This window comes from Malus sylvestris, chromosome 6, assembly GCF_916048215.2.
Source record: "Malus sylvestris chromosome 6, drMalSylv7.2, whole genome shotgun sequence".
NCBI classification, from domain to species: domain Eukaryota; kingdom Viridiplantae; phylum Streptophyta; class Magnoliopsida; order Rosales; family Rosaceae; genus Malus; species Malus sylvestris.
In genome coordinates, this window is record NC_062265.1 from 32,854,642 (window position 1) to 33,112,004 (window position 257,363).

General features: G+C 38.0%; 31 protein-coding genes, 3 long non-coding RNA genes, 1 other non-coding gene and 5 pseudogenes across 50 annotated transcripts; 18 read left to right on the forward strand and 22 right to left on the reverse strand.

The window, feature by feature from the left end:
* Window positions 1–1,750: 1,750 nt before the first annotated feature.
* Window positions 1,751–5,989, forward strand: LOC126626675 (uncharacterized). Its single transcript, XM_050296047.1, has 5 exons — window positions 1,751–2,169; window positions 2,551–4,296; window positions 4,404–4,596; window positions 5,242–5,611; window positions 5,730–5,989. Exons 2-4 carry the CDS (start codon window positions 2,684–2,686, stop codon window positions 5,461–5,463), a joined length of 2,028 nt encoding a protein of 675 aa, XP_050152004.1. The 5' UTR covers window positions 1,751–2,169; window positions 2,551–2,683; the 3' UTR covers window positions 5,464–5,611; window positions 5,730–5,989.
* Window positions 5,990–9,746: 3,757 nt separating this feature from the next.
* LOC126626080 (transcription factor MYBS1-like) lies at window positions 9,747–11,768 on the forward strand. The gene is made up of 2 exons (XM_050295277.1): window positions 9,747–10,672; window positions 11,050–11,768. The coding sequence occupies exons 1-2, from the start codon at window positions 10,242–10,244 to the stop codon at window positions 11,537–11,539; spliced, it is 921 nt and encodes a 306-aa protein (XP_050151234.1). The 5' UTR covers window positions 9,747–10,241; the 3' UTR covers window positions 11,540–11,768.
* A 49-nt stretch (window positions 11,769–11,817) lies between these two features.
* Window positions 11,818–18,724, reverse strand: LOC126626079 (histone deacetylase 15-like). 2 transcript variants are annotated; one of them, XM_050295276.1, is made up of 18 exons: window positions 18,508–18,724; window positions 16,245–16,503; window positions 15,945–16,115; window positions 15,725–15,833; window positions 15,041–15,111; window positions 14,622–14,697; window positions 14,406–14,470; window positions 14,071–14,126; window positions 13,860–13,983; window positions 13,624–13,749; window positions 13,434–13,484; window positions 13,262–13,330; window positions 13,050–13,158; window positions 12,780–12,859; window positions 12,603–12,685; window positions 12,459–12,504; window positions 12,200–12,371; window positions 11,818–12,107 (listed from the first exon to the last, which is right to left on the reverse strand). In XM_050295276.1, the coding sequence occupies exons 2-18, from the start codon at window positions 16,437–16,439 to the stop codon at window positions 11,989–11,991; spliced, it is 1,722 nt and encodes a 573-aa protein (XP_050151233.1). In that variant the 5' UTR covers window positions 16,440–16,503; window positions 18,508–18,724; the 3' UTR covers window positions 11,818–11,988. The 2 variants fall into 2 exon arrangements, with proteins under 2 accessions (XP_050151233.1, XP_050151232.1); XM_050295275.1 differs by having other exon boundaries at window positions 16,840–18,724.
* Window positions 18,725–22,977: 4,253 nt separating this feature from the next.
* Window positions 22,978–23,647, reverse strand: LOC126625225 (uncharacterized). Its single transcript, XR_007624358.1, has 3 exons — window positions 23,520–23,647; window positions 23,232–23,394; window positions 22,978–23,132 (listed from the first exon to the last, which is right to left on the reverse strand). It is a non-coding gene; the product is annotated as an uncharacterized LOC126625225 (long non-coding RNA).
* A 2,004-nt stretch (window positions 23,648–25,651) lies between these two features.
* LOC126625856 (uncharacterized) lies at window positions 25,652–31,872 on the forward strand. Of its 2 annotated transcripts, XR_007624488.1 has the most exons (23): window positions 25,652–25,799; window positions 25,920–26,027; window positions 26,162–26,238; window positions 26,322–26,399; window positions 26,514–26,645; window positions 26,779–26,829; window positions 26,910–27,050; window positions 27,162–27,284; window positions 27,438–27,515; window positions 27,670–27,762; window positions 27,834–27,956; window positions 28,106–28,189; window positions 28,564–28,662; window positions 28,783–28,971; window positions 29,663–29,738; window positions 29,876–29,979; window positions 30,063–30,322; window positions 30,410–30,496; window positions 30,572–30,805; window positions 30,907–30,985; window positions 31,091–31,154; window positions 31,329–31,662; window positions 31,742–31,872. XR_007624488.1 is itself a non-coding variant. In XM_050294966.1 (22 exons), the coding sequence occupies exons 2-22, from the start codon at window positions 25,943–25,945 to the stop codon at window positions 31,445–31,447; spliced, it is 2,376 nt and encodes a 791-aa protein (XP_050150923.1). In that variant the 5' UTR covers window positions 25,652–25,799; window positions 25,920–25,942; the 3' UTR covers window positions 31,448–31,872. The 2 variants fall into 2 exon arrangements, 1 of the variants encoding a protein (XP_050150923.1); XM_050294966.1 differs by having other exon boundaries at window positions 31,329–31,872.
* A 166-nt stretch (window positions 31,873–32,038) lies between these two features.
* LOC126625858 (uncharacterized) lies at window positions 32,039–37,183 on the forward strand. Its single transcript, XM_050294968.1, has 7 exons — window positions 32,039–32,450; window positions 35,523–35,896; window positions 36,000–36,109; window positions 36,233–36,286; window positions 36,387–36,415; window positions 36,490–36,715; window positions 36,802–37,183. Exons 2-7 carry the CDS (start codon window positions 35,863–35,865, stop codon window positions 36,886–36,888), a joined length of 540 nt encoding a protein of 179 aa, XP_050150925.1. The 5' UTR covers window positions 32,039–32,450; window positions 35,523–35,862; the 3' UTR covers window positions 36,889–37,183.
* Window positions 37,184–37,673: 490 nt separating this feature from the next.
* LOC126625857 (uncharacterized) lies at window positions 37,674–41,643 on the reverse strand. Its single transcript, XM_050294967.1, has 9 exons — window positions 41,380–41,643; window positions 41,079–41,252; window positions 40,136–40,541; window positions 39,764–40,047; window positions 39,597–39,665; window positions 39,444–39,500; window positions 39,284–39,336; window positions 39,118–39,193; window positions 37,674–38,929 (listed from the first exon to the last, which is right to left on the reverse strand). Exons 1-9 carry the CDS (start codon window positions 41,421–41,423, stop codon window positions 37,993–37,995), a joined length of 2,100 nt encoding a protein of 699 aa, XP_050150924.1. The 5' UTR covers window positions 41,424–41,643; the 3' UTR covers window positions 37,674–37,992.
* A 2,382-nt stretch (window positions 41,644–44,025) lies between these two features.
* On the reverse strand, window positions 44,026–48,227 carry LOC126627512 (carbon catabolite repressor protein 4 homolog 3). The gene is made up of 13 exons (XM_050297093.1): window positions 47,865–48,227; window positions 46,679–46,842; window positions 46,497–46,562; window positions 46,339–46,391; window positions 46,166–46,247; window positions 45,908–45,994; window positions 45,663–45,755; window positions 45,527–45,559; window positions 45,313–45,425; window positions 44,989–45,100; window positions 44,829–44,914; window positions 44,642–44,726; window positions 44,026–44,393 (listed from the first exon to the last, which is right to left on the reverse strand). The coding sequence occupies exons 1-13, from the start codon at window positions 48,139–48,141 to the stop codon at window positions 44,277–44,279; spliced, it is 1,368 nt and encodes a 455-aa protein (XP_050153050.1). The 5' UTR covers window positions 48,142–48,227; the 3' UTR covers window positions 44,026–44,276.
* A 2,846-nt stretch (window positions 48,228–51,073) lies between these two features.
* On the reverse strand, window positions 51,074–52,834 carry LOC126627310 (cytochrome P450 94A2-like). The gene has a single exon (XM_050296767.1). The coding sequence runs from the start codon at window positions 52,796–52,798 to the stop codon at window positions 51,248–51,250; it is 1,551 nt and encodes a 516-aa protein (XP_050152724.1). The 5' UTR covers window positions 52,799–52,834; the 3' UTR covers window positions 51,074–51,247.
* A 1,277-nt stretch (window positions 52,835–54,111) lies between these two features.
* On the forward strand, window positions 54,112–56,661 carry LOC126625033 (ATP-dependent Clp protease adapter protein CLPS1, chloroplastic-like). The gene is made up of 3 exons (XM_050294112.1): window positions 54,112–54,281; window positions 54,743–54,890; window positions 56,201–56,661. The coding sequence occupies exons 1-3, from the start codon at window positions 54,218–54,220 to the stop codon at window positions 56,460–56,462; spliced, it is 474 nt and encodes a 157-aa protein (XP_050150069.1). The 5' UTR covers window positions 54,112–54,217; the 3' UTR covers window positions 56,463–56,661.
* A 627-nt stretch (window positions 56,662–57,288) lies between these two features.
* Window positions 57,289–57,361, reverse strand: TRNAA-CGC (transfer RNA alanine (anticodon CGC)). Its single transcript has one exon. It is a non-coding gene; the product is annotated as a tRNA-Ala (tRNA).
* A 138-nt stretch (window positions 57,362–57,499) lies between these two features.
* On the reverse strand, window positions 57,500–59,228 carry LOC126625186 (putative pentatricopeptide repeat-containing protein At1g53330). Its single transcript, XM_050294264.1, has one exon. The coding sequence runs from the start codon at window positions 59,176–59,178 to the stop codon at window positions 57,775–57,777; it is 1,404 nt and encodes a 467-aa protein (XP_050150221.1). The 5' UTR covers window positions 59,179–59,228; the 3' UTR covers window positions 57,500–57,774.
* A 2,908-nt stretch (window positions 59,229–62,136) lies between these two features.
* On the forward strand, window positions 62,137–63,842 carry LOC126626334 (protein ASPARTIC PROTEASE IN GUARD CELL 1-like). The gene has a single exon (XM_050295636.1). The coding sequence runs from the start codon at window positions 62,239–62,241 to the stop codon at window positions 63,700–63,702; it is 1,464 nt and encodes a 487-aa protein (XP_050151593.1). The 5' UTR covers window positions 62,137–62,238; the 3' UTR covers window positions 63,703–63,842.
* A 3,968-nt stretch (window positions 63,843–67,810) lies between these two features.
* Window positions 67,811–70,493, reverse strand: LOC126627491 (peptidyl-tRNA hydrolase, chloroplastic-like). The gene is made up of 8 exons (XM_050297055.1): window positions 69,779–70,493; window positions 69,541–69,625; window positions 69,112–69,179; window positions 68,977–69,027; window positions 68,774–68,847; window positions 68,570–68,628; window positions 68,382–68,458; window positions 67,811–68,297 (listed from the first exon to the last, which is right to left on the reverse strand). The coding sequence occupies exons 1-8, from the start codon at window positions 70,025–70,027 to the stop codon at window positions 68,184–68,186; spliced, it is 777 nt and encodes a 258-aa protein (XP_050153012.1). The 5' UTR covers window positions 70,028–70,493; the 3' UTR covers window positions 67,811–68,183.
* Window positions 70,494–70,617: 124 nt separating this feature from the next.
* Window positions 70,618–72,857, reverse strand: LOC126627489 (uncharacterized). The gene has a single exon (XM_050297054.1). It carries the CDS (start codon window positions 72,794–72,796, stop codon window positions 70,751–70,753), a length of 2,046 nt encoding a protein of 681 aa, XP_050153011.1. The 5' UTR covers window positions 72,797–72,857; the 3' UTR covers window positions 70,618–70,750.
* A 5,486-nt stretch (window positions 72,858–78,343) lies between these two features.
* LOC126625228 (uncharacterized) lies at window positions 78,344–87,659 on the forward strand (annotated as a pseudogene).
* A 1,945-nt stretch (window positions 87,660–89,604) lies between these two features.
* LOC126627314 (cell number regulator 2-like) lies at window positions 89,605–90,695 on the reverse strand. The gene is made up of 4 exons (XM_050296770.1): window positions 90,463–90,695; window positions 90,265–90,336; window positions 89,941–90,150; window positions 89,605–89,833 (listed from the first exon to the last, which is right to left on the reverse strand). Exons 1-4 carry the CDS (start codon window positions 90,623–90,625, stop codon window positions 89,754–89,756), a joined length of 525 nt encoding a protein of 174 aa, XP_050152727.1. The 5' UTR covers window positions 90,626–90,695; the 3' UTR covers window positions 89,605–89,753.
* A 13,835-nt stretch (window positions 90,696–104,530) lies between these two features.
* LOC126625395 (uncharacterized) lies at window positions 104,531–106,608 on the forward strand. Its single transcript, XM_050294502.1, has 3 exons — window positions 104,531–105,516; window positions 105,859–105,930; window positions 106,059–106,608. The coding sequence occupies exons 1-3, from the start codon at window positions 104,640–104,642 to the stop codon at window positions 106,364–106,366; spliced, it is 1,257 nt and encodes a 418-aa protein (XP_050150459.1). The 5' UTR covers window positions 104,531–104,639; the 3' UTR covers window positions 106,367–106,608.
* Window positions 106,609–107,247: 639 nt separating this feature from the next.
* LOC126625396 (uncharacterized) lies at window positions 107,248–109,810 on the forward strand. The gene is made up of 4 exons (XM_050294503.1): window positions 107,248–108,130; window positions 108,351–108,422; window positions 108,529–108,741; window positions 108,865–109,810. Exons 1-4 carry the CDS (start codon window positions 107,350–107,352, stop codon window positions 108,957–108,959), a joined length of 1,161 nt encoding a protein of 386 aa, XP_050150460.1. The 5' UTR covers window positions 107,248–107,349; the 3' UTR covers window positions 108,960–109,810.
* On the reverse strand, window positions 109,609–126,876 carry LOC126625398 (DENN domain and WD repeat-containing protein SCD1-like; annotated as a pseudogene).
* Window positions 112,974–117,804, forward strand: LOC126625397 (uncharacterized). Of its 4 annotated transcripts, none has more exons than XR_007624422.1 (2): window positions 112,974–115,106; window positions 115,805–115,894. XR_007624422.1 is itself a non-coding variant. In XM_050294505.1 (2 exons), exon 2 carries the CDS (start codon window positions 116,846–116,848, stop codon window positions 117,518–117,520), a length of 675 nt encoding a protein of 224 aa, XP_050150462.1. In that variant the 5' UTR covers window positions 112,974–115,130; window positions 116,046–116,845; the 3' UTR covers window positions 117,521–117,804. The 4 variants fall into 4 exon arrangements, 3 of the variants coding, with proteins under 3 accessions (XP_050150462.1, XP_050150461.1, XP_050150463.1); XM_050294505.1 differs by lacking the exon at window positions 115,805–115,894 and adding an exon at window positions 116,046–117,804 and having other exon boundaries at window positions 112,974–115,130; XM_050294504.1 differs by lacking the exon at window positions 115,805–115,894 and adding an exon at window positions 116,023–117,804.
* Window positions 126,877–132,527: 5,651 nt separating the features above from the next.
* On the forward strand, window positions 132,528–137,442 carry LOC126625393 (cytochrome P450 CYP736A12-like). Of its 2 annotated transcripts, XM_050294500.1 has the most exons (3): window positions 132,528–132,616; window positions 133,862–134,462; window positions 136,516–137,442. In XM_050294500.1, exons 1-3 carry the CDS (start codon window positions 132,528–132,530, stop codon window positions 137,356–137,358), a joined length of 1,533 nt encoding a protein of 510 aa, XP_050150457.1. In that variant the 3' UTR covers window positions 137,359–137,442. The 2 variants fall into 2 exon arrangements, with proteins under 2 accessions (XP_050150457.1, XP_050150456.1); XM_050294499.1 differs by lacking the exon at window positions 132,528–132,616 and having other exon boundaries at window positions 133,710–134,462.
* Window positions 137,443–137,758: 316 nt separating this feature from the next.
* On the reverse strand, window positions 137,759–138,566 carry LOC126625399 (uncharacterized). Its single transcript, XR_007624423.1, has 3 exons — window positions 138,315–138,566; window positions 138,199–138,283; window positions 137,759–137,878 (listed from the first exon to the last, which is right to left on the reverse strand). It is a non-coding gene; the product is annotated as an uncharacterized LOC126625399 (long non-coding RNA).
* A 6,796-nt stretch (window positions 138,567–145,362) lies between these two features.
* On the forward strand, window positions 145,363–148,649 carry LOC126625394 (uncharacterized; annotated as a pseudogene).
* A 3,885-nt stretch (window positions 148,650–152,534) lies between these two features.
* On the reverse strand, window positions 152,535–158,119 carry LOC126625833 (coatomer subunit alpha-1-like). 2 transcript variants are annotated; one of them, XR_007624485.1, is made up of 5 exons: window positions 157,954–158,119; window positions 157,607–157,832; window positions 156,772–157,266; window positions 153,495–156,521; window positions 152,535–152,829 (listed from the first exon to the last, which is right to left on the reverse strand). XR_007624485.1 is itself a non-coding variant. In XM_050294930.1 (4 exons), exons 2-4 carry the CDS (start codon window positions 157,812–157,814, stop codon window positions 153,574–153,576), a joined length of 3,651 nt encoding a protein of 1,216 aa, XP_050150887.1. In that variant the 5' UTR covers window positions 157,815–157,832; window positions 157,954–158,119; the 3' UTR covers window positions 153,131–153,573. The 2 variants fall into 2 exon arrangements, 1 of the variants encoding a protein (XP_050150887.1); XM_050294930.1 differs by lacking the exon at window positions 152,535–152,829 and having other exon boundaries at window positions 153,131–156,521.
* Window positions 158,120–158,830: 711 nt separating this feature from the next.
* On the reverse strand, window positions 158,831–163,155 carry LOC126625983 (serine/threonine-protein phosphatase 2A 65 kDa regulatory subunit A beta isoform-like). Its single transcript, XM_050295120.1, has 13 exons — window positions 162,984–163,155; window positions 162,276–162,692; window positions 161,713–161,959; window positions 161,463–161,575; window positions 161,245–161,324; window positions 160,968–161,109; window positions 160,752–160,832; window positions 160,548–160,652; window positions 160,036–160,218; window positions 159,773–159,865; window positions 159,465–159,604; window positions 159,315–159,381; window positions 158,831–159,194 (listed from the first exon to the last, which is right to left on the reverse strand). The coding sequence occupies exons 2-13, from the start codon at window positions 162,666–162,668 to the stop codon at window positions 159,075–159,077; spliced, it is 1,764 nt and encodes a 587-aa protein (XP_050151077.1). The 5' UTR covers window positions 162,669–162,692; window positions 162,984–163,155; the 3' UTR covers window positions 158,831–159,074.
* A 500-nt stretch (window positions 163,156–163,655) lies between these two features.
* LOC126625982 (aluminum-activated malate transporter 9-like) lies at window positions 163,656–167,556 on the reverse strand. Its single transcript, XM_050295119.1, has 6 exons — window positions 167,077–167,556; window positions 166,425–166,562; window positions 166,024–166,293; window positions 165,769–165,905; window positions 165,519–165,665; window positions 163,656–164,848 (listed from the first exon to the last, which is right to left on the reverse strand). The coding sequence occupies exons 1-6, from the start codon at window positions 167,462–167,464 to the stop codon at window positions 164,120–164,122; spliced, it is 1,809 nt and encodes a 602-aa protein (XP_050151076.1). The 5' UTR covers window positions 167,465–167,556; the 3' UTR covers window positions 163,656–164,119.
* Window positions 167,557–171,433: 3,877 nt separating this feature from the next.
* LOC126626962 (heavy metal-associated isoprenylated plant protein 26-like) lies at window positions 171,434–172,569 on the reverse strand. Its single transcript, XM_050296369.1, has 3 exons — window positions 172,239–172,569; window positions 172,059–172,140; window positions 171,434–171,890 (listed from the first exon to the last, which is right to left on the reverse strand). Exons 1-3 carry the CDS (start codon window positions 172,248–172,250, stop codon window positions 171,622–171,624), a joined length of 363 nt encoding a protein of 120 aa, XP_050152326.1. The 5' UTR covers window positions 172,251–172,569; the 3' UTR covers window positions 171,434–171,621.
* Window positions 172,570–173,139: 570 nt separating this feature from the next.
* On the reverse strand, window positions 173,140–173,919 carry LOC126626879 (uncharacterized; annotated as a pseudogene).
* Window positions 173,920–174,808: 889 nt separating this feature from the next.
* On the forward strand, window positions 174,809–175,883 carry LOC126627321 (non-specific lipid transfer protein GPI-anchored 10-like). Its single transcript, XM_050296777.1, has 3 exons — window positions 174,809–175,226; window positions 175,363–175,464; window positions 175,635–175,883. The coding sequence occupies exons 1-3, from the start codon at window positions 174,875–174,877 to the stop codon at window positions 175,784–175,786; spliced, it is 606 nt and encodes a 201-aa protein (XP_050152734.1). The 5' UTR covers window positions 174,809–174,874; the 3' UTR covers window positions 175,787–175,883.
* Window positions 175,884–176,105: 222 nt separating this feature from the next.
* LOC126627322 (uncharacterized) lies at window positions 176,106–177,455 on the reverse strand. Its single transcript, XM_050296778.1, has 2 exons — window positions 176,924–177,455; window positions 176,106–176,456 (listed from the first exon to the last, which is right to left on the reverse strand). Exons 1-2 carry the CDS (start codon window positions 177,344–177,346, stop codon window positions 176,283–176,285), a joined length of 597 nt encoding a protein of 198 aa, XP_050152735.1. The 5' UTR covers window positions 177,347–177,455; the 3' UTR covers window positions 176,106–176,282.
* Window positions 177,456–182,140: 4,685 nt separating this feature from the next.
* LOC126627505 (uncharacterized) lies at window positions 182,141–183,509 on the reverse strand. The gene has a single exon (XM_050297081.1). It carries the CDS (start codon window positions 183,066–183,068, stop codon window positions 182,301–182,303), a length of 768 nt encoding a protein of 255 aa, XP_050153038.1. The 5' UTR covers window positions 183,069–183,509; the 3' UTR covers window positions 182,141–182,300.
* A 6,762-nt stretch (window positions 183,510–190,271) lies between these two features.
* On the forward strand, window positions 190,272–192,480 carry LOC126625389 (uncharacterized). The gene is made up of 2 exons (XR_007624421.1): window positions 190,272–191,486; window positions 191,566–192,480. It is a non-coding gene; the product is annotated as an uncharacterized LOC126625389 (long non-coding RNA).
* An 8,459-nt stretch (window positions 192,481–200,939) lies between these two features.
* LOC126625636 (uncharacterized) lies at window positions 200,940–203,115 on the reverse strand (annotated as a pseudogene).
* Window positions 203,116–214,697: 11,582 nt separating this feature from the next.
* Window positions 214,698–216,907, forward strand: LOC126626726 (ethylene-responsive transcription factor CRF3-like). The gene is made up of 3 exons (XM_050296121.1): window positions 214,698–214,822; window positions 215,025–215,243; window positions 215,450–216,907. The coding sequence occupies exon 3, from the start codon at window positions 215,634–215,636 to the stop codon at window positions 216,654–216,656; it is 1,023 nt and encodes a 340-aa protein (XP_050152078.1). The 5' UTR covers window positions 214,698–214,822; window positions 215,025–215,243; window positions 215,450–215,633; the 3' UTR covers window positions 216,657–216,907.
* A 574-nt stretch (window positions 216,908–217,481) lies between these two features.
* Window positions 217,482–222,132, reverse strand: LOC126626724 (carbon catabolite repressor protein 4 homolog 5). The gene is made up of 14 exons (XM_050296120.1): window positions 221,666–222,132; window positions 221,352–221,515; window positions 221,182–221,247; window positions 221,029–221,081; window positions 220,592–220,673; window positions 220,204–220,244; window positions 220,012–220,099; window positions 219,839–219,931; window positions 219,713–219,745; window positions 219,495–219,592; window positions 218,503–218,614; window positions 218,326–218,411; window positions 218,126–218,210; window positions 217,482–217,885 (listed from the first exon to the last, which is right to left on the reverse strand). The coding sequence occupies exons 1-14, from the start codon at window positions 221,964–221,966 to the stop codon at window positions 217,832–217,834; spliced, it is 1,356 nt and encodes a 451-aa protein (XP_050152077.1). The 5' UTR covers window positions 221,967–222,132; the 3' UTR covers window positions 217,482–217,831.
* Window positions 222,133–223,389: 1,257 nt separating this feature from the next.
* Window positions 223,390–226,094, forward strand: LOC126624989 (lysM domain-containing GPI-anchored protein 1-like). Its single transcript, XM_050294056.1, has 5 exons — window positions 223,390–224,138; window positions 224,822–224,936; window positions 225,048–225,209; window positions 225,570–225,601; window positions 225,686–226,094. The coding sequence occupies exons 1-5, from the start codon at window positions 223,487–223,489 to the stop codon at window positions 225,910–225,912; spliced, it is 1,188 nt and encodes a 395-aa protein (XP_050150013.1). The 5' UTR covers window positions 223,390–223,486; the 3' UTR covers window positions 225,913–226,094.
* A 7,720-nt stretch (window positions 226,095–233,814) lies between these two features.
* LOC126625336 (zinc finger protein CONSTANS-LIKE 6-like) lies at window positions 233,815–235,964 on the forward strand. Its single transcript, XM_050294430.1, has 2 exons — window positions 233,815–235,120; window positions 235,509–235,964. Exons 1-2 carry the CDS (start codon window positions 234,086–234,088, stop codon window positions 235,800–235,802), a joined length of 1,329 nt encoding a protein of 442 aa, XP_050150387.1. The 5' UTR covers window positions 233,815–234,085; the 3' UTR covers window positions 235,803–235,964.
* A 9,760-nt stretch (window positions 235,965–245,724) lies between these two features.
* Window positions 245,725–247,714, reverse strand: LOC126625696 (NADH dehydrogenase [ubiquinone] 1 beta subcomplex subunit 10-B-like). Of its 3 annotated transcripts, XR_007624446.1 has the most exons (4): window positions 247,285–247,666; window positions 247,158–247,199; window positions 246,118–246,194; window positions 245,725–245,915 (listed from the first exon to the last, which is right to left on the reverse strand). XR_007624446.1 is itself a non-coding variant. In XM_050294751.1 (3 exons), the coding sequence occupies exons 1-2, from the start codon at window positions 247,571–247,573 to the stop codon at window positions 247,168–247,170; spliced, it is 321 nt and encodes a 106-aa protein (XP_050150708.1). In that variant the 5' UTR covers window positions 247,574–247,714; the 3' UTR covers window positions 245,725–246,060; window positions 247,158–247,167. The 3 variants fall into 3 exon arrangements, 2 of the variants coding, with proteins under 2 accessions (XP_050150708.1, XP_050150710.1); XM_050294751.1 differs by lacking the exon at window positions 246,118–246,194 and having other exon boundaries at window positions 245,725–246,060; window positions 247,285–247,714; XM_050294753.1 differs by lacking the exon at window positions 246,118–246,194 and having other exon boundaries at window positions 247,285–247,665.
* Window positions 247,715–249,434: 1,720 nt separating this feature from the next.
* Window positions 249,435–256,565, forward strand: LOC126625691 (kinesin-like protein KIN-14P). Of its 7 annotated transcripts, XM_050294742.1 has the most exons (23): window positions 249,435–250,110; window positions 250,583–250,798; window positions 250,889–251,037; window positions 251,135–251,292; window positions 251,397–251,489; window positions 251,578–251,791; window positions 251,922–252,049; window positions 252,133–252,231; window positions 252,343–252,420; window positions 252,503–252,595; window positions 252,705–252,734; window positions 252,891–253,454; window positions 253,538–253,619; window positions 253,703–253,798; window positions 253,879–254,058; window positions 254,204–254,310; window positions 254,405–254,583; window positions 254,671–254,835; window positions 254,934–255,187; window positions 255,275–255,438; window positions 255,539–256,025; window positions 256,128–256,228; window positions 256,330–256,565. In XM_050294742.1, exons 3-21 carry the CDS (start codon window positions 250,923–250,925, stop codon window positions 255,683–255,685), a joined length of 2,946 nt encoding a protein of 981 aa, XP_050150699.1. In that variant the 5' UTR covers window positions 249,435–250,110; window positions 250,583–250,798; window positions 250,889–250,922; the 3' UTR covers window positions 255,686–256,025; window positions 256,128–256,228; window positions 256,330–256,565. The 7 variants fall into 7 exon arrangements, with proteins under 7 accessions (XP_050150699.1, XP_050150702.1, XP_050150701.1 ...); XM_050294745.1 differs by having other exon boundaries at window positions 250,583–251,037; window positions 255,275–255,417; XM_050294744.1 differs by having other exon boundaries at window positions 250,583–251,037; window positions 252,148–252,231.
* The last annotated feature ends 798 nt before the right edge of the window (window positions 256,566–257,363 follow it).

Sequence of the window (257,363 nt, forward strand, 5' to 3'; positions counted from 1 at the left end):
AATAACTTATAGGTTACGTATTTGGCCCATTAAATAATAGTGCAATGAGATATTTAAAGGCTTAGGACTTTTTGGCTCACTGAGACCTATATAAAGGGACAAGTCCTTCTATTTCCGATGTTTTTCTGTGCTATTTTATTCTGTGTGGTCATGGTTAAGTTACGTCAACATTTTATATTATTATTTATTTTTATCTTATTATCTCTATAAAAAACAATATAAAATGTTAACATAACTTAACCGTGACCACACAAAACATGAGGGCACGAGAAGACACTGAAAGTGGGAGGGCAGACAATCCTTGTCCGATAAGAGGCCAAAGACCACTTATAAGTGGTCAGACCTTGAAAATTGAATTTATACTACGATGTTTAGACAAATCCGTATGAAATATATATATCAACCCCTGTAGTCAGCGTAACCTGTTTCTTAGGGTTAACCGTTTAAATTTCATTGTTAATTATCTAGTTTTATAATCCTAAACCTACCAATAGTTGACAATATTGACCTTGTTGATCTTCATGTCAAATAACAAAAAGAAGTAAATTTATGAATCCGAGCGACATCTAAGAGAATTGATTCAGACACATTAATGTAGGGGTGAATTTTTTTGCTAAATTGTTGTGCAACCGAATTGCTAACCATGCCATACCGATTTTGTACCAATTGATAATGGTGCGGTATTATACCGTACCAAAATTTCATGGTACGGTATTGGTAATGAATATCATTGTTACGATATTACCATATAGTACTGAAAGTATAATATAATTATATAACACATATTTATAAATTATAATATATATTTATAATATTCTAATAATTTAAAAATAAACCCTATAGACACACAAACTACTCTCTCTCTCCCTTGTCCTTGTAGACCTATGGTACTGCTTTATGTTTCCGTTCTTTGTTTCGGGCTTATAATTTTCAAGTAATTCCTCAACATTTCATGCGGCTGTAAATCCATTTGAAGGTGGAAATCCATTTGGGCCAAAAACATAATTTGTACCATTGTTATACCATGCTAACTAAACATTTGGTAATACCGAACTTCGGTATACCAAAAGTTTAGTATGACAATGGTAATAGATTTTACTAAACCGAAAATTTGGTACTGTAATTGGTATGTGAATTTTGATATAGTAACAGTATTAAACCCACCCCTAGTAATACATATGCGACCAAAAACTTAAGTGTTGCTCCCATGTCTCGCATTTCATATTTAGTCTCGTATGAACTTTTTTGTAATAGTTAAGTCTCAAATTTCAATACTCAAATTTGACCCTTAATATTTTTCAGGGTATTAAATAATTCGTTGCATTGTGGAAAAATTGTATAACTCATCCTAATCACAGTTCTTTTTCTTCAGCAATATCCTAACGATTTAATAAAAAGGAAAAAATAAAAAATAAAAGGTAATATAGTTATGGTTTTTTAATCAAAATGGTCATTAAGATTTACATAACACATAACTTTATTCTTTGAGATTTAAAATCAATAGGAGTGATCTCTGAGATTGTCTATCATCCATTATTTTGTTCCTTCCACTTAAAAACTCTGTTAAGTTGAGGGTATAAAACATAACTTTGGTTCTTGAAATTTGCATAACACATAATTTTGGTCCTTGAACACTTCTATTGATCTTAAATCTCAATGATTATGTGTTATGAAAATCTGAGGTAACATTTTGGCTCAAAATTCAAAAACCTATAATTATACAGGGTAGGTAATGAGGGTAACTGCACCACCGCAGGGACCAAAAATTGGTACGCTTTATTTACCAGATTTAGATATGCAACAGGATGCGGCACACGTCTGAGGAGGAAGAGGAACAAGAGTGTTTCAATAGGTGGCGTCAATTACTTTCCCTATTTAGTCACGATTGCGGCCTGACCTCATCGACAGAGACCCTAAAATTCACAATCTCTGTAAAATTCCCCAATTATATCATAAATTAAGATACTCCGCCTCCTCCTCAGCAGCCAGAAAGAAGCTCCGGTCCCCGACAGTCTGCATAACCCTTCGTAGAATCTTTACTGTTCTTTCTTGTTCGAGTTTTTGGGTTTATGAGGGAGCTCCTCCGTTTGTTTTGGCCAATTGGGTGTCTTCGTTTTGCGGATCCAGATTGGTTTCTGCGAGAATTCGTTTCTGGGTTTTCTGATTCAGGTAAAGTTCGAGCAACCCTTTTGCGTAGATCTTTTTCTGAATTCGAATTTGTGATTCTAGTGTTGCATTTCCAATTTTTTTCTCGTTGGGACTTTGTTTGGTTGCTGAGAAAATGGAAGGAAAGAACAAAATAGAATCTTGGGTTGTTTTTGTTATGTGGTAATTTCACCTGAAGTAAGCAAGAAGTTAACTTTAGATTCATGCATTGTTGAAGAACTGTAGTCCCAATCGATGAAGGAAAAAAGAATGTAACTTGTTTTGTTTGTTAAAATTTGCTCAAGCATTCTTTAGGAAAAACTGTAATCACCCAACAAAAGTTTCCTTCTTGGAGTTACATTGTTATCTAGAAATTAATGAACTCTTTTGGGATTTATTGGCCAGGTTGTGAGGAAGAAAACCCACAAAAATTCAACTGGGAAAGTTTGGCATTAGTGGTTTTGTAGTTGAAATGGTTGCAGAAGACGATGGGGAGTGGCATTTTTATCAGTAAAATCGGGCTTTGATTTCGTTGGAAATGAGTCGTTCTCCTTCATTTTCAGTGAAGTCCGAAAATAGTCCGAAGCTTGATCCAGAATCTTTACAGCAATGGGTCGTTGCCTTTTGTGTTATTAGGTTTGATCTTGAACAGGGTCAGCTAATTGAAGAGTGCTATCCACCTGGTTGTCTTACACAAGATGAGGAGCTTGAAATCGCCTTTAGTTCGTTCCCGGATTCTGTTTCCCAGCATCAGAACCGCTCAAGCATTCATGATTGTATATTCTTTTTCCGGGTTCAAAGGCGGGAAAATTCTCAAATTGATAAGGTGTCCTCCACTGAGATGACTAAAAGTGATAGGAAGTTAGATCCAAAGTCTCCCGATGTAAAAGTTCTTAAGATGTCAAAAACTAACAACAATTCTAATGCTTCGAGATACATGTATGGGTATGTTTTTAATAGACAGAGACATGATGAAAGGCTAAAACGAGGCGGGGAGCAGAAGTCTGTCGTAATCTTGTCGCACAATCCATACTCTAGTGTGTTTAGACCGTTGTTACAAATCATGGGTCCTCTATATTTTGACATTGGAAGGAAAGCTCTTGAGCATATTGCTGCTTATGTTTCAATGTGGCCTGCTCCTGTACCTGGTAAGCTGATGGAGCTTCCTATTGGGAATGCTGTGCTGAAAGTGAACTTGCCGCCTGCACATAGCTTGGCGTCAGAAAACGGAATGTTGCTTGAAGAGTCTGCCTCCTCGATGGCTCCGTTTCTTCCTAATAACCAGTCAGTCCCACAGGGCCTTTTTCATGACTCGGATCTATTTGGCATCTTCAGAGGTCTCTTATTACAGCTCTGGGTTATGTGGGAGTTGTTACTTATTGGTGAGCCCATGCTTATCATAGCTCCAACTCCTCCGCAATGCAGTGAGGCTGTTGCTGGTCTTGTCAGTTTGGTTGCACCTTTACTTTGCAGTGTGGATTTTAGACCTTATTTCACTATCCATGACCCTAAATTTGCCCACCTCAACTCCCTCCGTGAAGGAGACACCTTTCCACCTATGATCTTGGGTGTAACCAACCTGTTTTTTCTTAAATCTCTTCGTAATATGCCCCACGTTGTTTCAGTTGGAAACCCTACTCCTAATACAAACCGGCTTGCCCTTGCTTCCAGGTCTTCTACTGGAAGACTTACAGGTAGAGCCGAAGGATTTGGCTTTCAACAGCTTTCCTTGAAAAAATTCTCTCCTTCAAATTTGTTGAATGCTGTGAAGTTGAGGAGAGAGGGTCCTCTTTGTCTCATGACAGAACATAAGGAAGCCATTTGGAGCACTTACTCTGCTACAACTAAGCCGGACACTTCAATCCTAAATAGGCTTATAGATGCTGGGATGTCACCAAGGGTTGAGGAATCAATGTCAGTTGTTAACAATGAAATATTGCGGCGACATTTCTTGGAGCTCACCACTAACTTTTTGGCACCTTTTGGCCCATATTTTAGGACTAGAACACCTTCAGAAGGATCTTCTCCGTTTGTAGACCCTCCCCCTCTTATTCCGTTTAATGCTGATGAGTTCCTGGGAAGTTTATCAGAAAGAGGACCCGGGAAGTTTCTATCGAAGCGAATGAGATCTAACTGGCTGGACTTATACCGGTAATAAGTATTAAATTTCATATGTATCATTTACTACCACTCCTCACCAACCGTTCTACTTGGTTTTCTTTACACATGTTAATCCTGTCTGTTTTCTGTCTGTTTAGGCGATTTTTACAGGGACCGAACTTTGCGCCATGGTTTCAAAGAAGGCGTGCTGTTGCTGAACAAGAACAAGATAGACTGTGGAGGCATGCTAGAATGAAGACTGATATACAGCAGTTAATGTCTAAGATGTCTGAATTGGAAATTATTGATTCCTTTAATTGTATTGAGAGGCATCTTCTTGAAGAAACACTGGTAATGTCCCAATCCCGCTAAGTATGCTATCTTCTATCATGCTCCCCTCCCTAAATAAAATTAAAAAAAGAAAGAAAAAGAAAAAGAAAAAACAGTTTCAGGTAAAAGCATGCTATATCTACAAACTATTTTATGATGGTCCATCTGAAACCACTTTTAAGATAATTTTCAGATTTATAGTAACTTATTAAGACGACTCTAATATCTTTATGAGAGAAGTCAAAAGGTGCAATTGTTCAAGCGTTGCAAGATGTTTGATTTACAAGGCCACTAGGTGTTGTTATCTTGTCTCTTGGTATCTCTTGTAGGAAATCTAGTAGATCTCCTGTTGCAGTTTTATTGTTTTTTTGAGTTAACAGTAGATTATCTCTTGTTGATTTATGCGTAAGTTTGTTCTAATCTCAAAGTAAAAACGATGAGGAGATCACCAACTAACCGTATTCTTAATTAGTATGTTTTGTGATATTGGACCATCTGGCCTAAGAGTCCTGTTGTGCAGGTAAGCTTTAAATCGCTACCTAAATAGAATAAGATAATGATATGCTCAGAAGTATATAAAGCAGAAGATGATGTTGAACATAATCTCACTGAAGTACTATTTTTCATGTATTTATAACAAATGAAGAAATTTTTTTATATTCTCAGGCGCAGCAATCAGGAAGGGCTAGCGCAGACTCAACGGCAACCTGCCAAAAACTTATGGGAGATCTGCTGGCTATTTTCAATGTACTTCCCAAGGACATGCAGCAACTTCTACTTTTAAACCCTCAAAAGGCGGCTCTTCTAAAAGGAGCTCCTGAACATACAAAACTTCCCGGGCGCCCGCTTGCACAAGTTGAGGTTGTATCATCAACATCACCAAGATAGAGTTCCAAACTGGCTGGGGATCAGTTGCCTCTGATATCAATTATCGTCGTGTGCCGCCAAAGGACAGCACTTGTGATTAAATTTGTTGCTTCCTTCTGTTTCTGGGCTGAGACAACTTCCCTAACTTCAAGATCCATTTTTCTATTAGGTAATTGATCGGTACTCGGTGCTTATTTCCTTCCTAGTGATATCCAAAGTTGTTCATTTCATTTTTATTTTTATTTATTTTTTGTTGTTGTTGTAACTTTCCTCCTTTGTAAACACAGATGTGCCGAGAATCAAAGTACTGTCAAATGAGTGATCCTTTTCACAGTAAACTTGAGGTGATTGATAATCTTTTCAATCGTTGTTGAAACATTGGCGTTGATTAGAAGGTAAAGATCCATATAACATTTGTATTTTCAACAGTGTGCAAGCTAGTACTTTGTCAAAAATACTTGGGGCACAACCTCCCACTTGTAGTTTGCCTCAATTCAACATCGTTTTCAGCCCTCCCTATCAGAAAGTGAAAGATGAGTTTTTGGTTTGTTTTGGTGTGTAAGTGTTGTTTATTTCGCTTTACCAATATGAGTGTTTTTGTTTCCGGCCATAGTAATCAGTACAACTGCTGAAGTTACGGCAACACGCTCACATGAGGTGGGCCGGGGAGGGGGCCTATCTCATGCAAGTGTTTGCTGTATATGGGCAGCCGGGTGGAAGAATGTGAATACACTGTTATTGTGGCGTCTTAATTCTTGAACCACTAATACCAAGCCATATTGAGCGAGTCTTTGTGGCGTTGTAGTAGTAGTTCGGAGGCTACAGTGCCGATAAAATCGTTGTCCCTTGGGCATCTAAGGACATACAAATAGAAGTAACCGTGACAATTTCCTACACTGCCTCTTAATTCAACACAAAATAACATGTTTCGGGTCAACTTGTTAACGATCCAGGTCGTTATTGGGCCATCCATTAAGAACTCGTTAACAAGTTGGGTTGTTATCGGGTCACTCGTTAAGAACCTAATAAGATATTGTTTATCATATTTAGAGATTAGACAAGATAATTTTTTGTATAACCCTACACGATCTGTTAACAAATAGGGTCGTTATGGGTCATCTGTTTATCATATTTAGAGATTAGACATGATAATTTTTTGTATAACCCGACACGATCTGTTAACAAATAGGGTCGTTATGGGTCATCTGTTAATATTTTTTTAAAATAACGAGTTTGACACGACACGATCTATTAAAATAACAAGTATGACACGAAAACAACAAATATGACAGGAGAACGATACGACACGATCTATTAAAATAACAAGTATGACACGAAAACAACAAATATGACAGGAGAACGATACGACAACGCGATTCGTTAGCCAAGTCCAGCATATGCCAATATGGAATAACACTGGCGCCAACTTCGTCAGAGCTTTCTAAGATGGGCCAAAGACGGCAATTTGTTGACCCTTCGATTGCAGAATATTGGTGGGGCCCTTGAAGTTCAAGTTGGCCCTTTGATTGCAGAAAGTATGCAGCACTTTTTACCGCAGTAATCTTTTTTGTTACCTGAGCATGGCCAAGTGACCAACAAAGCAACAACCGAGCAGTGTGTATTTTTTTGGGGTTAAAGATCCTTTGTGAAAGGGAAAGGAAAAGAAATCTTGGAAGTAAAATTTGGACCACAAATCAATCGTAAACCGTTAATTAATATGTCAATTTGGTGAGCAAATAATTGACTGTTGAACATGACACCGTTGATAATTGTCTACCCTCAAAATCTAATGAAGATTTCGTAGATTATTCCTTTGGAGAGTTGCAATTCTCAAATATTGATGGGTCATCATTTTCTCCACTACATATATTTTTGTTGACTCTCAATATCTTCAGGTCCTTGATGAGATAAACTTGTGTTAGGGATACCGGATTAATTAACTCGTCTGTAAGTGCTTTCAAAAGCATTTTAAGTACTTTATGTAAGAATCATCAATTATTTGTTTATTGTAAGAAGCACTTCAAATGATTTTTTTCATGATTCATTTGCATTTTTACAAATGACTGGTTTCAAAAGCACTTTTTTAAAAAGTGATTTCAGCCATTTTAAAGTCACTTTCAAACGAGATAATCACTTCAAAGTGAATTTTCCCAAGATATATCAATTCAGTTAAATTTTGAACCTATTCCCAATATATGGATTGTGCCAAAGGTTCAAGATTCAAAAACAAACTTTTATCTGTTTATTAGAAGAAGAAGAAGAAAAAGTACATAACTCGCAAGAATTTATTCGAATTGCCTTTATATTTCTAAAATGTTGAATAAATGTTTGACATCTATGCGAAAATGTTTAATTTTCTCATGGAAAGTCTCACAAAAACATAATGTTTTATGTATTTTGGTCATATACAATCTCACGTTGATCCAACATGATGTGAGAAGTGTTCTAATCACAGGTCTACAAATTAATTTCGCAGATTAATCGAATACATCTTGTTATCTATCATTAGTGGGTTGGAATTTTATGCATTTGTTTGAAGCCACAAACCGCGTTAATCACTAGAAAATGATTAAGATGGTTGACATGATGTTTAGGACAAGTTTTCAATTCTCAGCCATATTCAAAGGTCTAATCTCATATATAGATTCACAACATAATTCTAAATCTTAACATTCAAACTCGTTTTATTGTTACACACAAAAAAAATTACCACGAGTTACTATGAGATTCTTTTTTGGTTTTGTTTTTCATCAAAAAGTTCATGACATACCTTTATGTTCATCGAACATGGAAATTGATCATCTCCGGATCTCTTCCACTTAATCCTACTTTTCAAATAATCCGGACCTTTGAAATTTGATGTAATGACTAAAGTTATTATAATTTTTAGGGTGGGCCTCTGTTTGTAGCCGTTTGATCAAATTTCAAGGGTTCAGATTGTTTGATAAGGATGATTAGGTGGAAGGGATCCGAAGAAGATCCCTTTCCGTCGAACATAATTAACATGCCTCCTTTCTCTCATTCCCAAACTCTCCCATTATATATAATATATAAAGGCTAAGCGTAAAAGAAATAGTGTCACAGATCCGTCTTCTATATATAGGTTAAGCGTAAAAAATTTAGTATCATGGATCTGCCTCATATGTATGTGTGTGTGTGTATGTAGTGGTACTATCCATACACATATGTACTTTTTACACACTCTTTTTAATTTTTAATCGTCAAATGGAATGAATAAAAGAAAAATAATAGACAAATTTAACAAGGATATGTGCAAAGTAAAATAAATGTGTAAAGCCTGTGTGTATAATGAGAGTGTTTGGAAACGAGAGAAAGGAGGAATGTTAGGTTCGATGAAAGTAAAATTGGCAATAATGCATGTTGGTCTAATTGATATGATATCTCTTTTCCAGGGTTGGAGTTATATGGGGGCGCATTTTAGCAACTTGAAATGGAGAATTGGCCACGTCTCAGAGATAGAAAAACGGATCTGACATCTCTCTCTCTTTGTGTAAAAAATAAAAATAGTTACCAATTCACCGGAGAATCTGATTTCTCAACACTTTGCAGTTTTAATTGAGGGAGGAGGATTGTCTGCCCTCCTAGTTTCAATGCTCTTCCATGCCCTCCTGTTTTGTGTGGTCACGGTTAAGCCACATCATTATTTTATATTATTTTTTTATAGATATAATAAGACAAAAATAAATAGTAATATAAAATATTAACGTGGCTTAACCGTGACCACACAATCAGGAGGGCATGGAAGGGCACTGAAACTAGGAGGGCAGACAATCCTCCTCCTTAATTGAGACGTGCAGTTGTACTGTCAAAGAGTTAGTGTTTTTACAGAGAAAAATTTACATACATTCGTATACATGTAATAATTTTTTTTTTTAAATATACACGTAGTTATGCGTCTCTCACGTTTTGTTGTATGCAATAGTTAACGAGTACATGTAAGATTTTTCTCTGATAAAAAAGGGTAATGCTAAGTAAATCAAAATTTTGAACTAAATTTGAAAACCAAATGCTGTGTTACCAATATACAATAAGCACGTTACACTTAAGTAATAATTCAATCATTAACAATCACATCATCATATGATTTACAAAATTTGGTTTAAAAATTAGATCTCCCTAACATTATCAGATAAAATAATATCTAAGTTTTGAACAGTAACTAGGCTGCTCGGATTGGTTTCTTTAACTTTAACAGGATTATTCAGATCATGTTGCTATATGTACTCGATTATAGTTGAGAACTGAGGTTGCATGTGATGTTAGTAGTTTGAGAATTTCTATGGGCCTCCAAAAGTTCCTCAGTTTCACCCCCTCCATGATTGCCATTCTCTCTCTCTCTCTCTCTCTCTCTCTCTCTCTTCACCGGCAGTAAGTGACTCAGAAAACAGTGAGAGAGGAGAGAGAGAGAGAGATTGAGATTTTTTGCTCAAGCTTCTCCTAGATGACAAAGAACCCATCCCTTCAATTCTAAAGTGGTCCTCTTTTCTCGACTGAACTTGACAACCTCTCTCCTTATCCTACACATACCTTCTCTCTTTTGTTCCCTACCCCTCTAATCCTACGCACCCCCTCTCCCTCTCCCTCTCTCTCTCTCTCTCTCTCTCTCTCTCTCTCTCTCTCTCTCTCTCTCTCTCTCTCAAACCCCCACTAACCAGAAAGAAAAGTGAATCCAACTCCTCGCCATTTTCACCATTTTCCCATTCTCTAGCTACACCAACAGCTAGCTTCTTCAACAGGCCCTAGTTCTGAAAACCCTAATTCTCCAAACGTAAAAAACCATGTCGAGTTCTAGCGTTTGGAACAAAGAAGAAGATAAAGAGTTCGAGAACGCAATTGCCATGCATTGGATCGATGAAAACTCGAAAGAAATGTGGGAAAAGATTGCTGAGTTGGTTCCAAGCAAGAGCATGGGAGAGTTGAAGCAGCACTACCAAATGCTAGTCGACGATGTGGGTGCAATCGAGGCGGGGCGCGTCTCCCCGCCTAACTACGCAGTTGATGAAGCTGCTAATACACTATCGTCTAGTAAGGACAGTGGTCATCGTGCTTCTTCTTCCGGTGCTTCGGCTTCGGATAAGAGATTGAACTGCGGTCACGGAGGTGGGTTTTCGGGTTTAGGTCATGACTCCGCCGGCCATGGCGGTAAGGGAGGGTCGAGGGCGGACCAAGAGAGGAAGAAAGGGATTCCGTGGACTGAAGAAGAGCATAGGTACACTCTTCCTATTGCTTTTGCTCGTATCTAAATCTCTATTTTTAAATATCGTCACAGTGACATTCCAGATGCGTTTAATTTTCTTATTTATTAATTTAGAAGGCTTTGCCTGTAAGTTTGGAGTTAGGTCAAGCCAGATTCAGGAACGAAAAACCATGTGGGTTGCAGCCATGAATCTTTTTCCACCATTTGATTTTTAGGAACTGTAGAACTGACAAAATTGATGAAATCAATGTGAGGGGATAAGAAAAGTGTAGGCAATTTGACATTATTAAATTCACAAATTAATGTGGAGAAAACTTGTTACCGTCTGTCTATTGCCCCGTAGTTCTGTTTCCGATTAAAAATTTGTAACCGGTTTTATTTTTCATCAGGTTATTTCTACTTGGTCTTGACAAGTTTGGGAAGGGCGATTGGAGAAGCATTTCAAGAAACTTTGTCATTTCCAGAACCCCAACCCAAGTAGCAAGCCACGCACAAAAATACTTCATCCGTTTGAACTCCATGAACAGAGACAGGAGGAGATCAAGTATCCATGACATTACAAGCGTCAACAACGGAGACGTCTCGTCTCACCAGCAGCCGCCAATTACCGGCCAACAGACCAACACGTACCCACCTAGTGCAGGCACCGCGATAAGAGTAGGAGGACCACAGACGGCCAAGCACCGGCCTCAGTCACACATGGCAGGTTTAGGGATGTATGGAGCACCGATGGGGCACCCGGTTTCTGCTCCTCCGGGACATATGGCGTCCGCGGTGGGCACTCCGGTTATGCTCCCTCCGGGCCACCATCCCCACGCCCATCCTCCATACGTCGTCCCAGTTGCTTACCCAATGGCACATCCAACAATGCACCAATAACAAAACAATAATTTTCTTCTTTTTTATTAGGGTTTTCAGGTCTCTGGTGGATTTGAAGGGGAATAATAATACATAGTAGAGCACAAGGCAGAGCAGAGAGCAGAAGAATCACAGAGACATATATATATATCCACATTTCTGCAGTACTGATTTCTATTCGAATCATGTTTTTTTTTTTCTGTAAAAACATTCCGAATCTGCATTCGTCGTTGTAAATATAGATTTGTTATCGGGGGTCTTGCCGGAATAGATTCATCAGATAGAGAGAAGGAGAGATCTGTACCCGAATTGAAATTCATAAGTTCTGATGATAATGTATGATTAAAACATCATCGCTTGGCAGAAAAGCAAAAGGAAGCGATATCAACATATCATTCCCGAGCTACCTGTTCACAAAAATGCATCAAACTACACGAGGAAGCATATGTGGACACGATCAGCAGAGTCGATCACCAACCCTTCTGTGTTACATGGAAATGCCCGTTTAAAAGATGATACAACAGAGCTTTCCTTCCCCATTTCCAAAACAATGGTGCCACAGCCCGCCGGCTCTTCTTAATTTGCTTTTCTGCAGGGATAGAAAGGAAAGTGAACTCTTTTACCCCCTCCCCTTGCTAAATTAACTCCACACAGCGGAAGGAAAGAGAGAGAGTTCCTCACCTTTGTTTTGAACAGAGTGCATTTTCAATTGTGACTGCAGTTTCGTAAGGCTGGATCCGAGAGCAGGCCAGTATTTCTTTTGAATTTCAAGGACCTCCAGAACGGTTTGTAGGCCAGATCTGGAAGGTAAAGGGGTGTCCAATTCACATCCTGGACTTTCACCCAGCAATACCTATCTCACAGAGAGATAAAAACATATTTCACATATCCAGATAGAAATGTATATCGGTCTTTGCGTGGTGTTGTGTGAAATGCTTACCTTAATTACTGCAGTAGCAGAAGACGATATTGAACGGAGATTGTAACTGCAAAAAGCAACATTATCCAATTAAGTTAGAAACATATCTGCAGCAAGGTGTGATCCACTATGAGAAAACCAAAAACAAAAGAACGAGTCACAAACCCGCCCTCAAGAATAACAAGCATCTTTCCTCCAGACAAGTCAGACAACATGTGTGTCATCTTTTCATAGCCTGCAGGAGTAACCTACAACAACAAAAAATCATTAAAAGATAAACACACTAAGAGAATACAAGTCCAGCAATGTGCTTGTCTGCAATGAAATGACTTAATTCCTTACATCACAGCATCCCAGTGGATCACCCCTTGCTGCATCAAATCCTGCTGATATGATGGTGAAATCAGGAGAAAACTCAGAAGCTGTAAAAAAGATAATTCGGTTCAGAAATCATTAATGGATATAATTTGGTTTGGAAATCAAATCCAAAACATCGCAATTGTGTATACTTAAAGAGCAACCCACACAATATATTTGTCCTAAAATGGACAGAATGGTTCAATAATAAAGTTTACTGTTATCGCACAAGTTCCTTGGTTAGGAAATAACAACCTATAGGAAGCACAACATGCTGAAATGCATATATGTAATCGTTGTCGCCAACTCCACCACGACTCCATGGGACATTCACACAGTATCCTTCAGCCCCCATGGTTCCAACCTGAAGTAGTAATCACTTATATTCATTAGTTACAGTCGAAAACATAATAAAATAATACAAAACTGAAAAGGAAAACAAAAACCAAGTGCAATCAATTTAGCACCTCGTCAGCAGCTCCAGTACCAGGATAAAACTGCCCTCCTTCATGTCTATGTAAGGATACATACAAGACCTAGAGAATGGGATCAACTTATCAGCACTAAAATCTAAATAACCGCACAATGCAAACAAACGGGACCTATTCCAGTAACAGTTTTAACTACTATGTTGCTCACCGATTTGTTCTGATCAAATATTTCTTGTGTGCCATTCCCATGATGAACATCCTGCAGGTTTCATTGAATACTATTTCAGGTTTGAATATTCATCTATATATAAGACTATTTCAGGTTTGAATATTCATCTATATATAAGAAGCTAATGAAACACTGTAATGAGATAACTTCATTAGGGTATAGACCTTACCCAATCAACAATTAGCACTTTCTTAGCCCCAGAAACCTGAGCTGCTAATGCAGCAACTGCTGCATTATTGTGGAGGCAAAACCCCATTGCCTGTATTACACCAGCATGATGACCAGGAGGCCTAACCTGAGTCATTCAGTAATGGTGCGTAACTTTAATAAGAATGAGATTTTTAAAGAGTTCTCATTACATCGATAATTCCGAAACAGACGAAATAAGAGTAAAAGGTTCTATACAAGGGCAAAACCATTTTTGGCACGTCCAGAAACAATTGCTTTAGCAAGATCAGCACATAAGCCTGCTGCAAGTCTAGCAGCACGTGCTGAATGTTCATTGGCATATGTGTCAGGAGTGAAATAACTGCCAACCATAAATAAATTAAAAGACAACATCGATAAATCATACTATTACAAATGCAGACAGAGAGAAATGCACAAATAAACATACCTTGAATACATATGGCCTGTATGGTCAACTGTTTCAATATGCTCCATGGAATGGACCTTTATTTCACAAAAATAGAGACAACAATAAAAAATCAGAGGCCAAGGAAGACAATAGAAATTATAACGGCCATTTGTTTCCTTTTAAAAGACAAACTAGCCACACAAAATCTGTTCGTCATTAGCATCTTGACAGTGCAGAAAAAGGTTTGTTATGAAATGAATCACAAACCCCTTAAACTCCCAAAATCAGAACTCAACTTACAAAGATCCAATTTCCTTAGTCGTGCACATGCACAAAATAGTTACAGGTCAGATGTTTGATGAATGGTTACTTACCATCTGAAGTTCTTCGCGTGTAATTTCTCTAGCAGGAATTGGATGGCACCTTCCAGGAAATATTCCTGCATAGGATGAATTTTCCCATTTGCGTATCAGTCTAAAATAAAATAACACCAACAGCGATTACTAGACAAAGTACTAACAGCACACCAGAGTAAAAGCCCTCAATAATAACAATTGACATGCAAAAAGAACTTCAGTGAAGGTAAATACCGGCTGTAGCAAGGCTAGCAGAAATGGCTCGAATACGATCTGGTCTTTCTGGGTGAGGATGTGACTTCATTTGAACCTGCTCTAGCATAACAACCACCAGGAAAGAAAAAATAAAAGTATTACAAAAACAGAAGTGAGCAGTTTGCCAGTTTCCAACTTACCACATTAATGTCACAAAACATATGTATATTAAATGATTTAGAAAATTTATAGTACATCAAATTTAATGCAGTTTGGGTTTTAAGACAAGAATTGACATGAAACTTCTCGGAAAACTGCTTTGTAGATCTCCGCTTAAGTTCTATGTAATGAAGAAAGAACACATATTTGCATCTAAACACAACATACAAACAAAAAAGAACAATAAATGAGAAAACTAAAAGAGTATGAGGAAGACATGTACTACAGCAACACCATACTTCTGAATGTAGCAACATTCTCTCATCGAATCCTACAACTGTGGAACTATTTGACGCAGAATCTTGTGAGCCTGCATTTACCAGAAAATACAAGTAAAAAACAAAACAACACTATTAACGACATATTGATACAAATTTGGCAGTCTACCAAAACTCAACATCAGTCTATTTGAAAGGAAATGCTCCACGTTTCCAAGAGTGACATACAACGCACGGCAACCAAAGCAAGCAAGAACTGGAATGGCAACATCAGTATCCAAATGGCGAAAAAAGAACACTACTGGCTGCTAATATAGCTTGATATGAGCTCTTTTATATTAAGATATTGCAAACATACTATGCTACCGCATTTGACTATGCAATGCACCGAGTCACGACAGACACAAACTTAGATTGATACTGAAACACATGAAGGGCCATAGAACATATCATACTAAACGACCCACCCGCAAACAAATATATTTGTAGGTCAGAATGATGAAATTTTGCTACTATATCTGGAAACGATACGCAAACTTAAGAGGCATAATAATCAAGATTCATCCCAAACAATAACATTAGCCACCAAAATAAGATAAGCAACAAGGCAATGAAAAATCTCATACAGTTTATTCTCGTGAGAATTTTTCAAACACTGCCACACCAACAATTTCAAATAAACTCAATATCCAATCGTGTACCGACCTTTGGGTCTTTCTCTAGTGTCAGACAGAGTCTCAGTGAGGCCAGAATCAAAGGCAGATGCAAAACACCCGTGCTTCAAGATACCAGATTCTCTATGTTCCTGACATACCTGCACAGTAATGATAGCACCATCTTAAACAACTACACCTCCTTACAATACAAAAAGATGATATATCAAAGGCAGAACAGTACTAAAGAACTTAAGGAGGGCTGAACATACTTCGCAATGGTCAACATCACCAAGGTTGAGCATTGTACAATTGGTGCAGAACCACTTGATTACTTCTAAAGGCTGTTGGAAGGGATCCCAATCACTATCATCATCCTCGTCATCGAGGTCTTGGTTGTACATGTCTTCTAATGTCATTTCCTTTTGCTGTGCCGTCTTTTTCTACAAAACAATAAACTTTGATCTCTATTCTCTAAACACAATATTACATGCAATATAACGCACGGAAACTGGTTCAAGAAACTACATTCTTGAATGTGAGTCATAAATCGAAGTGCCAGAGCCACTTACATTTAAAACATCAGTTGGTCCATCTTTTCCGGACACTCCTATATCTCCTTCCCCACAATTTCCCTCACGACACGGTCTAGATTTGGTTCTGTGAGAACCCGAATTTCCACATCTCCCATGAGAACCCTGACATTGAGCTTGATTGTTTGGTTTGTCAAGACTTTTCTCAGCCTCCCCATTTGTTAAAGGACCCATTGAAAGTGATTCTGAGCTAAGTTGTTTTCACAGCTTACATGGGCACTTTCATCCACAATCAATCCTTCAAAAATTCCCAAAAAAGTTCAAAAATTTCATCTATTTTTCCATTTAACTAAGTTAAATTTCACATCTTGCATAATTTACTGTTTCAATTTTGAAAATTTTCTTTAATTATATGATAAAAAGGAAAACCAAGTGAGCCTAAAGGTTCGGTTAGTAGCAGAGATACTTCAAGATTTGAACTTTCTATGCTATACAGTAAATTTTGAGTGTGGGTGTGCGAAAAACCCTAGATTGTACTAAACCCCTATATATAATACATACATGGCATATATGTATAGGTCTGTGAAATTTACGAACAGAAGAAGGAGGAAGGAGGAGAGGGTGATAATGTTACCTTGGGTAGGACAAAGCGTGGGGATCTTACTGTATCAGCAAATTCCAAGGGAAAGCAAAAACTCAGGCCCAGAAGGTAGCGCCCTATGAACTATCTAAGTGACTGGTTTTTTTTGCAATTATACCCTTGTATTTTGTTGTTTTCAATTATATTTCTCATAAAAAGTTTTGATTTTTATTATATGCCCTAGTCCATGGTCTGCTGTCGGGTGGGCATTTTAGTGGGTCTACCGACCAATCTAACCAATATTAGTTGAGTTGGGTTGAGTTCTAAACATTATAAACTTATTTTTGGATAAATAAGATCACTCATTTTATAGGTGGATTGAGTTAGGGGTTAGGAAGACTCACATATGCATTTTAACCTACCCATGGTCACCATCGTGCTATTCAACCACACCAAAAATCAAACCTAGGATGTGCTTTGTAAAATACGAGTTTGAATTTGTCTTCAATCACTGAGCCACCTAGTGGTGGTTAAGTTGAAATATTATTAACCCGATTGAAACTGACACACCCGAATGATTGTAATTGTTAAATATACATGTATATTGAATCGATATATATATATATATATATATATATATATATATATATATAAATTTAGTAACTTTTAAATTATTAATACTTTATTTGAATAGTGAAATTTATATATTAAGTAACATGTAGTAATTCTACAAACACCAAAATCACATGGTTTAGGCTAATTAACGTAAATATTGATCTATTTGTCACTCAAACTCATATTAGAAATAAAAAGAAACCAATTAATCCAAATCCATAGAACCTGCCCAACCCAAACCGCCTAACAATGGTTTGGATGGGTTGGTTTGCATTTTTTCTTGGGTGACAATTGAGTGTGAAGAATTTCAACCCAAGCCTATTGAGTTGGCCACCCTAATTTCGAACTCAATTTCTAGGCATTTTGGTTGAGTTTTAAAAATTCGGAATCTATCCGATGGCCACACCTGTAAATGCAAGTATGTTTCTCTCTCTCTCTCTCTCTTTCTCTCTCTCTCTCTCTCTCTCTCTCTCTCTCTCTCTCTCTCTCTCTCTCTATATATATATATATATTAAGGAAAGAGATTAGCCTACACCGGTCCGGACCAATCATGCAGTACAATGTATAAATGGCTAAATGCTACCAATGACATTACAGTGGCGTGTCGAGGTGTAGGTAAGTCCTTCTCCAGATTGAGAGGCCCTCCAAGCGTGTGACCAGACCCACATAGATCAAATGTGAACCTCGTGTCCTGATCGGAAGATGAACTGTCACAATCTTTACTGGCCGTTTTTTGACCGAAACAAGGTCACATGCACGAGTGCATGGTGGTGTCCCGACAATACATGCACAAGGCTAATGACTTACATGTAGTTTAAAATAAATTATTTCGTAAACTTAAAAACCTTTAACGTACTAAGTTTATTTGGCATGGATGATATTCCACAGGGATGAAATGCAGCATTGACTGTATCGTGTTAGTTCAATTGATGATGCAAAACATAACTAGTATAACAAAATCACCCATAACTACGAGTTCATATCAGCAGAGAAAAAAAATGTCAGTACAGATAGTTCATTACTACACACATAAAGAGCGACCCAAGTCAACATGATTCTCCACTTTACGAAGATTAGAACGAGAATGTCTTTTATACGTAGTCTTACCTTTGCTCTGCAATAGATGCTGTTTTTACGACTTGAATCCGTGACCTTTAGATCACAAAGAAGCAACATTTCCGTTGCTCCAGGACCTTCCCTCATATAGTTAATTACTAAACACATAATACCTAATATTGAAATTGAAAAATGAAAGAAAAAAAAAACGAAGCGATTTTTGGAGGCGAATAGCTCGATTAATACACGAAACACTTTATCCTAAATTCCTAATCATGCCAACAAAGAAGCATAACAATACATCTTCTGAAAACGTAGAACCTTCCTCTTCCTTCTTTAAGAAACCCGCAAAATCCTTTACCCGAAAACCTTCTTTTCGAGGCTTCAACAGGATTACCACTCTTCATCTCCATCTCTCTATTTTCCATACAACTATTTGAACTAGTTCTCCGCTTCTTTCAATATTTTCACTCCTCTGTGTGAACTATTTTTGAATATACGGTTGGAGTTGCATGAGAATTAAGGAGGAGGGAGGAGGGTGGTTTCTTATAGGGAGAAGAAGATAGTGTGGGTTCCAGCCAGGCTCAAAAGGGGGCCCCAGAAAGAGACCAAACATAAAGGATCATCGAGGGATTAGTGAATAGATAATTAATCGCTCTATTACCTCACCGGTCAGCAGTCAATGGTCAAGCACCTTGGTTTTTGGGGCCCTAGTCTCTGGGCATGCCAAGTGTCCAACCTAGAAATAGAAGGATGCACTAGGGCAACTAGGAACTACGATCATCTATACATACATATGTAGAGTGTCGATGGCAAGAAATAGATATGGCAAAATGCTGGAACGCGATTTATATGAAATGAGTTTTGTTGTTATTGTAGCGTTTTAGTCTAACAATATATTGTTATGTGGAGAGAAACTTACATAATGTAACACATTATTGAATCGGAATGTCATGCGACATAAACTCGTCTATGCAAATCTCTCTTCGAAAAGAAGGCAAAATCTTGAGTGCAATAAGTGAGACATCCTCTCTAGTGATGAGAGATAGGGAGAAAGATACTTAGGCGATGATATAATAGAGATTAGAAAATATAGCATCTCAAACGAAAGATACTTCACTTTTTATATGTAAAGAATCATTTCACATAACAGATATAATAATTTGACTAGTGCATAAAATTTTAAGGCTATTATTTTGACGAGTGACATTTGCATGCGCACTAGAAGCTTCTTGGTTCTAAGGGGACCTAACTTAGTGTTAAGTACCATAACTAACCTCAATTATAAGTTCTTAATTGTCAACTTAAGCACTTATTGACATACTAAACTAAAACATGGATGAATTTGTGAACCAAACCCTACATGGCAAATTGACAAAGGACCCAGCTTCTCTTTTCTTTTCTGCTTTCCAATCATCAGAGGACCGGTGGAGCTTTATAAGTTGTGTGGCCACGACAATTGACAATACAGAAGAGAAGACTTACAACAACAATAATAAGTAACAATATAATCAGAATACAAAAACGACATAGCTGTATGGTACGGTCGGGGGCCAGGGCGCACGTGATATTCACCAGAGGGACATGGTCACTGTCCGTGACATGGAAGACAAACTCAAAGCTTTTATTTGGAGGTTTTGATTTGAACCACATTCACCTCTCTACGACTCTACTTCTGTTTTTGATATGAGAGCTTCGGAGCAATTTCCAATTTATAGTTCCCTATGCTTTGTCTAGCTTACCAACCAGATATGAGAAAAACTAGATACATAAATGAAAGCTGGACCCCTATCTAAAGTTGAAAGTGAGTGAACAATGGAAAATGTTCATGGTTGGATTTGAATACCGCCATAGTACTGTATAGTGGAGTTTTATATGGTTTGGGATACGTATACTGGGCACATCACTGTAGCGGTATTTCGAACAAATAACTCACTATCACATAAAAAAGTTCAAACACGTAATATGTTTTGTGTGTTTTGTGTGATTTGTTTGGGATATCAGTATTATGACGTATTACAGAGGCGAGGAAAATGTTTCTTAAGTATGTGAATTGGATGAGAGAAGAGGAAAATGTGATTCTCTAAAGGAGATGAAATTTAATTCTAAAACTTTTTAGCGAGAGATTCCCTTGTCCAACCAAGTTTTAGTTACAGTGGTGTTATCGTTCACTAAACGCTTTCTACGTGTTTAAAAGATGTGCTGCTCGTCTAATGAACGATTACCACGTGGTGAATTAGTGACATGGAAGAAGAGAAAATCTTAGTTTGACAAGAATCCTAGCCAACTACATTCAAATAACAAATGCTGCATGCATGACCGCAAAAGCCTGATGCCAGAAACTATTCATGAAGAAAGGAGATTTCAGCAGTTCAAGTTAGGCCTACCAGTTTAATTGGATTCGGAGGGCACATTTTGTATGGCTACACACAGAGGGTACACCTTCAACTTCCTGTCCAGTCCATGATCTTGCACCTGGTTCGAAACTGTAAATTGATGCGTGGGGTTACAAACTATGAATTCCAAGTCACTGTAAGCCGCTAAAACGGATTGAAGATGATGTGGGTATCACAACAAATATTCCATATGGCTATCTGTTCATTTGTATATACTGTTACATGTACGGAAGATCACGACGCATCGATGCATCTTATCTTATTCTTCATACTTACTAAGACGAAGTAGCACGCCGGCTTCCGATCTAAGGAAAACAAACGCGCGACAAGCGTTACTACTTCAATATTCAAGTACTTACTTTTATACAGGGGGAGGTGAAAATTGTTAATCTTGTAAGAAAATACAAATGATTGTAGAGGGACTTCACTAGCTATGACTTTTTTTTTTTTTTTACTCAGAAATGAACACATCACCATTCCGAAATCTAAGATGACAGTCAAATCAATTATGTCACTCATTTAGATCATGTAAAACGCTTACCAGTGTTACCACTGACATATCGATCGCTATAGTCGAAACTTGAAGGCAATATCCTTCACTAACTTCTCGTTCTCCCGACTTCCTCGCTGTGTATCAACTTGTAAAGCTGCATACCAACAGTTTGTATCAAACAACAGAGTTAGCGAAGCATTACTAGAACGGTACTATGATCCGGCTATAATAGTTACAGTGAATACCTTACTATCCAGAAATTAAATTAGCTACTTAGAAAGAACTGCTATTTTATCACGGTCCATTCAAGGGGCAACAGCTATTATACTATAACGAGTGGCGTAATTGAAAGTCTACTGCTGTATTACAACAAGCTGAATTGAAGTGAGAATTTTTCAGAAGCTGAATATGCTTCATACAAGAACTGAATCCTGACATGGGTTATAAATGGTAAAACTTGGCATGGCCTCACGTAACCAGTTATTTATATAAGAGAATCACGCGATTTTCACGATATACTTGCAGTTTCAAGTGTGTATTTGATTATTGTTAAATACATCACCCAAGTTTGGTTCTGTAACATCCCACATCGTCCAAGGGAGTAGATCCTGTAAGCCTTATATGTTATTCTCATCTCTACCTAGGCCTTTTGGGAGCTCACTGGCTTCGAGTTCCGTAGGAACTCCGAAGTTAAGCAAGAACGGGAGCAAAGCATTCCCAAGATGGGTGACCAACTGGGAAGTCTTGCTCGCGTGAGTTCCTAGAAACAAAACTGTGAGGGCACATTCGAGTTCCCAGAAACAAAATCGTGAGGGCGTGGTCGGGACCCAAAGCGAACAATACTGTGCTACGGTGGAGTCAAGCCCGGATGTGGTGGGGCCTGGGCCGGGATGTGACAATTTAGGTATCAGGGCCAATCCCTGGCCGGAAGTATGCCAATGAGGACGTCGGGCCCCTAAGGGGTGGATTGTAGCATCCCACATCACCCAGGGAAATGGATCCATAAGCCTTACATGTATATTCTCATCTCTACCTAGCACGAGGTTTTTTGGGAGCTCACTGGTTTCGGGTTCCGTAGGAACTCCGAAGTTCAGCGAGAATGGGACCAGAGCATTCCCAGGATGGATGACCCCTGGGAAGTTTTGCTCCCATGAGTTCCCAGAAACAAAACCGTGAGGAGTTCAAAACGCATCCCAGGATGTCCGTGAGGAGTTCAAAATGCATCCCAGGATGTGGTGGGGCCCGGATCAGGATGTGACAGGTTAAAAACGCATAGTATGAGATTTTCACACATCTCGTTTATCAACGAACATGAGTGCTTCTGTCTAAAATGCCCGTTACACTTCCATCCTTATTTTCTTTATCTTTTGACATATTGACCTAAGGCAAAGTGCATGATAATGTTAGTGGCAGGATGATATTAAGGACTTCGGTGCATACGATTGGATTGGACGTCTCACTAAATTAAACAAAAAGAGTAATACGATTGGATTAGAACTTCCTAAACCCTAAACCCTACAAACTATTGACACGAGAATTGCTCACATTTCACACTAAGGAGATTAAACACTCATAAACCGAAAAAGAACACGTTAAAATCTGCAAACGAGAGTAAGGTATTTGTACCAGAGTTGCAACTGTTAAGATCTTCGAGAGATATTGGGCCCTTATGGCGTCTCGTACACATTCCGACGATTGGCCGAGCGAATTCATTCAACAAATGCCAGCCTTGAGTTCTTCAAACCATTGTTCTTCTCTTCTAATAAACGAATTTCATTTTCGAGGAACTGTCGTGTAGTTCGTTAGCGTTACCATTGTCAATGTCCTTCTGAAAATCTAAGCACGATGCGATAACGGAAAGCAGATGAGGTAATCGGAGAACTTACTGGCGACGGTCAGCAGTCCGGTGAGTTCAAAGTGCGAGAAGTAGAGCGTCTTGGTGAGGTCGGATTCTTTGGCGGCCAGAGCGCGTTCGACATCGGAGCATTTGACGATCTCTGACTCGATCTCCCGCGTAATCTGAATATTCGCCTCGATTTCTTCGTTCACCTAATTTCACAATTGCAAGAAGTTTCTTTTTTCGATCGATGACGATTGGTACTAAAAAGGGGGAATTGGGGGAAGTGAAGCGTTGGATGAGATCGGAAATGGAGGATGAGGAGGTAAAAGTGTACCTGGTCTAGCATGTCCTTGTATGTTGAGATTTGGCAAAGGATCGCCCGGAATCCTCAATTTTTGTATCTTTTCCGGCGACTCTGCGACTCTGTGTGCGTGTTCTCAGTTCAACGACTCTCTGCTTCCAGGTTTCTCCCGCCTTTTTATATCTACAATACGTTTAAAGTTTATCAAGCCACACGCACCGCTTTAGTATGGCCATGCACACGAAGTTTCTGGTTAACTCCTAATATTCGCTTGGATTAAAAAAAATATGCTATCTATATATCTATTTTTACTTATAACACATTCTTTTTAATTTTCGACTGTGTAGATTAAATGAACTGAAAAAGATTGATGGACAAAAATTAATAAAGTTGTGTTGGAATCCTTGGTGAATCGGTCTCCCATGGGACCTATCATTGAAGATATCAAGTTCTTGCTGTCTCTGGTCGTCGAAGCTTTGGTTGCCCACATCCGCCGTCAAGCAAATTCGTTAGCCCATCGACTAGCTCGTTATGCCTTCCACACTGGAGGGGATTGTACTTGGTTCGTTGAACCTCCTCTTATCATTAGTGATCTTGTATTAGAGGATGTTTTCCTACCTTGTACTCTTTAGCCTTCTGCCTTTATGAAATATATATCGTCCTTCTTCACACAAAAAAAAAAAAAAAAAGTTGTGCAGAGGTAAAAGATAAGGTATGTGAATAACATTACTCTTGTTTGTACCATACTCGACCAATCCCGAAACTACTGAGCACCAGTCAACGTTATACCGTCAAGGACCCAGAAGAGTTTCCCTCCAACCAGGAGGCCAATCACAACGCGACACGTGTCGACATCAGAAGCCAATCATAGCGCGACATGTGTCGACATCAGAAGCCAATCACAACACGACACATGTCAATGTCAGAATGAAACTAGAAACTCTCTTCTATAAATAGAGATCATTCTCTCACAATATTTCCTAATGTCATTTTGTACTAAACTATTCACTAGAACTCACAAAAGGAAAGCTTGAACTTATGTATTTGTGTAAACCCTTCACAATTAATGAGAACTCCCCTACTCCGTGGACGTAGCCAATCTGGGTGAACCACGTATAATTTGTTTTTGCTTCTCTGTCTCTATTCATTTACATACTTATCCTCACTAGTGACCGAAGCAACCAAGCGAAGGTCACAAAACCTGACACTTTCTGTTGTACCAAAGTCCTCACTGATTTTGTGCATCAACAACTCTTATAAAATTATGTTTGTGTAGTGTTTTACACATAAAAAGGTCGATTTTTTTTTTTTTGGTAAACTAAAAGGTCAATTTTTTACATGTGTCATTGACAAGGAAATATGTTGAAAAAACAAAAATTAATTTTTTTTTTTGAAATTGTTATAAATATGTAAAAGTTAGAGAGATAATCCTTTTAGTAAATGTAGCGAAGCAGGTGTAAAATGTCACACTGAAACTATAGCACAAGAGGATAACAAATAAAAGGCGGAGGAATAGATGATGTTATTGATCTTTCTTTCTTTCTGTCTGTATTTTGAAAGCATACGGAGTGCTATATTTATAGAGCAACTCCAATACTGATGCATTAATTATACATTGAAAATTTACAGCACCCTTTTGGAAAATATGATCTCCTGCATCCTCAAAGTCAATTTCAATCTGTATGGGCATTGAAAATGTGTGTGTGTGTGGGCATTCTATTTCCTGCTTAAAGAATTCAACAAGGAATGGCAGCTGGGAAGCTTTTCCTTTTATTGCAAAATGCAGTAGTTTTGGGGGGGGGCCTTTCAAGAGTGCCACTGGTCTTGGGTTCCAAGATCGGCCAATTCGGCAGCGGATCTTTTGGCTTCACGGCGTTGTAAGGAAGTATGTGATCTTATTTGGGTCGACAGACCCCCATCTTCCCTTATTCATGTGTTGTGTAACGATGGTCTTCCATGTCCTCATTAGGTTTTTGTGGTAGTGTGAGGAGGGACGCTTTAGCACTTGGTGCGGCGTCCGGATTTCTTGTAACCTCCTTGCACTACTTTTTCTAGTGTGTGTTGTTGGCTGTTTGCCTTTGTGTAGGCCTTCTTGTAATCTTGAGCATCTTTGCCTTGATATTGCTATATCTTGTTTCCCAAAAAAAAAAAGTACATCAAGTAAAACGCAGCGTTTTGAGCTTCCCCAAACCTACGTCGAAAAAACTTGAAAGTCCGAAATTTCACACGCAGTCCCTCCTTTCTTCTTCTTCTCAACCATTCTCTCTGTTTTGGCGGCACCGCACTGAGTTATCGACTGCGGCGGCGAGTACGGTAAGCTTTTTCGACCCATCGCTTCATCTCTCTCTTTCTATATATATATATGTTTCCAACTCAGCCTTGCTGCTTACTCGGTATATTCCTAATCGTTACTGCACTCGCCGCCGCCTGCAGCGTTTCTCCCTGCAAGCGTTGCGATGGGAGGCTCGCGAGCTCAAGTAAACAAGCAGCACAAGACGCGCTTCGCTTCAAAGTCATCTCGCAATCTCCACAAAACTTCAGGTTCTCTCTCTCTCTCTCTCTCTACTTTCTCGCACTTCTTTTTTTATTCAGCCTCCTTTTCGTCGAAAATTTGAGACGTAACGGCTATGAAATTCAATCTCTGTGTATAAGTTGAGTGTTTTTTGGTGCTTCAGAGAAGAGTAGGATCGGTAAAACCGAGCGCAATGTTGCCAAGGGAGCTCGGGCGGCTCGCCTTCAGCGGAGCAAGATGGTAATTGATTTCGAAATTTCCAGTTTTTCTGTTGTTTTGGTTTTTGTTTTGTATGTCTAATTCGCAATTTCGATGCTTTGTAGCTTCGAGAGCAGAAGCGAGCGGCTCTTTTGAAAGAGAAGAGGGCTTCGAGTGGATCAGCAAGTCCTCCCCGTGTCATTGTGAGTGTTTTGTTTGCAGTTGCCATTGATAGAGAAAAGTGTTTCGAGTGGACTAATGCGCAATTAGGATGCTTTTATCAGCTGTATAATCGTTTGAAGTTCCGCTAATGGCAGGTTTTGTTCGGGCTTTCTGCTGATGCGAACCTAAATTCACTTGCTGAGGATCTTTTATCCTTGTTATCTCCACAAGGTTATGAACCCGCATTTCCAACAGTTGCTTCTCCTGAGTACAAGCTGAGAACGACGGTACCCTGCCTCTGCCTGTATTTTAAGTTTTTAGTCGAATGACTATCATATAAATGTTTTGTGTTGGTCGAGTAATTAACATCCATGACTGATGTGAATAATTTTAAGTATCTAATTCATGTTATCTTTTTAGGTACTGAAAGCACCTCATGGCGATCTTCCAACATGTATGGAAATGGCCAAGGTAAAAAAGTCTGTCACTTGTGTTTTCTTCCTAAGTTTTTGCTTGTGTTGCTTCTGACATAAAAACTCTTTGAGTTGTAGGTTGCTGATCTCGTCGCTTTTGTGGCATCTGCGAGCTCTTCATGTGAAGGAAGCACGTCTGACTACATTGACTCGTTTGGAAGTCAATGTCTTTCTGTTTTTAGGTCCCTTGGTTTACCAAGCACTGTGGTGCTAATTCGTGTATGTTTGTCTATCTGCTTTATATATTCCTGGAAATACTCGCAAAATAGGAAAATTAGGTGTGCACAATTTGACATAGGATTTATTCTCCTTTTTGCTTCGTGCTTGTAGGATCTACCTGCTGACTTGAAAAGAAGACATGATTCAAAGAAAATATGTACGTCTAGTCTCGCTTCTGAATTTCCTGAGGATTGTAAATATTATCCAGCTGATACAAAGGATGAGTTGCACAAGGTAACTGTTTGACTCTAGATTCTTTATCTTAGGCTTATGCTTTCTATGACAAAATTCAGAGTGGGTTATAATTTTAATGAAGTTATTTTGTTTTGTATGTACATGATATCGTGCCTCTCATAGATTTCCTTTGTCATCTTACTATAATTGCAGTTCATGTGGCTCTTTAAGGAACAAAGGCTTTCAATTCCTCACTGGCGAAGTCAACGGGCTTACCTGATGGCCCAGAAGGTGCTCATTTTGAACCTATCTAAGTACTTCGCTGTCATTCTTTGTTAGGTATAGGTGGAAACCATTAGGAAATTATAGGGGAGAAGTTTTTCTAGTTTGGCGAGGCATGCGTGCCTTGTAGAAGAACAACTATTCACATTTTGTATTTTTATAGGTTGATATGGTAGCAGATGATTCCAATTTGGGAAAATGCACCCTTCTCCTTACTGGATATATACGTGCTCGCAGTCTTTCAGTGAACCAACTGGTAATTAGTTCATCCAAAGACATGTCCTTGGTCACATGATTTGGAAGTTGTCTTATTTTCCTTTATATCAGGTTCATGTTTCTGGTGCGGGGGATTTCCAGCTGTCCAAAATGGAAATTCTCAAGGATCCATTTCCTTTGAATGCAAGAAAAGAGCAAGATGCCATGGACTCGGATGAAGTGGGTGATGCAGAGGTATTAGCTGTTTTATTTGAATATAAGTACAATGTCTATAGAATAAGTTAATTCCTTTTTAATGATGAGATTTGATGCGATTAATTTATTTTGTGAAGTATTTTACATTTGAAATTTTGAAATATTATGTGCTCTTTTTCTTCTTCAAGGTCCTTCGTTCTTTGGTTCCCGATCCTTTGAAGCAGGAGGCTTTACTAGTTGAGAATGTTCCTGATCCCCTTGCAGGTGAACAGGTAACAAGATTACCTTTCTTCTATTAATTATTTGTCTTACTCATTTCCATTAACATAAATATGGGTTGATATTAAGAATATGCCTTGCATATTGCTAATCCAAGAATGAATAAAACAAAAGTAGGGGGATTTGAGTGGAATTGCATGAACTATAAAAGTAGAATGTCATGCTAGTAAAATTTTGCACCAGAGCATTAATTACTTCAGAGGTATGGTTTTGACATGCCAGTCAGCTTTTTCCAATGCTCCTATTTCGCTCGGCTAATGTGATATACTTTCAGATTTTCTTACTTTATTATGAAGTTTGGTGAATTATTGGACTGGTTGTGGGACAAGTTACAACTTCACTCAAACCTAAATTCTTTTTTTGTCAGACATGGCCAACAGAAGCAGAAATGGCTGAGGCTGAACACAGTCAGAAGCAAAAAAAGAAGAAAAAGAGGGCTCTTCCTCGAGGCACTTCAGAATACCAGGTCTGCATCTTTTCTTGTCAATTCCTTTAATTCTGAATGTTTCTTTCTTATATGTTGGTCACATATTTGTTTGTTGATGTTGAGAGGTGACGGACAGAGGCATGATTTTGGTTCTTGCAGGCTGCTTGGATTGTGGATGATACAGATGAAGAGGAGTCAAGTACTGATGATGAAGCTGATGGTATGATATTGGATGAGAGGGACGGTGGTTATCCTGGTCAAGATGACAATAATTATTCAGATGAGAGCGACGATCAAGCTTCAATAAGGGACTCTGATGGAGAAACTGATGTTGATTCAGTGATGATGGTGAGCTTAACACATATATTATTTGTGCATCAAGTGATCTTTATTGTATTACAAGAATTAGTCGGTCTATCTGTTCTCATTGAGTGGGTTTCTGATCTAACATGAAGACTCACCAATTAACATGGAATACTCGCCAATTAACATGGAATACTATCATGTTGTTATTCATTTTCAAATACTATCATGTTGTTATTCACTTTCAAATGTAAGGAACATTAAGATTTAAGAATACCAAAATACCAACCACATCCTCTAATCATGGATCACAAAGGTAAATTGTGGTCAGTTGCTTTTGGTCAGATATTAATTCTCAATGGTCAGAATCCTAGTGTTTCTCTAGGGTAAGCTGAACCACTGACATAGTACTTCAGACAATAGGTTTTAAAAAAGGTGCATAAACCACTCACCTTAATGGTTTGAATTAGAATGCTGCATAGGAGGTTTCGCTCATGAGTATCTATTTGCAGCACTTTCATTAATTAGTAAAGAATTCATCTGCGAGCATTTAAGGTTTATGGGAATTTTTCAAAAAGGAAAAGGACCCAGTGTGTATTTCTCTGTGAGAATTCAATTGTCGCTGTACTTGTACTGGTCAGAATGGTAATATTTATGTGCTGTCATTAAGAATTTTATTTTGTTTGTTCAAGTTCTGTACATTGTAAGAATTAACTTTTTAGTCTTTGTTTTACAGGAAGGTGAAAACTTGACCAAGGAACAGTTGGAGATGGAGATTCGAAAAATAAAGCAAGCACATGCTGATGATGAGGGTACTAGTCTTTTTAGCAATGTTCTTTCTGTCGCTATATGATTTATATTATAAAAACTATATATGTAGCACCTTTCAGTCAATGTATTAGTGCTGCATTACCTAGTTGGCTTATAATGGTTATTTGTTATGTTTCAGAATTTCCGGATGAAGTCGATACACCATTAGATATTCCAGCAAGAAAACGTTTTGCAAAGTATAGGGGACTGAAGTCCTTCAGGACCTCTTCATGGGATCCCAAAGTAATATTCATGTAATTGTGCAATAGTCGTTCACTCTATTTGTATCAATTGTCAAACTGACGTATGTCTTTGATGAACTTCAGGAGTCTTTGCCTGCAGAGTACGCCAGAATCTTTGCATTCGATAATTTTAACAGAACACAGAAAAATGTTCTTGCTAAAGCTTTAGGAATGGACCAAGAAAACAGCGATGACTGCGCCACAGCGGGCTCATATGCAAGGCTGTATATCACAGAAGTGCCAGCTAGCGTTGCTTCTAAATTATGTATGCATGCGAAGACAATTCCTGTTGTAGCATGTGGTCTTTTGCAGCATGAGTCCAAGATGTCTGTACTTCATTTCAGGTATCTTCTAGTTGAGAAAAATTTGCATTTCTGTGGTCTTCTGAAGGGGAGGTTTTCTCATGATTGTTGGTGATCTATGTTTTGCAGCATAAAGAAGCACGACACGTACAGTGCTCCTATCAAATCCAAGGACGAATTAATATTTCATGTTGGCTTTCGCCAATTCATTGCCAGGTAGTATCTCTGATGCCATCAACTCTTATACTTATTGAATTTTAGTGATTGACGCTTTTGCTCATCACTTTGCAGGCCAATATATTCAACTGACAACATGAACTCGAACAAGCATAAAATGGAGAGGTTTCTACATCCAGGACGTTTTTCCATGGCTTCTATTTATGCCCCAATCTCTTTTCCTCCACTTCCTTTGATAGCTTTGAAGAGTTCTGAAGGGGTAGCCGCTCCACCTACAGTAGCTGCTGTTGGTGCACTGAAATGCATTGACCCTGACAGAATTATACTAAAGAAGATTACTTTAACCGGGTACGATTCATTCTTTACTGTTGGGGGTGGCGACCTTTTGTAGTACAAATGTTTTCCTTCGAAAGTTTTGATTTATTAAACCACAAACATATTTGATGCAGTTACCCTCAACGAGTATCAAAACTGAAAGCTTCTGTAAGATACATGTTCCATAACCCAGAGGACGTTAAATGGTTCAAGGTGAGATAGCAGATAATCTTTTAATTTTTAAATTTGTTTTGTATTGTGTCGAGAAAATTCACTAGAATCATTACGGTATGTTTTTAATGTCCTTGGTGGTGGCAGCCTGTTGAAGTATGGACCAAATGTGGTCGTCGTGGTCGCATCAAGGAGCCTCTTGGTACACACGGTAAGATTACAGAGCAATTTATTCTCTTTTTCTTTCACCCCTTCCCGCTATATCGATTTTTCAAGTCACTGAAATCTCCGACGTACCCAAATAGTTCGAAACAGATCGTGCTTTGTTGTTGCATTTAGGTAGCTATTAAGTGCCTTTTTTTTTTCCATATGATTTTTGTTTCAGGGGCATTGAAATGCATCTTCAATGGGGTCCTCCAGCAGAGTGACACCGTATGCATGAGTTTGTACAAGCGTGCGTATCCCAAGTGGCCGGAACACCGCTTCCCAATTCTCGATGCTTGATACCCTTGTGTGCGGGCGCGCGACACTCATCCTTAAGAGTGCTCCCCGATTCTTGATGCTTGATAAGATGGCGTCTTGGACGCGTGAAACTCTTTCTTCAGAGACGGCTTTCAAGCTCTGAAGAAAGTCACGCGTCTTGTATATGGGAATGAAGCTCTGGTTCAGATTGTTGATTCCAGTTTCCAGTTTTGCCTGCTCGGACACCCAAAGTTGCGGTTTCCAGTTTTGCCTGCTCTGCTCGGATACCCGAAGTCGCGGTTTTCAGTTTTGCCTGCTCGGACACCCGAAGTCGAGTGTCGAGGACGTAGTTGTAGAATCGCTGCTACTTTCTCTTCTTTGGAGAACAGAGATTTGTTTGCGTTGTGTAAGTATTGATTCTCCATTCTAATTTTCTAAGATATACCAGCTTGCCATTTTATGTTTAATGTCGGGGCTATGCAAGAAATCGCTTTTAAAATGATTGAAAGCGTTTTTGGTGAAGTTGAATTTTAGTTTTACTTTTAAGTGCCTTCTGGAAGAAACATCATATTTGTGTTTTTTTTTTTGCAAAAAGCACTTAAAAGTTTTTCTTTATAATTCACTTGAATTTTTATTAGGGAGTAGTTTTAAAAATATTCATAAAAGTGTTTTCAGTTATTTTAAGAACATTTTGAAATGAGTTCTTATTTTACTGAAAATGTATTTATTTCAAAAGAAAACTAATGAAAAGGATTTGAAAACTTTGAGTTTTAACGATAATGACAAAATAAAGGGTAAAGTAAATAGTACCAAGATTGATTTTTTAATGTAAAAATATGGTTTCTAGTTAAAGTAAACTGTACGGGAACTTTTCGTTAAAGTTCTCTTATTTCAAAGCCAATTACGCATTCTCTTGCATTTTAATAAGATGGTGCTATCTATACACCTATTTTTACCTCTCACACACCATTCTCAATTTCCGGTCGTCCGATTGAATGAATTGAAGAATATCAATAGATAAAAAGTTAACAAAGGTATGTGAGAGGTAAAATAAGATGTGTGTATAGCACTATCCTTTTAATATTCTAATATGAGAAGATTGATTTGAAATACTATTATAATGGCATTTTGATGCATTAAAGTACGTATTGTAGTGTTATCACTCTCACTCTAAGGTCGATATTTCAAGTTAATTACGCATTGTATATCGTCAGAATACGGACACAAAACAAAAAATTTCTCATACAAACGTAACACTAACTCTTAAAAATGTGGTTCAAAATTTTCAATTTCTCAACAAAAAACAGGAGCAAAAATTAAAAAGAACAAAAACAGCGAAGCTAATCACCTTATCCTCAGGTACGTATTTCAATCTTCGATGAATATCGCACTCCTTTAAAAAAAATCTACAGAGACTCTTCAACCTCGTCCAATTTCTCTCTCTTCTTCATTTCAATTTCATACTTTCTCAGCCTCTCCCGCACTTTCTCCTGCAATCACCCAAAAACCGACAAATAAATCAGAAATTCGAGTTCACGCTATTATTCCAGTGTTTGGCAGCTGAGAAAGTTGTAATTTTCTTTTCTGATGAATTTTTCCGGAAACCAAACAGAGACAAGAGAGCTAATTAAAGAATATGAATGTTCGACTGACCTTGTAGCTTTTCTCGGCGCGGTCCATGACGTAGAAGCCGAGAAGGCCACCGAGAATGGTGCCGGAGATGATCCGGACGTAGGCCCAAGTATTCCCTGCCATTTTCCCTCTCTTTCTCTCGCTTTCTTTCCTTGATTTTCTCGGGAAAGTTTCAAGCGGCGCCCAGACGGTGGGCGTGGATCCATCGACTTGTAAATGCGTTGAGTCGGACGGGTCAGTGAACCGGTTAATAGATCCAATAGGCTTGCGATGGTTGCGGGCTTGGAAGAAGGTTTTCTTCTGTTGTGGATTTTGCTTCTTTGGGCTTTCTGCAAATTTTATGGGCTCTCATTTGAGTTAGCGGTGCCATTTCGGTATTTATGTCATGTGCTATTACAGCTACAAACAAAATGTTCCCTTGACAGTGCCACAAATCAGAAGTTTCATTACTTGTCTCTTGTATTCATAACATCACACCGGTATGTCATGCAAGGCATGACTCATAGTTTGAGTGGATACTGACACCGCTTCGGCATGCATGTCACGTGGTGTTGTAGTTATTATTAAAACATTTCTGTGTTAGGATTGTAAATCGTGCGTTCATTATTCGTTTCTTGTATTCATAACACGACATCAGCATGTCACGCAGGCCATGAGTTATAATTTCAGTGGACACTGACACCACTTAGGCATGTAAGCCACATGTTAATATGAGTATAAAAAGCTTCTTTGACAATGCTATAAATCGTAAGTTCATTATTCGTCTCTCGCATATGGAAATCAACATAAAGGCTGTATCTCCTCATATTTGGTTTTCAATATTTCTATATTTCATTACCCAAAATGCTTCAAATCTTTTGATTCATTTTGTAATTCTCATATATATTTCAGTATATAAACTAGGGGTGAGGATGTATGTTTCTAAACATCTCCTAGTTTCTTGCTCACAACACACCTACAAAGAAGTGTATAATCAGAGTTTAATTCCTAGTATGGTAGAATTTCGAATTTCTCTTTCCTATGTCAAAAGAGGTCTTAGGTTCGAATTAGGTCTTAGGTTCGAATTATCTATCTCTGATTGATCAAAAGAAGAAAAAAAAGGCACTTCTTTTTCTAATGTTGAAAGAAATGTCAAATTTGAATTCTTCGTCCTCCTTGATAAAAAAGAAAATAAGATAATTTGATTTCTATAATGTAATTTCGTGCCATTATTTGATATAATGTGTTTGTACGTCTTATTGTATTTTTTTCTATTTCTTTCACTAATTTAATTAATTACATATTTGGTATATAATTTACTCTCTACTTTTCTGAGAAAGCAATTGTCAACATGAAGTAATAACTTATGAGAACAGAAAACCCATGATTTCTTTCAAATAATGAGATAATTTGAAAAGCTAGAAACCTTGCTAATTTCCTTTTTTTTTTTTTGTCATTTTTATTTATATAATTAAAAACTAATTAATGTACAAGTCGGGCTTCTTGTAGTTGAACTAAATTGTTAATTATGTGAGTATAAAATTGATGATAAATGCAGAATTGGAAGAGTGGAAGTATATATTCGAAGCTGTTTACTGCAAAGGGAGTGTTTTGCGGGATGAAGTTGAGAATATAGCAGACGAACTGCGGCAAGTGTAGTTTGGTCATGCACTAATCTGACAGAACTTGCTGATTAACACACAATCCGCCGAATACTCCCTACTTACGTACGTTACACTTAGTAATAATGTACGCATGTATGAGTATTTGGCGGATCTGAGCAAGTTTTGTCAGATTTTTGCATGGCCACATGCCACTCGATCGGCGCAGTTCTTCTGCCATTCTCAACTTCCTCGAGCACTTCTTTTGCAGTAAATAGCTTCGAATACTTCTAGGCTTCCTCCAACTCTGCAGTTGATTCCAGAAGAGACCTCTTTAGCTTCTCCCGGTTCTTACACTACCATACCTACAGAATCCCCAAAATTAAATTTCTGTCCAAATCCAAGTATCTGATATAAATTAGTCCACCTATGCATGTTCTTATGAAGACATTTTCGGTGTACCTAGAGGACGATCACATGAAGTTACTTTTTATTCAAACCATCACATGTGTATCTGGTTTAATTAATATAACCTTTATATAAGTGGAACTTTATATATCAACTATATTGTCCACCCTTATTATAACACGTGAAATGATACATCACGTGACTTGTGTTTTCGATACCTATATCTCGTCCGCTTGGTCATATATAGCCGTTACATTTACCTTGAAACATGCCTAATAACAAGAGTGAGGTGGCAAAGAGCCATCCACCAGGCCCCACCTAGTGAATAGTGCACTGCACAGACGACGAGTATATAGTGAGAGAGTGAGCTTTAAAAACACAAACCAAAACCTCTACTTATCTCTCAGTAATGAGTCGGGAGTCACTGAGTCAGTACGCTTAGATCTGATCAGAAGAGAGATAGAGTAGTCAGGCTTGTCTTTCATTTTTCTGTGCAGGTTTCTTCAGGTGATCAGAGAGAAGAATCAATGGCAGCACAAGCAGCAAGGTATCTAGTCATGGTGGTTCATGGAACAGCAGCTATGGGGCCCTAATGGAACACCGCTCTCTCAGACTACCTTGAAAAGATCTGTCAGGTTCTTCCGTTCCCATCAGCACGGACTAAATCTTGTTTTGAGTTTTGGAACCTAATCCTCAAGGAAAATCGCGAGGAGGAGAAAGTCAAGGACACCAAACAATGCCTACCGGGAGACTCCATGAGAGCTAGCTATCACAAATATCAGCTCAGGAATACAAAACGCTGATGGCTGCTATAAATGCTGCAAGTCGCATCCAAACATGGAATACGTAAGCGTTCCGCAGCCCTTTTCAGGTACTCAGAAGACCAATAGGCCTTGGTCCTCTGCGCCCTAGAGTGAGCCAAAGAAATTTCTCGGGACAGCGTGGGACAAACTTAATTGGTGCCTTTGTTGCAGGAACCGCAGTTGCAACAGTGCCTCACAGGTCAAATGGTGGGCTGGAGCTTGCAGCTAGTTCTAACCAAACACCCCAAGACGAAACTTATATTCCCGCATGGGCGCTAAAAGTACAGCTTTAGGATAATCGGTCTAATTTTGCTCCACTTCAACAAAATTTATCATTTTTTGAGTTTCCTGATTAAGTATATGTGATCGGACTTGTATGTTAATTTACCTTTGCCTGCTTTCAGGAAACAATATCCGCTATGAATCAAGATCAACTAATTCCGGTCAACCGAGCCAAGGTATGATTTAGTAATCATCTGAACTTGTTCATCTGCACACAGCCATAAAAGATTATTTCGCTAAACATTTGTTACGAGACCTTTTTCCTTGCTCTAACAGGCCTATAGGAAGGCCTCAACACCGCAACGGTAAGTCTAACATCCTCTCTCTCTCTCTCTGTTCCGTTTATCTGGCAACTTGAATCACTCTTTGAGGCTTACAGCGGATTGGCCAGAGACACTGCAGATGGGCAATGTTCTGCGCAGTCCGCTTTCAACAAACTGACCACTCTTTCCTTGTTCATATCAACGTGTGAGTGTGTACGTATGCCTCATCTTAATACGTACTTATCTTCCGGTGTACCAGATCATGCCAAGGTCACACACATCCTCAGATTTGAAGTTATGAATCATCACCCAATATTTGATAATCTGAGAAATAATGAGCTGGTAAGCCGTCTCCTAATGAAAACAAAATTTCAGCGTTTTCTCTACTCTTTTGTGCTCATCTCAAGTCTATTAATTTGGATTTTCAGTGTTCTAGAATCGGCTTCCCATCTCAATGGATGATCTTCTCCCTGCCGAAAACCACACCTTCATCGAGACTGTTTTCCCTTCGGTGAGTGAGAAAAAGATATATTTTACATCCCCAAGGGGCTATAATTGGAGATACCATTGTTTCTGGTGCAAAAGTTCCGATAAAAATGGGAAATGCCCTACCTTTGAGTGCTGTTTGAACTATTGATTTACGTAATTGGAAGGGAACTTGACTGCAAGACCCACCCGTCGAGCAGGGATGAAAGTCGGCCTTAGTGATCCGACGGTACCGAGTGGAAGGGCCGTCGCTCAACGGATAAAAGTTACTCTAGGGATAACATGCTAATCTTCTCCAAGAGCTCACATCGACGGGAAGGTTTGGCACCTGGATGTCGGCTCTTTGCCACCTGGGGCTGTAGTATGTTCCAAGGGTTCTTTTTTACAAATTCGCTAAATGTATTTCATTCGAGGATACTAGGATTAATTCAATCAACGTTTCAACTAAGCTACCTTTAACCACTTAGGAACCCTACCTTCCTCAACTTATTGGCGAAACATCTGGCGGTTTGGAACGGCATCATCTGCTTCATCAACAACATCAACAACATCAACATGCCCAAACACATGGTCTGCAACAGCATCCTCTGTTGCATCACCTACAACAGTATGCTCCAACAGAAACAACGATTGGGAGGATACTACCGAATCCCTACTAGCTTTCGGGAACACAAAACCGAACAAAAACGGGTTCCCGACAATGATTTGTACAATCTAGTCAGAAATAGTACTCAGTAGTACACCACACGAAATTATACCAAAACAATGTACACAACTTCTCATGGTACAAATATCAAAAGAAAAGAAAGTTCAGTTGATGAAACATACTACGCTGTTATTTAACGTTACATGATAGAGACATGATTCCCAGATCCATTACAACATATACACATCGGTTTTTGTACAAAGCTCAATCCAAGGTATATATATACAAGCCTTTGGACAGTTAACTTCCGGCGAAAAAATAGAGGGGGAAGAAAACGCAGCAGTAAATCTTCACAACTGATTGCCCAGGAGTAAAGACTTACCTGACATATTCAATCATCTACAACAATAATCTGCACCTGAGTATGTAGCACATGCCAAATCCTGAAGGAAAAAAGACGGAAATGCATGGGTTTTCTCGAACTCGATCAACTAGTTGCTGGGGTTCTCTTCTTCAACTTTACGGCCTTCTGACTGGATTGCTGCTTTGGAGTTGGCTCAACAAGCAGCAAGCGTGACATGACATATGCCAAGAGTTCTTCTCGGTGCGAAAATGTGAAGTCCAGATGGGCATACTCAAACTCATTGTAGGATACATCAACACCAGATTCCTTCATCAACTTATAATGTTTTCTGACCATCGATGGCCGTATAACCTTGTCCTTTCTTCCAGCAACCAGATCAACAGGAACATCAATAAGCCCATAGTACTCCCCCAAGTCGAATGGCTCTGGACATCCGTACACCTCCAAATTAGCAGAAGCACTCCCATAATCAAACATTCTAAACTTCCCTGCACGCTTCATTTGTGCAAGATGGAGAGCCACTCGGAATGATACCCCCGGCATGTCATTCATGTTATAATGTGGTAACCCTAACACGCCGACCCAATTTGAGCTATCCCCACCAACAAAATAACTCATTAAGGTCTGAACCAGTCCCCCAACAGCGGGATAGTTATGGAAGTCTCGAGCCAACTTGTTCAGAAGCATGCGAAAGAACCTGGTTGGTATGTAAAAACCAGGCACAATAGGAGCCAGAAGAGGAGCCAATAAAAGAAAAACATGCTCCATAATCGTAAACATAAAGGTGGAATCACCATGGAAGCCAGCAGGTGATAGTAAAACCAATCTGGAGAGTCTGTGTGGTTTCTCTTCTATTCTCTGTGTTATAACGTACATAAGTACTGCTGCTCCTCCCAAGCTATGGCAAATTGCACAGAGTTTGTAAGGTTGACCATCATTTGTTTCTTCATCAAGATCAGGTTGACTAAGTTTCAATTCAGCAGTTTTAACTTGGTGAATCTTCTCTATCATTGCAGGAATATCCTGAGTCCCGTGCTCATTAATGGAGTACTGCCAATACCTGCATTGGTTTCTATGTTCAGTAACTTTGTTCATACTAAGGTACTCTATGGAAACTGCTACTTTGTGCTTAGAAAATCCGAATATATTGCAACCTCATTCCGCCCCCTTGATAATTTGAGTTCGAGAAGGAATCAAGGATGAATATTTCATATACAATATAGCATGCGGGTCACATAAGCAACTTACTGTCGTGAGGAAATATTTTTGTTAACATGTTCCCTAGAAACCAAGCCACGAAAGTTCCCAAGAAAAACATCATATCCTGCAAAAAAAAGTGCCATTAGCATATTTCTAAGCCAATAAAGCTGTCTGTACTGCAAGCTGTATATGCTTTCAAAGGAAACATGCTAACCTTGATCGTAAGCTGCAAATGCTGGTGAACCAACCACCCCATTAGACACCCATCTGGAAAAAGGAAATAACCCATTAGAGATATTGTAGCAGGAAGGACAATGCATCACTCTGATAACCAGTTCTAGAGCACTTGAAAAAGGATAGAAGAAATAACTTACCCCATAGATGAATCAAATACTCCATGTTGAAGATAAACAGCTTTCCGGGAATCACGTCTGCAGCATCACAATACAATATTAGACACCGCAATTTTTAAACAAAGTTATTAACCAGGGAAGGAAAAAAAAAAAGCCAATACATCGATTATATACCTCGGGAGTCTTTCCAAGAGAAGAACATAGCCATCATTGGTGATCACATGAATAGCTTCATATGGGTACCTAATAGAGAAAAAAAGAATGAGCAATTTGCAGATCACGAAATATTCAAACAAAAAGTGAAAGGTTCTTCAATCAAGTAAGCAGTACCAAAGCCTTACCCAAGCTCTGTTATGACATCCTGACAAGTACGAGCATCGGTATTTAGCGAATGCTGAAAAGAAGTATTCCTTTCTTTAAGAGCTGGATCATTCTCTCCAAGTGAAGCTGTGGGAACAGTAACTTCTGAATCATTACCATGACTATATTGAACACCACCGCTGCTCAGTGAACACCATCCTGATAGTGTTTTAAAAGCCACCGAAGGTGAAAGAACAAAATGTGCCGCCTTGTGAACAACATCAAAAATAGCTTCTATGAATATCTCGATTGCTAGGTGAAGATCCTGTTAGAACAAGTTAAAGATGAGAAAATGGAAGAGAAAACAAATGATGCATGTTATTTTAAATGGCATAATTAGCCTGTGAACAGACCTCAATGACTCCACGCCTCCTATCAGTGGTTCGGTGAACAATGTGATCCTTGAGAATCTGTACTTTACTTATCGTTTGTGAAGCCTCATTGCTTCCTGGTGCAGCAGAGGCTTTTGATGATCTAGAATAAGACAACTGCAAAATGCGAACTGGAATCCCGAGCAAAAACCTCGCGGGAAACAGAATCCAGAAAAATATGTATCTGATCCACATCCACCACGACCAGCGCCTATCGTGCTTGCTGAAACTAGAAGCCCGCGAGGCTCTTGAACATTGAGAGGATGGTGATGCAGGAGATATGTCGTCATCACTATCTTCATCTCCGTATGCATAATCAAGGTTCGAACCATCAGAATCGGAATCCACAGAAAGCTCGTGTACAAAATGATTGAAAGAGGACACCCCACTACAAACATCAAGGAAAATGGACATGTCAATCAGCAACTAATATTGATGCATCAAACGTTACAGTTCTTACAAGAAGGTAGATAGATATTACATAAAAGGAACTAACTTTACATACAAAATAACTACTTCCCACCAGAATATACACACATTGATTTGAATAATCCCAATTCCAACAATCACAGAACAAACTGCCAAGTGATGGAAAAATTCCAAAATTCTGAATTAAGTCAAAATTTTCGTACAAAATAGCTACTGCCCACGAAAGAATTACACCCTATCCATTCATGTATGATGAACAATCCCAATTCCACAAATAAAAAATAAATTGCCAAGTAACATAAAAAATTTAAAATTTCTGAATTCAGTCAATTATACATTCAAAATAACTACTGCCCACCAAAAAATTACACTCATTCATCACGAACAATCCCAATTCCCACAATCACAAAACAAATTTACCGAACGATAGAAAATTCTAAAAATTTTGAATTCAACGAGCTTCCATATCTTTCCATGATCAAAACCCAAAACTTACTTCTCCATCCAGCGAGGAAATCTGGGTCCCCGAAACGTTGGCCTGAGCTCCCATCCATGAATGCCTTCGAGAATGTTCGCCTTCCCCGGCAGAAACGTCAGCAACAGAGCCGAAATTCCATTGATCAGCCGCACGACATTGTTCAGCGATTCGTACGTGAACGTCTTCACAGACCTGCAACCCACCAAAATAAAACCAAAACCCAATTTCAAAAACGATTCCAAAAAACCAAATTCGAAATCTTTTTCCAAAAACAATTCGAACTCGAATCGATTGGTAAAAAGAGAAGGAAGACTCTCACTCTTTGGTGACGGCGATGACGTTGTCAACGAACCGTTGAATCATCAGTAAAATCAAATTAAAAAAAATTTGAATTAAATTTCTGGAAAATTCGAATTCGGAAACTACAGAGTCCAAACCAAAGAGCAACGCTTCTCAAAATCTCAGAAGGAAAGCTGCTCAGTTGGAATCCCTAAACGCAAAATATCCGACCGTCAATTGGGAAGAAAAATCGAGAGAAAATTTTGGGGACCCCGATACTTGAGGGAGTCGAAGACGGCGAAGAGAGGGAAGGTAGCGGGAGATCCTTTGCCGTACAAGGCGGAGGGGGCAATACACGCGGCGGGCCCTGATTGGTGGAGTCAAACGCGTGTCGCTTTCTCCTTTTTTCTGGATTTTGTGTTGTGTTTCGCGAGAACACGTAATGGTACCAAATAGGGGCTCGTTGTACACGTGATTCCGGATAAAATAATCAGGTGAGGCCAACATGAAATTAACGGACAGGATTTTACGACGGTCAAAGGGGTTATCCGGTTTATGCCGTGTGGCTTGCGAGTTTAGAGCAGTGTGGGACCACTTGAGCTTTACGGTGTCACGCAGCCACGGAAACACGAACGCGGCGGGTGGCGTTGCTCGGAAGTTAGGAGAAATGATTACATCTTGCCGACAAACCACGAGTTGGTGACTCAGTGCTAAATGACAGATTACGAAATTTTTTTTAAAATAAAAAACTAGAGGTTTTGGGTTCGAAACTTGTTACTGATGTGAAAGCCAGACTTGTGGTCAGGAGAAAGCTGAAATGCCTCTGTGAATCTTCTCAGATCCCGAAAATGGTGGATAACCTTGCCACCAGTGGTCCTCTTTAAAAATAAAATAAAAAGGAATACATCTTGCCGACCATTAGTAGAAGAGTGTCTAATATTTAGATCATTGGCCGACTCTAACCAAATCGATTTTGTTTCAACTTAACCATCTATTATTAGGTGTTAATTTTGTCACAAAAAGTTGTTAGCAATGGAACCATACATTTATATATTGTTTTTTTTTATTTTCTCAATATGGGACATATGTTCAACATTCCCCCTCACGTGGGACCACCACGGAGTAGTGGCCACACGTGCAACCAATTCCACATGGTTTTTTTTTTTGTGGGAAGTGGCAAGCGAGGGTTATTTATCCCTTTCGGGCCCAAAGAGACTATGGGGAATTTCACCATACCTATGGCCACAGTCAAATAGACTTATCAGCTCGAAGCATCGAACTTGGAACTCCCACATTTTTTTGTTTATTGTAGAGTCGCAATCCGCGCCCTTACCACTAATCAACTTGATGTGGTTCACATCGGACTTTAAGAGCTGAAGCATTGTATTACATTAAACCTTAGTAATTCGGGCACGAGATGGACCCACAAGAGACATAATCAAATCCGCTTTAATATCATATCAGATAATAAGAGCAACAAACCACTAACACACTCCTAACCACACCAACATTGTCCCAACTTAATCACTTATTGCTGGATGTTGAGTTTTGTCACAAAAAACCTTGATACTATCGGGAGTGGAACCATACACTTGTATATTGTATTCTCAATTTCTTGATATAAAACTTATGTTAAACAAAGAAGAATGCTGGCTACATTTTCATTTTGTCTTTTCTTATTGGGACCGTGCTCGAACTCCAAAAAGCTGTTTCTGCACTTCCTAAGAAGGAAGTCGTTTTTTTGGTATTGCATCCTGATGCAGGCCAAAAACTAAGGGCGTTATTACATAAAATTACTGGCAGCTGGGGATTTAAGTTTTGTAATATAATACATGCATTTTTTAGAGTTATAATGCATGTATCTAGCTTTAAATTTGTGGTTATGGAATTCCTAGGTTAATGACATTTTATGAAATCATTTAGTTTTTTAGGAGTTATATTGTAAGCCTTTATTTTTTATGTCTTTTCATATTTTTCATTTTAAGTTGTAAGCCTATAAATACTTGTATTTGTAAAGAAGAAGGGGAGAAGTTGTTTGAATTATCATATTGATATTTGATTTGTAAACTCGTTTTTATGTGTCTTTCTCTTGTTTAAGAGTTTGTTGCTTTGTTCTTTCCAGTGTCTACGTTGTAGGCTGGTACTAGAACCAAAGTTTATAGGGTTTTTAGGCCTCTCCTTGCACTAGGAGATAGTGTACCCTACCTATCTATCATATTTTTTGTTTTATTTTGTTTCTATCCGTTGCGCCCTGCATCACATCTGCTCTTCTGTTAGCATGAACATGAATTTGACCTCAACCATGAACAATTTATGAAGAAAGTTAAGGTTTCATCATAAAATTAATTGGTAATATAAATTAACTCAGTAAGTCCTTGCATGGTTTAGTCCCATACCGATGTAGGACTTGGTCTTCACATTCTCACAGTTTGAACCCTAGAAGAAATCAAAGGGAACTAAGGTATGCGACTACTATACATTAATCATATAATTAGTTTAATTTTGATCTGATGGTTAAATTATTGGTGACGATGATGTTTGTTTGTGTTTGTTTTGGTTAGCATGCAGCAGCACCAGCTTCAAATGATCGATGCTCATACATTTTAATTTTTTTTCCCGTTTGTACACAAATTTTACTTTGTTTTACTGTGTATAAAACAATAAATCCATGCTTCGCTGCTGAAACTCAGTCACAAGAGGACATCATAGTTTTCGATGTCAATTATTCAAACACAAGTCCATTTATGGTCAGCTTTTCAGCAACACTTGCCGCTTTTTATTTCGCAGCCAAGCATGCTCAATACAATACATGTTGAGGGGAGCAACAATCTAGCTTTATGTTCCGTTTTACTTGCTATTCAAGATATAAAACATCCTTCTGCGGGCGCGAAGAATATTAAGTTTCCGGATGCAAGGTATGCCAACAAGTTTCCTTCTCTAAAGCTTGGAAAACGCTGTTCTGCTTGACGATGCAGCAGTTTCTTTGTTGTCTTCGTTTGTGCCCGGTTTGAAGGCGAACTCCGTAACTAAGGCCAAGTGATCGCTTCCCACTTTCTGTGTACAAGTATGAGAAAATAGAATCAGATTTGAAGACAACATTATTTACATGCACACGCACACTCTTGATCATACTGCGAACTGGACCTATGCCCTGAGAGAGAATCACACGCGCGCGCATGCACACGCACACAGAACCTCCATCAACCCCACAAATGCATCTATATGTCACTATTGACGATTGAGAAGCTTCGTAAAGTTTTAGCTCGAATGCAATCAGGTAGCAGAATCACAAGTTGCCCTACCTTGCAAGGGAGGCTACCAATCTTCTGCAGAACATCAACTGGAACGGTGTCTATAACTCTAGTGGGCACAAGTCCATCAGAGTACCTATACCAAACACAAGAATTTCATATGATTCATCTGCATTTTCATTGTCATAACCAACTCCACCAACATTAGAATCATTGTTACGGAATTTAAGAAAAGCACCATAAGTAGTCAACGGTTCCAAGAAATTTTGAGTGGTAGGTAGTAGCTGCAGGTTCACCATTGGGATCCCGTGTTCTTGTAGAACCCTGAAAATATGATATACTACATAAAAAAACTGGAGTATTAAACATTCAGGTGGTAACGGAATAAAAATTTGTACCTGCACCGTGGCATAGGAACTGTTAAGCTTCATCGGATGCACAACTAAATGGCTATCGGCATCTCCGGTTGCAACTCTAATTTCTTCATCTGTCCAGCAGTGCTTCAGCAATCTAAAATAAGAACGTTTAGAGCAAAATAAGACAACCCGCCTCAGTCATCTTGTTTATAGCAAATAGCCCGAATCTGTTTAGCCAAATTCTTTAATATATGATTAGAATTTAGTTGTGATGAATGTATGCACGTCACGTCTGTATTAGGACATAGGAATGAAATAACAACAGAATCGAAAATATGTATCTGCGTTAACATATATGAGACATACCCGTCTATCATTGTAAGTGAACTGCTAATTTCTTGTTTGGCACCTAAAACTTTAGCAGGATGACAATCTCTCTGCCCAGATAACTCTCTTCTGTCATATAACATGATATTCAGCTGTAAAAAAATCATACAGATTTCAAAATGAATGTTGGATGTATCGCATCCATCAGTATCCGAGTGACCAAAAAATAATATTCAAGCGGATGGCAACTCACCTCAGATTTTGACAAGAACTTGTATATTGCACTCTGTCAATAAGCAGGGAAGTAGTTCAACTTAGTTTGTCACTGTTAAAAGTAGGGTGCAATGACGATGAAATTTGTATGAATTTTGGACTTAAGAATATCCAACCTTAGGAGTGATGTTGAAATCGCCGCAAAGGACAACAGGGGCATTACCCCATCTCTCTGAGAGGATTTTCGCCCTTGATATGAGAAAACGTATCTGAAACACAACACGATTTAATTACTGATCAAGCAGTTTAGCATATTGCCCCAACATAAGGTATATAAGCCTTCTTTATCTCTGTTGGGAAGCAGACATTTTTTGCATTTTATTATGCACCAGAAAATGAGCATCAGTGTAAAAGAACTTACCTGGCCTAATTTTGCTTCCCCTCGGGTTGGGTTATAAAGCACGTGGATGTTACCGATCACTACATTTCTTGATTCAGCTTTTTGCGTCTGCCTGTATGAATGAAATTAGATGCGGAAAGGATGGATACCATCTAGTTAAACAGCAGAATTGTTAAAGATTTCCGTACGAAAGGGTTGATAGGCTTGATCTGAGGCCAAGTAATCTCAGAAACGTGACTGGTGTAGAAAAGTATTGGCAAATGTTTACAAGTGATCTACCTCAAAAACCGAGAGTTGCGCAACATTGTCACCAAGTCCATAGCCCTTGAATTCAATACTCTCTTCCTCCAACAACCGAAAACTGACATGACGAGGTGGAAAATTATTCGATTTATTGTGCCATCACAAGCACTATAAACTGTAGGAAATAGAATAAAACACAACTGTCTTACTTATCAGGTTTCCAGAAAATAGCGCAACCATCAACGGAACCTCCAGTGCGTCTCTGCCATTGCAAGCATAGTAAAATCAACTGAAGGGAATGGTATCTAAGGTACTAGTTTTCTTCAATCTCATGGACAAAAATGGTATAGAACACGAAAATATCAACCTTATATGATCCGACATATCCCACTTTCGCTAGAATCTCCGAGAGCTCAAAATACTTGTCTACTTCCTAATAAATCACACAAACAACAAGAAGTTCAAACCCCATTTTAAGAGATTTTTTGAATAAATTACAGAATCAAATAGCAAAATGAAAACAACAAATTAATTAGGCTTACTACTTACTTGCAAACACATTATATCAGGGTTCCATCCCGCAAGTTCATCGCATATGACCCTCCTACGATGGTCCCATTTGAGATATTTGGAAGGCACATTCCGGTACATATCTCTATGCCAGAAAGCATTTCGATCCCCCAAAATGTTATATGATGCAACAGAAAATCTATCTGCAATACAGAAGTTTATATAGTTTTAATCGACAAAATCTTATATTTTCATCACAAATATGTATGCTATGATATAAACTAATCAAGTATGTTTGGGACTGCTCCTCTTAGTGCTAAATGCGTCTTCTAACAACCAAAAAGCTTGTATCATAAAAGTACTTTTTCAGGAAATTACTTCTTTCAGCCACTTCCCAATACATTTCAAAAAGCGCTTCAACAGGTTTTTAATAAAAACATTTATTGCATAAATACTTATGAGCAAAAATAAACAATCCCTAACATGCATACACACATATTATACATATACGCTATGCATGTGTCGATATCATTATCACGAACTATATACCATTGATACATTTTATAAGTAAAACCCAGAGGTGGCGTTAAGGGGGAGCGAAAGGTGCAATTGCACAGGGCCCCCAAATTTAAAGGCCCTCCAAAATTTTTTGGTATCTTATATTATATGTAATAATGTTATATATTAAAAATACTTTTATTAGCACTTTAAAATCTTATAGTGTACTTTTTATAAGTGTAATTTTTTTTTCTTTCTAAATAAAAAATTTTTGAGTGCACAATGATATAATAGGAGAGCCAATAACAACACCTTAAAAAATGATTTTCTTTTCAATTTTATTGTATAATAATGTTATATATTCAAGTGAAACTTTAAAGTTAGAGTTTTTTAAGCTTTTTGTTTTTTTTATTTGGTTGCTTAAGATTGAACTATTTTTTATTATTTAGTGAAGATTATATTTGTAACTCTTTTGACTTATTTAATGATATTTGTAAATTTACGGTAAGTTCTAAAAGTTGTTTTGATTTATGTTATTATTTTCTAGTTGTCCTACTTTTTTAAAAATAAAAACTATCTTAAAAATGGATCATTTTATAAATTTCGCACAGACCCTCCGAAATCTCAAAGACGGCTGTGGTAAAACCAAATGTCATAATACAAAACCAATTATATTATGCCAACTGAAAAATCTCTCAGAAGGAAGATATAAGTAACATATACGGACCTCGAGAAGCCATTTGTTGATTTTCTGCTTGGATCCAATGGCGTACGACGTCCGGCGGAGCATGACTGTACTGTTCCTGCTTGTACCACGGACGACTAGTCTCGTAACCAGTAGACGACGATGATGAGGAGGACGAGCCTTTAGGAGCGGCGGTGCAGCAAGAAACGGTGGTCTTGCAGAGAAAGGAGGAGGAGGGGCTAGCGGTGGTGGCAGTCGGTGCGGTTGTTGCGACGGAAACGTGGCCACCGCAGAGCCAAGAGGAAGCGTCGCACCGCATCGTTGAAGATGAGGTGGGTGTTGTGCGAACGTGTGAGTGTCTTACGGTTTCAGAGGGGATTTGAATTGGATTTGCCTATCTTCTCAACTTGTTGACATTTTAACTTCCAAATTCCAACTGCTTATGTAAACTTTGGCGCCACTGTTATTATCTTACAGGCTGATTTTACTGTGTTATTAATTCCTGGTATTTTTAACCTTTTGATTGATTAATTAAAAAAATCAGTGAATGGAAATAAAGAAAGGTGTGCAGACGTAGAAAATAAGTGTGCGGATATCGTTTTTTTTAAGGCTAATTATATTAACACTCTACATATTGTTGAATAAATCCTACAAATTTAATACATCCCACATTTGTTTTTTCACTTAAAAATTATTTTAATACACCCCACTTACTTTCCCATAATACCCCCACACCCCACATTCTCAATATACATTTTATATTTTGTAACATCCCACATTTTCTTTACACCCCACATTTCTCAAATCTTATAACACTCATTTTTAATTTTCAGGGATTGAATCTAACCGTATGCATACTAAAAGAGGAATATGAATATAGAAGTTTAAATAATGCAGCAAACGTAAGATTAAATAATTATCGATGTCATCGAAATCACTAAAACAATGAAAACTATGAAGTCTTACCTCATGTGAAGCTCATGAAACATCGATTTCGTGTTCCATTCGTCAAAAACAATTTTTCTTAATCAACATGTTTGATAATTGAGAAGATAAATAATACGCTAAAAGTGATTTGGGATGTATTTATAAATCTTTATTTTTTTTAAAACCTAATAAGGTCAAAATTGTCATTACATAGTAGAGTAAATAAGTTATTTAATATTAAATTTTAATGTGGGGTGTATTCAATATTTTGTGGGGTGTTAATATAAAAACCCTTTTTTAATCATATTTGGTATTAATTATATTCTCAATTTCTCATGTTAGACAGATAAATTAACTCTTAACTAAGATTTCAAGATAACAGTATCCTCACGAATTATTTTCAGCGCTACTCTAATTCCATGTGAAAAAGCCAATTTCAACATCAGGCCTATGACAATGAATTGGAAATGGATCATAAGTTTGATACATCAAGGGGGAGTTAAATTTCTAAGTGAATTGTAATGGTACTCATGATTTTTTTTTAAATGGATCATAAGTTTGATACATCAAAGGGGAGTTAAATTTCTGAGTGAATTATAATGGTCCTCATGATTTTTTTTTTTTTGGATAAACTTGATATAAGTCTAATTTTTTTTTAACCAATAGCAAGAGTAGTCCAATTTATTAAAATAAGTCTAATACCTTAAATTTAATTATTTTATTATCAATAATTATCTCTTCAATGGTAAGATTTATTATAAAAATCAAATTTCCTCCTAATTATCTTTTTGATTATTTATGTATTTATTTGTTATTTCTTGTTCTTCCTCTTGCTTTAAACCCCATTTATAGATTTTATTTTTAATTTTTATAATCAACTATATCATAGGTTAATTGTATTTATCTACCTATATGATAGATTCTTTTTTTATAATCAACCTGTTATAGATTAATGTGTCTTACTTGTAGATATATTATGTTTTTTTACTTTTTAGTTAGGTTTCATATCTCGCTTATAGGTATAATATACATTCTTATATTTGTTACTTAGTTAGGGTATAATGTTTTGCAGATAGATTTATGTTAGAATATTAGTTTTTTTGTTGTAAATATTAATTAGATCTTTTGGAGTTGGACAATGCATAACATTAGAAGATTTTAATTGATTTTTAATATTTTTAGAAAATATAAAATGAGTATAAAAGAAATAAAAACATGTAATTAGATAACTGGACTTACTCTTAAAAACAATCTATGTTTTTGGACTTGGATCTAAAACCCCTTTTTTTCTTCAAAAAAGGACTAGCTAGCTGGTGGCTTCGTCGCGTCAATTCACTTTTTGGGAGCCAAGAAGACTAATATAGACATTTCAACCTTCGTTTAACCACCATCGTGTGATTCACGAGTTGGTGTCATGAATTTGATTATTCCTGTAAAATATGAGTCTTACAACTATTAAACTCGCACATGACACAACTGCAAAAACAGTGCTATAAATTATCAACAACCCGATGTCAATATAGGGAAACTAAACTCACACTAAAAACACCAAATTACTATAAGTATCAATTGTTCCATAAGCTTTGGTTCGATGGTAAAAAGTCGCGTTCGAGTATAAAAAATTACAACATTATTATGTATTTTAACTTTCTCACATCAAGCTATACGTTAATTTCTTTACGTACATAGTTACACAAAGTTAAGGGCAAGGACCACAAATTCGAAAGTAATTCTGTTTTGATCCTTCGAGTTTCAGCACACACAAACAAAAACAGAGAGAGGGAGGTGGAAAGGGAGCCAGGGCTGCCGTTGAGCTCCTCTTTGGCCATGCCATGCATTCCTTTAGCTCCATCAAATTAAGAAGCAAACAAAAACTCCAAAAGTAAAAATTAATTAATACTCTAATTAGGTGCACCACACTATAACTTTTTCATCTAATTAGGTGCACCACACAGAACGATTAGTTGTCTGGTGATGGGGAGATTTTTTAATGTGCCGAAAGCACATTACGTCAAATGTCATAATACAAATGGTTTGATACTTAAAAAAAAAAAAACTTTGCAATCACTTGTATTATGACGTTTGGTGCACCAGCCGTCTTCGGGACACAATGAAATCGGTTTCTGTAGATGTAGATTACCGATTGATTAAACCAATTCAACCAATTGATTAAAGGTAGCATTTTGTAAATTAATAAGATCTTAAGTAGCTTTATTAAATCCAAAATGGGTTCTTTATATGTAGATTAAACCAATTGATTAAAGGTAGCATTCTTTTTTTTTTCTTTAAAAATAATGGACCAACTAATGACTTTGTCACCATAGTTTACTTTTTCGAAGACCGAAAAGACTCTTCACGTAGATGAATAGGTTACATATTATGTAGCAATCACAGTGAAACTTTCAGTTTTGACAACAAAACAGAAACACAGTGAAACCTTCAATTACACAAATGCAAATTAAGATCTTATTAATTTTGTCCAATAAAACATCACATAATCAACGATCATCAGCAACACATCTCCTCCTCCTCACACTCACTGGCAATCCACCCTTCATCCTGAGAGTCAATGACAACAGGTGCTCAGGACACGTGTCCCTATCCTGAACGTCGATCTCAAACCCCTCCATCACGGACGCAGCAATCGACTTCATCTGAATATACGCCAAATCCTTCCCGAGACACATCCTTGGCCCGGCATGAAATATCGGATACCGAAAAACATTCTCCTGCCGACACGTGCCGTCCTCCGTCAGCCACCGCTCCGGCAGATACTCACGGCAGTTCTTCCCCCATATCTTCTCCATCCTCCCCATTGCGTAGGCATGGTACGTCACGAACCATCCCTTCCCCACGAACGTACCGTCCGGCAGGACGTCGTCGTTTAGACAAGCCTTCGTGTCGACCGGTACTGGAGGATACAGCCGCATCGCCTCAGAAATCGCGGCGTGCAAATAGTGCATGTCTCGGAGCTCGTCCAAATCGTAAATATCGCCGATACGTTTCCCGTTTCGGACCCGAATCGTTTCGAGCTCCTTTAAAATGGCGCGCTCCACGTGCGGTCTGGACGACAGGAGCCAGAAAAACCATGTCAGAGCCGATGATGTCGTGTCTCGGCCGGCCAGAATGATGCTTATCACGATATCGCGGAGAAACTCGGGCGAGCTGTTGTTTTCGGGAATACCGATAAACAGGGACAACAAATCGGGACGATCCTCCGACCGTTCGTCGCTAATTCTTGACTTTATTATGTTATCCGCGAAATTATGGACGGTCGATATTGAATCTTTTAGCCTCCTCTCTGATCCAACGTTCAAAAAGCTCTTAATCTGTTGCATAATCCGAAGCGCATACAAAAATCTCCCAGAACTAAGCGTGGCTGCTTCTTCAAATGCCTGCATGAACTGATCTGAATTGGAATCGATATCGGCGGACTCAGATTTTCCGCCGATTGCTAGACAATTCGGGTCGACGTTAAAAGCCAACTTGCAAACGTTGTCGAACGCAAAGCGCTCCAAAACGTCCTGCAAGTCCAAACCACGTCCCGTTTCAGCGGCTGTGTCCAAACACGGGATGAGCCTCAACCCAATCTCAAACCTAACGTTTTCCATCACGAAGTTCCGGAGCGATTTCGTGCTGAAGGCGTAGCTGGCGGTCTTCCTCTGGACCATCCAGAGCTCGCCGTCGGAGTTGAAGATTCCGCCGCCGAGAAAGCCTTGAAGGAGGGATATGACCCTTTCGCCTTTCGGGTAGTTTTTGAAGTTGGTTTTCAGCATGTGCTCGACGTTGGCAGGGTTGGCGGTGATGATGCCACGGATTTTGACTGGGCGGCTGAAGATGGCGGTGCTGGTGGGGCAGTTGATGAGGATTTCGGTTGTCCATTCGAGAAACCGGTGGCGGTTTTTTAGGAATTCCGGTAGGGTTCCGATAATTGGGTAGTATTTGAAGCCGGTGTGTTTGTATTTCTTCGGTGAAGCGAAGAAGTGGAAGTAAAGGTAGATGGAGGGGAAGAGGAAGAGGAGGAAGGACTGTAGAGAGAGGAGTTCCATGGCAAACTGGGAATATTGTCAGCGTGGAGTGACACGAGCTGTTAAAATATAGATAGTGGCAGACATGCATACATTATCTTATTCAATATTTGTCATACGATTAATATTTTTATGATTTAAGTAAAGTTTTTGTGAGATTTTAAATGAAAGTTAATTATTAAGTTGGAAGATTTAGAAGCTGATAAATTATTAGGAAATATTGTAGTACAAGGTTGCAGAATTGCGTGGTGGTACTGATCTATTAAAAATTTGCTTTATGTACAGTTAAAACACATCAGCTTTTGTCGTTAATGCTCAGTTACATATGAAAGGTCTATGTTAAATTTTTATGATCCAACGGTTAAAATTAAAGAATGATATGTAGAAAATAATCTCTTTATTTATTTATTTGTGTGTAGGTAGTTGTTGCTTTCGACTGCTAGGATGATTTGGAGAACTTCTTGTCATTGAGTCACTCTCACTCTTAGGGTGATTTCGTATTTTTAAACTTCTTTTGACTTTTAATTTGTTTGTTAGAAGTAAGGTCTAAAATATCGATGAAATCGGAAATATCGGTAGTTTAAAAACACGGAAATTTCGATGGAAATATTGAGATATTATCGATATCGATAAAAATTGAATAAAAACCACGGAAATTGTAAGCAAATTTTGGAAATTTTTATTGAAACTTTGTAGGATGTTTATTTAGTCAATTATCTATTAGTTTATTACAAAAAAATTGGAAGAAAATGCATTGCATGATGGATTTAACTGATTTAAGTTAATTATATAGCGAGCTGACAAACATTGTGAGTGCAGAAAATATGTAGTAATTAATGAGAGAAGTTTAAACACACCATAATCATTTATATATAATGAATTAGTACAATATTTTACACTTTATACATTGCATAGTAAGATACATGAGTGACTTAGTACCACATAGAGTTCCTATCAAGGTCTAAAATATCGATGATATCGGAAATATCGGTAGTTAAAAAATACGGAAATTTCGATGAAAATATCCGGATAATATCGATATTTTAGACCTTGGTTAGAAGATGTTTCGTAGAGTTGGCTGATTAGATCAAATTAATACTCTCAAAAGGATAGTCGTGTTAAAGTTTTTCTCCTTAGTTTTGGCTTAAAAACACAGTTGCTTTCTTACCGAGGTCAATAATTTACTGCTAATCCTGGCAACAGAGAGGTTAAACATCGCTTTCCATGATCATCACACACATACTTTGTCTCTCCTCCTAGAGACTTTCGGTGCCACACAAAGCCCAGAACGGGATTTTTTTCACAGAATATGATTCTCATACGACGTGTCGTTAACTAACACCACCACTTACCACACAATCTGCACATGCCCCACCTTCTCTCTTCTAGTCTTTTGTGGCACAAGCACTGAGTTTGAGAGAGAGAGAGAGAGAGAGGCTCATGGCTGCCATCTGCGGTCGAGTCCCTCTTTCGACAAACCATGGATTCAATCTCACCAAATCAGGTAAGTCTTGTTTCTGAGTTCTTTCGTTTTTGAGCAAAAAGTTGAATCTTTTAGGCACAAATTTTGTATTTTGTATCAAGTTTGCATCCATTTTGTGGGGATGGATGGTTGAAACTATTTTATGCATTTGCTTAGGTTTGACGGCTGAAAGCCTGCAACTGTTTTATGCATTTTCTTAGGAGCAATATGTAGGTTTTCTGCAAGTTGAGTTGTGCTATAAATTTTGAACTCTTAGCGGTGAACATTAAGAAAACTTTCATGCACATGGTGTTGCGGGAAGTGGTATCTCAAATTAATTATGCATTGTCATGTATGAAAAATAAAATATGTGGTAGTACGTGATTAACTAGAAGTACATGTTATTCGGCATACTACTATAGATAATTTTATCTCTTTAATACTCCTATGTTGCTCAGTAAACATTTGATTAACTCAAGGTTTAATTATTGATTATGTAACAGGTGATAAACATTATTTTCATAGACAAAGTCCAAATCGGAGCATCATGATGACAACATCAAGCACCAGGCTTGGCACAGGTGGTGGGGTGTTGGACAAGCCAACCATAGAGAAAACAACTCCTAGTCGTGACTCCGAGTTTGACGTGAGGTAAATAAACTAGAAATCTATGGTGCGTTTAGACGAGAGATTTTAAAGTTTTATAGAATTTATGTTAAATTTGTTAGGAATGTACTACAAAAATAAAATAGAAGTTTTGAAATGATTAGATGCAATATATTTGTGATAACTTTCCAATAACACCTTGGAAAGTTTTTTGTTTAGTGTCTGTAGTGCGTTGTATTGTTTTAGAACTAACTTTGTCGTGTTTGAGTAGCTCATTTGTAATGTTCAAGCAGTGCGTTTTTAATAATTGAGTCTAAAGTTTCTTGGTAATTTGAAGCCCCTCATCCAAACATACTAGGGTAAAATTTGTGTGTGGAACGAAAATTCTTGAAACCCCAACATCATATCTAGCATTTTGAAGGGTGTTAAAAGTAGGACTCATCTCCGTACAATTAAGTGAATGATGTTCTCTTGCCTTGAAATTTGAATAGAAGCATGTAAGTGAAACAGTGAAGGAGGAAGAAATTTTGTTAAGGAGGGGTCAATTTTAAGTAATTATAAAATTATGATAATTTGAGTTTACATATAAAAGGTACATAAGAAATGATCATAAGTATCAACTTATTTAGCATAAAATATATTCTTAATTAGTTTACAACCTTGATATTGTTATGATTTAATTAATTACATTACAACAAGGGACGCTTTACAACGATGGCAAAAAACAATTATGCCTATACATCTTGATGAGTATTCGAATAAAAATAATTGGATATAAGTGTGAGGACACGAAGTTATGTATCTTTGATTTGATAAAGAGGCAAAGAATAAAATTATGAAATTAAGTGTTGAACTCTCAATTATGAGCAATTATATTTGTGAGGAGTGTCAACAATAAATATAGAAGCCAAGCTACACCAATATATAAATACATCATTTGCAAATTGTGAGAAGGGTCATAAGACCATCCTAGGCCTTAACTGGCTCCGCTGAGCTCCGCCAGTGAAGTGAAACACGTAAATTAAGTAGAAGTTTAAGGTCAAATTTGTATTTGGGATTGAAATTCTTCATCCCCAACCTTAACTCAGCTTAGTACAAATTAAGTAATTGAAGTTTAAAGCTTTCAAAGAAAGGAAGAAACATATCAAGTTCCAAAGGAAGAGTCGAACTTAAGATCTCGAGTATAAGAGTAAAAAGCTCTTAAGGCAATTGAGCTACAAGTCTCTTGTTAGTAAATCAATATTTGAAGGTTAGAAACTGTTTTAGCAACCTTTTTCTCTATTGCATGTATAAATCATGTGATTAACATTAGAAAGTTTAATTTACTAAGCTTTGCCTTGATCAATTTTCTTCAGGAAATCAAGGAAAATGTCTCCGCCGTACCGAGTGATGCTGCACAATGACAACTATAACAAGAGGGAGTACGTTGTGCAAGTTCTGATGAAGGTCATCCCGGGAATGACGGTTGACATTGCGGTGAACGTCATGCAGGAGGCGCATCACAACGGCCTGGCGGTCGTAATTGTGTGTGCTCAGGTGGATGCAGAAGATCACTGCATGCAGCTCAGAGGCAACGGTCTTCTAAGCTCCGTTGAGCCCGCCAGTGATGGATGTTGAGGGCACTTAGAGTCGATTAGTATCATCGATCGTAATTAATAAACAAAATAATTACACAAGGAATTGCAGTTTTTAGATCACAAACCTATTAGTTATTCCATCTAGCTAAGAACAATACGATGTAGATAATGATACCAATCATTTATCAGTGAGCAGTTGATACAGGCGATATTCTATATACTATACATTAAAACTGCTAGGAGGAAGATTCAAACTTGAGTGCACAGATGGACGCAGACTGTTCTAGCAACTTGACACCAAAATCTAATTGACCAATATGTTGATATAGCTTATGTAGGGATAAGATGCTACATATAGTGTAAGGGTTGAACTTTAAATTCCGGGGACTTTGGTCCCAAAACTCCCCCTTCCCCGTCCCCGCCCCTTACTCGTCTTTTGAAACACAACATTCGAATAGAGGAGTATTTCTTATTAAAACGTGAGCATTTGACTAAAAATTAATTGACAATAGAAGAGAGATCGCGGTCCAGTATCAATTAAAACTAACGCAAAGCTTCTTTTTTGACGTGGGACAACTTTCAACTCTGTATCAGTTTAACAGTGGTGGGTTAGTTGGGAATTATCAAAGAAAAAGGAGAAAAAGACTAACCAACTCGCAATAGTAGGTGAGGACATGTCTGCATTTGCAGCAGCAGCTCCACTCCCTTTCCAGCCAAAATTTGGTTCCAGAAAAGGAAGGTTCTTTGTCTTGTACGATTGTTTTTGAAAAACGTTTTTCAGATGAATATTGTGAAGGGCTCCATGAGATGTGCAGAGACAGAGAGTACCGTGAAAATATAATGTAAACAAAAAAAAAAGAAACGAGTGGAGACGCGGGGAATCGAACCCCGTGCCTCTCGCATGCGAAGCGAGCGCTCTACCATATGAGCTACGTCCCCCTTGTTGACAGTTAAACATAAATTTATTTATAAATTCAACTAATATTGTCCTTCAATCATTCATTGGGTGGCTAAAACAGCCACGTCACCGTAGTATTTCAAATGAATAATGGGATATCATGTAATTAAAAACAAACATTATACATGTAAAATTTTCTAATCCATATAAACACATAAAATTTTAGGTCAGACACCTAATCAGTTGGCTAGTCCGACCATACAATATCGATAACCATATCAACAACTATCAATACATCGTTCATATTAGTGATAGTATCAATGCTTCAAATACATGATTATTAATATATTTGTCGATGAATGTCTACGTGACAAGTAACTTATGATGTGACATTATATAAGAATGCCTTCACTTGTCCAAACCCCAATTTTAACTTATTGGCATGGCCACAAAATCAATTGCAACATTGCTTCACTAAATTATCAACAAGCTCAGAGACATTTGAAAGCTTCTCCTTCTTGCAAACCATATCAACCAACATTCCCCATATATCCACATGAAGAAAATTCCCCTTTCCTTTTCCCAGACTAGTTAGAACTGTCCCTAACAACCCTGCATTAGCTGCCTCACACAACCCCTCAACAAGTTTTTGTGTACTTGCAAGCCGAGGCGCGAAGCCCTTGAAGATCATCTCGTCTAAAACGAGGGATGCTTCATTGAACTGCCTCCAATCACAAAGTCCATCGAACATTGTTCGGTATGAAACCACATCGGGAGTGCACCCTCGTCGTGGTAAATCTCCGAGCAAATCATTTGCTTCCCTCCATTTCCCATCCTTGCATAATCCACCAATAATTACATTGTAACTAATAACATCTGGCTCACAATCCTTCTCCGTCATCTCATCCAAAACTCTATATGCTGCTTCAAAATTCTTCTCTTTACACAACCCGTGAATCATTGCATTAAAAGTCACAGTATCTGGTTTGCACCCATACTCACTCATTTCCTCCAAAAGCCCGGAAACCAGTTCTTTCCGACCAGCATTGAAAAGCCCGCTGATTAAAGTCGAATAAACAGCTGAATCAGGTTTGATTTTCTTCATTACCATCTCCTCTTTCAGCTCAAAAGCTGAAGTCATTTCACCAATCTCACAAAGCCCTTTGATCAAAGAGGTATACACGTATTGATCAGGCACAACATCATGAATCACCACCATATCGTATTTTAACTTAAAAGCTTCTTTTAACCTGAAATTTGAACAAAGCCAGTAAATCAAAGTTCCAAACGTCACCGTAGTCGGATGAACACCCTTCCTAGACATTTCATCGAACACCTTCCACGCATCATCCAAGCATTCATTCGCACAACAAGCTTTGATCAATATATTATAAGTACACGCATCTGGAGTCGCGTAATTCTCAAAACCCACAAAAAGTCTGCTCATTTTCTCAAACTCCCCGCATTTGAAAAGCACATCCAGCAGCGAATTCAACGATTTCACCGTCCGTTGGCAACGGAAAGCGGGAATTTCATCGAACACTTGGAGTGCACGGTCGGGAAGACGAGCCCGACCGTAGAACGAAATGACATTGCAGAAGATTATTTCCGGTGGAGCGAAACGGGTTTCTTGCTTCATTTGATGGAGGATTTGCTCCATCTGGTCGAACATTTTGGCGCGGCCGAGCTTGGTGATGATGAGGTCGTAGGAAAGGAGAGAGTAGCGAAAGAGCTTTCCGGGCGGAGGATTCGAATCGGGGTTTGGGTTTCGGAAGATTTGGAGAGCGAGATTCGGGTTCTTCTCTCGACGGAGGAGGGAGCAGAGCCTGAAGGGAGATATTGGTTTTGAAGCTTTCATTTTGGTTTGCTTACTTTGTTTTAAATTCCCTCCCTTGTACAAGAATCAAGGTAACGGCTATATTTGCAGGAAGAGGACGGAATTGATCAGCGGGCCGCAGGCCCATTACAAATTCTTAAATTAATGGATCAAGTATGTTAATGCAATCACGGCCCATTGCAACTTATAAAAATGAAACTTAGATACTCAGGTGCGAGGGTAGAACGACTTATCAACTGAGCTACAAGCCCCTTAAACTCATTATTATTTTTAAATAGTAAAACGGTTTACACTCTGGGTTTATATTGGTTTTTAAAATGGGCACATGGTTTCAGGTTTCTCACATTATCCAATACGCTTTAATGTTTTGGACTTACGTCACTCTATGCTTTTTAATTATTTGACATCATAATCTTTCGTTAAATTGATGACATGAAAACCATAGGAGGGGTTTTTGAGTAGACATGGAAACCATTCTTACAACACAATAACCAGAATAACCAAATGCATGCCACCTAACAAATGATGATAAGAGAAACTATTAAACCACCTTATTTAATGTAATACGAAAAAAAATTAATCTCAAATACATGTAAAAGAAAGGTTGCTCATTTGTGATCGAAAGGTCATGTGTTAAAATCGTGGAAACGACATTTTTGCAAAGTATGGATTAGGCTGCATAGAATAGACGTTCCCCCCCTCTACCCATGCCACGATTCTCACAAAGCGTGTCTTTTTTTGCTTGGGATCACCCTTTTGTAAAGATAGTAGCATTTAAGAAGGTTAGAGATCATAAGATTGAACAAAAACTGTCAAGTTCGATTTTATCATTTGGTTGTTTTTTGGTTTGTGATTTTGTTCACACAAAAGATTATGAATCAACTCGAAACAGTTCGAGCTTGTATTAAGTTCAACATGTATTTAACTCGTCAAAACTCGTGAAAGAAACAAACCAAACTTATGTTGAGCTACTAAAATCTAAAATCTTGTAATCTTGCTACTACGCCAATCATCCAAATCAACGGTGCAAACTTGCTTTGCTAATCAGTGGTCGTGCTTCATTCGCTTGAAAATATTTGTTATATATCCCTATCTGATATGATACTGATATCCACGTCCCAGTTGCATGATTCTGCTGCATCGACTAAAATGCTTTTACATGTAATGTAATCAGTGAGTAGGACAAAGTTATTTTATGCAGAGTCTTAGAAGCATCTAGCTTAATAAACAATAATTAAGATTCGAAAATTGACCTATGATTTGATGTGATTCACAAATGAGAATGGAGTTCGATTCTCTCTCGTCCCTTTTTCATTCCCTCCCTCCCATTCCCACTCAGTTTTCTCTTCTTATTTCTTTCTCTACAAAAAGGGTAAAACAAGATGACGATGTGACTTAATCTTGAGTGTTCAAAAATGAGGGGAGAAGAAAATGGGAAGTGAGAGAATCCAAATCCAATAAGAATATGGAGTTATTCAGCTTGATGCCAATGCGCATCCATTCTTCCCTTTAAATGAAACATTTGCTCAAGAGAAGGATATTAATTTACTCTTAAGAGGCGGAAAACAAAGTTAGGCGACATAATAGGTTAGCCATTAGCTAGGTATAACACGACATAAATATATATAATACTTCATTGTGTTCATGTGAGTCAAATTTGAAATATCTTACTTACTAATGAAGTAGAATATCGTTAGACCGTACTACTAGTTTATAATAAAATGTGTGCAATCGTGTATTGATAATTATTATAACTAATAGATAATGATAAATAAGAAGATGATATATGCAAAAGTCAAGTAAAATTGAGTATTCTTCAATTAGGTTTTTACAAAATGACATCGTGTTCTTCCCCATATCACCTGTCATCGATAGGTAATTGAGACTTTTATTTGCATGCAGAATCACGTAATGAGAAGTTTATACATGTAACTAAATCTATACAATAAAATTACGTGATGAAAGATATAAGGCGAGAAAAGATTACTTCTAGTAACGCAAAGATTTATGCATGTAACTAGAGACTTATGTACATAAATAAATTATGTAATGAAAGATATACGACGGGAAAAGATTATTTCTTACGCAAAATTATTTCTTTAGCTGTATGTCTTTTGAAAAAGCAGTAGATCTTGACTTCAATTATTAATACCACCTTTAATCTCATCATCAGCTGAAACCAACAACCAGACTTTAACCTTTGCCCAAAAAGGAGGAGAAAAGAAATGCAAAACGCAACAGAAGGAAACAAAAGACTCCCGACACTTCTGCCACTAAAAAGTAATTTTGAAAAAGACTATTTTCATTTTCCATTTCTGCAAAATAAATTAACAGATTCATAAGTATACTCCTCCTTACCGGTAAGTCTTCAATATTCTAAACTACTGGATAGTTCGACTTTAAATATATTGAATTTACAAGCAAGTAAAAATATTATTTTCTCATTAACGACATTTGGCTCAATTGATAAAATCCGTGCCTTGTGTATCGCCTCATCAAGGTTTAAGTCTCTTTGCTAGTAGTCTTCGATGGTGTGTGATTTGTAAATTTTAACGTAAATCCATATATGTGCAGCTGATAATTAGGTGGCACGTGTAAGTCATTCCGACTCAAAGTTATAAATATGTCTTGACTCTAATGAGGAGAGTAATAAGATAACGTCACGTCATAAGGTACCATGTAGGTTGTCCGGAAACATGACCACGTCAAAACTACTGATGGAATGTTCATTAGTGTTAGTAATGTGAACAACATACTCAAAGCCGATAATGTAACCACATACTTATCGACATTCAATGATCGGGCAAGCCAACTTATTAGACGGCGTGAAATTTATATCCGTTTTCACCCATGAATTAAGTAAAATTAGAGATGGACACCAGAATCCTAATAAAGTTGGGTCCCTGTCCCAGTCCACTTCCCAGCTCCTACTTTATTGCTCTTCAATCTTTACGTGAGAACACCTCTCTCTCTCTCTCTCTCTCTCTCTCTCTCTCTCATACTTTCTCTCTCTAGATCTGCTGCTAAATAAAATCCAACTCCCACTCCCACTTCCCACTCATCTCTCTGCTTTCTGCAAAAATGGCTCAGAAGACGTTTTTCTACTTGGCCTTTTTCTCAGCATTCTTCACACTCACTTCACTCTCCCGCACCCTACCCGAATCCGAAACCGCCACCTTCCTCGACGTCTCCGCCTCCCTCCGCCAAGCCCACGCCGTCCTCTCCTTCGACCCCGAATCCCTCAAGCCCCTGGAGTCCCAATCCCAGGAATCCCGACCCCTCAACTCCTCCGCCTTCTCCCTCCAGCTCCACCCCCGCGACGCCCTCTTCAATTCCCAGCACAAGGACTACAAATCCCTCACCCGCACCAGACTCGACCGCGACTCTGCCCGAGTCAACTCGCTCCACATCAAGCTCCAGCTGGCACTCCAGGGGATCAAAAAATCGGATCTCGAGCCCATGCACGCCGAGATCCTACCCCAGGACCTCTCCACCCCCGTCGTCTCCGGCGTCAGCCAGGGCAGCGGAGAGTACTTCTCCCGGATTGGCGTCGGGACACCGGCGAAGTCGTTCTACATGGTTCTGGACACCGGCAGCGACGTCAACTGGCTCCAGTGCAACCCCTGCTCCGACTGCTACCAGCAATCCGACCCTGTTTTCAGCCCCGCCGGATCCTCCACCTACAGCCAGCTCACGTGCGACGCGCCGCAATGCCAGGCCCTCCATGTGTCCGCCTGCCGCGCCAATAAGTGCCTCTATCAGGTGTCGTACGGCGACGGGTCCTACACCGTCGGCAATTACGTCACCGAAACGCTGTCGTTTGGTAACTCGGGCTCGATCAACAAAATCGCGCTGGGATGTGGACACGATAATGAGGGATTATTTGTCGGGGCTGCCGGATTACTCGGCCTCGGCGGTGGGCCCCTCTCACTTACCTCCCAGTTCAAAGCGTCGTCGTTCTCGTACTGTTTGGTGAACCGCGACTCGTCCGCGTCGTCGACTCTGGAGTTCAACTCCGCCCCACCGGCGGACTCGGTCACGGCGCCGTTAGTTCAGAACGGAAAAGTCGACACGTTTTACTACGTGGGCCTCACCGGATTCAGCGTCGGCGGTCAGCCGGTCTCCGTCCCGCCGTCGCTCTTCGCAGTGGACGAGTCCGGAAACGGCGGGATCATCGTCGACTCGGGAACAGCCATAACTCGGTTGCAGACTCAGGCGTACAACTCGCTCCGCGACGCGTTCAAGAGATTTACCAGTGACCTGCCGACCGCGAGCAGCTTCGCGCTGTTCGACACGTGCTACGACCTGTCGTCGCGGACCAGGGTGCAGGTCCCAACGGTGGCGTTTCAGTTTTCCGGCGGGAAGTCTTTGAGCCTTCCCGCGAAGAACTACTTGATTCCTGTGGACTCCGCGGGGACGTTTTGCTTCGCTTTCGCGCCGACGTCGTCGTCGCTGTCTATCATTGGGAACGTCCAGCAGCAAGGGATACGTGTCAGCTACGATTTGGCGAACAAGCGCGTGGGATTCTCGCCAAATAAGTGTTAAGAAAAGTTTAAAAACGTAGGGTCGGACTCGGGTTGTTTAGGTATTAGGTTCGGATCGTGACATGAAATTATTGTGCAACTAGTTATTTATCCCTCGTAAATGTGATAAATGATAAAGAAAGTGATCGTAAAGTTGTTGCAGTATTGTGTGATACTGAAATACGAATGCACTATAACTAGTTCAGATCATGATATAAAATATCGATGATATCAGAAATATCAGTAGTTTAAAAATATGAAAATTTCAATGAAAATATCGGGATATTATCAATATCGATACAAATTGAATAAAAACCACGGAAATTGTAAGCTGACAAACACTGTGAGTGTAGAAAATATGTAGTAATTAATGAAAAAAAGATTAAACACACCATAATCATTTATATATAATGATTTACTATAATATTTTACACTTTATACATTGCATGGTAAGATACATGAGTGATTTAGTACCACATAAAGTTCTTATGAGGTTCAAAATTTTCACTATCTTTATCATCTCTATGTGTAGAGTAAGTTTATTGCGAAGAGTATTCATCAAATGATACCCCAAAATAGTTTTGCATGTAATTGTTAACATGTCACTCATATAAATATAAATATTTTAGCATATTATCACTAAAACATAAGTGATATATGGTGGTTACGGTGTTGGAGGAGTAAAATGGGAGGGGTTCAAATCTCCTTTGTGTTTTTTTTTCCTTTTTTTTTTCTTTTTTTTTTCATTCCTTTACATCGATATTTTCAATATTTTAGCGATATTACACCGATATTTTGACAAAATATTGCTGAAGTGTGAGCGAAATTATTGACATCGATATTTTCCGATTTTATCGTCGATATTGTCGTTATTTATACGATATGTACATAAATATGTTCCGAAATATCCGTGATTCGAAAAAACCGAAATATCCTCGATATTTCGTCGATATTATCGATATTTCAGACTATGGTTCAGATGTCATAAAGTTGCATCTACTTCCATATCATAATAAGCGACACTACCAATTCACGGATGTGATATAATTAGTTTACGTAATATAATATGAACGACAAATTAATTCATAGACAAAGTTTTAGTACAACTAGTCTATCTATAACAGCATGAGTAGGTCACGTGACTGTACGTAGTACTAACAAATAGAAAACATTAAACCGAGATTGTGTTTAGTACTACTAATAAGAAACATTAACGAAGTTGTTGATTAGTTATATCATCTGACTGATTAGTGTCACGCAGCAGTGTGATACGTATTACTTGGTCTCGAAAATAAAATATACAGAGGACAGGTGGGATATTTAATGTATGTATACGTATAGGTGAGAGGTGGATGATCATGAGAGTGGGGGACATCGATCCACTATACATAAATTTTGAGTAGTGTCTTTTTCTTAGGGTTTTTAGCCGAGAAATATGGTTGAATTGTTGGTGTGGGTCTTAAATGAGTTCATAAAACATATTTGAGCATAAAAAATACGATTCGATATACCAAATGTTTTAATACAATTAGTTAATTTTTTTTTTAAGTCCGATCAATTATATTGTTACGTTTAGTGTTCCAAACTGTACTTACGGCAAGTTGATAAATCTCCCATATTTAAGAGCTATTAATAGGCCATACAATAATACCAAAAGTGGGGATACGTCGTAACAGGCCTGCATGTGTGCCACGTGGAATTGTTTTGTTTGATATTTTGGTGGCGTCGTGTCCCTCTCTGACTGTGTGTTTTTGCATGTGATTTTTGGGGAGGAGGATTGTCTGCCCTCCAAGTTCCCGTGCCCTCCCATGCTCTCCTGATTGTGTGGTCACGGTTAAATCACGTTAATATTTTATATTATTATTTATTTTTGTCTTATTATCTCTATAAAAAAATAATATAAAATATTAACGTGGCTTAACCGTGACCACACAAAACAGAAGGGTATGGAAGGGTACCGAAACTTGGAGGGCAGACAATCCTCCTCCGATTTTTGGAGCGTTAGCTAATAAACGATCATACTGACAAGAAATTGTTAGTACGCCATAAACAAGTTCAGTATATAAAGTGTTATAATATAATTAGTTGAATTTTGTTCAGAAGTGACAGATGAAGAATAAGAAAAAGCTAATCGTTTGTAAGAAGAGATTTTTTAGTGCATTGAAAATACGATTTGATATACCAAGTGTAATAATACAATTGGTTGAATTTTTTTCTCTTCAAATTTCTAAGCAATTATATTATTACATTTGGTGCACTAAATCGTGTTTCCAACGCAGGACGCACTAAAAAATCCCTTCTTACAAACGATTAGCTTTTTTCTATCCTTCGTCTGTGACTTCTGGTGGGGTTATAGATCACATGGATCGTAGGCTCCACTTTCGGAAGTGGACGACAACGTAGGTAGATAAGCTCCTATGGAAGTAGTGGAAGACAACGTCCTCTTGGCTCCTGTGGAAGTAGTGGAAGACAACGTCCTCCGATAGAAACCTCACGCTACTAATTTACGTGTTACAATGTTCATTAACGACAGAATTGATTAGTGATGCTTGGTGCTAGTTTAGCATTTCTTGGAGACTTGGAACGTGTCGTGTGATTGGGAAAATGTGCATATGACATCATGATATTGAACTAGAACGTCACAAAAATAATGCATTCATTTTATGTAAGTTGTTCCCGTAATGTCGGCAAGCTGGTCTTTATCTAGTTGGGGCCTCCGGCTTTTGTTCAGACGAATAGGAATGCATCTTGTTGATACATGGCCAACCCAGCTTTAGTGTCCTGATTGCGAACAAAATTTCAACTAAATTAGATGATCAAAATTTTTTATTCTCTTTTTTTTTTGTCAATCAACTTAGATTATGTTAATCACGGTTGAACAGGTCATATGTAATATTATTGAATTAGGGTTTGTTTGGAAATATTTTTAAAATGACAAAATGTTTCGGGTTTTAAAAGCACTTAAAGTGCTTCTTGTAAAAAACACCAGTTATGCGTTTTTTCCAAGATTCAGTTGTACATTTACTAAAAATTGGTTTCAAAAATATTTTTACAAAAAAAAAAAAACGTTTTCTGCCATTTTAAAAACTGTTCAAACGAAATCTTATTTTTCAATTTAGAAGTCAGAAGTTGGAAAATTAAATACTTTTTGCAAGAAAAATAACTATTTCTTAATTAGTATTATTTTGATGATTAATTAGTGAAATAGAGATCAAGGAACCAGTCAAAGTACCCAGATATTTTGAAAGAATCAGGATTAAATTTAAAACCCTATGGAAATTTGGTAACCTTACCTACGTTTTGATAATAGCCATCTAAATGCCATAAAATTTAGCTCAAATACAATTATATGAGGGTCCCAAGACCCCAGCAGAGAAAACCCTAGTATGGAGACGTTTTATTTGAGCAATATTCTAATTTAATTAAAACTACAAGAATGCTTTTCGAACTTTATTACAAAGAAAAAACATAGTGTTATACTCAACGAAATGAGATTCAGCCTGAATCTTTGTGTCCAAAGTCCGCGGATGAAAGATCCGAACTGTTTGAAAAAGAGAGACATCCGGACCGTTCAATGTTTCGGTGTTTTTGTAAATTGGTTCAATTGGAATGGAATAATGATGGCCGTCAGACTAAAATGAAGTCTTCCAGGTCTCTCCGTCTGCAAAGTCCAAACACAGAGATCTGAAGTATATCTCAATCCATATTCAACTTTCTTACATTCAGGTACAGAAGCATCTATATGTTAAAAAAGCACAGTAGTTTGCATCATGAGATTCATGACAAACTTTTCATAAGTAGATGTTGGAACCCAGCACATAGATTTGAAGGGGATGAAGTTGAAAACATAGGTCAAACCACAAGACTTACCTAAGGTAGGTGAGCGTTCAAAAGACTAATGAAATTACTTGGACCTCTTCCCATAAGAATAATTTAAGTAGAAAGGGTTCACTTTTAACGTAACGTCTCAGTCAAATAATGCATTGCTATGAGTAAATTTTCTTCACACATCATTACATTATTGGATAGGAATGCTGCTGTGAACCTGTTCTACGTAAATTTTTCTCCACCTAAACCCTTCAATGTCATGGCCATAATTGAGGTGAAAACCCAAAACGTTGGAAAAAGCATTTGAAAAGCTAAATTTTATTTGATAAGAAAAGAATCAAAAGATTCAGACTATATAAATTGCATAGATCCAAGATATGTAAAACAAAAAAAATGGGAAAAATAAAACAGCAACAATGAACTTCTGATAAAATTACAAGTATGCTAATTCTCAAAGTATGATAGTGCTTATCAAATGTATAGCTGCAGCTGCACTTTCAGCGAAAGGACGTTGGAACCACTCTGGACTGCATAATTCCTATGGAGGCTCTGTATAAATCTTCAGCTAGCGTTTGTGAGTTGGCGTCACCACCAGAAAACAATGAATGCAATGATGGTTCGCCAAATTGAGAAACCTTGAAATAATATGATTCTCAAGATAACAAACGAAGCAATTTAACCGCATTGTTCCAAGGGTTTGGCACTGTTAACAAAAGTTGCGCTTTTGTTGAACCCCTCAAGCAAAAGAATACGCACCGCTTCTACACCTTCTTGAAACGTAAAATTCAGCTGAAAAGTATTTCTAGTAGTTAGAATAACCAATGCAATCTATACATAAGCCTCTCTAGAGGTTGCATTAGAAACTTTACAAACCTCCTGTTGTTCTTGTTTAGTAAACGGACGAAGAACAAAGTTGATAGGATCCATTTTCCCAGGAGGGCGTCCAATGCCTATACAAATTTCACCAATTTAATGACAAAAGTAACATATGAGGTTCTTTTTCCTTAATGCGTAATATATAAAGTACTAGAGAAACACTTTTGGTGGTCTAGGGGAAGTACCGATTCTTAAACGAGGAAAATCTCGACTCCCTTTAAAGTGATCAATGACACTCCTCATCCTGCAAGAGAAAGCAGATGACAGGAACCAATCAAGAATCATTATGCCATTTTGAATTCTATTTCCCTTTACTTATTGAGTTAAATCTAACAGAAAAACTACTATATTAGCAACAATAGACTACTATGGTGGCATTGTATAATTACCCATTGTGTCCTCCATGTCCACCTTTCGGCAACATCCGCAGTTTTCCAAAGGGAAGATCTAGATCATCAAATATCTGAAAACGGGAACCACAAACTTAGAGCATGATAGAGAAACAGGACACTCTGACTCGGGGAAGGAAAATGAGAGAGAGAGAGAGAGAGAGATAAAATAGTAGTGATTAAGTAAAGGAGAGAAACTGCACCACAAGTACTTGCTTCAATGGAATCTTGTAATACGAAACAATGGATCCGACCTTCAACAGAAGAGTCCAATTGTCAACCAATTATCACCGAAACATATAAAAGCATCAAGACAAATTTTGAGATGGTTTACTTACAGACTCACCGCTTTTATTCATATAAGTTTGTGGTTTGGCAAATATAACCGGAACATCCCCAAAAAGACCTGGAGAACATGAAAACGAAGCTCAATGAAGATTATAACTTTCCCTAACAACTGGGAATCTTGAAAACAAAGTAAAGAAATATTCATCCGTAAGCTCCATAAAGCAGCCATAAAACTCATAACAAAATGAGATTGTAAATGGCATTAAATGGGTAGAGACATACGAAAAATATATGCAGAACATTATGCGAAAGTGAACGCGTAGAACAATGTTAGCGAATTCAGTTGCGGGTTTGGTTAAGTACATCCACAATCAATCAAACAATATTTTGCCAAGTGCAGATAATCATACAATCAACATAACAAAACTTCTCCAAATGCAATCTTTTGAAAATGATAACTAAATTTAAAGCAAACAAACCTTTTCCAACAAGGGCTTTGAAAGAAACACTGCTCAAAGGTATCCCTTCAGCTTCAGCAATGGCATCCACCATCTCAAAACCCACCTGCGAAAACATCACCACCATAAATTGCAAGCTTTAGATTTCAAAAATTACGAAATATGAGCAATTGGGTTATCAAACAACAAGATTTAACACAAGTAGGAGGATCAAAGTATTGAACTTTGTGTGTCAATTCGAAAGAGGGGCCGTACGGACATTGTGGCGGGTGCTGTTGTACTTCTTCCCGGGGTTTCCGAGGCCGACGATGAGCCACGGCTGCTTGGGCGGCGTCTTGGCTTCCACAACCGCCGTTTCCGGCGCGGCGGAGGGAGATTGCGATGACGAGAATTGGGCCATTATCCAAAGCGACGGAGATTGAATTAGGGGTTTTGAGAAGCCGAAGCAGCGGTGGCAATTGGGGAAGCGGACGGTGGCGATGGATGATAGGGAAGCAGCAACGTTCATATTTCTTGTTTAATTTGCTGAGGGTTTTGAGGAATAGAGGTATTAAACCCTACTGCTGAACGGCGAGGACGAAGATGAGGGAAAAGCCGCTCAGCCGCGGGCTTTTAGATTTTAGAATTTACCAATTGAAAATTGGGGAAATTAATTAAATAAATAAAAGTATCGATTTAATTTTTTGACAAAATAAAAAATGTAGATATAGTTTTACACTTACGAGAAAAATAGCAATCCGTTTTACGCTCTGATCCCTTAAACTTATTTCTTTTTTTCCGAACGATATTGAAATGGGGATTTGAAAAAAAAAATTCGGGTCTAAAGATAAACGGTTCTTATCACTCCTACAATGTCATATAAATTCATATAAATTTCTAGTTCATAAAAATGCACATCTTCCCTAATAATGAATGAAAAATGAAGGTCTAAACCGGTTTAATCTTCATTCATAATTAAGGTTGATACGGAATGCATTATCTTCCTAAAATCATTAGACTGGACGTGAGACGCTTCAAGAAGACTCATTATCTTTTGTAACTTTGTTGAAGCCATAAAAGATGAAATTAGAGGTCTTGCGATTTTAAGAACCAAAGATGTTATATAGAAAAAAAATCAATGTAATTTGGAATTCATATGATGGAGCCTAGAAATACAACTTTTTTCTTTGTTTTCAATTTTTCTTTTTTGGGTAAATTTTTACAATGGGAAGAGGAACATCAGATGAACTGATCAATCCAGCACAGCAAGCTTCTGATATTCTTCTCCAGAGATGGCTGCTTCCATGACAAGGTCCGGGCGAACTTCCCCATCGTTGTCCAAGAACAACTTCATCAAATTCTTGGAGAAGCCACTCAACAATGCCACTCCTGGTTGGTTGCTCGGCATTGGCGTAGACTTCGAATGCCTCAAATTCCAAAAGATAATCTGCGGCACCGCATTCCCGTACCCCTTCTCAGTAAACTTCCTCTGTATAGCCTGGTAATCAGTCTCCCAATGCCTGCTACTTGAAGCCTGATCAAACTCCATGTCGCTAAACACGAAGATCCTGTTTATCATCTGCTCCGGCTTCAACTTCCCGTCCACCGCCACTCGGAGAATCAAATCAAACACCTTTTGGAAATTCGTGTTGCGTCCCCATTCCATTGTCCTTATAAAGTTGCACTTGGAGCTTAGATTATGGCCTTGTATCTGATGCAGCTGAGGGTTGTGACTGAAAGTGATGACCTTCCCCTTCCATGGCTCATCAATCAGCTCGGACACCAACAATCCCAAAGCCACGGAAACCTCCATTGGGGTCCCATTCATGCTGCCAGAGACGTCACACACAGCCAAACAGTTCTTCATCTTCCCTTGCTTCAACAGATCATCCACCATTCTCTTCCATTGAAGCTCGGCCACCTGACCGCCATCTCCATGATTTAGAGACTCTATGATCTCGTGCGGAAGCAGAGCACCTGCAGCAATGGTGGACTTTCCGGCCTTAACATCCGCCAAATACTTCTTAAACCTCTCCTCATCGTGCTTCAAGAATTTCTCCTTGTAAAACTTCATGGCCACAGAGGCCACTCGGTTGTAAGGAATCAAACCCCACTGATTAGCACCAATATAAACCTCTGGCAACTCCAACACCTTCCTCAGCGGCACCAACACCTCCTTCCTCAGCCGATCTCTCACTCTGTACGCATAATGTGCCTCCTCAACCCCTTCGTACTCCAGGTACGATTCTCTTGGGAAAACCTTCTTGGCAATGCTTTCGCACAACAGAGTGGCCTTATCGAAGGAGGAATCGATTGAAGGGCACCATTTGGCTGCCAGGCTGATCTTCTTGTATTGATTAGCCTTGAAATTTTCCATATCGGACTTCAAACACTCTGCGAAAAGGTCTGAAACCCTCTCATACAGAAATCGGAAATCAGGGTCGCGCTGGTACCTCACAATGGCTTTCTTGGCCATGGCAGCCTTCTTCTCCTTCCTCAAAAGGCTTGCCTTTTCCTTCTCCGATTGTCCCCTTTCCTTTGCCAGTTGTATCCTGGCCTCTTTAGATTGCTCATCCCCTCGACCATATTTTCTATTACTTGACTTGCGGCCGCTGCCGCCGCTGAATGGGGGTTTCAGACCCCACGGGTGCTGATGCGGTGCTGAATAGAATGGTGAATTGTCGTAGGTTGATGGTGGCTGTTTGTAGCGTAAAGGCCGATCGCGGCCTCGCATCCTCCTATCCCTCCTAGTTCTACCCGACCCGCTTTTCCTGATATTCCACTCTGCCTTTTGCTTCTTCCTCACGTCTTCGCCTTCTAGAAGGCGGTACATGATCTCTGGCAAGTCCTTAAAGTACCCGAACTCGGCGAAGGATGCGACGTTGCAGGCGAGGGTTTTGGGGTGGTGTTTGTGGAGCCAGAACGCCGTCGTGTAGAACCCCTCCTTGTCGGACTTTCCGGTTCCCCGCACGCCGCGGAGGTTGCAGATGAGCTTGAGGGTGGTCAGGTCGTCGTGTACCCAGGCAAGCGGGAGCTGGGTGTTCAAATAGGAGGCAGGGGTGGTGGGTACGACGTGGAAGAAGAAATCAACGCAGGGGTTGCCGGAGTTGAGGAACGTGGAGGCGCCGTTCTCGGTGTATCCCATCGGAGGTGCGATCACCGAAACCTTGGCCGCGTCGTTGTAATTTGCGACCATGAGGTCGACGAATGGGTTGCCGGAGGGGGCTGCGGGTTGGGGTTGGGGTGGTGGGGTTGGGGTCCTGAGCTCCGGAGGACCGAGGAGACTTGGAGGAGCCATTGGTGGTACGGGATTGTACGAAATTGGGGTTTGGGATGTGATCTGATCGATGGGTGGATCGATTGATGGGTTTCTGGGGTTGGAGTTGTGAGTTTATATAGAGAGAGCGTTACTTGGGCTCCAAGAATTTTTGAAGATCAACAACGAAACCGACCGACTTTGTACTTTTCTAAGGAAAGTAAACGCATTCAAAGATTTAAAATTCGTACAAATAAAAGATAAGGTGGAGAGGGTGGCCTCGTTAAAATTTTATTTTAATCATTACCTGTAACCCTTAAAATTGTATTGTATCTTGTCGTTGCCAGCAGTATTTTACTAATTTGTGCACAAATTTATATGCCCCTACATGAGCGTGGTTCAATTTGACTTGGCAAATCGACTTTAAAAAGTGAAACATCATTATAGCTAAATATACTTTTATAGGTTTATTACAGTTGTTCAACCTAGTTAATAAGAATTTTCTTTACAAAAGTATAAACATGACTAAGAATAGTATTATGGAACCAAGTAAAAACTAGGAATTATATTATTTGACCAAAACAAACTAAGAATTGTAATCGTAGTTGACTTGATCGATTTTTATTTAATTACAAAAAAGTTGGATATGTTGAATGTGATTTTGAGTTTTGTAATGGTTTTTGTTTTTTATTCACACCCTGCAGTTTGTTTAAAACACTCTACAATTAAAATTTCTCGGAACAAAATTTCAGCTTTACCTTTTTTTTGTTGTTGAATTCACCCCACCTCGCCTTCCAAAAACAAAAAAATCTCAGAGCCACCCATCCACTCCCATCCTTCTTCGATGACTCTATTCAATCTACCCAAAACATAATTGAAATTCATGCAGTTAGCTATACAACTAGGTTTTGTGGTTAAGAGAGACCACGATTGAATGGAGTCACCGATGACTTGTGGTAGTGGGCGGGTAGCTGTGGAATTTCATTTGTTTGTGGAAGGTGAGGTGGATTCAACAAAATGAAGGACAAGTTAGAATTGTAATTAAGAAAGAATATTTTGAATGTGGAGTGTTTCAACAAATTGTGAGATTTGAATAATTTCTTTTGACCACATTTCTTGTTAATCCTTTGCTCATCATTTAACTTGTTTGTGGGTTTGTTTTTCCCTTTCTTTCTTGTCAAGCAATTACTAAGGAGCGGAGAAATTAAACTTATAATTTTGAGTTCAGAGGTGAATGCTCTTGACCACTTGGTTTACTTAGTCTTGTAACGACCCCAATAATTCCAAAAAGTCTCACACTCTCCCTTATAACTGTAATACAACTTTGCTCTAATGCTTGTCTAGTCTAATTCTAATTAAACATGGAACAGCAGGATTTCTGTTTAATTGCAACATGTATAGAATCTATAGATAAAGTACAAACTTCCCTTTTTCATATGATGATGCACCATCTTGTTCAGCAGGTTAGCTTCTGACGTCGATAGGTTTTCCTCCTAAGTTGTATGTTTGTGCTTGGAGAGTGCATCTGTAGTTTTAGGTTGCTATTTATGATTGCTTGTTTTAGTCTTTACTCGAGGATTTTACCGAGTTAAGAGGAACAGGTAATTCACTCATGCTCAAGGACCTAGCAGTCTGGTGGATTTATGCATCAACAATACGCTACTCGTTGTTCGGACCTGATTTTGCACCCATTGGGCCTATATATTTTAAGCTTTTGGATGAGAGGAATATTAATGATTAAGATTGGTTTCCAAATAAAGGTTGAATCAATTGCGTACACAATCTAGGTTTAGAGCCTTAGTAAAAAACGGTAAGACTTGGCGACAATAGAGTTTCAGCCGAGAATGATTCCGAGTATATTCAAAGAATTGCCGAAGAATTGAAATATTATCAGAATTATACCATTCGGTAGACTTGGCCATCACAGAGAGCCCATTCAACTCAACAAGCAACTCAATATGCTCTATGCGAAAAAACCTCGCTCTATGCGAAACCTTCTCACAACCCTAAGAAAAATACTAATTATTCTAACCCTCTCATCAACACATCTTCAGTTTGGATAAACAACAATGTGTTGACAACGGGCAACATCTTCAGTTTGAATTAACAACATTGGAGCCATAGAATTAGGCGATTTAGGAGCATCTACGACAATGCTTTTGGTTTGTTGATTATCTATATAAGTCTTAGTTGGCGAAGAGTTTTCAATTCTTTCGCAGAAAAAGTTTACTTGATTAGCTTCCCAGCAAAGTGAGGTGTTATATTTCGGTTACTTCCAAATGAACTTCATAGTTCAGTATTCAGACTGCCTGAACCATGTTCACTATAAAAATACTCATCTTCTTTGAGTATCTTTGCCCATATGGTCAAATACCAATTTGGCGCACTTACATTCTTACGAATATAGTTGAAGCAGCCAAATCTAGTGCACAAGATCTTGAAATTCGCAATGAATTAAGTAATTTTATCTCCAGGTTTTAGAACCCTAGGCCAAGAGGTGTTATTTCATTGGTCGTAGTCGCTCAAGTGCAGAAATCAACATCACATTGACACCATCACCATCAAATCTATTATGCTCACCTGACTGAGCTCGATCATGAGTTAGCACCCCTACATTCACAAGAAGAACATAGTTAATTCAATAGTTCCACTTATTACGCACCATATAAGTTTTGTAATTTTTAAAGTCAACACTCAACAAAGAGAGAATGCAAGTATTATCCAAATTAAATTGAACCTCCATCTTGTAAATCACATTTATCACTTTCAACATGAGATCAATTCGAGGCATGTACAGAGGTGAGAATTTGCACCTTTTAAAACATTAGTATGGATCAGATACTTGGGTTGGAGAGAACTGTTCATGATATGAAATGCTTGGCTCACAACTGAAGACCGTGGTGTTTAAAATTTGTTCCGCGTTTGTGTAACAAAGCAGCACCTCTTTCACACAAATTTGTTTTGTTAGTTTAATGAAGTTGTGAACCTTACAAAAAAAAAAACAAAAAAAAAAGCAGCACCCTTTTTTTTGTCTGCCCTTTTCGGTTGCCTCTCTTTTGTTTCTTATTTAATATAGGTAGAATTTCTAGGAACAGATTTTATTATTTAATATAAATATATTAGCAATGATGGAAATGTTACTATTCGTTTAATACATATCCTGTCATTTGGAAAATAAAAAATAAAGAACAAATTTGCATTTGAATGCTAATTAATACTCACACTTCACATTAAAAAAATTTGTGATTGAAACCGTTCAATTTTATAATTTTCATTTAAGGTCATCTATATAAAAACTAATTTGAAACATACATATTGTCATTCAAATTATCAAGTAAGTTTAGTGATCCAAATGTATTAAATAAATCTCTGTCTCGAATAAACATTTGAGTAACTAAACAACCTTCGTTTCAAATGATTTTTTTTCAAATCCCTCATTTGTTAATTTTAACAGGGAAACATGCATGAAGAAATAGAAATGGAGCAAAATCACATCTTAATTATGAGTCTTGGAGCCCAAGTAACCTAGCTTCTATAAAAGAGGGGTAAATATCATGAAGAGTACTCTCATGTCACCTCCTCCTCAAAACACAGACGATGGGAATACTATCAGTTATTAGGGCAAAACAAACCCAAGCCGCCATTTCGCAACTCACAAGATCAGTAGCGGCTGCTCCTCCAACCCTTCTTCTTGGTCCTCCAGAGCTCCGATCCCCCGCCACCAGTTCCACCCCAGAATCCGTAACCGACCTACCACAATTGTTGGAAATGTGCCCTAAAACCAATCATATGATGATACTTTACGGACATTTCAAATGTTAAACTAATCTAGTTTAACATATAAAGGGCAAAGATTATTGTTTGAGCCGTCTCATATAAATGTTATATGCTTAAACGATAAAGTCCAAGGAATATGTGATTGGGAGAATGCAATCTAATGAAGTTAGATTAATGAGACCATTCTTTCGTAGACACATCCTAAATGTTCCTGATCATAGGATTACCAATTGGGCATTGACAGTCCGTTAAGATCAGTACGTACTGTGTCTTCTCTCAGGGAGAGTGACTAGTCTCGAGTCATTGGTGTGTGTGACATCAAGACAAGTACGTAGGTGCTCAATAAGAGAATGAGTTCACTGAACGTGATCAACGAAGAGTTCTTATATTCCATGTCACATGAGAACTCATGGTTGGGATAATGCAAAGTAGTCCTTTGACCTGAGGCATCACAGTTGTCTTGTGGTTAAGTCCTTAATCTTTGATTATGTCTAATTCACCCCCTCGGGGTGTCACGGCATCGTTGGGGTTAAGCCACTTAGCTATGGAGACAAGTGAATGCGCAACAAGGGATCTCTAACCTTCAAACAGTTGAGGGAGAATACTCTATGATATGATTTGGAATCTCTGGCCAGAGTATGAATGAGATTGGGGAATGCGTTCCAAATCACATTCAAGGAAATCATATAAGCAAACGATTCACATTGGATAGTAGACATGAGTAAATAAACTATCATACCAAACAATGTGGTCAAGAGTATTAGATTAGAGAAGGACCGTATTGCATTTGTAATCCCGAACTGAATAGGTTTTCCACCTCTTCTGATTAGCTTGGGTAACCATGATATGCTGCTAGGTGTCACTCATGGTTTGTGGAAGCCCTAAACGTGTGTAATCACTAAAGGGAGAATTGAAAATAGTTTCAATTCACAATCGATGTAAAATGGTTTTAATCGCCTACTACCTCGCTAAAAGGAACCTAATGGATCGCACACCGTAAAAGGTAGAGATTGGAGATTAAACGGAAATGAGTAAGAATGATTAAATGGTTTAATCATTTAATTATGGCAAGGATTAATTAATATGTTAATTAATCAAACGAATAAGTTCGTTAAAGACTTCGGGATAGTTTTGGACCTTAAGGCCCAATGGGCTTCGAACGTCAAGCCCATTAACTTAAATTGTATGACAATTTAATGAATAAAGATTCATTAAAGCCCAAAAGCCCAAACATCCCTAAATGGCCGGCCATATTAGATGAATTAGGATTTTGGTTGTTTAGGTTACTTAAAGAAGTGACTATATAAATGACTTTATAGCCAAAATTCATTAAGGAAAAATTAAGGGTTTATTTTGGGGGAAAATTGGTGAGAATTGTCTCTCCATTTTCTCTCTAAAGAGGCCAACACCTTGGAGGGTACATCTAGCAATCCTACTACTCCAAGGTCACTCATTTCTTCTACAATCAAACCTTGGTGAAGAGACTTAGAGGTTCCCTATTTTGGGAACTTGGAGAAACCTATTTTTCTATCCAAATCCATGGATCTAAGAAGCAAGGAATGAAGGCCCTATCTCTTTGGGTGATTAGCCTTTGCTTATGCAAAGAGGAATCTACAAAGGTAATAATTTCAACTCACTTTGTTTTGAGTTGATTATTGGTTCACCAATCTACTAGGCTTTGAATTTCATGGTAATGTTTTGTTTTTGAGTACATGCAAGCATGATTCCGCCTTTAATTGTTAATTGCATGCCATATGATGTTGCTCAAATGAACATGTTTTTCAAAATAAATCCTTCAACAATGCACCCGACCCAGCGACCCCTTCGTAGACCTCATGGTCAACAATTTCAACGACACTGTAATCACGCTAAACTCTCTTCCTTTGGGAAGGACAGAGAACAATTCGCCCACCTATCTCTCCTCCGGCAATCCCTGCCTCGATTTCTTCTTCCACGTCGTACCCGACACCCCAGCCTCGTACATCTGCCAACAGCTTCCCATGGCTTGGTCCCACGATCCCCTAACAACCCTCAAGCTCATTTGCAACCTCCGTGGGGTCCGCGGCACAGGGAAGTCCGATAGGGAAGGTTTCTACACGGCAGCCTATTGGCTCTTCCACAACCACCCAAAAACCCTAGGTTGTAACGTTGCATCCTTTGCCGAGTTCGGGTATTTCAAAGACCTCTTCGAGATTATGTACAAGGTTTTGGAAGGCCCCGACGTGAGGGAGGTCCAAAAGACCAAGTGGTTGCGGTGGAAAGAGCGGTCGGAGTTGCAGCCGCATCGGCAGCGGCGCGGTTGGAATACTAGGACTAATTACACGATGACATCAGCTCCCTCTCCCGCTCAATCAGAAATGGAAATGATTGCAATGGAGAGAGAGACATTGAGAAAGGAAAAAGCAAAAGAGAATACCGTCGCCATGGCGAAGAAGGCTATCGAGACTTACGAGCGAGACCCAGAGTTTCAGTTCCTACACGAGCGGGTTTCAGATCTCTTTGTGGAGTGCTTGAAGACTGATATTGATTCCCTGAAAGATACGTCATCCCCTTCAAAGTACAAGGAGATAACCCTAGCGGCGAAGTGGTGCCCTTCCCTCAACGCTTCCTTCGACCGCTCCACGCTGCTCTGTGAGAGCATTGCAAGGAAGCTTTTCCCGAGAGAATCATACCCTGAATACCAAGGAATGGAGGAGGAAGAGTACTTGCACAAAGTCAGGCACCGGCTGAGGAAGGAGATTTTGGTGCCTTTGAGGAAGGCCATGGATTTGCCCGAGATTTACATAGCTGCCAAACAGTGGGACTCAATTCCTTACAACCGAGTGGCATCCGTGGCCATGAAGCGTTACAACTTACAAGGGTAAGTTTTTGGAACATGACGGAGAGCGGTTCAGGAAGTATTTAGAGGATGTGAATGCCGGCAAGGCCAAGATTACCGCGGGTGCATTGCTGCCTCATGAGATCATAGCCCAGCTCAATATTGGCAACTATTATGGTCAAGCTTGTGCGGAAGAGGATTATGAAGTGGCTTCACTTCAATGGCAGAGAATGGTTGATGATTTGCTAAAGTAGGGAAAGATGAAGAACTGCTTAGCTGTGTGTGACGTGTCTGGAAGTATGCTTGGATGGTCTGGAAGTATGGGTGGATGGTCCGAAACCGGAAGTACATATGGGATCTTGACCCATCTAGACACATCCCGTAACAATGTGAGTCCGATAGACGTGTCGGTGGCGCTGGGACTTTTGGTGTCTGAATTGAACGAGGAGCCATGGAAAGGAAAGGTTATCACTTTCAGTCGGCAGCCTCAACTGCATTTGATAAAAGGGGATGATCTTCGGTCCAAGTGCAGGTTTATTAAGGAGATGGAATGGGGCGCGAACACGGATTTCCAGAAGGTGTTTGATTTGATTCTTCAAGTGGCTGTGAATGGGAGATTGAAGCCAGAGCATATGATCAAAAGGATCTTCGTGTTCAGCGACATGGAGTTCGATCAGGCTTCGAGTAATAGCTGGGAAACTGATTATGAGGCAATACAAAGAAAGTTTAAGGAAAAAGGGTACGAGGATGCGGTGCCACAGATTGTGTTTTGGAATCTGAGGCACTCGAGTTCTACACCAGTGTCTAATACACAACGAGGGGTGGCTTTGTCAGAGTGACATAACAGTGAGAAAAGGCTCAAAAGGGGCAATCGAAGGGGATGGTGCAGATTGCGAAGTCCATGCATCGGAGGGATGGGCACTGGTTTTAGAGTTTCTAAAAACATTTTGTCAATTTGCATTTGGAATTTTCATGTCAGCTTCACCTCCTTCAGTCCGACAGCTTCACCTCCTTCAGCTCAACTTCAAAATACCTCGCGAATTTTTCCCAACAAACCAGCAGCCATTTCTCACGGAGAATATCAATAGTGGAGATCGATACGAGGGAGGGTCTGGAATTTTCGAAGCAAGGAGCAGTAGGAACATGAGGGGTACCTCCGCCTCACTCTCACTACTCAGTCTTGGAACTCAGTAAGGTGCCTTGTACCTGTTCGACGAATTGCCCCAGTCAATCTGAAAGCTCTCTTCGGTACTAGCACTTCCTCCTGCCGGAAGCTTGATCTGGCTCTGGTTGCTTGGTTGAGGTGCCTTGTACCTGCTCGACGAATTGCTCCAGAGAATCTGCCTTTTTTTTTTTTTTTTTTTCAGGGTGCCCAAGGTTATTCTGCGTTCAACCTTGCTTTATGGTGTTGACAACTCTAAACTGAATTATCATGGGCACAAATATCGTTTGTCCATGGGGTTTTCTTGCAGAGATGGTTATGCCGACAACTAATATGCCCCCCACTCAACCAATTCTGAAGGCAAGGACTTTTGCTTCTGTGGTTTCCATCCCAATTGAAGACGTCCATCTCAGCCAACTTCCAACTCCGGTTGTGCGTGGGGACAAAACATATGTCAAAATTAGCGAGGATCTATACCAAGAACAGTTGAAGTTGTTTCAAAATAATCTCCTTGGGTGTTTGCTCCTAAAAAAGGGTTCTACGCCAATGAAGACCGGTGCTCTAAAATCTTGCTTAGAAGATGCATGGCGCCCTACTGCACCATGGAACCTAGTTCCTATAGGTAAAGGTTATTTTGATATCCATTTCAATAAGGAAGATGATATGCGACGGGCATGGGGTGGCGGTACGTGTACTCTTGCTACTGGTTTATTCAGGTTATCAAAATGGACGCCAGATTTTAAACCAGGTGATGTTCTCCCTCAAACTCATGCTCAGGTATGGATCAAAATTTTTGGTTTGAGTCAGGAATATTGGCATCCTAGACACTTGATGGAAATTGCGAGAGGGGTCGGCACTCCCTTGCAACTAGATTCAGCTACAAGGGAAAGGCAATATGGTTATTATGCACGTATATTAGTTGATGTCAATCTTGCAGATGATTTACCTACATCTCTTATGGTTGAAAGAGAAAGTCATGGCTTCCCGGTTGAGGTGGTTTATGAAAATTTACCGCCCAAATGTAGTCACTGTGGTTTGATAGGGCACTTGGCTAATAGTTGCAGACAACTTAAACAGATGTCGAGAGGTCGTTCTCGTAGCCGGACGCGAAAGGGTGGTAACATGGGGGACAACAAAACAGGAGATCATTCTCGCAGTCAACTGCACATGGAATATCGTCCCAAAAAAGATACAACAATACCGGTTAATGTCTTTTGTGGGTCACATGCTTCTGAACCTCTTCAACAGGTTGATCAATTGTTGCCTGCAGGTATTGAGGCAGCGGATGATGGTAATGCTGAGCCCATTCTTCAGTCTCCTCTTGGAATAACGCCAACTGTTTCTGGTAATGTCATACCAGAGACTGACACCGCTAATACGCACATAAACAAAGCTCTTGAACCGGTGGTTGATGAGGCATTTGGGACCATTGCCCAAGCTGTGAATAACTCCGAATTTGAAGAACATGGTATTCAATCCCCTGGGATTTCGCATATTAGCAATTCTATGACCGGATCGCTGTCTCCAGATGGATCACATCCTCAGAATGGTCTTTCTTATGGTCAGCATTTGGGCAACACCAATGTCCCAAATAATCTTGGCCCACATGATCTCTGTGACGACTCTAGCACTCCTCCTGGCTTTGAACAGGTCGAGACGGTAGCTCAGAATAGTCAGCAGTTGGGCAACACCGATGTCCCAAATAATTTTGGCATGCAGGATCCTCATGACAACTATAGCATTCCCCTTGGTTTTGAACATGTTGCGACATTAGCTAAGGATGTCATCGATATTGTCAATCACATAGAAGGCTGTGATATGGATGGTTTTACTCCTGTGTTATCGAATAGTCAACGGAAAAAACAAAAGCAGCTTGCCAATCTTAATCAACCCTCTGATAAACCATATCCAAGTAGGGTCCGAGGAATACCAGCTCGTTATAAATGAAGGTTCTCTTCTGGAATATCCGTGGCATTGGTGACGATGACTCTCAGACGGAGCTCTCTAACATCTGTCGGTTGCATCACCCGGATTTGGTTTGCATTGCAGAGCCCATGGTGACTTTTAATTCTATTTCAGCTGCTTATTGGGATTCTTTAAATCTATCTGCTCTTACTTTTAATTCTAGAGGAACTCTTGCTCCCAACCTTTGGTTACTAACATCTTCGGCTTGTGCAGACCCTTTAGTTATTTCTATCTCTGATCAATAGGTTACGGTTCGCTGTACTTTTGACCATATCCCAAGCCAGTTCACATTTGTTTATGCAAGCACTTCACCTATCAAAAGAAGAGACTTGTGGGCTGATTTTATCTCTCTGCGCCCACAAACACAAGTTCCATGGATGTCTATTGGCGATTTCAACGGTATTCTGGGCGCCCACGAGCAGATGGGAGGAGGCAGACCGTCCCAAGCTTCATGCGCTCAGTTTAGTAATATGTCTGACACTTGTAACTTTACCCACTTGAACACATCTGGGGCAGCCTTTACATGGTCTAATGGCTGGAGGTCACGTGGTCGCACTGAAAGAAGGTTAGATCGCTCCTTGTGTGATATAAGCTGGTTTGATTCTTGGCCCCACTCTAACTGCATAGCATTGCCAAAGGTAGTCTCAGATCACAACCCCCTTATCTTATCTGGTTCTAGAGTTTTGAGCAGTGGTCATCGTTCTTTCTGTTTTCAATCAATGTGGGTTCAACATCCATCTTTTCGAGAAACTGTAACTCATTGCTGGAGAAATACAGTTGTCTATGGTTGTCCTATGTTTATCATTCTGCAAAAATTGAAAGCTCTAAAAACCTGCTTGCGCCAATGGAATTTTTCGGTCTTTGGTGACGTCCATAATAGAGTGGCTAATGCTCGGCATAATCTTTCTATGATTTAACAAAGAATTTCAACTGAGGGTATAAATAATGATCTTTTCGAGGAGGAGATTGTCGCCAAGACTACAGTAATGGAGTCTCTTCAAATGCAGGAGGCATTTTGGAAAGATAGAGCTCGTGTTACGTGGTTAACTAAAGGGGATAGAAATTCTTCTTTCTTTCATGCCTATGCTCGTATTAAATCATCCAGCTCTCATATCAGTTGTATTCTTGATGGAAACAATCTTCTTACTGACCCGCTGGCAATTGAGAACCATATTGTTAATTTCTATCAGACTTTGTTCGACTCTTTTTTCACCCCTTCAGGTATTGATGAGGTTTGTGAGGTCATCCAACCGATGGTCACAGACTCTGAAAATGATCTCTTATCTGCATTACCTACTGATGAGGAAATTAAGGAGGCAGTTTTCTCATTAAGTGCTTCCAGTGCGCCAGGGCCAGATGGTTTTCCAGGTTTTTTCTATCACCACTGTTGGGATATTGTCAGCTTTGATGTTATTCAATTTGTGAAGCAATTCTTTCAATCAAATTGGTTATACCCCAATGTCAATAGTAATTTCTTACTTTTGATTCCGAAGGTGGAACCATGACTCATTTTAGACCTATTGCTTTGGCAAACTTTCTCTTTAAGATTATTCCCAAAATTTTGGCAGTTCGTCTTTCTCATGTTGTTCAACGCATTATTTCTCCGCATCAAGCTGCTTTTATACTTGGCCGACGTATCACAGATTGTATTGGCCTTGTTTCAGAATGTTTCAATGTGCTTGACAAAAAAACTCGTGGTGGCAACATGGGAGTCAAAGTTGATATAGCTAAGGCTTTTGATACTTTAGATTGGTCATTTCTATTGAGGGTGCTTACTAACTTTGGGTTCTCCACTTGTTTTATAGACTGGGTTTCTACCATCTTAAGATCTGCTAAATTGTCCATCTTAATTAATGGCTCCCCGCATGGTTTTTTCTCTTGTTCCCGAGGAGTGTGCCAAGGGGATCCTCTCTCTCCGTTACTTTTCTGTCTAGCTGAGGAGGCTTTATTAAGGGGCCTGAGTCGTCTTCAACTTGATGGGCTTACTAAGCCAACTTTTGCTCCAAGAGGTTGTATCTCTCATTCTCACATTCTCTATGCAGATGACTTATTCATTTTCTGTAGAAGTGATGGTGTCACTCTGCGTAATTTGCAAGGTTTCTTCGATAGATATAGTAGAGCCTCTGGTCAATTTATCAATAAGGCAAAAAGTACTTTCTACTTGGGCTCTACCTCAAGGCATCTCAAAGCTGTGGTTGAGAGTTACTTGGGTTTCAAAGAAGGCAAAGCACCTTTTGTCTACTTAGGAGTTCCAATCTTCTGTGGCAAGCCTAAAAGGAGTCATCTTCAAGCCTTGGCAGATAAAGCTAAAGCTAAGTTAACTGGTTGGAAGGGGAAACTTTTATCTATGGCAGGAAGAGTTCAACTCACTCAATCAGTTTTTCAAAGTATGCTCTTGCATAGCTTTTCTGTTTATAAGTGGCCTTCTTCCTTGCTAAGGCCTCTTTCAAGATGTGCTCGCAATTTTATATGGTTTGGTGACGTAACCTCCAAGAAGTCTGTTACCATTTCTTGGCGTCAGATATGTGCTCCGAAGAATGAAGGTGGTTTGGGTTTGCGTGATCTTGGCTCTCTTAACACTACTGCTCTCTTAAAGCTTGGATGGCTTATTATTACTACTGATTCCCCTTGGAGTATTTATCTTCGGGAACGTTTCAAGCTAAATGGTCGCCTATATTCTTGTAGTTATAAGCGATCTTCTATATGGCCTGGTATTAAATCCATTCTTCATATCTTGTTTCAGAATTGTCGTTGGGTGATTGGAAATGGTTCTACTACTTCCCTTTGGGTTGATAAATGGCTGGATAAGCCTATTGTGGACGTCGTTGGTGCAACAGAGATTGCTCATTCTTTATCTCGTACTAAGGTCTCAAATATTATTTGTATGGGAAAATGGGTTATTCCTTCTATTTTTTCTTCTACTTTCCCAGACCTAACTAAAGAGATTTTAGAAATGCCTCTTCCAATTGATGAGGATAAGGACTTTTTAATTTGGGAAGTTTCTACATCTGGTGTTTTTTCGTTCTCCGATGGCTATGAAATTGTTCGTCATCGGTTTCCTGTTAAGAGTTGGGCTTCCATTATCTGGCGTCCTTTCATCCCACCTCGTTACTCTATTTTAGTTTGGAAGATTCTATTCAACAAGCTCCCAACGGAGGATCAACTTCAGCGCCGAGGCATCCCGCTGGCTCCAATATGCCAACTATGTCACAAGAATTCTGAATCTATTGACCACTTATTTTCTAGCTGTGAATTTGCACAATGTGCTTGGCGTTGGCTAGCTACCCAATTTGGCACTATTATTCCACCTACGGGCTCCCTCTCTGATCTATGGCTTGTTTTTCTGTCAAACCGGTTTTCTCCACATCTTCGCAATGTCTGGCTAGCTTCAGGGTTTTTCTTACTAATGGCTATTTGGAAGATGCGTAATAAAGTGAAGTTTGAAGGCAAACCTCCATCCTTCTCACGTCTCTGCCGCTCCACCTCGGCCTGGATTAGGCAGGTTGAAGCTCTCACCCCTGGCCATGTACGAGGCATTTTAGATAGGCAACTTTTAGTTTCTCTTGGAATATCGCCTAACTCCTGTAAAGTTCCTTCTATTGTCCCTGTTCTTTGGCACCCCCCTCATTTTTCTTGGGTTAAAGTGAATACTGATGGCCTTGCTAAAGGTAATCCGGGTCCTGCGGCATGTGGCGGGGTTTTTCGTGACTCTGCAGGTTATTTTCTTGGTGGTTTCTCCCTAAGCTTGGGCCATCGTACTTCTTTCTATGCGGAGCTCCATGCTGTCATCCTTGCTGTCGAATTGGCCCACACGCGGGGCTGGCAAAATTTATGGCTTGAAAGCGACTCTTCTAGTGTAATATCATGTTTTGCTTCTGGATCTTTCTCTCCTCCTTGGTCACTCCAGACACGCTGGAACAATTGTACTCTCCATTTGCAGAACATGGTTTTTCGTTGCTCTCATATTTTTCGAGAAGGGAATGTTGTTGCTGACAAATTAGCTAATTTAGGGCTTCTATCATCTTCACTTGTTTGGCATTCCACTCCCCCTATAGAGATCCTTCCTCCTCTGCACTCAGATTTCTTGGGTATGCCAACCTACAGGTTTGTCTCCTCTTCTTGATGTGTGTTCTCCTTTCTTTTCCTAACCTTTTTGGATTCCCTTTTGTTTTGCAGCTTGTCTTGCAGGTTATTACCTTTTAGGTTTATAGAGGGGTTTGGGCTTATGTTCGCCCAGTCTTTTCCTTGTATTTTCTTTTCCAAGAGGGGTACGGTCTATGTCCCCCCCTCTTTTGTATTTCCTTTCTCAAAAGGGGTAAGGTGCATGTCACCCCTTTTTTTGTATTTCTTTTCTCTTGTTCTATGAGGGGTTAGGTTTATGTCTCCCCCTGTCTAGGTGTATCTTATTTTTTCTTATCAATAAATTTCCCTCGTACCGCCGAGGTTCTCAAAAAAAAAAAAAAAAAAAAAAAAAACGAAGGGTGGCTTTGTTGAGTGGCTACTCCAAGAATTTGATGAAGCTGTTCTTGAATTATGACGGGGAAGTTCACCCGGAGCTTATCATGGAACTAGCCATCTCCGGCGAAGAATATCAGAGTCTGACTGTGGTAGATTGATATTTGAAGGCATAACAGGTTTCGGTCATCATTTGTCTGAAGACTGTTTTCAATTTGAAAATAAAAATGTATATGAAGATAATGAATCAAGAAAATTCCTAGTTAGGCCTTCAAGTTAGTTAATTTCCATTTTCAACTATATATGGTGTTATTTGGTCTTCTCCTTATTTTCTGTGAATTTCAGGATCATCAAAGTGCCAACAACCCATAAGTACCGCAAACACTCCTAACCACTTGGCTTACACGCAAACACCCCCTTATATTGTAACTGTTGATCAAGTTATACTTCTCTTGTTATGTGCATTGGCAGAGTGGTTATCAATAATTCTATTTCCAAGGCTTTGATCAGTCTCGAACAGATGTAGAATTCAAGTAAATTATCATATGAACTCAACAACTTAAGCAATGAAATTCCACTTGCAGGTCGTGACTCGTGATTAGAGAATGGACAATTGAAGAACCTAGAAGGAAGCCGGAGCTAGTTCTCTTACTCTAACGGGTCAGTGGTGCCCTGCGTGACGTATGGAGGTGCAGGATTTCAATTTGTTCATTTTCTGAGCATTGGAGATATCACCTGTGCAATACACACACACACATATATATATATTTGTTATAAATTTTTTATTTAAGTGTGATTATGTGAATCCTACAACCACATCTCTCTCTATATTTTCTCTGTGCCGCCAGCCCCCTCTCCTTGTCACCTGTTAGTTAAATATAGGCCACCCTCTCCCTGTCACCTGTCAATTAAATATAGGCCACAACACGTTATCAGCACGCTCTTACCACGCTTAGAAATCTGAAATTTTTCATTCGTACCAACAAAACCAAGCATATTATGTTGAGGCTAAATATAAGCGTGCTTCGATGATTGAGATTCAGTTTCATTAAGGGAAAAACACCACATTAGGGTGAATTGAGGAGATGGCAAATTCATGACTGATATTGAGGAATTGGAGAAATTTTTAATTGTGATGGGAACACAAACGGTACACCGTATGTTTTAATAGAAATTGTGGAAAATTTTATTTTTGGAAAAATTAGTATCCGGTCCCTAGTTTTTACTGTTCATTGACTAAGACCTTATTAGTTCTTAAATTTTGATTCAAGTCCCTAGCAATAATGTGATAATGAATTTACATGTTTATTATATAATTTTTTAATATAAAAATTAGTAATTAATTTAGGGTTTAATACTCACACCTCTATTAAACTTCTAATTAATTTTCAATTCAAACATTTCCAAAATAATAACAAATTAAATTAAATTAAGTTTGTACCTATTAGTTTTTTTTTTTATATATATATATAAAAAAATTCTCAATTTTTTAATCTTAAATGTACCCAGTCATATAATTTTTCAATTTTTTTAAACTTAAATGTACCCATTCTCAAATATATCAATTTGTTATATGTAAAATGTACCTTTTTTTAATATAAAATCCATTCAATTTTTTTAATCCATGTTTAAACTTATATGGGTACATTCTTTTTCGTTGATTTGAGAATGTATCAATGTTTTGGTACAATAACTTTTTTTGTTAATTTTGGTTAATGTACCCATACATATATGTATACACACACACAATATAATAGAGAGTATAATTTTTATTTTATTATTTTTAATCCCATAAATTATGGGTTTTATTTAAAATCTCATTAATATAAACAATTACAAATTTCAATTTTTAATTTTTAATTTAAAAAATATAGTAACTTACATTATTACATTAATGTCAGGGACCTTAATCAAAAACTAAAAACTAATAAAGTTTCAATCAAAGAATATTGATAGTTAGAGACCACATCCAAAGTGTCCCTTTATTTTTTAAGTTATTAACTTTTAGCACACATATCCCATCATTTGTATAACGACACGTGATGTACCACTCCATGTACCAGTCACACTGAAAAATCTCTCAAGGAATTGGGCTCCAAGATGTTGACTTGTGTTTTCCGAAGCCAACCCAAAACTTATGAGAGATTTTTTAGTGTGACTAACAAACGAGATGATACATTGCGTGTTACTATACAAATGGTGGGATGTGTGTATTAAAAAGTTAATAACTTAAAAAATAAATTTCCCACCACTTACATAAAACACGTGGTGTCCCACCCATGTTCCCATCACAATAAAAAATTTCTTCCCGTCAGAATAAAAAATTTCTCTAGAACTTATAAGTGAATTTGGGTGTAAGGGTAAACGCTTTTAACCACATGATACAAGTGATATTGGGGGGAAGAAGATTCGTACACAGAACTTTAGGTTCAACAATAAACTTTCTTAACAAACTGAGCTATAAGCTGCTTATTTAATTTCAACTTGTTGATCAAGTTATACTATACTCTTGTTTTGTGAATTGACAGTCTTAATCAAAATTGTATCTCCAAGGGTTCGATCAGTCTCAGACAGAAATCACATTAAATCATTTATTATTGAATACGAAGTCAACGGACTTTTTATCGTTAGGTAATACTGTCGACTGTTACACATATATAAGATAGCATATCATATGAAATTCCAGTTGCAGGTTGCGTCTGAGAAATTAATTCAAATTCAAAGAAATTCATGAACTGGAAATGAAACTAGACAATCAATCACACTCTTGATCATAGAACGAAACAAAGACGAAGAAGAACCAATATGGCAAGTCGGGAACTCTAACGGTACATTCCCGGTGTGACGTATGGAGGTGCAGGGTTTCCACCTTGGTTCATTTTCTGAGCATTGGCGATCCAACCTGTGTATATTAATATTCCAAAGAAAACAAATTGACATTGAAGATCAATATATTATAAGCAAAATAATCATGCATAATCGAAGCTACGAATATGAGGTTTAGGTTACCTATGGAGGGGTCTAATCCGCGGTTTTTGAGCTCCCGGTACTCCTGGGAAATAGCACAACAAGGAAGCAAGCAATGGACACAACAGTCCGCACATGGATCTTCAGGCAATGCATAGAGACCTCTCAGTTTGGATCTAAAGGAGAACGAGTACAAACAAGCACACCCCACATAGGCAAGAGCAAAGTAGATTAAACCCCCGAAAGCGCACGCTGCAATACATAGTATGTAACAAATTAATAAAATTAAGGCATGCATCATCAAATTATATTGCTAAATTACCATATGATTAATTCAACTCATTTAAGAAGTCAGGGTTGACTTACATGTTGTTCCTTTATCTATAATCTCAGCATTTTGCCCAAAGGTTATGCAGGGACAGCAGCATGTCATCATGCCTAATTAATCACAATCATATTAACATGGAAAAATTAATTAAATCAATAAGAATTAAATTGAGATTCCTAACATATTAGCAGAGATGACATTATAGATAAAAGGGTCAATTAATTATTGGGACTTACAACTGCCAGGATCTTCAAAGCAACCACAAAGACCTGTTGTCCATTGTGGCGGCCCCTGTTGTTGGTAGCCGTAAGTTGCTGCCTGTGGAGGCGCCGCCTGCTGATAACCATATGCTCCTCCTTGTGGAGCTTGTTTAGGATCACTGTTGTAATTAGGATGCATTTTGATCTTTTTGTTTAATTAAACTAAAGGAAACAAGAAGGCCCAAGTGTGAAATGAGTTGAGAGAGGGGTGGCCTTCTGCAAGGATGAGTTTAGTTCATATATAGAAAATTGCTCAACCTAGGAAGTTATTAGTGGTTGAATAACGCAGCATACGTAATTTGCTTAGGTCAATGATTAAGCAAGTTCATAGAAATAGTCGACGTACTAATATTATTGACCTTTTCAAAATACAAATCTGGATTGCGCTAGCTGCCAGCATTTTTCTGCGTTTGCAAGAATCTAATGACATTGAAGGAAAGATGAGAGAAAACCGGTTATGGTGGTTTGGACATGTGCAAAGAAGGCTTACTGACGCTCCAGTTCGAAGATGTGACTACGGGACAAAGGTTCAGGGCTGAAGGAGTAGAGGAAGATCTAGGAAAACTTTGGAAGATACCTTAAGAAAAGACTTAGAGTACTTGGATTTAATGGAGGACATGACATAGAACCGAGCGCAATGACGTTCTAGGATTCATATAGCCAACCTCACTTAGTAGGAAAAAGCTTTGTTGTTGTTGTTGCAAGAATCTAATGACATTCTGGTCAAAGTAAACTCTTATGCAATTCCATGCACTACATTATTATCCACCAGACACTAGACAGTGATCAACAGAAAGGATACAAAGAGAGTGTTTGAAAGGAACGGAATCACCAAAACCATGTATTGGTCGACCAGACATGGCCTAAGAGTAATTAAAGTAATAAATGACTTCAAATCTATATATAAATCCAACACTAAAATGAATAGTGTTTTTTGGTGTCACAAGCTTCAACAAAAATGCCCCTCAAACAAAAAACTTCAAAGGCAACCCAAAATAATGCATCAAATGTGACAGAGGTATTTTCGTCATTTTAACAGTGTTTTTTAATAATAATTTTTTTGTACTTTTTTAAAAATTAATTCCTCACAATGTGTTAGCAATTGTGTGATTCAATCAGCTGTTCAATTAATATTATTTTCTTTATTTTTAAACACATTCAAAACATTTTAAGAGGCCTGTAATGCCAATTATAAAAAATGTTTTCCACACGCAAATAATAATGTGATTAAATTAGTTGTCAAGTGATTTTTTTTAACAAACGATATTATCTACACTAAGGGAGAGGGGGTGGGCTTAACCTTACAATGAACTAGCAATAATGTGATTCAATCAGTTGTTTATTAAATATTATTTTCTTTATTCTTAATGTAAATTTTATAAAGACCGATTTTATTATGTGGATTCAGTGCTTTAATTGGTTTATGAGGGGTTTCTTCTAGCATAATCTAAGATTATTCATTTACTTCAAATATTTGACTTTCCTTTTGTCAATTTACCCATATAAATACATTTAAAACGCTGCATGCGCTCACATTAAAGGTGAATAGTACTTTTTGGTGTCACAAGCTTCAACAAAAAATATTTGGACGAAAATGCCCCTCAAATAAAAAACTTCAAAGGCAACCCAAAATGATGCATCAAATGTGGCAGGTGTATTTTTGTCATTTTAACATTTTTTTTAATAATTAATTTTTTTGTACTTTTTTTAATTAGTACCTCACAATAGGCTAGCAATAATGTGATTCAATCAGCTATTCATTTATTATTATTTTCTCTATTTTTTCAATTTATCAAAGCGTCAGATACTGAATTGCGTTCATTTGAAACGACTTGTTAAGTAATTGAAAGTGCTTTTGTAAAATTGATTTTGGTTGCCAAAAGCCCTTCAATTGTTTGTTTAGGAAGCACCATATTTGTGCTTCTTGCAGACTGCACTTTAAGTGTTTTTTTAGGATCTACTTAGATTTTGTACTGAGATTGGTTTCAGATTTATTTTCACTAAGAAACATTTTCAGTCATTTTAAAAGTATTTCTAAACGATCCCTAGCTTCTCCTTACGTATGTCAAAAATGAAAAATGAACCGTTGACTCCAGCTCCTAGGTTTATGCCTAGGTGATGATGGTGACTTGAGCGAAAGGTCATAGATTAAAAAAAAAACCCACAAAATAGAAAATATGAACAATCAACAATAAGATAGACGGCATTGCTAATTTAGGTCATAAATTTGATCATGCAAATATTTGGTTATATAGTTTTTCTATGAAAGTTATAAATATAGTTAAGAGTATGTTTGAATATGTTTTTAATATTTGAATGAATTTTTTTTATAAAGGTGCAAAAAGTCACATCACATGTCATCTTTGATCACTTGAGTCTGATAAAAGAAAAAAATTTTAGTGTACTCAAGAACACAGCCTGCACCAAATATTACAAAATAATTGGTTAAATTTTTTTTATTTTTTAAGTATTGAACCAATTGTTTTGTGACACTCGTATTCTTAGTACACTGGAAGGCCTTTGGTTTGAAAATAAAAAATTGCTCTGTTTTTAATTATAGAGGATGAGATGAACTATAGTTTCGTAAGTTGGGTTATATTTAATTCTTTAATTATATACATAAGCACTTTAGAAGCTTTGACTTTAACAAACCCCTTATATACACAAAAATATGTGTTCTTAGTACTTACACATTTGAACATCAACGATCATTGATCAAGCTGATTAACTATTTTATTAATTTTTTTTAATTATATTCATTGCATGACTATGAACATCAACATCAATCATTGATCAAGCTGATTAACTATTTTATTAATTTTTATTAATTATATTCATTGCATTACTATGAACATCAACATCAATCATTGATCAAGCTGATTAACTATTTTATTAATTTTTAATTATATTCATTGCATGAGAATTCAACCCAAATAATGCATCAAATGTGGCAAGGGTATTTTCGTTATTTTAACTGTTTTTTAATAATTAATTTTTTTTGTTATTTTTTTAATAAAATTACTACCTCACAATAGGCTAATAATAATGTGATTCAATTAGTTGTTCATTCAATATTATTTTCATTATTTTTAAACACGTTCAAAACATCTTAAGAGACGTATAATGCTTGTTATAAAAAAGGTTTTTCGCACGCAGAAAATAATGTGATTAAATTAGTTATCAAGTGAATTTTTTTAACAAACGATATTATACACTAAAGGGGAGGGGGATGAGCTTAGTCTCACAATGAGCTAGCAATAATGTGATTCAATTAGTTGTTTATTAAATATTATTTTCTCTATTCTTAATGTAAATTTTATATAGAGCGATTTTATTATGTGGATTCAGTTGCTTTAATTAGTTTATGAGGGGTTTCTTCTAGCATGATATAATATTATTCATTTACTTCAAATATTTGACTTTCCTTTTGTCAATTTACGCATATAAATACATTTAAACCGTGTAAGTCGTGCGTAGCACACCGTGATTCAAAAAATACCTTCTGCACGCGCGTGCTATCTTCTATATATAAAACCAACAATAAAGTGAATAGTAGTTTTTGGTGTCACAAGCTTCAACAAAAAAATTTGGACAAAAATGCCCCTCAAACAAAAAACTTCAAAGGCAGCCTAATATAATGCATCAAATAATGCAGGGATCTTTTTGTCATTTTAACAGTGTTTTTTAATAATTATTTTTTTGTACAATTTTTTATTTTTATTTTTTATAATTAGTACCTTACAATAGGCTAGCAATAATGTGATTCAATCAGCTGTTCAGAGCCGTGTAATGCCGGTTATAAAAAATGTCTTTCGCACGCAGATAATAATGTGATTAAATTAGTTGCCAAATGATTGTTTTTTTTTTTACCATACGATATTATCTATACTAAAGGGGAGGGGATGGGCCTAGCCTCACAATGGGCTAGCAATAATGTGATTCAATTAGTTGTGTATTAAATATTATTTTCTCTATTCTTAATATAAATTCTATAGATATCGATTTTATTATGTGGATTCAGCTACTTTAATTGGTTTATGAGGGGTTCTTCTAGCATGATCTAAGATTATTCATTTACTTTAAATATTTGACTTTCCTTCTATCAATTTAGGCATATAAATACATTTAAAACGTGTAAGTCGAGCGTAGCACATCGTGATTCAAAAACTGTCTTCTGCACGAGCATGAGCACGTGCATAGAGGCTAGTCTATATATAAAGAGAACACAAAAGGTGAATATTGTTTTTGGTGTTACCAAGCTTTAACAAAAGATTTGGACAAAAATGCCCCCAAGACAAAAAACTTAAAAGGTATCCCAAAATAATGCATCAAATAAAACAAGGGTATTTTCGTTATTTTAACAATATTTTTTTAATAATTAATTATCATTAGGCACGGCTAGGATTTGTAGAGAATTCCATAAATTTTGCATGAATGAAATGTAAAATAAAACGTCAATTGCAGTTTTTAATTACCTCATTTCCATCACAAATTGAGAGGATTAAATTAATATCCATGACTTCTCTATCAAACCACTTGCATGTCTTATCACGACTTGGTATAGTACACTTGTACTAAAAGATGTTCAAGTGGCCAACTTATAGAAACAATGAAGAAAAAAGAGTGTGAACGCTATCTTCAGTGGTAGAGAGGAATTTTTTATACTGTATATAGAATTGTTCACTCTTTGTGAATGCTATCTTCAGTGGTCAAAAGTGTGAATGCTATCTTCAGTGATAGAGAGGAAATTTTTATACTGTATACATAATTGTTCACTCTTTGTATCACTCTTATCCTTACTATCTTGCGATTCCTCATTTCCTTTTGACCTTTTGCATTCCCCTGGTTAACTTTGTTCATTGATTTTTTTTTTTTGAGGTCAAAAGGGGATACTCCATTAAAATAAATAAATAAATGAAAAAAAAACCTACCTTACAACAATAAGTTCTATAGAGAAAAAAAAAAAACACGCTTCAAGAGTTCAATTGGAGAAAAAAAAAAACTCATCACTTGTGCATGTTCAAATTGATAAAGGTTAAGAAGAATTTTGTTTCAAAGTAGTGACTTCAAGTGTTTTTCTTTAACGTTTATTGATTTCAAAGACTTCTATAATGAGACATAGTTCAGAGCTTAAAGTCCATTGTCCCACCTCATGAAGCCACCCACACAACTGATCAAACCACCCCAGCTCCATCTAAACTCCAAACCTCTCCATTGACAACAAGACAAAGGCAGCAACGCATTGATAAGATTGAATGAGAAGTGTGCTACTTAGTACTACGGCTTAGTAGTATTTCTTTTCATTTGTAAGTAAGATGTTTTAGTTCGATTCCCGCCAAATGCGTAGTTAAACCACATTACTATGACGAGCTCATTATAGGGCTTAGCCCACTTCCCCACTCCTTAGCGAAGATATTATCGTTTGCTCCAAAAAAAAAAAAGTTGAATGAGAAGAATATTCGTTAAGCATATGCTTCTAGGGTTACCAATTGTGGCTTAGTGTATAAAAAATAGGCCGTTTGTGCTCTTTTTCTTCGTTATAGCTCGTAAACAAGTCTCTTTGACAAAAGCATAATGATCAATATACAAACCTTTGAATCTGTTCAGAGACTACAAACCTAATTTTAAGTGTTCTCGTCACAGGATGTGCGAGCAGCGGACTGTTCTACGGGTTGATTGCAGCCTTGTTATATGTACCATTCATAATGCCATGCACGTACCGTACAAAGCTGTGCAGCAAGTACAAATCTAATCGAGTCCACTGCACCCGATTGGGTCACCATTTCTTCTGTGAGCCCTGCGCTATTTGCCAAGAATACAGGGAGCTCCAGTTCAGATGGATTGACTCTTCAATCGGATGGATATGAAATGTGCAAAGGAATCCAAGTTTACATCAGCAGCAGCCACAGTTTAATATGATGATGCCTCTAGGGAACCAGAATATGAATCAATGTTGATTCAAAACAAATTACTGTTTGTGATGAACTCTTCTCAACCGTTGCAAACTTTTATGTACATCTACTGTCAGCTGGGCCGGGGTATGCATGCATGCTTGCCTCAAGGCCAACTTTTTTTGTGCTATATCGTGACACTGTTTTCCTATAGGAAAGAATAGTCTAAATCCTCATTTTTCAAAATTATCTTTTCGACTATAGGGAACTAAGAAGCATATATATTGGTTAATTAAAAGTTTTTATTTTTTTTATTTTTTTAGTTTTAGAATATTGAATATATAATGTAAGTCACGAAACATATGGATTTATTCTTTCCAGGATAGAAAACTAACCATTTGGAAATATTAATTATCCTTTTTTTTAATATTAATTAATTATCCTGACTGAAAAGAAAAGCATCCGCAACTGCAATTAATATTCGTCTGATATGCAGAACTCCAGAAATTATATATGCATTCATGAAATGTAGAATATAATGCAAATTGCAGTTATAAATTACCTCATTTCCATAAAAAAATTGAGAAAATTTAAATTAATATGTCGATGACTTCTCTATCAAACCACTTGTCTTATAAAAACCGACTTGGTACTTGGTATTAAAAGATATTTTTAGTGGCCAACTTATAGCAGCAACGGGGAAGAAAGTGTGAATGTAATACTCACTTGTAGAGAGAAAATTGTTACTGTATGTGGAACCAATTAATGAATATAGCGTGCACTCCTTTTTCTCCTTTGTTGCTATATATAATTTGGCCACTAGAACTCTCTTTTAATACAAGTACTATAAACATGTGTGTGTGGAAACTTCATATAAGAGGGATCTTGTTTTATTGTTCATGAAGTAGATACTCGATTCGTCATTCATTTTGTGGTTATCATGTCAATATTGTGTTCAATGATATCGATATGGACAATATATTTGGTGACAGTAATTGTAGTTTACTACACCAATGAATGTTGTTGTACCTATTGTCAATTGTCCTGATATGATATATTGTCGAGTATCCCTTTCCATTTACAGTGGAGCAGAATCCCTCTTAAAAAAATGTGCATATATATAATTATATTATAAATACATATTAGTTGAAACATTCAACTAAATTGGGTAGTTAACAAGGATCTCTTGAAGCAATATGATTTTCCCATTGATTTTAATTAGGATGTTTCGTGCGGTTGAAGAGGCCATGTGCTCAACGAATATATAAACCACTATTAAGGTCAACCTAGTTATGTTCTTCACTAGAGATTATAGTTTGGTGGGTCAACTCCTCCACTAGCAACCAAAATTTGTCTTACAATTTGTAGACACATTGCACTAGCTGTAAGATTATTTGAGTATCAATGAAATCCCATCCGTTGACTTACACGACAATCAACTTGGTAACAAGTTGATTCTCGGCCAAATATGTGGGAGTCCTGATATGAATGAGATTTGAAGTCTTAATCACATGCAACTAATTAGGAGGCCTCATTTGGTAAGACTTATATATCATGTTAAGAAACATAATTGATATCATAAGCTATGGGATATTCCTGACTATTCGATGATAGGCAAATTAGTAGGAAACCCTAGTGATATAAATATGGATGTTTCTGCACACATAGTATGCGTTCTTCTTTAGTGCTGTTTACCCTATTCATCAGTAAAGAACATTCTGATTGTGTGTGGAGAAAACTTCCTTACCCTATAACCTTAGCATCATGTCTGCTGCTTCAGGTTAGTACTATATGGTTTTATACATTCATGCTTATAACTGTGATCTTATGTACTGTTGTGTTTTTTCCCTTATTTCTAACATGTGGTATCAGAGCCACCACAACAGTTTTGAGATTCAGTTTACAAAATGTTATGAGTATTTTTCAATCATCAGATCCTATATAATGCTTCCGCTGCATGCATGTATATATTTAAAAATATCCTAACTGCATGAGATGGATAGATCTATATGTGCTTCGATTACTGCTCACTGAATCAGGAATAGTTAACGACATCAGCAAGATGAAATGAATCCTCCAATCAGTTGCTGTTTGAAGAAATGTTGTTGAATAATAATATCATTATTTGTCACTTTTGAATCGATAAATAATTGGCATTATGTTATTCATGTTGAAAGAAATCTACAAGTATTTTCTGCTTAAAAGTGATTGCTTATAGATTTCATATTGGTTCGAACAGAACAAGTGACTTATGTGCAATGATGAGTACCTTAAAAATTTATCCAAAAGGATTTTTGTGAATGTATTCAGTTCTGGCACTAAGTTAATGTATAATGGAATGTGAAACTACAAGGTTTTTATAGTTCTTATGCTCAAAAGTGTTGATCTATATAAACAAGTTGCAGTTTTACATTTTAGTTATGCAAAAATTAATATGATCAGTGCCAATCTAAAGAATGACACTGGAATTGTATGATTACTGCAATAAACAGAAGACATCATGTTATAGTTTTCTATTTTCTGATGGACAAGATTAATAAACCATAAAGTTTTATTTAAGTTTCAGGTATAACTTTTCTCAATTTCAGCAACATTGAGACCCTAACAGGTTCAAACTATAAAAAGTGGAAGCAGGATATTGAAATCGTGTTGGGGCTGATGGACTTTGACCTGGTTTTAAGGGAAGATGAGCCTGCGCCACTCACTGTAAACAGCACAGTGGAACAGAAAGCTAAGTTTGAAAAGTGGGAAAAAGCTAATCGTATGTCACTACTAATCATGAGGAAGGCAATGACTGAGTCAGTGAGAGGGGGCATTCCAAAAAGTGAGAAGGCAAGGGAATTTTTCACTTCAATTGGTGAAAAATTCAAGGAGTCTGACAAGGCAGAAACAAGTAATTTCCTCACCAAACTCACCACAATGAAGTTTGATGGAATTGGCAGCATTAGGGAACACATATTGAAGATGGCTGACACTGCACAGAAACTAAAAGATCTTGAAGTCCCGATGAATGATCAATTCATTGTCCATATGGCCCTAAACTCATTGCCTGCACAATATGGACAACTCAAAGTCTCCTACAATACTCAAAAAAGAAAAATGGAGTGTTGATGATCTCATATCTATCTGTGCTCAGGAAGAAGCAAGACTCAAAAGTGACAAAGCTGATCAATCTGTCAATCTCATTCACAGTGCCAAAGGGAAACATGTTGCAGTTGACCATGCCCATTCTACTGCTGGTAAGCAGAAGAAGAATGCAAATTCTTCTTCTTTTAAAAATGCTAACCCCCTTAAAGGAACTCACAAATTCAAAACTGTTGACAATGAGAGTGGGAAACCTTGTTACTTCTGCAAGGAAGTGGGACACATAAGGAAAAACTGCACTGGTTTTAAAAATTGGCTTATAAAGAAAGGTAGTGAAATTGATGTTTTTGTTTGTTTTGAGTCAAACTTGATTTATGTTCCTCCCCACAGTTGGTGGTTTGACACTGGGTGTTCCATTCACATTACAAATTCTTTGCAGGGATTCACAAACCTAAGGGAGAAAAGTAAGGAGATTTACAATGTCTTTGTTGGGAATGGAAGCAAGGTAGCTGTTGAGTCGATTGGGACTGTTCAGCTTAAGTTATCATCTGGTTTTGTTTTAGTTTTAAGTCCAGTACTTTTTGTACCTTCCATGAGAAGGAACTTAATTTCAGCATCTAAATTAGTAGAGTCGGGTTATGCTTTTGTGGGAGACACTGAAGGTGTAAAACTTTTTCATTCAAATAAGATGGACACCTTGCTTGGTATTGCTTTACTTAACATTGATATGTGGCAATTACAATGCTCATATGCAACTGAGTGTTTTAATGTGTATCATGTTGGCTCAAAAAGGTTGTCTTCAAATGAAAATTCTTCCATACTTTGGCACAAACGTTTAGGTCATATTTCCAAAGAAAGAATCATGTTTTTGACTAAACAAAATCTATTGCCAAGCCTTAACTTTGAAACCTTTCCTGATTGTATAGATTGTTTTAAGGGAAAAATGACAAATGCACGAAAACTTGGGTCAAACAGAAGTCAAGATTTCTTAGAAATAATTCACACTGATGTTTGTGGTCCTTTCCCTAGTAAAACCATTTGTGGCAACACTTATTTTGTAACCTTCATAGATGATTTTTCGAGATATGGTTACATTTTTTTAATCCCTGAGAAATCTGCAGTGCTTAATTGTTTTAAAATTTTCAAACTAGAAGTGGAAAAACAACTTGACAAACACATAAAAATTGTGAGATCCGATAGGGGTGGTGAGTATTTTGGCAGGTACACTGAGGCAGGACAACATAAAGGTCCCTTTGCACTCTACCTTGAACAGACAGGCATCATCGCTCAATACACAACTCCAGGGACTCCCCAACAAAATGGGGTTGCTGAAAGACGAAATAGAACATTGAAGGACATGGTCAGGTCCATGTTTTCAAGGTCACAGCTTCCTATTTTTTTATGGGGTGAAGCGTTGAGAACTGCAAATTACATAATCAATAGAGTTCCCACAAAGTCAGTGCAAACTATACCTTTTGAAGCATGGACAAGCAGGAAACCAAGTTTCAATCATTTCCACATATGGGGCTGCAAGGCTGAAGCACGATTTTACACTCCAAATGAAAGAAAGCTTGATCCAAGAACTGTGAGTTGCAGGTTTGTTGGCTATTCTGAAAAATCTAAAGGGTTTAAGTTTTATTGTCCGAACTCTCATACAAGAATACAAGAAACTCACAATGCTAAATTCATTGAGGAACTAGAACCAGAAGCTTCAATAACTGCATGCATGGATTTTGAAGAATTGGATGAAAATGTTGGTTTACACGCTTCTCAAGGAACCAATATGGATTTGCTTTCTCCACTTGCTGCAACAACTCATTCGAACAACATGGGGGAATTAATGCAGACCCCACCTTTCAACGACATGGAGGAATTATATCAACCTCCATTAGTTGAAAATATGGAGTTACTAAATCAAACTTTGGAGGAACAAGTTCAACCTGTAATCCAAGAAGAACAAGAGCTAGAACCACCTGTCACAGTAACTGAGTCATTACCAATCAGGAGGTCTCAAAGACAAAGAAAGCCTGCACTATCCTCTGACTTCTTTCTTTACTTACAGGAGACAGAATATAATATAGGTGATGAGGATGATCCTGCAACATATTCTCAGGCTATTAAAACATACGAGCTGATCTGTGGCACACGGCTATGATCAAAGAGTTAGAGTCTATGGAAAGGAATAAAGTATGGGACTTAGTGGCTAAAACTCCAGACCAAAAACCCATAGGATGCAAATGGGTGTACAAGACCAAAAGGAATGCTCAGGGACAGATAGAGAGGCACAAAGCCAGACTTGTGGCTAAGGGATTTACGCAAAAAGAGGGGATAGACTTCAATGAAACATTCTCACCAGTCTCTACCAAGGATTCAATGAGAATAATAATGGCACTTACTGCTCATTTTGATTTAGAACTTCACCAAATGGATGTGAAAACTGCCTTTCTTAATGGGGACTTGGATGAGGATATTGTCATGCAACAACCACCAGGTTTTGTTGAAAGGGGGAAGGAGTCCATGGTATGCAAATTGAATAAATCCATTTATGGATTAAAGCAGGCTTCACGACAATGGTACATTAAGTTTGATCAGGTTGTCACTAATGATGGTTTTGAAGAAAATAAAATGGATGACTGCATTTACATTAAGGTCAGTGGCTCGAAATTCATTTTTATGGTTTTGTATGTGGATGATATACTTTTAGCAAGTTCAGATTTATCATTGCTGCACACAACCAAGAAGATGTTGGCTGCCAACTTTGATATGAAGGACCTAGGAGAAGCACACTTTGTTCTTGGCATCGAAATTGAAAGGGATAGATCAAAAAGAGCACTTGGTTTGTCTCAGAAAAATTACATTGACAGGGTTGTGAAAAGGTTCAACATGGACAAGTGCTCTCATGGTGAACTACCTATTGGAAAAGGGGATAAGCTAAGCATCACTCAAAGTCCTAAAAATGAACTTGAGAAGGAGACCATGAATGACAAGCCATATGCTTCTCTTGTAGGTAGTTTGATGTATGCTCAAATATGTACTAAGCCTGATCTGGCATTTGCAGTCAGTGTGTTGGGGAGGTTTCAATCAAATCCTGGTGAACCTCATTGGGTAGCTGCTAAGAAAGTTCTGAGGTACTTGAGAAGAACTAGGAATTTCATGCTCACATACAATCATGTTGACAACTTGGAACTGGTTGCTTACACAGATTCTGATTTGGCTGGCTGTGTGGATGACCGTAAGTCAACCAGTGGTTATGTTTTTCTTCTTGTTGGTGGAGCAGTGTCATGGAAAAGTTCCAAACAAACTGCCATTGCTTATTCGACAATGGAGGCAGAATTTGTAGGCTGCTATGTTGCCACTAGGCAAGCCTTCTGGATTAAAAATTTCACCAAGTGTTTGAGAGTTGTTGATAATATTGAGAGGCCATTAACAATATATTGTGACAACAAGGCTGCAGTTTTCTTCTCCAAGAATAATAAGAGGTCTCTAGCTTGCAGATTAATGGACATCAAATATCTGAAAGTCAGGGATGAAGTCAAGAAGAATTTGGTCAGTATAGAACACATCAGCACTCATCAAATGCTTGCTGATCCTATGACTAAAGCCTTGTCAGTGGGAGTATTCAAGAAACATGTTTTTAACATGGGGATTAAGGAGACTTTTGATTCCGTGAATGAGTGGGAGTAAACTACTCAAATGTCTCTCCAAGTTTATTCTGAATATTTCGAACTCGTTGTTAAAGGTTTATTTCCAAACTTAAGATTTTGTCATCATATCATTTCCTGAATAAACAGAATATTTTGTTAGTTTCTGTAATATTCAAATTTTAAGAAGTTGATATTTAGACTCATCAACTTAAAAACATGGTATTGTCTGCAACATAGTGCTTTTCGTCTAAGTGTGTGTGATTATAGAGTGCAAGTGAAAAATGACTTCACTTAGTTTTCTATAGTCCAGCATTTGAGATGAGAGTGACAAGTTGTTTAAGAGGTATCTGTTGCAAATTTTGTAAGACTTTAGTGATCACCGTTTCTAGTCGTATCAGGATCGAATTCATTGAAACTCAAGTGGGAGAATGTAAGATTATTTGAGTATCAATGAAATCCCATCCGTTGACTTACACGACAATCAACTTGGTAACAAGTTGATTCTCGGCCAAATATGTGGGAGTCCTGATATGAATGAGATTTGAAGTCTTAATCACATGCAACTAATTAGGAGGCCTCATTTGGTAAGACTTATATATCATGTTAAGAAACATAATTGATATCATAAGCTATGGGATATTCCTGACTATTCGATGATAGGCAAATTAGTAGGAAACCCTAGTGATATAAATATGGATGTTTCTGCACACATAGTATGCGTTCTTCTTTAGTGCTGTTTACCCTATTCATCAGTAAAGAACATTCTGATTGTGTGTGGAGAAAACTTCCTTACCCTATAACCTTAGTATCATGTCTGCTGCTTCAGGTTAGTACTATATGGTTTTATACATTCATGCTTATAACTGTGATCTTATGTACTGTTGTGTTTTTTCCCTTATTTCTAACACTAGCTACCAGCATTTTTCTGCATTTTGCAAGAATCTAATGACATTCTGGTCAAAGTAAACTCTTCTGCAATTCCATGCACTGCATTATTATCCACCAGACACTATACAGCGAGCACCACGACTTTCCCACGATAAGTATTGAAGTTGAACAAATCCATATAATCTATCCCCTCTCTCACGTAAAGAAGGTATCTGTAGAAGAAAGTAAAGTCTCTATCAGAAATTTGACCAAGTAAACTTAACTTTCATTGAAGAGTTGTACTGTGTACATGTGATTAAGTTGGACATCGATGTTAAAATTATTTGTTTTGTTAGGCATTTCTTTTTTCTCGTAAGATCATTGACTTTCAATAGCTTTGTAAATAGCTGTTTGTATGTATGACTTTGATATATATTCCGATAGAAATCCGACAAGTAGGGTTTTGTTAATTAGTAAGAAGCTTCCTCCATTGCACAACATGTTCCTTTCATTAGTTGGAGTGGCACATATATTTATATACACATATATATATTAATGTACATCATGCAACTATTGTTTTCATCCGCAGCTCCCTGTCTCTATATATCTCTATTTCTCTGAGATCCCATCAAAAAGAAAATTAGAGAGGGAGTAGCTAGCTAGGCTAATGGGAAATCCAGAAGGAGAGCCGTCTGCTTTCGAGGGTGATTATGAACCCTACCAACCTCAGGTGGAGGTGGAGTATGAGTTACAAGCTGATCAACAATTTCAATACCAACAAGTGCCTGAAACCACCAGCCAAGACCAAAACCAACAAGATAAATACCAACCAACACCACAACCGCCACCCAGTGTACCTCAAAATAATTATGACCCCCAAGCACAAGCACAAGCACAAGCACAACCACAATCACAGCAAGGAGTCCTCCAGCAACTACCGCCATCCCAGCCTCAGCCGGTAGGGTTCCCACCACCACAAGGTCCTGCACAACAAAACCCCTACCAGACTCCAACGCCTCAGCCAGCGCAATTTCCTCCTCAAAGCCCGCAACAGTTCCCACCACAAAACCCACAATTCCACCAACAAGCAAACTATCAGCAGCCTAGGCCTGCACAGTTTCCACCCCAACCCCAGAATAATATGCAAACCAATCCAAACCCTAATCCCATGTATGCAAATGTGCCTAACCAACCTGGGGCGGCCTACCCTCCACAAGGACCACAACCAATGGGCATGGGGAACCAACGACCTCCAGCACAGTTTCCTCCCCAATGTCCAGCACAATTTCCTCCCCAATCTCCAGCACAATATCCTCCCCAGTCTCCAGCACTATATCCTCCCAAATCTCCAACGAATTATAATGAACAATATCAGAAGCCGGCAGTGCAATTTTCCACACAGAATCAACAATACCAACAACAGCAGCCTAATAATGGTTATGCTGCTCAAGGGGTTCCAATACAGCCGAGTCCTTACCAGCAGAATGTTGGCACTGAGCCCTGGAGTTCTGAGTTATTTGATTGCATGGATGATCCAATGAATGGTACGTACGTACGTACATACATACATACATATCTTAGAGCTTGTTTGTGACTGCTTTAATTTGTAAAAAACACTTTATTAGAAACACGCACGTTACTAAAAATTGAAGTTTTTTCGAGTGCTTCCCTAATGTTCTCCAGAAAGTGAAAGTGCTTTTATAACACAAAAGAAATTTTAACTTTATTTTTCCAAATGCGTCAAAAGTGTTTTATTGTCAAGCACTTTGAACTCAAAAACAGTCACACCCTTATTATTTCTCCTTCCACATCCAATGTATAGCTAGTTATCATATTTATGAAACTATGAATGCAGATTTATTAAAAACATTACTATGACATTTCAGCTCTCACAACGGCTTTCGTTCCATGCTTGACGTTTGGCCAGATAGCAGAGGTTGTGGATAACGGCACATCATGTAAGTTAAATTCCAAAACATATATCTAATATTCGAACTTCATATCATGTTACAAGATTTGACTTGATGTGAGAACTAACCCGAGTTGTGCTTGCGATATTAATGTACATATCCATATTAATGTGTAGCATGTGCGACCAGCGGATTGTTCTACGGATTGATTGCAGCGTTCATTGGGGTACCATTCATAATGTCATGCACGTATCGTACAAAGCTGCGCAGCAAATACAACCTAATCGAGTCCCCTGCACCCGATTGGGTCACCCATTTATTCTGCGAACCCTGCGCTCTTTGCCAAGAGTACAGGGAACTTCAAGTCAGAGGGATTGACCCTTCAATCGGATGGATAGGAAATGTGCAAAGGAATCCCAGCTTGCAGCAGCCGAAGGTTAATATGATGATGCCTCCAATGAACCAAAATATGAGTCAATATTGATTCAAACAAATTAATGTTTGTGATGAACTATCACAACCATTTGCAGACTTCTACTTGCGTTTACTACTTTACTTATGCATGCCTCAAGACTTTTGTTTTTCTTTCTTTCTTCTGTGTTATATTTACTTTCGTATATTGATAATTGTGGATACTATGAATATGTATGGCTTCCTTACTGCTGTAATATTGGACGATTTTCCATTTTCATGTATTGAAAATTCAAAAGAACGGCATTTGGACTACTTAATTTAAATTTTGCAGCTCCCATTAGCCTATTCCACTGACCAATTCCACACAAAACCAAGCCTTTGAAAGGCTCAAAACTCTCTCTCTCTTGAACGGTCCGAATTTCCGAGCCTGTTGACTCCAGACACACATAAATTCAGCCAGAATCACAACTTGTATTTGGGAATGTTAATAAGATTTGAATGCAACGTGTGCAGCCGCAAGCTAGGTCTAGTGGTAAGTTGACATATTCATTTTTATACAAGTTGGTAATTTCATTAGGTTAAATAAATAATTACTTGTAATTGATAAAGTATGACAACATTATGTGTCAATGATGTATAAAATTATCCAAATGAAATCTTTTATATCAAAGATGCATACATGAATTAGACCAATTAATCAAAGCAATATGATCATCCCTTCCATATGAGTTTAATTCTCTCCATTCAAATTAGAACAAAAGGTAATTTTGTGTTTTATAATTTTCATTATCTCAGACAATTATGTATATTTAGAGGCTAGTTAGCTGGAGTCAATGCATCTTTGCTGTCAACCGTGTTGATAATGTGTGCGTGTATGGATAGAAAAGTAAAGTGATAGGTTGTCCTTAGTTTTCTCGTCTGTATATAAAAGAGTACTTGTCGAAATTGTTTTGTCCATTGGGTACCATTGATGGTCAAACCCCTGTTCCCAGGACAAAGGGACGCCCTAGGTTGATCTCATATATAGGAAGTCCTTAAGAACAAAACGATCAAATGGAAGATCAACCAAATCAGGCGGCGCCGCTGGTATTCCACCCTCAAACGTCAAAATTAGCGGCACTACATGTACATGTACAAAAACTCCACCACCATCACCACCAACCTCAACAACTCCCCCCTCCAAATAACTCTAATATAAATTCCCACGTCAACATTATTAACATACGACCTAGTCCTGATCCCGACGCCGATAATCATCAGGCAAACCCCTCTTCCTCTTCCCATGAAAATGCCGGGACATCACGCTTTGATCATCAGGAATATCATGACCACGATCACGATCATCATCAACAAGCCCGACCATTACATGTAGTACAGTTCCCACCCTCAAACCTCAATAGTGCTAATCTCATCTTGCACCAGCAGATTAACAATTGGCCTCACCATAATTACAACGCGCACGTGCCTTCACGTACATATTATCCTCCTCCTCATCACCACCGAGCTGCTTCGGCCGATGCATTTCACCATTATCATCATCGCCACCATCGAGATGCTTCTGCTGATGCAATTTATTATAGTTCACACCAAGTGCTTTTCCCTCCTCCCGCTGCCTACCAAATTGTTCCTCATCAGCAGCTGCAGCTGCAGTATTATAATCATGCTTCTACCGCAAGAAATCAACTCCTGCCGGCGTTGCATTGTAACAGTCATTTTGCTGAAACAGGAGTACCCATCCAAAACATTGAATACGTACCAGTGCTGCTGCCTCTGCCAGGCATCGATGGAACTTGGAAAACAGGGCTCTTCGAGTGCATGGAGGATCCCCCAAATGGTACTCCCAAGTCCCAATTTAATTCATCTTCATTTAGTTCCTACTACTTGTTTGAAGAATATAAACTATATATGAATTATATTAAATGGTTCCAATTCTACTTACAACGAGGTAAGATGAAAGTTTGGAGACAGTACCGGTGTGGTTAATTGTGGTCTGTTGGCCTTTCTATATGAAATTTTGACACCATCACTAATATTTCTTATTGTGATTATTTCAGCTATCATGACGCTATTGTGCCCATGCTGGACGTTCGGTCAGATTGCAGAGATCGTCAATAATGGTCGAAGCTGTAAGTCGACTGAATCAATGTTCAACTTTCGTAATTAGCAATACTAACGTCTAGAATACTGGTCTGATTAACGGCTGGTGTGGTGTTTGTGTTGTCATTCTTACAGCTTGTGCAGCCAATGCACTGATTTACATGTTGATCATGCTGTGCATCTTTGTGCCATGCTTGCTATCGTGCACATACCGGAAAAAGCTAAGGAACAAGTTCGACCTGCCCGAAAGCCCCGCTCCGGATTGCATCACTCACTTCTTATGCGAGTGGTGTGCTCTCTGCCAAGAACATAGGGAGCTCCAGCTCAGAGGCCTAGACCCTACTTTAGGTACCAGAGTTCAACATACTTACGAAGCAATATTCTAAACTTCTCTGGTATACGAAAATGAGATTCTAAAAGCAAACGAATTGAAATCAGGTATTTCATTTCTGAAAATTTTGTATGTTGTAGGATGGGTAGGAAACTTGGAGCAAATTCAGAGGATGCAGCAAAAGCGGCAAGCTGCTATGAGTCCGCCAACGACCCAAAGAATGACGGGCTATTGACCAAACCACGAAGTATGGCCTCATCGATCGTGCCTCATGCTCGTCGTGATTTTTGATACACCGATGAAGAAGATGGTTCAGTTTCCTGTTTGACTTGCCTATAGAGGGGTGGCGAAGAGGGATGGATCGTCAATGTATATACCGATCGATGTGAATGAAAATTTTGTACGAAGGGACAAATTTCACACAACTACTCCACCACAATCCAATCTCCGGCAAAATCAACAGGACATCATAATCGAAAAAAGTTGAGATTTCACCACAAAACCAATTGACAATATGGAGAGTAGTCTAATTATTTATAAGCACATGCAAGATCTCTTCTTTCCCAGATGTGGAACCATACTTTCAACATACCCTCACATGTGGCTAATTTTCAAGCTTAATACGTGGACAACACAAATCAGTTGACGTGCTGCAGGTGTGGCTGTTTGGCATTGCATATGAGACAACCTGCTCTGTCCATGAAAAAAGTGGGAGTTCCACCATAGAACTGATTGGCTATATGAGGATTAGATCAATTCCTTAGAACTGCATGCAACGCCGCTTGCGAAAGTAATACTCAACAGTAATTTGGTGCTGGAAATGCGACTTAAAAGTACCAAACCAAGCAAACTTGCAAGCGCACAGCATCGAGCAAGAAATACTATTTTGTATAATGATGAAGAAATGGGGCAACAACAAAACACCCCCAACTTCTCTTCGTTTTTGTATTTAGCTTGAACGAGTAAATTTTACAGCTCAGAAAATACGTAGGTAGGTACAACGTATAGCAACCGCAAAAGTATTTTTCTTTCTTTTTTTTGAAAAACAAAACCTATGAAATTTAATATTCGGCGTAAATACACAAATGCACAAAGAACTTGGATGTTTATGGTGGCTTCCCAAAGCCTAAGAAGTCCATTACGACCGCCACTGCATATCCTTTTCCGCTCGAGGTCCGTAGCAATACATCTTACCTGGATAGCACAAGAAAGGGATTAAAACTGGGGAAGCAATAGCCATCGACAATAAATCATCGAGACCTCTACCTAATCATTTACGATGATACGCTACACGCACAAGTAAAGGTAAAACCGAAAAAGAAAGGGATGTTTGCTTGCAGGAATAAAATTGCTCGGTGCAGGGAAAGTCAGAAATTCATACCACAGCAACTGTTCTTTGTGGTGTTCGATATAGTTGCCACCCGGCCATTTTTGATCCCGTGCCAGAGAAGCTACCAAGTCTCTCTTGAGGACGATGAAAAAGAGGCATGGAATTATCAGCTGCTCCAATTCCTAACCAGTGTTCCGTAGCATTGATGGACAATACAGCAGCAGTGTGGACAGTAACATTTTTTACACATTTTATACCTCCTGCATACAAGCAACAGTAGCATTGAAAAAGGCTTTACTTTTAATTGGAATTTATGCATCTCAATCTGACGGTAATTCGAAGGGAAACTTAATCGCTTCTACAAACTCTGACATAATTATGTGATTAAATTTACGATCTTGTAGCATCCAACCTACACTATTTTGTATTCCCTTGAACTTTTTCAATAATATAGTCGAACATGAAAGAATGAATGAAAATTCTCTTGAGTCCAGAGATTAAATGCTCTTACCCTCAACATTTTCCCAAAAGCGGAGTAGCCCATCAGTTGAACCTGGAACAGAAATCACATGGTATAATTCCAGTAGCTCCTATTGGCAAGAGTAAAAGCATTGCAACCAAAAATCTTTGGGGCAATCTAGGGAAATAACAATGCAAACAGAACAGGATGTAAAATGGCAACCTGTAATTATTCCTCTGTCAAGTGTGGAATACTCAACGTTTAATATGGGGCCAGCATGGCATGCTAGAACCGCATCACATGTTCCTCGGGAAACAGACCACATTCTTGCGGTCCAGTCATCACTACCAGTAACAACTGTGTCTCCCACCATTCTAATCGACCTGCAAGGTTGACGTATAAAATACATTGCTACTCAAGAATCCACAAGATTAACACATAATCTGGAAAAGTTATGCTACTTTAGCTTACCGAATCCATTTGGTGTGCCCTACAAGCTTGTGCATTGTCTTGCCCGCACAAATATCCCAGATGTTTGCAACGCTGATAATGCAAAAACTCAAAGGATTAAACTCTAGAAATTCATTGGATAAATTTTTAATTCATAATTTTATGAGCATGCTTAATCATCAGTGTTGATATACATACGCATCTCTACCACCAGCTGCTAAGATTCCTGTGGAGTCATCATATTCCATACATAAAACAGCACTAGAGCAACGACCAACAGTTGCCACGCAAGTGTCAGTTCTGACATCCCACATCTTTACAGTTCCATCATGAGCAGCAGTAAGTACACGTTCACCAGACAGCATGCGTGCACAGCTAACCTACGAGGATGGACCGTAGGAAGTAACGTTCAATAGGTAGTCTACATCAAGGACGAGATATTAATTTCGAAAATAGTTCGCTTATCCCATACTAAAACAGTTTGATCATCCGAACCTGATACTACCTTTCCTCGATCAGAACTTATTGCACGGACAGCTCTGTAACAAGGCCCGGAAGGACATGACAGGAAGGACATTTAGATAAGCTGAATTGGTCATTACTAAAACGAATGGTTTTGACAAATGCACACTGCATGTGTGGGCATGCAAAAAAAGCCAACCAAACTGTAAAAAAAATTAGTAACACCAAAGTTGATTTTTAAAAGTTTAATAATAGAATATTAAACCAGAAACTGAACAAAAAACAAAACAAAATGATGTCATGATGATGTTAAGAAAAATAGAACAGTAGAAAACAACAAAACCTTGTGTGTCCTTTCAAGGTTGCCCGAAGTTCATTACCACGAAAACTAGGATCCCAGATCTCAACCTGAAAGATTGCTGAAACGAATTAATAATACCGCTTTGCAGGACAGATTCCTTTGCAATGGAATTGTATGGTAAATATGTGGAGCTTACAGTGCAGTCTGTGCTTCCACTGATGAAGAAACCAGCATCTTCACGGTCACCCACAAGATCCCAAACCTCTCTCTTAGTTACACAATGTAAAGCAGTAACGCAGCCACTATGACCTCTAAGTAAGCGAACATTGGTTTGAGTTTTCTTCTGGCCAGTGGCTGACAAATCTCGGTTTCGAGGAGTCCCCTTTTCATTTGCAGCTTAAAGACAAGAAACTATGGTGACGTGCATGCAGATAATAAAACATCACATGCAAGCACATAATCTTAGCAACAAACATACCTGAAGAGCCACCATCAGAAGTCTATTTACGAACACGACTGAAAGAGGTGGATCTGGATGCAGGATCCCTGCTGAACATGCTCTGAACCCAGCTCCTTCCAACACCAGAAGCTTCAGCAGGCTGCTGATTCTCAACTGTAGCATCTTTTGAACGTGGAGATGCTAATCCATGAGAAAACATGGATTGACCCTTGAAATTAGTGATTCCCCAACAACCAATGAGTCGGTGCTCAATATGCGACAAGAACCCTCTCAGCTTTATCTGAAATATACAAAACCAAGGAACACCATCAGCAATGGATCGAAAAACCAAAGAAAACTTCAGGATTTGAGAGCTAAACCAATAGCCTGCATCACTGAAGACAGAACCAACAGAGAGCACCTAATATCATCTAGCCAACAGTGAGCACCTAATCTTGAGGAAATTATAATCCCATACAGAAAAATAGAAAAGGATACCAGTGCGACATTAAATAGAACTGGATAAACTGAACAACAACAACAACAACAACAAAGCCTTTTCCCACTAAGTGGGGTCGGCTATATGAATCCTAGAACGCCATTGCGCTCGGTTTTGTGTCATGTCCTCCGTTAGATCCAAGTACTCTAAGTCTTTTCTTAGAGTCTCTTCCAAAGTTGTCCTAGGTCTTCCTCTACCCCTTCGGCCCTGAACCTCTGTCCCGTAGTCACATCTTCGAACCGGAGCGTCAGTCGGCCTTCTTTGCACATGTTCAAAATCACCAGAGCCGATTTTCTCTCATATTTCCTACAATTTCGGCTACTCCTACTTTACCTCGGATATCCTCATTCCCAATCTTATCCTTTATCGTGTGCCCACACATCCCACGAAGCATCCTCATCTCCGCTACACCCATTTTGTGTACGTGTTGATGCTTCACCACCCAACATTCTGTGCCATACAACATCGCTAGCCTTATTGCCGTCCTATAAAATTTTCCCTTGAGCTTCAGTGGCCTACGACGGTCACACAACACGCCGGATGCACTCTTTCCATCCAGCTCGTATTCTATGGTTGAGATCTCCATCTAATTCTCCGTTCTCTTGCAAGATAGATCCTAGGTAGCGAAAACGATCGCTTTTTGTGATCTTCGCTAGATTGCTCCGGTCATTAGTGTGGATAAGTATATAAATGGATAGAGATAGGAAAGCAAACACAAGATGTACGTGGTTCACCCAGATTGGCTACGTCCACGGAATAGAAGAGTTCTCATTAATTGTGAAGGGTTTACACAAGTACATAGGTTCAAGCTCTCATTTAGTGAGTACAAGTGAATGATTTAGTACAAATGACATTAGGAAATATTGTGGGAGAATGATCTCGTAATCACGAAACTTCTAAGTATCGGAGTGTGGTGTCGTCTTGACTTGCCTTATCTGTCTCATAGGTAGATGTGGCATCTTCTCTGGAAGTACTCTTCCTCCATCCAGGGGTGGTATCTTTAACTGGTGGAGATGCACAAGGTAATGTATCAATTTCACTTGAAGCTTACTTGTAGTTTCAGGCTTGGTCAAGCGCGATACAAACCATGTAGTAGGAGTCCCCCAAGTCGCCGAGCTAGGGGGTCTGCTGAAAGAGGTGACAGACAAGGTAAGCAATCAGAGCTCCGACTGATTGTTCACCTTCTCCCCATCTTGCAGCAGCATGAAGGATAAAGAGAAGAAAAATGAGAAGAGATGATATGAGATACTTTTGCTTTTGAAGAAGTAACTTTCCACAGGCTTATTCTTGAACTGAGCTGGAGGGTTTTCTGGTTTCCTCCAGAGTATAAGGCCGACTGAAGAATTTGAGGGTCAAAACAAGTCCATCAAATCTAGAGTACGTTCCACCCTGCTGATATGGGATACTTTTGCTTTTGACAGGGTAATGAATGTATCGGCACGTGTGCTGTTACGCTTGTCTCCACATGCTTCCTTGTATCCTTCGCACTTGCCCTATCTGTTCCTCAAGCAGATGCGGAATCTTCCCTGGAAACATAAGATGTTGAAGATGAGTACTCGAGAGCAATGCCAGGTAAGTAATCAGGTAAGGGGTTCCAGGCAGTCAGTTCCTGGCTGGAAGCTTGATTCCAAGTGCTGACTGATTGCTCTCTTTCTCCTTGTCTTGCAGGTAAAAACAAGGCCAAAAGAAAAGACAGGGAAAAAGCATGATATGGGATACTCTTGCTTTTAACCCTGATGATATGAGATATTCTTGCTCTAGTATAGCTTGTTTGCAGAGGTATTATCGGGGGGAAAGAAAGCTGAATATTTCGAAAGGCTTCGTTGGGAGTGCCCTCTCAGATATGATGAAGGGTTGAGCATTTTTGCAGGTCTGCCTGTCCGTTGGGGATGGAGGTCGACATATATAGGAGTCTCCCTAACAACAAGTAGTAATGCTATTCCTTTACCCTGCTTGGTCATAGCACGGTAGTGGGAGCTGCCAGTTTCACATGTTTTAACTCTGTCAGAGCACTTTGAAAAAGTGGTCTGTGGTATCTGGCTCTCGAGATTCGGAGAACGATGCCTCTTCGATTTTTGAGAAAGCAATCATGCTGGGGGTATGACTCGAGATTCGGAGAGCAGTGTCTCTTCGATTTTTGAGGAAGTAATCATGTTGGGAGTCTGGCTCTCGAGATTCGGAGGGCGGTGCCTCTTCGATTTTGGAGCAAGCAATCTTGTTGGGAGTGTTGTCTCGAATGTGAGTAAAGGTTGGGCATGTTTGCTAGTCTACCTTGCCACGAAGCACAAAGGTTGACACACAGGGACTTTCCAATTATCCAGCAATGGTACTGTTCCTTTACCCTCTCTTCGATTTTGAGAAAGTAGTCATGTTGGGAGTCTGGCTCTCGAGATTCGGAGGACGGTGCCTCTTCGATTTTGGAGCAAGCAATCTTATTGGAAGTGTTTTCTCGAATGTGAGTAAAGGTTGGGCATGTTTGCTAGTCTACCTTGCCACGAAGCACAGAGGTTGACACACAGGGACTTTCCAATTATCCAGCAGTGGTACTGTTCCTTTACAGTTGTGGGTAATAATATGGTAGCTAGACCTTCAAAATTTATGTGTCTAAACTTTTGTTAGTGCTGTTTCTTTGCTATTCTTTTACCTTTCTTGGTCAGAGCGATGTAGTGGGAGCTGCAAGCTTCACGTGCTCAACTTTGGCAGAGAACTTTGGCAAAGTTATTTGTGGTACCCATGAGCTATTGTTGCGTGTGGGAAGTGGGTGATTGAACAGTAAGATTCATGTGCTTTCTACTTCACCAGAAGTCTTCGACAGAATGCCCATAATTTCTGCAAAGCTGAGTGTGCGTGTGACAGGTGCTGACAAGGCTAGAAAAGTAGGTGCCTCTTCGATTTCTGAGATCGGCCCTTGTGGTCTCTGAGCAGCCCAGCTTTTGAGAAAGCGAGCGCCTCTTCGATTGATTCGGAGAACGATGCCTCATCGATTTTTGAGAAAGCAATCATGCTGGGGGTCTGGCTCTCGAGATTCGGGGAGCAGTGTCTCTTCGATTTTTGAGAAAGTAATCATGTTGGGAGTCTGGCTCTCGAGATTCGGAGGGCGGTGCCTCTTCGATTTTGGAGCAAGCAATCTTGTTGGGAGTGTTTTCTCGAATGTGAGTAAAGGTTGGGCATGTTTGCTAGTCTACCTTGCCACGAAGCACAGAGGTTGACACACAGGGACTTTCCAATTATCCAGCAATGGTACTGTTCCTTTACCCTCTCTTCGATTTTTAAGAAAGTAGTCATGTTGGGAGTCTGGCTCTCGAGATTCGGAGGACGGTGCCTCTTCGATTTTGGAGCAAGCAATCTTATTGGGAGTGTTTTCTCGAATGTGAGTAAAGGTTGGGCATGTTTGCTAGTCTACCTTGCCACGAAGCACAGAGGTTGACACACAGGGACTTTCCAATTATCCAGCAGTGGTACTGTTCCTTTACCCTTGTGGGTAATAATATGGTAGCTAGACCTTCAAAATTTATGGGTCTAAACTTTGTTAGTGCTGTTTCTTTGCTATTCTTTTACCCTTCTTGGTCAGAGCGATGTAGTGGGAGCTGCAAGCTTCACGTGCTCAACTTTGGCAGAGAACTTTGGCAAAGTTATTTGTGGTACCCATGAGCTATTGTTGCGTGTGGGAAGTGGGTGATTGAACAGTAAGATTCATGTGTTTTCTACTTCCCCAGAAGTCTTTGACAGAATGCCCATAATTTCCGCAAAACTGAGTGTGCGTGTGACAGGTGCTGACAAGGCTGGAAAAGGCTGGAAAAGTAGGTGCCTCTTCGATTTCTGAGATCGGCCCTCGTGGTCTCTGGGGAGCCCAGCTTTTGAGAAAGCGAGCGCCTCTTCGATTTTTGAGATCGGCCTTCGTGGTATTTGAGCAGCCCAACTTTTGAGAAAGCAAACGCCTCTTCGATTTCTGAGATCAACCCTCGTGATCTCTAAGCAGCCCAGCTTTTGAGAAAGCAAACGCCTCTTCGATTTCTGAGCAGGCGCCTCTTCGATTTCTGAAGCTTCGTCGAGTGCAGATTTTTATAGGGGCTGGCATTAAGTTCCAAAGCACACTTGAATCTCCACCAGTAGAAGCTTCATTCTTGCACTTCTAAGATCTTGATTTGTCCGACCTCTTCTCTCTTCAACACCTTTGAAAATGTCTGGCCCCTCCGACCGTCGTTTTGACTTGAACCTTGTTGAAGAGGCAGCCCCGCCTTCTCCAGACAACATATGGCGCCCATCCTTCGTCTCCCCTACTGGTCCTCTTACCGTTGGGGATTCCGTGATGAAGAATGATATGACCGCTGCGGTGGTGGCCAGGAACCTTCTCACTCCCAAAGATAACAGACTACTTTCCAAACGGTCTGATGAGTTAGCTGTTAAGGATTCGCTGGCTCTCAGTGTTCAGTGTGCAGGTTCTGTGTCTAATATGGCCCAACGCCTATTTGCTCGAACCCGCCAAGTTGAATCATTGGCGGCTGAAGTGATGAGTCTCAAACAGGAGATTAGAGGGCTCAAGCATGAGAATAAACAGTTGCACCGGCTCGCACATGACTATGCTACAAACATGAAGAGGAAGCTTGACCAGATGAAGGAAACTGATGGTCAGGTTTTACTTGATCATCAGAGATTTGTGGGTTTGTTCCAAAGGCATTTATTGCCTTCGTCTTCTGGGGCTGTACCGCGTAATGAAGCTCCAAATGATCAACCTCTGATGCCTCCTCCTTCTAGGGTTCTGTCCAGTACTGAGGCTCCAAATGATCCCCCTCCGGTGCCTTCTCTTTCTGGGGCTCTACCGACTGCTGAGACTTCTCCTAAGCAACCTTTGTGAAGGCTCCCTCTTGTGTGCTTATTTTGACTCATGTATATGTACATATTTGTAGCTTATCGGGGATATCAATAAATAAGCTTTCCTTCATTTCAACGTATTGTGTTAAATACACCAAAGCCTTCTTCGCTAAGTTCTTTGAATTTTCTTTTGTTAAAGCTTGTATGTTGAAGCTTTCTGAGTGGAGCATGTAGGTTGGGGTAGTGTTCCCTTAATTTCCCGAGTGAGGAAAACTTCTCGGTTGGAGACTTGGAAAATCCAAGTCACTGAGTGGGAATAAAGAAAAAAAAATTACTTATATATTGTGTGTATCCTATGTTGTTCTTCTCTGCTATCGTTTCAATAATGTACCAAGCATCAGTATCAGGAATTCCCAACCCAGCCTTCATGTTGACATAAAAAAAACTCATAAACGAATGAAAAAGTTTGCAAGTGCTATAAAAAGTATAAATATAAAAGAAGAAACAGCACCATGTGTGATTCCACATATATTAAGTGCGCAGCCACCAAAGAGGCATAGTTGGCCGACCTGATGCAACAACAAAAAACAAACATTAAGTTGCAAAAGATTACATATGACATGCTGCAATATAAGTTTCTTATTTCTTGTGCACTAAGTAGAAGACCAACTATATGCTACTTTGAAGTTTGTTTACTAGCTTCATTTAAGCTTATTATTTAAGTCCGAGGTACAAGGCTTGTACAAATAAAGTCATTAGCGAGTAAATCCAAAATGCATGATTAAGTAGATTTATCTACCAAGTAAAAAAATGATAAATGGAAGAAATCCATACTTGTTTGAAGACCTTTCCATTAGATAGTCAAAGTACCCTTCCCAAAAGCTGCAAAATCATAAAAATACATAATGTTACAATTGTGATTTTTGTTGGATAACGAGCTTGCAAAATATAGATAGACAAATAATTAATACAGACAGAGAACCAACAATTCACTTGTAAGACAACTAGGTAGGACAAATGTAGTAATAAGTCAGTTTTAACAAAAAGAAATAAAAACTTGGGTGCTATAAACAACTAAACAAGACAAGAAAGCCACTATGTAGTGCAAAAGAATAGGAACTAAAATACAAATCTCAAGAATCTTATAAATTTACTTAAGGCGGCCAGGCCTATAAACAAGAGCAAGTAAAGCTTGTCAAGTACTGCAAGTATGTTACCATCAATAATGGCTTTCTTTTTTTTTTTTTTTTTTTTTTTTTTGGGAGCAAGGAAAGTGCATTCCAGGGCACAGAGGCCAAACAAGAAACAAGAGAGCCTACGAGGAGGCAAACAAACAGCAAGATAAAGTAGGAGGGCAATGCAAGGAGTTACAGACAGAGACGCTTCAGCTAAGCTGAGGCGTCACCCCCCACACTACCACCTACAGCTAATGTGGACAAGGAAGACCATCATTGTTTAACACAAAAACAAGCGAAGATGGAGGCCTATCGACCCAAACAACATCACACATCTCCGCACAGTCACGCGACGAAAGAGCATCAGCCGCCATATTGGCTGATCTTGGGACCCAAGACCAGCGACGGTTCTGGAAGGCTTCCCCCAAGAGCTTCACTCTTGCTAAGTAGGAACAGTCTCCCAACTGCCATTCTCAGAAGAATTTGAAAGGCAAGAAATCGCCTCGGAAGAGTCAGATTCCAGAATAACCTCAGAAAAACCCAAAGTTGCACCCAGCTCACAACCACGCAGCAATTCAATAATGGCTTTCTTGTCATCTGGTTTATTTATTACTTTTGAATATCCACATTGTCGTGATGTAAACAGTTTTACAGCTCTGAGCCTCAAGGAAGACTGGTAATTTAAGGCGTTATAACAATTCTGATTGACACATAGCGTAGACCCCTTACTTCCACTACTGAACAGAGACCTAAGTTAAAAATTGGACACAGATTATGGGAAAGCCTACAAGTGTGATAGATCAATGAGAAGAACCAACAACTTTTTGCTAAGGAAAAATAAACATCAGTATAATATATGCTCAAAATTGAGGGGCAAATGACTTGTAACCACATACCGTAATTCCTCCCAGATGGACAAAGATATAAGATGACGCTCAATGTAGTCTGAAACATTATGCGCATCCTTCTTATACATGTCAGCGGATACTTCAAGGGCATCCCTGATGGTCGACATATCATTTCGGGAAGTTGCACGACTGATAGCTGTTTTGAGCTGAATTCAAATATGAGTTAATGTTGAAGATGATAAATTGAAAAAACAAATTATAAAAAAAAAAATACATCTTATAAAGAGCATTAGCCTAATGACAACAGTGGGATAAAACACAGCATGCAAAACTGACTAAATAAATAGTCAACTATCTGTCTTCTACAGAAATATGAATATAAAGGAGTGCTCATGTGTATGTGCGTTTTGGAAGGAAAGTAGGTTATACTTGTGCCCTGAAACCGTGATCTAGTTTATAACTGAGAAAATGTTTTGTTTTATTGCTGGATTACAAAAACCATAGAAGTAAAGGTTTGGAAAAACAAAAGTTCAACAAAGGAGATTTTTATGTTACAAGATCTTCACGATTCACTATTATAACTAAATTAGACCCATCTTCTGAAAATAATGAGAGTTATTTGTATACCAATTCCTTAACAGCAAGAAATTGTTCTTCAGTCAACTGACAGTGCCATCCCTGATTTATGTGCTCCCTTATACATTCAACAAACCCACTGCCACCAATTCCCTCAGCATCAGATTCAATTAAAGCTGCAAAGCCAACATAGTAAAGCTTGTTAATTAACGGGTCCATTGAACCACAAAGCAGATTGGAATTCCAAGAAATAGACATCAGAACTGTGCCTGGTCATTCTACATGTTAGGGTTGAACACTCAGAGAATCATACCGAGTATTGTGCCATATTCAAATGAAGAAAGAGGATCATCAGTAGGTCCCAATTTCAGAAGACACAGCCACAGACCCTGGTCGTCAAACACAATAAAATCATTTAACATTTAAAGTGAAAATGTCAAAAACTACATATCTGTAGAACTTAATAAATATTAATCAAGTATAAAGATTTTGTCCACCACTAATTGAATAACAGAAAAATTTAACAGGTACCTGCAGCTTAACTTTTATGTCCAAAACCATGCACTCCCTTTCCGCCTGAATGACCAGTAACTAATATAGTTAAGAAAGCTCTAAAGTAGAGTTACCACTACTACACATCATGTTGGAGTATAGAACTTACAGCCCTCTCCAGTGGAGTTAGGGTTTCTGATTTAGAGTCTTTACCACTAGAAACAGATTGTGAGCTGAGGGAGAAACATGAGAAGGACGCAAGATTAGAAGCCCCATTAGATGTGTATAAGTTTTCAGTACTGACAAAGCAATACCCAACTTCAAATGACCAAGAATTGTTTGGTTTCATGGCCAGCCAAGATAAAAATAACTAGCCTCTAAAATCCCACTGCTCCACCGGTACTAAAGTTGCTAATCTCAAGAACAGTCATTGTTTCATGTGCAATAACATGCCATGTACATACCTAGAGGATAATCCACTTGCTACAGCCAGGATCTGCTTCCTCTTTTCTTCTTGCTCTTCTGTCCTAATGTTTGAGGGAAACCGATCATATGTGTATTTGGCACCTGCTCCTGAAATCCAGAGAAAATGAGGAAAAAAGCAAAACCATATCAAACTTTTGTATTTTTTTTTTTTTGAACAAATGATATTATCTACACTAAGGGGGAGGTGGGGTAGGCTTAGCCTCACAATGGGCTAGCAATAACGTGGTTCAAATTTGCCCTTGGCCAGAATCAAACATAAAACCTCTCATTTACAAGTGAAGAGGAATACCACTAGACCGTAGTACTAAGTGGCCAACCATATCAAACTTAAAATCTTTAATATCTTCTTCTGTTTAATAATTTTCAGTCTTAGATGAACAGAACATCAAATTCACCTGAATTTCTCACATCTATATCTGCAATCGTTATAATCTCAGGCTCTACTGAATTTGAAGGAAGAATTGAAACAGGATTTTGGCCCCGTCTAAGTGCATCTTGTAACTTGTCAAGTAGATTATTAGTGTTTTTTCTTCAGAATCCAAACCTCTCTCTAGATAATCCATGAAACCATGTGAATCCAGAAACTGTGTTAGCTGTAAATACCAACACAGAAATAAGTATAACACTAGGAACCCAGTACAAGAAATGAAGACTAAAATGATACTGAAAGAAAAAATTTAGTTAACATAAACACATTGAATAAACGAACAGTACACACAAACAATTGCCTGCTCTGCTAGAAATTCTGCAAACATGTTCAGTAGCACTGAGAATAAAAATCACAACAATTACAATAACGGTCATAACTATTGTAGTCACTGAGTACAGTACCAATATAACCAATGTCAATTGGTATCTCGAAGACAAAGATGGGTTCAATGAAAATAAATACCATGGATTCTGGTGGTTGGCCAGTTGATCGAGAGCGCATCGTCAAGAATCCTTGAGTGTTGAAGAAATGAGTAGCAGAAATTTCCTTGGCAAAAAAAAAAAAAAAAACAAGTATACCAAATAAAATTTAAATGAATCCACAAATACAAATTATTAATTCCAAATCACGATCAAATTAGATAAAAGTTTCATACTATGAAGTTGCGGTAGCCACTTAAAAGCGATGCAAAGAACTTTAAGAACACTAATCTGCACAAGAAATCAAACACAAGGAATCTGCGTGAAAACTTAATAATCTCTGATCAGGCAGGCTTTAGAAGAACAAGTAGCCATAGCTCAGATGGAAGACATTGAGCATAACCACCGACTGGTTAACAGTTCTAAGGTGATTGCATAGCTTCAAGACCTCTCCAAAGTTTAAGTTAAAGTTTAAGAAAAAGCAAAAAGAATCAAGTGAACAACAATGACAGCAAGATGTTTGTTTGTAATCTGCAATGTTGGTCACAAAATTTAAAATCAATCAAGGCAGAATTGTGCACTTGGTCTTTTACTACAAAGGTGGAACCTCTGGAATAAGACATCAACATCTCATGTTTTACATGAATGAGAAAATGTTATTATCATTAGTACTTCATAATCATTTCCTTTGGAACCCAAGTATCACCTAAGTTGAAGGTCGTGATCCTCTCCCCAAGGTTTGTTGCCAGCTTTAGAAAATTGCTCAGATGAACTATATAAACCTTCCTTGATCTGATCTATCCCCACAACATTTGGATACAATAGTTTTGATATCTCTGTAAGAGTATGAGTATGATTCTTACAAGTCTTTGGATAATTGATATTATAAAGAAGTCTAAATCTGATAAGGAATACAGACTTGAGAGAAGTTCCAATTGGTTTTGGAAAAGAACTTTGTGTTGGAACTTTATAAGGTCTCATGAATCTTTATGGTTTGTATGTCTTTGAATCCTAGTCCAATTCTGATAGGGAATGGATGGAGGAGCACTAATATTTATGGTTCAAACCACTGCTCTTGCGATATCAGCTTATGTTGTTCTAAGTCCTATTGATTAGAGAAGCTATTGTGATCGTAAAAGAGGAGAAGGTTTCGAACACAGAGGCTGCAATGGCTTCTTCATCGGGATCGAACAATGCAGAACCAGGTTTGAGTTCCTGTCTCCTTAGAAATTAAGGATGTAAAGGTACGACCCTATAGAACAAATCTTGTTCAGGTATGTACTGGTGCAATTGTTTCTGTTTTCACATTCACATTACATACACGATAAAAGGGTTGTGATTTAGTTGATTAGTCCTTATGTTCTTGGCTGATGAGTTAGTCTATAAGTTCATATTTCTTCTTACAATCTCTCCACGCAAATTGCCCAATTCTGGCTCTGGGATTGGAGGTATATCTTCCGTTGTTGTGATGCGATTACACTCAAGGTCAACAACAACTACCTAGAACCACAGGAGGAAGGCAAGAAATAAATATTACATCAGTTTAACCTTCTTACATACAACAAAATTTCATCATGATTTTGTAATCTTTTGGAAGACGTGATAGAAGAAGTCACAGAAAAAGAAAATAAAACTAACTCAAAAGAAAAAGGTAAAAAAAGAGAGCTGTAAGACAAATGTATGAAACCTAAATCAAATGGAATATGTTCCCAACATATTGTAATTGCCTATGCTGATTGGGAACCTAAGAACCATAGAATGTGTATAAGACCACGATACATATTGTTCAACCAGCACATGTAGATTATAATAACTATAAATTGACAAAAGTAGAATTTATGCAGAATGACTTACACCATCCATGGCCAAAGTAGATGTATCAACGCCTGAATGGAGACCCATCATATATGGTGTAGGCGCATCAATATAGTCTACTCCACTGAAAAAGAGTAACGGAATGTAGACTTGCTTCAGCACAATAAACATGCACAAAAGAGGCAAGAGTCAAATACAAGAAGCATAAACGATACTACTACAGCATTAGTTATTCCATTGAACAAAAAATAAGTTTGGTGGAAACGTCGGAGCATAAGAAATTTTTCCACCACCATAATGACAAACTAAATGAAGCATATATAAAGGGAAGAGGAACATCTTTTTCTAGACCCATAAAAAGCATTGCCGGAAGATCAAAGTTTACCTGCCACCCAAATGGATAAAGTAAATGGCAAATGGCTTCCGATACAGGGTCAAAAGTGAATATCTGCCAATAAAGGACAAGTTATCTAAAAGATGCACAACTGCACAGCATTAAATTGTCTTAAGTAAGATGCTTACTTGTTTGATCGGATCAATATTCTCCTTTCAGCAATACAGCAGTGAAAAATTTAATCAAGTTGTCGACATCTAGGCACTGGACCAATGGCTGAAACGATATCTGCATTAAAGAAATGCCATCGGGTTATTGAACAGCCAGATCAAATCTTCAACAAAAGGAAGAAGCATACTCATAACGAAACAGGAAAAAAAAATGGAAACTGTACATCAACATGGGGGAGCCCATCCTTTGGTGGAGCCTCCACAGAAAGTAGACAATTGTCAATAGCAAACAGAACTCAGTCTTTTCCTGGAGTAGGCAAAGGTACGGTGGACACCAAAGATGCAATAACTTCCCATTGCTGCAAATTTCATAAAACATTAGGATTCTTACCACGGATCTCCATACAAGACCATCAAAATTTACCAGCAATGGATTCTCACCTACTTCCATTAGGGGAAAAACAAAGTGCAAATAATTCTTCCAGTGCATTCTTAAGTAAACGAACGCTGGGTGACCGTGAAATAAGACAGATACATTTATCGGCAAATGAATTTGCAGGTATACAATAAGCTTCAGCAATATCCTCACTGACTGGGTCCCGGAAAGAAATGCAACTAACATAAATTTTTGTCCCATCACCCTCTGCAGCAAATTAGGAATCCAAACTTAGAGAGAAACAATAAGACATGCCTACATACATACTTGCAAGAAAGTAACTGCAACAATAGAATAAAATAAATATGAAAACGATGCTGAAAACAATACTAAATGTTGAACAGAAAATAAATAGCTCTACTGGATTCTAAAGCTTTACTGAAAGTTAAACATAAAATACAGGAAAGCCACCCGTATAATGGCTCTGATATCTTTTTGATCTTAGTGTCATCACAAATTTCGCATAACCTAAATGTATAAATCTGTGTTAAACCTCTATGTGCCATTTCTCTAGTTTTTAAGCAACAACGCTAGCTTACATACTAATGTTGAACAGAAAATAACTAGTTCTATCTAAATTCTAAAGCTTTGTTGAAGTTAAACATAAAAAATAGGAAAGCCACCCGTATAATGGCTCCGATATCTTTTCGAGCTTCGTGTCATCACAAATTTCGCACAACCCTAATTGTATAAATGTGTGTAAAACCTCTTCGTGTCATTATTCTAGTTTCTAAGCAACAACACTAACTTATGTGCTAATGTTAAACAGAAAATAAACAGCTCTATATAAATTCTAAAGCTTTGTTTAAAGTTCAAACATACTAATCAGGAAAACCGCTAGCATAACGGCTCCAATGTCCTCTGAAACTTTGTGTTTCCACAAATTTCGCATAATCCTAAATGTATAAATCTGCGCATTACCTACTCGTCGTTGCTCTAGTTTAGAGACTACAACACTAACTTAAACTATGCAAAGCTCAATAATTTCTTCAACAAGTTTAATAACATTGAAGCGGATTCTCGAAGAATGCATAGAGCAGAGTGCAGAGCACAAAGCAAGCGTACCGGTGAGAACAATGGGGTAGCTCCGTGGAAAAGTGTACGCGTCATTGGAATCAAAACCTGACGAATAGAACAAAACACCAGCCGGCAACACACACTGCATCACAAAAAAACAATCATATCAATCACAAAAATTTGACGAGCAGAAATCGAAGCAGTGAAGATTGGGCCGTTGTGGCGGCGGAGTGGCACTTACGGTGGGGAGCTGAGGCGGCGGAGGAGGGTAGAGAGTGTGATTGGGCGGAGGGTACTTATCGAGAAGAGACGTCTGGTAATACGTGCCGAAGCCGTGGAATCCTTTGGCGCCATCTCGGGTCCGAATCTCGGGTCCGATCCCGCACACCACGAAGTGCTCGAAGATCCGAGCCATTGGTCAACGATCGTCTCTCTCTCTCTCTACACACAGAGATAGTATGTGAGAGAGAGAGAGAGAGAGAATGGGGAGCTGAGATCTGGTTCAATTGGATTCAATCTGTCAACAGCCGCTGAAGCTCGCGCCTTTGGATTTCAATCATTTTTTCCGGGTGAACTGAATCGTAATCATTAAATGTTACCAGAAAGAAATCCATTCTTTCTCGTGTTCCCATGCATTCAACTCTCAAATCGTCGTCTTCCTTACACTTATTTTGTGCATGGTTGATACTTAACCTCTCATCATTCCATGTCGTAAAGCATTACTGATTTTATTGTCGTTCTATAAAAAATTTCTTTGAGGCATACGTACAGTACAACACAACCAATATATTTTTTCACTTCAACCACTTAGTTTATATTCGAGAATTTATCATAAATAATCAAAATTAAGACTCTAATTTCATAAATGTCAGTTTTTATAAAAACTTTCAAATATAACTAAAATCACACTTTAATAGTCTAATACCCTCCAAATTAAAAACAATACAACCCTGAAAATTCAAACCTTAATTTTTTTTTTTTTGATCAAACAATAGATTTTGTTAGATTAGTCATGGATTTGAACGCCATCATGCAAACAATCATATGTATTCATCAAGAACTGAATTTCTTTTGTTTATCAATCACTCTCCACCTCTCCAAGAAATAAAAATGTTCTTTTTTTCTTTTCTGTTTTGCAATTGAATTTTTTTAACATACAATTTTGATGATTTTTAGCAAAAGGTAAAGGTTGTGATTATCGGATGATGGATGACTACCGTCGTCTCCTTCATATGATGCTCCACCCTCCTTACTTTGCTTCCCTTGATTTGTTAGGTTTTGAAGACAAATAGAAAGTATATAATTAAGGGCAAAATACGGTTTACTACCCTCATGTTTAGTGGTTTTCAACATTTAGTACATCAATTTTTTTTCATCCCAGAGTCATACTTAAAGTGTAAATTTTGGGACGGTTTCATACATCCGTTAGTCAAACTGTTAGTTCTACCGTTAAGTGATGACGTGGCGCCCTGATTGGACGCCACATGTCATTAAAAAATATTAAAAATTTATTTAAATAAAAATAATATTAAATAATTATTTAAATAAAAATAATATTAAAATAATAATAAAATATTTTTTTTTCTTCTTCTCTTCTTCTTCTTCTTCTTTTTCTTCTTCTTCTTCTGGGTTCGGTTTCTCTCTTCTTTTTTTCTTCTTCTTCCTCCTCCTTCTCCTTCTTCTTCCTTCTCCTTCCTCCTCCTTCTTCTTCTCCTTCTTCTTCCTCAATAATATTAAAAAAAAAAAAAAAAACGCACCTTTAAAGAAGGAGAAGGAGGAGGAAGAGAAGAAAAAAAATAATACCCGAACCCAGAAGAAGGAGGAAGAAGAAGGAGGAGGAGGAGGAGCAGAAGAAGAAGAAAGAAAGGAAAAAAAAAATTGAATCCAGATGGAGGAAGAAGAAGAAGAAGAAGGAAGAAGAAGGAGGAGGAGGAGAAGAAGAAAGAAAAGAAAAAAAAAAAACCGAACCCAGAAGAAGAAGAGGAAGAAGAGGAAGAAGAAGGAGAAGAAGGAGGAGCAGAAGGAAGAAGAAGGAGAAGGAGGAGGAAGAAGAAAAAAAAAAAAAAAAGAAGAGAAACCGAACCCAGAAGAAGAAGAAGAACAAGAAGAAGAGAAGAAAAAAAAATTATTTATTATTATTATTTTTATTTAAATAAATTTTTAATATTTTTAATGACACGTGGCGCCCAATCAGGGCGCCACATCATCACTTAACGGGAGAACTAACAGTTTAACTAACGGATGTATGAGACTGTCCCAAAATTTACACTTTAGGTATGACTCTAGGATGAAAAAAAAATTGATGTACTAAATGTTGAAAACCACTAAACATGAGGGTAGTGAACTGTCTTTTGCCCTATAATTAATATAAGAACATAAATTATAATTTTTTTTAGGGTAAAGTACAAAAAACCACCTCAATCATTGGTGTCACGACACTTTCATACCTCATCTTTTAAAATTGACAATGTTATACCTCGTCTTTAGAATTTGGTTCAATATTATACCTTACGTTAGTCTAGCCATTAATTTGTCAGTTAAATGCTGACGTGGCTTTCCAGACCCCATTTTATATTAAAAAATTAAAAAAACTAAAAACAAAATCATTTAATATTTTAAAATATTAAAATAATAAAGAAAAGTTAAAAAAACAAAAAACAAAAAAACAAAACCTGTTCGTCCCTTCCACCCCCTCCCCCTTCTCTCTCTCCCCATCTTCATCTTCTTCCCTGCTTAATCTTCAACAAAAAAAAAACAATTTTTAAAACCCATCAACCCCCCAACACCCCCCCCCCCCACCACCGCGAAGAAGAAGAAGAAGAAGAAGGAAAATGAGGAAGAAAAAGAAGAAGGAGGAAGGAGGAGAAGAAGAAGGAAAAAAAAAAACCCAGATCCTGTTCGCCAGATCGATTCCACGGGGGGTGGGTGCGAGGTTGGGTAGGTGCGAGGGTGGGTGCAGAGGGTGGATGCGAGGGGAAGACGAACTGGGATTTTTTTTTTTCTGGGTCGCAGGTAGGGGCTCGGGTAGGGGAGAATAGGGGGTTGGGGGAGAAGAGAGAAGGACCCGAGGGGGGGTGGGAAGGGACAAAGTTTTGTTTTTTTTTTTCTTCTTCTTTTCTCTGGGTTGCAGCAGGTAGATAGGGGAAAGAAGAGGGGAAGGGACAAACAGGTTTTGTTTCTTTCTTCTTCTTTTTTAACTTTTCTTTATTATTTTAATTTTTAAAAACATTAAATGATTTTTTTTTAATTTTTTAATAGAAAATGGTGTCTGGATCAAGCCACGTCAGCATTTAATTGACAAATTAACGGCCAGGCTAATGGAAGGTATAACATTGGACTAAATTCTAAATACGAGGTATGACATTGTCAATTTTAAAAGATGAGGTATGAAAGTATCGTGACACCAATAGTTGAGGTAGTTTTTTGTACTTTACCCTTTTTTTTAATACATTGAGCATTACACCATAAGAAGGAGAGAGGATGGACACAGGGGGAGGGGTTGCCGCGGTGGGTGGTTCGGGATGGGGAGGAGGCAAACGTGGCTGCGATGGTGAGATTTCTTATAACCCAAGTCACTTTATTCTGGTATGTTATTGGGTTTAGAGTAATTGTGTATCAATTTTTAGGGCATTTATGTTACATCCCAGTCTCGACTCGCCGTAGCATGATATTGTCTTCTTCGGACCCCAGCCACGCCTTCACAATTTTATTTTTGGGAACTCACACGAGAACTTCCTAGTGAGTCACCCATCTTGGGAATGCTCTCGCCCGAACTCGCTTAACTTCGGAGTTCCGATGAACCCGAAGCCAATGAGTTCCCAAAAGGCCTCGTACTATAGGAGGTGGGCATGTACATATAAGGCACATCACCCCCTCTCTGTTGGTCGATATGGGATGTTACAATCCACCCTCCTTAAGGGCCTGATCGAACTCACTTAACTTCGGAGTTCCGATGGAACCCGAAGCCAATAAGTTCCCAAAAAGTATCGTACTATAGAAGGTGGGCATGTACATATAAGGCACATCATCCCCTCTTTGTTGGTCGATGTGGGATGTTACAATTTAGGTCTATTCATGTATTTTTTTAACCATAATTGATAGTTTTTATAAAAACTAACATTTATGAAATTGGGGGTTAAATTTTGGTTATATATGATAAATTCTTTTTATATTCTATAGTTCGGATATCAATCGAATTCTCCGTTACTTTGTAAAATATATCTAAGATAACAAAAGCCATCACTCTTTGTAACTTTTTGATCTCTTGCCATATTAATTTCATAATTGTAAATATTTATTTTCCCATTATTTACAATTGTTTGTACTAAATAACCAATATAATTGGACATTATTTCGATTAATCTGTCAATAATTGTACCCTTTTACTTGTCTCAGTTAATTATGAATGTTGTTTTTTATTTCATCTTTTTTTTAAATGAGGGACAACTGGTGGTAAGTCACGGTTATCCACCATTTTCGAGGGCGAGAAGACTCACAGAGACATTTCAGCTTTCTCTGACCACAAGTATGGCTTCCACACCAGCAGCGGGTTTCGAACCCAAGACCTCCAATTTTTAATTTGAAGGAAGTCTCACAATCCATCATTTACCACTAGACCACTAGCTCGTGGTAATTATGAATGTTGTTGAACTATCTTAATTCAAGGATATATGTGGACCCATGGCCAAGATGTATTGTCAAAACGCTTTTAATGATCGAGTTAGCGACAAATACACTTTGATCGAGTCGTGGTCTCGTGATGCTGTGGATGGTTGGAAACTTGGGATGAGTGTGCCTTACTTTGTCGTTGTGGAGATGAGTCGATCGTGGTTTCCTTCTTGGCTTAGTTGTTATTGTGTATGTTTGTGCTGCATAGTAGTTTGTGTGGTTTTACTTTTAAGCAACAGCTCTGTGTGATCCTCAGATACGTCACTACTGATCTTTGCAATTTAATTAATTGTTTGCAATGAAGAATCAGTAGCGATTTTAAGAGAGACTACCGCGCTCCATGATTATCGCCTATCATCTCTAGGAAAATTCTGACCTTAACTCTTTGTCATGATCTCTATATAGTTATTTGAGAAAAAAAAATTCTAACTATAACATTTGTATGGAGAAAATAAATCAATCATCACTAAATGAATAAGAAAGTGGACAACATGTATTTTCTCCAATTTTTTAAATGATTTAACAAGAACGAAACAGTTTGTATTTTGTATTATATATGTCAAAAGTTGCATTTTAAGAAAAACCAAGTAACTTAATGACTCCATAAGATAACTCATTAGAAACAATGTTACCTACATTTTATTCTTCTTTTTTTATATGAAATAAATTGCGATATTGGGTTTCTTATTGAAAAAATATATATATACATAAAAACAAAATCATTTATATTGACAAAATACATGTAAGTATTGTAATCATATCTCATATTTACACTCAAGTATATCAATGTTACATAGGTGCAATATAAGATATCTACCCAAGTTTCATCGAAAATGTTACGCACATGCTTTAATTAGTTTGGCAAAATTCTACGAAAATTTTACAAAAGCACTTTTTTCGCAGAATTTTTTCCACACCACAAGCTTGTTAAAATTCTTGCTAAACAATGTAAAGAAGTTTGGAAACGATACTAATTAAGGTTTCCTTACTGGCTTTACCAATCGCATTTTTCACCAAAATTGTTGCTCACGTTTTTTAATCGGTTTTTCTAAATCAAAAAACAACAATTCATTTTAGAACTAAGCCGATCTGTTTACACAAGTGTATGTGTAAACTTCATATAGTCAGCACACAGACAATGTTTCATACGTTATCTTGAACTAGCCTCTTGTCACACGCGTACGCATGTGACAATTGGTCTTTGTATGTTAAATTAAAGTTTTATTATGATTTTTTACAAAATAAATTAAGAAATTCAAGTTTTTTTTATTTATATATTTTTATTAATAATATTTTTGAAAATAAATTAGAAGTTAAACATAAACCACCCACTAACGTGAGGTTTTGTTATTTTTTTCTTTCTAAAGTTTAAAATTTTAAATTCATTCAAAATTAATATTTGTTGAATTATTTTAACTCCTTTCAATTCAATAGTAATTTTAAAATATTTTAAAGGCAATTTATGGTATTTTGAAATTAACCTGCATACAGGCAGGTTGGCTACTTTGGCCTCCTAGCCATTTGGTTCTTGTCCATTTTTTCCACCCTGTTATGAAAGTGAAATATACCTATAATGTACTACGAGAACATGAGACATGCAGTGTTACTTTCAACAGGTGGCACGCCTTGCTACCTCACACTTATCCTCCTTAAATCCATATATACACATTCAATCAACTCTTGTGCATTACGTACGTCGCTACGCTTTTTCAAAAGTCTCTCAATTTCATAAAAATTGCAGAGCTGGGTGTATAGCTACATAAGCTGCAAAAGCACAAATCGAATTATTATTGCTTATATAAAAGAATTCATATAACTTTGTTTTCTTCTTTTTCTTTTTTTTTTAATTTTTATTGCGATTTCGTTTTGCATGTATTAGGGTAAAGGGAGTATGATTTTCTCTCCTTCTAATATCTCTTCCTTTCCTTCCCATCCTATTTAAATAGTTACGATTAAGTCACATCAACATCTTATACTGATTTCTTTATAGAGAGAGAAAGACAAAGATGAAAGTGTGAGAAGAGGGGAGGAAAATGGGGAGGATTAGGGGGGAAAGAATCGTAGTCCAGGGTAAAAACTCATTCACATGCAAGATTTTACTCCATTATCAATCAGCTGTTGGATCTTGAACTCTCTATAAGTATTAAACAAAATGAGTCCATCTATCTCACCCATCAATAAAAAATGATTCCTTCAGAAATAGCCATCCTAATCCTTGTATTCCTTACCTTCATGTGGTCTCTCCTCTGCATCCTAATCAATGCCTTCTCAAGGCAAAGCTGAAAACTACCTCCTGGCCCTAGGGCACTACCAATCATTGGCAATCTTCATATGCTAGGCGACCTCCCACACCGCAGCCTCCAAAACCTGGCAAAAAAATATGGACCTATAATGTCCATGCGTCTAGGGTTCATACCAACCATAGTGGTCTCATCTCCCCAAGCAGCAGAGCTATTCCTCAAAACCCACGACACCATTTTTGCAAGCCGCCCCAACATTAGTGTTATGTGCCTTTCCTTAGTCCACTTGATCTTCAGGTATGTTACCCTTCATTGTTAATTACCAAACTTTACCCTTCCTTGTTAATTACCAAACTTGTTACATGAATAAAGTATCTAGGAGACGGGCCAATGTCCACTTCTAACAACACTAATATTGTCTTTAACTTATTGATTACTACATGCACAGTCCGACAAGTGTGAAGTTTTATTACAAAAGACCTCAGTATTAGTTGAAATAGAGTTAAAATATTTAAACTCTTTTTTTTTCATTGTCTCTGTCCAACGTCAGATAGTTAAACATGCCCCCTCACGTAAGACCCAATTAGCGCGTCATACGTGAGAAATCCACACATCCGCAACCATGTGGAGCCAAATTATGACCTCTCAAATAATTATTAAAAAAAAAAATAATTTAATCATAACATTTGTAAATTTTACTATCGTTTCCAAACTTCTTTACATTGTCTGGCAAGAATTTTAACAAGCTTGTGGTGTGGAAAAAAATTCTTTGAAAATAGGGGTTTTGTATAATTTTCTTAGAATTTTGTCAAAACTAATTAAAGCCTGTGTGTAACACTTTAGATGAAACTTGGGTAAATATCTTATATTGCACGTGCGTAGAAAAGTTGAAAACAAAGCATGTAAGTACAACTAGAACAAGACATGTTTCTTTGAAAAGATGGCACACGTATCCTCATGTTGTCCATATCCATCCATATTCAATGAAGTCTTGTGCATTCCGCCCCCCCCCCCCCCCCCCCCACCACCACCACCAACAAAACCAAGAACTCATTTTTCACATGCTAGCATTTATATCAATTAGCTGTTGGATCTTGAACTCTCTATAAGTATCAAACAAAATGAGTCTACATGTATATATATGTGTGTGTCTAATGTCCCATTTATCGATCTCACCCATAAATTATATAAAATGAGTCCTTCAGAAATAGCCATCCTCATCGTTGTATTCCTCACATTCCTATGGTCTCTCATCCGCCTTATCAATACCTCCTCAAGGCAAAGCCGAAAACTTCCTCCTGGCCCTACGGCACTGCCAATCATTGGCAATCTTCATATGCTAGGCGACCTCCCACACCGTAGCCTCCAAAACCTAGCAAAAAAATATGGACCTATAATGTCCATGCGTCTAGGGTTCATACCAACCATAGTGGTCTCATCTCCCAAAACAGCAGAGCTATTCCTCAAAACCCACGACACCATTTTCGCTAGCCGCCCCAAACTCCAAGCCTCCGAGTACATGGCCTACGGCACGAAGGCCATGGCCTTTACTGAATATGGCCCATATTGGCGCCGTATTCGGAAACTCTGCACACTTCAACTTCTTTGTCCCTCGAAAATCGAGGGTTTTGCTCCGCTAAGAAGGGAGGAGGTAGGGTTGTTGGTGCAGTCTCTGAAGGTAGCTGCGGAGGCAGGCGAGGTGGTGGATTTTAGTGAGAAGGTCGGTGAGCTTGTTGAGGGAATCACGTATAGGATGGTGTTGGGGAGAAAAAATGATGATATGTTTGATCTCAAGGGGATTATTGAGGAAGCCCTATTCTTGACAGGAGCTTTCAACATTAGTGATTATGTGCCTTTCCTTAGTCCACTTGATCTTCAGGTATGTTACCCTTCATTCTTAACTACAAACTTGATAGATGAATCAATAATAAAACTAGCGAAATGCTAGGACCACCGTAAAGTAGGGACATTTACAACCATTGCACACACGCTATTGCTAAGCACAAATACAAAGTAGAGGCGTTGCAAATAAGTGCACACACGTATGCGCGACTGATTTTAGCACTACTTCTCTAAAAATATTTGAACTCTATTATTTAGATGACGTATTTCAATAGATCCACCAACAGGAACAGAAGTAGTGTCAACAAATTAAGTGAACGAGATTAATTCATAGTTTAGGGAAACCAAGCTCGTTTGGATGTATTCTTAAAGTGTTTTTGGTAAAATTATTTTTAGAAACAATCCTTAATAAAAATGCTAGCAAATCTTCGAAAAACACTAAAAGTGTTTTTTGGAAGAAGCAAATATAACTAGTGCTTCTTGTAGAAAGCACTTCAAATATTGCTTTTAGAATCCAAAAACATTTTTTCTAAAAGCGCTTTCAGTCATTTTAAAAAGTATATCCAAACTCAACGAGTAACTAGTTCACGTTCGTACAAATTAATCTGAGAGGAATATCTGTTTACTTTAGCGAGCTCACTTATCGTCTTTTTGCTGGTGATATGATTCACAAAGTCAAAGCATCCACAAATTATAAATGCAAAATCATATGATTCATATCGTATGGTCCATTCCATAGCCTGCTGACGATAAACTATCTCCTAATTAGAGATGTAAAAATATATTTACATCTCATCTCATTTTATAGTTTCAAGAGGGGTAGATGGGAGTTCTATGCTAATGAGAGTGATGTAAATTTGAGCTTTTATTTAATTTTCTCTCTTAGAGTAGCGGAGTCCACCATAAAAAAAATATACATCCATATATATATATAAAGTTCTTATTTATATTTTCCAATCAATATTTTACATCTTTCTGACCAACTTAAAGTATTAAATACAAACTGCTCCCTATCTTATGCATTTGGTTGCCAATGGCATCCGGGATATTATTACAATAGCAATGGATTTAATGCACAATTCATTATTGTAGGAACCTTAATTTCTGCAATCAACTATACAAATTTAAAATATATTCAACAGGCTCTTTAAGGGAAGATCTCCATTTAAAAAAAATTAATAGTTGTAGGGCTCACTCCACATTGAACTTCAATAATAAGAATTGTCTATATTTTGTCTCTATTCATAGGTCATTCTTGCAAAAAAATCAATTCAATCCAAAATCATTTGGTCATTTGATTGTCACGATGAAATTTTAATATATGTTTCTTATAACATAATGTTCGTCAATGTCATGGAGCTCAATTAGATTAATTGATGCCTCAAACATTTTTTATTTGGCTAATTTTGCAAGAATGATTTAAGAGGTACAACTTGAAAATAGACAATTCAGATATCATTGAAGTTCAATGTAGTATAGAATCCACAACTAATCTAAAAATTGAGAATCCCTTCCCTTAAAAGCATATGTTACATGTATGTGTTTTTTTTTCTTATCCTTCATAAAGGATGTAATACTAATAATAAGGATATTATTTTACCATTGAAAATGAGGATTTTACAAAAATTCAAAAGATAAAATGCTAGTAAATATGTAGATATAGATTTTGAGGCCTTACGTAGTGGGTAAATTTGAGTTTAAGTCCAATTTTATAAGAATCAAACTCCTAGGGCGGAAAATTTGCATTTTACATGAGTGACTCCGATTATTGAGTTTAATAATTACTAATGACTTTAATTCCAATAAATGATCAACCATTTGACAGAGAAAAATAGAGATTAATACATAAAATGAGGGAAAAAAAGTCCAATAATATTATAGGAATCAAACTCAACGTACATGATTATCTGTAGTTGTTCTTTCATCTCAGAAAAAAGGGTTGCACATGATCCCTTATACCCATGTGAGAGTGTCACCGTATGTGCCTATCCTCACCCAAAAGTTACTCCAAAAATACAAGATGTAATAGCTTTTATATATGCATGCATATTGATTGATTGTATGGAATCTTAACTATTTCTTCCACTTAGGGATTGACCAAGCGCATGAAGAGAGTTAGCAAAACTGTCGACCAACTACTCGAAAAGATAATCCAAGACCATGAACAAGTTTCCAGAAGTGATGAGGTACAAGGCAATCATCATAAGGACTTTGTAGACGTGCTGCTTTCATCAATCCACCAACCATTAAACCCCAACGATGAGGAAGTCTACATGCTCGAGCGAACAAATGTCAAAGCCATTTTACTCGACATGATTGCGGGTGCCTTTGACACCTCAGCCACAACGATTGTCTGGACCCTGGCCGAACTCTTGAGGCACCCGAAAGTAATGAAACGTCTCCAAGAAGAGCTCCAGAGTGTGATCGGGATGGATCGAATGGTGGAAGAAAGTGATTTGCCAAAGCTGGATTACTTGAGCATGGTGGTCAAGGAGAGCTTAAGGTTACACCCAGTTGCCCCATTACTAGTCCCTCATCAATCCATGGAGGACATTACGGTTGATGGATATCACATACCCAAGAAATCAAGAGTCTTTATCAATATTTGGACCATTGGGAGGGATCCAAGTGTATGGTCAGATAATGTGGAAGAATTCTACCCTGAAAGGTTTATGAATAATAACGTTGACCTACGTGGACATGACTTCCAGCTCATACCATTTGGGTCTGGTCGAAGAGGGTGCCCTGCTATGCAATTAGGGTTAACCACAGTTCGTCTTGTTCTGGGAAACTTGTTGCACTGCTTCAACTGGGAGCTCCCTAGTGGAATGCTACCTAAAGACTTGGACATGACTGAGAAATTCGGCTTATCATTGTCGAAAGCCAAACACTTGCTTGCCATGCCGACCTGCCGCCTATACAATAGAAGTTGATGATTGGTTTATTACTTAAGCGTTGATAGATGTACTCATTTCTATTGGTGACACATCATTTAGTTTACAATTTTAGTCTCTAAATTTAGTCTCTCTAGCATTACTCCCTTAATATATATATATATATATATAGTATGTCTAGGCATAAATAAACATTAATTAACTGTATAATTTGGATTAATGCAAGTGTCTTGTAGTTCAATTGATTAAAAATATCATTCCTTGCGCTTGAGGTCGCTTGTTCAATTTTCCCTCCCGTAAAAAATAATTTGCTTGTCATCATGCCCACCTACATACGTACCGCCTAAACGGTCAACCTTCATAAAGGGTTGAAATAAATGTCTTGTAGTTATAATAGTGTTCTTTGAGTAATGTTATAGAGACTAAATTTGTAGACTAATTTGCAAACTAAATGAAATGTCACAAATATTAAATGAATACATTTATCAACGTTTAAATGATAATCCAATTATCAACTTCTATGTCATTTAATTTACAAAATTTAATCTGCCTAGCATTACTCGTGTTCCTTTTGGTATCGTTTGGTATGCAGACGGGACGGGACGGAACGGAATGGGACGGGACGGGATAGGACAGGACGGGACGGAACGGAGAGGGAGCAAAGATGCCCTCAGATGGAAACAATGATAAAGAAGAATGAGACAGAGAGGTTATAATTTTGTGTTCCACGAATGTGGAACGAGTTGTTCCAAGGGGGTGAGGTGGAACGAAAATTCACCCAAAACTCGTCCCGTGGAACAGCGCGTTCCACCTGTTTTAGGCACACCAAACGTGGGACGGAACGCCTCGTTCCACTCCGTTCCGTCCCGTCCCATGTACCAAATGGTATGTTAATGCCACCTCTGACTAGGAAAGATTAAAGTAATTACATCGTTAAAGTGTTAACCATAATACGTTTTTCGTTCTCTTAATTGATCTTTAAAACTATCTTATACGTTTTTCATTCTCTTAATTGATGTTTAAAGTTATCTTACAAAAAGCTAATACAATTGGAGGTGGTTTAGATTAATATTTCAATAATTGCGCCCTTTTTACTTACTTATCTAAGTTTATCACTTTATTTGTGTTTCCCTATTTTGTTTTGTCTTTTGGGTTTTGCACTTAGGTTTCATTCTTTCGTTCATTATTTCTTTCTTTCCTTCTTCCCACCATTCTTCTTTCTTTTTCCTCTTTATATTTTCTCCACAACTAAAACACAAAATGTAGAAACTAAAAATCAAATAGTCATCAGACGAATGCTTAAATTTTATTCTCTTAAAATATACTTGTTCTCTGGAACTCTCTCATGTAGCACCCATCTCGCTATTTTTTTCTTCTTATAATACAACGATATGTTTACACCAAAGGATGAGATAATAAATCGGTATCAAACTTGTCATTCATAAGATTTGAACCAAAGACCTCTTACTCACTAGTAGAAAAAACACTTTGCGCGACGGAGAAAATTTAGTCGCGCAAAGTATGTTTGCGCGACGATGAACACAAAGCGTCGCGCAAATCTACCGCTTTTATCCCAACTTTGCGCGACGCATATGGGAAATGGTCGCGCAAAACTACTTTGCGCGACGGAGATGGGCAGTGGTCGCGCAAAACTACTTTGCGCGACGAAGTATTGCGTTGCGCAAAGCTGTTTTGCGCGACCACTGCCCATCTCCGTCGCGCAAAGTGAAAATAGAAATTATTTTCCTTCTGTCATTTATCACACTTATCACTCCAATTCTAACACATTCACTCAAAACTGAGAAGACCCAACAGTTCAATCATCACTCCAATTCCAAGACTTCACTTCACTCACTCTCATCACTCCAAAGGTAAGAGCTTCCTTTCCCCCACAATTTTGCTACTTTTCAAATTTTCATTTATTTTGTATGACTTCTTTTTCTTTTGATTTAGTGTATCTGTTAGTTTATTTTAGACAAGACTCTAGGAATATGTAGAAATTGACTCAAGAGGAAAGTGTAGAAATTGAAAGCTTTGAAGCAGTTGCCATCTGATTTACTAAAGCTAATTAAGATTGGGGAGTGAGTCAGATAGAGTGACCATCTAAGCAACTACACCAAATGGAAATAAAGAATTTAATACAATAAATTGGAAAGTTATAGAGAATATATGATATTTGTAGTAATTTTTAGGTCCACTTATGTTCCCTTCTCTTTTCCCATGAAAACTGACAAAGAAAAGAAATGAAAAGCTTGAAGGACAAAAATATCATGAGCAGGGGAGAATCGATCCCATGCATCATTCATTCTTCGTTGTCCAGTTCTATTGGTTAATGTTGAGTTTTAGGAGGGAGAAGAAGATAAAAAATGAAGGACAATACTTGCATTCAATGTTATGGTGTAAAAATGAATATTTCCTTGTTGATGGCTTTTAGAATGAAATGGAATTGTAAACTATGTAACAGAGATAGGCTTTCTAATTTAAATACCTTGATGATACAGGGAGGTGGAAGTGGGCATGAGGCTGCACACGCTGGATTTGTGGGGAATGGAATGCTAACTGCAGCTATTTGCGAGGATGTTTTTGCCTCACCACAAGTTGATTCAATTATAGCAGTATGGTGTCCTGCAATTTATAGCTTTAATTGGAAGGGAACCAAACCCTATTGATTTATGTACAATTGTTACATGAGGAGACTCTGATATGATATAATTGTATAATTTATAGGGCATCCGAGCTGTAACTAGTATAATTTGAAGGAGCAGTCTGAAAGGCCATTGCTTGGGTTGTGATTGATATATTTATCATCATAGGGGTTTTGAACTCCTTCAGGTTGTCTTCTTATTGTGCAGGTATAATTTCTACTTTGTCTTGAAGTTTGTTTGTTGGGTTATCCTTTGTTTGGTTGGGATGGTAAATGATAGTTATGGCCCAAGTTTTGGAGTATTCTGAAAGACCTTTGTATGGTTGGGTTATCCTTTTTTCAAGAAAAGCTTAGTTTCTCGTTTGAGAATTAGTTGGATTTCGTGCATGGATGCGAAAGCATGACTGCGGTCCAATTAATTCTTGAATTGTCCCATTTTTTGGACAGTTTGGGAATGCATAGTTATGTGTTGTAGTTTGCGGTCCACGAATTAGGTTTCGATAGTGGAAATTTTGGTAACATTTCCTGATGTTCTTCGAGTACACGGTGGATATTATGTATCTACGACGTGCACTTGAAGAACTGTAAGGAGATGCTGCCGAAATTAGCCCACGTCGAAATTTAATCCATTGGAATCGTAAATTACGGCACATAACTGTGCATTCTTGAATGGGATAGGGCCCTTACCGGAGGAATAAGGTGACAAGACAATAGTTGAAGTTGTTGTAATTCTTGTATTTTTATTGGGATTGCAGACAAAATGGACAGACAATGGATACATAATCATAATAGATGTGATGTTGAGTACTTAGATGGAATAGATGAGTTCATTGAATTCGCAACTACACACAACCTAGGTTCAACTCAAATCCGATGTCCGTGTAGGAGGTGTAACAACTCAATGTGGGAGACATTCGAGAATGTTCGATTTCATTTAGTAAGAAATGGGATGATGGAGACCTATACTACTTGGTATCATCATGGAGAACGATTAGACCAAGCTTCGTCTTCATACGTGACACAAGTGGAAACTGTTGAATCTAATGTGGATCCTAATGAACAAGTTATGAATATTCTAAATGACGTTTATCCATACGCCTCGAGCAACACCAATCAGGAAGGGGGAGAAGGGGGAGATGACAGTCGTCCAACCATGGACAGTGAGGCATTCAAAAACTATGAAAAACTATTGAAAAATGCCAAGCAAGAATTATATCCGGGTTGCGAGAACTTTTCAGTGCTCACAGCAATTGTGGAGTTGATGCATGGCAAGATCAAGTTTCGTTTGTCAAACAAGTGTTTTGATTACTTTTTGGGAGTTATCAAGAGGATGCTTCCAAAGGACAATTGTTTACCTGAAGATCATAAAAGTGCCCAAAAAGTGTTGAAGGGTCTAGGATTGGGGTATGAAAAAATTCACTCATGTGTAAATAATTGTATATTGTTCTATAAGGAGAACAAATCGTTGGATAAATGCCCTGTCTGCAATGAGCCAAGGTTTAAAATGACATCACAGAATAGAAAGACCAAGATTCCACAAAAAGTAATGCGTTATCTTCCATTGAAGCCTAGGTTGCAACGATTGTACATGTCGATGCATACCGCAACCGACATGAGATGGCATAAAGAAGGACGGGTAAATGATGATGTTATGAGGCATCCTGCAGATGGAGAGGCATGGAAAGAATTTGATCGGATGTACCCTGATTTTGCAGCTGACCCGCGCAACGTCAGATTGGGACTTGCCACCGATGGATTTAATCCGTTCGGGGTTTTAAACCAAGTCCACAGCACTTGGCCGGTCGTCGTGTTTCCTTATAATCTGCCACCTTGGAAGTGCATGAAAAAAGAATACATGATGTTGACTCTAGTAATTACCGAAGATCCAGGAAAGTCCATTGATGTTTATTTGCGGCCGTTGGTTGATGAGGTAAAAGATTTATGGGAAAACGGTGTTCGTACATATGATAAATATACTGGGCAGATGTTCACCATGCGAGCGGCAGTGATGTGGACAGTAAACGATTTTCCCGCGTATGCAATGGTTTCTGGGTGGATGACTAAGGGTTATTTGGCATGTCCAATATGCAAGGAGAACGTAACATCGTCTTGGCATGCAAGAAAAGTTTGTTATCTTGGTCATCGTAGATGGCTCCCTTGGGACAACGAGTGGCGTCAGAATGATAAAGCCTTCCACGGCACAAAAGAGACTCGGCCAAGACCAAGAGAATGGTCGGGAGATGAGATTTTGGATCAGTTAAACCGTTTGGAATTTGGTCATTTCGGCAAAGGGGTCAGTAACCCCAGACCAAGTACACATCTGAACTGGACACACAAGAGTATGCTATTTGAGCTTCTGTACTGGTCAAAGTTAAAATTGAGACACAACCTCGATGTTATGCATATTGAGAAAAATGTGTTTGACACTTTGGTCGGGACAATTCTAGACATTGAAAGAAAAACAAAAGACACGATCGAAGCTCGCCTCGATTTGAAACGAATGGGCATTAGGTCATCCTTATGGATGAAGAATGTTGGTGGTACATTGAAGAAAGGCCATCCCTTTTTTACAGTTAAGCCAAATGGGAAGAAAGAGTTTTTCAACTTTATTGCTTCTGTAAAGTTTCCAGATGGGTATGCTTCCAATATCTCGCGTTGCGTGAACGTGAAGGGGTGTAAATTTTCAAACATGAAGAGTCATGATTGTCATGTGATACTCCAACGCCTTCTTCCGGTTGGTATTCGACACTTATTGCCTCTTAATGTGGTGAAACCAATCGTGTTGTTGTCGAGATTTTTTTCGCAGTTGACTGCAAGGTGTTTGCAAAAGTCGGATGTTAAAAAATTGCAGGACGACATTGTGAACGTCTTATGCAAGTTCGAACAGATATTTCCCCCAGCTTTCTTTACAAGTATGATTCACGTGATGATTCACTTGCCAGATGAGGCATTGCTTGCTGGACCAGTGAACTGTCGATGGATGTATCCAATAGAAAGGTACTTGATTAAGCGTATATATATATATATATATATATATATAACATATTCATGATCAACGAATGCTTTGAATAATTTGTAGCATACCTTTTATTTGTGCAGATATCTTGGTGAGTTGAAAAAGTGTGTTCGAAACAGGGCAAAGCCCGAAGGATCACTTGTGGAGGCATGGGTCGCATATGAGTCACTTACATTTTGTGCAATGTATCTTCAAGATGTTGAGACAACTTTCAATCGTCCTCAACGCAATAATGACGGTGGTGTCAGAAAAGAGAAACTGTCTGTTTTTGCCCAAATTGCGCGACCATTCGGCAATCCTGTAAAAGGCGAATCGTTTACCAAAAAAGACATGGAGGTAGCGCATTGGTTCATACTCAACAATTGTGATGAGGCTTTGCCATACCTTCAAGAGCATGAACAATTGATGAAGCAGGAATATCCTTCACATTCATATGCCAAGAAGCACCGTGACTTGTTTCCTTCGTGGTTTCACGCACATGTAAGTTGTATGTGATTTGAATTGAGCATATTTTCCAAATTGTTCATGCCCGTGTTTAAATTTGGTTACACTAACATGTTAACTTTTTGTATATGTTATATTAGATGAACAAAATGAAGGAATTGAATTCACCCTCTTACGATGAAGAATTATATAACTTGGCGAGAGGACCGATTCACGCTGAATTGTTCTCAAGTTGTCATGTCAACGAGATCAAGTTCTTGGGGGCAACACGTGATGACAAGTTGTCTACTCAAAATAGTGGTGTCCATGTCCCGGGTGCGGGCGACAGTGAAGACATTGATTTTTATGGCAAACTAACTAGTGTAGTACAATTGCTTTACAAAGACAGGTGTCAAGTGATACTGTTTAAGTGTCTTTGGTTTGATACAAACCCACATAACCGAACGAGTGTTAAGCAAGACCATGGTTTACTATCAGTAAACACTACGAGACATTGGTACAATGAAGACCCATACATTTTGGCAACCATGGCGAAACAAATATTCTATCTAGACGACCCTAAAGCCGGCAATGGTTGGAAAGTTGTTCAGAAGATTGATCGAAGAGGGCTATATGATATTCCAGAACTAGATCATGATGACAATGTCGTTGACCAACAGTTATCATCTTCGATAGAAATTGGTGAAGAAACACTTCGGGATACTAATATTGTCCAAGAACCGTTTGATGTACCTGGAGTTCCCGAATTCGAAATATCAATTGACCTTGGTGATCTGCCTCAATACAATGCACCGGAACAGGCAAACGAAGATGAGGATGAATGGGAATCCGGAAATGATAGTAGTGAGGATAGCAAGAGTTATTATTGTAGTTCGGATGAGGATTAATATAAACTTGGAAAGAAAAAAGCAGGAGGGTGAGGAGAGGCAAAGTCAAACTAAAAAAGGCACGGGATGAGTTCAAAACAATGCTGGAAGTACGTTGTTATTTTCTTCCCTCAAATTATTCTTCTCTACATAGAAATTATATGCTTTGTCTCATTTTCTTGTTCATGGCTTCAATTCCTTGTACGTTGTTATCTGCCACCGACGGCAGTGGCAGTTGGTCATATACCATTGCATGTGTTTCATCGTTCAAAGTGTTTATAGTCGAACATCGAATAGGATTTGAACTTGTGGTTGACTCAGTTCGTCTGAATCATAGTGTTTGTGCCTTCTTTGTGAAGGAGTCAGGACCTTTGATCAGTTGGTAGTGACACACCACCCTGAGAATAAGGCCTCATTGGCTTTACTGATGAGGAATTACTAATGTTTTTTGTATCGTTATTGATCATTGAATTTATGTGTTCATTGTATTAGACCTCTTGAATCCAACTTCTTTGATTGTGCGTTTAATCATTTCATATCAGATATTGTTGCTTACTAAGCTTTGTAGCTCACCCTTTTCATATCAGGTTAATTCAATCTTGATTGCTAAACTAACAATCTGTCATGTAGTAAGTATAACAATCTGACCATAATCTGCTGGAACTGCACTTGATGAAATTACAGTTAACCATCTTACTTAGTAAAAGGTTCGTCTTTTAAATTGCACTTGTAATTACCATACCAAAATCTTACAGTGAGAGTGGAATCTCGATATAAAAAACAGAGATAATGCAATTTGGTTTTGCCTCATTATAAGCCATGTTCCTTTGATTTTTTTTTTTCTACTTCCGTCATAATGTATTTTAAATTCCATGTAAATTTTGTTTTTTGATGGTAGTCAATAGTTACCAAATGATATTCCTAATTGTTTCAACAGTGATAGCAGAGAAATTTATGCACAGAAACTTGCTAACTTTGTTTAAAAGCAACTGAAATCAGAACGGGATGCTTCTGTAAGCTTCAACAATATCTAATGTTCAGTTTTAATTTTGTTGCTTTCCATATGAAGTAAATGATTGTTGTGGGTTGATCCTTGTTTCTCATGTAGTCTACCTATATCTGTTGATCCCAAAAAACAAGTCTACATCTCTCTTTTACTAAAAAGTGTATAGATGTCGCGGTTGATCACTCGTCGTCGAAGTGTGACTGAGGCGGCTCCCTCATTACCAGCATCTACTGCTCCAAGCATGAGTGCTCCATTGATTGGGGAGCCTACACCCCTTACTGAGCCTACTCCTACGGCATCCCAGGTGCCCGTCTCATCGACATCATCAGTGTCGATTGAGCCGCTCAGTGCACGGCGGCCTCACCGGCGCTGCCGCGAGCCGGAGCCTTCTGATCACACTTCCTTAGCATCCAGAGTCGAGGATGAGGCCTCCCATCCAGGTAGTTTTTTCTAATTCTCGATCACTACATTGTATTTTTTTTCCATTTAAAATTATTATTTTTATGATGATGAAAATTTGCTGGATTATGAAAATGTGTTGCGGGTTGTGAATTACCGTTATTTTACTATTTTAAGGTTTTGGGAAATGCTATACTATTAGGGGAGGTTGTGTCGAATTTTGTGTACAAATTTAAGCTTATGGTTTTCACCATTTAAATATTTTTGGCTAGCTAAAAAAAACACTAGGGGGCCTAGTCGAATGCTAAAGTCGGCTCAGAGCGTAGGTATGACCGGCTCCAAGATCAAGATTCAGTATGACCCGCGACATTGTGGAGCGGCTACCTCACAACAGCATAGCGGTGTCGCTAGTGGCTGTGGTGTTGTTATTAAGCAAAATTGTCCTATGCAGTGGGACTCTTGGGCAGATATTCCTCAGAGGACGAAGGAACTGGTGCGAGACAAGTTGTCGGTTAGTATATTAATTTTTAGCCTTTGTCATTGCTTTAAAGTTGTTGGTGAGTATATTAATTTTTAGTCTTTATCATTTTTTTTAGTTTTGTTTACAAATATTAAAAACCAAAATATATTATCTTAATCTTATTAAATTTCTTACTATTATTTTATTGTTTTTCATATTCGTAGGTCGTTTTTGATCTTAAGGACATATCCCCCGAGGCCATGGCCTACTTAGAGGAGGGCTTAGCAACCCGGTACAAACATTGGAAGAACTATCTTCACACGCATTTTCAGCGATACGATGATCCGGAGGTTGCTCGCCTAAATGGTTGCCCAATTGAGTTGAAGGACCGGCCAGAGGATTGGGAGTGGCTTTGCAAACATTTTACGGACCCAAAATTTGTGGTATGTACGTAATATTTTAATAATAATGTATTATTGTTTTAGTTATTTTTTAAAGCTTTTTTTTATTAATTTATTTCAAATAGTCGCACTAACATGTATATTGTGTGTTTAACAGAAGAAATCTGTTGCTGGCAAGAAAGCTCGAGAGTCAAAGACACTTCTCCACCATTCTGGTTCGAAGCCCTTTTCGTATAGGCTTGAGGCACGATGTTAGGTATATTAATTTTGAAATTTTATACAATTTATTTATTATTATTGATTAATAAAATTTTCTTAATGTTTTTTTCTTCAGGGGGGTTCTAAGTTCCCAGAGATCGACACGTTCGAGGAAGTTTACGTTCGACCTGGAAATGAGATCTCTGAGCACCTTCATGTAAGTATATGTAATTGTTATTATTCTTATATGTATGAATTGTTCAAATATTGTTTATATTCTGTTATTAAACATTATATGGATATGATAGGAGATAGGGTGAGGCCAAATCAGCCATAACCCAATCAGACAAATTTAAGTTACAATGTATCCTCAACAAGGATGTCGAGAATAAAAGTAGGGCCAGTAAGCCATTCACATTAATTGACTACCAACATTCAAACTAGACTTGGCTAAGCAGTGAGCAACATCATTGGCTTGACGTCCATGGGTGCACTGGACTTCAGTGATTGCAACAAGAGCACATTTCGACCCTACACTGTCTCTGTCCAACTGATGACAAGTTGATGGAAGGGTCAGATAAGGCTCCTGCAATCTGAAGTGAATTACCTTGAATTTTAGATTTTTTTATTGGTGCCTTTTGAGGGTTTTATAGTTGGAATTTCTAAAGTTGGGATAATGGGTTTGGTTGATGTGTTTCTTTAGTGTGATAAATCTCGGTCCGGGTATTGAATTTTGTTATATTTATGTGTTTACTGTTGTCGAAGAATTAAACATAATTACTTTACTGGATATTGAACAAGAGTTGGTATGTATTGTAGTTGATGCTAAATGAAGTTTCAATGGTTACATTCCTTGAATTATTGGTCCTTATAATTCAGTTGCTGCTAGAGATTGGTTGACAATTACAACTATGCTAAATCAGTTGAATAGTGGGGTTTGCTTTGCAATACATGCTGAAGGTTCATGGTTATTTTTCATGTCACAAAACTCTTCTACATTTTCATTGCTATTTTGCATGTCACGAAATTCTTTTAGTCACAAAGTCAATCTATGGCAGGTGGTTTGAAATAAAAAATGAACCTTGAATTCCAACAATCAATTATTTTTAACAGGGACCATGGATCATTATTGCTTGCCTTTTGTGTAAATGACTCTGTGGTGTGGATTTGAATTTTTCTGCATATGATGTTCTTGAGACGTGAGATTTTGATTTCTAAGCTTTATATTTTCCCTTGTTTATCTCATACGTGGTTGGTGGTTCAAATTCACAAGGGTTTACAATTCAATTATCAACTATTATGAAGTGTGCTTTGGCTTGTTGGAGATGTTTGTCTTCTTGATGAAATGAATGAAAATGTTTGTCCCCTGTTGAATTTATTTTTACAGGCTCTTATGGTGGAAAAACGCGATGCTGTTGTCCAAGAAGCAACATCACAGTTACCCCCAGATACTCCGATCGAGGACGTCACGGTACCCGAGGATGCAGGTTTTCAGATCGTGACTGATGTGATGGAGCAAAACTTTGGTCGTCGTCATGGTAAGGTTGTTCGGTGCATGGGGAAAGCGCGAGTTCGTGAGACGGGTGCCTCTTCTTCCAACTCGAACACAGCAGAGGTTGATGCATTGAAGGAGCAAGTGACAACCTTAAAGGGTCAGCTTGAGATCCAGGGCGAGCAGATGAGATCCCAGGGCGAGCAGATGAAGGAGCAGATGAAGGTCCAGGGTGAGCAGATGAAGGAGCAGATGAGGGCCCAGGGCGAGCAAATGAAAGAGCAGATGAGAGACCTTGTACGAGCCATACAGACGTCCGGCCTCCAAATCTCGCTACCAGTACCTGATCTTACTACACCTTCGACTTTCGAGCCACTTCAACCTACCGATACCTAGTAGCCTGATGTATGGAAGACTACTTGTAGTTTTTTCTTTTTTGTTTGGACTGCTTGTATGTATATTTTCATATATTTTATAATTAAATACTTTTATTTCCTTAATTAATTATTGTTTAGAATTTAATTATAATATTTATTAAAAATCTAAAAATTAGGATTTTTGGTTTTGGACAAAAACATTATTTTTCCAATTTTTAATCAGGCTTTGTCCGACATAGCCTACGTCGTGCAAAGTTGTCGTTTTGGCCAAAAATAGTAATTTTTTATTTTTTATAAGTCTTTGCGCGACGTAGATTGCGTCGCGCAAAGATGTGGTGATGGCCAAAAATATATATTTTTTATTTTTAATAACCCTTTGCGCGACCAAGGATGCGTTGCGCAAAGTAGCTTTGCGCGACGCATTATTTTTAATAAACCCTTTGCGCGACCAAGGCTGCGTTGCGCAAAGTGTCTTTGCGCGACACTGAAAATGTGCGTCGCGCAAAGCTACTTTGCGCAACGCATCCTTGGTCGCGCAAAGTGGCTTTGGGCGACGTAGGCTGCGTCGCGCAAAGTAGCTTTGCGCGACGCATGTCCTATGTTCGTCGCGCAAAGCCTTCTGTCACTGCCTTTGCGCGACGGTTTACGCGCAACGAAGGTTCGTTGTGCTAGGTGTTGCACGACGTTTTGGGACTTTGCGCGACGAAGGACCTGCGTCGCGCGAAGTGTTTTTCGTACTAGTGTTACAAGTGACTGGTAGTAAAGGAGAATATTGTGTTAGCAAAAATATGTCGTTTTCAGCCTAGACGAATTTTTACCTAAAAAACAAATAAACACCTGTGATCAAAGACAAAGCCCTGCGCCCAAAGAGTGAGGATGGGGGGTGCTTGGCCAATGGATCTTCAATACCTAAGTCAGTTTCTCTGAAAAGAGAGAGGTTTAGGGCTTAATTGCGTAGCAAAAGTTTACTAAAATTTGGTGGAGAATGGGGTATTTATAGGAACTAGGGTCGCCATGGAGGAGAGATATCTCGCGCTATGTATCGTCATCCAATTGGCCAAGGTGTGTCATCCAATGGATGGAGTAGGAAAGAATTATCCCAATGATATTATTGAATAAATAATATCTTGAAATTATCTTGTGGATCCCTGATTGAATTTGATTATAATTTCTTGCTTGATTAAGTATTGTAGTCAAATCTCATATTTGCACTCAAATATGTCAATGTTACGCAGGTGCATTCACATGCTTTAATTAGCTTTGGCAAAATTCTACGAAAATTTATGAAACCACTATTTTCAAAGAATATTTTTCCACACAACAAGCTTTTTAAAATTCTTGCTAGACAATGTAAAGAAGTCTGGAAACGATAGTAAGGCCACTTCCAAAAGGCATTAAATTTTCCTTATTACTGGCCTTACGAGTTGCATTTTTCATAAAAATTATTACTCATGCTTTTTAATCGGTTTTTTATAAACCAACAACAATTCATTTTAAAGACTAGGCCGATCCGCTTACACAGGTCTATGGTAAACTCCATACAGTCGCCACACAGACAACGTTCCGTACGAGCCATCGTCCCTTAGGTTAGGTGGAGACAATCCCCTCTGGTAATATCTCATCCGCCAAAACACCAGAAATTAACTGCATGCAGTTTGGTTACTTTGGTATTGCCAGCCATTTGCTTCTTGTCCATTTGTTCCACCATGTGATAACGTGAAAAGTTGAAAACACAGCATATATGTACAACTAGAACAAGACATGCAGTGCTACTTTCAACAGGTGGCACGCTTTGCTACCTCACACTATCCTCATTGAATCCCTATCCATCCATAGTCAATCAACTCTTGTGCATTAAGTCTTTATGCTTCTTCAATATTCTCTCTCAATTTGATGAAAATTGCTGAGAGATGGGCGTAGCTGCATGAGTACAGGTCGAAATATTATCGAGTATATAAAACAATTCATATAAGTTCGATTTTTTTTTTTTGTTCTTTTTTTTTTTTTTTTTTTTTTTTTGCGATCATTTGGTTAAATTTCGTTTTGCATGTAGTAGGGTAAAGGGAGTAGAATTCTCTCCCCTTATAATCTCTCTTCTCTTTCCTCCTCTTCTATTTAAACGGTTACGATTAAGTCATAGCAACATCTTTTGTTGACTTCTTTATAAAGAGAGAAAGACAAAGAAGAAAGTGTAAGAGAATGGGAGTGGATTAGGAGTTAGGAGAGAGACAATGCTAGTACAGGGTAAATAACTCATTTAAACATAGATTTGACTCCATTTGGTAATTTATCAAAATCATTTTAAACATGCAAGATTTGACTTAGTAGGGTAAAGGGAGTAGGATTCTCTCCCCTCATAATCTTTCTCCTCTTTCCTCCTCTTCTGTTTGAACGGTTACGATTAAGTTATGTCAACGTCATTTGTTGACTTCTTTATAGAGAGAGAAAGACAAAGAAGAAAGTGTGAGAGAACGGAAGTGAATTAGGAGTTAGGAGGAAGAGAATGCTAGTGCAGGGTAAGAACTCATTTTAAACATAGATTTGACTCCATTTGGTAATATATTAAAATCATTTTAAACGTGCAAGATTTGACTCCATTTGGTAATATACAATTTAAACATAGATTTGACTCCATTTGGCAATATATCAAAATCATTTTAAACATAGATTTGACTCCATTTGGTAATATACAATTTAAACATAGATTTTACTCCATTTGGTAATATATGAAAATCATTTTAAACATGCATGATTTTGACTCCATTTGGCAATATATCAAAATCATTTTAAACATAGATTTGATTCCATTTGATAATATATCAAAATCATTTTAAACATGCAAGATTTGACTCCATTTGGTAATATATAATTTAAACATAGATTTTACTCCATTTAGTAATATACAAAATCATTTAAAACATGCTTGATTTGACTCCATTTGGCAATATATCAAAATGGGATGTGAAGTCGTCGACCGAACCAACACGAAAGCCATCTTACTTGACATGATTTCGGGTGCCCTAGACATGTCAGCGACTGCGATTGTTTGGACTCCAGCCGAACCCTTGAGGCATCCTAGGGTTCTCAAGTTTCTCCAACGAGGGCTCCATACCGTAATCGGAATGGATCCAACGGTGGAGGGGAGCAATTTGCCGAATTTGGACTACTTGAAGAAGGTTGTCAAAGAGAGCGTTCGGTTTCATCCGGTTGCACCATTGCTGATTCCACATGCATGCATCCATGGGGGACGTCACAGTTGGTGGATATTAGATGCCTAGAAATCCTGAATCGTCTCAAACATTTGGACAATGGGAGAGATCCAAGTGTCTGGTCAGATAATTTGGAAGAGTTTTACCCTGAACTGTTTAAGGAAAACTAATTAAAAAAACTTGAAAACTTTGAGTTTTAACGGTAAGGACAAAATAAAGGGGAAAGTGAATAGTACAAGAATTGATTTTTAGTATAAAAATATAATTTTTCGTTAAAATAAACAGTACCAGAAGCTTTTCGTTAAAGTTCTCAAAAGTTTAATAGTAGTTAAGTGGACCTTAAGTTCGGGTTTTGTTAAGTGGACCTTAAGTTCCGGTTTTGTGACTGCCTCAATAGAATTGGACTGGACTGAAAACTGAATTGGTGAAACAGGACAGGGAAGGAACGACCCACCCACGACGCTGCTCACGAGGGAAGCGCCTTCCCACCCACGATGCTGCTCACGAGGGACCTGACAACACCGCCGCTCACCAAGCCCTGACGATGCAGACGACCCACACCCACTTCGAGATTGGCGGCCGCGACAAATCGATATCGCCGGATCCAAAGCCTGCCACGACGACTCGAGAGCGGTGCTCGCAACCCATCCGTACGACCCATCCCCGTCAAAGTGGCAAACAAAATAAGTTAATCAAAGATGGCTTGTGCTAAAACAATAATCTTTCAAATACGAAGTATAGTTTATATCATAACAACAAACTCTAACTGTAATTCTGGACAACTAAAAGTAACTATACCATTAAAAACTGTGAGCGCTATGATACTACATAACCATTTCAATCAAAAAAAAAAAAAAACATTGCCCAAAGACCAAAGTTCTAAAATTCTAATGTTCTCTAGGAGTAAATACACCAATGCTTTTGCCTCGGTCGGAAAAACAAAATAGCACCAACGTTGCCAAAAACAGGGCATCCTCCCCTTCCTAGCTCGCCATCGTCTGCAAAAAGAGAGAAGAATGCGCATAGTAAAGTTTACGTTCTAAACTTCGAGGAATGAGCAGTCTCGTTTAGTATTGTGGAATGACCGAGAGTGAAAATTAATGTCGAAATAAATTGGTTTTGCAAGAGAGAAATTGCAGACACCCCACACAGAACACCTAGTGCAACATAAGTAGGCCGACTGCATAAAATACCAAAGTAACACAAAAACCCCCGGTTGTGCAGAAACGGACTGCACTCCACTACATCTACCTTAAAATTAATATCCGAAAGATGCACAAGAAACTGCAAGTCAGAAGAGAACAGAACTAAAACATCACAATACTTCTTACAACAAAACAGGATATGACACCACCCACAAACCAGCGTATGACCTCAACAGTTAAATGTTCAAGTTATTGGTTACAAACAACCGAGTGCGATAAGCAGAAAATAACAAGCATAAATTAGTCCATGACCCTCTGATTAAAGAAAGCAGCCAACCTAAACGAGACAAGAAAGGAGAAAGGAGACATGAAACTGATATAACACAGATACGGGGACAGTGTAATTTCACAAACAGTTTTAACACCATCGACTTTCATCAATGGATCAAAGACAACAAGGGAGAAAAGGAGAGATCACAAACAATCAACTGGAAAGTTGAACTGTTTGTATTACTTACCCAATTAACTGGCAGATATTGATCAACTGATATGATCACTTCCTCTTCCAAAAGGATGAACCCTTAGTGGTAAGCTTGATTATCGAACCTGAGAAGGAGAACATAGCAACCCAGAAGCATCTGCCCCAACCACTGCAAGATCACAAACAGTACAGAGCTGCCCTTCTTGAGTTGCCACAAACCGTGAGCTACAATATGGGCAAGAGACATCCCTCTGTCCTCGGTAAATTGGTACATATGTTGCCCCACAAATCACAAATGGGTTTCTGAAATCATAGTTCAGTTGAGATTTATCAGTCATATTCCTTTCTGCAGCCTGCAGCACTTGCCGGGCTTTCTTTGCTAGACTCTCATTGGTGGGGTTGGTTTCCAACAGCCGCCTGGCAAAGTTAGCTGCAGTAGCAATGTTCCCGGCCTTATAGCAAACAGTCAGTGCACTATTCAAGGCAAGCCGTAAGTGAGGTGTTTGAAGATTGCAGTGCGTGAAATAAGCTGCAAGCTCCTGCTCCCGTTTTGGATCATCTTTCATTTCCCTTCTCTTCAGCTCGATTTGTAATCCCAGCACATACTCTTTGACTATTATAATTAACTCCTTGACTTCATCGACTTCCCTCCTAGAATCAACAACAATCAGAGGAATTGTGTGAAGAATGCTCAGAAAGATCTTCAGAGCGTCGGCGAGCTTCCCATTTGTGGTAGCCTTGTAACCAGCTTTCAGTTTCTCTTCCAACTGGGAAAAATTGAACACGAGTGCAGGTGGACCTCTCACATTTGGGGTAGCAGATACATTCCACCCCCGCTCAACCGCTAGAGATATCACCGGTGCAGATGAAAATGCAGGAAGATAGCTGTGGCTGCCAGTGTGAAGATCAAGAAACATTGGTTTTAAAAGAGCAAAGTTTTTGAATCCAAGTTGCCTTTTCAGTAAACGCATAGCAGTGTCAAAATTGCCAGCTGCTGCATGTTCAGCGGCAAGAGATGACCTCTGGGTCCAAATCTGGCTTACAGGCATGCCAGTAGTTGGAGCAACAAATGAACTAGCATTTACAGAAGCCCTTGGTGTGTCAGCTTCAGGGGGAAGCTCCAAATCTTCAAGGTCCCATCCTTCCTCTTCCTCATGTCCTTCACCCATTTCCTCATCTTCTAATCCTGCGGTGCCATCTCCATTTTGCAAGCCATCAACGTCAACCATGTCCAGCTCCTCACCCCAATCACCATCAACAGCCTCATCCTCTTCATCCGCAGCTCCCCTGCCAACATTATCCAATCCACCTTCAAAAATACCTCTCATGACTCTAAGAAGAGGCCAATCACCGCCACACATAATTGGGGTAGGGGGCATTAAAAGAGTGGGCACTTTCCCCTGCGGCAAAGTCGGAACATTTTCTCCCAACTCTGCCAATAGCCTTTCAGCAACATCATGTAGGCCGTGAACTGAAGCTGTGATGTAAGCAAGTGGCAAGTGGCCAACATTCTCCAAGATCTTAATACGCTCCTTGACATTGCCTAGATACAGTGCATTGTGGAACTGTCCCATGACATCATTCTTAACCTCAGCAATTTTCAGCATCTTGGACAGTTTTTCCATATTACCGGTAATTAGATAAAGGAAAGATAGCCTCTCAAAATTTTTAGTCTTCTGGTAGGCATACTCCACAATACCCGCATTGCCTTGGCGAAGAGCCTCCACCCCCAACCTATACCAGTAGTCTTTTTCATCAATTGCTGTAGCAGATGCAACTGCAATTTGAATATTCCCACTCTCCAGAGCCAGGTTGAATCTGGTTCTTTCATCTTTCACAAAATGGAGTGCAACTTCAGGAAACCCCTTCTGTTGCAGATATGCAATCATTGCCTGCCCACATAGCTGTGAGTTCCTTATCATGCTCATTACATGGTCATATCTCTTCTTCAATAGAGATAACTTGAAAATGTATTCCGTAGCATCAATAACTATGGCCCTGTTTTTCCCATCCCTATCCAAGCAGAAGATAGTATTTCCAGAAACCTTCGTAATGTAAATAGGAACATCTAGGGTTCTGATTATTCCACTGTCTCCATTAGGAAGGCAATATTTTATGTGATTTAGAGTCGTATAAATGAAAACACCATTGTCATCCCATCCACCACTCTTTACACGGATTGTCTCATGAAGAGTGCACTGATGCACAAGCTTCTTGTTGGCAATGATAATGGCATGTTTGCTGAGCAAGGCAACACTTTCCATGTCATTGGACCAAACAACATACTTGATGAAGGGGGTTTGAAGTTCACCAAGTATAATCTTCTGCTGGAGATCAAATATAACCACTTTGTCTTCTACTCTACACAGCAAATTATTTGATCCAGCATAGAATATTGCGTCAGCAGCAAAAGGAAGGGGGATCTTTTTACCAGCCTCATTCGCCATATTCTTAATCAAGACTTGGTTGTTGATTTTGTCAAGCACAGCGAACCTATTCCGTGCAATAAACACAGCTGAACCTCCAACACCTCTCTTTGCATCTTGCAGACTATCACCCCTACTAATGCTGTCTTTGGGTATCAAATACAATTCGTAAGATCCCCCATCCAAGTCTGAGGAAATAAGCACTGCATTTTCTGTAGGACTGTAAGAAAGAGTCCTTGGACTTTGATTTAAAGTGGTGGAACCAGCGCGTCGAATTGGAATAACTTGTGTGTCTCTTTGGGTTGAAAACTCATAGTACCGCAAAAAGCGATCTTTAACGTAGAACAGAGAACTACCACTCACTGCAAAGGCTGGTCGTTCCCTCTCTAGCTTAAATACAATCATGCCACTGTCATGACCAGCTGCCAACAGATTCATTTCAGGGTGAGATGAAAGAATCCAAAAACGGTCATGCTCTCTTCGGAAAGTTTGAATTCCAGTCCGCTTCGTTACATCCCAGACACGTATACTTTTGTCCTCCGAGTTAGATACAATTATGTCCTGTTTGGCATGAAACATGACACATGAAACATTATTCATGTGCCCTCTCAATGTATCCACTTCCCAAGCCTTTGTATCTGTATACAAAATGAACAAATTGAATCAGTAACTCAAACCACTCTATCCCCTACACAATTGAAATGATTATTCAGAAGCACTATAATCTTTTATGCCTACGTAACCAAAGCTTTGCCTCTGTAATACAGATGAACAAAATTTATACTCAAAAGAAATTGTTCCATGGACTCCTATGAGACTAACATTTAATAAAATTATTTGTTAAACGCCCCATGAATCTTATGAAAAGGAAAATAATTATCATGATACCATTCATTCGCCACAATTTAACTTGGCGATCATCTGCTCCTGAGACAATCAGAGGCAGGTTGGGGTGGAATGAAGCCCAATTGACACCACGATCATGCCCTTCCAAGACATACTTAACAACAGTATCAACACCGCCAAAAAGATCTGTGTTCATCTGACTTAGTCGCAGAATGTCATCTGCCGGTGATACGGTCTTCTTTTTCAGGGAACCAATATCCCAAACTCGGACAGTCTGATCTAGAGAGGCAGATACAACAAGGTCTTCTTTAGGATGGAATGAGGCACACATGACATAATGATTGTGCCCTGTCAACACTGAAATACAAGTACGTGACTGCCAATTCCATATACGAATAGTCTGGTCATCACTGGCACTGACAATCCACGGGTACTCGTGGTGAAACTGCACGGTACGGATATAATCAAGGTGCCCGAGAAGAGTAAAAAGACACCTATGCATCTTATAGTTCCAAACTTTAATCTTATAATCATCCCCTGTAAAAATGCAACACAGCTAGATTAACACATGAAGCGTAACACGAAAAAGTTACATTGGTAAAAATCAATAGAGAACAGAGAGCTATCTGAACGCAATCGAATATAAGCCTTGGAAACTTTCGGATATAAGCACTCAGGCTAAGTTTGTGTCAATTTCAATTTTATTCAAAACAAATTCAAATTACGAATCTAATCTCGTATTCACAGTTGCCTCCAACCTAGATCTAATTAAACCAGATACAAAAATTACCAAATCTAACAGCGAAAAAATAGATGCATACATCAAAATCCAAACAAAATTAAAATATTAATAATAATTCAGATACGAATTCGGTACCTCCAGAGACAAAGAGGGGCTGAGATTTGTGAAAGTGGACGCCGCGAACAGGCCCATCGTGCTCGTCGAATCGATCAATGAGCGTCCCCATGCGGTAGTCCCATAGCTGGATCACACCACTGTGAAGACTCGCGAGGATCCACGGCCTCTTAGGGTGGAAGCTCAGTCCCTTCACTCTGTTACTCTTCGTTTCAAACTTGGTCAACATCTTTCACCACCGCGGTCACTGCACCCAATCGAATCGCATAAAAACCAAACAGACCACAAATTCATCAAAACGCAAAATCTAGGGGGAACAAAATTGGGAAAGATCTGAATCGAAACCCTAATCGTGATGAGGATCGTACCTTAGATCCGATCAGTGAGTGAGGGATCCGAATTTCTCACCAATGCATCCAAAACTTACCTCCAGAGGTCGATGTATGTATGTTTTGTATCTATGGAGAGAGAAAGATGAGAAAGATAGAGAGAGAGAGACAAATGGTGAGTTAAATTTAGATAGAGAAGACGGATTTTATTTACTAATTAATTTTATGGCGTTTTTCCGGGTGATTGTGGCCGTCAGATTGGTATTGGATGGACGTGATCGAGTGGAATTGCGTCACCAGAGAATTGGGCGAGATGACGGTGGCCGTTGGATTGGAATCCGACGGACGTGATTAAGTAGAAGTTCGTCACCCGAGTGAGCAATTGACTTCGAGTTATTACAATTTTTCGCAAAATATACAATAACCAATTTACCACACTAAACTCCTAGCTGGTCCAGTGGTAAATGATGGAGTGCGAGATTTTCTTCAAACTAAAAACTGAAGGTTTCATGTTCGAATCCTACTGCTGGTATGGAAGCCAGAGAGAGGCTGAAATATTTCTATAAATATTTCCGACCCCCAGGAAGGATGGATAACGGTGGCTTGCCACTAGAATCATTTTCGTCATCTCTTCAAAACTTCAATCAAAATGAATCATAATAAAAAGACCATTAATACAAACTATTACTCTAATTGCGTAAAATTTGAGAGATCATGCTACAATTTTCTCATTTAATTTTTCATATTTGCCCCTCCATTCAGCCTCAAGTGTGGCACGTTCCTTATTTTGACAGAAGTTTTGACAAAGTTAACAAAAATGATCATACCTAAATGTTTTGATGAGTTAAGAGACCAATGATCATGAATTTTTTGTTGAACCACCATTACGCAAATGGTTTTGCTAATGCCGTGAGACTCGAAGGAAAAGGAAGACCATTCATCGCAACCCATTACAAAGGTGAAGAAACTAAATTCCAACACCACATTTGGATACAACAACATTACTAACACTGATGTGAACAAATGTACTAAAGAATCAAAATCATGGCAAATCGTTTGAGCGTACGAAAACCACCTCTGCGTCTCAAGAGGGTAAAGATACATCTGAATTTCGTGGTCCACAAAAAACGTAAACAAGGTGCAAACTGAGGACTACGTCGCTAGCTAGTCATCATGACCTGCTCACTTGACTGAAGGGCTTGGCTAGCAAAGGACCTTACATCAACGTCGGGATCCTCGCTAAGCTCAACCAAACAAGGACGAATAGTTTTCTCCACCACCTGCGCAATGTGTATTATGCATAAGTCCTTTCAGTACTTTCACGCGATCTGCGCATTGTGTTTTGAATTTTATGCTTGTGTGACTTCGAAGTATCAAATGAAGAGATTTTTATTACTTACCGACTGATCAACTATCGGAATAATTGACTGCAACACCTTAGCCACATTGAACTTGATGTTTGGTACCCTACAAGAAGCAACTCTCAGCCCAACAGCGCAAATTAAATCAAACAAGAAGAGTAATTTAACTTAATAGCTTCTAATCGATACCTATCTTTTGATGCAGTGACTACCACCGGTAGAAGCTTGGAACAAGTGATTTCTGATCCCAAAACAGGGGCAAGTAGGGAAATTGCATGTAGAATTGTCATCCGATACAAATAGTGGGGGTTGCTAATCATTTCCAAAACCTGTTAAGAGATTTACAATTTCAACTGTTTAGTTACCGTGCCAAGAGATTTCAATGATCCAGTCCCCTAACAAGACTGGGTCCGATACTATGATTAGTAATATGTCACCAGAGCTTAGACATAACCATATCTAATCTTTTCAGAATAAGGAAAAGAAAGCGAGAAAACCTGTGGGACTATATGCTGCATTGCCCATTCAGGGCCAAATTCTTCTGCAAGGCGCTTCACATTATTAGCAGCTGCATCACGTATTGAGTAAACCTACCATCATCATCAGAAGTTTTGTCAGTAAAATAGATCTAAAACAAGGCAATACTGCACCACCGATTACAGTTTATACAATTTGAAACGGCACCAGCTGTCAACCATCCAGAAAGAAGAATCCTATGTTTTTACTTCATAACAAGGAAACCATTATACGCCGCACTAACCTTATCATTTAACCACTGCATGCAAAGAGACCCAAGCTTATCATCAAAAAACCCGACACCCAACTGACTTGCCAATAAAGGAATATATTCTATTATCGCAAGCCGAACCCTCCAATGTCTATCCTCTGCAAGTTCAACAATTGCCGGCAACAAAGACTGGGACAGCAGATCAATCCCAATCACCTGCATCAACAAGTGATATATCCACGACTTTTTCAAATTCAATATGAAAACTTTAACTAATACACTTGATGACTATGATTTCAGAATTTAAAGCCTTTCTTGCATCTCTTAAATCCGAAAACTCCAACAATTGAGTTGCTCATGTTTATACTATGTTCCTTTGCAAATGCTAAAATTTCCTTCTCAGACCACCATTACGGTCTGTAAAAGTAAAAATTTAGCACCATACTGCAAAAGCTTTTTCTGATTCATCAACATTGCACCACCAGTTCGATACACACAGAAAAAAGAATATGTAAAGCATACAGATAGAAAAACTTGTGACAAACCTGGTTGACTTGATCAAGCTTGCTGATAATATTCAATCGCACATCAGGGAACTCGTCTTTTAGAAGAGAGAGAAAAATAGGCAGCAGCTGCTCTATGGTTGCATCCTGCAGCCACCAAAAGAAAGTAACAATCATATAATGAGAGGGAGAAAAATTAGCTTCGAAGTAAGAATCTGAATTAAATAAGCCCCAAAATTTTCTTGCCTTTCCTAAAACTGGTGCCATTCCCATTATTACTGATGCCAATGCAGAACGAACGTGCTGGGAAGAATCTGTTGACAAGTCCTACGGCAGGCAAACATAATAAGTCATATCATTTTCAAACAAGCAAAAGCTAAACAGCATTTAGCATTGCCTAAAAACTTCAACAACAAACTGCTTAGGGAAAATATAATCCACATGTTAGGTGAGATGTGTAACCTTTACAAAAGGAAGGATCTGCTGAATGGCAAGTTCTGGATTCAAAATTCGGCAAAACTTAGTTACTTTTCCTGCAGCAGCTATTCGTACTTCAGCCTCATTATCCCGAAGAAGCCGAACATATGCAGGCACCAGGTCCGACCTAATATATACCAACATCACCAGACTCATCGAGAGAGAGATCGGACAATTGATTCACATATACATAATTACAACATCCTAATCCAAGTAATACAGTATTCACAATAAAAGCCAAGCCACAAAATAAACTGACTACCTTGTAGCTTCTGGACCAACAGCTTCACACAGCTCATATAATTGATTCGCAACCATGTACCGAACACGCCAAGACTTATCCTGGTCCAAAGAACAAGTTTGCATCATGAATATTGGCGAGGGTACATCAAATATTGCAATTTCTATAATTCAGAATAAACAATGTGTAAAGATTCCTCATTCCCGCATGCAATGATAACACTCAGAAATATGATATACCTGTGAAAAGTTAACAATGACAGGAAGAATATGGGCCACACATTCTTGAGGTTCCAACAACTTCCCAAGAGCTGCACAACCCTCAACAGCCAATAACCGAACAGAATCCTGATCTGAAAAAACAAGATTCATCAGGAACAAGTTCATACTTAATACCAATGCTAAGATTAATAACACCGTCTTTAAGAAAAAGATAGAATATTGGTGTATGATAATAGAATTTTATACAAGAGTGAGAACAGACACATACCATCCTGTGTCAAATCCTCAAATATAGACATTATGTCAGCCTTGAGGTGCACGTCTTCTACAGTCCCAGCAAATTTTCCCAGGTTAGTTGCAGCAGATCTCCTAACCATGGGCATGTCATCTTGGCACAGTTGACTGTATGTCGTCCGTAGTTCCGTTTTTAAAGTTTCTGGGGCACTAGGATAAGCAATATGAAACAAACCGCAGGATGAAACTCGGGCTGTAAACCATTCTCCGGCAGCAAGTCTCTGTATTCAAAATGATGTATGGAGAGAAATACAGACAAGTCATTCCAATGCACTGCGGTAGAGCATTCTCATAGGGAGAACGTGAACAAAATATAAGTTCTAGTGGATTTTGGGAATAATTACATTTTATGAACTGGGAAGAAAATAAAAGAGATAACGAAACTTTTGAATTGTGAACCTACTACCATGGCATTTTATATACACTCTACAACCCAATCCGCCAGGTCAAACCACAAGATCATGTGTCCAGAGTGAAAGCGTAATGAGAAGGCAAACAACTACAATTAAATAATGGAATAGGACCAAATCATCTAACCTTAACCAAAGGAATGAAATATTCAACCAAGTCCTTTTCTCTCATCTGCCCGCCAATTTTACACAACGAATCCACCGCTTTGTCCCTCACACATGTTTCCTCAACAGTGCAGAGCGTTTCCAAAGGCGGGAGCAGAACGTTGGCATGATCCACACCACCCACATAGGGGATAAACACCCCCAACTCTTCCGCCATTGCCAGCAGCACTTCATCATCGTCATCGTTGTTCTCGCTGAGGAAAGGAATCAGTTCCTTCCTGGTCCTCTCTTCTCCGAGTGCACGGGCAATCGTGGAAATCCTCCGGATTGAGTTCAAACGGAGCTTAATGTCTTCGTTCTTCAGCTCATCGATTAAAACCGCGATCGGGTACAAGGTTTCATCAACCATAGCCATCTTTTCTACAAATTACGCCTCTAACTGAAATAAAAACAAAAATTTCCAACAAACTTCAGAAAAAAAATCCACTTCTGCATCAAATACATGTAACAATTTTCGATTGTTTTCAACTTTTCCCCTAACTTTTACTCCCTAATTGAAACGAATTCCATAAATTCCTCTACTTTAAGAAAGAGCTACGGACCCTAAATTCAATTAAACAATGCTTAGCAAAAAATAAAAACATATCTCAAGCGATTTCCAACAAGATCCGAAGAACAAAGCGCAAACAAGCAGATTGAGAGAGAGAGAGAGGAGAGAGAAGTGGATTACCTGAGGGCTTTGTTTGCAGAGCTTCGATCTAGAAGGAGACACTGTTGGAAATGGGACAGATCTTTTGGGTGAGAAACCAGAAGGGGAGAGAGAGAGAGAGAGAGAGCGCGAGGAGAGAGAAAGAGAGATGTGTGATTAGTTTTTTAATTTTCCGTCAAAATCGGGTATTTTTTCCCTTCTTTTTTTACCAAACATTTTACGGTGGGAAGGACCGGATCCTGCCCGACCCGATTTTCTTTTTCCGTGTCCCAATTTGGGCAGCACCGGATCCGGTTTTCCCCCATTTTTATCTCTACTATTGGTATTTTTTTTTTCTTTCATACATCGATATTTTTTCACTAAGGAAATGGGGAGTTTGGCTAAGCCGACAGCCTAATTTGGTATCGAATTCGTCATCCACAAGATTCGAACCTAAGACCTCTCACTTTCAAGTAAAGAGGAATATCACCAGACCGTAGTACTTAGTGATATCTCTACTATTAGTATTAAAAAGTCAAGTCTAATTTATTTTCCCTTTTTTTTCGAAAGACCTGATGGTTTTAACACGGAAATCCACTCTTTTAGCCTTCCAGAAGACTTCAGAGGCATTTTAACCTCCCTTGCCACCGTTGTGTAATTCATTAGCGTGAGTAATCGAAGTCAAGACCTACTGTGTGAAATACGAGCATTGAATTCGATTAGGAATTGAAACGCAATATATATAGATGAATATATAGTTCGCGATACAGGGGCGTTACAGTCTTACAGAGCCTAGTAAAAAGTTGTTAACTCCGAATTATATTATCTGACAATTTGGTGGAGCAAAAACTAGAACCACCAACATCAGTATGCAGTGTTAGTCAGAAAACAACAGTTTCATTATCCCCTATTGATCTGAGTAATCTTAACGTTAGCCTGCAAATTATCCGACCCATCCCCGGCGGAGGTATCACCATCTCCGGGCGGCTTATATGCTTACTTTGTCAACCAAATAGAGATCACTTCACCTGCCATCGATGAATAAGAAGGCCGACTGCTCTTGTGAGCAATGACATTGACAGCAGCAGAAGAAAACAGTGCCGCCGTTGTATTTTGGAACTGAACTAGCAGTAGAAGCAGATCTCCATAAAGCGGAATAGTACTGCCGCGTGCTGATTTCAGGATTTCAGACAGTTGAGCAACCGGGTCCAAAACCTGTGACTGCGAGGTGGCTGTAATATTTCTGGTGGTTCGGCAGGTTCCTTGAAATGTGCTTTCTCACTTAGTTCTTCAAATGAGTCTACGAGATTTTGAAGCCTTGCGACAAACTCTATCAACAGGGATGTAAATGTGGCTAACGACAACTGACTAGCATTTTCATAGGTTTTGGATTCCTCCGCCACTGGCGGTTCCTCAGCCTTAAATTTAAGTCCTGCAGGCCACGATATCTGTTTCATGAACATGCTTCCTGACGAAACACCTGTGGGCAAGTTCGAGTGGTTGACTTCAGTTGGTACAGAGCCTGGGCCATTTGGCTTCGCGGGCATCTGGCTATCCCAACTTTGAGGCGCAGGAAAAGAACTGAGATCAAGTACAGCTTCACTAAGGGATTTGTATTCCCGGAAATAATTTTCTTCATCATCCACGTTCAGTAAGTCCTGAGGTTCTCCCAGCTCCTTTGGTCGACTTCCAATCTCCCAGCCTTCTGAATTAACAAGCAGGTACGACTTCTGGTCAACTTTCTTTTGTAAGTCTTCTGCAGCCTCGTGCACTTCATTGAGTATATCTATGGGACCTATTTTCTCCATTGTTTTCAGTTTGTTTCCAAGTTCACGTAAGACTTTGGCACCTTCATAACCTACCCTTTGAAGTTCCTTACGAAATACTTGTCTTCGCTCAGCAGGAGCCTACATATAAATATACCGGCGGTTCAGTAAAAAGACATTAAAACATTTCAAATAAATGAACACAAAGAAATAGATAGTTCAAGAAAAACCATAATCTTGAAGACGTTAAAGGTGCACACACATAAACAAGATCAACATCCAAAATGAGAAACCACGTAAAAAATTAGAAATACAGTATTTATACCCCACACAAATAGATCATTCAACAAGAATTCTTCAATACCAAAACACCGGAGATGTTTTGCAGGAAAAACTTTCCCATGCATGATAATGAAAAGGTCATGGATCCCATGACTACCGGTACTCAATGAGCTTCCTCGCAATTCATGTATACGCAAGAAAAACTTAAATTATGGTAATTTATGCACAATTCAAATTAACGGGCAAAGGTAGACCATGAGGATAAATTTAAGCAACAAACAAATCTATGAACACCCTGAGTGCACAAATTCCATTGTGGTCACAGTCTCACAGACGTGGGAAAGAAATTACACGTTCTCAAACAAACACAATTAACGATAAATTAGAAGGATCTGCTTTTCAAATGAGCAAATTGCCATGCTACATCAAACCATCTTTAGAAGCACAGATAAATGAAAAAAAAAAAAAAAAACCAACACTAAATCTCTGTTACTAATAGCCTCAAGATGTGGTTGGACATGGTTAGTACCTGTATTTCAGAAAGTATACATCCGTGCAATGCCATGACCATAAATGCACAATGCCTCAGTGCACCACCCACTTTTGCATAGTTCTTCCATGGATATCTAAGCATTCTGTATCGACCATGTGGTGGCTCCCAGATAGCAAATCCCATCTTCAAACAAAAATAATGAGTTTAAAACAAAACCAAAACCAAAACCGAAAAATATGCTAATGCAGTGAATTGCCAATCATCAACATATTGCAATGGAAAATACCAGAGTGTCCTCTTGGCTTCTAGATTCCACAGCAGATCTGTAGCCACTATAGAGTGGATCATCTGAAGCTTGATAGGTAAGAATCTTGGAAGGGACCCTCTCATATTCAACGCAATTAAGGTAACTGTTAACAACACCTAAAAAATGATAAAGATGGTCAGCAAAGGAAATTGGAAATGACAAAACTGGGATTTGGCATATAAAAGAAAAAGATTTTACAATGTCCAACAAATTCGAAGCATACGGTAAACGAACCTTCCAGTGATTTTGCAACACCCAGGAAATTTTTTACCACCAAGTTGTGCAGATCCTCACCAGCCCAGATGGGAAAAATGCATATATTTACTCCCAAACCAACACCAGCACCCAGTGCAATGAGAAAGAATCGAGACACAGCTGTATGAAGAAATTCCCTCGTTCGATACCCAGATACCATGATGAAACAAAATGTCAACAAGAACACCCGAAACCCATATTCATAAGGCTTCATTGTCGGGTATAGCTTCGCATAAGTTGCAAGAAATCCTAGCAACCGCATAATATGTCACGAAAATGAAAATCAAACAAAAAGTTAGCAACTAGCAAGTCTAGCATATAGTTGAACTTTTCAATGACATTACAAAAACCAAAACTGTACACTGGTTGCAAATCCAGACCTACGATAAAGATGCTAGCGAAAATAACGATTTCTTCCCACTCTCCAGCTAGCTCACATAAGTTTGCCACAACCAAAGCCAGGCCTCCAGCCGAAAGGGTCCCCAACCCGCGGTTAAATCCTTTGCTCAGAGTCGCTCCTGCACAAGAACACAGATTGCAGTGTAAAAGAAACGCACTTTGAATCCCGGCTAAGAACAAAATCGAGTCGAAGGTCCAACGGTAACAAAAAGAATTTACCCTTCAAACTACTATTAATACAAAAGAAAGATTTTTCGTCTCAAAAAATTCGTTCTTCTAAATAACAACTTCCCGTGAACCAAAAAGAAGGAAAAAACCTTAGCTTCAATTAATTATTATAATCATGAGCTCCATGCTTTTTCCAATTCCCTTCACTGATTACATTCCACTTTATTAAATTCACCACAGTAAAGTTCGTTTCTTTCCACATTAAATAAACAAATCTACAAACAAAGAACTCAAATTCTGCAAAAAAAATCAAAAGTAATATCCAATAAAAACAGAGAAATGCTTAAAAGCATCGGGCCGAAGAAAGTTGAGGTTCCGCCGTAAAACCAATTGGACGAAGACCCAGATGATGAAACTGCTAAATAAACCCGAAAACAAAGAGAATGGGCAAGACAGCAATTTTACCTATGCTGAACTCGAACACCACCACAACGGTAAGAATTGCCCAGACGGAGTAGCGGCTCAGCTGCTTGAACGGCTCTTTGAGGAAGATGAGCAGCGAGATGATCATCAGCGCCAGACCCATCTTCGCGGCGAAGATGATCTTTCTCGGATCGGACTGACCCATCTTAACGGCCCGTTTCGAGACATGTTGCACGGTTCGGCACCAGCCGACAATTCGGTCGGAGACTGATCGGAAAGTGCAGTAGCGGGTAGACCCCGACGAAGGGTCTTGCTCCTCGATGTTGGGGAAGCCACCCAGCTCGGAGTAGGAGTAGCCCTTCTGGACGGAGAGCAACCGCTCTCTCTTCTCCTGGAAAGTGTACTTGAAGGAACCCAATTTTGCTGCCATTTTTGTTGGAAGAGGGAAAGTGGAAAGCAGAGGGAACGAAAAATCTTTGTAACACCGAAGAGGAAAGAAAAGTTAATTACAAAACAAGAAAGTACGAGCTTGAATTTGTTGAACTTGGAGACATGTGGTTATACTATTTTGGGATTTTTTATTTATTATTTATTTGTTTATTTACTTTTGTTTTTTTGCTTCAGAAAATGTTTTGGTTTGGATCTAAAGAAATTTTGTTGTTATTTGTCTTTTTTTGTTATATTCTAGAAATTTGGAGTGCTTTTTCCAGTGTTTATTTACTTTTAGTACGAAATTGTGGTGCTATGTCAATTTACGTTTTATTTGATAGTTTTTTTAGAACAAGTACGATATTCTTTGACACAATAAAAATGATACATACATATAAAAAAGCGGATGCATTTAAATGAGTCTCAATCAAAACTTTGTTGGAGATTTCAACTAGCTCAAAGGGAAAAAAGCTTCCTGCATCAACAAAATTACAAAGTTTGTACTATTCTCTAAAAGAAAATTTGTAATTATATCAGAAGATTCTTCCAACCAAAACATTCGAGCAACCTTATTTACATTTGGTCAGATATGATGCATAAAAGGGTAAGCATTATTAGTTCATAATTAGATTTTTAGAATATTAATAATAATTATATAATCTTTAAAAATTGTATTATTTGAGAAACAAAAATATTATTTTTTTTATAACGAAACTATTATTTTGGCCGGATGTAACCAAATTAACGAGAGAGGTCCAATAATTTAGTTACGGAAGGTGCAAAGAAATTGCTGCGGGTTTCAATTAATTGATTTGACGGAGTTTGGCAGCGCCGTTAAATTTATCCGGATAAGGTTTTATCATTCGAACGCGTATCGTAATGATTCGTACTTCCTTCAACAGCAAGGGAAATGATTCGTCACCTTTTCGACTTATTGCAGCAAATTATACAGTGGTTCTGGACAAATGTAGAAACTTGATACAGTGGCTGTTGAACAGTCAATTCAAATTCATGCACATGTTTATTAAAAACAAAGCCACATATGGATTGTGTGGTGCATATGGCGAATCTACCATCCACCTAATGAAGGAATGCCATTATGCGAAATGTGCGTGGATGAGCTCGCAGGTGGGTCCACTTTTGAGGAACACTCACCCTCTATCCTACATGATATGGATCAATGAGATTGCGGATTTGATACCCAAGGCAAGTTTTGATGTTTTCCTAGTGGTCTGTTGGGCACTATGGGGGGCACGGAACAAGAAACTCTGGGACGAGAAGCTGGAGTCTCCTGAGGTATGTACTGCTAGTGCTATTCAATGGTGGCTTGAGTTTACCAGAACCACGAACGCAGGTGAGGAACAGAATAGCAGATTGAGAAGCACCTAGGGGTGGGCACTTGGCACCGAAACACGAATCAAATCGAACCGCACCGAATGGTTTGGTTTTGCGGTTTTCAAACCAAACCGCAAAGTAAGAAACGATGTGGTTTTCTGTTTTAGCTTTTGAAAACCGCGCCAAAACCAAAACCGCACAACTTTATTAAATGTTAAATTTTAATTTGTTATTTCATTGAGTCCATACATTTACTATGGACTCAACCTCATCATAATATTTCCACATAATCTCCATCTTTTCTTTCTTCTAGTCTGTACTGCTCTTTCCACATAATCTCCATCTTTTCTTTCTTCTAGTCTGTACTGCTCAACTTTATTCATCTAAGCTTCTAACTCTCTCTTTCTCGGCCTCCCCTTCATTCCAGCTCCTAGCCTCTAGAGTTCAGGGTTGGGTTTTGAATCAAAAGGGGATTTGGTTTTTCGTTGGTTAGTCTTCGAATTTTCTTCGTTCATGAACATCAGAATGTCAAAATGTTCTTGATTGTACATATAAACTTGATAAATCAGAGTAAAATTTAATATGATTCAAGTTCACGAGTTATGCAAAAAAAAAAAAAGACAAAATGTCATATCTGCTTCTAGATTAGTCGATATAATCCACTTCTTATTAGATTTAAGTATTAAATTTAGCAAATTAAGTACTAATTAGGCTTGTTGCTTACAAGAATGGCCATGCCTTGAAATTTTTCTTCCAAATTTTATATAACATGCGAATAATGGGTAGATACTAGATAGGTTTCCGCCAGTATACACAATTACACACGCCTACACGAATTGAATCCGCCCCTTGATTAAGGAGATGTTCGCGTTACTTAGGGCTGCATGTTGATTTCAATCCCTGCATCATGATGTGAACTCTCTTGAACTTAAGATTGAATGTGTATTGCATCTTGGTTGTTGACTACAATAAATAATGCTGCATTTGGGCTATTGAAGGACTTGTTTTTAATGTCAAAAGTTTAAACACCAAAACTTTTTTATTGAATTGGATGAAATGAGATACAACTAGGTAACCATAATAGCTTTTTCAAACAATGAAACCAAACCAAACCGAACCAAACCAAATGGTTTGGTTTCATTTTGGTTTTAGCCTCAAAACCACACCAAACCAAACTGCAAAAACTTGCGGTTTCAGTTTTGGTTTCACTTAAAACCGCACCAAACCAAACCGTGCCCACCCCTAGAAGCACCCCTATATGGATTGTCCCACCCCAGGGGCAACTCAAGATGAATGTTGATGGGTCATGGAATGCAGCAAGCCTTGCTGCTGGTTTCGGTGCTATTATCAGGGATGGTGATGGTATTTTTGTGGCTGCTTGTATTGGAAGCTCTGAAAATATATCCTCCCTGCTGCTCTCGTAAGCTATGGTGTTGAGGGAAAGTTTGCTATGGGCGATGGACAGGGGTTATCAATTCCTTTTTATTGAAACATACTTCTGATTGTAGAGGCGTTAAGGGATCCTACCCTCAATTTGTCACCCATCGAACAAGTTGTGGAGGATTGCAAAGCTCTACTCAACACAATCACTGAAGCAAATATCACCCACATTCGTCAAAACACGAATGTTGCTGCTCATCGCCTTGCAAAAGTCGGCCTATCTCTGATGCAAAGTTGTGAATGGACCGGTTCCCCACCTAGTATCTTAACTTATATACTTGTTGAGGACTGTGTGTAGCTCTATGCTTAGAGATGGATCAACCTTTGTAATGCAATTTATAATGAAATGAAATCTAGTATTGTATCTTTTCAAAAAAAAAAAAAAAAAGCCACATTTTCTAGTATGTCGAGATATGGGAGAACACTGTATTTTATCTTACAATTAGAGAAAAAAAAAATTGAAATGTTCCTCTAATTGTATATTAACATTTAGTATCCCGTCTTGTATTTCAAGTACCAGTGAAAAATCTCTCTGATTCTAAGCTAGTAGATCATGTAGAAATCAAAATAAAATATCATGAGCACTGACACCATAAACTGAAATCAGAAATCGAATTGGGGATTGTACTAGGGTTGCAATCGAATGAGGATTTTAAACTCCTTGTCAGCGAACCTAATGTAATTTTTTTAGTAGTTCACCATAAGTTTTTTAAACAAACATGACATTTTGTTTTTAATAGCCAAAGTTTTTAGGTTTGTACTAAAGAGAAGTACATAAATTTGTCATCTCAAAAGTTCAAACTCAATTTATTCTCCCACCCTTTGTGTACATATACTTTTGTATAAAAATAAAAAATACGTCAAAATGAGGTCAAAAGTCTGAAATAACTATGAAACCTAATTTTTTTTTTTTATAAAAAACTTAATGGAGATAGTGTGAGATGACAAATTTTTAGAAAATTGATATGACAAGTTTCTTAAAATATTAGTTCGTATGAAAAATTGAAAAAATGTGTATAAGTTCGTAAGAATTTAAAAAAAAAAAATTCTGACAAAAACGTCAGTTTAATTTTGTTAATTGAATGGATTCTCTTAAGTTGAAATCTTAAACAAACTGCAAGACTGCCCTTATGTCAAAACTATGAATCCTTAAGTCGAAGATCAAATGAAATTACGGGGATTATAAAACGTAGTCTGGCCTCAAAGTAAAGTAATTAGTCTCTTAATAAAATACTAGATATAAGGAATGTACACCAAACTTGACCAGTCTCTCTAACCTCAAATTAAACTTAAGGTAATACAAGTTATCCCGCATACTCCAACTCTGTAAAGAAAGATGGTTACAGTAGTTTTAAATGCGCAAATTAATCAGGCGACTCAAGTTTAACGGTGGTGTGATTCTGTACAAAAAGTTTCAACTTGGTTAGGGTACGAGACGACATTATTCCAAGAAATGATCAAAGGCGTATGTGGCGTCTGATCTTGAAGGTGATCTTGATCATTGGTGTTACTGCTCATAAGCTCTTGTATATCGAGTATCTCAACTCTGCGATTTGTCTTCTTCCTTATCTTGATCGCTACGTCCTGCGGTATAAATCTGCCGCATACGCTCACCCTGCACTCCTTCTTCTCTATGGAATGAGTCTCCAACTCTATGCATAACAAAATCATGAACAAACAAATTATATATATTTGTGTAATTGTGTGACAAAATTTAGAGTTTATAATCTAATATAAACTGCTGGAAAGGAGAAGACTGCTCTAGCCAACTTTACTAGCTAGCCAAGAGTTTAGAGATTAGAGAAAAAAAGTGTTCTCACCTCGAATATCGAGAATTGCTCTCCTTACTTTTCTGTAACAACCATTGCAGTCCATATGGATTCTCATCAGCATGTAGCAGAACTGGACATGCATAATCAATATCAGATCATACAGAAGATAACTAAGATTAGAAACTAATGAAATTCCATGACCCCTAAAAAATGTCAATTGAAGCATACCTTGTCTGCCATGAAATCGTAATGAGAGACAGATGTGTACTATTGCTGTCCAAAACTCTCGAATGGACGACGAAAAATGGTGATATTAAAGGCAATGATGCATTGTGATATTATAGAAAACGAAAAAGGATGAATGGAGAGTGTCATGAGCTGGTTACATTGATTCTGTTGATTCATTAATTCATGGACTGTTCATCTTGGGATCTGATTCTTCCACCCAGTAAAGACACACACACACACACACACACATATATATATATATGTATCCGCTGGCAATGCGGCTAGATTTTTCCATTATATTCTTGACTTGTTTGCATTGTTTTTTGTCAACTTTTTTTATTTCCCGTGTGCGCTAAGCTTAGAGCATAATAACTTTCTTGCTTTCAGAAGCGCATATAACTATATATATGCCAATAGAAAAGCATCAGCTTTCTGAATACACCTTTTTTTCCTTTCCAAATTCATGATAAATGCTTTAATCCTGGTGAATGTGGAAAGTTTAGTTGACTCTAATTAATGGTTTCCCCTTGGGATTTCAAAATTCTCTCTTTTGTATTATTTCTCTCTAATCTTGCCTTTGGAATTAAGGAACAGCCAGTATAAGAAATGGCTGTATAGGCTTGTTTTACACAAATCATATTTGATTTACTAGTCATCTTCAATGTACATCATGATGCCTTTGAGTTTATATCTAATTTTATGTAAAAAATTTCTAGGTTGCTTGTAGGGAACCTATTAATAACTGGAATCGAAGAATCAATAGTTTAATTTGTTCCATCCAAAATGGAAATGGCCAAAGTATATTATGAACTTATGATTTATAAAATTATATCTGATGATCGAGTCAATTCTATGATTATAAGTTCATTTCATACCAGACCAGATAAAAAATATATACACATTCTAATTACGAGAAGCCGTATTCGAGCTTATTTTTAATAAGTACCATATTTACATATGAATCCTAAGTTGTTACATACCATTTAGGATTAAGAAAAGGTATGATCGGAGACCTGCTTTACATGTGTCTCTTTATTTAGGATAGGCCTAAGGATATTTTTATTGTAACACCACCTCAGCCAACATCACAGCTAATGATCATAACTTAAGGGTTTAGGAAACACAAATACTAGGTATTTTTACATGCATAGGACAATTCGTTATCAGAAACGATTTTTTGGCGGAATCAGTGACGCGTATAAAACCTTGCAGTCCTTAAGGCTCTGTGAGATAGTTTTCCGCAGATGGCCGAGATTTTTCTTAGAGATCCTTTACGGACTGGTTCACAAGTGAGTGTAACCTTCTTATCCAAAAGATGTACCACCATGGAATCCACATCTGCAAGAAATGCAAAACCTCATCAACGAGTACATTAGAAGTTTTTTTTGATTGAGTGGCAGATCATTTTAAAGGTTTTAAAGAACTCTTACCATCAACATCCGATATCACCTGGCATGCGCTCTTTTGACACTTGCTGCATCGAAAATCAGCACCTATAACCACTTCCTGCATCTCTAGGCTGGTTCTAGCAGAAGAGCCGGTTAGAGGAAGTAGCCGGCTTTCACTGGCCTTCTTGTGGCCTTTCATTGGAACTAACTTCTTTCTTAACCCATGAAGTTGGAGACATGACCTTGCTTTGTTGATCTATCAGCACAGGAAATGATAAGCCATAATAAACCATTGTACCATCACCACATCTAGAATAGTGATATATATATATATATATATATATATATATATAGCAGCTAATTAGCTAACCGCGTTAATTAAATCTGTTTAGCTTCAGTTCACCTACCAATTAATCGAATCAGATATTTGATTGAAAAATCTTATCTGTATGATTTTGAGCTGCATGAGCTTTAGGACAGCAAGATGCAAAATTTTGCGTAACAGCAGAAGAAATTGACAGGATTTCATTTTGAAGTTGACCAAAAATGGTGAGTCCATTGATGGCCTTTAATATTTCTTGCTCATATTTCCTTTCCTTGTAGTAGTTATCGTGGAAAATTGTAAGTAGCAAGTCAGAATCATGAAACAGCAGTGGTCCGACTGTATTGATTTCACTGCAATCACCTTTATGTTGGAGAAGAAAGTGAAGTTTTTAATTTATAGGTAGAACAATTAAATCATATTAACTGCGCAAATGATTTTTCTTTTGTGCTTGATTATTTTGGATAGTGATCCTTCTAGCTAGCTACCTTATTTGAAAATTGGATTACATTCTTAAAACAAGGAGATAAAAGCAAAATTCATATCATTGGAGGACTCGAATTTCAGTATTGTAGTCTATTGGAACTGGGGAACTATTATTGACACTTCAACAAAGTGATCATGCACTTCTCGATGCGTATTTTTTTCTAGGAGTGCGAAATGACATTATTGACATGCCAATAACCGTTTCTTTTTGTTAATCTTTGAAGTTGAATGTACATGTCAGACTGTATTGCACCTTGGGGAAATAGAGCAAGAAGTGCATGTAGCAACTGATACTCAAAAGACAGCAAGAAATGCATGCAGAGAATAACACACACCATACATGCAGAAGAAACTCATCACATCCAAAACATGCACAATTCATCTATTTAATTTACACATTATTTGGTAATTTTTTTACTCTTCTACATGAGAACACAACAATGGCTTCCCCTAACAGCTCTCTGCTTCAAGATCCTTTCTCCATTTCCTCTCTGACTCTACTCCTCTTTCTCGTTTCCCTTCCACCACCCGTCCTCTCACAAAACCCGACCATTGCTCAATGCACCACGCGGCTTCTTCCACTGGCCCCGTGTGTGCCATTCGTGCAAGGCACTGCCATGTCACCTGCACAATCATGCTGTGACAACCTCAAGCTGCTCTACAGCCAGCAGCCAGAGTGCCTTTGCCTTTTTCTCAACGATACTACTTTGAGCACATTCCCTATCAACACCACTCGCGCTCTCCAGCTTCCCGTTGTTTGTAGCCTTCAAGTCGACATCTCTACTTGTTCGGGTAACTTCTGATTTTGAAGAAAAATATGGTTTTTTTTTTACGATTCTTAGTCCAGCTCTGTTCACTGTTCTGTGTCAATACATAATCTTACATTAAGTCATGTTATTCTAATCTTTTTTCGATCTTTTTGCTGCAGGTGCAGGGATACCTGTACCTGTGCCTCCTAGTTCACCTAGTTCTCAAGATCCCCCTCTGGGGAAAAACACCAACTCATCTGCTGCTAATTCTACAATTGCTGGTAGGAAAAAATAAAAATATCCAACTCTTGCGCAATCCCTCTAATTTTACAAAATAATGCCTCAAAAATTAAATAACAATCTAAACGTAATTTGAGTTCGCTTATTTTAGTCTTTTTACTATCCCCTCTAAATTCTTGAATTCGGGCTTGGTATTTTTTTGGGATTTCAGCCACTCCAATGCCTCAAACTGCACCAATACCCACCACGATGGGGTTAGGGTTTAGCAGAACTGCAAATGCTGGGACCAAATTGAAGATGGGAAGTTATCTTGCAGTGGCTTTCGCTGTGGCAGGTTTTCCGGTGGCAGGAGTTCCATTTTAAGCATGATCATATTTATACCACCAGACTAATATCTGGATGGTTTTTTATGTTGTGTTTAGAGATTTTACTTATAACTTAGGAACGAGAGTTTATTTCATTACGGTTTTACTTAGATAGCATCGAACTTCTATTGATTTGAATAAAAACAGTGGTGACTGTCAAATTATATATGGGCTCTCAGCTGACTTAGGTTTTGTTTTAAGTGTTGTGGAACTGTTTTTCGATGGTTACCGGAAGTATACACCCGTGTGATGATAGATGTAGACACACGTGTATACACCCGGTAACACACAAACTTTCTCTACTTCAAACAGATACATCCACAAACAATGCTATCTCTGACAATTTGATAAACGTCGTACAAGATAATAAAATACAATTCAGAAAGGAAAAAAAAAAGATGTTTAGATATGGAAAGTCACCTTACAAACAGAGATATTTAACTATGACAGAATGTTTGTTTGCCTAGGATTGTATCACGTATTTCATTAAGAAACTATTCCAAACTAGGAGCCACTTCAGTCGGGTTGGATTCGAAGACATCCGGGTTGGATGCCTCCGGTTCTTCCAAAAACTCCCGAGACTGGAACGAATCTTTGTAGACTGGAGTTTCCTTGAAATCAGTTGCTCCTTCATTGTAAGAAGTAGCAGCAACTAAACAAGCAATAAGCTGCAGGGAAAAACAAAAACAAACAAACGGCCGGGGGTCAAACGTTAGCCTTCAATTTGTAAAATTTACGTAAACACAAGGAATGCCACAATTACGGTATTTTAATCTAATCATGCATTGTTATGTATTTTAACTTATCCGCATGGCAGTTTATATATTGACAAAGAAGTACACCCTTAACTAGTGTTTATCAAGTTGTGATTAACGAACTTTCGTAGTACACAATTATAATTGGATCTATTTGTTTATATTCATTATTTAAGGGTCATTCTAGCAAAAGAATCAATCAAATTGGTAATTGTTTAGTTGATTCATAAGTACCATATAAATAGACGGTTCATTAATAAAATCTAAATTATTCTGAAATCATCGATTTGTTACATACGAATCATTGAACATAAACACCCAACATTAAATTAAGGACAAAAATTGATGAACGAATTAACAAAGAGTAGTAGTGAACATACCGCAAAGCCAATACCAAAAGCCCACAAGTACTCAACAAAGAATCCAAGCCAGTCCCATTTTTCACCTTCCCAAAAGCAAGGTTCATCCCCGGGAAGCTTAGGCAAGAAATACCCATCATCAACGTTTCCCACAGCCCCACCACCGACGTTTTCAATCTCAGCCGTTCGTTGCGACCCCATCATGTCTTGTTCTTGGTCTCTGGTGGTTGTGTTGCTCCTCCTGTTCTTGCCGTCGGTCCTTCCAGTTCTGGAGGTGAACCTCTTGGCTGCCACCACGTGAAGGGCTCTTCTGGAGGAGGGAGGGAAGAGGAGCTGGCGTTGTGAGGAGAGGTTGGTGTAGGGGTACTGTCTGGTGGTGGAGCTGCTGTAAGGGACTCTAGCTCCGCCGGTGGAACTTCCACTGTTGGCTATGGCTAGAGCCATGAGGGAGAAGAGTGAGAATCCCTGTGTTCTTAGCAGCTCAAAGCTAAATGAGCAAAGTGCAAATATCTCTTCAGCAGCGTGTGTGGATGAGATAATGAGTGTGTGAAGATGATAATGGATGTTTTTCTATAAAACTTGACCAAGATTTGTTTTCCATATTGGATCATGTGGTCCGTCCACTTTGGTCCAGTTAGTAAACTATTGTTCCATCTTATGAGCCCAAGCAGTGATGTGGTGTATTGTTTATTTTCTCATACTTAATTTGATTTGTCTTCCAAAGTGGTCCTTCACCTCTCCTCAATTTGGTCCGTAACAATGAAAATCAATAGAAGTGGTTCTTGAGTTTGTCCACTATAAATAATTTTGGTCGTTCCGTGAAAGCTAAGACAGGACCTGCCTTCTGAGTTGGTGAATGAAATTTCCAGTGTTCCTGCTGGTTTGAGTGGTTGCAAACCTGATAGTTTGACAAAAATACCCTTAAAATGTGCTCACATGGTCATTTATGCGACAATTTAGCGAGCATATTGGCAAATTTTCAGGAAATGACCAAAATGATTTATAGTGGACAAACTCAGGAACCACTTCTACCAATTTTTATTGTCATGGACCAAAATAAAGAATTATATTAATCTCATGAACCATTTTGGATTAAAAAAAAAAAGCCATATTCATTTTTTATTCAACAATATTTTACATTAGGAAGTGAGAGATTATGCAACAATATTTTATATTAAAGGGTATGAGATTTTCATTAAAGTTGGACAATAAGTCTGTCATAATAATTTAATATCAAAGTCAATTGTTGTGAAAATCAAACTTAAAAACTCTCACTTTACAAACTAAAAGATAATTGCACTAAGACTGTAATTCTAATAACTTTTCTAGCTCTTATTAATGATGAAGAAATCGAACAAGTCTTTGTGGTGATCCAAAATGGTGAAGCGGCCCGTTACCCGTAAGTTAGGTTTAAGGTTGGATTACTGTAATTACACAATAAAATGTGAAGACTTAAATAAATTAGAATGTAATTAAATTTCTTTTTTGCTTATAGGAGGTAAATCTCCTTAATAAATGTATGTATATATTGCTAAACCCTAGTTCTTGCACAAAGAAAAATCCTACAAATTATGACTAACCTTATATTTCGTTACTCTAAATAGGTAACGAAAATCACCATGGATTTTCACTCCAAAATTTTAGCTTAAATTTCTTGTTATCAAAACCAACAATTTGTATGCATATATGTCACCACAAAAGTTCCTTCACAAACACTTCAATGGCGACCGGTAAAGCAATCAAAGTGCAATTGGCTCTCTTCTGCATCGTCTTCATAACCCTCTCCGCTCTTACTGAAAGTACGTACAAAAAATTTCTCATGCATGCCAACTTAAAGATCTATTTAATTTCTTATTTTTTGGTTCTTTTAATTTATTTTTCCGTACGGAAAATATTGTAAACAGGCCGCTATGAAGGCATTGGTGCGATGACTAGCAGCAACAACAACGTTGTCAACAATTTCAGGGTGAAACCATACGAGGACAAAATATCGTTTTGCAGAGACGGCTGTTCTAAAAATAAACCTTGTTACTGTTGCGCCTTTCGTCCGGATCAGTGTTGGACCTCGCTCGATAAATGTAATCAGAAGTGTGGTCGAGATATCTAAACCCTAAAGATCCGAGGTTAATTATCTATTACAAACTAAAATATTTGAAATAAAGCTATCGTGTAAAATAAAATAAAATAAATTGAACTGTTTGTGACTCATGTCATGAGCCTTATTGAAGCTTAATATTTGATTCTACCTTTTTTCTTTTTGTTCTACTTTGGTTTGGCGGCAAGCAACCCAACTAGTTGTGGACTTTGTACTTTTAAGTTTTTCTTTTTCTTTTGAGGGTTATGGATTCTACGGACATAGCCCAATTTTAACACATTTATAGGCCTCCCTCGTCACCTCACTTTCTTTCTCTCATTTAATATTGTGCATGAGACTTTCATCTTACACGTCTCCTAAGTAATGAAAGAAGAATTTATCTTCTTTCTTTTTTGATTATCTTGCTCGGGTTTGTATAAGACCGAATCCATTTGATTTAAAAAAAAAAGATTACTAATCCTTGACTTTTTTAGGAATCCTTCATTAGTGGTTGTGAATGACTCTCAATTTTTTTTTACTAAACCCAACTGTTTTTTGTTGTTATTGTAATAAAGAGAGTTGAGTTTCCACCACTGAACCAATTAGCATTACATATAAATCCAACTACTATTGGCACATACGAGGTCTTTTTTTCGATATAAAATTCACTCCCAACAACTTACACTGTTGAATTCAACTTAATTTTGGTTGTGTTGATGCACAAAACCAGAGGTCTTGGAACAACGAAAATTCGACCATGAATCTGCAAGAAATGTAAATAACACAAGATGTATCGTGGTTCACCCTAAGGTTTGGGCTACGTCCACACTGATATTGTATTTCTGAGGGAGAGAGAGAGCTCTGAATATGCGAGTGAGAGCTTTGAGAGGATGAGGGAGCTTAAGGCCTAAGAGTTGGCTTCCCCTAATTGTGAGGGTGATGGGTCCTTTTATAGAATAAGGGTTGTTCACTTATTACATATTTACCCCTCCATTTATTACATAATTACATTTGAGTCCCCCGAGTATTTATACGAGGTCTAAATACGGAGGCCCTAAGTATGGTATAAACCGGTTAGAAAAACTTTTAAAACACCATAAAAATGAAGTAAGAATCCAACACATATTGATTCCCGTATTTGATTCTGTTCTACTTTGATTTGTTGGCAAGCAACCAATTAGATATGAAATTTGTATTTCATTATCGTGTTTCAGAAAAATAGTGCTTCATATTAGCAGATATATTATTGGAGGATAGTCTAGTTGAAAATCATATTACACTAACGAACATATGAACAGACTACAAAGATTAATTGATTAATGAAGAAACGAAGAAAGTCGAGACAACTACAAAATGAAGGAACTACATTGTGTCTAACTTGTTATTCTATGTGGTTCGTATGATATATATAGAAAACTAACCTCTAACCCTAATAGGCAAGGAAATGAAATCCTAAAACCAACACTACTTAGAGCTGGTTTGGTATTGCTGTGCTTTGGAAAAAAATTGTTTCTGCTGTGCTGTGAGAATAAGCTCATTTTTAATGTTTCACGTTTTCAGCTTTTTTTCACCCAAAACTGTGAAAATAAGTTGTTTTTAAGTGTTTACCAAACACCTTTTTTAGCTCAACTTTTTTTTATACTCACTTTTTATAAAAACACCTCAATACCAAAATAATACTTAGCCACTTTTATTTCCAAAGTTTATAGTGGTGGCCTCCTTTTTCCTTGGGACAAGGATTATCTGCCCTCCAACTTTCGGTGCCCTCCTGTTTGTGTGGTCACAGTTATATCACGTCAACATTTTATATTATTATTCATTTTTGTCTTATTATCTCTATAATATAAAATAATATAAAATGTTGACGTGACTTAACCGTGACCACACAAAACAGAAAGACACGAAAGAGCACCGAAAATAAGAGGGCAGACAATCCTTATCCTTTTCCTTGAGTCTGGATTGAAAGCCCCATCACATTTTTTTTTTGTCAGAAGTTCACAGTTCTATTCTCTTTGTACGAACTGTTGACATCTTTAATAAACATCGTACTTGTTCTAAAAAAAAGTGATACAAACTTGCACTTGTAAAAGTAAATTATGAGTAAGAAAATCACCTGATTAGTCGGGAAAAAAATACTAAATCTACACCTATCCCCTCCTGAGAATTGAAATATAATCAATCGACCTCCATTACTATCTTCATCTGCACTGTTTCAAAGATATGAGCATTTTAGCTGTGCTTTGAAAAAAGAAGTCATGAAAACGATAACAAAACCATTGAGCTCTTCACATCGAAGGACCTACCCCACCATCCCTTCCCTCCTCTTTTTGAATCACACCCCCACAAAATTCAAAATACATTTTTCAGTCCTGGGCAAACAAAATCAGCCGTGATTCACTCATAATAAGTCATAATAGACTAGGTGTATTTAATTGAGATTTGATGGATTGATAAATTCATAGATTTGATAAGAGTTTTAATTTGTAGAGACTTTATGTAAAATTTTAATTTAACTCCTGAGATAAGTTAAATATGAAAACACAATGCGAAATTTCTCAAGTTTCTTCAAATTCCTCAACTTCTAAAAATTCCTTAAAAGAGAATTTTAATTGAATATACATAGAATATAATAAACTCTTTTAGAATCCTAAGCAAACACACCTAAATTTATAAGAATTTTAATAAACTAGTTTAAAATCTTAATTGAATACATATATTAGTCACTTAACTTCCCATGAATATTCTTAAATTCATTAAATAAATTAAAATCCCTCTATTTCAGTTGAAAACACCCCTTAGTATCCTAAATCTTTAATAATATATAAATTTCTGTACAATATCAGAATTATTACAAATATATAGGTCTATGCATTCTTATGTGCGTACGGTTAAAGATTTAAAACGAATATCTATTAAAGATATTTTGATATATGAAACTGTATAAAAAATTTAGAACGAATATTTTATGTCAAGTAACATCTTACAGACAAATAAAACAAGGGATGTGTTATCTACACATTTTTTTTACTTTTCTCACATCTCTAGTTAATTTCTGTCATTTGATCTTTTTCAATTCATCCGATCCAACGACACGAAAATTAAAAAAGTGTGAAACAAATAAAAAATGATGTGTAGATATCACATCTCATAAAACAATATCAACATTCACAAAATTTCCATTTACGTTGCCTTCTGTCAAGTTTTACAACCTCTATCATATGAACATCTGCATGTCTAGCGCGTAAAATGAAACAAAACCCATTTTCCGCATGCAGCGGGCCGGGGGTTTAACCAAAACCCTTCGGCATGCCGCCCGAAACGTTTCTACGAAGCGGAAAGCGACTCGGTCCGCCACGAATCATCCGACACGCCGCCGCCGGAGTAATCAAACAAACCGCCTAACGCCAAGTACTCCTCCCCGCCAATATAACTGTCATTAATAAATTCGCCAATATAACTGTCATTAATAAATTCAGAGTCGCCACCGATTCCGAAATCGAACGAGTCGTAACTTGGAATCAAGTCGTTATCGAACCCTACCATGCCATCAAATCCAAAGGCCTCGGAACCACTCTCGGTGAAATCAGCGGCCTCGATTTTTTCCTCTTCATTTGCTCCATTGGTCGGTGGGAGACCAAGCTCGTCGTCCGAAGCTTCCAGAAGGTAACCAAGCTCTGGCTGCCTCGACTCGCCTGAAGCCGACGTGTCTTCGGACGCTGGAAATGCCGGAACTTGTATCTCCTCCTCGAAGCTCTTAATCACCGAGTCAAGGTCTTGAATCTCCGGGACGGCGTCCGAGTCGTCCAGGATGTTAAGTAGGTCGTCTTGTATCAGCTTGACCTCCGCCGACCCCATACGCAACTCGTCCGAGTCAACTCGATCGGGAGTCTGAGTCGATGACTCGCCCGAGTTAATATCCGAGTTGTTCAATTCATCTCCGGTGTAGCCCGACTGGTGGGAGCTGGCAACCGAGTTGCTCGAGTCGACTCGGATGAGTTTTGTATCGGGTTGGGTACTATTGGTTTCTGAGTTCTCCGAGTTGTCCGAGTCATCTCGGGCTCGCTTCCTATAGTGGTTGCTTGTGTCATCCATTTTCTACACCAATGAGAAAATAGAAAAGTGGGTTTTAGGTATGATTCTAAAGGGGGAACAAACAAAACCCAAATCTAGGATTAGGTTTTCTAGAGAGAGAGACACACACACAAAGGAAAAAAGGTTGAGAGAGAAAAGGATTAGGGTTTTAGGGGTAAAAGTGGTGGTGGGCAAGTATAATAAGTGAGGTGGTGGGAGGTGGTATATATAGTTGGACAAGGGGGCAAATATTAGCTAACGTCTTTTCTAGAGAGAGAAAGTTGCTTGGGAGATGGGAAAAAGATGGTTGGGGAGAGAGAAAAGATGGGATGGTGGATGAGAAAAGGAGAGAAAATTAGCAAATTCTTTGGGGACCTCAAGAAAGAGAAAGAGGGTGCAAAAAGCAAATGGTATTTCGAAGACTTGAGGAAGGTGTGAGAGAGTTGAATTGTTGAAGGGGAATATATAATGGAGAGACAAATTTAGGATTTGGATTTGGTATTCAAATTTAATACTGGAAGAAAACCGGTAGGCGCGGGCATTGCGTAGGAATGAAACCCCTCACGCAAGTCTCTCACTTTTTTTAAAATAAAGAAAGTCGCTTTTCTTTAATTCTTAAATTTTGTTTTTAGTCAATATTTATTTATGTTTGCCAACTTTTTGTAATCTCTAACTAGTATATGCTTGAAAAAGGTATGTGTGATATTTTTTATTTTTGTTTTTAAAATTGAAGGAGGGTGAAGGAGATTGAGAAAAAACATGGAGTGGGAAGAGAGGGAGAGAGGTTTGTTTTTTGTTTTTTTTTTTAATTAGAGATGATACAATCATTTGTAGATGGGGTTTAAACAAAAAAATAACAATTTTATTTTGTGAAATTGCAAGTCCTTAATTTTTTTTTGTGATAGGAGAAAAATGTCTCCTCACTTTTTTTTTTGTTGACAAATTTTTTATTTATTAATATGTAGTTTAAATAAAATGTTAGGTGGATATTTTTAATTTTTTGTTTTGTAGATTTTATATATTTAATTTTGACATTTGAGGTGCGTTGAGGACCCACAGAGTTGGGTGAAATCCTGTGGTTGGTTTTGATTTTTATCACTTTTTTTGTTTTGATTTTGATTTTTGTTTAATTTTTCTATTTGCTTGGATCGGCTTGCTTGGGATAGGATGGGAGTGGTGATGAGGATTTTTGGCTTACCTGTCTTTGTTTGTTCTTGACGATTTCTTGCTTGATTAAGGTCTTATTATAGTAAAACCGTCAACAAAATCAATTGCGTAATTTGATAAGTTCTTTGTTTAGAGTTAAAATTCGAGAACACGATCAATGTTTAAACATTTTCCTTAATGAACTGTTCTTGCTGTCAATTAGTCAATGCCAATGGTTTTATTAATAAGATAGACATTAAGGATTTTCAAAATGATTTTTCAAAGAAATCAATTGAAACTGAGTTCTCTCTTAAATACATTCATCTAATCATTTTCAAGTTTTCGTATCTAAATTTGTAGTACATTCCTAACATATTTTAAGACCATTTCACAAAAGTTAAAAGTCCCCCGTACAAGATAGAGAATTAATTTCATAATTTGGCATAGAAATATCCTGTCTTCTTGAAGGAAAGAAAATATACATAGACCCCAGAACGCCGCCCTTGTATGCAGACTAACAAGAATTATCTCTTCGTTTTTTGTGTACAAAGGAGACCAGCTGGTAATTTCGTCACGTCAGTATATTTTTATAAAAGTTAAGAAGATTCACATAGCCATTTTAAGATTCATATGGTTACCATCGTGTGGTTCGTTAACATCAGAAATTAAAATCAAAACTTACCGTATAAAATACATACTTAAAATTCATTCCTAACTATTAAATTACCCTGAAATGGCTAAGAAATTGAAAGACGTGATGTCATGTTATTGGTATAAATTACAGTGAAACTTAAATCATCTTATAACAAGTAAAAACTTGACTCAGACAACTTAATTATTAGGTGGTCCGATCACCTTATCAGATGCTATATTATTAGTCACTTTCGAAATAGATGTTTCATGACGTATATTGTAGTGTGTTTGTACCATATTTGATCAATCCCGAAATTATTGAGTACCGGTCAACGTTATACCGTTAAGGATCCAGAAGAGTTTCCCTCCAACCAGGAGGCCAATCACAGTGCGACACGTGTCGACATTAGAAGCTAATCATAGCGCGACACGTGTCAACATCAAAAGCAAATCACAACACGACACGTGTCAATGTCAGAATAAAACTAGAAACTCTATTCTATAAATAGAGATCATTCTCTCAAAATATTTCCTAATGTCATTTGTACTAAATAATTCACTTGTACTCACTAAAGGAGAGCTTGAAACTATGTATTTGTGTAAACCCTTCACAATTAATGAGAACTCCTCTATTCCGTAGACGTAGCCAGTCTGGGTGAACCACGTACATCTTGTGTTTGCTTCCCAGTCTCTATCCATTTACATACTTATCCACACTAGTGACCGAAGTAATCTAACGAATGTCACAAACTTAACACTTTCTGTTGTACCAAAGTCTTCACTGATTTTGTGCATTAACATACTATATAATTGAAACACTGTAACGTAGCGTACGCTTGCTAATATTAAATACTCAAACATTCTAGGCTGTCAATCAACATGAACGTTAATAGAGTGATGAGTACAAATAGATTGGATCACAACGTCATTTGTTTTCATGAAGTATGAGAGGGAGATTAAATTTTTATACTAAATTTGTAAATCAAATTAATAAAAAACAAGCATGTTAATTATACATTTAGTTAATAATTTAATTATTGACAATCATATCATTAAGTTTGCAAATTTGACTTAAAAATTTAGACTTAATTGGATTAATAGTCCTCATGGTGATAGGATAGTTGGAAGATTGCTCTTGTGGTAAAAAAAAAAAACTAGGATTTAAGCCTATGTGATAAAGTCTGTTAGGATTTATGCCCAAAATTAAAATTTCCGTCAATTTTATGTTAATTATTAGCACATAAGCCAGTCTCAAGTGTTAACAATTAACGGAGAGGTTTGTTGTAGCCTAATATGTGTAGGGAGAGTTTTGTTTTAGTCTAATATTTGATGCTCACGTGATAATAATTAACAGAAAATTGACAGAAATTTTAATTTTGGGCATAAATCCTAACAAATTTATCACAGGAGCTTAAATCCTAGTTTTATTCACCACATGAGCTATTTTCCAACTATCCTATCACTACAGTACGGTGGCTGTTAATTAAAATAGGTAAAAAATTTAGTCTCTTTAACATTATCCAATAAAAAACTTGGTAAATTTAACAAAATAAAAATAAAAAACTTGTTAAACAATTGAGATAAATAAAAAGGACCACAAATTAATCCAAGGCTGACGTAATTCCCTAGCTCTTAAAAAAATCAAAACACATCTCCACCATCACACACTCCATCGCCCACCACGTGTGAACGTGACACGTCCTCGAATCCCACGCCAAACCAGTTGGTGAGCCGACTCTGAAAGCCGACTCATCGAAACGGCGCCGACAATGAGAGAGAGAGAGAAACAAAACAAAAGCGTAGTTCGCGGCTTTCGAGAACCGACGAAGTCCCAGTCAGCTTCTGCGGCTCCCACGCATGCACGTCGCCACATCATGCAAATCCGCGCGGCACGTGTTGCGAGAACCACGACGTCCGTCATCGCCACGCGACCGACTCACCACCGCCTTCTGCAGTCTTTTATTAAAGCGATCGGATCTTCCGACGGAAGGAGTCGATGTGTTCACAAGCCGAAGGTGACACGTTTAAGTTTTCAACGTTGCCGTTTTATATGTTTTCTTTTTGGCGTGGATTTCACGATGTTACGGGTGGCGGGATCCACGAGCCAAATAAATATCTGCATGATCTGTTTTTTTGTTATTTTTAGTAAATATTTAGGAATATATAATTTGGTCGATGCAGGTCTTTCCATGTCATGGATGAGGCCACAGCAAGGAGAAGCTGCCCCACACCACCTATTGAAAGAAAGAATTCGAAATTTGAAAGAGGAAATATAATCTCTCTACATCAACTTGCGGTTTTTAAATTTGAATTGACATTAGGGTAAGTTATTAAGTTGTCTCATTTTGAATGAATCAATAGAAATATGTTTCCGTAAATACCATCCTTGTCAAAACGAAAAAAAAGGTGGACAAGTGAAAATAGAAAATGGATGTGTTTCTTTTATTGGGAAACTTGTTTGTTCCTTGACTACGATTAACGAACTTTTATCGGTCGTACATTGTAATCGAAAGTGTTTATTCATTTTATTATCATTTAAAGATCAAATTTGTAAAACAACTATTCAATTTTGGAAATTGTTTAGTCGTTTATTTGTATCAAACCGATTAACAGTTTTGATAACAAGTAACATTTTCATGGTTAAGCATCTGATTTTATGCATATAAATGATTAAAAGATCCTGAGTTTGAGTAATTTTTTTGCATATATGATCTTTAAATGATGAAAAACAAATAAACGTTTTAATTATGATGTTCAGACAATAAAGTCGGGTCCAGAAGTTGGAATTTCCATCCATAATCTTGTTAGTCCAGCGGAATAATTAAATAAAGGGAAAATTAGGTTCATATCATTCTTTTTGTTACTCCATTGATTAAAATCCTATTCATTTTCAATTTTTGATCAAAGTCCTTGGGTATTAATAACATTATTAATTATTTGAATAATAAAATATTTTTTATTTTTAAATATATTCCTTTAGTGTTAAAAATGTTACAATTAGTATATTTATATTTATGGCTAAATTTTTTATCATATATATTTTTTTAGTTTGTACCTATTTTTAATTTGCAAATATTTTTTAATTTGTACCAATTTTCTTTTCATTTTTAATTTGTACCCATATATTAGTTTCTTTTTGTGCCCATATTTTTTAAAGTTTTATTTGTGTTTGTACCCATGTGTATACCGTCACATAACATTGTATATTTAATCAATGATAGAAAAATTACATATGGTATATTTATGTTTTATGCCTAAACTTTGTATCATATATTTATATTTTTAGTTTGTACCCACTTTTAATTTGCAACATTTTTTTAAAAAATTTGTAGTATTTTCTTTTTAGTTTTATTTTGTACCCATGTATTAATTTTTTTTAGCGCCTATATTTTTTAATAATTCATTTGTACTCTTAATTTTTAATCTTTTATCTGTACCCTAATTTATTTATAATGTACCCATTCTTCTTTATTAATGTACCACTTTGTTATATGTGAAATGTACCAATTTTTTTGTAAAATGTTCCAATTTTTTTAACACTATGGATACATTCTTTTGCCATTTATTATTTCTTATTTTTACATAGTTTTTATCCATTTATTCAATCAAAATGTTTGAATTTTTTTATTGTAACCGTTTATAATAGTATTATAATGAGGGATTTTAAATTTATAGGATTATAAATCTCATAAAATATCAAACAATTAATGTCAAAACTATAAAAATAAAAATATTAATAGTAATATAATGAGGTGTACAAAGCCAATGGACCTTGATCAAACTTTGAATACCATTAAAGTTTTAATCAAAGAATGTTAAGGATTAGGGACCGCATCCAAAATATCCCTTAAATAAAACATCAAACTGAAATGAGACTTCAAGGTTCAAATAATCAGGTTTCCATGCAAGCAATTTCCGAACGGATAGAGTCTGCTGCTGTATATATCAAGGTAGCAAATAATGAAAGGGAGTATTAACGAAAAGCTCGTAGTACTGTTCACTTTAATGAAAAACTATATTTTTACACTAAAAATTCAAACCTAGTACTATTCATTTTATCATTTATTTTGTTCTTATTATTAAAATTCAAAATTTTTAAACTTTTTTTTATTAATTTTCCTATAAAAAGCTCAAACAGTAGTACTGGCAAATATACAGTGCGCCGATGTAACACTCTGGCAGCAGATACTGGAATTGACAGGTTTGTACCACCGAAGTCACATGCTTGAACGACTATTGTGTCTGTGAATTATGATGGTCCTGTCCTGAAGGAAGAGGAGGACCACACGTACTTGTTGCATGGCACTGCATCTGCACTGCATGGACCCGGTTCTTCATCGTTTGCTTCATCCCAAAGCATCTCAAAACCCTACTTCTTCTTCTAGATCTTCTTCCACTCGCAACCACCCAACCACATCTGCAATTCCACATCATATATACGTACCCTTGAATAGATAATAGTAAGATGCGGGAGCTACACCTAAAAAAAATCAAGGGTCTCGACGTTGCCATGTGGCACTTGTTTTAGCCTCTGTATTATAAAAGGTGCAATGATCGATGGATCAGTGCAATTTGCAAGTCAAAATACACAGTTTGCATGCAGAACCAAGCATCGAATGATATATAGTGGAACCAATTTGCTGTTCATTGTACTATATGACTAGTAACTTTGTTTATGAACGTCACATGAAATAAAAAGGTCAAAATCACGGTATTTTAAATTAAAAATTCAAAATAAAAATAGAAAATTTTAACAAAAAACTCATGGTACTGTTCACTTTAACGAAAAATCACATTTTTACACTAAAAAGTCAATCATAGTACTATTCACTCTACCCTTTATTTTGTCTTTATCGTTAAAATTCAAAGTTTTCAAGTCATTTTCATTAGTTTTCCTATAACAATAACGGTTATTACACTTCTTACACCTTGACGGCCACCTCCGCATTAAGGTAAATACGCTGCAATCTTAGAGCATCTTCAAAGGAGATATCAAAACTGCACTACTACAATATTAGCTTGAGGTGTCGAATGATGGTGGCGGTTTAATAAGTCATTATGTTGGATGTCGGATAAAAGATATCCGACACATCATTCAGTTAGTGTCGAATAACAATGAAACCCTGTCGGTTATTTCCAACATAAATTTCTGGCGATTATTTAGTGTCGGATGCAAACGCCATAAAATTTGAATTTTTTTTTATAAATATTTTAACATATTATGGCAGTTTCTAAGTTAATGGTGGCGGTTATAACCGACAGAAATTGACTATTTTATTATTTTAGTTTCTGGCGGTTATTATTTTAGTATTATGGCGGTTATAACCGATAGAAATTGACTATTTTATTATTTTTACGCCAAAAGTGCCCCTATGTGAGAGAAACCCTAGCAAGTTAGTATATAAGCTGAGTTATCAGCTTCCCTTTTCTCATTGGTGCCATTCCTCATGCGTCGTTTACCCCATCTCTCTGCACTTTCTCTTGCAATTTCTTCCATTCCTCTTGCTTTCAGAAAAACCTTACTTGCCTGCAATCAAAACCAAAGCTTATCCATCCAAGCTGAAATCATCCATTAGTTCTCTCAGGTTTCGTATTACAGCTCCATATTCTGAAACCTGCAAATCTCAACATAGATCTGCCTTCATTTCTTCACAGACCCAAGCCCAACTCACCTATTTCAGCTGTCTCGGTTTGCCGACGCACAAAGGTAAGATGCATCGTTTAATACCCTGAAATTTTTAAATATATGAATATGTGGAGAAAATCGAAAATAAATCGATTTATGATTATGAAGAATTAAATCGAGAATATTATAGAGCTTTTATATGATTTTTCAAGAATTTATAATAATTTATGTAAGTTTAGTTTTAAATTAAACTAGTTACGAGGTTTAAAGTTTGGACCTTAATTATTTAAAATACGTAGACCTTTCGAGGTCAAAAATTATATTTTTGAATAGAGCTCGACCTTACGAACGCGTAGGCGCAAACCGTTTGTGAAACGAAGTTAGAACGAAGAAGTTATTAACGTTTAAAGTTGGGGGCATTTTAGTAAAATAGTTGAGTTCAAGATAACTCCAGATTTTTGAAGAAAAATCTGGAAGGCCACGTGTGTGGCCGAGATTTAAAGACAGAAAAGATGGGCGGTGGAGATGGATTATAGAGAGAAAGGAGGGAGGAGAAAAGGAGGAGAGAGGAGGATGACCAATGGGTGAAGAGAGAAAGGAGGGAAAGGAGAGAAGGAGAAATGGAGAGGAACCCGCCAGGTTTCCTTGACCCGCGGACCCGGTTGCAACCCATAGGGTTCTCCGGTGAAATTCATCCTTTTTCCGATGGATTGGGCCGATATAACCCTCTAAATCATCATATATACCTTCCCTCTACCATCTCCATAGCAAATTTGAGACGATTGGGTTCGGAATTTTGGAAGAAAGGAACTCGTGGGTGTCGTATGACCCGTGGTCGAAATCCAGCAAATCGGAAACGGTTTCATTAAATTAACACCACCACTAGACTCTCCATGAACCAAGAAACAAATCTCATTCATTGGTTGGGTCGTCGGAATTGCTATGGAGTCGAATTGAGGACACCCAAATTCTAGGGTTTCGACAGGTTTTGATGAAATTGGAGCCTTTCCAGGAAAAATTGGCCTTGGTTGCAGGTATGAAAGTTTCTCTACTCATTGAGATCTTCATTTATGTAATTTTTGAGAATTTTTAAAAATAATTGAATTTTTTCAGCGAACCAGGGTGGCCGACCGCCACCTGAGGCGGCGGGTGCGGTGGCGCATGGCCAGGGAGCTAACAAGTGTGTTTTATGCGAATTTCTTTATTCTAATTATGTTTTTGAGATCAAATTGTTGTGGTTTGAATATTAATACGATTTTGGTATATGCTCGATTAAAGGAATATTTTCGGATTTGGTTTAAATTTTGAAGTTTTGAACTACGGAAGGCTTGATCCCTGTTGAGGGTAGGTAGACAGTCTAACGAGACGTTAGATGCAGCCATAAAATAAATGTGTTTAAATATTCGAGAATTAGTATATAGATGGAAATTGATCCAAGAGAAGAAAAATCAATTAGCTATGTTTTAGGTTGGGCCTACCATATTATTTTTCGAAATATACAAATATTTCGGGACAGGGGCGTTACACATCGATCTCGTTTCCTCATTAATTTCTTAATTCTAGCACAAATGCAATAGTGAAATCCGAGCCTAGTATGTGAGCTTATGTTGTAGACAACGACCGGAGATGATGGCGAACACAAGGAACGATAGCAATGTCAGACTTTAGATCTGCAAGAAAAATGAGCAGCGACAACCACGATGTCCACAAATCTCATAAATATATGTATAAATGCTCAACCCAGAATGAGCATGGTCTCTGCATCCATATATCTGATAGTGTCCATTACGCTCATGTATTTTGAGGAAGATGAAGTTGTTTGTGAGTAGCAAGTCTGGGATGAGGTGCAAGTTTTTTGAGGAAGATGAAGTTGTCAACAAATGTTTGTTGTTTCTTTTCCTTTATTTTTCAGATTTGGTTTGGCTTGGTATAAACATTCAAGTAAATTCAATGTATTCAAGTAAATTTAAAATAATAATGGATGAATAATGGATTTGTCAATTTAAATTTAAGTTTGTTTCATGGTTAGAATGGTTTCTGTTCGTAATTCATGTGCATATTTTTTTCAATTTTTTTTTAACATTAGCATTGAGCAATGTTTCAAAATGGTGCCCTGACAATTAAAAAAGTTGTCAGACCTATCAGCATATTAATGTCGTATGTAACCGACACGAGATACCCTAGCGGATTAAGCCTTTCTCTTGGCGGATTAAGACTTTTTCAAACGCACGCAAGCATGTCGCTTCACTTTTCCACCACTGCAACCATTTCATGTCGGATTTTACCTAATATCCGACATTAATAACTTTTTCTTGTCGTTTTTATTTGTGCCAGTAATGGGTAGTTTTGTAGTAGTGTTGTCACCTAAATATATAACAGTAAAAAATGATAGCAAACTCTCTCCAACCAAGCCTTCAATTTTTTACATGGCGCTAAGTCAATTGAAGGCAAAGTCTTTTACTATCAAAATTGACAACAGATGTCAAATTTATTAAATAATTTTTTAATAGATAAATATAATATATAATAATGTTGTTATGTTTTTCAAGTATTTGATTTGTTCCTCAATCATTGTACCCCACAAAAAGATAAAAATAATTTATTAATTACCAATATTATTTAACATATCGGGTGAGGTAAATTATTGTACAAAATATCAAATCTCACATAAGCCATCAAATATTATTTTGATGTTTAAAATTTAACACATCATTTGAAGATGCTCTTAGCTTCAAGGTATTACCCGGCCGTTTTTTATTTTTGGTCAATAATTACCCGGCCGGTTTATGGATGCCATTAGCAAACCTAACTATGTTACCTTTCTGGCGGAAAATAGTTGAAAGATTATTAAACTAATGTTGCTTAAAGTTATCAATTACCAATGAGGTTCCTTTGTTTTCCGTTCCTCTCTCTTTATCCCCGGGAGAAGACAAATTCCTTAAATTTAACTTTGGATGAAGAATTACAAGGGAAGTAAATTAACAGGTCTCAAAGGGTAAGTTAGGAAGACAAAATTTGTAAATAAAATTTTAAAAATTAAATGACAGAAAAGTTGATGATTGATTTATTATTTATGTGTTGATATACATTTTCATTCTTATTAATGACACATAATTGAGTTTACAATTTTAATCTTTCTGACATTACCCGACCTCAAACCGACACACCTGCTTAAACAATTGGAGAATTAAAGCGTCACTTTGACAAATTCCAGGTGAAGGTAATATACGGGTCCCTTTACCCTATAGCTTCATCCATATGATCCTTTTACTTGAAACAAACTTACGCGCGTCATGCGTCAACCTTTCATTTTCCAGGGAAATTGGGGAAAGGCGGATCTTTTTCCTAGGGATCTTAGGGATCCCGTGATCTCATCCATTCATTGTATATCATGCAGTTAGAAATCATTTTAAAATTTAAAATATAAATATAAATATAAATAGTACTTAATAAAAACTGACGCATGATATACGATGAATGAGTGAGATTACAGGATCTCTAAGATCCTCAAGAAAAGAATTCGACAATGATCATTTTCCAGAAAGTTCTGTCTTATCAAGGAGCTGAGCAGGTTTGGTAACCTAGCTTGTAGTTGACGTATTCACAAAGTCTAAAATTAATGGCCAAGACTTTTTAGAATGCAATTTGAAAGAGGCTTTTTGTTTTTTTTCGTTTTTTTTATAGAAAAATTAATGAAAATAATTTAAAATTTTTGAATTTTAACGATAATGACAAAATAAAGGGTAAAGTGAATAGTACTAGGATTGACTTTTTAGTATAAAAATATGATTTTTCGTTAAAGTGAACAGTACCTGGAGCTTTTCATTAATTTTTTTTTTCTCTTTGAGAAAATGGATTTTCCAAAAACCATATGAATTTTAGTAAAATAATTGGCAAATTAACCATGAGTTACATTGTGTAGTTTAATTTTAATTATATCCAAGCCTTTTTGTATAAACCTCTTATATATATATGTCAAGATGTGCAGTAAACCAACAACAAATGTAAAATAAAATCTTAAGTTGCACCATATCAAGATGCTTACCTAAACTACAATTTTGCTCATGCACAGCTAAATCAATTTTTCAAAGCACATTTTGAATTGTTCGAAATTTGAGTGGCCAACATGCAATTGTTGTAACTAAAAATTTGGCAATATTATGGAGCCATTCAAGATGATGACAGTTATGATGGTGTTGAAGATAATGGCAATATGTCGTAATTTTGTACAACTTTCAATCCTAATTGATAGTCTACATGGCACACATTTTTAATAGGTGAACCGAAATTGAGAATAAGTTGCATGTGGACTTCACCCAACATTACATAATGTAAATGGACCAGAATCAATAAGTCCTTAATATAGAAGTTAAGAGACAATATTGAATAATCAGTAATTGGCCAACTCTCTCTCTAAAATTTGAACATGATGTTTTCTCAAAAAAAAAAAATGAAAAAAAAATCTCAACGTGATGTGTTAAAGTGAATTCTTTAATTCGGTCTTAATTAGGTATGTATATTGCCTTGCTCGAATTATCATTGTGTGGTTTCATGTCTAATTATGCCAAATTTTTTTGTAATAAAACTCTCATACATGTCGTACAGACAGTAAAATGCAAGTTGAAAGATTATACGATGATATTACTAGTGGGCTAATAATTCGTCCGTCTTATATGAATATATGAAATTTTTACATGCAAGCTCTGGATAAGTTTACACTTAAAGGGAAAAAAAAAAACAAAAAAACTTCCAAAACCAAATATTTAAAAAAACTCCCTTTTTATTTTGCAATCGAATGAAGAAGGTCGCCATAGTTAAGAATGAGTCTAAACATAAAATAGATAGTTGAGGGTTTTACTATTATTTTTGTTATTTTTATAATTGAACTCTTAAATGTTTTTATTTTTTTATATTAAGAGTGATCAATTGGTGGTTTCGTTTCAGGAGGCCACCTTTTTGTGATCAGGAAGACTCACATAGGCATTTCAACATCCTCTTATCACCATCGTATGATTTACCAATATCAGAAATCGAACTTAGAACTCATCATGTGAAATACGAGATTCAAATTCGTTCTCAACCCCTGTATCACAAATGAAAGTTAAATGTTTCTAGTTATTTATAGAACTTATAATTGTGAGAGGATTTTATATAATTTACTAATATAAAGGTAGGTACACTGTTGTCGGCCATATTAACTTGTGTTGTTAATTTGTTTCGCTGTCGAAAGCTACAGGGAATCGCATCCAACTTTGAAAAACGAAAACGCTGGAGGAAGCAATTGAGCTCTGGCCTGGACCATTCAATCTCTCTCATTTGTCTCAGCGTCCCTATTCGAAAGGCAGCTAATGAAAGAATAATCCTGATATGATGATATCCTACTTTGAAGTTTTGCTTGGTGATGGTTTTCCAAACGAATCAAACCTAACAATATATATCAAGGTTGCATATTATAGGCTCAAGAAGTTTCAGGAGACTTGGTATATGAAATTTTGGGAGGATAATTCCTAAATATCTTAGACATGTTAGATGATGGATGACATCCCATACATGTAACTACAAAATAAGATGTTACTTAGTACTGCGGTCTGATAGTATTTTTCTTCACTTGAAAAGTGAGAGGTCTTAGGTTCGAATCTCGTGGATGGCGAATTCGATACCAAATTAGGCTGTTCTTGTGTGGCTTAGCTAAACTCCGCATCCCCTTAGTGTAAAATATCGATGTACTAAAAAAAACTACAAAATGAGATAATCAACTTTTCACGGTTTAATCCTATCCATACCTAGAAAAAAAAAATGCTCATTACTAAATTCAACGGTTCTTGTTTCTAAGATTGTAATTCCAATTTCTTTTATGTTTAAAAATGCTCATTTTATGAACCTTGTCTTTGTAGTTGTGCATCACATCATTTGCCTAAAGTGATAATAGTTATGCTAAATTATTGAATTCTAGCTATATGTAGAATTTAAAAAAGAGCAATACTTGCTAATCAGGGTCGGGAAGGAAGTTCTCTTTAAAATACTGAAGAGATAATTTTCAAAAAGTAATTTATAACATAAAGATAATTTAGAAAACCGTATTTAAAATAATTCAAACCGCAATCGGTGCCAAAAGATCAGCCGAATCCTAGTAATAATTTTAAGAGTAAATTGTAGCAATAGTCCCTCAACTTTAATTAAATTGGAGCAATGGTCCCTCAACTAAAAATCCATTACCATTGGTCCCTCAACTTATCAAAATGTATAGCTATAGTCATTTTCATCAATTTCGTCAAAATTTTGTCAAAATAAGTTATGTTGGAATAATCATTCATATAATTAGGGTCCCTCAACTCATCAAAGTGTGTAATTATGGTCATTTTCGTCAACTACATCAAATTTTTTGTCAAAACAAGTTATGTTGGAATGACAATTGCTACAATTGGGTTAAAGTTAAGGGATCATTTCTCCAGTTGAATTAAAGTTGAAGAACCAATGGTAATGAATTTTTAATTGAGAGACCATAGCTGCACGTTTTGATGAGTTGATGGATCATTGTTTCAATTGAGTTAAAGTTAAGGGACCATAACTACAATTTACTCTAATTTTAAAGCTAAAGTTTGCCATTGCAATCGAACGAAACCGTGAAATCATATTCGTTTCCTGCTGTTTAGGAATCAAATTTACTAAACTGGAATTAATGTTAGGAAGCAAAAAACCAATAGAAAAGAAATTAAGAATGGACTGTCTGATAAGACTACCTTCAACTCTTGGGTTAAAACTTAAAATTTTTAACCTATAAATAGTTTTTCTCCTCCAACTCTTATGGGTTAAATTTTTAGCCCGAGATTATTAAAGACTGAATTTAGGATAATCTTTTTCTTAATGTAATTTTTCTTTTTAAAAAAAAATTATGTAGACTATTTTAATTTAATTTTATGAACATTTTAACCTAAAAATATTTAGATTCTGATAAATATTGAAAAATCATTAAACTGACACCATGAAACTCGTGGAACATTAAGAAAGAATATGAAACACATAAAATAAATTTTTTTAATTACTTTAGCCGTTGTATTTAAATTTGGATCATTAGATATTTTTTTACCATTGGATTTAATTAAATTAGATTTTAACTGTTGGATTTAATGAATTTATAAATATAAAACTAAAAAAATATACATATATGGTGGGCCAGCCCCACTAACACAGGAGGGAATCTTGGGCTAAATTTGCCCCATAAATGAGTTTTAGGTTTTAACTCATATTTGCCCCCAAGGGTTGGAGCAAGTTAGGGTAAGTTTAGAACTTAAAATTTGAGTTTTACTTTAAGGGTTGGAGTAGGTCTAAGGGAAATGATAAGGAGACTCTCTTAAAAGATTAACTCTTCGTCACCTCATATTTTTTGTATAATTCTCATTCTAATATTATAAAATATTATGAGAAAAACAAAAGGTGACGGAAAGTCCTTAAAAAGTCTCACTTTAAGAAAATATGCTTAGCATTTCTCGTTCGATAAACATCATGACCAATAAAATTCCAACAAGCTCTCCAAAAAAACCCCCATAATCGAGAAATTTTTTAGTGTTTAAGAATACAATCTGATACACTGTCATAATATACTGTTAATTTATTTTTTTTTAAGTATCAATCACTTGTTTAAAACACTTTTTTTTTTTTTTTATACCAAACGTGTTTTTTTTTTTTTTTTTTTTGGTAAACATACCAAACGTGTTTTTGCCCTATTGAAAAGTCTCTCTATGACCATCCTGGCCAGCAGCACTATCCGGATGCATAGAAAATACAGAAAGTCACCTCATCAAAAGAAGGAATAGCTAAAAGCCAAGAATTATCATCATCATCATCCATCGAAGAATAAAACGCGAGACCGAAACTGTGTCGGTAGTAGACCACTGAAAAATATTTGAGAAATGCTCAACCACATGGGATCGAAGAGTTTCAACATCACTAACCAAATCCGTCCCAATTTTCAAAGAGGAAATAAAACTACGTCTACGTGTACGACGAATTTTACCTCAGACTTTATAAAGGATCATCTTCCTCTTATCTTGATAAATAATTAACATTTTGAATATTTGAATTTGTCTCAAATTCAAGTTCATTTGTTCGAATGAAAAGGCCTTAATTGCCATGTGCCAGTATGTGCAAGCCTACTTGAAACTTATCCCATTTCTTAGAATATTAATAACATCTCATTTTTTATGCATCTTTTATCACTTGAACTTATTATGCGTGCAAAAATATTACATTTACAAGAAGATGTATTTCTGGTTGTATCGAATTCTCTCTTTTTAGTCTTTGTTTGCGGAAAGAAGAGAATTTATTTACAGTTGCACTTGCAAGAAACCTATGTACGGTCTTTACCTAAAGCCTAAAGCCTAGTTTATCCCAGAAATGGAATATATAGCGGAGAATATATAATGGCTTTTGCTACATTGGCCTTTTGAATTTGGGAGATCAGAGATGCTAAATGTCCCAAGGGCAGTTTCCAATAGTACTTACCTTATAGTATAATACAGTCATAGACCTAAAGAGAGACTTACATATGAAGATGCTTCAAGCATTTTCAATATTTGTCTTAGAACATAAGCACTTCATTGGAATCTTTTAACGTTTGATTCTTGAGCCCAAATACACCTAAAAAAATGCCTAACTTTTCAATTATTTGCTTTTTTATTCGAGCATTAGTCTACACAAAATTAATAAATGAATAAGAAGATGAGGATTCAAACTTGAGTTCAAAAAGAAAGCATAATGCTCTAACCAGCTTAATTGGTTGGGGAGGGGTGTTAAAAGGATTCCTAATAATTGCTCATAATTCCTCATTGAAATTTGCATCACGATCTGCTTATTCTCTTCTACATTACACGTTCTTTCACTAGTTTTATTGTTTCTTGTCTTCGTTTTTTATTATTCTGATTCCTTGGTTACCCATTATTAGAAGAAATTTATTACTTAAGACCTATATGTATACCGTACACAAATTAACAATATATGACCGCAAATGTGGATTAGGCTTAAGTTAGTATTGAAGAAAGTTGAGGTTCCATCACAAAATTAATTGGAAATATGAGGAATAGTTTAACTTAATTATAAATCCATACAAGGTCCCTCAACTCATCAATGGGGAATTCATTCTCAACCCGGGCCGTCACATGTGACAAATTTTTTAGCCTAACATGATGACAACACACCACGGTGGCATAGAGCTCGTGTGACCGTTTGGCTTCACATGTCAACCTGACTATGATATTATGAAGAAAGTTGAGGTTCTATCATAAAATTAATTGACAATATGAAGAGTAGCCCAACTTACTTATAAACCTATGCAAGATTTCTCTACTCATCAACGTGCGATTCATTCTCAACAAGTATAATTGTCTTATTGCATTAAAATTAGATTTGTCCTCACAATAAATTAGTTGTTTAAATATCTTTTTAATAAAAGCTCATGTGTAAATTTTATTTATTATATTAATAGGTTTGGCCATCTTATTGAAATTGGCTTTTGGTGGGCTTCTCAAGTTTGACTCTGAATTTAAGCGCAAATTAAAATTGGGTATGGGGGTTTAGAAATGCAAAGAAATGAAGTATTTTTTTTATCACTTCATTGATTGTCGTTACATGAGTTTGATTTAATTTATTTACTATATAAAATTACAAATTTCAAAATTTGAACTCATATAACAGCAGTTAATGAATTGGTAAACATCACCACCCACCGCTTATGGGCGAGGAACAAAAATACACTCAAAATAGAATATGCATGAAGAATTTTCGATTCTTAAGTCCATTCTAACTAGGAAAACACGTACTGCAAGATAAGTAATTTAGTTTGATGTGAGTCCTCAATACAAAACGAGTTAGTCATCCTCAATGCAAAAATATCTTTGCAAGATTTGAAAAGCAGATGGGGTTAATTTCGTTTAAGATAATGTTAAAAAGATTAAACTTGTTAATAAAATTTTGAAAACTAAATGATATGAAAGTTGGTGATTGGATTATTACTTGAACGTTATAAACGTGCTCATTCCAATTGGTGACACATCACTTATTTTACAAATTTTATCTATAAATTTAATCTCTCTAAGGTGGTTTAAATTAGAGGTGGGCACGGGCCGGGCCGGGCCCAAATTTGGAGGGACCGGACCGGACTTGCTTAAAAAGGAAACGGGACGGGTCGGGCCGAGTATTGCAAATCTGATCACTGGAACTGGACTTAAACAGGCCCATTTCAAACGGGCCGGTTCGGGACTGGTCCACGAGTCCTCTTACTTTTTTTTTCCTCGGTATTGATCTCGTCCGCTCATCCTCCAGATCTTCTCCAACATCAAGACCCTTATCGGTTTTGTTCTCTTCTTCTTTAGCTCTCCCGACGAGCTCGTTGGGATGGCGCGGGGGTCCTACTCCTCGGAGTTCTCTTCCAATGGCTGCTACTGCGAAGGAAGAGCAAAAAGACGAGCTCGACGAGTCCATCAACTACCAAGTTCGACAGAAGTAGGGTGAACTTTCAATTTCCATCTTTTTTTTTTCTTCAAATCAATCACTCATAACACCAATTCAACAAAAAAATTACATTATCTATATCTATATATCTATATATGTATAAATGTGATTGTAATTAAAGATCAAACGGAGCTAGATTCAACTCAAAACGCAAAACCCAGAAACAAATCTGAGAGTGGACGAAGTACAAGGGCTTCGGCAACGTGGTGGCGGGGCTGGCAGGGCACATCTACGCCATGAACTGGAACGTCCTCGAGCAGTACCCAAACCGAGTGGAGATCCTGCAACTAGACGACTCAAACGCGGAGATCCCAACCTGTCCTTCGAGCACCTGTACCCGCCAACCAAGACCATTTTCATCCCAGACAAGGAGTGCCAGAAACCAAAGCTGCGATGTAAAATTTCACAAATTTTGTAAATCAAAATTAAGAAATTGACGAAATTGGAAGAAATAAGGGAAATGAGTTACCTCGGTATCGAGATCAGAGGAGGAGATGGAGGAGTTGGTGGGGGAGGATGGCGGCACCAGCATATCATTTCTCGGTGGAGTGTGGGTGTGGGTGGGGTGTGTCTGTGCTCAGAGATGAGAGTTACAGAGATGGGGGGAGAAGGTTCGAGAGATTGGATAAGGGGGAAACACGGGGAAGTGGGGTGTGTGTGTGGAGAGTTCTCGAGAGTGAGAACTGTCGCGGGGAGGAACAATAGGAAGTGGGTCTGGGAGATAGTAGCCAACACGGGGGTATTCTTGCAAACGGGCTGGTCCGGGTACCCGTTTTTCTATACTTTTGGAACCGGCTTGAACCTAAAATTTCAAAGGCCCGCCCCGCCTCGCTCCGTTTCTCTTTTTTAAAATTAGGACCCGCCTCGAACCCGCCCTGAACCGCCAATACTCGCCCCTACTTGCTGGCCCAGGGCCAGTTTGCTCACCCTTAGTTTAAAATACAAATTACAACGCCTCTTTGGCGTTTTCAAAGTCATTTTGCCATACATATATAACGAAAAACGAGACAAACACTTGCTATTTTATAAAGGGGTGTGATATTTATATACTTCTTTTTACTTCTCTGACATTTTTTTGGTTTTTAGTTGTTGGATCGGATGAATTGAAGAGTATCAACGAACATAAATTAACAAGGGGTGTGTGGAAAGTAAAGAAGTGTGTGAATAGCACACCCTTTGTAAATGGGTGCCGTATTCAACCTGGAAAAATAGAAATGTAGAAACAGTGGCGCTTCAACGTTCAACAAATATGAAGACTGCCACCTATCTGAACTTCGAACGATTGCATGCTCATATATTATCATCTACTAAAATAAAATCAACACACAAGACAAATTAACGGAAACAAATCACCTTTAATTACAACACTAAAATAGATTAATTAATTAATCAAATCCAAATGTGCCAGCAAACAAAAAAACTAGCGTCGTGGAAGAGAAAGTCGAAATTAGAAATTAGAAATAAAATAAAAAGGAGATCACAAATAATTAAAGCGAGCTGACAAACAAAGACAACCTTTTAATCATTGGCATTTACTATTAGCAACAACATATTCATTTAAAAATTAAAAGCAAATTAAAAAAAAAAACAACAACAACAACAAAAAAAATAAACCTGGGGACGGAGGTTTTGGGTAAAAAGCCGGCCGGAGTTCCATGTCCGGCACGTGCATGCATGAACTGACAACAGTCAGAAGAAGAACCCACCTGCAGGAAAAAACCAGATACGACGTCGTACAGCACATACTCAATTAATTAGCAATTAATTAGGTGCCTCGTTCAAGTCTAGAACCCCATTAGTCTCCTCCTCATCAGCTTCATTAATATTAATCACTTCATTATCTTCCACCACCAGGACATGATCCGCCGCCGACGCTTCCACAACTACCTGCTCCGTCGCCTCCAACGCAGCTCTGTAATTACCATTATGTCCCTTGACACTAACCCCGCCAGCTTTCTCAAAGTACTTGATCGCCGTCTGCATCCTCCTCACTATTGCAAAAAACTCCTCCACCTCCCTGTCCTCCGCCGCCACGTCACCGACAACCCCCTTCTCCTCCTTCCGCTGCTGCTGCTGCTTCTGATGCACCTTCTTCGCTCTCCTCCCATGACACTTATCAATTTCATCATCTTTCTCTACCCTTTTTCTTCTCTCCATTTTTTCACTCAACCCCACTGTATACAATTACCCACTAATCCCAATCTATGAACTCCTTAAACCATTTTTCTTTTCGATTTGCGAGTTTAATGTAGCTTTCGTTGGAGCAATTTAATAGGACTACCGAGGCAGCAGTTCTCTCAATATTCTCTCTTTGGTGGTTGCGGTTGTGGACCTTGGGGTGGTGTCATGATATCGTGATTTTCGGTGTAATCTCATGTTATATTATTGGACTTTGAGCATTTTCAGCCGTTGGATTAGCCTAGCCCGTGATGTCATTCCATTTCGTCATGCTGCCGACGCCCAATTGGTTTGCCATAACGACCGCATCTTCCTACGCGCGCATCACAATTCACAAGTCCGAGTCCAAAATATCGATGATATCGGAAATATCAGTAGTTCAAAAACATGAAAATTTCGATAGAAATATCGGGATATTATCGATATCGATAAAAATTAAATAAAAACCAAGGAAATTGTAAGAAAAACTTGGAAATTTTTATTAAAACTTTGTAGAATATTTATTTAGTTAATTATCTATTAGTTTATCACAAAAAATTGAAAGGAAATGCATTGCATGATGGATTTAACTGATTTAAGTTGATTATACAGCGAGCTGACAAACATAGTGAGGGTAGAAAATATGTAATAATTAATGAAAGAAGTTTAAACACACCATAATCATTTATATATAATAAATTAGTACAATATTTTACACTTTATACATTGCATGGTAAGATATATGAGTGACTTAGTACCACATAGAGTTCCTATCAAGGTCTAAAATATTGATGATATCAGAAATATCGGTAGTCTAAAAACACGAAAATTTCGATAAAAATATGAGGATAATATCGATATTTTAAACCTTATTCACAGTATACCGGTGTCTCTCTCTCTCTCGAGCAACGTACCGTGAATAATACATGTTTCTGTGACTCACAATTAGCCACGGTTAGCGTTGTTGACTTATTGTGTATGGTTTGTTCAAAATTTACACAAGAATATTTTAAGTATTAGAACTATTCTAATTTCTATCCCATCTACTTTTTTAACATGAAGGTATGTTGGCAGACGAATATATGTGAAGGGGATTCTCTCTTTCACCTAATCATCTTTATCAAATAATTCTGAATTTTAAAATTTGATCAAACGACTAAAAACATGAGTTTACTTTAAAAGTTATAATAACTTTAACCGTTTGATCAAATTTCAAATGTCTGAATTGTTTGATGAGAAAAATTAGGTGGAAGGGATTCGGAGAGGATCCCTTTCTAATATATAGCACTCATATTGTTCCCAATACAATATTCAAACAAGAGTAATATTACACATATTATATATTTGTACTGTTAGTTATACCACTTCTCTAATAAAAATAAAACTCACCAACGCATGTGAGTTTCATCTCTCATAAAACAATTTTACAAATAATAATACAAATATGTGGTAAGAATTCGTTTTGAAAAAATAAAAATGTCATATTACTTTTTTTATTTATCCAAACATGCCATGATACTAACGAGCGAGGCAAGAGGCGCGTGGAGGTTGGGTAGGGATGGTGGACGGACAAAGCAACTTACTTGGCCTCCTACTTCGATGCTTCGAGTAGACAAAAGCACGACTCACCACTGAAAAGTCAACATTTTAATCCATGACAATGCAATGGCTTTTGGGGGCCACTATGCTATTCCTTACGACCAAAATAATATCGTGCACCCGCATGACATGCCACGTGATTGAGTTTTGACTGATTGATGCAAACTCATAACCAACCAAACCCCTCTTTATCCCCTTCTCTTTAACAGATAGCGCTTTACTGGGTCCTTTGTTGTTTGATTATTGTGGGGGTGGGAGGTAGAATAATATTTTACTATTCAAAGATATTAAAATTGATCTTGTCGATTCATATAATTTTATGTTTATAATTAGAACCGTTTATAATATAAACTAATTTATCAAAATCACCTCAGCAAAAATTAAATTAAGGTCGATTAGTCTTCTAACTAAAAATATTACTAATAGTCTATAACTGTTTATGTATTTGTTACAACGGGTAACTAAATGACCTTAGTTTTAATTGATTTTTTTGCAGAGATGATCTTTATAAATTGATTCATGATATGAACGGTTCTGATCATAAACATAAAACTCTGTGATTCTAACAAGAAGAGTGCTGAATGAGAGTTCCTATTCATCCCTATGTAAGCAAACATTGTTCGGGTGGTTATGTGATTAATTATTCTAATCAATTTTTTTTTGTTGTAATTCACACACTTTTGATATCTTTCACACATTTTGTTTAATTTTTATCTTTTGATTTTCTTCAATACATTTAATTCGACGACAAAAAATTAAGAAAAATATGTGAAATGTGAGTCCTTTAATATTATTTTAGGCTGTTGACCTTTCCTAAGTGATTTCCACTTTGTAAAATATACTTAATTTTGTCTTCGAAAAGAATATTATTATCTCAAGTAAACACAATACTCTGTTTTAGAGAGGAAAAGGTTTCGAAAAGAATATTTTTATCTCAAGTACACACAATACTCTATTTTATAGAGAAAAGGTTTTATTAAGAACATATTAATATAGCGCACTCGGAATATGAACACATGCCCTAAAAACAATTGAAATAAGATGGCACCATTAAATTAAAAATTAATTATAATATAAGAAACTGTTATTAGCATTTTAAAATTTTCATTATACACTCCTCATAAGTGTATTTATTTTTCTAATTATAGAAAATTTGGAGTACCAAATGAGATTTTTGGAGTGCTAATAACAACTTCCATAATATATACATAAAAACCTCTTTCTGTCGCATAATGTTTACCATCGCATATAAATTTATGATAAAATTTTAATATGTATTCTAAGTCTATTATTTTGGAGTGAGACTTATGTGAAGTACTATCACTGTTATTTTGGTGTTCTAAACCTATCATGCCTCAATATTTATTTATTTATTTTTAACTTTGTTGTATAATGGGTGTTTAGGTAAATTTTGATCATCTATGGACCTCTGGGGCTTAGGATCAAGAAATTTGGACGGTTCAAGAAAGAGAAAAAGAGATTTGGACCCTGATTTGTATGAGGTGAGTCAACATAATGAGTTAATTAGGCCATATTTAATTTGAGTAGTCTGAATTACCTACTCTTTGGGCTCTAAACCGTGAAATTAGGAGAAAATCTCTATCCATGTTAGGTGTTAGTATTCTCTTTTTGTGATTCTTGTGAAAATCTCTATCCATGTTAGGTGTTAGTATTCTCGTTTTTTGTGATTCTTGTGACGCCATGTGAGCATTGGGGTTCAGTATTCAAGACTAGAGGGGCCATTAAGAGAAGTTTGCCATGACCAGATTCGACACCTTCCTCATGCTAATGATACCAGTTGCTAAAAAGCAGCTTGTTCAATTCATGTGCTATGTCCGTGCAGCCCTTTAAGTGTTTGCTAGATCTTAAACAATAGATAGAGGAGGGTAACTTATACATTGCGGGTACATTATCATTATGGTGTTTTATATCAATGATAAAACATTAATCATTATATCAATAACATAAAACGTCACGATGACGATACACTCATTCTATATAAGTTATTTTCAATTCATTGATATAGAGGGGGAACCGCACTGCAAAGATTGTTGGTGGTCATGTTGAACTCATTAGCAGTAGGAAACGTAACCGTTGAAATATGCATTTCCATGCACATGCATGTACATGTATGCATGCTTATTCCTTGCTGTTCATCGTTGCCTATATTAATTTTAATAACCAATTGATGCAAATTTCATAACGAGACATATAATCAACCAAAGTCTGTTGACTATAACTAACTAAAAAAGCGACTCAGTCAAATGAATCTTTATAGTTCTTGTGTTTCCTTGTTTGAAGAGACGAATCTTCTATAATAAATAAATAAATAATAAACATAGAGTACGGATCGAGAGGGGTGGGTGGATACGAAGCTTCCTCTTATTTTTAATTAAATTGCTATTCGTCGGCGGTTCAAACAGTTGAATCAAAACGTGATGGTGATTGGTGAGTGCCAAATTTGATTGAGTCGTTTAGAAACGATGTTCAAGTCTTCTCCTTAATTAATTAGCCTTCGCCTGAAGTTTCTTGAAAGGTATACTACACTACCAAGGAACTTTTTTCTGCCCGTGTCTTTGAAGTTGATCTGTTGAACGAAAAACTCATGAAACCAAATATCTTAATTAATAAACAATTTTAGGCAAAGAAAAATTAATACATGAGACTAATACATAAATTAAATGGAGAAATTTTTCTATGTGCAAAAAATATGGCTCAATACGTCAAGTATCATAATATATTTAGTTAGATTTTTTATTTTCAAGTATCTAACCACTTGTAATTATGATACTTGATATATCGAGTTATGTTCTCAACGCACTGAAGGGTCTGTCAATTAAATGATACCAACGATGAGCGACAAACATGCACGCCATTGCATGGAAATGCATATATATATATATATATTGCAGTAGTTTACATTTCTTACTAATGATGAGTTGACATCACTCTGAAAAAGGGTAATGCAGAGACTAAATTTCTAAATCAAATGATGTAAATGTTGATAATTAGATTATTATTTAAATGTTAATTAACGTGCTTATTTCCTATTAATAACACGTGACACACCCCGACCTGGAATGTCCACTTGGACTCCGCATCGAGTTGTGCTGGCTGACACCTAGAGGGTGACGAAACCATAAATTGTAGTGTAGTGTAGTGGGGAAAAGGATGTGAATAAATTTAAATATAAAAGTGCCTAATCAAAAGAGTGTGCGGGTGAGCGGGATTGAACCAATTTCACACGTATGTCAGAGCATAAGACAATATAGTAAATAGAGCATAAGACAATATAGTAAATAAGATGAGGGTTATACCATTGAAGATATCCATCTCCTGAGATTTGCCAGAATCATCGTTTACAAGTAAGTACAACTACTAAACCTGGAGGGGCGAAAAACAAAGTTGAGTGAGTTAGAAAATAACGTTTTGTAAAAACCTTTTCAAAAACATTATAACCCCTCACCGTAAAACCAAGTATAGTTTCCAAAAATATACATACTACGTTGTTGACCCTAAAAGCTATCAAGCCTACGTGAAGTGCAGACCGAGTAATTAATAAGCTAATTACGTTATTCGGTTGTGTGCGGGGTGTGCCAACTCGTTGACTGAGCTTGGCCAAGGAGTAAAATATGTTGATGCCGCGTTGGGCGCGCTGCTAACTTCTTGATCTTGCGACTGCAGCTGAGGAAGGAACACTTCTTGGCCTTCGGGTTCTAGAGCCTGAAGACAAGGCTGCTAGTTCTGCGAAGTTCAATATAACTTTCAATACAATAATAAATGAAGCTTTAAAAACTTTATCTTATATGCACATAAGTCCACGCCTTATCACATCAATCAAAGGTTGATCCCATCTTTTCCATCTTAACTTCCAATACAATCTTTTTCAAAGATTCAATCCTAATTGCATCATCACCATCGTTCAAAATCCACATGTCCCTTTGTAGCAACCTAATGCAGTCCCACTTTATCTCCTCATCTTGTATGCAATCCCACTTTTTCTTGGATGTGATAATGCATGCAATTTTATTAATCCCATTTAATTAAAATACTTGGCATCCTGCCAAGATACTCGGTGGCTATGATTATTCCATATCTGCACATGTTATTTGAACTCTTCCGTGCTTGAATTATTGGAAGATAATCTCCCAATACACTTAAAAACTCCAATACGAGAATCTCGAACATACTCGTGGAAGAAGAAAAGTCCTTGATTTCAATCTGTACTTTGGGTACAAAGTTGATCACATTCCAACATCTAAAATTCTTCATAATCATTCGACAGTCTTGATTGCTTGGGCCGAAAATGTAAAATCGGGTCCAAACATACCTATAATAAGAAAATACTTACCGTAACCTGCAAATCTCAAGAAAATCAATAAAGTACAGCTATCAAGGTAAGCACAAGATGACCGCAATCACATAATCTCAAAATAGTAAACATATCATAATGAATGCTCATCTACCTATGCTGACACACGAGTTTGTACAGATAATTTCTGAAACGAACAAGAGTGGGTGTAATCAATGCATTTTAGTACTACGATCACGTGAAGGCTGGCGCCAAAGCGCGGTCACATACGAGTCGGAATTGCCTAATGCAATATGTACTACATGACTGGCACTTAACTTGGATCCAAGGCAAATGAATGGTGCGGATGTGAATATACACGTGAAGGACTGGCCCTAGCCCTGGGGCGAGTACTAACACCAGGGTGCAACATTGATGAGCAGATAACATAAATATAATCATGCCATAACAATTCAATAATTCTAGTCAACAAAGTAACTTACCTGCGCATCCTGTAGGATTATTTTAGCATTTCACAACAGCACAACAGTTTTTAAAACATTAATTAATCATAACTGTAAAATATAATCATGGTATCTCACGCATACCTATGAACCTATAGGGTTCAGAATAATTTTCTAAATTCCGTCATTTCGCTACCTCATGTAATTTTAGTCTAAGCAAGGCATACGTAGTAAATTCTTTTCAAAGTATAACTAGAAACTAGCAAGTATGCGTATACTTATAAAAAGAAAAGACCCACTCACAGTTACGTAGTCGAACAAAGTCTCTGAGCCTTACTTGACCCTGTACTTCCTCGGGATACGTTTCCCCTATACGTGAAATTACTAATTTAATTAGTTTAATAACACATATACTGAAACTTAAATAAAACCTCCGTAGATTGCTCAAACATAGGGTTTGAATATATGAAATCAATATACTCGATGTCACGGACCCATACGTGTCAACCACACGCCGGCCGGAGGCCGGACATGCCGTCACGCGCTGCATGCGCTGATGACCCATGTGAGACCACACGCGCCCACGCGCCTTGAGTACAACCGTACTCACCTTCCTTGATAGTGTTCCTACACTGTAAATTTGTCCGCACGTGTACAAAAATACCTGTAATTAACGTATTTTAACAGAGCATCACTTTTTCATTACAAATCTGATTCGAGTTTAACTCGCATCTACGCGTTCGTGATGACGAGTACTAATTAAGTGCGTAACCAGGAAAATGGAATGAAAGCCTAAAACCACGTTCACGTTAGATTCCACTTTTGTCCAAAAGGGTAAAATCGTCAACTCACCCCAACGGAAAAGAAATCACAATGAAAAGTAGGGACGGGTCGTCACAACACATCATTTGGTTTAAAAAATCGATCTCCCTAGCATTTTCCCTTTGAAAATCTTTGGTGCTACAATAACCTGAGTGTCGCATTATTACTCTAACCGAACTTTAAACGAAATTACATGGCAAGTGTAGCATCGATGTGGAGAGCAAAATGTGGAGGAGAACATTGATCACTTAAAGGCAAAAAAGTAATGAGAGGTAAACTAAATTTGTATACTAAATTTATAAACTACATGATGTGTCACTAATAAAAAATAAGCACGTTCATTAACAATTAAGTAATAATCCAATTATTAGCTTCCATGTTATTTAGTTTACAAAATCTAGCCTACACATTTAGTCTCCCTAGTATTACCATTATAAATTTACCTCAAATCCTCCAAGAGACGTACTAGTAACTTTTTTTTTTTGGAATATCTCAGCTGTACAAGGGATATTTATTGATACGAAAAAAAAAGTTACACCTAGTTAGGAGGAGGGACATAAACTTTGCCCCTCATAGAACAAGAAAACAAATACAAGAAAAGAGGGGGCATACACCTTACCTTTTTGAAAAAGAAAATACAAGAAAAAGAGAGAGACTAGCACTTACCTATCTTAAAAAAGAAAATACATGAAAAAATATGGGGTAGACATAGGACCAAACCCCTCCATAAAACCTAAAAGGTAAGCACCTACAAGACAAGCTGCAAAATGAAGGAAAATCCAGAAAGATTTGGTAAAAAAGAAAATCACAAATCAAGAAGGGGAGACAAACGTGTAGGCCAACATGCCCAAGAAATCTAAGTATAGAAAATGAAGAATCTCTGTAGAAGGAGCAGCATTCCAAACAAGTGAAGACGAGAGAAGCCCTAAATTGGCTAATTTGTCAGCAACTGCATTCCCTTCTCGAAATGTTTGAGAGCAACATAATACCATTTCTGCAATCGGAAAACACATTTTTTCCAACGTGTCTGGAGTGACCAACGAGGAGAAAAAGAACCATAAGCAAAACAAGATATCATGCTTGAAGAATCACTTTCAAGCTATAAATTTTGCCAACCCAGGGCGTGAGCCAACTCCACAGCAAGGATGACAGTATGAAGCTATGCACAAAAAGAGGTACGATGCCCCAAGCTCAGGAAAAATCACCAAGAAAATAACTTGTAGAATCTCGGAAAATCCTACCACATGCCGCAGGACCCAGGTTACCTTTAGCAAGGCCATCAATATTCACTTTGACATAAGAAAATGGAGGGGGATGCCAAAGAACAAAGTCTATAAAAGAAGCTTTACAGGACTCAATCGAGATTTTAAGAGAGGCTAAAAGTTGCTTATCTAAAATAATATCCAGCAGGACCCGGGTAACTACTTTGTGATCTTTCTTTAGCCTCTGCCTAATTTTCACTAAGTTTGGCACATGGCAGCTCTGGCACTTTCAGAGAGGTTACATTTTCGATTAGCGTTTTGCTTCCCCTACAGAAAAGCCAATGCCAAATTTGACCGTTGCAATCTTTAGGATCTCAAAACAAATACAGCTATGCCGCTAATTCCCTAAGGGAGTTTGTTTGAACGGGAGCTCTCCTACCGGATAAACATCAAAGTTTCAAAGCCCTGATCTTCTTCTTAATCTTCCAGCCGTGACGAGGCTTGACTGGTAGCTTAGGTGCCGAAGTGCCGCATCCAAGGCATGAGATGAGAGAGTGGTGAAGAAATTCATTATAATTTGAATTTGTAAAGTGGAAAACAAGCGTCTCAGAATAAATTTAAACAAAAAAGACAAAGTAAAATGTGGATAACATTCGAATTCATTTGTCGCTGCCACGCGCAGAATAATGTTCACATCAGATAGTTCAATTTCTAAGAACATAAACCGAGGGATACATCTTACATCATGTGTGCATGCTTGGCCATAACGCTGCTCTTTCACTTGGAGTTACTAGTCTGGAAGAGGAAGGTGATTTGAAGATTCTAATTGATGCAATTAACGGGACGTGTTCTATTCCTTGGCATCTCACTGCCTTGGTGTTCAATATTTAGAGGACCGCTTGTAACTTCCAGCTGAATATATACTTTCGTCATATCTATCTGGAAGCTAATTCATTTAGTTGTCGATGTGTTAGCTAGAATTGGGCATCTATCTCATGAGTGTTAGTCTTGGACCTTGGTGGTACACTCTCCCGTGCTGCTTGGTTTTGGGACTTATGTTGTAATTCTTGCCCAAGGGGCTTCTCTTTGTAACTGTTCTTTCCTATATATAAAAAAAAGCATATCTCCTTAGATGTTTTCTTTTTCTGAAAAACAATGTAATGATCATGAGACAAATAAACAGGACGAAACAATTCCAATAACAAACATAGGATCCTCCACCATAAGACGACCATGTTGAATATAATCATCATATAAAATATGGCAAGGACAAGGACAAGAACAAGGAGAAGGGCGGATATGATCATCCAAACAGAATAGTATGGATGAAGCAGACTAACAAACAAGGAAGAACAACAAAAGGAGAGGAAGGGTACCTCTGTCTTTAACAAAGGGTTCAAGGAAAGGGAAACAATTGAGACCCAACCAATTCGTCAAGGTGATAGGGCGACTTCATAAAAATTCATAATAACCAAGGTGACAATGGTATAATTGGTATATGTGCAGCATTCAGATGGCCATGGTCTCCCTACTGATACGATCCTCATAACCCTGGCCAAAGAAAATAATTAGAAAACATGACTCATGAGAGAAATAATAAGACCATCATGAGTTAGGAAATTCTCTTCTAAAACAACTTCCACCAACGAAAAACGTTATTGCAGATGTTTAACTGAACATAGCAATGAAAAAATATCATAGGTCAGAAGTTAATAGTTTACACCCATTTTTCAAACATGGTGGTTGTTTGTTTTGAACCTACACACTAGGTTCACCTTATATCAGCAGTTTTCCAGTCACACCAGCAAACATTAGATATTTATAGTTTACGCCCATTTATAATATGATAGTTAATTAAAGAAATTGTATAGTTGAATAAATGTGCGTATGCATGCAATATTCAGCGTTAACTTAACAACCACGTATGCGAGCTTACGTAGTTATCGTTACCTGCTCTTATCTTGTAATCATGATATAACTAATTAGTCACACAGTGAGACTTCAAATTATAGCAACTCAAAAAGCAATTCAAATCCAAATCCTTCAATCCCATATAGAAGAATAACAACAAGAGAGGAATGGTACGTACGGTACTGTGCATGGGTGATTAAATGTTAAGATAATTTGGATTAATTGTCACGGGTGGCAACCACGTGACTTTGCTACTCTTGAAAAAACTTTTTGGGTCTACTTTGCAATGGGAAAAAGCACCCAACAACTAGAACTAAAACTAATGGGCCGGTTTGAAATGCTCCTTTACAAAACAGTTCAACTTTTAAAAAAAAAAAAATTGCTTAATACTTAAAAGTGCTTTTAATATCCACTCAATATTACGGTCTGATGATATTCTTTTTCACTTAAAAGTGAGAGGTCTTAAGTTCGAATCCCGTGGATGGCAAATTCAATACCAAATTAGGTTGCTCATTATGTAGATTAACCGAACTCCCATTTCCTTTAATGTAAAAATATATCGATGTACTAAAAAAAATACTTTCAATACATAAAACCACAAATGCTTCTTAAAAATCCATCTAATGCTATCTTTAGAAACCGCACATTAGTTTTTTTTTTTTTTTTCAAAAAACACTTCAAATGTATTTTTCAACTATAAACACTTTTAACATTTTTCAATCTGTATTCGAATCATTGTAATTCTATTCATTTACCACGAGTTCCACTTACAAATCTGCTATCCCATAGTAGTTTATCTCGTTCATATTCCTTACTTTCTTTTCCTAGTTCACGACTTTCTCTGTTCTAAATAAGTAAACACATTGAAACTGAATACTTAAAAAAAATAAAAATAAAGACATGTTGGTTTATTTGAACTTGAAATGCCCTAAACACCCATACATACCGAGCGTTGCAAAATGACAAAACAACCCTTCGTTAATGGTGGAGGGCCCACTCTTGTCCTTTCTTGGTAAAAGGCTGAATTGTAATTGTAACGCAAAACCGCAGCAGTGACGAACCGTTTCTCAATTTCGTCATACTCTCGGGAGATTTTCGGTGTGACTGTCACACGAAATAATACATTACGTGTCCTTATATAAATGATGAATTATGTGTTTTAAAAGGTTAATAACTTAAAAATTAAAAATTTTCACCACTTATATAAAAACACGTAATATACCATCCGTGTTCCTGTTACAACTAAAAATTTCTCCTCCTCCCCTCTCCCTCTTAAATGGCTATTCCCCCAAATACCATTTCAGTCCCTCCAAAAAAACAACCACAGAGGGTGGGGACTGAGGAGAGAGACCGGGTTTTTTCTTGTGTGTTCTTCTTCAGAGAAACACCAAGAAATCAGAATCATCACATCACCTTGAGTAAGAATCAAGCTTTCGCATTTCCCTGTTTGATTCCATCGATTTTTTTTCTGATTTTTCGTAGAAAATCTTGAGGCTTTCTTTTTGGTAACAAAAAAAGTTTCTGAATTTTCTCGGCCGCTGATACCAAATCCTCTGCTTGTTTTATATTCTGGGATCTTTTTTTTGATCTGGGTTTCGATATCTTGTGTTATTTCTCCAGATTCTCTCTTGTTCTAGCCCTCTCTGCTTGCAAGTTGCAAAAGATAAGGTTTTTTTAGGGAGAAAACAGAGGAGGTTGGCACAGAGGATATATGTCTTCTAGATTTTATCTGTCGACTGGAGCTCCGAAGAAGCTCTGGAAATCTTATCAGCCTCTCTTTTGCATGCACAAACAGATTTCATCTGTTTTTTCCATGCCATTAAAATCACAAAGACAGAGGTATGTGGGTTTAATTTATTACTCTCTTGCGTTTAATATTATGTGTTTTCAGTTTTCAATTTTTATGATATTTAATGTATGTATGAACATCAATATTAGTGCTTTGTGGAATTTTGTATAATGGGTTTTTTGTTTTAGGGGTTTTTGATGGGTTTAAGGTCTTTGATTTGTTGTAATTTTTGTTTTCGTTGATGAAATTGGTGCAGGAGTTGTTCTGGAGTGAAGTGCTTTAAGGATTGTTTCAGAATACAATTTTCGATTTCGATTTCTGGACTCGGGTGTTTGAGGGTTTTGGGTTTTTCTTGATACCGAGTTCTGAACTTTTGAGAGAATTTTTGTTTTCTTTTTCTTGTTTTCGGGTATAGGGGGTTTAGGGGTTTTAAGTTCAAAATGCCGGGGATGAAAACCGTAATCTTGAATCAACATGTGAGCTGGAACAAATTGAAGAAAAAGCAACCTACCGTAGAGGAGAATGCAGGTTACATGAAGAGAATTCGGATTATATACAATGATCCTGATGGTACCGACTCTTCGAGTGAAGATGATGAGGAATATGACATTGAGGGAAACCTATTTCAGCATAGTAAGCGCTTTGTTTCGGAGATTTTGGTTGTGGAAACAGAATGTGAATCATCTGCAGGGACCAATGGAGGCAGACTTGGTCATAGTACGGACTTTGATGACTCTAAGAAAAGTAATAGACTGCTCCCTAAGGGAGTTCGACGCAGAAAATGGGGAAAATATGCTGCGGAGATTCGAGATCCAATTCAAGGAATTCGAAAATGGCTTGGCACTTTTAATACAGCAGAGGAGGCTGCTGCTGCATATCAACAAAAGAAGCGTGAGTTTCAGACCATACAGTCACAGCGAAGGACTAAGAGCCACTGTGAAAACATGCCATTATCAGATAAGCATGAGTTTGAGAGTATGCAATTAACGGAGGGAGCCAAGCATGGGCTTCAAGGCGTTCCTTTATCAGAGGAGAGTCAGGATTCATCGTTTTGCCATCCATCACCATCATCTGTGCTTGAAATGTCTGGTTCAGCTGCGGTTTGTTTTGGACTCGAAAGGTCGAAAGAAGAATCTGGGGTGGAAGTTTCTGGGGGAGAAGGCACTCTACAGCAACCAGTTTTTGAAGAAGAAGAATCCATTCCAATGTTGCCTCCAATGTTGCCACCGTTAGATGTCGAACAGTTGAATTTGGGATGCGGCGACAATTACGTGTTTTCTAGCTTGGATCAGTTCTTTGATGGCATGTGTGATATTGTTGATGATGGTATGACAGACATAGTTGATTATCCCGCGTGCAAGGATAAAAAAGGCGAGGCTACGTGTCTTCCCCCTCTCGACTTCAATTTTGGTCAGCAGGATTTCTCCTGGATTGATCAGAAACTGGAACACGGTAAGCCATGAAGTTTTGTAGTTAGGAATTACCAGTAGTTTATCTAGTACATGTTGCACAATAAAATGCTCAAGAAATGTTTTAGCAGCGGTGTTTAGGGTTAATCGTTTTCTATGTTCGGAGAGAGTTCTTGGGTTTTCACTGTCCAAGGTTTTTCCAACTCTCAGACTCAGAGTGGTAATATGTTTGAGTAAGCTATTATCTACTGAACCTTTGTGTACTCCTTTTCTATTTGTATTAATGACAAGTCCGTTTAGTCAAATGCGTCAAACTGTGATTTCCAGGTAAGTAGGAACGACTCCGTACTACAAACACGGAGCGAATTGATGTCGATTCTCAAAGGTAAAGTTGCTTTGCCAAATTTTGAAGAGAAGATAATACTGACATGGCAGACAAGGATCATGTAACATAGGAAGAGACAACAACAGTGGCTTTGGATTAGCGTATAGTGTGTCTTAGGTGGCGTGTCGTTTAAGGATAATTATATGGCCAGGAAAGGCGGCTAATTGAAGTTAAGCTTTCACTTTCAATTGAAACCATCATTTCGCCGGCCCGGTTCAATTTCGAGGAAAAAGATCCTCGCCGGATCATTTTCTTAAGGATCTTATGATCGTACCCTTCATCGTAAATCGTACAATTAGTTTTCGTTAAGTACTATTTATATTTAATTTTAAATTTTAAATTTTAAAATTATTTTTTACCGTACGATGTACGATGAACGATCACGATCACGGGATTCTTAGGATCCCCAAGAAAAGAATCCGGCGATGATTCTTTTCCCAATTTCGATGGGTCCGAAAGCCACATTCATAACAATATAAAGCTGACCAAGTCCATTGTGAAAATTGGAAAAAAAATTGATATCGAAAAGTAATTGTTGAATTCAAAAGGAAATGCGATTACGACATGTCCTTTGTTACAAGTCCTCGATAACTCTACAAGTTATAAGAAAAACACTTCAAGCCCGAAATTAGCTTGACTCAATCCAACAAACAATAAAAACCCGATACGGAAATATACATTTTCAAAATCCGAATTATTTTTCAACTCCCCGAAAAAACTAGGAGCACAGTAAATGTGCAGAAGCCCCCGTAAACATTACAGCCATTGGAACTTGACACGGAACAAAACGTTTAGAACGTACCCTCCCCAGGCTACAGCTTGAGTAGGAACTTCAGTACTGCTATCATTGACGAAAAGCCAGTTCGCATACAACAGCAAGATGATCGCTGCCCCATTGCTGCAAAGCAAAACCGAAACTTGAGAGAAATACACAACACCTTACTACCTTACCACACTTCCAAGTTTTCAGGTGAATTTCTGAGTAGTTTGCTTGTTGTTAATCGGTCTGTTCACTTTTCTACAGTACTGAACATAGTGAAGAAGCTTATGATGCTCTAACTCAAACAATTGTTTAATTCTCCTTTAAAGCACGCTAAGCGACTGATAAAGCATAAAATAATTGGAGATAGGAAGTTACCTTGCTGGGGAGTCCTCCATCTCTTCTTAAAGCATTGACTGGTAAGGTTTCAAGAACTCTGACAGGAACAAGTTCCTCGGTATGCCTGTCACTCAGCGACCAAAAGTATTCAAGTACAAAGCGCAAAACAGTAACACTCAGCCTGTTAGAATTTAATGAAATTCCGGACAATAGACCGACCGAAAAACAAAAAGGCATACCAAATATAATCAACGGTTCCCATAAACTCGGAGTGGTATGATGTTGCCAAGGGTTCTCCAGACCTATCTCTGGTTCTACAACTACCCTGCAGAAAGGCACATACATACAGCATTGGGAAAAAGATAATTGGATTTAAGCATCGAAATTTTTTTAAGTAGAAATGATTTAAGACTTACAGGTACTCCCAGGTATGCACTGCAAAGCTTCAAATTGTGCCGGAGACAAGTGACTACTTCACTGCCAGTTGCAAGCATTACTTCTTCCTCGCTCCATATATATGAAAATGGCCTAATAAAAAATTTCGTAATACCGCATCCACAATACAGAATTCAGTTAGAACTTTTTTTAAAAGAAAAAAAAAAGTTCTTTATCTGCAGTGCATGTTGTTTGTACCATACTTGACAAATCCCGAAACTACCGAGCACCGGTCAACGTTATACCGTTAAGGACCCATAAGAGCTTCCCTCCAACCAGGAGGCCAATCACAGCGCGACACATGTCGACATCAGAAGCCAATCATAGCTCGACATGTGTCAACATCAAAAGCCAATCACAACTCGACACGTGTCAATGTCAAAACAAAGCTAGAAACTCTCTTCTATAAAAGGAGATCATTCTCCCACAATATTTCCTAATGTCATTTGTACTAAATCATTCACTAGTACTCACTAAAGGAGAGCTTGAACCTATGTACTTGTGTAAACCCTTCACAATTAATGAGAATTCCTCTACTCCGTGGACGTAGCCAATCTGGGTGAACCACATACATCTTGTGTTTGCTTCCCTATCTCTATCCATTTACATACTTATCCACACTAGTGACCGAAGCAATCTAGCGAAGGTCACAAACTTAATACTTTCTGTTGTACCAAAGTCCTCACTAATTTTGTGCATCAACACATGTCATATGAGAGGTCAAGGAAACAATAACTCATGTCATCCTGCTTTCACTTAAGAAGTTAACCGGAAATTTCAAAAAAATGGATCTCCCGGGTTCTCACCAAACCAAAGGGAGTTTAACAAAAAATAAAGAGAAAAAGAAGACAGTACTGAATTCCATAAAGTTATAAACCAATTATATCTAATTTTAGGTGATAAATGCACTAGTCATATTGCTTGTACATGTTCTAATGCGACATTTGAGGTAACTATTCATACACTGAAGTACCTGCTTGCTTGCTCATTCTGAAATCTGAAGCCTCTGTGATTCGAGTTCAGGACAAACTGTCCGGATATACCTCTGCGGTCATGTAGTCGGATGTCCAACTGCAATAAACCACAGCAAGAACAGCATAACATAAACTGAAACCCATACAAAAAGGAGGGGAAAAAAAAAGACGACAAAGAAACAGTGGGGGAAAGCAGGAGAAGCCAAAATGGAATCACCTCAGAAGAAGCTAGGAAATGGTACATAGGACTCTGAACATTTGACGAACCAAAAAATTCGGTGTAAGTGACGTGGACCATCTGAATCAAACATGCTTAATAAACGATATCATTACAGGAAGTCACCTGTGGGATGCTATTTAGATCTCCCGAAATTATAACAGGGATGCTGCCCCACTCTTGTGATAGCTCGTAAGCTTTTTTAAGAAACAGTCGGACCTAATGCATGATCACATTTGAGATATATTACAAACTATTCTGTACAGTCCCATTTCTGAAAAAAACATAGTAGAGAATACCTGCCCTAGCTTGATATCTCCACGTTTTGGGTTGAATAGTAGATGTGTATTCCCAATCACTAAGCTTCTACTTTGGGTGTATGGACTCCTGTACGATGCATATCAGTTGGTGAAATAACCCACCAATATGTGAAGTAAAACCAAATCCTATACAAAATATGCAAACAGGACAGAAAGAAAACTTATACTCACGTTCCGGGAGGTATGCCTGACTCTAATTGATTTTGGTTACTCTGCATTTTCAACAAACAAAAAAAATGTCTAGTGTAGCTAAGCAACAATAGTAAAATGGAAACAAGACAATTGGCAGCACAAAGGGGTTCGTCGAAGTCATAGATTTAGAAGATCACACTGGAAATCATAATTTTACCATGTGACAAGGCATGTTTTACGTGGCTAGATAAGGCCCATAAGGGTAACATTCAAACCTAAGTACCTAACCACAGAGAAGTGCACATTTAAAAAAATGTGATGCTTGATGCTACAGGAGCAAACCATCATGCCACCATGACATGACACATCAATATGAATTTCAACTTATGAATTAGCACCCCTTAGAAGAAAGTAATGCCCCATATACCTTTAATACACAAAGTTGAGCAACATTGTTACGAAGTCCAAAACTTTGGAACTCTATATTTTCTTCATGTAAAAGGCTAAACCTGCATTCAGAAAATCATTGGCTAAAAGCTGGAATAGAAAGAAACTAAATTGATAATAAACAAGAAATGACAAGTTATACCAAACATACAATACCAACATGATCGTAACTAATGAAAATTAGATAGGATATATAATTCAAATGCAGTCATCAAACATGTTTCTCAAGAAACTATAAAACCACAACTAATATAATAAATATCAAAGGAAAAACCATCTAGCTAGTCATAAAGAAGTAACAACATATTTGATTTGAGGAGAAACAAGATTGGATATGAACTGATCTGTCATTTGAACTTAGAAGTCAAAGCAACGTGCAGAAATTTTACAATTTTCGAAAGGTCAACTAAACCTTACATTTCCTTTTTCCAAAATATGGCGCATCCATCATTTGCTTCACCCGTGCGTGCCTAGGGATAGTTGGTAATCATTAATCAGAATGTATGCCAATAAGAAGGTACTTGACAATGGTAAGTGATTACATACTTGGAAAAGAAAATTCAAAGCTACCTTATAAACACCTTCGAACCCATCTTTCCGGAAAAGATGAGCTAAATCATCAAAACGATCAACCTCCTACAGCCATACAAGTAACTTAGTATTAACTTAAAAGTTAAATAATAAAGATTCACACTTTAGCCTACACATCATATCTACATTGCCAAATTCTTCGACTTTACCTGCAAGCACATGATGCTAGCATTGTAACGACTGATCTCCTTCCGAATAAGCTTCCTGCGGCGGTTCCACTCCAGGAACATGGGTGGGACTTTGTAGTACAACTCTGGGTGCTTGGATGCATTTTCCACACCCAGAATGTTATAAGAAACAACCACAAATTTCTCTGGACACCACAACATTAAAAAAAATTAGCACAATGCCTCGTTTAGCTGAGCAATCCAAACAGCTAATTGCAGTAACAAAAAATCCTAAGAAAACCCAATCAAATTCAAATTAGCCAAACAGGGAATTTGAAAATTGGACATTTGTTTACCTCCATAGGTGGAAGCAGAAGAGCTGCAGGGAGAGTAAGCCCACTCCCGGGAGCTCTCTGTCTCGGTTCGACTCGGTTGCCGCTTCGTGTGCTTCCGATACGAAGGCGATACTAATTGGAACCTGGATGACGACGGCGGCGGTGGCGGGTCGGATTCTCGGGTTAGGGTTTTAGATTCGGACTTCACTCTTCTGCGACGCCGCCTTTCGTGAGGCGGAGAGTGAGGGTGGTTCTCTGCGGCTTCTGTGTTGTGTGAATGTTGCTTGCGCTTACGCCGCCGTACATCGCCCGTTTCTTCCATTCTGCCTAACTTTTTAGTATTGGAAGCGGTGGCGGGAAGTAGGAACGCGCTCAATTTGTGGTACGCGCTGCCATGGTGAGAATGGGGGTGGTTGCTCCGAAATTCAGTTAACGGCGTTTAAGAGGAGGAGAAAGGGATAGATGTCCAATGAAGTTAAATGGCCCAATAAAATGTTCAAGATCTCAGCCCAATTTCCCAATTTTTATAACAATTCATTAGATATTGACAAAGACTTTTACAATGTAAACAAGAGAAATGCTAAAGAGACCCTTTAATTGAAAATTTTACTTTTTGTTATTTTACTGTTTAACGTTAATTTTTATATCAATATTATAAAATATTATGTCAAAACATGAGATGATAGGGAGTCCATAAATAGTCTCGCTTTTGAAAAAATTTCTTTAGCATTTACTAGTTAGTTTCACCCAATTTTATTTGGAACGAGATAAATTTGGAGGCAGATTGTCTGCCCTCCTGTTTGGGTGCCATTCTCATTCCCTTCTATTTATGCGGTCACGGTTAAGTCACGTCAACATTTTATATTCTTATTGCTTTTTGTCTTATTATCTCTATAAAAAAAATTGATATAAAATGTTGACATGACTTAACCGTGACCGCATAAATAGAAGAGGATGGGAAGAGCACTCAAATAGGAGGGCAGACAATCTGCCTCCGATAAATTTAGCAGTACCTCCTAAGCTTACCACTTTCCTCTTTCCAATTATATCCCTCCACTTTTAACTGAGCTATGAAATCATGGACTTTTTAATCGTATGATTTCTCCTATCGTCGAATCTGTAAGTCTCAAATTATGTTCCTGCAATGAAGTATAAAGTGTGGAACTACAATTTTCTTCCGTAATTTGGACTATTGAGTAGTTTTGAAAATGGACGGTGAAGTTGACTCTAAAAAATCAAAGTATTTAATAGTCTAAACTAACAAAATATGTGATACTTATGATTGTTTGCAAAAAAATGACATATTTTGAAAGTTAAAAGAGATCAAAGCTAAGGGTGCATTTTTGCTCATTCAAGTGGTTGTAATGCTAACCATCCTACTTATTACCATTAAATGAGTTTAAATTTTAAGATTTTTATCTATCCACTACACAAATCTTGAAATTTAAACTCATCTAATAATAAAAAATAAAATGATGAATTTCACCATTACTTAAGCGTGATGGGTACAAATATTTTCCAAAACTAAATTAAAATTGAATCAACTAATCCTTTTGAGTTCGTATAATGGAAGAACTCATTTCAACGGCTATTGCTCATGGTGGCACTCAAGGGCCAAAGACTGGTTGGTCCAAATGTCCAATAGCCTAGGAAATAATTAAAGAATCACACATTGGTCTGCGCAACACCAACTTTCTCTCACTCTCATTAATTTATGATGTGTACTCCCAACAACTTCACTCCACTCGAAATTAAATTAATCGACCAAATTTTTTGAAAAATTGGACAAAGATATGATCTTTCCTACTATTTTCAACAAACCCACCCAAGCAGATTTACAAGATGAGATCAAATCACCTAGTACTAGTACTTCTGCAACTTTTATTCATCTTCTCCATTAATCTAGCAAATGCCAAGTCCACCATAGAACCATGTTCCTCCGCAGACTCCTGCTCCTCCCTCCTCTCCTACATCCTCCCATGGGACTCGAAACTCTCCGAAATCGCCTTCCGCTTCCAACTAAACGTCTTCGACGTCCTGGCCGCCAACTCCATCAACTTAACCATTCCGTTCCTTGGAAACCAAATTATGAAAGCGAAAACCCTACTAAAGATTCCCATTTCGTGTCCATGCGTGGACGGCATCAGGAAGTCCGTTTTAACCTATACCGTCCACGCGGTGGACACGTTGGATCTGATAGCGGAAGGGTACGGCGGGCTCGTGAGCGCCGAGCAGATTAGGACTGTGAACGGGATAGGCGCCAAGAATCCGTTGACGGGCGGGCAGAGCGTTTTGGTGCAGTTGCCATGCACGTGCTTTAATAATAGTAACAACGGGGTTGCTTCTGTGTACATGTCGTATGTGGTGCAGAGTGGGGAGAGCTTGAGCGGCATTGGCGGAGAGTTTGGAGCGACTGTGATGGAGTTGGTGAGCATCAATGGGCTCGATCAACCGTTGGTTGATCCTGGCGACATATTGGCTATTCCAATTTCAGGTTAGTAGAATTTCAATGAAATTGGTTTTTAATACAAGCGATAATATGTAATACAGAACTTAAGACTTCAAATGCAAAGATAATTGTTACAACGATGTCATTCCAATTTTTATTGAAATTTAGAGAGTGTATTCAATTGAGAATTTGAGAGATTTTAATGGACTTACAAATCTATAGATTTTTATGAAGTCTGTGTTTGTTGGTTGTTAAGATTTAATTAATTTATAAGGAAGAAAGGTAGGTTGGTGAATTTATGTGATTATGTACATAATTAATTTGGCGAGTAATGTAATTATGTACTTGCTGGTCAAAGATGTTCTTTGAGTTCTGCATGTGTTTGGTTTTGAAGCTATCAAGAGGAGAATCTCTGTTTTGGTTAATGTGGCATAGTACAATAAGTTAAAGAAATGAATGAATAAATTTTGGTACTCCCTATACCAACAGTGCTTAGATATGTTCACCAAATATATTAACATATAGAATTGATTTGGGCAAGTCATGAATTATTTTAAGTTTATAGAATGATCGGTGTGAAAAGTATTTACCCTCCTTCGTTTGTATAAAAGAAGAGCGTCGGATTTATACATGCAACATAATCGAAGCTGCACCTACGTACGTACATACCAAACATATAGATAGATTAGCTAATTAATTAAATTAATATAGTGTCACGGTATATGCAGCATGTTCATCAGCAAATTTGAACTGGTACAATGAGAGCTTAATAGTTCCAAATGGTTCATACGCCTTAACTGCCAACAACTGCATAAAGTGCTTTTGCAGATCAACCACTCTCAAGTAAGCATGTTTAAATTACCAGTATATCGTGCTCACAATTTTCTACATGTTAAAAGCCTGGCATATTGTACATTAATTTGTACTTAGCTGACTATCTTGGTTGGTCATCAGCTTGCATTGTTCCCCATCTGGCATTGTCCCCTCATGCTCTCACCTGCAATGCAAAGACTCCGATGTCTTCATCGGCGATGTGATAACCAAACCAACATCATTCGGTTGTAATGTCAGCACATGTGTGTACCGAGGCCACAATGGCCGCAAGATTTTCAGGAGGTAAGAGCAAGGAGAAAGTCTTACCTAATAACGCTTGTATGGGGCACCATTTACACAAAAAGTAGATCCAGCTGCAAGTCGCATGCACTAGCAAGACAAACCATTGCAATTGGATATTTATTAGGGTGGTTTGCTATCCAAACACTCATTTTTACCTCCCACACACTCCTTTCAATTTTCGGTCATCGGATCGAATGAATGAAAGAAGATCAAAGAATAGAAATTAACAAGGATTGTGTGAGAGATAAAAATGAATGTGTTGATAGCACCACCCTATTTATTAACACACAAGAACAAGATTCTAGAGCCAATTTAACTATTACTTGTATTACTTTTTAACTATATCCTTTTCTTGCGCAGTTTGGAAAATTCTTCTCATGCCAATTGCTCAGGTGACAATTACTAAAACCTATTTATTTTTCTTTGATGATTATTATTATTTTGTTTCTGTTTACTGTAAAAACCTGGCTGTGCAGATGTACAAGATTACAGCGCAGTGTCACCAGAGCAATCTTCTAATCCTGTAATCCCATATATATCTTTACCTCCATCAGCATCACCATCTTCTTATCCACCCATGGGAATTGGTGCTTATGGACCTACGAGTACACACAACCCCAATATCTCTAATCACAGCAGATTGCTTACTCAATCTTCATACTACATTTTGTTGGTTGTCCTTGCCCTCTACTTTTTCTTGTGATAAAATTAATCGATGCCAATTCTAAATGTCCCCATGTAAACTTTTTGTTCTTTTGATTCATATTTTTCAATTAGATGCTCAATCCAACCAATGAAATGACATAAAATGTCAGAAGCAGCAACATTTGCAATGTATTAGGTTACTGCCCCTTCTCATTCGTATGGTTTCAACTTCTAACCCAATTTCTGTTTGTGCATATTTGGATTTTACTACGGATCATAGTTACCCTAATCCGTGCACGTATGGTAGTAGCTCAGAGTTGTCAGCGGAGTTATGCTCACAAATCAGAAATCTACACGAGCTTGACCCATTATAAATTGGTATGCGTTGGGGTCGTCTGAGCCATTCCGCTAAGAAAACTTACACATAAATTTCAGCCCAAACTCTGTCCACAAAGTCCAATTGTTCATCTGATCATCAACTGCTTCTTCTTCATGAGAAAATATGGTTTGTAACTATGTTTATTATCCACCGCCATTAGTATTAGTAATTTCTTTATCACATGTCATGCGATATAGAAATACTAGTGTGAAATAATATCACTGATTGCACCACAAAAATCTTCCCTTTTTGTTAACCAATATCAATGGAAGATCTGTGATCTACGAAGAACAGTTTGAGAGAGAGAGAAAGAGAGAGAGAGAGAGAGAGAGAGAGAGAGTGAGTGAGTGAAGAAAGAAGTTGTATATGATTTTCCTTAATCTCCAAGTAATGCAATGTACATCACTATTTATACACAACAAACTTAACTACCTAATTATCCCACAGCTCATATTCTTGTGACAAGTGTAACAATCCTACACTCACTAACTCATATTCTAACATCCCCCCGCAATCTCTTGCTTTGATAAGCTAAGCATGAGATTGTCACAATGTGTTCGAAACAAAGGAGCACTCAATCCCTTGGTCAAGATGTCTGTAAACTGTTCTCTGGAGGAAACACTTGGCCACTCGTTCCCTAACAAAATGCACATCGATTTCAATATGTTTGGTCTTTTGATGCTGAACCAGATTAAATGAAAGAGCAATAATGGAGAGATTGTCACAAAACAATACTAGAGCTTGAGATATAGGAGCATGCAGAAACACAAGTAATTGTTTGATCCAATCGAGTTCTGCAGAAGTAGTAGACAAAGCATGATATTCGGCCTCAGTAGAGGACCTGGAAACAGTTTGTTGTTTCTTAGAAGACCAAGACATAGGATTTGGTCCAAGAAAAAACAACGAACCCAGTAGTGGAGAGATTGTCACAAAACAATACTAGAGCTTGAGATATAGGAACATGCAGAAACACAAGTAATTGTTTGATCCAATCGAGTTCTGCAGAAGTAGTAGACAAAGCATGATATTCTGCCTCAGTAGAGGACCTGGAAACAGTTTGTTGTTTCTTAGAAGACCAAGACACAGGATTTGGTCCAAGAAAAAACAACGAACCCAGTAGTGGATCGTTGATCATTTGGGTCTCCTGCCCAATCAGCATCACTAAATGATGTTAGATTCAAAGCTCCTCTATGATAGTTGATTCCCAAGTGCAATGTGCCCTGTAAGTACCTGAGTATGCGCTTCACAACTGTGAAATGAGCAACCATTAGATTCTGCATAAACTGGCAAACCTGATGCAAAAAGAAGGCAATAGCATGCTTGGTAAAAGTAAGGTACTGTAATGCCTCCACAATGCTTCTATACAACTTAGGATTTCCATACGGCTGACCATCATCCTTAAACAATCTGTTATAGGGTAGACATGGAGTATCACAAGATTTAGACTTATTCATTTCTGTCTTGAGTAACAAATCCTGAACATATTTGGCCTGAGACAGAAATAACCCAGTTTTGGTTTTGGAAATTTGAATTCCCAGAAAATAATGCAAATCGCCTAAGTCTTTGATCTCAAACTCAACTGTGAGAGAGTGAATAACATCCTGAATTGCATTGGATGCACTGCCAGTAATAATGGTGTCACCAACATACACCAATAGGATAACAATCTCAGAATGCATTGTTTCACAAATAAGGAAGAATCAGAGTATGTAGATTTGAATCCCAGTGTTGGTAGAAATGAAGTAAACCTCTCATTCCAAGCTCTGGGAGCTTGTTTTAACTCATATAAAGATTTATGAAGTTTGCAGACCAAATGTGGATGGTTGGGATCCACAAATCCAAGAGGTTGAACCATATATACTTCTTCTTGGATAATTCCATGCAGAAATGCATTCTTGACATCCAACTGCCTTAAACTCCAACCAAAGTGTGTTGCAAGGGCCAAAACAATTCTGACAGTAGTTGGCTTGACAACATGACTAAAAGTTTCTCCATAATCTTGACCTGGTTCTTGACTGAAGCCCTTAGGCACTAACCTAGCTTTATGTCTAGCAATAGAGCCATCGACATGCCTTTTAATCTTAAATATCCACTTACACCCGACTAAATTTTTATTTGCAAGTAATGACACCAAACTCCATGTGCCCTAAGAATGAAGCGCATCAATTTCTTCTGTCATACCTTTCATCCAAACAAGAACTGTTAATGCAGTTTTGTAATTAAGAGGCTCAACCAAAGAAAAATCAACACCACCAGATTCTTGTAGAGTAGTCAACAAAGCCTTATTCTTCACAATTCCACTTTTGCTTCTAGTTTGCATGGGATGCAAATTTATAGGAGGAATCTCCAGTACTACTTACAAAACTTCAGGTTGAAATGAAGAACCTTGATGCATATGAACAGATGATATTGCTTCAGCATTGGACTCAAGTACCACAGGGACTGAGGGAAAAGATTCAGATGTACCAGTAATGGACAGAGGTGAGGGTTGGACAAATGGAGAAGATAAGGATGACATGGGTGATGGTTGTGGTGTTGGAAGAGAAGACTCAATAGAATTACTAAGGGTATGAGTTGTATCAATAGTGGAAGGGACATAAGACACATGTAGAACAACAACATTAGTGTTTGTGAAGGTAGGCAAAAGAGATAGAGGTTGAGACATCACAGAAGGTGTATGGGAGGACTTGGAAATGGATAAGTCTGGAAATGGATAATCATGTTAATCAAATATAACATGCTTAGAAATGTAGGTTATGTTTCCAGATACATCATAACAAATATACCCTTTGTACTGTGAAGCATAACCTAAAAACACACATTTAATGGTTTTGGGTTGAAGTTTGGTACTGAGATAAGGTTTTAACAAGGGATAGCAGGCACAACCAAATATTCTCAAATGGGAAATTTGTGGAACAACTCCAAATAGAACTTCAAAGGAAGACTTATCAAGGAGAACGGATGTGGGCATTCGATTAATCAGGTATAATGTAGTTTGGACAACATAGGACCAGAAATAGGAAGGTAACTTAGCATTCTGCAATAAAGGGATTGAGGTTTCTATAAGATGCCTATGTTTTCTCTCAGCCAACCCATTTTGTTCAGGAGTATAGGGACATGATTTCTGATGAAGGATACCCTTATCTTTAAGAAAAGATTGAAACTGTTTGCTAATATACTCCCCCCCCCAATCACTTTGGAAAATCTGAACACGACTTGAGAACTGAGTTTGAACATAGTTATAAAATGTAACAAACACAGAGAACAAGTCATTTTTATTGCTTAATGGAAATAACCAACAGTGCCTTGTACATTCATCAACGAAAATCACATAGTACCTATATCCATCTTTGGAAATACAAGGAGAATGACCCCAAAGGTCACTATGTATGGTGTGAAAAGGTTTGACAGACTTATTGACACTGTGGTGAAAAAGAAGTTTACAAAACTTACCTTGTAGACGACTGTGACACATGATTGGTGAAGAGGCCTGTTTACATTGGATATGAGCTTTATGCAACATCAATGTAACAATTTTATTTGTAGGGTGACCTAGTCTATGATGCCAAGTAGAAGATAGTGCTAGCTGACCAAGATATGCTTGAGGTTGTTGTGTTGTATTTTTTAGGATAGATGGAGAAGATGCAAGAGGAATGGGATATAGTCCATTACTGCACAACCCTTTGTAGAGAATCCTCCTTATGGCCTTGTCCTGAATCTAAAAGCAAAACGTGTCAAAAATTAGCCAGCAGTTGTTATCCAAACAGATCCGATGTACTGACAACAAGTTTTGGTACACAAATGATAGAATTCAAAGTTATTGGTTTCACTCTGGTGTTAATCACAATTGACCAATGTGTGATACTAACAAACCTTCACCATTTGCTGTTTAAATCGTTTCATTGGATGGATAAGGAGTCGCCAAAGACAAGTTAGACAGATCTGCAGTCATATGGTTTGTGGCACCATAGTCAGTAAGCCAGACTTGAGGGAGGCCTTAAGAGGTGGATGCCTGAGATGGTTGAACTGCAGTATACATAGCATGCATAGAATATGGTTGAGATTGGAAATGTTGAGAAGAAGTTCCATAAGTCTGAGAAGACATCGGAGGATAACTCTGATAGGAACCACCACCAATATAATTTGGACCTTTGTCATTATAAAAACAGTACCATGTGGAAAGATTTGTTTTGCCACAGATGTGACATTTGGATCTCTCAGGAGGTTTAAAACCACAAAATGGTGCAGTATGACCTTCACTGTTGCACAATTGGCATGTAGGAATAAGAGGGGCAGATGGAGAAGAATAGTATTGACCTGGAGATTGACCAAGAACACCAGGGGTTGGTGTAGGCAAAACATGAGTCTGTGTGTAAAGTTGAGGTCTTGAGTTAAATGACCTCTGACCTTAATTAAATTTTCCCTTGCCTTTGTTCCTATTAAAAGACTTGTAGCCACCATTAAGTTAGGAAGATTGACCATGAGAACCAGTAGACTGTTGAAGTAATGGGGCTTAAGACATAGGAGGTCCAGAGTTAGCAGCCATAGCAGTGAGATATGAAGGAGCAACAAAAACATTATCCACAATACTTTTTTTTCAGCCAATAATTGGGATCGAAACTTAAGGGAAATCACACTTTCTCTACCCCTAACCACACATCGGAAGGTATTATACTCAGGAGGGAGTCCATTCAAGGCTAGAATTACAATGTCTTCATCAACAAAATAAACCCCTGCAGTTGCCAAGTAATCTCTAGCCTCTTTGATTTTATGTAAATACTGACTGACATTATCAGACCCTTTTCTGGTGTTCTACAAATTAGACTTCATTTGAAATATGCTAGTTCTTGACACAATGGAAAATTGTTCTTTAAGACGAACCCAAAGTTCTTGGGAGATTTGGTTACCAATCACACAAGACATAGCAACCGGAGACAAAGTCGCAGTAATAAGTTGCATAACAGCCCTATCATGCATTTTCCATATGGAGCAACTCATCACATTTCTTAGAAGTAGAAGAGTCAGAAGAATTGATACCAGAAGCAGCAGAGACATTGGGCACAGGGTAGTGATTGGATCCATCAACAAATCCCATAATGCCATTGCTTTCCAGCATGAGTTGCATATGAAAATGCCAATTCAGGTAGTTGGAATCATCTAATTTCACATTCACGGACGTGGAGATAGTAGAAATGAGGGACGTAATTGGAGATTGAAGAATCGTAAGTTGAGCAGCAGTCACTATTGTTGCAGAAAACAACCAAATCAGATCACTGTGCAAGAAAAAACTTCACTGAGAACAAATCGCAAACACTTGGAGTGAACACGACAGAGAGATATCAAAGAAAGATCGACCACCACACAAGATCGAGCCAAACCCTAGACAATGTAGGTGCACGAAGACGAAGAAATCCTTGAGAATCAAGAAACAGAAATCAGAGGCAGCCGAAGACAGAAATCGAAAGCAGCGGAAGCAAGAAGATGGATCGACGTATCATGCGCAAGCATCAGAGGCGATTGATATCATGTTAACCACTATCAATGGAAGATCTGTGATCTACGAAGAACATTTTTAGAGAGAGAGAGAGAGAGAGAGGAAAGAAGTTGTATATGATTTTCCTTAATCTCCAAGTAATGCAATGTACATCACTATTTATACACAACAGACTTAACTACCTAATCATCCCACATCTCTTATTCTTGTGACAAGTGTAACAATCCTACACTCACTAACTCATACTTTAACACTTTTCACAGCACAATTTCGATTTTTTTTTTTAAATTTCGGTTTTTCTCTTTTAACCAAACCTGGGTTGTTATAATCAACATATCAAACCTATCCCAAACCAAATTAGGGACTGATTGTTCCTGCAGGCTGCAGTGTGTTAGAGACGTTATAAATCTCCACCATGAACATATGTATGTGGAGTTCAGTTCCCTCACCAGTACTGGTTACTCATTCTTATCCCCAGCCAAAAGCTAGCTAACGTGGCACCTATCTCTTCTTAGAGCACCCAGATGTCGAAAGCGAACTCGATCCCACCATTTCATCAGTTACCTAGATTTCAAGCCATCATGGTCTAACTGACAATTACATAATGCTGCGTTTGTTGGACATGATTTATGTATCATGTATGGATGATAAACTTACATGACAGTATGTTTAATATGTGTGGAACCTGTCACTCTTCTTCCCTCGTGATATCAAATCGATCAATACCTTTCATAATAAGTTTGATTACATCTATGGAAATTCGATTTATAGGGCTCTGTGGCCGGCACAATTTGAGTTTCAGAGAATTAAGACTTAAGTTGAGTTTTAAAAGATTAAGTGAGACTTGAGACTCGAGTTAAGTTTCAGCCTTTTACAATGAAAACCATAAATGCCACAATAGCAAAGTTTGGATATGACATGGGCAATTTTTGTTTGTTTGTTTTAATTTATGGTTTTGTACAACTTTTGTAGCATTCTAGCCCATAACAAGATTGGGTTTGCACAGAAATTTAATGAAATTTCGTCCTGGCTTGACTCCAACTGTAAACTTGTCTTGATAGCAAATTTTCAGCAAAATATTGACAAAATTTTATCTTCTTATTACGAAATTATCGCACACAAGTAGTAAATGTAGATGTGTACATGTTACCTTTCTATTTTTGTGCACTTGAGCGTGTGAAACATACTCAAGGGACCAAAGTCAATCAACTTGCTGCTAATCAACGATTGTGGGTGGTGACACAATAAGGTGGATGCAATTTGCGAAAAAATGGTTGGTTTAGTGGGTAATACCTTCGAATTTATCTCTTGATTCGTAGTTTGGAGTTCTCATAGCCCACTCGTTAGTGCTAAAGCTGCTCCTCCTTAGCGCATACAGCCGTTCGTTGGTGCTAAACCTACTCTTTAGTTAGCGCACATAGTACGTGGTGAGACTTAAGCTTATGCCTGGATATAAGTCCAGTGAGAATAACAACTTGATCATGACTTATGGGTGAAAAATTAACAAGAGCTTTAATTCTCTCTTAAGTCTTAAGTTCTTAACTAGAAAAAGGTATTTTTGTATTTATCACATGAGAGATTGTAATATTACTGTTTTTATGACTCAGATTCGTTTACCAATAGAAGTAAAAACCTAGATATCTAAATTTAGCAAATGGCTCCGCAGTAAGTTCATCATTTGGAGAGAACCACGTTCACATAGTGGTTTAGGGTGAGACTGAGAGATGGGAGCCACAAGAGAGTTGAAAGAAACCCTAAGAGGAGGGGCGGGGACCAATAACAAGTTTCTACATAAACCAACAAAATAGTCTCTCTCATTTTTCTCCCACAACACACATGCTACATACACAAGCAATTGCGGCCTTCCCTAACTCTAGTTTGGCCCACATGGATCCCTCAGTTTGACTTGCAACCAATAAGAATTCAGAGAAACAGATCAAGTTGAGAAGCTTAGCCAATAAGCAGTGAGATATGACCTCCTTGTGGGTCCCAATAAGCTTTAGCAACATCCTCTCCTCTCTTCCTAATGTAGCAAAGCAAAGCAAACCACCAAAAAAACTGCATGGCAACGAAGGTAAGAGTAAAAGCGCTGCTGTGGGTCTTCCTTTCACTCTCACACTCTTCTCCCAGTCCCCACACTATAATTATTGAACCATTTGGGCCTAAATAAATATGTGAAGCCACCTCAATATTCCTTGTTCATGAGCTGTGACTACTTACAACAAAAGCACTTTGTTCACCTCAACATTACTCCTTCTGAATTCAGTTGTGACTTCTAACAAAAGTAATTGTTCATCGGTTTGATTCTTGCTAGATTTTATCAAACACTTTGCTGTTTGCTGCTGCTGCTGCTGCAGTATGATCACGGATAAGAAAGCTGCAAATGCAATGGGAGGCAACACATCTCGAGCTTGCGATAGCTGTTTGGTGAAACGGGCACGATGGTTTTGTGCTGCTGATGATGCTTTTCTTTGCCAAAGATGTGATGCCTCGGTGCACTCGGCGAACCAGTTAGCAAGCAGACACGAGAGGGTTCGGCTCCAAGGTTCATCTTTCAAGGCCAATGCATCGGTGCAGCTGATTGCGGACCAAGCTGCACCGGCTTGGCACAAGGGGTTCAAGCGCAAGGCGCGAACCCCTCGCCACAACAACAAGCCTGGATTCGTGGCCAAAGATGAGCAAGAGAAAGTAGGGCTACACCCTCCTCTACCTTTTGTTCCGGAAATCGGGGGCCAAGAAACAAATTTGATGGAGGATGAGGAAAATGAAGATCTAGAGCAGCTTCTTTATAGGGTTCCAATTTATGACCCTTTTGCAGCCGCGCTTTGCAATATTTCGTCAAGTGATCAGGTTGGGAACAATACTGGTGCTATTGGTCTCGATGACGAAGAGATTGAGATCAGAAATACGGGAAATGACTTGGACAATTTGGGAGGGTTTCTACGGTCGGATATGGAGCTGGCGGAGTTTGCTGCTGATGTGGAGAACCTGCTTGGAGGGGGGCTAGATGAGGATTGTAGTGACATCAAAGGAGTCCTGGGGCTATTGGACGAGGGTAAAGAAGTGAAGGTTGAAGAGGAAGTTGAAGGGATAGAATTTAATCCTTCGATCTTGGATTGGAGCTTGTATTACGATCAGTCATCAGCTGTACCGGTACTAATGGGAAGTGAGGAGGACAGGGAGGAAGAGGAGAAGGTAGTCCTGCTCATGGGGGCTCAGAGTAGTGATGAGATTGGATTCATGGAGAACAAGCAAATAGTGATGAAGAGGAAGAACATATGTTTGAAGCTAGATTATAAGGCAGTCATCACTGCCTGGGCAAGCCAAGGCTCTCCATGGACGACCGGAACTCGACCGGAGCTCAACGCTGACGAAGGCTGGCTAGACTGCATGGTAACAATACTACTATCTCTCTCTCTCTCTCTCTCTCTCTCTCTCTCTCTCTCCATTTTCTGGTCCTACTGATCTACTAGACTACTGGCCAACAAAGGCATACTCATTTGAATCACTCAGGTGTACTCTTCTGCCTGTGATTACTGTCTACTGAAAAGAGTAAAAACAAAAATCATGTCCATATGATTACATATATATAATTACATCAAATCCGCTATACATTTTTAATTTGCTCCGTAAGGATGATTGCCTATATAATTAAAATCTATCTAGCTAACTTGTGTTAAGTAAGACTATTAAGCTCGCACAATTTTTACAAAACCTATAATTAGGTTTTTTTTCTTTCGATCAAACCTAATTAGGGTTATGTATCATATGGTTATTGCAGGGTATGTGGCCTACAGAAATTCATCAACCACATGGAGATTCAGCAGGATGTGTAAGTCGTGGAAAAGGCGATGACCCGGGAAGAGAAGCAAGAGTTTCTAGGTACAGAGAGAAGCGAAGGACGCGACTGTTTTCGAAGAAGATAAGATACGAAGTTAGGAAGCTGAACGCGGAGAAGCGGCCTAGAATGAAAGGTCGATTCGTTAAGAGGACAACGTCCAGCTTTGGTGGGGTGGGAAGTAGCAGTAGTAATGCTCCTGCGGCTGCATTTCCCTACCTCATGATCAATAAATAACCGTACGTAGCTGTAGCTCTCGTGATGATTTTCACGAACATCCCAATTTTGCTTGTTTTAATTTCATGGCAAAATTGGACTGACACTGATGTATATGCAATGTGCCATATATATAGCCTGCATTTGTGCGATAAATGAAGCAAGTTGGTAGCTTATAACTAACACAGTTAGTCCATCTCTCTCACTACCAATTTATTAAAAGGCGAGGGCAGAGGCGTAGGCGTCCCATGAATAGCCCCGCCTAGGCGTGAAGCGTGAGGCGAAGCCTCATGGTACCTAAAATTTTAATATATTATTATAACTAAATCAAAGATAATATAATTATCTTTATAAAATATAATACTTTGTAAAACAAATATAATTATAACTAAATCAAAGATAATATTGTCTTCCTCATTACTAATCTTGTTATACTTAGGAACTATGTCATAAAGTCTTAAAATGTTATAATTATTTATTTTATTGTAAGCAATTATAGAGAACTTCAAGAAAAATAAGGGTGAGTGTGCACAATTATAGAGAATTTTAAGGAAAATAAAGGTTGAACGTCACAATTATAGGAAAATTCAAAAGGAAATAAAGATTGGGTGGAGGGGAATTTAAAATGAAATAAAGGTTGAGTGAGCAATTATAGGGAAATTCAAAAGGAAATAAAGGTTGGGTGGAGCAATTATAGGGTAAAAGGAAATAAAGGCTTAGTGGAGCAATTATTATAGGGAATTTAAAGGAAAATAAAGGATGAGTGGAGTAGTTATAGGAATTTTGAAGAGAAATAAAACTTTGCTAATTAAAAATAGGATTTGGGGAGAGAAACTCTCTCTTCCTTCTTTGTTGAAACTTGAAGTTTCCTGCATTTTAGAAACAACCATAGATTTCGAAGGAAAAAAATGCCCAAGTTGAACGCCTAGGCGTGCCTCAGCTGCCTAGGCACGCCCTAACGCACCCTACACACACCCCCACAAAATAAAGGCGAAAACCCAGCCGCCCAACCTCAAAGGCCGCCTAGGCCCTCCCGAGATGAGTTTTTTAAAACATTGCTCACTACTACTCATAACTAGCTAGTACTTCAAATTCGAAGCTTTTACTGAACAAAGTCAGAAGAGCTCCCTCTCTCACATTAACCAATATCAATTTTGAAATTGTGTGTGCTAATTGATGCATGTATAGCTAACAACTGGTTGGCAATAGCTACTACTACCTTAGACTTGAGTAACAATATTCATGTTTTCTTAATTTACGGAAGAGTAAATTTTTAGAAATCCCCCCGAAGTTATACGTACTTCACTTCTTATTACCTTTACGTGTCGGTGTGCACATGCCTTTATATAATGGCAATTTGGATGAAATGCGAAGAAAATAGACAGTATGGGCTACAATCATTCATTTGAGTCCTTAACTTACTAAAAACAAAAGTTCAAAGGGTAAATCAGAAAGCAAATACAAGTTCATGGAGTATTTTGGCAATTTACTTAACAATACTCTTCTTGTTGATAATGATATTGTAGTTAACTTCTTTACATCCACGTTTAATCAAATTTCGTAATTAAAAGTGGATTATAAGCATGCCTGAATGTAAGCATTCAACCAAAACAAAATCGTAATGGTTACAGAGACACAAAAATATCTTTCAAACACTTGATGCATGACATGGTAATACACGTACAATCACGTATGAATATGAATGTACTATATATTGATAAGTCAATTTCGTGGGTAAGTACCCTAAAAAGCTGTTGTGTCACTGGTACTATTTTGATTAGGGCAAAATGTTCCACATCCATCACATAAGTTGAAAAAGAGAAATCACGATTCAGAAACCAACTCACAGTACAATAGTTTTTTTTTATACACATTCTTTTGGGGCACGGTTAATTTTGATTCATTTTACTGCCAACAAAAGTTAAATTTGAAGAGAGAAAAGGGAAGAAAGATTGACAAAACCTGGCCAAGTTGATCAACAGATTTCAGAATTTGGCATTCACCACTATAAATTTCATGCAGTTGTTGGTAGATTCGGTTAATGCAAATGCATATCTAGGAATAAGAATTAGGGTTTCTTCCTACTAGCTAAGCAATACCAATAGGAAGACAATCTTTTTTTGTCAGATATACTGCATCAGTAGAGTCTTCTGGAAAAATGAAAAAACGTGGTGGTGTTTTACAGGAGTGAAGGAGGGAGTGGTTTGCACGTGGGTTAGGACCACCAGACAAAATTGTCTCTAAATTATTTATTAAAAAAAAAAAAACCCTTAAACTCTTAAAAATTATCAATTTCATTCTTTGAAACTCTTATTGTCCCTCGAGTAATAATTTAAAGACTAAATCAGCAGTTCACCTAGTTATATATGATACCCCTTTGGATTCGTTCTTTAATTTAAATTTTTGAAAAAAAAAATTTAGGCTTGTTTAATAATCATTTAGTCTTTACCTCATAAAAAAAATCATTTGGTTTTTTGTTTTTGGTTTTCATTTGTTGTGTCAGTTATAAAAATTGAAATACATAGATAAAATGATGGATGAAAAAGAGTGGATATAGGGGATGATACAAAGAAAGACAAAATAAAATGTAAATTAAAAATATATATTACATTGTTTTCATTTTAAGATTTTGTTTTTATCCATTCTTCTTCATCTTTTCCCTCTTCCATCACTTTTCGTGATCTCTCCTTTTCATTATATAAAACGCAAAAAGAGAAAATCTAAAATCCAAAAATGAGATAATTATCAAACAGGTCCTAAGATTTTGAATAATTGATTTGAGCATCTGTAGTATTTGCAGTGCCCAACCATAGATAACTCACTTTAGTGAAAGCAATTGAAACATCTTAAGCAGAAATCGTACATCAGTTACCATTTTAGTAGTTCAGTCCTCCATGAGCAAGGACTTTCAAAGCAATCGAATCAACCACCAATCATTTTCTCAAGTCAAGTAATATCCAAAAATAATAATAAAAAATAAAAAATATCAGTACAATTTATTATAGTTTTGCATACATGGGATGGGATGTTTACTGCTAGTATAGTTTAAAATAGAGCTTATCAAGATTTTAGACCAATTTATGTAAAAGTATTCAATTATTTCCATTACGTCTTCTTCTTAGACGTCTTCCATAAAAATTTTATAGTGATTATATATCTTAAATTGACATCGACAAGTACACGAAGGTTTCTATATTATTATTAAGGGTAGGATTTGAAACTATTACAATAATTTAAGGGATCATGGGCAATTTTGAACCCGAGAAGCATGGGTGGAAATCCAACACCCTTCCGCTAGGATATTGGACCACATGCAAAGGTTTGTATATATTCAATTTGCAGACTTATATAGCTTGAATGTTAACTAGCTAATCAATTTGTTAAGAGCGATCATACAACAAAGTTGTTCAAGTCCAGATTAGTACTTTGGATTCTGCTCCCACTCCCACTCAAGGACATGGGATAGTTTTGATGAGTGGTTGCTACGCTCTTCTTTTTACCTTTACTTAAAGAAAAACTAAGAGACATAACTAAGTAGAGAGTACATAAAATTAAAAGAGAGTGTGGAAATCACTTTCTAGACTTTCTAGTACCGTTAGTAAACGATGAAAAGAATTCCAACAGTTGGGGTGCAGCGAAGTAGTGTTGTATAACTGTTGGGTTTGTTGATGCACAAAACCGGATGTCTTGGAACAACGTAAATCCGACCGTGAATCTGCAGAAATGTAAATAACACAAGAGTTATCGTGGTTCACCCCAAGGTTTGGGCTACGTCCACACTGATTGTATTATATTTCTCTGTTGAAGAGGGAGAGAGAGCTTGGGGGATGTGAGGAGCTTTGAGAGGGGTGAGGAGAAACTTAGGAATTGGCCTCTGAGGATGAGATCTGAGGGTGAGAATGAGCCTCCTCCCAATTGTGAGGGTGAGGGGTCCTTTTATAGAATAAGGACTCCTCACTTATTACATATTTGCCCCTTCCTTTATCCCATAATTACATTTAAGTCCCCTGAGTATTTGTACGAGATCTAAATACGAGGCCCTAAATATGGTATAAACAGTAGTCCCCCAAGTCTTCAGTCAAGAGAGTCTTTTGGCTGGAGACTTGAAATTCAGTCCATGTGTGGGCCGAAGTAACTAGATGTCGTCTAGAACTAATGCTTGATATGAGGCGGTGCCCAATCTGAAATGATGCTCAACTAGAAGTAGCACATGCTGCGAGGCCGCTTTGCTTGTAGCTTGTGTTGCCTTGGTTGGCTCGGCTTGTGGTGTTGAAGGTGAGGGAGTCCCTTTTATAAAATAAGGGTTCACTCCTCAGTACATGAATAATAGGTGCTCTCTAATGAAAGTGAGGGATTCCCTTTTATAGAATAAGGGCTCACTCCTCAATACATAAGTGATGGGCTAGAGTCTCCCAAGTATTTTTTATGAGGCCCAGTTGAGGCCCAATATATGGTACATAATGTAGTCCCCCAAGTCTTCGGTCAATAGAGTCTGTTGGCTGGAGACTTCAAATTGAATCCATGTATGGGCCGAAGTGGTGGTTGTTCGGAGGCGGTATTTGTATACCCTGCAATGAAGCTTTGTAGGTGAAGCTTTGCAAGTGAAGCTTTGAAGCTAGAGCTCTGTAAATGAAGCTTTTGAAGTTGATTGATATGAGTGATGCTCATGAATGTTTATGTTGATTGACATGAGTGATGCTCATGAATGTTGTTATGAGTGATGCTCATGAATGTTAACATGAGTGATGCTCATGAATGTTGACATGAATGATGGTCATGAATGTTTATGTATGAATGACATGAGTAGTGCTCATGTATGATTTGGAGTACTAGGCGTACTTTTGATCACCTGGTTGGTGTTATTTTGGGCTTATGGGCCTTCGCCCTCCACAACATTCCAGTCCAACCCATTTATTTTGGGCTTGTAGTTGTTCTTTTTTTTTTTTAACCCTCTGATGGGGTTTATACATATTACCCTCTGATGGGGTGTTTATTCCTTGCTTTTACTTTCTCTTTTATTTTCTTTTTTCCTGATGCTTTTCTTGATCTCCCCGCTCCTTTTCTGTCCACCTTGATTTGTAAGGTATCTTTTGCCAAACCCACTTGCTTTGGTCGTGCCCATCCATTATCTCTGTCTCTGTCTTTTCCTTTTTCTATTTTTGCTTTCTTAGTGACATGGTGGCTGGATTGCTTCACTGGTGTGCAATTGGCGCATGCCATCTCCACAAACTTCTTCAGACCCTTTACTCCTTTTCCTTTTTCTTTTCTACTTTTGCTCCCACTGCATCTTATTTTTTATTTTGCTTTCTCCAGACATTGCTTTTTCTTTTGCTTTGGTTTCTGTTTCTTAACCCTGATCAATATGGCAGACAAGGAATATATTTGATAATAAGAAAATACTCTTATCTTCTCTTTTTCTTTGCAAAAGCTTTTGCTTTCTGCTTTTGACTTTCCTCTCTTTCTGTCTCTTATAGCTGTCATGCATGTGCACCTTTGAATCTGCAGGTTGGCCATGATGGTGATGCTGTGTTGGCACTGCTGGGAAGGGATGAGCCGATCAGGTTCTTTGTTTGACCACGTGTGACATCTCGCGTTTCCTCCCGCTTACCCATTTGGATATCATTTGGACCCAAGTATATGGCATGACCACCTAACAAGAAAAACCCAGTCTCGAATGAAACACGTGTTCTCATGGAAGGCTTTGCAAAGATCATAGCCATTGTCTTCCCCTTAAATGGTTGAAATGACCTGTCTCCTGATTTGAGATGTGCCTTGACCTCTGCAGCTCGATCTAACATCTTCAAAATGGTGGCTTTGTCAAAATCACTTATGTGCAAGAAATCCTTCAGTTCTGATTTTTCTGTTACGCTGCCGACGGACGAAGGCGAAGCAATGACGGAGGAGGTCTGGCACGAGATTCGTCGGTGGAGATGTACGGCGGCGATGGGACGATGAGGCTCGGTGCTCTTAATTTGAAACCGGGTCGGGTTGGAGGCTTCGAGAGCCTTAAGCTCCTGCTCCTTGATGGGCCAGTCATTAAGAATACCCGGGTCCTTTCTCAACCTTCTTGTTTTTAAAGCTGAGCTTCTTGGCGTCCTTGGCCTTCTTTTTGTGGTGTTCCTTCACCTTCCCTATCACCCTGTACTTCTTCCTCTTGATTGCATGCGCAGAGACGGGGGAGCTCCATAGGCGGAGCTTACTAGCGTGCAGGAGCAGCAACAGAGCATCACTCCGCTGCACGACTTGCCGTGCCTCCCCGTGCACTCGATCTGGTCCTCCGTGTCATCGTCGAAGGTGTACTGTTCATCGTGCCTCAGAACCACGGAGTGATCACGCATGTCCGAGGGTTTCGAGTACATCGCCCACAAGATCACCGACAACGCCATGATCATCACTCTTACTGCCTAAACTTCCATACTACGTGCACTGCCGTTGGAGGTGCTCGCTAACGCCTACCAGATTCACCGCCAGCAGGCCCAGCAACTCAAGTACAATAGGCGGGAGACCATTGCCTTGAGCTCCAGCCAGTCTTTCCAGATGAGGGTAGTTGCGTAAATGTATGATGGACGTATGGGAGTAGTAAGTCGGTTATGGAGTTTGGAGATTTGAAATGGGTTTTTTGTTTAGTTTCTATGTGTTTTCCAGAGATAAAGGAGTGATGGTGTTTTGTTTGAAGATGTGAAAGAGATCAGAAGCGAGAAAGAGATCGAGAGAGTTTTGGTTGGGGTTTTGCAGATTTTGCAGATTCATGGTGGACAGTGATGAGGTCTCACGGTGGTGGTGAGATGAAAAAATGAAAGAGAACCGACATAGTTTTTTGTATCGATTCCCACAGACGGCGCCAAATGTTGATGCACAAAACCGGATGTCTTGGAACAACGTAAATCCGACCGTGAATCTGCAGAAATGTAAATAACACAAGAGTTATCGTGGTTCACCCCAAGGTTTGGGCTACGTCCACACTGATTGTATTATATTTCTCTGTTGAAGAGGGAGAGAGAGCTTGGGGGATGTGAGGAGCTTTGAGAGGGGTGAGGAGAAACTTAGGAATTGGCCTCTGAGGATGAGATCTGAGGGTGAGAATGAACCTCCTCCCAATTGTGAGGGTGAGGGGTCCTTTTATAGAATAAGGACTCCTCACTTATTACATATTTGCCCCTTCCTTTATCCCATAATTACATTTAAGTTCCCTGAGTATTTGTACGAGATCTAAATACGAGGCCCTAAATATGGTATAAACAGGGTTCATTGGTTGTCTTGCTTTTAACTGCAGACAAAAAAAGATCATTGCTCCTTTCCTTGGTATGTTTGTTTTTGAGTGAAACTTTGTGATCTCATGATGGGAATATTGCCATACGGTTCAATCTCTTCCAGTTCCAAAGATTCCATATGTGTACGTACGTATGCATGCATGATTGATTCTTGAAAAAGGTTTTGATAGCGCTGTTTATGTTTATTTTTTTATTTAATCAAAATTAACATGACTAATCAAATGATGATCAACGCATCATTAACAAAGAAATGTAACGTGCCGTGCCCGAAGAAGGTTAAGGTGACAAGAAAGCCACCATGCAATCTTCAAAATACAATTCCTAAATTACGTTTTCATAACAAATGATGATCAATGTAAAATGACTCGTTTGGAATGTTAACAACAAAGCAATGAGGACAAACCTATCACTCTTTCATATGTTATATAATGGGATACGATATTCACATACCCTATTTTACTTTCCTCACCTCCTATTAATTTTCGACCGTCAGATCGTATGAATTGAAAAAGTCAAATGACATAAATTAATAAGAGGTGTGTGGGAAGTAAAAATGGGAACGTGAACAGCACCACCCTATATAATATATCATAATTGAGAATAATCCCATTAATCATAATCATGAACTAGCTAGTTAAACATACTGTGATCATCTTCTGGGAGTTAAAAAGTTCTCTGTGTACTATATAAGGAAGCAAGAAGGGGAAGGAAGGGGAAGGAAGGGGAGAGAGAGAGAGAGAGAGAGAGAGAGAGAGAGAGAGAGAGAGAGAGAGAGAGAGAGAGAGAGGAGAGCGAGGGGAAGAGCTAGATTACTTGCATTACAAGCGATCTTGAGGAGCTGATATCGATATGTGAATATGAGGGAACGATGGAGAGGGGAGCTACCTTCGGTCCAATTCAGAGGGCTGAGGAGTGGCTAGAGCTGTCATCTCATGCATTTGGCTACTCCCTTAATATTATTTTCCAACCCTACTAGCCTGCTGCCTGCGCAGCTGTGCAACTCTATTCAATTAGCTGTTACATGGGAGATGATATACTGAATATTAAGGGTTCGGCCTGGTGCATGGTGTGGGAGCAACTCCTTCCGCGCGCTTAGCCCGCCCATTGGACTGAAGGGAGCTCTGGCCACCACCGGTTTCATCACGTCGCGTAAACCGAGTCAAGTGCACGATTTTCTTTTCTTTCTGTTGTCTGCTCTTAAGACTATAACCATTCTCATCACTGTCATATTCTCGTCGCTAATAATTAATCATCGGATGTCACTTATACTATCATAATTTTCATTAAGGTTTGATGAATCTGCTTGACAGGAAAGAAGAAAATCAAGTTGGAGACTTGAAGCTAGCGTGGATGATGTGGTTTTACTACAACAGAAATCCGAACGGTGATGCGAAATCCAGGAAAACAAGAACGTGTGCTCCGGACGAGATTGAACACTTTTCTGGTTTTCTGATTTTCTTCTTCTGATCACCGGAGCATGTTAAACTACCAACACTCTGAAGTACTTAGGATGGGCAAATACCTATTGGTTGCTGTTATCCGTCCATTTAAATTTGACAGTTATGGGTATAACTGTTTACCTGTGAAATTTAAATGGACGGTTATGGGTATTTCCCGCGGTTATAAATGGGTACCTATTTAACCGTTTATTCTAATATATGTAAAACTAAAAAATAAAAATAAAAAGTTTCTAGCTAAGTTTAGTATCCCGAGACATATTTGGTTATAAAGGGCCATATAATATATATATGCTTCACTTGAAAGAAAAATATAGTTGATAGAACAGGTCAATGTTTAACATATGTGATTGAATGTGCTAAAGCATTAGAGCGTTCGACAGTTTTGTTTTGGAGTCTTTTGAAGTTTTGGCTAATTCAAAATAATGATTACCTTGAGATTTTAGAAATATGTTATTGTCAGCTGATGCGTGTGTGTGTATATATATATATTTATTTATTTAATTGGCCTCGAGTTTTCAATAAATATTTGACCCAAAAATTAGAAATCGATTAAATGGCTTGGATCGATGAACATATGTTTCTAAATAAAAAATCTAAATATTTATCAAATTAGCTTATTAGCAAACTGATCCGTACTTACATATATATGTACATGTATATGTATATGTATACAAGAATATTAATTAACCTACAACCATGCATGATTCTTGTAATAGATTGATTGTCAAATAATTGGGAGACATCACATATATTCATAAATAATATTGGTGTTATACAAAAATACATGTTAAATATAGTTATAACGGTATTTAATTGTTAGAAAAAGAAAATTATGACAAATTTCTTTTTAATTTTCAAGTTTTTAAAAAATAGGTAGACGGGTAAAAAAAAAAAAGGGTAAACAGGTATGCGGTTATGGTTAAATGGATATGCTGTTATGAATAAATAGATATACGGTTATTGGTATGGTTAACCGTTTATAAATAGTTATGGGTATGGGTATACCTGTTTATGTAAATACCCAATGGGTAAACGATTATACGGGTAAAAGTTTAAATGGTTATGGGTAAATAAACGCGGTTACCCACCCGCCATAACTGTTGCCCATGGCTAGAAGTACTTGGTAAGTGTCGAGTTACAGCGTTCGAGTTAGAGGAGCAACAATTACCGAGAGGACCGCAATAAAAACACAAATTGTAATGCTTTGGAGAATTAGCAACTGTTTTTCCTTAGCACTTGAACAATGCAAAAGATTTATGATACATCATTCATACATGACCAATGACAAAGAAACTTATTCTTTTATCTAGGCAGAGGCCTAGTTCAAATTACCGTCAATTTTTTGGAAGCTAACAAGCAAGACAATCTAGTGAAAAGTCGAAGCCTGAAATCTGGCCGGAAATCTGTAACGACAAAGATAAGATAAGAATGGTTTCACAAAGTCCGGAGATGATAACAGAATATCAACAATGCAATGAAATCGTGATATAGGTGATCCCCAACTTCCCTCCATTTTTCTGCATTTCACTGCAGCCCAAACTTACCCACCTGTGCGAAGAAAACATAATAAGTACACCAATTATAACTGCAGACCTCTTCACTTACATGCAACATTGAACATATCACGACACGGAAATTTTGGATTCCATGTCAAGCAACAAATTTCACAATCCATGTTAAATCTGCATGAAGAGTGATGCTAGCAAAGCTCAGTATTCATGTCATTCAACAGATTCGACTTAAATGTTCAAAACAAAATGAAGGTTTCAGCAAGACCGCGCAAGCAACCTTCTTAGCTCCATCACCCAACTCCAAACTCAAAATCAAATGAGTAGACTGAGTAGATTGAAAGACTTCAAGATCATACCAACAGGACCGAATACCAGAATGCATTTATACACAATATTCTCATGCTCTATGCTTTCTCAAGTTGAACCATTACCAATTTGTTTACCATAATTCTGTTTCCGAAAGTTACTGTAGATCTACCAAGTTAAAGATGACTCAACTTGCTCAGACCTTTCAATGAACTGTCCAAAAACTTAGAAGCTAGCAAATCCAACACGACACAGAAAGCCGTGCAAAATGGATAAAAGACATTATATGCGAAAAATCATAATGGAAAAAAGCCCCACAACGCAATAAAGGAAGTTGCAGGGGTAAATCCCCCTAAGTTTGTAGATTCATGTCTTTGGTATATACATGTTTATTAACTAAATCGAAGTAACCCTCGCCAAGTAGCAAATATACATCAGAATTGGATTGAGCATTCTATCAATTTTCAAAAACTCAAACTGATAAGCATTTGTTCCAGCTGACAGTCACGATTCGACTCAAGCCTCAAACTAAGAAACTAAAGACCATAGCTACACCTACACCTATTAGGTTTCACATTTCAGAAATTGAGTTGTTTCCTAGTGTTTTCTGTCTGGATAAAACTCCAACCTAAAGCCCTAAATCATATGCCTCACCAGAATCAAAAACCGATAACCCGAGTCTTAATTCACAGCGAAAACGAGCAAATGGAATCGAAAAGCCCCAAACTTGAACAAGATTTCACCCAAAAAACTGAACTTTCAAATCCAAACAATCAAAAATTGCAATCAGACTATCAAATTGGTAGCTCAAAACACAAGAAACGGTACCTGAAAACGATCACTCGGACTCCACCGGCTCCGGCTTCGGACCTGAAATTCCCAAGAACAAAAACAAAATGTCAATTAATTGAGAAAAATGACAAACGACGGGAAAGGATAGGGTACGGTGGCGGACCATGGAACTCGTAAGGACGGTGGTCCTTCCCCCAACCGATGCCGCGAGTGGACTCGAGGTACTGGTGGACGAGGTGGCGGCACTTCTGGAGGTGGTTGACGCCTTCGATGCGGTAGCACCATCGGAGCTTCTCCCTGATGATCTTGGCCTTCTCGATGTCGATCCACTTCTCCCGCACCAAGTGCTCCCTCATCTCAAGCATCGCCACCGGGTCCTTGTACGGATTCGCCGGATCAAAGTCGTCCGGCGGCGACTCGTCGAAGTCCACCACTCCTTTCTTCCGCCCCATTTTCCTCTCGCACTTCTAGATTGCTCTCTCCCTCTCTCCCTCTCTCCCTCTGTGTTCTGGCTTTGATTTTCGGAGCTCTGCAGCTGCTTCAGGTGGTTGAGCTTTTGGGTATTTGGGCTTACGATTGATCAGGCTCTGGTTTTGGGCTCATCTCCGTTGATAAAGCACTAGGCCCATTTAGGATACTTTTGTAGTAAGAAAACGGGTTTGTCTTCAGTAGTCCGACATTTTATTAATTAGATTAGCAAGTTGACAAAAAATAGTGTTTCAATAATTCAATTATGGCCAACTATTTCTTGCTACTAAGTAGTTTGGACTATTGAAGAAAAATTGGTAAGAAAACATGTTCACTTCGAAGTGTATTTCCGTGTTAGTGATTTGCCCACTCTATTTTTATCGCTAAGCATCTCTTTTTATTTGAACTTGAGTGCAAGTGATTAGGTATACTTCCTTAATCAACTGGTCTAACATGCAACTGCCTAATTAAGACATGCAACTGCCTAATTAAGAGAAACAGAGGAAAAAAAAAGAGTGCAAAAGAAGAAATGAGTGTGACAATCAGTATTTGTTCTATTAGGCTTAAAATTCGTGTGATGGTTCGAGAGCAACTCAAAATATTATTCATATCTTTCTTCGTCATTTGAGATACACAAAATGTTATGGCCGGAGCCGTTTACCTAGCATCCAAGTGCTTCCTAAAGCAACTCCTAGATCGAGTACTTCAACGAAAAACACTTATATGACCCCAAAAAATGTAGTAAAAAATAATTCTAGTTGTCAAAAAACTATTTTTAACTACGGTTGGGCACAGGCCGGGGGTTGGGCCTAAATCTGGAGGAACCGGACCTACCTGTTTTAAAATATGACGGGCCGCGTGGGCTGGGTAGAGGGATTTTGAGTTTGAGAACTAGACCTAACCCCAATTGTTAGAAACGGGCCGGTTCGGGTAGGTCCAGAGTCCAATTACTTTATTTTTATTTATTTATTTTATCGACTTTGGCCATACTACCAATGTCTTTTTTCTTTCTCCTTTTCACATCATCTCCATTCTCTCATCTTCCCCTCTTCCAAATGAAAAACTGAAGCAATCACCATTTCTCGATAATTGCATCACCTAGGCCTTTACCATCGTCCTTGTCTTCAACATCAATTGTCTCTATGTCTGCAACTTCAATCTTCTCTCTATTTGCAATTTTAATCGGCTTCAAGGTCGTTGTTTCACGATTCGGTGACAGGTCTCCACCTTTTCCCAATCTTTGACTCCTTCGCACTTTCTTGTATTTAGTTCATCAGATCTAATGGTTTCTCAACTTGCAGGTGTTGAGAGGCAGCGGATCTAAGATATTGTCAACATCTTGGACTTGGGACTTGGGAGAGAAGGAGAAGGAGTCGAAGAGGCTTTTGAGTTGGGAACTAAAATGGCTTATTAAGGAAGGTTGGGAAGACGGGGTTTGTGGACTAGAGGTCGTTTTGGTAAATCAATGATGGTCTGAGTTAAGTGATGTCGTCGAGGAGAGGAGTGGGAAAAGATTAGCCGAGTGGGAGTTGGGAAAGGAAGGAGAGACTAGGTCACTTAGGGTGCGTTTGGTACGTGGGACGGGACGGGACGAGGCGTTCCGTCTCGCGTTTGGTGCGCCAAAAATGGGTGGAACGGGTTGTTCCACGGGACAGATTTTGGGTGTTTTTGCGTCCCACCTCCACCCCCTGGAACGGGTTTGTTCCACGTCTGTGAAACACAATGTTTTACCATTTTAAGACAAATATACCCCATGTCTTTTTCAAAAATTACACCTTCGTTCCGTCCCATTCCGTCCCGTCCTGTCCCGTTCCGTCCCGTCTGCGTACCAAACGCACCCTTAGAGAAACAAGTTCAATCCAACGAGTGCGATTGGATCGATGATTGTTGATCATTCCATTTTAGAAAGAAACGGGTTGGTTTGAGGCCTCGTGATTCTAAAGATTTGGACCCGGCTTCGCCATGTAAATACCACCACCCCGCCCCGCCCCGCCCCGCCTCACCCCATTTCTTCTATAAAAAATAAGACCCGCCCCATACCCGTGTATACCCGTCCCGACCTGCAGATCCTTGACCCGTTTGCCCGCTCCTACTTATAACCCTTCCAAACGCAATACCAAACAGATCCTTAACTCACAAGCCTACTAATTTCATGGGCCAGGGATGGATTTGGGCCATGGAATTGAAAATTCAAGACCAATTTCAACCTGATATTGACGACCACCAATAGGTAGCACAGAAGACGGAGGAGGGGTGGAGGACAGGTGGCAGAAACCCATCTGATGGAATTAGAGACGTAGAGCTGAGAGAGTTGTGCTCCTAATTTCGCGCACTGGTTCTTACCTCTCATGGAATATCAACGGTGCACGGAAACTACTAGGAAACCAAAATACACCAAACAATAAACATCTGAACAAAACATGATTAAAAGTAAAAATAATTAAAGTAAATGATAAAAAAAAAAATTGGTCTAACCTTAATCAACGCCGCATTAGCTTGTCGTCTCTTTGAGTTTTCTCAGGTGGGACTCTGTGTCTTTTCTTTAATTCACATTTTCCTGGATTTCCTTCGCTGCATTTTGATCATGATGATCAACATTTGTTCATGTGTGTATGAATAGTTACGGCCCGTTTGATGACCATTTTGTTTTTAGGTTTCGCATGAATAGCTAAAAGCATGCAGCATGCTTGGTAACCTTTTCGTTTTTAGATTCATATGTATAGCTAAAATGGTTTGTTTGATAACCATTTTGATTTTCGTAACCAATTGTTGAATGATTATGGGATTCTAAGTCAAGTTATATGCTTCTGGGTTGTTCCATTTTCCGCTCTCTTTACATATGCTTACATACGTTCTCTTGTAGCTAGTGTGAAGCTCGGGCAAATTGTCTCTCACATTTCGTTTTTGCTTTATTTTTTATTTTTTATTTTTAATATCCGATTTTCGAAGTTCTAACCAGATGTTCATAAGTTTTTCTTTTCTTTTGAATGCAGCAAGCAGTAATTTGGGGCATGACCTCTACAATTTGAAGTGAAATATGAAATGAATATATATATATAGATATATATGTATGTATGTTTGTGTGTGTGTATATGATTGCTGGTGCAACCCCAGCTTAATCTTCATCCCCTTTCGTTTGGACCACGATAGCATTTCTCCTACGTGTTTGTTTCTTCGAGAGATTGTTTGTTCACTTTACGCAGTTCATTGTTAGTACCCTTACATCATTAACGCGTTTCTAACTCGCAGGGTTACTCTTTTTCAACAGATTATTAATGTTTTTTAGCATGAGTTTATAGTTGAGCTCCAAAGCTAGACGCCACTCCAAGTATCATGGATTCCACATCAAATTACAGCAGAAAAGAAAATGTAGGAGCCAGCAGCCCAAGTGTTCCTGCTACAGGGAATAGTTTCGAACAAGTTGTAAATCGTAATGGTGAGACTGAAGGTGAGGAAATCTAGCCATCTCCATTTGTTCCTGATATACTCTCCAATGCGAGTCAATGATCTTAAAATTTTCCCCGTTTTGGAATTTTATTTTGCAGGGAAGCGGAGAGCGTACTTAGTAGAGTGGTTAAATAGTTTAGTTCCTAATCTAGGTTTACCAAAAAATGCTTCATACGAGGACTTGCGATCTTGCTTGATCGATGGTACCGTTTTATGTCGGATGTTGAATAGGCTTACACCTGGTCTTGTTGATAAGGTTAGTTGATAACTTGATAGGCTTTCCGCGCCACTTTTTTACTTGAAGAGTTATTCGACAAGTTGGTGATCGAATGTCTGGTTTTGTAACTTCAACGTTCATAGAATTCGATGTCACCCTCAGAAAATGTTGCAAGGTTTCTGGCAGCTATGGATGCATTAGGGCTGCCGAAGTTTGATATGTCCGACCTAGAGAAGGTATCTGTCGATGTAATTTGTATGCATACAGCTCCCCTATCAAATTAAACAATTTCTATACGTTCGCTGACATTCAAATATTATCCAGGGGTCTATGAAGACTGTCACAAACTGTCTTTTAACACTTAAAGCAAAACTTATGCCAAATGTTATGGGAGATGGTATTACTATAACTAGTCCGACGACTAAATCTGGCAGCCAACCTTCCCGCTTCCAGCTTTCTCAATTATCTGTAGATGAGAGGCGGAAGGTCCTGTCTGAGTCAAAATTTCAGCGCGCATTGCATAGTCCTGTTATGGCAGGTCTGGCCATTGTGTTGTACATATCAAACTTTATTTTTGACAATACACTTGTGTTTGTTTAGTTGATTAACTTTTACATGATGTTTTCGTCATTCAAACAGTGGGTTTGACGCAAATTTACCTTCTGCAGAGACATCGCCTTCACGAATGCATCATGTTGTGCATAAGTTCCATGAGGTGTTGCAGTTGAAGCAAGGAAGCTACGCGGATCTTCCTGCTGCAAAAATTTCAGAAATGATGAAACCGAACAGTTTAGATGTCAGTCATAAATGGACCCTGAAACTGAATCAGGTTTTCCTTTTGTGATCTCTTCGGTTTAATGTATTTTTAATGCACTTCAGCATCTCTTGCTGCAGAACGCTCCAACGCAGTCACTTTTGAGTGTCGTAAATGGAATCCTCGATGAAAGTGTTGAAAGAAAGAATGGTGAAATACCTCATGTATGGAAATCCGAAAGCAAATGATTGTTAAAAAAATAAGTTCATCACGTACAATATTCAAGAAATATAGAGTTTGAAAATCCGCTCTTACACATTGCGTTTGTGGCACAGCGTGTGTCTTGCCTTCTGCGAAGAGTTGTCCAGGAGATTGAGCGGCGAATATCAACTCAGGCGGAGCATTTAAGAACTGTAATATGCTTTTATGAGTACTTACCACCGATAGCCTTATTAAGAAGTGCTTTGCGTTAATTTTTTTTATGGTTTCGTGCAGCAAAACAACCTTTTTAAGGCTCGTGAAGTGAAATACCAGTCAAGAATCAGAGTACTTGAAACACTTGCATCCGGAACCAGTGAGGAAAGTGAGGTATGAAACATTTTTCGGAAGATTAGATCAGGAGTTGACAGCTTCTCGTAAACATGTTTTCAATGTGGTACCGATGTCTTATTTTCAAAGTGTGAATTTTCTGGTACAGCTTATGATGAACCATCTTCAGCAAATAAAGGTATATTTTGCAGACAATAAAAAGCATATTGCTGGTGTTTAGGTGTTTAAGCAGTCAAAGAATACGTATAATTTTACTTGCAAACTGCGGTTACGAGGATTTGCTCATTATATAAGTTTATGAATATGATTAAGTGGGAATGTTTACAATTGGCAGAGTGAGAGAACCCGAATGGAAGCAAAGAAGAAAACCGATGATGAGGATGTGAATGTGATCAGATTGATGAAAGAGAGGGATCAAGGCAACCTTGAAATTTCAGGATTGAAGCAAGAGTTGGATATAGCAAAAAAGACATATGACCTGCGTTGCTTGCAAATGGAAATGGAAGCGAAGGGTGCTAGAACGGAGCTTGAAGAGAGGATAAAAGAACTCGAACGTCTCTTGGCAGAATCAAGGAGTAAGGTGAAAGAGCTCCAGGCAAATTCTGAGTCAAAACATCAGTCTAATAGAGCAGAACTTGAAGAGAGAGTAAAAGAACTTGAACGTTCTTTGGAAGAATCAAGGAATAAAGTGAAAGAACTCGAGGCAAGTTCCGAGTCCAAATATCAGTTTTCTAAAGTAGAGCTTGAAGGGAGAATAAAAGAACTTGAACGCCTCTTGGCAGATTCAAGGAATGAGGCGAAGCAGCTTGCAACGAATTCAGAGTCAAAATATAAAAGTTGGAGCAAGAAACTGCGTGTTTACGAGAACTCTATGGACCTTCAACTTGGTTCACTAAAGGTATCTTTAGATCAAATTGTATTTTCAGCTTTAATGTATATGATGAATAGTACGCATTTCAAATCAATTTATGAAATATTCAGGAATTAAGATTATCTTCGGAGTTCATTAAGCAAGAAGTTTTGACAGCAGAACACAGTTACGCGGTGGACTTCAATCACTTAGGTAGGGTTGTCTATTGGAAGCATTCGTCTGTTTCGTGCAGTTTGTGCTAGAAGAGTTTCATGCGTTATAACTTTGTTTTCCAGGAGTGAAACTTCAAGCATTAGCAGACACGTCTGAGAACTATCATGCACTTCTCGCTGAAAACAGGAAGTTATTTAACGAAATTCAGGATTTAAAAGGTGCTACAAAATAAATTAGCGTTACTGTGGTTACATCTTTCGGAAAATATTAGAGTTCACTTCTTAACTTTCTTGCACAGGAAACATCAGAGTTTACTGTCGAATAAGACCATTTCTTCCTGGAGAAAAAGAAAAGAAGACGTTGGTAGAACGTATTGGTGAAAATGGGGAACTGATAGTTGCAGACCGCTCCAAACCAGGGAAGGAGGGTAATCGATTGTTCAAGTTTAACGAGGTCTATGGTTCAGATGCAAGTCAAGGTTCTCTATTTTGTGTCTTTAATGTTGGATATATGTTTTTCGATTCATCTGTTCATTCTCATCGAAAATGATTCTTCTTGAACATGATTGTACAGTGACATACATTACTATGCTGAACTTTGAGCAATTTATTTAACTGTGGCAGGCGAAGTATACGCTGACACACAACCATTGATACGATCTGTGCTTGATGGATATAATGTATGTATTTTTGCTTATGGTCAAACAGGATCTGGGAAAACATACACGATGGTATGGAACATCTTTATATCCTAATTTTCAGCACAGAACGATAATTTGAAAAATGCTGATTTGTTGATGTTTTATGTCTGTTGTTTCCTCTCAGACTGGTCCTAATGGATCAACTAAAGAGAACTGGGGAATCAACTACCGTGCCTTGAATGACCTTTTCGACATCTCTCAACGTAGAAAAAGCTCCATTACATATGAAATTAGAGTCCAAATGGTTGAAATATACAACGAACAAGTGCACGATTTGCTATCCAGCGATGGTGCTCAGAAGAAATATCCTTGTCTTTATGAAATGCGCTTCCTATTGTGTTGTCTGAGTTAATTTTGGTAACAGTCTTTTGTTTGCCTTGACTTGCACACACTTGGGATTATGACTCACTCTCAACCCAACGGGCTAGCTGTGCCAGATGCTAGCATGCACCCCGTGGAAGCAACCTCAGATGTAATAAGATTGATGGGAATCGGGTTTAAGAACCGAGCTGTTGGTGCCACTGCGTTAAACGAAAGAAGTAGTCGCTCTCATAGGTTTGTACATTTCATCTTCGTAAAACTTCATCCCGTATATATCTACATGTTATACATTTTCTGGTGTGTTTGATTTACGCATGAATGTCTATGTACAGTGTTGTTACAGTTCATGTACGTGGGAAGGATTTGAAGACTGGTTCCGCATTGATTGGTAACCTTCATCTTGTAGATCTCGCGGGAAGTGAAAGAGTGGACCGTTCGGAGGTAACAGGAGACAGGCTCAAGGAAGCACAACATATAAACAAATCATTGTCTTCGCTTGGAGATGTCATATTTGCTCTTGCACAAAAGAGCCCTCATGTACCTTACAGAAACAGCAAGCTTACTCAAGTCCTTCAAAGCTCTCTCGGTACCTCTTCGCTAGTTAGTTTCGTTGTTGTGCGAAGTTTTGTCAGATATGTAGCAATGCTAGAATTTTTACGGTGTTTTCCAACAGGTGGGCAAGCGAAAACGCTAATGTTTGTGCAGCTAAATCCCGATGCGAGTTCATTTTCCGAAAGTTTAAGTACTCTAAAGTTTGCTGAGAGGGTTGCCGGAGTTGAGTTGGGAGCTGCGAAAAGCAACAAAGAGGGCCGGGATGTAAGGGAATTAATGGAACAGGTTCTCATTATATATAACATATACATATGCTTGGGAAAAATATGTACAAATAATGTTCTACAAACAAAATGTTGTTTCTAAATTTCTCTTGCCTCTGCAGGTAGCGTCCCTCAAAGACACGATTGCTAAGAAGGACGGCGAGATTGAGCGATTGCAATTACTTGATGGCCACAGTGAGAAGCGTGGGACGAGCTCATTTAGGTATGAATCTTCGCAGCCAAGCAGAGTTTCTAGAGGTGGGAAGTGAAACCAAACACCGTTAAGTGGCGGGATGAAGGCTTAGGGCTTAAGGCAGCTTCTGATCCTGAAAACTGTGTTCTTGTACAGTATCATAAGCTCCAAAAGTCCATGCAGGACATTAAACAACAGAATGATTTTCTTCGGCAATCATCAAAGGTTGCCGGAAGTGATGACATAGGTCAGAATAAACATGCAGATCATGCTGAGTGCTTGGCATCTGGAGATGCAGATTCTGAGGGGAAATTAAGTGACTTATCCTACGGTGGTCTTTCTTTTGGAACAGAAACTGATGGCTCTGCTGACAGCATGAATTATCCCGAAAGCACGAAATCCGTTCCCTTGTAAAGGTGGGCATTACTTACATTGAATCTAATGCGTTATCCAGACACACCAACAAGGCCTATATGTAACGGCATTGGTGATACCTACTAATGACTCATATTCTGCAGGCCTAAAAGGATTAGTAGGATTCCGCGACCCTCGCTAAAACCAGGAACAACTTCTTCACCTTCGGCATCAGGATCAACGAGCGCTGTGAAGGTGCCATCAGGTACGTGAAAATAGAGCTCTCTGCACCAATTATTACTTCAGTTTGCCTTCTACTTATCAGCAGTATTACGTCTCTCAACAATTCACAATCACTTTGTGCAGGTATGAGAAAAAGTAGCAGTTCTTCGTCGCCGAAGCCGGCTGCAAACAGTTGGAAATAATTAGAACTCAGTCACTACAAGAATTTCTCCTCTAATTTTTTTGATATACATGTACAGAGTTTTCTTAGTTGCAATTTTCTGAAAATTTTAACAGCTCCTACCCCTAGCTTTCTAATTACTCAAACCCTTTGTTGTGTGAGCTCTACTGCAATTATGCAATGTATACAATTAAACCAACGAGCCTTGTGTATAATCTTTATCCGAAACACAAATCTTATCATTAAATTACAGTCAAATTAATCTTTGAAGCGCAACTCATATCATTAAAATACGGTCATATTAATCTTTATCCAAATCACGAATCTTCATCTGAAGCATCACATTTAAGCATTTCAAGACCCGTTATATTGTTTCACTTTACAGCCATGTAATAATGTAACTGTAAAGCGAAAACACCAATTGATATAGTAACTATTTTCCACACGGTATATTTTTCCGTATTTTACTAGGATTAGAATACATGTTTAAAGCCAATGCTCTCTTTGATAATTTTACATTATAACCACATACCTTCATCACTGCAAAATTTGTATCGTTCCACTGTGACTCCATCTACTGTTGCTTGTGCTAGCGCCACTTTTTCATAGTTGTTTATAGATTCCTTAATTGCACTTTCCAGCAAAGTAACTTCTCCCACAGTTATCTCACCCCAAGGCAAGCCCAGTCTCGAGAGAATTTTCAGTATGATTGGTACACGGGTTGATACATTACATGTCACTATACAAATGATGAGATATGTGTGCTAAAATGTTATATTCCACCGTTTCTATTAAAACATGTGGTGTACCATTTGTATTTCCGTCACAATGAAAAACTTCTCGCCCAGCCTCATCACTAATATTAGAACTTGTTCCAATTGCAAATCCCAAGTTAGAGATCGTATCCAAGGCTGAGATCGAATACATTCAACCTCCGGGCTTAGAATTGCTAGACCTATCTAATTCCTTGAAGTTGACATATCTGCCATGGTTTCAA

Excerpts from the sequence above, each read along its gene's own strand:
- LOC126626675 (XM_050296047.1), top strand. The coding sequence starts at position 2,684 with ATGAGTCGTTCTCCTTCATTTTCAGTGAAGTCCGAAAATAGTCCGAAG. Across the intron at positions 4,297-4,403 it reads AACTGGCTGGACTTATACCG|GCGATTTTTACAGGGACCGA; the intron begins GTAATAAGTATT and ends CTGTCTGTTTAG. Across the intron at positions 4,597-5,241 it reads ATCTTCTTGAAGAAACACTG|GCGCAGCAATCAGGAAGGGC; the intron begins GTAATGTCCCAA and ends TTATATTCTCAG.
- LOC126626080 (XM_050295277.1), top strand. The coding sequence starts at position 10,242 with ATGTCGAGTTCTAGCGTTTGGAACAAAGAAGAAGATAAAGAGTTCGAG. Across the intron at positions 10,673-11,049 it reads TGGACTGAAGAAGAGCATAG|GTTATTTCTACTTGGTCTTG; the intron begins GTACACTCTTCC and ends ATTTTTCATCAG.
- LOC126626079 (XM_050295276.1), bottom strand. The coding sequence starts at position 16,439 with ATGGGTCCTTTAACAAATGGGGAGGCTGAGAAAAGTCTTGACAAACCA. Across the intron at positions 15,834-15,944 it reads GTGATGTTGACCATTGCGAA|GTATGTCAGGAACATAGAGA; the intron begins GTATGTTCAGCC and ends ATTACTGTGCAG. Across the intron at positions 12,505-12,602 it reads CTTGTTATTCTTGAGGGCGG|TTACAATCTCCGTTCAATAT; the intron begins GTTTGTGACTCG and ends TGCTTTTTGCAG.
- LOC126625856 (XM_050294966.1), top strand. The coding sequence starts at position 25,943 with ATGGGAGGCTCGCGAGCTCAAGTAAACAAGCAGCACAAGACGCGCTTC. Across the intron at positions 26,400-26,513 it reads CAAGTCCTCCCCGTGTCATT|GTTTTGTTCGGGCTTTCTGC; the intron begins GTGAGTGTTTTG and ends CGCTAATGGCAG. Across the intron at positions 28,663-28,782 it reads GAGGCACTTCAGAATACCAG|GCTGCTTGGATTGTGGATGA; the intron begins GTCTGCATCTTT and ends TGGTTCTTGCAG.
- LOC126625858 (XM_050294968.1), top strand. The coding sequence starts at position 35,863 with ATGGAATACGTAAGCGTTCCGCAGCCCTTTTCAG. Across the intron at positions 36,287-36,386 it reads TTCCGGTCAACCGAGCCAAG|GCCTATAGGAAGGCCTCAAC; the intron begins GTATGATTTAGT and ends TTGCTCTAACAG. Across the intron at positions 36,416-36,489 it reads AAGGCCTCAACACCGCAACG|CGGATTGGCCAGAGACACTG; the intron begins GTAAGTCTAACA and ends TGAGGCTTACAG.
- LOC126625857 (XM_050294967.1), bottom strand. The coding sequence starts at position 41,423 with ATGATTCAACGGTTCGTTGACAACGTCATCGCCGTCACCAAAGA. Across the intron at positions 41,253-41,379 it reads GTCATCGCCGTCACCAAAGA|GTCTGTGAAGACGTTCACGT; the intron begins GTGAGAGTCTTC and ends GGTGGGTTGCAG. Across the intron at positions 39,501-39,596 it reads CTCTTGGAAAGACTCCCGAG|ACGTGATTCCCGGAAAGCTG; the intron begins GTATATAATCGA and ends GTGATGCTGCAG.
- LOC126627512 (XM_050297093.1), bottom strand. The coding sequence starts at position 48,141 with ATGCGGTGCGACGCTTCCTCTTGGCTCTGCGGTGGCCACGTTTCCGTC. Across the intron at positions 45,560-45,662 it reads ATTTCAACATCACTCCTAAG|AGTGCAATATACAAGTTCTT; the intron begins GTTGGATATTCT and ends GCTTATTGACAG. Across the intron at positions 44,915-44,988 it reads GTTCCTATGCCACGGTGCAG|GGTTCTACAAGAACACGGGA; the intron begins GTACAAATTTTT and ends TCATATTTTCAG.
- LOC126627310 (XM_050296767.1), bottom strand. The coding sequence starts at position 52,798 with ATGGAACTCCTCTCTCTACAGTCCTTCCTCCTCTTCCTCTTCCCCTCC.
- LOC126625033 (XM_050294112.1), top strand. The coding sequence starts at position 54,218 with ATGGCTGCCATCTGCGGTCGAGTCCCTCTTTCGACAAACCATGGATTC. Across the intron at positions 54,282-54,742 it reads ATTCAATCTCACCAAATCAG|GTGATAAACATTATTTTCAT; the intron begins GTAAGTCTTGTT and ends ATTATGTAACAG. Across the intron at positions 54,891-56,200 it reads GACTCCGAGTTTGACGTGAG|GAAATCAAGGAAAATGTCTC; the intron begins GTAAATAAACTA and ends AATTTTCTTCAG.
- LOC126625186 (XM_050294264.1), bottom strand. The coding sequence starts at position 59,178 with ATGAAAGCTTCAAAACCAATATCTCCCTTCAGGCTCTGCTCCCTCCTC.
- LOC126626334 (XM_050295636.1), top strand. The coding sequence starts at position 62,239 with ATGGCTCAGAAGACGTTTTTCTACTTGGCCTTTTTCTCAGCATTCTTC.
- LOC126627491 (XM_050297055.1), bottom strand. The coding sequence starts at position 70,027 with ATGAACGTTGCTGCTTCCCTATCATCCATCGCCACCGTCCGCTTCCCC. Across the intron at positions 68,629-68,773 it reads GGACATGGAGGACACAATGG|GATGAGGAGTGTCATTGATC; the intron begins GTAATTATACAA and ends TTTCTCTTGCAG. Across the intron at positions 68,298-68,381 it reads CTAAACAAGAACAACAGGAG|CTGAATTTTACGTTTCAAGA; the intron begins GTTTGTAAAGTT and ends AATACTTTTCAG.
- LOC126627489 (XM_050297054.1), bottom strand. The coding sequence starts at position 72,796 with ATGGCTCCTCCAAGTCTCCTCGGTCCTCCGGAGCTCAGGACCCCAACC.
- LOC126627314 (XM_050296770.1), bottom strand. The coding sequence starts at position 90,625 with ATGCATCCTAATTACAACAGTGATCCTAAACAAGCTCCACAAGGAGGA. Across the intron at positions 90,337-90,462 it reads CTTTGAAGATCCTGGCAGTT|GCATGATGACATGCTGCTGT; the intron begins GTAAGTCCCAAT and ends GTGATTAATTAG. Across the intron at positions 89,834-89,940 it reads CGGATTAGACCCCTCCATAG|GTTGGATCGCCAATGCTCAG; the intron begins GTAACCTAAACC and ends TAATATACACAG.
- LOC126625395 (XM_050294502.1), top strand. The coding sequence starts at position 104,640 with ATGGGAAATCCAGAAGGAGAGCCGTCTGCTTTCGAGGGTGATTATGAA. Across the intron at positions 105,517-105,858 it reads CATGGATGATCCAATGAATG|CTCTCACAACGGCTTTCGTT; the intron begins GTACGTACGTAC and ends ATGACATTTCAG. Across the intron at positions 105,931-106,058 it reads TGTGGATAACGGCACATCAT|CATGTGCGACCAGCGGATTG; the intron begins GTAAGTTAAATT and ends ATTAATGTGTAG.
- LOC126625396 (XM_050294503.1), top strand. The coding sequence starts at position 107,350 with ATGGAAGATCAACCAAATCAGGCGGCGCCGCTGGTATTCCACCCTCAA. Across the intron at positions 108,131-108,350 it reads CATGGAGGATCCCCCAAATG|CTATCATGACGCTATTGTGC; the intron begins GTACTCCCAAGT and ends TGATTATTTCAG. Across the intron at positions 108,742-108,864 it reads AGGCCTAGACCCTACTTTAG|GATGGGTAGGAAACTTGGAG; the intron begins GTACCAGAGTTC and ends TGTATGTTGTAG.
- LOC126625397 (XM_050294505.1), top strand. The coding sequence starts at position 116,846 with ATGTCTGGCCCCTCCGACCGTCGTTTTGACTTGAACCTTGTTGAAGAG.
- LOC126625393 (XM_050294499.1), top strand. The coding sequence starts at position 133,725 with ATGTGTGTGTCTAATGTCCCATTTATCGATCTCACCCATAAATTATAT. Across the intron at positions 134,463-136,515 it reads TTAGTCCACTTGATCTTCAG|GGATTGACCAAGCGCATGAA; the intron begins GTATGTTACCCT and ends TCTTCCACTTAG.
- LOC126625833 (XM_050294930.1), bottom strand. The coding sequence starts at position 157,814 with ATGTTGACCAAGTTTGAAACGAAGAGTAACAGAGTGAAGGGACTGAGC. Across the intron at positions 157,267-157,606 it reads GCCCCTCTTTGTCTCTGGAG|GGGATGATTATAAGATTAAA; the intron begins GTACCGAATTCG and ends GCATTTTTACAG. Across the intron at positions 156,522-156,771 it reads TAAATTGTGGCGAATGAATG|ATACAAAGGCTTGGGAAGTG; the intron begins GTATCATGATAA and ends TTTTGTATACAG.
- LOC126625983 (XM_050295120.1), bottom strand. The coding sequence starts at position 162,668 with ATGGCTATGGTTGATGAAACCTTGTACCCGATCGCGGTTTTAATCGAT. Across the intron at positions 159,605-159,772 it reads TGCAGCATATAGTCCCACAG|GTTTTGGAAATGATTAGCAA; the intron begins GTTTTCTCGCTT and ends ATCTCTTAACAG. Across the intron at positions 159,382-159,464 it reads GTCACTGCATCAAAAGATAG|GGTACCAAACATCAAGTTCA; the intron begins GTATCGATTAGA and ends TGCTTCTTGTAG.
- LOC126625982 (XM_050295119.1), bottom strand. The coding sequence starts at position 167,464 with ATGGCAGCAAAATTGGGTTCCTTCAAGTACACTTTCCAGGAGAAGAGA. Across the intron at positions 166,294-166,424 it reads CGCTAGCATCTTTATCGTAG|GATTTCTTGCAACTTATGCG; the intron begins GTCTGGATTTGC and ends TGCGGTTGCTAG. Across the intron at positions 165,906-166,023 it reads TGTTGCAAAATCACTGGAAG|GTGTTGTTAACAGTTACCTT; the intron begins GTTCGTTTACCG and ends ATCATTTTTTAG.
- LOC126626962 (XM_050296369.1), bottom strand. Across the intron at positions 171,891-172,058 it reads AGCAATTCTCGATATTCGAG|AGTTGGAGACTCATTCCATA; the intron begins GTGAGAACACTT and ends TGTTATGCATAG.
- LOC126627321 (XM_050296777.1), top strand. The coding sequence starts at position 174,875 with ATGGCTTCCCCTAACAGCTCTCTGCTTCAAGATCCTTTCTCCATTTCC. Across the intron at positions 175,227-175,362 it reads CGACATCTCTACTTGTTCGG|GTGCAGGGATACCTGTACCT; the intron begins GTAACTTCTGAT and ends TTTTTGCTGCAG. Across the intron at positions 175,465-175,634 it reads TGCTAATTCTACAATTGCTG|CCACTCCAATGCCTCAAACT; the intron begins GTAGGAAAAAAT and ends TTGGGATTTCAG.
- LOC126627322 (XM_050296778.1), bottom strand. The coding sequence starts at position 177,346 with ATGGCTCTAGCCATAGCCAACAGTGGAAGTTCCACCGGCGGAGCTAGA. Across the intron at positions 176,457-176,923 it reads CTTTTGGTATTGGCTTTGCG|CTTATTGCTTGTTTAGTTGC; the intron begins GTATGTTCACTA and ends TTTTCCCTGCAG.
- LOC126627505 (XM_050297081.1), bottom strand. The coding sequence starts at position 183,068 with ATGGATGACACAAGCAACCACTATAGGAAGCGAGCCCGAGATGACTCG.
- LOC126626726 (XM_050296121.1), top strand. The coding sequence starts at position 215,634 with ATGCCGGGGATGAAAACCGTAATCTTGAATCAACATGTGAGCTGGAAC.
- LOC126626724 (XM_050296120.1), bottom strand. The coding sequence starts at position 221,966 with ATGGAAGAAACGGGCGATGTACGGCGGCGTAAGCGCAAGCAACATTCA. Across the intron at positions 220,245-220,591 it reads CTCAACTTTGTGTATTAAAG|AGTAACCAAAATCAATTAGA; the intron begins GTATATGGGGCA and ends TTGAAAATGCAG. Across the intron at positions 219,746-219,838 it reads ATCTAAATAGCATCCCACAG|AGTCCTATGTACCATTTCCT; the intron begins GTGACTTCCTGT and ends TCAAATGTTCAG.
- LOC126624989 (XM_050294056.1), top strand. The coding sequence starts at position 223,487 with ATGAGATCAAATCACCTAGTACTAGTACTTCTGCAACTTTTATTCATC. Across the intron at positions 224,139-224,821 it reads ATTGGCTATTCCAATTTCAG|CATGTTCATCAGCAAATTTG; the intron begins GTTAGTAGAATT and ends CGGTATATGCAG. Across the intron at positions 224,937-225,047 it reads TGCAGATCAACCACTCTCAA|CTTGCATTGTTCCCCATCTG; the intron begins GTAAGCATGTTT and ends GTTGGTCATCAG.
- LOC126625336 (XM_050294430.1), top strand. The coding sequence starts at position 234,086 with ATGATCACGGATAAGAAAGCTGCAAATGCAATGGGAGGCAACACATCT. Across the intron at positions 235,121-235,508 it reads AAGGCTGGCTAGACTGCATG|GGTATGTGGCCTACAGAAAT; the intron begins GTAACAATACTA and ends TGGTTATTGCAG.
- LOC126625696 (XM_050294751.1), bottom strand. The coding sequence starts at position 247,573 with ATGGGGCGGAAGAAAGGAGTGGTGGACTTCGACGAGTCGCCGCCGGAC. Across the intron at positions 247,200-247,284 it reads CCGTCCTTACGAGTTCCATG|GTCCGAAGCCGGAGCCGGTG; the intron begins GTCCGCCACCGT and ends TGGGAATTTCAG.
- LOC126625691 (XM_050294742.1), top strand. The coding sequence starts at position 250,923 with ATGGATTCCACATCAAATTACAGCAGAAAAGAAAATGTAGGAGCCAGC. Across the intron at positions 252,735-252,890 it reads ACCATCTTCAGCAAATAAAG|AGTGAGAGAACCCGAATGGA; the intron begins GTATATTTTGCA and ends TACAATTGGCAG. Across the intron at positions 254,059-254,203 it reads TGGTTCAGATGCAAGTCAAG|GCGAAGTATACGCTGACACA; the intron begins GTTCTCTATTTT and ends TAACTGTGGCAG.